Consider the following 227,730-nt stretch of genomic DNA (forward strand, 5'->3'; position numbering starts at 1 on the left):
GGAATAAATGAATTTTTTAGCTCTATTCCTTCTATAACTGCCCTTTTTTGCTAATTTATCAACATGTTCATTATGGTTTATGCCACTATGACCTGGAACCCACATAATATTTATATTTTTTGCCTTCTGATAGTACTGTTTTGAAAATGTCAAGTACTAATCCGTCTGTTCTTTTGCCCCCGTTCACCGCGTCTATTGCTCGAACAGATGATAGTGAGTCAGTGCAAACTATGATATTATTTTCGTCTATTTCATTAATAAACTGCAATGCTTTATATAATTGCAAGCATTTTCTGCGTTGTACGAGGAAAATGTGCTGTTTAATTTTGTACATTTTTGCTATGCCGTGTTGAGGTATATAGAAGGCAATGCCCACGCCTCTAGTAGTCTTTGATGCATCCGTAAATACTTGTAAACAATGGCCAAATTTTAGGTTAAGCATTTCATTGGACCAATTGTCTCAGATAGGTTATGTTGTTTGTTTCCTTTTTACTTTGATTATAATTTTCTAAGGTTGAGATACATTTAACTATTTTGTCTGTCATAAATAAGGGCAAGTCAAAATCCCAATATGTTGTGTTTGTTGTCCTAGTGTGTATATTAGGGTTATCTTGTTCTATATTGTTTGTAAGTAATTTATATACAGTGGTTGTTTTATCTTATGTATCCAGTATTGTGAATGAGTGCAGAGTAGATTTAGATAACTAATGCTGTTGAAAATAGGATGGTTTTTTTTCTGTGACAATCTTGTATACAAGTCTATCTGTAAGCATTTTGTCTTCTCAAGTTTAATGGCATGAGGGAGGATTCGATTTCTAGTGCAACAATTGGTGTAGATGTAAAAGCACCCAATGAAATTCTCATAGCCTGATTTGTATAAAATTGAGTTTTTTCAATTCACTATAAGGTAGGTTACCATAAATAAAAACAACAGTAGTCTAGTTTTGGACCTTATTAAACTTTTGTATATTTGTAGGGCAAAATCTGGGTGTGCACCGTATCTACCACCTGTTATTGATTTAATTATATTTAGGTCTTTTAAACACTTTTTGAATACATTGTTAATTTGGGGTTTTAAAAGTAAAAGCTTTATCCACTATAATGCCTAGTATCCTTAGACTGTCTACAATGGGCACTTTTTCGGTGTGAATAAGGAAAGGCGTTCTCAATTCATTATTTTCTTTTTCTGGAAATTATGATGGTATTACTTTTACTAGCATTAAATTCAAGAGGCCAATGCTTTCAAAGTTAGTACACCATGTTATTTAGGGTGCATTGCATTATTTCATGTAATATATCAATTATTCTTACCGCAAGAATATATTACAATATCATCTGCGTATTGTAAGCACTTTACGTTTCTTTCAATTGTACATTGTATGTCCGCTAATAAATAGAAAATAATAGAGGACTTAACACGCTTCCTTGGGGTAAGCCCCTACATGTTTGTCTTGTAAAATTGGCTTTTGGCGTAATCATCTGTATTTGTCTATCCATCAGCCATTTCTGACAGTACGTCACAAATCTTTTTGGAATCCCAACTTTGTTCATTTTATTTAATAATGTTGGTATATAAACTTTGTCATAGGCATTAGATATATCTAACGATGTTACAACTATATTTTCATTATGTGACAAAGCTATGTTTGATGTCGCATATAAGATTAAGAATGTAATCGTTACAGCCTCGTTTTTTTCTAAACCCATATTGGAAACTGGGTATAATGTTGTGCTTTTCAAACTAACCATTCTAGTCTGTTTTTTACCATAGTATTAAATATTTTCATCATGCAAGGTATGAGTGATATCGGTCTGTATGAAGTGGATAAATGTTTTTTCTTTATTTGGTTTTAACAGGGCTATTACTTTAAATTTTTTCCATACTTTCTGGGATGTTACATTGTTCATCCTCCAAATCATATTGTATATATTAAGTAAATATTTTAACGCTATTAAAGGCATATGTCTTAACATATGCATATGTAATGCCATCTGGTCCTGGGGCCGTATCTTTATTTTTGGAATTTATAGCTATTTGTAATTCTTTAATAGTAAAGTTAACTTCCAGATTATTATTTTGGTTTGTATTCCAATTTATTTTGGGCTTAAGTTCGGTTTCATGCGGGACATAGTCTTGTATTATATTTTTCATAAAACTATTACATAGTTCCTCATTATATTGTATATCTGACATGTTAATAGCAAGTTTATTTGTTACTTTTTAGTTTTTTAATTATTTTTGGCCATGTAATAGAGGTGGTATTTTTTTCACTAATTAAATTACATATGTTTTGCCATGCAGTTTGTTTTGCTAATCTAATTGTTTCTCTGGTGGTATACTGGGCATATTGATAATTTTTGAAAATTCAGTGGTGTCATGTTGTGTTTGAATTTAGAAAATGTTAATCTTCTGTGAGCGACAGCCCGGGAACAGTCTTCATTCCACCAAGGTTTTGGTGAGGACTTTCCACTTTTTATTTTAAATTTGGGAATGGCTAAATTAGCTGCATCTTCTAAAATGTTATATAAAAATTTTTAATACAAGGATCTTGTACATTTTCTAACACTTCTTTAAATTGTTTTTGAATAACTTCAGTATATAGTTCCCAATTGGCTTTTTTCATATTTCTTTTTATTATTTGTTTACCCAAGTGTAGTGGGGGTTTTCGGTTACGATAGCTGAAGTTTGAAATGTTATAAAATTGGTAAATGGTTGCTTCCTACAGAATCTGTTCCAACTTCCCAGTTTTTGAGAATTGCATGTAATTTAGGTGATGCAAATGTTAAGTCAATAGTCGAAGACTGTTGATTTATAGTGGGAATTGTTGTATGTTAAATTATTATTTAATAAAATAAATGCTGAGTTTGAATATGCATTGAAGATATCATTTACCCCTTTTGTTTGCCTTTTTATCACTCCAATATGGGATGGTGGGCATTAAAATCCCCGCACATAAGACAGTGAGACCATTATCATTATTAAATATGTGATCATTCCATAAATCAGGTGTTATCTTTTTGTCTGTAGCATATATATTAAATATTTGTATTGGATGATCATTAGTTTGTTGATTTTTTATTGCTAAAACTTGTATTACATTGTCATTGTATGAATAGATTTTTGTAATGGATATTGATTTGTGTATTATAAATGCTACACCGCCATAGTTATCATTCCTACACAAGTTTGTTAGTTTATAATTGTTGTCATTTAAATTGTCATTTTCGTTCATCCAGGTTTCCTGAATGACTCCAATGTGTATGTTATTTTTATTTAAAATATATTTATCAATTCAAGGAATTTTGGTTTTAAAGATCTGGCATTCCACTGTAATATTTTTAATTCATTTGGTTTTTACCTGAGACATTTCTGTCAAACTGTTAAACCATGAGTAGAGTTTTTACTACTAGATGTTTTCATATTTTTATCAGTTGATTTGTTTTTAGAAAGTATTTCCTGGTCCATGTACGGTATTAATATTTCTACATTTGTTTTTTTTAAGGTGGCAGATAATGTTGTGCTGTTAATTTTGTAACGTATTTCAGCTAATTTTTCATGTAAGAGATTCTTAAAATGTTCTCTTAATTTGAGGGTCAAGTTTGTAAACTGGCTTGTGTAAATTTTGTAGTGAAGTGGTTTTTTATAGACTTTTCTTGTGTTTTATTGGTAGTTTGGGGTCTACTTATGCTACTGTGAAATTTATCAAATTGTTTTGTGTTGGGATTACTAAGTAATTTGTTTATAAAGTTTGATGCGGCTTGATTATTTTCAGATGTTACTTGGATTTTCATTAGAGGTGAGTATTTATTGTAATTTAGGTAGGCCTGATTTGTGAGTTTGTAAAGGGTCACATGGGTGTATTGAGTTTTTCAGGTAATCTAGGGAAAAAATTTTTCATCCAAGTTAGTTCTGGTTATTTGAGCATATGATGGGTTTTTGTTGTACTTTATGGATTTATAAGTAATGGGATACAAAATACTAGCCGTATTGAAGTCTTCCTTAAATAGACTCATGCGGGTTTTTATTTTTCTCTGTCTGATATACTCAGGGCATTGTTTAGAGTTACTGCAGTGATCTGCAAAGCAGTAAATACATTTTATGGGATTTTCACATTGATCGGAATGATACTTATTCTCCACAGCTGCGACAAAGGCGCTGTCTCTCACACGGTGCACTTGCTACGTCCCATATGCAAAAGCAGCGGTAGCATTGTTTTACTGGAATTATATATGTTTCTACTTTAAAGCCTTAGATAATTCATATAAACTATACCTCTGGTAGTTCATCTGTATCAAATGTTACTTTAACAAATTGACTATTGATCAGATCTTTACCTACTTTCTTTTTAATTCTTTGCACCGATAAGATGTCACATTCAGTTACCAAATCTGTCAAAATGTCATTTTCGGTTATAAATCCGAGTCTATGTTTAAAACTCCTATGGAGGTATTTTGTTTGAGGGTACAAAAACATTGTAATTCAGGAAGATAAGGTGAGTTAACCAATTCATTGGCAGAAGTATAATTCTTACAGATAACTGATAAAATTTTTACCTGAGCGGTTACTATATTCTATGTCATTATGATGGGTAATTAGAATTTTACCTACTTGAAAAATGGATTTATCTTTTTTTTTATCTTTACGTTGAACTATTACTTCAAAATGGTCCTTTATGTTCGGGTTTGTAAAACACGTTGGATGTGTATTCGTTTAGTGTCTGTGAGGGGGTTTTGTCATTATTAGAGGAATGTGTTTTTTTTCATTGTTAAGTGCTAATGCTGTACGCTTTCGGTTTTGTGTTGGGGGTTTGGTCTAAATGTTTAGGGTTGATTTGTGTCTGTTTCCATATTTGTATTTCTGATTTAATTCTGCATTTAATGTTAATGATTCTGAATTGTCATCATTTGTACAATAATTATGTTCTATTATGGAGTTTAATGGCTATTTCTGTTTCCCTAATGAGGGCAGTATCCTGTCCCGCCATGGCTAGACCTGTTGCTGTGCAATCAGGTCCAGCCTTACGGAAGCGGTGTGGGGTTTGTATTAAATTGGATAAATGTTACTGTATGTCTAATAAAATGTATTTGTTTTACTTACGGTTTTTTTTACACCACCTAACTTTACCAGGTTAGTTTTTACATAATTACAAATTAGTTACAAATTACAGTGTAAGTTATAAAAATTGCGTGCTGATACCGGTTAAAACACACTTTGATTATTCAACCACAGATGTCTATTCAACGAGGTACACTACGCGACTGTTTCTATTGAGTTAAAGGTTTGTGTTGCTTTTAAAATAGCAAGTAGTTCAGCTGAGTAACTAGAAACCTGATTTTCTAATGAAAACTTACCTGTGATGTCCAGCTCTGGGACATAGTAAGCTGCACCTGTCCCCAATGTGGATTTTGATCCATCAGTGTAGAAGTGGAAATGTTGTTCATAGTTGGTATTGATTAGTTCCAAAAAGGTTTGTTTGGTAATTGTGCTATTGCTTACCTTTTTTTAAGTATGTGGATTGTCTATGTTGTGCTTAAATTTAATATTGTTGTAATAAATGTTTTAAACACTGATAAGTGCATTCAGTTCGATGTACTGTGTGATAGGAGGTTCTATAAAGACTGTTAAACTCTCTGCTGCTGATTATGCTCATTTTACCAATGACAATAAACGTACTTGAAAATGTACTCGGGAAGATTGTATTAAATCAGAAAATCAATTCCAAACTCTTAATTTGAATTAATGAACTATTTTAACTGCCAAAATATCAGATCTTATCTGTAAATTTGATTCACTTCAGAGACTGTCTTGTAAGCTAGACAGTATTTCAACCAAACTAGATGAACTAAGCAGTAACTGTTTGTTCTTGGAACAAAAGGTCAATAGCAATGAGAATAGAATTAAAAATATTGAGGAGCAACTTGGGAAATCCAGGAGTCTCGAAGAGTTTGTGATCCTGAGTCTGTGAATTATAGCATGTTTACAGAGCTAAAAATATTATGTTGTTTAATTTACCAAAATTTACTAACCATGATATAAACTCTAAAAAAGCAATGCGAAATGAAACTTGTCAGTAAACTTTTTCAGAAGGCACTACCATATACTGCTCTAGAATCTGTTGAGGACTTTCGGCTTCTGAAACATTTAGATAAGATAAACCTCTCAAAGTAATATTGAAGAATGAGTCAGATGTGGCAGCCCTGATCAGAAACTTCTCGTCAGCGGTTTCAGCTTGAGTTGACAAGAGGCTTTCTACTTTGAAAATTTTCAGAGATATAACTCCCAGAAAACTAAATATTTCAAGTTTCTAACAGCTGAGTTAGAGAATCGGAAGAATAGTAGCACAAATATATTCAGTTTCTCTACAGGAACAATGTTCCTCTAATTCAACAAACTTAAAAACACGCATAAATCCCAATAGTGTTTCCCAAAAACTCAATTGTTATTTTTAAAATGTTAATGAGTTGAGGAGTAAACTGCCTGAGTTTTCAATAAATGTTGATGCTTCTTAATATGGTATAATTACATTGGTTGAGACAAACCTTACTTCTAACATTAAAGACACACGCACAGACACATGTGTCAAACTGAATCACCTGGTGTTGGTTATGTTGTTGCTTTTCACCTTTTATCACTCAAATGTGTGAAATATGGAATGTATTGATACATTCCTTTTGCTCTGCAAAGTGTTACATCTTTTTTTTATTCTCTAAAGTGTAATTCCTATGATTTGATATTGTTGGAACATTATTATTACTATCAAATTATTTATTACTGTGATACTTTTATTAATGTTATTATCACTTGCTATATTGTTAAATTATTAAAATTGTTAGTTACGTAGTATAATTGTTATTTTTTTAATAAAAGGTGTACACTAGTAAGATAGGTTATATATGTGGTACTATGTAACATTGGTGACACCGGTGAAAGAATAAATAAATAAATTGAATCTCAAAAAATACAAGTTAAGAATTAATTAATTTAGTAGCACACCAACTTTCACTCAAAATTATTATTCATTAAATCCAATAATATCCACAATAATTACTTAATCCTGCAAGCCATCAATTTCATTTTGTACCGACTCAGGTAGAAAGGAGAATATAGACAACTGTTTGCGTGTTTGGGCAAGTGTGGAACAGAAAACGTAGCCCTAATGATAAGATTACATTACCATCATTGTTTGTTTTTATTGTACTAAAACTTGTCAAAGGCATGTAATGATTTATATTATTGTTTATGTTATAAATACTAATTATATATACAATTTATTGTTTGGTAACCCATTCCGTTAGACAATATTTCCACTAATATTACAAAATATAAGAAGAAACTTGAAGACAATTTGAATAAATGTTTATGACATCGAGAACGAGTTAAATCAAATAACAGTTCGTGGTTCCATGGTAGGCTTCAGCGGCAATGAAGGAGGGTATTGGGGGGCTTAGACCCCCAGAAATGAAAATGTACAAAACTTGTCTTTTCTGTTAAACTAAAAATAATCCATAAGGCAAATAGGAATAAGTTTAAATGGATGTTCTTACTTTAACAAATACCCAATTATTACAAACCATAAACATGACGGTAGCTCTCATAAATATTTACTTCTTTATGGGTTATACATATTTATACATGATGGGTATCTTATTCTGCCGGGATATAAATGCCACCACAGTGTAGCGGCACGAAGTGGAGTAGTAGTGAACTGTTTTTCCCTACTACCGAGCTTGACCTTGTCAGACACTCCCTATTATAATAAGTATTTGTGCTCAAAAAGTGTGTAAAATTGGTTTTAAGTTATTATCACTCTTCTATTTATAACTCAGGTTTTTCAGAAAACTGCAGCAGCTAGCTCTGTTATTCTTAATTAATATGATTACATTTAATTATGAACACTACCATCATAACTAAAATAATTGATTTATGATTTTACTTCTGATTTGTTACTATTATTTCATTTAACATTCAATTATGTAGACAACTGTGTTATTGTTACGAAAAGCTAATTTAGTAACGTTCAGTATGAAAACAGTAAAACTTCAGAACGAATATGTCAAGCGTACAGTGATAATACACAAGAAAAGATCATTTATACAACAACTGTTTTAAGTTGCAGAATATTTTTAAATAATCGATTTACAAAATACCATTACACTTGACTCCATGGGGTCGTCTGCAGAGAAGCTTCTACCAAATCCTCCAAATGTTTCCTGAAACAAACAAAATCTTTAATTACAATTTTAATACAATAATTTATTATTAAAAACGCTGTATAGTAATTAAGCGATTTGTACATTTAGACAAATTTCCATCTATAATCCATTTATAAGACAAATAAATGGCTGCCACTGATAAACAACTCTCTTTCGATTTGATAGAAACCACTAATAACTGAGGCCAAGATACTGTGTCAGTTTAAAAGTTAGAAATAATGCCAACCTGCACTTTGTGGGAATTTAATTTTGTGAATTCAAATAATTGTTACTATAGTAAATAATTTGTGATAAAGTAAAGGTCTGATTGAGTTATTACAAACACATCATTAACCTACAAATCGGTAAAGACCTGACATAGTGTGTTTATGTAGCATTCTTGTTCAATTGTTAGTATTTCATGTTTTGTGATTTTATGCATTTAAAATATTATGAAATAATGTGCATATTGACTGATACCAAACATAATAGTATCAGATAAAATGAAATGTTTAATGAATAAAGATAGTTAGTCAAAAAATATTACAAATGACAATAAATATATAATATTTAGTTTATGGAGGCACTACACACGCACGCGCGCGCACACACACACACACACACACACACCAGATGTTTAAAATAATCCCAATCTCCCCGCACTGTAAATGTTCAGATTTCCCAAATCTACCCTTTAGGGTATATCACCTAAATTATTTTTATGGACTACGAAATGTTTTACTCTTACAGTAGGATGTGGGAATTAAAACATTTCTAAATGGAATGCCCATTGAATACAATTAAATAACGCATTTTCTACAGTTAACTCTTCTTGAGACAAAACCAAAGGCATCAATAAAATAAATTTCTGTCCTCTCTAAATGTTTAAACAAAGATACAACTGTAATTTCAATTAGGCACTATACTGAATTGAGTCAACTATTCATGTGGGTAGACAGATCTATTCATAGCATAATTTTAAACAGTTGTATGATTCTGAACAAATAAACGTAAAATAGGAGTTATACTTCATAGTAAGTTGCAATGTGAACACATATGACTGTAATCTTCTCTTACACATTGTGAAAATTGTTTCTAGGATTATCTTAATTAATAGTGAGAGTCAACATTGTTGTTAATTTATGATAATAACTGAGGAAACCTCTCATTGCACTTAGTCCTAAATGGACACCTGCTCGAAAAACTTTCAGCAGGAGTAACTTTGGTGGTAGGGGCCGCTTCCTGTGGATATACCAAGAGAGTACCAAACAGACTGACCCAGTCAGTGAGTGTGGTGGACTTAGTGGGTTCTATATCTCAAGTCGTGTCACCTTGGTGGAAGGGGAGGCTAGCTCTGCTTTATAAATCCATAATCATGCACTATGAAGAATAAATATTAGCACTGTCTGAATTGGTTTGTTACCCTTCTTTTGCCATGTCTCAGCCAGTTCTTAATTTAGTTTATAATTTCTATTTCCGTTATGTTGTTATTTATATTATTATTTATTTTGCAAGTATTCCTTCTTACCTAATTCATTATTATCACTCACATGAATAATCTTAATAGTTTTTTTTCTTATTTCTTACTCTTGTTTCTACATAGAAAAGTAAAAAATAATTACAAACCTGAACTGTAAACAAACATTATTGTTACATATGCAATCTGATCTTTTGTAGCTTTGCAGGATAATTGTGTATTATTTCTGGCATATTAAAAAAGTTCTAAATTAAAAATCTTTAACATGTATTACTTTTACCTACACATCGTATAGCAAAAGTTCATATTTATCATCTTACTTATTAAATGCAAGAGGGAAAATCAAGAAAATATACAAGCTGCACGATTAAAAATTAAGTTCTAAAATTAACGTGTATTACTATAATAATGCATATTATAGTCAAACATACTTACTTATGATCACATCAGATAAAATAAGTTTGGAGAAAATCTTCTTTTTTCTTCCCTCCTACCCATCTGTAAAAGCTGCCAAATTATGAGTCATAGTCCTTCGCAAGATTGATTTAAAAGCAGAGTGCACTGTGTGACAGCCCACAGCAGAGAAGTACCTCACTTAGAAAATTAAAGGATGATAATATCCATATATTAGATAATTGTCAAGTCACAACTGCATTGTTATAGATTCAAGAGCGAGGTTTGGCTCCAAAAGTAACAAAATGTGATTTAGGGTATATAAGTAGAACAGAAAAGGGTAGAGTCAAAGTTGAAAACAAGGTGCTCATCAGGTGTTATAAGAAAAACAGACAATTCACTACAAAAACCAGAAGAATATTTAGTTTGGTGGGTTACCAAGCCGAATATATCTCTACAGAATGAAAGTAAAATTATCTGGCAAGAATCCTATTTTTGTATTGCCCCTCCCAGTATTAATTAGGACTGGACTGGTTCCACTTGGATCTGGACTGTAGCGTCTGGAGGGATTCTTGTTGCCATCTGCCCCATATGTGCTAGGCGAAGGCCTGAACTAACTGTAATCTTCGTAGTCTATTGGAAGGTGTAGTGAGAAGCTGAGGCTCCACGTTGAATGTAAGGGGTCCTTCAACCAGGAAGTGTCCGAGAGTGAGAGGCTCCAGGTCATTCGGGTCTGCGGAGAGCGGCACAACTCTGAGTCAACTCCAACTTGACCTTGAGTCTTGAGTTCAACTTTGCCTCAATGCGAGATGTCAGTGTTATACATTCTTCATAAGTTAAAATGCGGTTTCCAACCACACGATGTAGGTGATGTTTTGCACTTTTAACTGCTCTTTCTAATAATCCTCCTTGATTTGGGGAATGTGGTGGTAAAAAGTGAAAATTTATCTGGATTGTTTCTGCAAAAAGTCGAGTTTTTGTTCTTTGAACAGTTCTTGGGAGGTCTTTTAAAGTTTAGTAGCCGCACCTACAAAGTTTGTGCCACAGTCAATATGTAAATTGCTGACCAAACCACGTCTAGAAATAAAGCGGGTGAGTAAAGCGATGAAAGCATCTGCATTAAGGTCTGTAACTTCCTCTAGGTGTACAGCCTTCATTGTGAAACAAATAAAGAGGCAAATGTAAATTTTGACAGCCTGCGCTCGTAAGTTCACTTTAACTTGAAACGGCCTTACGGTAGGTCTCCCATGAGGGGCAGTTATTTTAGGTTTAACACAAAAACGTATAATGCATTTAAATATTCTCGTGCGTATTATACTGCCTGCGCATACTATTCAAAAGTTTTAGGACAGCGTGGATTGAAGTAACAGGGGCCCAGCGTAAAGGTATTGTATATGAAAATAATCAATTAGTATGTTGATCACATAAAGACGGTTAGGTAAGAGGATTGGATGCTTATAGCTGCGGGGTGAAGTGTGGAGTTTCGATATCTGCTTCCGACTTGAATTATTCCTTTTTCGTCTAGAAAGATAGCGTGTTACTGAATGCGTGTCGACATGCTTTTCAGTTTTGCATACGTTTTAAGTATTCAGACAAATTTTCATTTTGAACTAGCCGGCAAATTTTATGCGTTGCGTTTTCAAGTTCTGTAGAAGTTAGCGGAACAGAAGTTTTCCTTTTCTTGCAGCAATCAATGACGCGAATTACAATTACTTAGGCCATGACATGCTTTAATTTAAGCCACAATGAACACTCTAATTGTGGCAAGATTACGGGTTACTGTACTTATATGGGTTTGAAAAGCATATCTTTTCAGTTCCGGTAATGTTGAGTCTTCAATGGCTTTACATTGGGAGGGGGCCAGTCGTTAGACGAGCTATTGAACCAAGGGAACCCTGACCACCAGAGCTGGCGAGAAAGTAGACTAGGAGTAAGGTCGCGCGATGCGCTGTCGGCGGGGTTGAAATTTGTGCTGATATGTTGCCAGATCTGTAGGGGTGTGTTTTCCTATATTTCTGATACTCTATTAGACCCAAACACTTCAAGCCTATAAGAAGGGGTAGGTATCCAGGCTAGAACAATAATCGAATCACGCCAAGCTGTGATAGAGTCGATCTTGCATTTAGTCGATAAAATGTCAGAGCAGAATGTAAACCAGTATTGACAACAAATTCTAGTTTATTGAGGCTAACTTTTTTAAGTGGTGCGACTCGCGGCTTGGCGGCGAGTAATTATACGGAGACCTGGCCTTTGGAGTCTGTAAGTCGGAGATAAATAACATGAATAGGCTGTGCTGCTAGCATCAGAGTACCCGTGCAACTGGATGTTTGAGGCGTCAGAGACATCTAACAGGAGAGTAATTTTAAGGTCCTCTAACATGTTGTTTATATTATAAAGTTACTCCAATTACGATACAGATTTTCGGGTAACTGATCTTCCCATTTAAGCGCCAATGTCCATAAGTGTTGCATGACTGCTTTAGCCCACATTACAACAAGTGTTAGCCAACCGCAAGGATCATAAATACGTGCAATAGCCGAGAGAGTTTGGTATATGGTTGGTTAGGTGTGCTTGTATAGGAAAATACATCATTCTGCTGAGACCATTTCAGCCCTAAAACATTGAAAGTTAGTTGTATGACGAGTTGAGTTGAAGCGGAGATTCCCGGAAGTCTTGAGACACCGAGCTGAGAAGCAGTTGACTGTTGGATGCCCACTCACGAAGTTCGAAGCAACCCCTTTTGAGAATTTGAATCTCACTGGAGTACAAGTGCATTTTCTTCCGTATTGCTGTCTAGAAGCACGTCGTCGACGTAGAGTTTGTCTTGGAGAGCCTGAGTAGCTATTGGATAATTCTGTCCTTCATCTATGATGAGCTGTTAAATCACTTTATTCGCCAAAAATGGGGAACATTTCATACCATAAGTAACGGTTTTAAGCTGGTAAATTTTTAGAGGCTTTGTCAGTTCGTCTCGCCAGTATGTTAACTGGAAGCGCTGATCATTAGAATCGATTTCTATCTGGCGGAACATGTGTTTAATGTCGCTTGGTGAACACGATTTTGGGAAGGCGGAAGTGACAAATAATGTTTCTTCTTTCATTGTGTAATTTAGGGCCTTGGTGAAGAATTTCATTTAATTCAATATTTGATGAGGTGGGAGCCAAAGCGTTGAAAACAACTCTAAGTTTATTGTCTTTCATTACACCGTGGTGAGGGCGAAAATAATTTGGTTCGTTTGGAAGTGGTGTAGTACTCAATTGCATATGACCAATTTTCAAGTAGTCATTCATGAAACTAGTGTACATATGTTTAGTTTGAGATTCACCAGCAAATTTTATCTGTATAATAAAAACATTTTCAACGCCTGCTATGTAAGAATTGCCCATTGTATTGGGGTCAGAGGTAAAGGAAAGGCGACATACATGTAAGTATTTATCAGTGGGGCGATATGTAGATAAGAAGTACGCCTCTCAATGCTTATCTTCTAGAGACAATTTTTGTAGTGTTTGGCGGTTCCTCTACTGTCCAAAACTTTTTAGTTGACTCATGTAATTTAGTCAGTAGTATAACTAGAGAATTGAGTGTTGGTTGAGAGGTGAGAGCTGGAGCGAGCCCGTTAAAAATTGTTCCAAAGACTGTCCTGATTGTAGAAGGCATATCCTTACCAAGCGAGACAGGTGTACATTGTAAACAATGCACAAATAAAGCTGCACTTATCAATACATCAATAGGGCCAGGCGTGTCAAAGGTTGGGTCAGCGAGAACAAATGTTTAAGTTGTGATTTTATATTAGGTGAGATCAGAGTTTTGGTAGATTGTTAGTAATATTATCCAAAACAGTAATTGGGTGAGAGACAGGCTAAATAACTCCACTAAGAGAGGAGATTGTGAGATTTGAAGATCCTTTGGTTTTCACGTGTGCGGTTGAGATACCATTAATAAAATTATTTCCTGCTTGAAAGCGGCTAAGTATTAGGTTGTTAGCACAAGCTTCGGAAATAAATGGGATTGGAGATGCGGTACGAGTACAGCGCGGGCTACTGCAGTGTGTCCCCCATTGGATGACAATAGTACTAAGACAGTTGCAAGCAAACCAGTGTTGTTTTAACCTTAAGAGATTCCAACAAAATTAGAGAGTTAATATTTGTTATCGAAATAATCGAGGCGTTCCCACCACACGGACGGAGATGGCGTATATATTGTTTTATGTAGCATGCTGTGGTGACACTTGTTACAAACAATACAACTGAGTTGGGACTTACAGTATATCAACTTGTGACTACTAAAGCAGTTAATGCATGGTTTGTTATTTTTAATAAACATTTTCTATTTTGATCTGACTTATTAAAAAATGCATAGCAGCGATAATATTATGCACTGTAGAGAAACAATATGGTGCACCAATGTGAAATGAAATGAAGTGAAATAAAACATTTCTTTATTTGAGGCGAAATAAGGGCCTCATGGCCCTTTCTTACATTTAACCTCATATAGAAGCTAGAACAAAATATTCTTATTTTTTTAAATAATAATAAAACTAAATAGTTTGCTGTAAACAGTTTAAATATGAATAACAAAAAGTAAAACTTTATTGAAGAATATAAACCAACAAAAATGTATAATGATTAAAAAGGTATATAAACATATTTATAAACACATACTCACACAAAATAATAACATATACTTGTATATAATGAATATTAGAAACACACTACTCATGCCAGTGCAATCGTAGCGAAAGAGACCTATGCCGACCCCGCCCCAATCATCTGCCCCAGATAGTGCTGCCTCAGCGACACTACGAACCGAGGACGACTCTCTAAGGATGTTATGCTACGAGGAAAGGAATTCCACAGACGACATGCCGTTACTACAAAAGACTTGTCATATACAGCAGTTCTGTGCAACGGCATGCGGAGCACAGACGAACCAGAGCGAGTTCTATCCACACCACTTTTAGAGACAAATTGGAAATCGTTTAAGAAATAATTCGGAAAGCCAGAATTTAAAATTGAATGGACCAATGTTAAGATTTTTATTGATCTGAGGTCATTTAACTTACAGATCTTTGAATTAATATAATAGGGCGTTATATGCTCATCCCTCCTGAGATCAAATGCATATCTCATACAATAATTTTGGGTTCTCTGGAGTTTTTCACCCAGATCCACAGTCATGTCGTTCATCACACTGTTACAGTAAGAAAAATGAGGCAGTATGAGTACTTTAACCAACAACAGTTTTATGTGAAGCGGCAAAAATCTCTGCAGTTTTTCAGGGAATGTATTGATGCAAAAACCTTCTTACAACTCTCTGTCACTGTATCAGTTCAGCTAAGAGTAAAATTTGTTGACAGTCCTAAGTTCTTAACTTTATCGTAATAAGGTAGTACATGTGGCCGAGTAGAAGAGAACATTGCTACTCTTTTGTATTTTTGAGAGCTAAGTCTTGTTTGGAGAATACTTGGTTTCTTAAAATGCGTGGATTGTGAAAAATATTGTTGAAAAAACATTAACAAAATTTGCCGCCTCTAAGTGATAGCCGCCTCAGTCTCAAGAAACTTAATGAACTCGTCTATGTTAAAGATTTCTTTTGAGTTTTCTCGTCAGTGTTCAAATTCAGATCTAATTTCTTGGTCAAACTTTCTTAGCATGTGTACAGTGAGAATCAAACTCTCTTTTGAGATATCATTACCTAACGGTTTCAAGGCTTAAGCCTTTTTATTGTAAGAGTTGAGAAACGCAGGCATGTTTTTCACTGAAGGGGCATTAATTTCATGCGGCTCTAGTATATTGTTAACATGTAATAAAATAAGAAACCTTGAATTATGGTAACGTTTAAAAATGGTCGGTCAAGCTATAAAATAATTAGCGTCGGTAAGCGGCAAAGATTTAATCATAATTAGCGGCTCATCATACAGGCAAGACAGTACGTAAGTGAAATTTTCAACGTTAGGAATACTTTCATTTTTATTTACAGTATTTTCAAACAAACTGTGAAATGCAACCCAGGTTCTGGTTTGGCCATTGAAAGTAGGTAAATTCAGTTTAGGCAATTTCACAGAGAGTGCAGAGGCGTTAGCCGATTGAGATGTGTTTAAGTTACTTTAGTCAGCTGAGTCGATAACAGATGGCAACAATATATTGGTGTCGGTTTGAATTGACACAAAACAATCTGAAATAGCTGCTTGTAGTTTCATAACTAATTGGTCATCAATGTCGTCAAGGAGAGGTGAAGTACTACAAAGTTTAGAAACTAATTTCTCGAGCTCGATATATTTATTACTTGTGGTAAGTAATAACATTTGAAGCTTAGACGTCTGGTGTTCTGTAACGGTGTCCGTAGCAGCTTAAGTCACAACTTGACCTACTATATAGACGAGACTGTATAAGTCCAGCTTGCCGCACAAAAGTAGTGAACCTCATTTTGCAAATTATTTTATTTTCCTCTTATTTCAGAAAAATAATTGGAAAATTATCCTACAAGGGACAAAAAGTTTATTTGTAAAACATTTTTTAACACAGTTCTAGTATAAGTAGCACTAATTTATTATCAGTTTGGCGTATTTATTTTTAACTCAATAAAGGATGTTCTGTTTGAAATAAAATGCAGTTTAATCTTCCTTCTGATATATTTTTATTCTTAGTAACAGAATAAAATGTGACGTAGAGTTGCTTTTATCAGTTGACAAAAAATATTATTTCTTCGTTCAACATAATTTAACTATTTATTAGAAACCTAAATACGTATGAAATAAACTATAAATTCAAGAAGACTCAAAATAAATTAAATATCCACTCAAAATTCAAGAACAATTAAAATCAATTTAATTAAACGACGACAATATAGTATTAAAACGTATTTTCAATCATTTTCCATACAAATTCTCTAATCCTAGTAAATAATCTAAAACTACCAAACAACTCGTCCTGAGAAACCTGACTTGTACATCATATAGCATGCACCTTTTTAATACGTGTCTCCCTAAATCAGAAACACACTGACGAGTCTAACAAATACGGAATTCACTGGACAAGGATATGTACGACGTAAGAGTTTCGACTGAATAAGACCTTATTACGAACTTACTTGTTTTATATTCTATGTTGCCGGGCAATTGTGCCATTATACTTGTCACAGGTTATGTATACCTGTCTAAGCAGAGACCTTAACAGGACTTAAAAGTTTTTTCTTTTGTTTAAAAATCCTAACTTGTATTTACAATTTTTTATCTCTAGTTATTTTTGTAACAATCTGGCTATCTTTACTCAACCTATAACGAGTAAGCCGCAATAAACAATTTATTTTAAAACATGTATTGTAACACATTAGGCACAGAGTTAGGTGATTTTGTAGCACCTAATTTTGTAAAAAATATGATTATTGGGAATTATAAGAAATTAGGATTAGGCGTATTTTTCTTCTATCCTTCTTTCTGTTGTTTTTTGTAAATTAATAATACCCACCTGACGGAGAGGATAGGTTCCAAACCTCCAAACGTTGTGTTATACCTTTTGTAATATATAACGATCGCAAATGTCCGAAATCCTATTATTTTTTCAAACTTCCCATTTTCAATAAAAAACTTTAAACAAAGAATATTAGGTGCGACATAACACATGTCAGTCAATAGTCATTCCATTTTAATGTGACATTCATACTTCAAAAAATGTTTGTTTGCAATAAAAACCTTTTATCATTACCTCAACATTGCCGGTTGGGTTGCATGCATATGTGAATGGTGTGGGTAAAAATTTGTTACGTACAGCTAGTTATTTCGTTGACACGTAGATTACGGTACTGTACAAAATCGTTTGTTTCAAGTTTTAATCTATTTAACCTCATAGTAATTAACTCATTTTAATAATTAAATTTAAAACGTTGTATATTTTATTATGATCAGAGCTTAATCGATATAACGTATTAAATACTTTTCTTTCTTTTATTTATAATCTCCAATTCTTTTTTCCGCAACAAAATAAGACGCAACAACTATGTCTCATAATGTAACCGATTTTAGCGTTGGATGATATAATATTACCTATCATAGACTTTTTAATGTACCCACACAGTTCACACACTCTTTATTCATTATAATATAAGGTCGCAATTCATTGTTCCAATGCACCTTGCAGGGTACCCGTTGCATAATTGTTCCTTCAATAACTGAGTCTAATTCGATTGTTCAATAAATATCTTGTTTTTCACTGTGAACTAAAGGTAATTTATTTATTTACATTTCCACGGTATAACCATTTTGCAAAATTACAATACTTAAGATGACTAGTAATAAACAGTAATAAATTCTCATAAAAAAAGTATAGTATGAAAAATCAAGTTCAGCAATTGACCATGCCTACGAAATAGTGAAATAAACAGATATAACAAGATAAAACGAAAACAATGTGAAACATAACGAAAGTGGTACCAATAACAATAGTGCAATAACAATAACAAGTAGTGATATAACAAGTAATAAAAAATAATAATACAACAATAACAATAATGATAACAGTAATAGACTAAATCATCAAAGATAACAATGGAGTAACTATTGTAATACTGTGCAGGACTCGGCAAGCTCACTCTGACTCAAATGTCTCCAGCCTCACTGTCAACACAGCACGTCTCAAAGCTCCCAGTCGATTGCAGAAAAAGTCTACTTCACTGCACACCTCGTTGCCAAGCCGAAGTATTCTTGGGACAGAGCTGAACTGGAGATAGTTGCGGTTTAAGTGGCTCAGCTCGAAGAGGAGGCGCGACCTTGTGCCAGAAGGGAGACGAAAAGCAATTCGCTCTAAAAGAGGGGGCGGACTACCACAAAGTTGAGAATCTTATAAAGAAAGACAACATCTGCAACCTCCCTTCTAACGACCAGTGGATGTAGCCGAAGCAAGTTCAGAGGCCTATCAGGCTCTCTCCAGTGCAAATACCCAAGGAATTTATTTTGCACGTACTGCAGTCTGTCAATGAGGCCCACTTGGTAAGGAGACCAAACAACTGAAGCGTACTCGAGCAGCTGGAGGACAAGGGACTTGTAGAGGAGTACAAGAGCATTAGAGCCGAGGCAATGCCTAGCAGTTCTCATAATCAGCCCCATCATACCAGACGCTCGGCAGCATAATTGGTCAACATGGAGACTGTAGCCAAAAGAGGAGTCGAGAACTATTCCAAGATCTTTGATGGATGTACAATGATCAAGAAGCTTGTCATCAAGGGAGTAGTTGAAATCAATTGAGGAGGTGGTTCTCTTGAATGTCATAAGCTTGGTCTTGCTGGCATTAATGGACATCCCGTTGCGCTGATACCATTTCGATATACAGTTTAGAGCTTGCTGAAGATGTTCGAAGTCTGCGCTGGAGGACACTTCAAGAAAAAGTTTTATGTCGTCAGCAAACAGTAAGAAAGGAACTTTGGTGACCTCCTTGATGTCATTAATAAATATGGAAAATAAAAGCGGGCCAAGGTGGGAGCTCTGAGGCACACCAGAAGATGGGACAAAGGCGTCAGAAGTCTGATTTGCAAAGCGAACCACCAGCTTGCGCTCGGTAAGATAGCTACGGAACCATGCCTGCATAGTTCCCAAGACACCATAGCCCTCAAGTTTATTAAGTAGGTGATTGTGGCTGATCCTGTCGAACGCCTTGCTAAAATCAATGTAAACAGCATCAACTTGGCGCCTACGACTGAAAGCCTCAAGAACATAACTTTGGAATACGAGAAGATTAGTCACGGTGGATCTCCCCGCCATGAAGTCATGCTGTTCTTCAATGATGATGTTCTTAAAGTACGGCTGAAGGATGTCCAGTACCAAACCCTCGAATACCTTGCCCAACACTGAGAGGATCACAATCGGCCGGTAATTAGTTATGTTCTGTCTGTCACCAGATTTGAAAATGGGTACGACGTAACCCTCCTTCAGGATTTCAGGAAAGACTTCATTGGCCAGGCTCAGGTTAAACAAAAAGAGAAGGATGGGGGCTAATTCGGCGCGGCAATGCTTCAGGACTCCAGGAGTAATGTTATCTGGGCCGCATCCCTTAGAAGCGTCGAGAGCTTTCAGCCTTTTATTGATTGCTTCAGCAGTAACTAAGACCTCGGAAAAGGTAAAAGGAGTCTCATATGCCTTTGTTGGTGGTGAACTGTTGTCAGCAGGCGCATACACCGAAGAGAAGAATGTGCTGAACATATTACACATCGTTCCTGGATGGGAAGACACTGAGTCACCGAAGTTCATCTCACTCGGAACTGAAGATTTTCGTCTTAAATCGTTGACAAAGCTCCAAAAGACTTTTACATTAGAAGAGATAGCTGAGTCAACAAAGTGGACGTAGTTAGCCTTAGAAGCTCTAGAAAGGATCTTACATTGATCACGCACACTGCTAAATGCACAGTAGTCGAAGTCCGTGAGGGTTTTCTTATATTGTGCATGCAATATTTTCTTGAGGACAACCATGTCTTTTAACTCCTTGGTAAACCATTTTGGAAACGGGGAGCTCCCAACTCTCTTCAAGGGGGAATTCAATTTTATACAGTTACCGAGTTGAGAGCAGAAACTGGAAAAGACACAGTTCACATCTTTGCAGTCGTAGTCAATAACAATTGCGCCGCCCAAGATTTCATTCTTGACATTCTCGAGGTTACATTTCCTCGTATCGTGAACATATTGTGGGCGTTGAATAAGGGGATTTATACTGCCCATGGTGCCTGTGAAACAAAGGGGAGGATGATAGTCTTCGAATGGCAGAAGAGGATCACTAGCGAAAGTGACAGAGAAATCTCGCCGAGTGGCAAACACTAGGTCTAACTGAACTCCTCTTCCATTCAGAACTCCACTCATCTGCCTAATGCCAAGCGACGAGGCCATATCCAAGACGGTTCTGTGTGAGGCAGAAGCAGCCTGTGGAGTGTCCGACACCCAGTTGAAATCAGGAAGATTGAAGTCCCCAATTATAAGGATAGATTGAAATTCTCTAGAGGTTGCAATGATCTCATCAAGCATAGCAGAGAAATTAATATAATCTTGAGAGGATGAGTGAGGAGGTATGTAGACGCCACAAACAAGGAGCCTAGTAGAATTGTCAAACTTCAATTCCACAAATAGAGCTTCACAAACTGAATTAGCGTATAATATTTCATTGGACTGAAATTTATTGCAAACTGCTACTAAACCCCCACCACCGTCCCCCTTGCGGCTGGTAAGCTCCGATCTGTCTTTGCGATATATAGTGTGATGAGTGAAGCCCAGCTCAGAAGAAGCAACGTGTTGATTTAGGTTTGTCTCCGTAAATATAATTATGTCATAGACGCATTGAAGCAAATTTTCAGATAAAGTGTGAGTCTTCTAGCGAATGCCATTTACGTTCTGATACAGTCCTGTAAGTGTATAGGGTTTACCGTGGGAAGCTACTCGTTTTTTGACTGCATAATCTTAGGAATACCATTTAAGTATCTTATGGTCAAGTTTACTTCACCTTCCTTCAAACGGCGTGATAGTTCCTTCCTCAAGGGATCCAGATGGGCCAACTCCTGCTTAGTCTTGTCTCTGGCCAAACTTATGTTTGAGAAGTCTGAACCTAGTCCTCGAATGACATCTTTAGTGCAAGCTTTCAAAATCTTGTTAACTCTTTCTGCGCAACCAATAATAATCTTAAGAGGTCTGGGTTTTGAAGCTGATCCTTTACCCACACGAAAAAATCTCAAGCTGCTCGAATTGCTGTTTGGGTCTGCTGATGACAAAATAGCCTCAATATTACGCTTGTCACGTTTTTCATTTGGATTTGTCATAAGGCTTTCAGGTAGGCCAAATATCATTATATTTTTCGAGCGTAACAACCTCTCATTCACCTCCTCAACAACAAGACTTACGTCAACTTGACTGCTGCCTGCCAGAGACTTTGCGCTTCCTACGTTAGAAGCAATTCCAGATTCAATGCTGTCTACTCTGTCTCCTATATCCATGACCCGCTGTTCAACGGTAGAAACACGGGGTTTAAGGGACGAGAGACTTGTGGTAATCCAACACACGATACACATTAAAAGTTTCTAATGGTTTTCTTTAAATTATATATATATATATATATATATATATATATATATATATATATATATATATATATAAATTCGTTATATTATTAAATTCCATCTAATTGAAGAAACTTCAATTTTTTTCCGATAAATTGTATTTTAATACTGTTCTGGTGTTGTAAGGGAAGAACTAAAAAGCTGCATGGTCAACAATCATCTCAACCTCGCTTTTGTTAACAATAACAGTTGAAGAAAATGAACTAGGTATTTCCGGTTCCACTTCTCTATGCTTTTTTGCTATTCTTCCATGAGTGATCGTGATCTGTTTGTGTGGTTTGTGGCTGGTGAGAGTGTTGGGTAGTTTGTTTGTTGCGAGAAGGGATTTCAAAATTGTGTAGGAATTACGGTAAGTAAACAAATTATTTCATTTTACTCTTTCATACGGGATTACCTATTAATGATTTTTCTAAGCAATACAGGTAATTGGCGTTACAATGAAAGAGATGCTCTTCATGCCGAATAACCTCAAATATATCACAGTCCCATTTTGGTAACAAAATAATGGAATAACACTTTACTCCTTTGTGCGATCTACTCAAAATCAATGAGATAAAAGGTGTCTACCATGCAGTTGTTAGTCGTTCCCTCCTAGAGTTATAAATTGCTAGGCCTAGGCCTTAAACATTGCAATAGTGAATTTTTGGCATCTTTACCAGGTATATTTAAAAAATTTAGATATAGTTTTTATGTTTACACATGCTGCATACTGTTTAACCTTTTGCACTTAGTAGGTTATTAAGTATGGATCTTTCACTTAGTTCAACAGCCCCAGCTAGAGACCTGGATGGGTCTGCACCATTGCATAACCATTTATTTCACTCAGACTCCTATTTAACCCTAGTACTGCACCATGCTAAATTTCTTAGATGGAGTCCAGTTCTGTTTATGTTGCAAACCTGTCTTTAAAAATATAATCAGTAAAAAATACTAAACCTGTTTAAACACATTATGACATCAGGTTATTTCCGGACTTTTTTATTTGCCATAAAATGTTTCAGGGTAATTCTCAGTAATTACTTGGTCAACCCCAAACTTTTTCATATTTTACCACGGTCATAAGGATGTTCTCAGAACGCAAGAAACATATAGTTCAAGCCCCACAAGGCTGTCCTACAGGTTGCCGAGCGATAAGAAGGTTGAAAGTCCACGCGATAACAGTGGCTTGCGGGAGACGCGCAGAAGGCCAGTTGTGACAGTACCGTTGTGGCTATTGGTTCCTCCGATAATCCTTTCTTATGTGACGGGTGTGAGAACACGTTACTTAGTTTCACGGTTTCGAGTGAAGAATCAGGAAAAGTTAAAATGTTTTTTGTACGAACACAGCATTTTGCAACGCACCAAAGTTTGCCCTCTAGAATTTGATATTTTACTGATAGGTACTATCTTGAGGGATGTTTTTCTTTCGTTGACATCAGCGCGGGCTTCAGCAGCACCTTCGGCACTCGTCTCAACTCGATAACAACTAATTAATCTGTAGCTCGAAATTTAAGAAAAACATTGTTCATTTGGATCAAAATTCTGCTCATTTCAGTATTATTTTTCATTTACGTTTGCAAAGATGGTGCCGCATCCAATGAGGTCATCACGAGGTTGTATCAAGGTCACGTGATGCCCGATGTGGATGTAGAACATGGAAATATTGCTCCGCGCTTGAACAGTTGTTCCATTTTTTATGTTCTAGAACTTTGTTATTTCTCATTTCCACCCCATCAAACCTTATATTCTTTTGTTCTGTAGGAGGATTCCAGTAAGTTAATAACGCGAAACTCGTATTTTGTCGCTCCGGCCGATAATGTGACAATTTCCGTCTAAATACAACGGGAAAAGTATGTAGATTTCACAATTTTGTACAATATAAATTATATCAATATGTTTTTCAACGTTTCTGCATGTACCTCAAAGGGTCACGTTATTAAGCTTATAGTCATTATTTTTTGTTTTAAAGGCAATATATTTTTATAAACACAAAGTGAAAGTTTTTTTAACACCACTTTAACTTAATTAAACAGATTTTACTCATTTGGGGCCTGCTCAGAACGTGCGAACCATCAGACCGTGTTGCAACGATGGTGAGCGGTCCACTCGCGGCCTTAAATGCAAGATGAAGCCGTAGTAAATTATATATTGTTATAATATAATGGGTTATGTACCATCAGTTTTTTCATACGAGCTTTGGGTCTCCAATGGCAAGTTTAACGATGAATAGTGTAACTTTTAAAATTGCAGTTTAGTAGTAGTGCAGCGAAAAAACCGGTACTTTCTTTCATTGTTAAAGACACAAAACATGGTTATTGTTTGTAAATAATTTGGTTTATACGTCTGGAGGCAGAATTAAACAAGTTTAAGTTTAATGTAACTCCCATAATTTTAGCTCTATTAGTTAGTTTGTGGTTAACGTTCAAACTCGGGTATATATTCTTTTTGATCTGAGAGTAGGCAGACGTTTTCCAACCAGATAGTTTATCGACCAGTGGTGACAGTGTCTATCCAATATTTTATGTATATATATATACATGAAATTAAATGTGATAAGGAAATATATGGTCTTAGTATCATTCAAAAACAGTATTTGTATCGATGTAAACTAATTTTCAAAATACTATATACTTTTTGTGGTTAGTTTGTCCTTTCTCGCTTTCGTCACAATTTTTTTAAAAGCTTTTTTCAATAGAGTTGCATTTTCTCAGCTCGTTTCGCAAAATGCGATCATAGCTTAAACCCTGAAGACGGATGTTGTCACCAAAGTAGATCCCATAATCCAAAGTAGATCCCACAATCCAAGCTGAAGAGTATACCATCTTACAGAGTTAGAAAGCTCTAAAACAACGAACAAACTCCAATCAAAAATATAAATAATGGAAATGCTAGTTAAATAAAATCTCCAGAAAGATCAATTATATTTAGATTTGTTTAAGTGTAAAATATTAACATGTTTTAGGAGTGTATTATCTAAAGTTATACAATAAAAGAATTGAATAAAAATAAATTTGGTCTGGGAAGTCTGTTTTTACTGATAAATAATCCATATTACTTTGTTATTTTCCTTTCATTTGAATTATTTTTGGTTTACTTTCTTGTGGTTACTTATACAAATGGTAATTACAAAATAACTATTATGGCTCTCTGAAGTTCATTCAATTCAGTTTCATTTTAATTTTGATCTTAACACTTGAATTGTCTTGGCTTGATTGCCCTTTTTTTGATGTTTGCTTCTTATATTCTTTTAACAGTGGAAGATTGGGCCATACGTTCGCCAATGAGCAGGCAAGTGTTTTCTTAGTTACTTTCTCCCAAGCATTCTGCAGATTGAAAACGTTTTTGAGATTGGCCTCCTTAAGAAACTGAAAAATACTTTTGTCGCTATTCAACACGTTATAAAGAAGACATTTTTTTGTAATTAATTTTAATAATCTAAGTTACATTTTTATCCATCAGCTGTAGGATTGCGGTAACATTGGGTGGTAAAAATATTTTAATACAGCCATTACTTGTTTTTAATTCGATTTCATCAGGCTGTTCAGGGCAATTGTCTAAGATTAATAGGCCTTCTGAGGCCATTTCTTTTCCTTCATGTGTCCTTTAAATGTTTGGACTGCTGGTACAGTTTTGATGAAACTCCTGCAAAAGCAAAGATTTCATCATCTAACCACGGCTCTGATTTATATATATTACAGGGAGATTTACATTTTTGAAATCTCTTGGATTTTTAGCCTTTCCAATAACAAGCAGATCTAGATTATGTTTATCTCACCACTTTTCAAAGTTTTCCGTTTATTTGAAAGATCATCATTCTCTTTCATACAGGCTTTAATTTGTTTTTCTTGATATTATGTATGGTTGCCCGTCCCTCACTATACTCTGTCGCTAGCTGTGTGATTGTTGTACAATTTTCAAGTTTATTTACAATCTCATTCTTTTCAATTAAAGTTAGTTTTTTATGTTTTAGTTTTTCATTTGACGGAATTTTTAAAATGAACTAATTAAAAAAGTCATAAAAATACTGATCCCAATATCAGATAATATTCAAACCAGAAATAAAGTCTCATACAATACAACGAATCAAAGAATAATCAAAGAATCAGTCTTTATTACCAATAAGGCACAGATTTACATGCATGAGGTATAGTCAAAAAACGGAAACATGTTGTTCACAATTATCAAAAGGAACTATAAAATTGAGATTGAAAGTACACAAATATGAAAGTTTTGTGGTTGAAATTTAAGAAAACAACCTTAATTATTTGGTAAATTAGAACTAAATAACAATGTACAGGCAGTGAGAGAAGTGAAAACCTTAGGTTAATTACTTACAGATTTCAGCAGCAGGAAAGTCAAAAAATTCTTTTACATGATAAAAAGGATTACTTATTAGCCAATTTTGGAGTTTTATTTTAAATTGTTTAAAAGTAAGATTAAGCACTTCTTTAGGCAGCTTATTTAACATTTTTATACCCACTATCCTATGACTAGATTGATTTTTTCCAAGTCTAACAAAAGGTACATCAAAATTGTTTTTATTTCGGGTGTTGAAGTTGTGTACCTCAGCCCTTTTTACATGTAAGCAGAGGTTCTTAAAACTAGTTAACAGGATATTAAATATGTATAAATTAACAACAGTTAAAATCTTAAACTTAATAAAAATAGGCCTGCAGTGTTCTCTATGGCTAACTTTAGCTATAACTCTTAAAACCTTTTTTTTTATGACTAGAACATTATTTAGGTGTGGGCTTTTCCCCCAAAAAACAATTCCATAGCTGAGAACAGATTTAACGAGTGAGAAGTACACTGTCTTAACATAGTCATCAGGTAAAATGTCACTTAGCCTACGAAAAAGAAATGTTAATCTACTTAGCCTAGTACAAATATGCTCTATTTGTTTTTTCCAGCTCAAACTTTGGTCAATCCAAACTCCAAGGAACTTAACCTCTTTGCTAGTGTTAAAATTATTTATTGGAGGTACTGATCTCAGTCCAAAAATAATAGTTTGGGTTTTCTCCTCGTTTAATAAGAGCAAGTTTGCAGAGAACCACTCAGAAACAGTTTTAAGTGAATGATTAGCCATGTTTTCAAGTTTATTTAGGTCTCTATTGCATGTAAGTAATGTAGTGTCATGTGCATATAGGTATACATTACTTCTTAGACAATATGGTAAGTCATTAGTGGCTATAATGAACAGAAGGGGTCCAAGGACCGAGCCTTGTGGAACACCATACACCCCCTGTATATACCGCTTGCCTTCGATTATGGAGATAACTGTTGAAAAATTCAAGAGTTTTATTTTTTATCCCATAGAAACTAAACTTATGAAGCAAAGTGCCATGGTCCACTCAGTCAAATGCCTTGCTAAGGTCAATAAAAGAGGCCCAGGCAAAGTTTTTATTTTCAAAGGCATTTCTAATATCCTGTTCCATGGCCCCAATTGCATCCATGCAAGACTGTCCACTTCTGAAGCCAAATTGTTGTTCATTAAAGAGTGACCAAGACTCAAAATAGTGGTTTACCTGATTGTGTACAATGTGTTCAAGTACCTTGGACAGGATAGGTACCAGACAGATAGGCCGATAGTTGCCTGGGTTGTATTTATCCCCCTTTTTGAATTTTGGAGAGATTTTGGAAATTTTTAGGCGTTCAGGAAAAATACCTCCTTGAAGGCAAACGTTAATACAGTAAGTAAGAGGTGTACAATATAATGTACTATTTCTTTGATCAACCAATTTGAGAAACCATAGTAATCTTGAGATTTGGAGTTTTTCATCTTTTTGATGACCATAAGGACATCATCACAAGTTACAAGTTTAAAGTTAAAATTAGGCTGATCTGTTTGTGTTAAATTAAGAAATTGCTCAAAAGTAGTCTCAGGTTTTACAATGTTATTTCTGATGGAACTGACAGATTCAATAAAAAAGTCATTAAGAACACTGGAGTGTAAAGGAATACAGCTATGGTTGGACTTAGATTGCAGGTTAGGCCTAATTAGGTTCCAAGCTGTCATGCATTTATTGTTAGATTTTTCAATTAAGTTAGCATTGTGATTAAGCTTAGCTTCTTTTATTGTTTTCTTGTATTTATGTACTAAATCCTTATAGGCTAGTTTGTTGAGGTTCTGATTTATTTTAAAATTATCATATGCAAGTTTAACTTGACCCTTGAGCCTGATAAGATATGATGTATACCATGATTGATTTGACTTATTAACATATTTGGGTTTAGTTTTATACTTACAGAGAGGGAAACATTGTTCAAAAGCGGTCTGTATACTTTCAAAAAACAGTGTAAAAGGATTATTAACCGCATTTCCATGTGTAATCAAATTGTACAGAAAAAGCTGATTATGCCAATTGATTTTACTGATTTTTACCTTGAAGAGGTCTAGTTTCTGTTTTGAAAATAATCTGCGTAGAACAAAAATATCATCAGTCTTATCAGGTCCAATAGACTGTTTAGACAAAAACCGAAACACTAAGCCATCATGATCTGAGAAATAACAGGGCACAGTATGGCAAAAAATGTCATTTTTGTTTATATTTGAAAACACATTATCCAGGCAGGCTTCTCCTCTAGTAGGTTGGTAGTTGTGGTGGTAGAAATTAGACTGCCGAATAACATTGAGAAAATCTACTACTGATTTTTTGTCCTTGGTGACGTCAAACTGGGCGTTCACATCTCCTCCAATGACTATTTTATAATTAATCCATTTCTTGAGATAGAGGAGAATTTTTTCTATGCTTTCAAGAAAGACCCATTCGTTGCTTTCTGGTGTACGGTAAATAGAAATAATTATGAGCTGAAGTGAGTCGATTTCAATAGCGCACACTTTCAGAGTTTTTTCAAGGCTAAAACTAGAGAGGTCTATAGGCTTAAAATCATATACATCCCTAGCAAAGATGAGAGTACCACCCCTGCAAAAGACTGTTCGTGTGTAGCTAGTAGTTAGATTATACCCACTTAAACAGCAGAAATCAATCTTCCCGCTCTGCAACCAATGTTCTGAAAGACAGATGAAATCATAATGCTCCTGCATTGCAAGATCTTCCAAAAGTGGAAGTTTATCACTGACTCCTTGTATATTAAGAAAGAGTATTGCAAGCACACAATACTTTGAGAAATGCACAAGCCTTTCTATTTTAGTTGGTGTGCCAGCCATACTTAGTTCTGAGTCGTTTTTGTCACTGGATCTAAAAAAACATTTTCATTGGGTTTACAAGTAGTATTTACATTTTGGTGATTTTTGTTAGACCTAGGAGGGAAATACTTTCCGATTAAAATTCCAGTTGGCCATAATTCAGGGTTCATTACTTCATTTTCAAGTTCTGGAGGGATTCCTATTTTAAATGAATTGTAGGAATTATGTCGTGTTTGTAGCTTTTCACAGTTAAAATTTTTGAAGTTTAAGTTGGCCTCAAGGTGACTTATAATATCATTTTCATTTACAGATACTTGGAGCCTGGTGATATATACCCAAGACTGCCTAGTCACAGCTAAGAGTTGATTGCTATTATTTTTACCAGATATAAGTTTATTAGGTTTCTTGCTTGTGGTCTTTTCTTTATGATTAAGTAATGGTTTAAATGGCCGTCTACTTTTATAGGACACAGTGCAGAAGTCTTCATTGTCTGCATCAGAATTATTACTACATTGATGTGGGTTAGGCTTAGGCCTGCAGGCCACGTACTGCTTAGAATTATTTTTAACCTTACTTGCATAAGTAGGGGCATCCTGTAGATCACTACTTGCACTATCACTGACTCTCTTGTCGTTATTGGGAGTCTTATGAACTTCAACAATGTCTTTAGCCTTCATAGGCCTAGGACTAACGTCGTTTGAGGTTATGGTCAAACAGCCTACCGGCAAGATGTTTTTCGATTTACCTACGTCAAAAGCGTTGTCGAATTTTTCATTTAGGAGCAGATTGTCAGTTACCCTTTACAATCTACAATAAGACCCTTTACAATTTCGAAGAGCTTATCAATTTTTTCTTCCAGCACTAAACCAGAACGTTCACTGTCAGAGTTTGCCGAGGTTAGCTCCTGGCAGGGTTCACAAGTCCAGTTTACTCCTTTGACTTGTAAGGCAATTTTTACGTTGTTATATTCTATTTTAGAAATGTTAACACACTCGATGTGGAACCACTTTTCACAGTTAATTCCGCACTTTAAAGCATTTCCACGAGGTTTAATTGTATTTCCACACAAGCCGCAAACACTCAACTTCTCATCTCACGCCATGCTTCCCATTGATTGACCAACTTAACTGTGTCACCATCATTAACTATACAGTACAAAATGTATCAACGTACTACAAGTACTAACCACCATAAATTATGAAATTCACAATAAGAAAAAAATAAAATTATCACCAAAATATCTCACAAACTTACTCTATTATTTTATTTTTTTTATTTTTATTTTATTTATTTATTTCAACGGCAATCGCCAATTTTATACAAAAGTAACAAAAAAATAATTATGGACAAGATGTACTAAAGTTTTCTTAGGAGCTAATAAGACAGAGAGTAAATAGTAACATACAACAAGGAGGCATGACCAGCAAACAACACAGGTAACAACTGTACAAGACTGGAAATTGTAAGGCTAGTAAACACTGTATAGCAATAGGACATAGAACATAGAGCCTAATGAGAGCTATTTAAATAAGAAATAACAACAATTAATTAAATACTATAAAGGAAAAACAGTAAATAAACTATATAAAAAGGATTAACATCAGTAAAGAATCTAAGATAACAGTAGGATAAACTAGAGTGGGATTGAGTTAACAGTGACACTGTTATGAAATGGATTGAATTATATCTACACTATTCAAAAACGGGAAAACAATGCTGTTAAATACTATGTTGTTATATGATTACATGACCCAGTGAATGGCCGTCAATATTAAATCTACATCCAATAAACTCAAGACCTCTTGTCTGGCTCTTTAAATTAACTGTACTCGTGGAGGTTTACCTTGTACTTTTGACACCCATTCAAAACTCACATCGTTGCTAAAACGTAAACAATGGAAAAGTGACTTATATTTTCAAATTGTTATAAAAAGCTTACTTTTATAACATGCTTACCGGACTGCATTTTCTCCCTGAACTAATATGATTATGTTTTTGCAGAGCACTAACAAGAAGGAATGTCTTTCAGAGGCCGAGGAGGTGGAGGAGGCAGAGGTAAGTGAGAACATACATCAGTCTTGAACTTTGATTGTATTTTAGTGCTCTCTTTTATATTTAAAGTGTACTTGTAAAAGAACTGAAAATATAAAGTTTGTCTCCTTAAATACAATATAGAAGATTGTATGCAAGGTAAATGAATATACAGAGTGTCTTGGAAGTCCTATTCCCCTACTAATCTTTCTTTTTTAAACTACTCAAAGAGGTATACTTGGACTCTTTATATAACCAACCAAGGGTTGTAATACGTATAAAGAATTACAACCCCTCTCTCAGAAATGGGATGGTAGACGAGTAAGTCAAAAACTTTTTATAGGAACCTTATTAGATGTTTGTAACCTTATTGCACATTATTGCTATATCCTCCATTTAGTAAGTATGTTACCCTCTCCAATACAGGGCTAATTGAAGTTGGAATATTTCCCTAAAACCCCCTATTTTAAGTCACATTTTAATGTATTCCTAGGCAAATAAAACATTTGTTCACCAGTATTTTGAGAAATTATGAGACCAAATCTATATGTAAAACACATTAAACAAGAATTAACAAAGATGAGTAACGTAGCATTTATTTTGTTTTATTCCTGACCAAAGCTCAGTAGTACTTGGAAATGCAGTGGGCCTGCTTTTACATTTTATCTATTGTTTATTACTGAGAAACATTCAGGCCAGTTACTGTGCTACGCTTTATTGTTGTTATTTGTTACAAAAAATAATTTAGTCAAATGGAGATAAAGTAGAAATAATTTTGTTTTATGGTGAAGCTAGTGGAAATTTACACAAAGCAGTATGTTTATTCAATGCTGCATATCCAGATACATTAGTAGAGAGGGCATACATTAGGTTCTCAGTTTGTAAATTTTTAACAACATTCATTACCAAAGATGCTTCACTATTAGAACACTCTTGCATTATAACAGAAGAGATTCAGATTGAGGTTTGATCAAAATATGTCTCAATCCAAATTATTAACTGTGTTATAGTGCGTTTCATACCAGCATTTCAAAAGATATTGTACATAAAAAGTTAAAGAAAACTATATAAAGTACAACTTCATCAGCAATTAAAAAAAAGATGATCCTGATGACCTAAGGCTTCAGTTTTGTGGGGAAATGTTGCAGGAAATTTAAGAGAATGATAATTTTATTTTATAGCGATTTTTTTTTAGTGTTGAAGCTTTATTGTCTTTACATGTAACAGTCAATCATCACAACTGATATTATAGTGCAAACGTTACCTTGCACTGAATGGTTTAAGCCTATATGCTATTACCACAAAAATTAAATGTACATAGGTAAATATTTTGGGAAAGTCAGTTCTTGGACCTCTCTTTATTGATTGAAATTTGAATGGTGTGAAATACTTAGACATGGTACAAAAAGACATTGTCCCTGTAAGTTAATAAATGAGTTAGTACAAGGTGCTCACGATCCTGCATTTCGACAGGACTGTGCACCACCACATTACAATGTGCTTATTGGAACTTCCTTAACCCCCCGAGTGGCAAGGTTGGAAAATATACTGCTAAGTTCATTAGCTAGGTTGTATAAATCAGAAATTTAAAATTTGGCACTCAGGTGGCTTTTGCCATATAACCTATAGGAAAATTATTCAGTTTTGCTTAACCCTCCGAGCGTCGGCCAACTTGTTTTAAGTCAACAGCACCTTTCTCCAAACGTCGCCGTCTTATTTTAAGATGGCGGGCACTTGCCGATCAAATTAATTTAACCCGCACTATTATTGGCATAATATTATATTTATATAACAACAGTGTTTATTTTAGAAGAGGGCCTGTGTTAGCAGTAGGGTACAAACAAACGAAAAACCCGAAAACCAGTATACCTTTTGTCAACAGCTTGTCATGCCCAAGACCTACGGGTTCAAAAGTCACTGTGAGGCTGTAAAGCCATACATGATACAGCAGTATAATTTACACATGGGTGTAGTGGACATGAAAGATAAATCCATCTATCACATAACAGTATCATGCTCGTGGACCACCACTCGCTATTAGAAAAAAATCTTTTATAATCTCCATGACATGGCAATTTTTGACTCCTTTATCTTATATTCAAAAAACACAGGCAAGGCTATGCCCAGAAGAAAATTTGTGATGGTTCTAATTGATGAACTCACAAGAACAGCACCAGAAGAAGTAGGCTCTCAGCCTGCTCTAGCATCAGTAGAACATTTTATTGTTGTGTTACTTAGCAATACCAAATAGGCAAAAATTCAAATTGTGCATATCCATGTATGTTTGTATAACATTATGAATATATTCACAGAACCCTATAACCCTGTATATTTATGTGTTCATGACTAAATTTGCTATAATTTGCATATTATGAAATTGTACTAGAAGTAATATAATAATAACATGTGAATACTTTTATATTAAAAAAATATTTTCTAAAACTTTTTTCCCTTTTACAGGCTGTTGCAAAAAGAATTTTTTTTTTTTTTTTTTAATTTTTATATAATCATATTCTGTGATTCTTTACAAGAAAAATGATGTATAATACTCTATATTTAAACCATTCTTAAGATTTTTTATGAATTATGCAAAAAAAAGACTAGGTGGACGTTTAGGGAAATATGATGGACGCTCGGAGGGTTAATAAACATTTATTCATTTTATAAAGACCATACAGCCTACTACTCTTAACAATGAATTTTCTATATGTTCCTTGTACAGAAAAAATGTATCACTCTCACATTTAGTACAATATAAGATATTTCTACAAATTATTGCTTAGTGAACTTGGGATTCAAAAAGAGCATGGAATGCTGATTTTGTTGTTATCTTATATTAAGTTGATTGGATATTTTTTCAGGTTTTCACAGTGGTGGAGGGAGAGGAGGTGGTGGAAGGTTTAGTGGTGGTCGAGGAGGATTTGGTGGAAGAGGAGGTGGCTTTGATCAAGGACCACCTGAAACGGTAAATACTTAAATTGTCATAAACCAAAAAAGTACAAACAAATAATTAATTATTTCAGATGTATTTACAATTTTAATTTTTACATAGCTATAATTAAAACAATTGTTATTTCTTAAACAAATTAAAAAGCATGCAGAAAATGCTGCTATTGGGGTTTTATAAGTTTGCTAGTGATAACAGTGTAATTTTTTAAATTCATGCCCAAGTTTCAATCTTTGATTATCGTATTATTACTGATTCAACAAAGTTGTTCACACTGTTTTATATGCATTAAAGGCACATGTTCTGGTAAAATTTGTTAATATCTGTTATTTCTTTCTCTCAAGATTTGGCTAGAACTTTGTCATTCATATTATCTAAATTTATACACGGTGAGGCATACGTAAGACTATTCTATTTTACTTGGAAGTGGGGCTTTAACACTTTCACTGCTGACAACGTCATGAAATTCTATATACTGCCAACAACGTCTTTTGACGGCACCGACTTTTATACAGTAATAAAAATACATTTAAACACGTTTGGACTTTGGCATTGATATTCATTCGCTATTTCCAAGTTTTTATTTCTTCCTTTATGGATTATATGATCTATAAAATGTTGTTGGCAGTCATCTGGAATCTAGGAAAAACGTGTTTGGTTTATGAAATCGTCTCGTCGGCCATTGTCGTTTTGCTAATTCGTTGCCTGCAATGTTATTAATTTGCTTGCTATTACTATAGTTTACAGTAATTGTTTTGAGTAAATACAATGTATCGTGATAGTATTGAAGACAATCAAGTGCTAGAAGAGTTACTCAGATTTTCAAGTGACAGTGCAAGTGATGATTTATTCCCAGGTGACAAATAATGATCCTGATTTCACTACCGATGTACTTCTTGGAGATGCAAGTAAAATGTTGACAATTTTTTCAACAAATATAAAAAATAGTAATAAAAACTTAAGCTCTTTGATAAAAAAAAAAAAAAAAAAAAAAAAAAAAAAAAAAAAAAAAAAAAAAACGATCATGCAAGGCTACAAGAAGAGACATTTCCTATCAGTGTAGCAAGTGCAAAACTGCCATCTGTAGAGAACCATGTTTCAAGACTTTCCACACTAAAAAAAATACTTAGAACATAAGTGGATTTCAATTGTGTGTGTGTGTGCGTGCGTGCGTGTGTGTTCAAGTTCAACACAACATTTCCATAACATAACATTTTATAAACATCTAGGAATTAATAACAATAATATAAAACATCATTTCCAATCAACAACAATAAACTTTAAATAAATAACAATAACATATAAAAAACTTAAAATCTATTTAACAAAAATATACTTTGAACAAACTACAACAATATATATATAACATCTCCACGTAACAAAAGCAAATCAGAAATATAAATATATACCAACGAAGTAAAAACAGTAAATATGTGTTTATTAAGAAATATTCATGCAAAATATTATGAGTATTCCACGATATATTGACGCGCTTTCATTTTTACCTTCGGCTTTGTTTCAAAATAAATCGCATTATCACAAACTCCACAAAACCATTAAATATCTTTGGTCCCAAGTAGTAGAATTGATGCCTGTTCCTTTCTTTCCTCATATCAGGTACTTCTAATATTATATTTAGTGCAGACCGTGTAGTCCTAACATTTTCTTTAATTTTAAATTGATGTAAGTGTTTGTGTACATACATTATTATACTATACACATAAATCTGATTAAAAGTGAATTTTTTTTTTTTTTTTTTTTTTTTTTTTTTTTTTTTTTTTTCAGAAAACAAGTGGCTTACTCTATCCATTCGTCTTAGCCCATATAATATTCTAACAGCATTTCTATGAGATATGATAACAGGTTTTAGCAATGTATGTGTGTGTGGTGACAGTAGTAACAATGCTGAATACAACAAATAATAATGATATATATATATATATGTGTGTGTGTGTGTGTGTGTGTGTGTGTGTGTGTGTGTGTGTGTGTATATATATATATATATATACTATAGACTAGTACATGGTGATGTTTTTGGTTAACTTTATTTTTTTTTAAATGTTTTCATACTAGACTTTCGGTTTGAAAATATTTATGCATGAGCATTTGTGTACAAAGAGGAAGAATACAACTTTAAAAAATTGTTGTAAGTTCCATGGTTTTCTTGTAATTGATTTAAAAAGATTTTTTTTTTAAATCATTAAAACGGGTGGCAGTGTAAGAAAGTTGTCAAATTTAGGAGGCGGCAGTAAAAGTGTTAAAATTTCATATAGTATTCTTTATTAAAAGTATATATTTTAGTGTACACCACCTCCATGATGTACAGAGGCTGAACCCAAGACAGGTGTCTTGACACTGTGTCTTAGGTGTCTTGACACCTTTGTTTTAAACATCAACCCCCATATACTGACCCCAAAGGATTTGGGAAAATAAATGTTATCACCCAAACATAGCCCAAAGTGGCATTTTTGGAGGGGTAGGGGTCTTTTTTGAAAGATTTTAAAATGAGAAGATAGGTTGAGCTTACCTCATTTTAAAGGTCTTTATTGACTGATCATTTTGATTATTATCACATTTTCTCCACATAAAATCCATTTCCTTTAGAACAAATCTTGTGTCCAATCGCTCTAAATAGTACCGTATAGTACCAGTAATGATTTCTTTAAAGTTGGAACAATTTTATCCAATTTAAATTACAGTCAAACCTCAATATAACACATATTTTTAAATCTCCTAGAGGTCTCCATAAGAATCAATACAAATTTCACCTCTTCATAACGAATAAAGCATACTCACAACCTCAATATAACTAATTTTTAATAATCCTGGAAAAAATAAATCAAAGTGTGGTAAAATCTGTAACTGAATTGGATTGCTCATTGGATATTATCAACGTCACATCACATAAGCAGACTACTATTACTGACTTTTTCTCTAACAAACAGGGCGAAAACAGCATCAATAATGATGCCATTGAAACACAAAATGTAGATTAGGCCATTTAACCTTTAACAATTTTCAGTTTAGTAATACTGTACAGTACAAGTACTGTATTTTATTTGAATGTATTTTTTATTATCTGTAGCGTAAGATTTTTAAGTTTTGTTTAGGTCATGTTTGCTTTTCAACTTTCTTTAAATGTGTTTTAAAAGTACATAGCTACTGTATTACGGTTTTTCTGTTTTACATACTGTATTCTTAATTTAAACAAACAAATAAAAATAAAGTTTAATTGTTCCAAATTAAATGCATTTTTATTTTGTTTTACACACTATTTAAATACAGTACAGCATACGATTTCACAACGTTTTAACACAACCTAGCCGATAGTCTGTGAACCTTGATGTTGCGAAATTGTACCTAACCTAACCTCAATATATCGAACCTCATTATAACAAAATACTCAATATAACAAATTTTCTGTCCGGTCTCTTGAGGTTCGTTATAATGAGGTTTGACTGTACCTTTATATCAAAGTCATCTACAAGTGCGTTGTGATTATCAGGTCACTTCCTGTTTTTACGAGGGCTTTTTTTTTTTTTTTTTTTTTTTTTTTTTTAACAGAGGGCCAGGTTTCCTAGGCCTGGGTAGTTTGCCTCTCAGCCATCCGGCTTATTGTGCACCCTCTCCCAGGTTTAAGCTGTATCAAATCCCAGCCTTTACAAAACCATGAGATCTTCTGAACAATGCCTTCCTGTTCCAACCCCTCTTCCGTATGCATAAGAACACCTAGGGATCTTGAGCGTGTTTGATCTGTAATGCCGGACATTCAAATATGAACGTTGCTTGGCTGCTGTTTCGTCAGCCTCGCCACATTTCCTGCACAGTGTTTCCTGAACTGGAATACCTATTCTGTTCAGGTGACTTCAGAATATCCAATGACCTGTAATAAAACCAGTCACCTTTCTGATCTCCGTTCTACTCATTCTAAGGGCATCTGCTGCAATGTTCCTTGATGGTCCCTTGAGCATCCGCTTTGCCTGTACATTCCCCCTCAGTGTTTCTCCAATGTTGTAGGTGTTTGTTAGCCATCCACTTGGTAACTGATCTACGTGCTAAGTTATATGAGACCCCACACGTTGGTTCAGGACCGGTAAGAAGACGGTTGGCTCCCAAGGTTAGCGCAACCGTCTGCCCCTTCATTTCCTGTGATTCCTCTAATGTCCAGGCACCCAAGTTAGAATAACTTTATTGGTTTTCGCCAGCAATTTCAAGACCTTAGGGCATTCCCCAGACTGCCTTCGAATTACAGTCCATGGTTGGCCAAGGCCTGCAGAGCAGCCCTGCTGTCCGAGTTAATGTAGATGTTTTTGCCTTTGTAAGCCCCTTTCCACATTAACTCTTGCACATTCTGCAAGGGCTGTAACTTCAGCCTGAAAGACAGTTGCCAGTTTTACCTAGGCTAAAGCTTAAGTTAAAACCCTCGGTCTGGCTCCACCAGACCCCTGCGCCCCAGTACCCTTCAGAGTCTTTGAACCCGTCACGTGTACCAGGTTAGAGCCTTCTTCATGTAGTCAGGCTCACCTTTTGACCATTCCTTCCTCTCAACAATGTTGACTTGAAATGGTTTTTTCCCAGTCCGTAACCTTTTGCCATTCTGTCAGACATCATTTCTAGAATATCCAGTTTGAGAATGTCAACGATCTTGGAGTGCTTACTAGCATGGTGATAATGCCAGTTTCCCATTGCACTTTCAGTCTGTAGGCAGCCATCCTAGCCTCTCCTATGACGAATATGTCTAGGGGTGGGAGGTTTTAGCACTACTTCCATAGCAGTCGGTTGGTGTTCCTCTCATGGCACCGTTGTCCCCAAGCATGCCAACCGCTGTACCTTTGACAGGTTTTTTGCGGCAGTCACCTGTTGGACTTTTGGCCACCATACCACTGAGCCATACAACCATCATTGGCCTAATGACTCTGGTGTACAGCCAGTGTGACATGTCGGGTCTAAAGCCCCCATGTGCATCCTACTGCAAACGTCTCACCATCATCAATGTAGTCCTGAGATCGTCTGATTATGTATTCCATATGACAATTCCAGGTGAGTTTATCATCCAGTTTGACACCTAGATATTTGAACTCCCTGCTTAACTGTATCTGGCCCCCACATAGGACTGGCTGTGTGATTTCCAGTTTCCTTCTTCTTGTAAATGGTATCATGACGGTCTTCGAAGGATTTACTACAAGTCCTTCTTCGTCACACCATCGCTCCACAATGGCCAGTGCTCTCTGCATCATTTCCAGACACGTTACCATATGCTTACCTCTTATGAGTATAACAACATCATCTGCATAGCCTTGAGCATACATACCCTGTTCATTCAGAGTCCAGAGTAAGTCATCCACAACTATGTTCCACAGGCTTGGTGATAATACACCTCCTTGTGGACATCCTCGCTGCGTTTTGACCTCTCTTGTGATTCCGCACAGAGATGCCTGTGCTCTTCTGCTCTTAAGCATGTTACTTATCCACCTAACAACAGTTTCCTCCGTACCCCTGGATGTAAGCTTAGACACTATAGAGTGAGTACTCGTATTATCAAAAGCTCCTTCTATGTCCAGGAACACTGCTTAAAGCTATTTCCTTTTGTTCAATAGCTTGCTCCAATCTTGCCAACCAGACAGTGTAGGGCTGTTTCACAAGATTTACCTTTCTGATAGGCATGTTGATTTGGATGTAAGGGACGATTGATGAGGACTGTGTCCCTTAAATGCCTATCCAGAACCTTCTCCATGGTCTTGACAAAGAAGGATGTTAGGCTTATTGGTCTATAAGCCTTTGCAACCTCATAGGAGGGTTTGGCCTGGCTTCGTGATAAATATAACCCTAGAGGTCCTCCAAGATGAGGGTATGACTCCTGTCGCTAGACTAGTTCTAAAACAGTCGTAGAGCAGGGGATACACCAAGTCCCCACTCTCCTGCAGTAAAAGCGGGAAAAAATGCCATCGGTACCTGGTGATTTGAACGGCTTAAAAGACTCCAAGGCCCCGTTTTATCCCTAAGTAGTTGATGACAGTCTTTGCACAGTTCCAGTCCACCTTAGGAACGAGCTATCTCTATCTAGGTTCTCGCCGCCATTCACTAACAACTGTTTCACTGGTTTGAAACGATCCTGGGAAGTGTGTATTCAGTAAACACTGAAGAGTCTCCTCAGGATCCTTGGTGTGAGGTCCCATCTTCCCTAAGTATAGTACCCACCGCATTTGTGGGGCTTCGAGCTAGGACTTTTTGGAGTTTTGCGCAGTCAGGAGCCTTATCAATACTCTGACAGAATTCTCTCTCCACGAGTTTCTCTTAGCTCTTCTCACCTCTTTATTGTACTCTGTTAGAGCAGCAGAGTACCTATCCCAGTTTCCCTGCACGTTTGCATGTATTATATGCTCTGCGAAGGTTTTTTCCTCAAGGTTTTCCAGCCCCTGGTTCCACCAACATGCTTTTTTCCTTGAGTTTTTCTCAATCACGGGGCAGGCTTTTGTGGTACGATTCTATCATGGCGTTTTTCAAAGAGTTCGCCATGTCCTCGACCCCTTGGCCCCTGATACCCATTTTCCCTTACTAGATTGTTTTTTAGCTCTGCATTGAAAGCTACCCAATCTGTTTTTCTTTGGGTTTCTATAGGTCTCCTTTATTTTATACGACCTCATGTCAAAAGGAGATATACTTATGATCTGAAGCAGATGCTTCATCAAGCACACTCCAGTTTAAAAACTTTAGTTGCAATAAAGTTGCTAGTCAGAGTTATATCTAAGACCTCTTTCTCTTACCCCTGTACCTCTTCTTTGTACAAAAGTAGGTTTACAGCCTTGATTCATAATAACTAAGTTAGATTCTACTATGAAATTCAAGAGGCAACTCACCCCGATTGTTGATGTTGCTGCTCCCCCAAGCGGTGTGGTGGGCATTCGCGTCACAAACCGACAATCAGGTGCCTCCGCGTAAGGGTTTCCGAACTCCACTCCACAAACCGAGGGCTACAAAGATGTTTATTTTGTGCATTCTTTGCTGCTTTCTGAGTCCTTTTGACATTTTTCAGGCATATTATAAATCTTTACAGCAAGTGCAGTTGCCTTTTATATAGAACAAACTTCTTTATCACAATACTCAATTACTCTCCTGATCACTTCTCTCTCACCACTACATATCGTAACACCAGTCTTCGAACAGTAGCTGAAAGAAAACAACTAAAGTGTAAGATAAAATTAATCACATCAGCGTAACAAAGATATAATTAGCTTATAGGCTTGCCATTGAATCTAAAACAAAAATATCCTCCTATATTAAATTAAGTCTAATTGTATATAATAGCTTATAATGTCCGATATTTCTAATATGGATATTTATTATAGGTAGTTTAATGTATAATGAGTGATTTATTGTTCACACATTAGAGTAAATAACGGCATACTAATTCATTAATATTCTCCAGTTTTATAATGAATGAAATAATATTTTTAACAAAGTAATTTGTGCATGTTACTGATGTAAGTGCCTCCTAAATCACGTGGTAAGCTACAATACACAGCAGCACCATGTGCTAAACCAGGGGCCATCCCAAGAATCACCGACATTAGGGTTTAGCTAGTGTCAGTGTTCCTTAAAATTAAAACTGGTGTAAAACAAATAGTAATATTACTAATCATATTTTAAATCTTCTGCAACACAAATGTACTTTTATTTGTAAAGGTCTTTTTTTCATTTCAATTGACTTTTGATAAGGAATATATTTTATTGACACATTAATTTATTTTTCTTTTCAGGTAATACCATTGGGATATTACAGTTATCTTTGTCAGAAAGATCTTGTATGTAAAGTGGAAATAGAAGACGTTCCATATTTCAATGCTCCAATCTACCTTGAAAATAAGGAGTGTATAGGAAAGATTGATGAAATATTTGGCAATCTACAAGATTATTATGTTTCAATTAAACCAAATGAAAATGTTTCTGCTTCTTCTTTTGAAAAAAAGTTAAAGGTGAGTAAAAAAAAAACACATTTTATGAAAATTATATAAGGTTATAGATATTATTAAGTCACTTTGAAACAAAATTCTCCTAAAATTTAAATTTCTTGTTGTGATGACTAGAATTATCAATTTTGTTAAGATACTAAGGTTTAAATTATTGAGAGGCAATATCAGTAATCTGATGTTATATATCTATATTTCGTTCATCTACTGCTTTCATTTTTACTGCCTCAATGTCGAACAGGTATTTCAATAATGTGTCAGTGGATGGATCTTGTAGCATTACGGCGCGCACGTTCATTTTTAGATGGACCATTTCAAAATTACGCCACAGTGGCGATGATTCCAAGCAAGCGTTGATCAACAGAATATCTATGTGCCATAGTGTGTTCATCCCACATTATCATTTTGAATTGTTTGAGCGATTTGGCCATGAACGATTATTTTTTCATGTTGCATACGCATTTGGGTTATTTAGATTATTTAGGGGCAGTTTAAATGATGAGGAAGCAGTCACACCTGCATCCAATAAAGTTGCTGCATTGCCAGATGATACAATGCCCAATTCGATGCCATTATTTGTCGTATTCCGGCAATAATTAGGAAAATGATAAATGTTTTGCCAGTTCTACCTGGTGCATAAAAATAGTCCACCTTGTTTCGCCAAAACTCAGCATAATGTGGTCATAAATTATTTTTTTTACAAACCAGTAGTGGGACATTGTTCGTAAAAATTGCTGCCATGTCTGCAGTATTGTACTGCAGTTTTCAATTTATTTCAGTATTCATTAAATCAGATGCATTTCGATTTGGCATATCCATACCCAAATGACAGAGTGGTAATTTGGCAATGACAACGCAAAGAACCTCAATAGCAATCAATCTTTCATTGTACATAGTGTCAAAGTAGTCAATAGATTGTTACACCATGAATGAATTCAATGTAATTTATCATAAGTCATTGAATTTGTTTGTTTATCCCTATTTACACTATTTGAAAGTGTTAAATTTAATGGAGGAGGGAGGTCAAGCCTTTACCAGAGGAATAAATCTACCGGGGGTTATTGAAGTGAGAAATTTAAATATTTGTATTGGAACCTTTGCTGATTAATATGCTCTACTCTTATCTACTAATTTCTCATCCATAAAATTTTGACCATGCGGCTATGTTCATAAGGGGATGTAAATGGATCATTCCATATGAAATCAACACACTAAAATTTTTAAAAAATACTTCACTATCTCATAATTTGATGAAATTTGGTATGAAGGTAGTCCTCATGCCAATTTTCCCCCAAAAATTTTTAAACAGTTTGAAAGTTACGGCTATATCAAATTTCTTAAAATCCACCAAAATACCGGAACCAACATATTTTGAAATCACACAGCTTTACTCATAATCAAGCTAAAGAGATGAGAGTGGTGTCATTTTATTAAGTTTTAATGCTTTTTCTTTTGGTATATAATATGACATACTTTATCATACTTTAATTTTCACAAAAAGTGCATTTTTGAAAATAAATTTATTTATATAAATTCTTTATATTTTTGTTAAGTAATTCTTCAAAATTTCAAAGTAGGAGGCTAATCACAGATAATAATTTAAGGAAGAGTGTTTACAAGTTTTAATTTCATACTATGTATCTTTACTTTACTTAATTTCATTATGATGGTTAGTATTATCATAATGTTAATTTGAGTATTTAATATGGCGCCAAATATTTAGCTAGGAACATGTCCTGAAAGATATATGACCATGAATGAATATTTGATGAAATGAATTCAAAAACAATCTGTCCCGATCTACTATTGTCATTTCACTAATGGTCAGCCAATACCCGTGGGGGGGGAGGATATCAACCGCCATTGAACTGTATTATTAAGGGGAGATGGACTTCCTATCTTCTTAATGTTATTTAGCACAAATTGATGACCAATTATCTCAAAAAATATCAATTTTTTTGTTTGGTTAGCTTTACAATTTTTATTTCATTCTATACAGATGTTTCTTCACACACACTGAAAGCAAAAAAAAAAAAACAATTGCAGGTAATTTTTTTCATTACTGATTTCTATTTTTGTAATTTTTTCAAACTTTTGGAAAAAAGTATTATTTTACTTGGTTTTTTTTTCTTAAATGTTAGATATTCAGATTACTTTAAATACACATAGTTAACTGTGGACAAAATTTAAAATGCCTATCTTTAGTACTTGCTGAGATAATAGGTTATAATTAGAAAACTGGAATTTTGAGGAATCACAATGAAAATGTTGCTAGGTGCAAACAATATATATTTTATTTATTAAAATAGCTTTTAAAACATTCCAGCATCATATTCAGGTTCTTCTAACTTTTCTACATCTCTCTTATTCTTCTTTTCAATTCTGGCCTGTTGTCTGGATATATTTGCTCCGGGTTGACATGCCTTTTTCGCTTTTTGAACTCTCTGCCAATCTATGTCACCAAGCGTTTTTTACACAGTTCTTACCGGTATTAATTCCTAGATAATGCAAAACTTTAAGCTTGCCAGCATTGGCATCATTGTATGTTAAGATAGCATCCAAGGTTCCACATTTCAATGTATTCAGACCAACAAAATTTGTCTTTAGTATTTGAGATCATAACACAGAGTTGAAACTCTCGTTTAGGTTCTGAGTGTTATGTAGGCATTTTTGTAACAACTCCTGGTTGAGCTAAGTGCTGGTATGTGAATGTAATAGCTTCTATAACAGCTTGATCAAGTGCATTCTTATGGTGGTAGTTTCATTGTTTTTTAAAGCTTGTTTATACTACCACAAACAGCTGCATAGATAATGTTGAGGATTGTCGTCTGTTGAGGCCTTATGAAAGAATGTTGCCCAGACAACCTTCTTCGTGTTTTCTAAGTAATTCTTGTTTCTCCTAATGACCAGTCTGTAATAATTTTGCAGAGAATCAATAGCACTATTCGTAAGTCTACCTTTTTCCCCCTCATGTCATGCCGTTATTTTCACAACCAGCCCTCTTTCCTTTTTTGGACATGTCCAACACACTCTAGTTTTTCTATATTAAAATTCTCACCAGCCTGCCTGACTGCGGATGCCTCGATAGAGGTGTCCACGGATTGGTCGGATCGTGTATGGGAGCTTTTAATTTTATTTGCACATCAAAATGCACTTAAGGCAAAGTAATAAAACATGTTTTACAGTAGGTACATACTGACATACAGTATAGTGAACTATGAAACTAAACTTAAGCTTGGGTAAAAAAAGTTTGTGATTGTCTTTTGCTTTCCTGCTTCCTGTATTTTTGCTGGTAACAATTTGTATTGAGACCAGTCTCATCATAGTGAATATTTAATCACCTGATAGGCTTTCACTATCCAATATAAAGTTTGTCCCTAAACGATTGAACAGCTTCACAGTTTGCTTAAAGCTTCTCGCCACAGATATTAAGCTGTCGAATTCCATTTTTTTTTTCCATCTATCGATCCAACTTACACTAGCTGTGAAATCAGATTCACCTTCGTTAAGTTCATTTCGAAACTTTAAGGCTTTCTGTTGTAAAATTGGTCCTGATTATCAGTATACCTTTATCTCTATGTTGAGTAAACTACAGGTACAAAGCTTGGCTTACTTTTTCGTTCTCACATTTTTTTCATTGTCTTCTGATTTTCCAAAGCAGTTGCCGTGACTCAATGAGAACACTATTATTCAATGTCATTGTGATTCCTCTTCCAATCTCCTACTGTTTTTTTCCACGTTATAATCTTGTGCCACTTTTAATAAAGTTTCACCATTGTGTAATCTTTTTGAGGCTTACAGTTTTTCTTCCTTTAACTAAACCACCTTTTAACGTTTTGAAGCCATCGCCACAACTTTTTATAGACATGACAAGTTCAAAACATAACTAACAGTCTAACAAAAACGGCAGAAACATAACAAGTTAACTATGTACAAGACTACCTCTCAGCAAAAAAGCTACTTAAGCTTTGAGGACTGCCAGTACAGTTTGGTTTGACAAAAGGGGTTGTCTCGCGTGACATATTGCATAAAATCATGTTTACATGACATATTGCTCCAAAAGATCGGATAACTACCGAGACTCTACTGTATTTCTGTTGCCCCGAATGATGTCATTTGGATGCATGAATTGAATGTGCGAATGGACTTCAAGAGAAGTTTTAAACCTGGATCCATGCCGATGAGCTAGCCGTTCAGTGGTTCTGGTGGTTGCACTATTCCTGAAGTACAACACATGTCTGCTGACTCATATTTGAATTTGATTACTGACAATGGGGACATTCTTTGTCTATAGCACCAGTCAGCACTTTTGGAAGAGTGGAATATGCAATATCTGGCTCGTACTCGAATATGAGACAAAGGAAATTTAAAGTCTCAATGTACTTTTTGGCGTTATCGGTCATTTGCTGTGTGTGTGTCAATTACGAACTGACACGCTTATCTCTGTTCAAATTGTTGTTGACATTGTACTACCTCTTGTAATTGAGATGCATGTAATTGTAAAATGCTCTCAGCCACATTTTTGTTATCTTGTGTTTTTTTGTCTGTTCTTTCTCTCTACTATTTTGCATGTTTGTACTTCATGTTTTAGTATTTTACCAATCTTTCACAGTCACAAAACACGTACATCTTTCTTCTGAATGAAAATAAATTCAGAAGAATTAAAATAAATTCAGAAGAATTAAAATAAATTCAGAAGAATTAAAATTTTTCACACACTGTATTTAATGAAATGTCAAAAGTGATGCAACACTTCACTACAATGGCTTGCGCATTTGTAGATGAAAGTTCAATGATGCAAACGTAGCGATATCTATTATTCAACAACATAATGTTCTGTTTGATAAACAAACCTCAGTTAAATTATTTATATTGTTTATACAAAAGTACTAAAATCACAATTAAAAATGGGGCGGGTGTGGAAGGATGAAAATTTGGGGTTATAGGTACTTTTTTATACCAGATCAAAGACAGGTATTTTCTGGCTAGGGACACCCTAATCAACTAGCTATATGAAATATAGTTTACAATATTCTCATACACAAAAAGTCATAAAAATCGGTCGAGCCAAGGAGTGCAAACACTACACATGACATGAGATTTTTATATATTGGAGGGTTTAGAAGAAAGTGTTTTTGGTTTTTTTTTTTAAATATATGTTAAAAAGCAATATATTTGTTTGTTTTCATCCATTAACTATAATGTCAACAGCGTTTTATTGATCCAGAAAGAAAAACGACAGAAACCTTTGCTTATGTACGGTCTTGGACTCTTATTTAATCAAACCATAATCAACCAATCTAATAAGGGGCATGGGTAGCATTTAATGTTTACAAAGAACATACACTCAGAGTCCTAGCCTCCATACTACTCAGTTGTCAAGTCTTTTAATGTTACATTTAAAATTATTCTTTAATAACAGTCAGTGATTAAAATACCAAGTTGTTTGACTAAAAAGTAACATTGATAGTATTAACTTTAACGTTTTGTCCAAGAGATCTGATTCTTATGCTAACAAGTATGATATGCTCAGTATTAATATGACTGAGCCTCATTGAATGATTTCTGAAAGCGGGACATAGTCTTCTGATTTAATATATTCCAAGAATGTTGTTCGTTTAACCTTCCTGCTAAGTAGTAACCATATCTATTGCCTAGAAAATTAAACAAGAGTACTAATTAAGCTACTTTGATAATTTAAAGTCATTTTTTATATAAATAGAATGGGAGTTCTCTTCTTAAATAAATACTTAGTTTAAGAGCACAATAAAATTGTGATTGCTTGTAAATTTAGTTAGAATTTAATTTACAAGTGTTCCACATTACTAAAGTAATTTTAATATTTTGGTTAACTCATAAGTTTTAGTTGTGATTTACCTTTAATTGTCATGTTTGTTACAGCTTTTTATTGATCCAGCCAAGCTCTTACCACTGAAGCGATTCCTTCCACAGCCTCCAGGAGCTAAGCGTGGAGGAGGTGGTAGAGGTGGCCCTCGAGGGGGCAGAGGTAGAGGTGGTTTTGGAGGAAGAGGTGGGGGAGGCTTTGGCGGAAGAGGTGGAGGAGGTTTTGGAGGAAGAGGAGGAGGTGGTTTTGGGGGAAGAGGAGGGGGTGGTTTTGGGGGAAGAGGGGGAGGTAGGGGTTTTGGGAGAGGGGGAGGAGGAGGAGGAGGAGGAGGATTCAACAGAGGGGGCGGAGGAAGAGATAGTGGAGGATTTAGGAAAAGTTTTGGGGGTGGTTTTAAAAATTAATGCTGTAAAACAAAATATTTGTTTTATCTATTGACTATTTTCTGTGTACATATACTATAATTTTATCATTATGGATAAAGTTATTTTAATCATTTCGATAAATATATTTTATACAAAAAATTGATTTACTACTTAATATTGATTTTCTTTTTCCCATAACATTCCCTTGGAAGTGAACTTATAAAAATTAATTAATGATGTTGATACTCACGATGGATGGATGTGATTGTGTTTTCAGATTTGTGTCAAACTGTGTTAAATTATTCCCTTTTTTAATTTAACTATTGCTACCGTAAGATGGTTTAATGGACTGATTTTTTTTAAAGGACTGGTTACAGTCTTAAAAATAATTCCCTGAACATAAGCTATGAGGTATATGTGTTTGTTATTTGAGCTTAAACAAAACAGGCGCTACAGGTTGTTTTTTTTTTACTATTTTCAAAATGTTTTTGAGAGTTGAAAGCATTAAAGAAAGTGGATAATATTAATACTGTGTTTGCTGATTGTAAAGAAATTTTCTACCTGAAATAAAAACTATGAAAAAAGGCCACAGTTGTACTTAAAACAGCTTACTGATAATGTCTTGTTTTATTTAATGATAATGCTATTTTTAAGATGGCTGTTACTGTAGCTGATGTAATCCTAATAAGCAAAGGGAAATAAAAATAAATTATCGTTTATAAGGGAATTTATTTTAGTAGAGGTAAATAGCCAGAACAAGAACTGCTTGATGAACTTAAGGTGGTGCAATCACTTTTGAGTTGAGTAAATTTTTTTAAATTTTACTGTCATAATCTTTCAAGGTACCCTTATTGAATGCAGAGAAAGAACAAAAAATTTTGATCACTTCACAAGTAGTTATAGACATCTGAATTAGTAATTTTCAGCTATTTTATAATCGGGCACAATTGCAAACTGCTGTTGATAAAGATTTCAAATTTTTACAGTAAGTATGTGAAATGTGACCTGAAGGATTGACATAAATTGTATTTTGAAGATTTAAAAAATACGGTTATATAATAACCGTTTATAGCCTGGTTACACAATGGCATAAATTCTTGACTTAAAATTCCTGTAAAGTGATCGAAAAAAAGTGTCATTGAGGAAATTACATGTGTTTTATTTAAAAATCATTCATTTTTGTTAAGAATAACTTCATTAACAAATATTTAATTTTCTAAAATTATGAAAAATATCATTTGTTCGAGTTAAAATAATTTAAAACAGGTTACTAGTTGAAGTATTGATTGTATTAGTTACACAACTAATACTGTCGAAGGTTTAACCTAAGTTTATTTAAAATGAACCACTGATTTCAACTTTGCAACTGGATGTTCGAATTCGATACAATCAAATGTTGGAATTTATTGGACACATGAAAAGAACAATCAGCAAACATCGTAAGTTTGAGATTTTTATTCCAAGATTTGTAGACTGGAATAATTTTACTGATTTTTAAGAGGTTTGAAAATATACCTGAAGATAAATTGGAATTACAAATGTGAGAGAATACTACACTTATAGAAGGAAAAATTTTCTTTAACACTGTGCAAGGAATCTCATCCACTCCAGCAGCATTATTTGTACTCCTCACCACCATCTCAACCTTTGAAACTACACCTTGGAAAGATACAAAATATTCAAGGGTGCAGCGATACCATCCACAGGATTGTATGCCCCACTTAGCTGTGAGGGGTTGCAGCCCCAGTCCTGAAAAAGAATGTTAAAATATTCAGCAACTTCATTACAATTCCGTATTTGTTTGCCATTGACACTTAGTTCAATATTTTCCTTATTTTTTTGCGGTTTCAATTTCAAGGTGACATTGACTGTTTTCCAGATTGATTTTGAACGATTTTTTGAATCTATGATTTGGTTATCATGAAAAGATTGCTTTGCTTTATCAACCTCAATTTTTAATCACTTTTCCTCTCGATAATTGTTTGATTTCAGGTGTCCATGATAAGGAGAGTAAAAAACTAATGTTCTCTCGGTCACGCTTTAAATCCAGAGTTATCCGCTTATGTGGCTGTTTCTTTCTAACATTGATTTTTTTGTTTTAAGCGGGAAAGCTATATCAAAATAATACCTAAAAATTCTTGAGAAAATAGCAAATTTTTCATTTGTGTCAGTAGCATTATAAACTTTGTCACATATCTCCGCCTGCAATAAGTTTTAAATTGTTGCAAAAGCATTTTCTGTAAAATAACTTTTTTTTTTTATTTGGGTGTGTTTTTTAAATGGCACACTTGGTGAAATATTAAAATATACTACTTGAACTCTATGGTCTGGAAAAGATACCTCAAGACTTTTTATCAGTAAGATTTTTTTAGAGTCCATATTAGTCACAATATTGTCAATAATACTGCTACCAGTGGATGTTATTCTTGTGGGATCTTTTACAAGAGCTACAAATCTATATAAATGAAACATGTCATTAACAGTTGCACACTCTTGATTAGTCAGATTGTGAATGGGTGTATTAAAATATCCACATAATATTGTGCTATAACTAGAAGACTCGAAACAAGGAAATAATTCATTAAGTCTATTTATAAAAATTGAAAAATTACCAGTTTGAGGTCTTTAGATCACAAATACATTAATTCTTAGGAAAGAGATTGATACACCTGTCAGCTCTATATGTGATTCCACACTCAAGCGTTTTACATTTTCTATGATTTCAGTGCACAGAAAGGTTTTTGAAAAAATTGTGTCACTTCCACCTACATGGTTACTTCTATTTTCAAAAGAAACTAATTTATAACTGTGAAAAAAGCATTATTTTTAGTTATCATCATGTAACCTTGTTTCAGAGATGCAAACTATATCCGGATTCGGTCATCCAAAAAAACATTTATTACGATCAATTTTATTACAAATACTCCGAGCACTGTAATTGATTAAACTACTTTACACTCTGCTTTTTATAAGAAATATTTTTTTGTAAAGAAGATGAAGTAAAGTTTAGATTGTTAGGTACAGATTGTCCCAAAAGAAGAGTTTTTCGTTATTAAGCTGGTTACACGATGAGTATTTGTTTTGTTAGAGTAAGAGAGCAATTCACATGTACAAGGCTTAGGCCAAGAGGAGGAAAGTCCACAAGCGAATCTATTGACATCGTAGCGGAAGAGTCTGAGACCATCGGCAGCGATAGGGTGGCAACGGGCGGTCCCACTGAGTCGAGGCCGGGGCAGGGCTCAATGCGGTCGAGATGCACAGTCTCTCTGCGGCAGGTGGTCGTGCTGGTAGATTTTGATCCATCAGCAGGCAAGGCTGGACAAAGTCCTGAAGATGAGTGCACAGAAGACTGGACTCGTGATTAGACAGTTTTAGCAAACGCACAGCTCAGAACCTTCTTTCCACGCTTGTTTAGATGGAATCCGTGGCGTGTGTAGTGGCTTCTGTAGAGAATGCAGTTCAACTCACCATACGTCAAGCTGAGTTTATCCTTGTATTCCCGGATGAGTTTTGCCATTGCCAGGTTAGCATAGAAGATTGCATCGTTAGGTGGTTAAAATCATAACTATAAGGAACACTGTTAATTATTACATTTGTATCTGTTTGCAGTGTCAACAGAGCTTATTAGTTCCATGAATGATTGGACGCTGACTAGGGTCGTGGTAATTAATGTTGTTTATGCTGGCTAACAATATCACAATGTCATCTTTGAACAAGTCTTTCACAAAAGGTTTACCCTCAGAGATGATTTCCTTCAACTTAGCTCCCGGCTTAGAGCTCACGAAAACGTCACAATCTCCAACAAGGTCTTGAATGTAGGGATGCATATCCTTCCCCTGGCTGTCCGTCAACACAAAGATTTTTGCAGTGTTTTGGTTCACGTGGCTTACGTGTTACAGATAGTGGTGGGGCATTTTCAGACCGATGGACTTGCGCTTTGGTAGTAACCTTACAGTCCTGGCGATCTCTTTGCGCTGGGGAATTTTCTCTGTCCAAAGAAGAAAACAAATTTGATGTTTCAAGTTTAAATCGTTTTGAGGATCCATTTTGTTGTATAAATGTTCTTCTTGGCGTTAGAAAGATCGACTTATTTTCAGACGCTGCATTATTCTTGACATATCATTCTTTCATTTTGTAGTTTTAACTTTATTTCCAATTCAATGTAGTCGGATCGTAATGCATACATTTTTTTATTTAGTGAGTCATTTTCTTGCTTCAGAAGAGATTCAGGCTCAGTCGATTGTGTGCTACCCCAGTAATACCTCTTATAATCAAGCCCAAGTGCCTTCTAATGCTGGCTCCACCAATAGTATCCATGTAGTCGTTCCAGGTGATTGTGTCATCATTGACTATCCTCTACAGGAATCAATTCTACGAAACTTTACTTAGATGATTCAATAAGTGTTACCAGTAACAGAATGCTTACCGATAACACTGAGGGGGGCCATTGGAGCCTAGTGGTCATCGATCTGATTGCTGGGCAGTATCTCCACTTGGATTCACTATCTAATTTAGTAAAAAGGTGGCCGAACAGTTTTCAAGGTGTAGGAATAGTATATCGAAGTTCAAAAAAATTCCACATACTCCCTAAAAGATGTCACCAGCACTCAGATAGCTTCAGTTGTGGGTAGAGGAAATAATAATGCCCAAGCGAAATGTTACCATTCTAAATACCAAACTAAATCTGTTACCTCTTTACTGAATCTATCACCTATTGGGAATACAACGGGAGAAACTCAAACTGTGTTCAAACATAAAATGGTGTTGGCCCTGTTGCAGCCAAGTTCTGGAACACTGTCACCCTAACGCTTCAATACTGCAGGTTCTGGATAGCTTGAGATCTCTTCGGAAAACATTCATCTAGTCAGGATATTGTCGTTCTTATAGGTGGTACTAATATCACTAACACAAACTACTGCTCACGCCTTAAAGATGTATTAACGCATCTGAGCAACTTATTTCCATGCAAAATTGTATTAACAGAAGTACCTTTTTTATCGAAGCTAATGTCATTGAAGCTGTTGGAGATCAATACATGTAAAAGTATGCTATTCAACAGCTCAACCCCTGTCTTGTTACTAAATCATTTTCTTACACCAAAACGTTTTGTGAGAAGTGATCTACACTTAAATAAATCTGGAAACCCCCTATTATGTAATAAACTTGCAGGCTGGCTTAGATATATGACTATTAATACTGGGACAAGTATCTTTAAAGCTCCTAATCAGTTTTTAAGGAGGCCTCGTATAAAACAAAAGTCCCAAAATTATCAACTGAAACGTACATATATTACATCAGAATGTGCTGTCAGTTACTAATAAAATCGGCCCGATTGAAAGAGTACTACACAGTCTCGATATTAACATAGCTTGCCTGTCTGAGCATTGGCTCACTCCAATTTCTAGTGACGGACTATGTTTTCAGGGCTACGAGACTGCTGCTATATATTGCATATCGAGAGGCGGTGGTGTCTGTGTTCTTGTAAGAGGACTTCCCTTATCCTGTAACGGATCGCGAAGTCATTTCCCGACTGAACTTGGAGCGGCACTTCAAGTCTTTAGTCATATCTGATCCTGCTCTGGCTTTGTGTGTCATGACTTTATCGTTTACCGGATGGGAACTCTGAGGTGCCCTTTTACAGATTGAAGGACGATTTTCGCTTCCTTATCACCAGTAAATCCAAGGTTATTGTTTGTGGTGATTTCAATGTCCACTTCTGGGAGCAGTCAGATGGAAAATTCATTTTTCTAAATATTAGTATTTTCTCTTTGAGAAGCATCTTTCAAGGAATAACACGTCCTTCCGTGAACGGTGATTTCTGTATTGACAATGCGATTACTAATATTGAGATTGAATTTATTTCGGATACCATCGTGCATACTTGTTTGTCGAATCACGAGGGTCAGCTTTTAACTCTAGTCCCTTTCTGATCTGTTTCGCCGAATATACCCTGTGGCGTTCCCACAACCTAACTATTTTTTTTTTTCAAAGGGAAATATACGAAACTTTTATGATTTAATCAGTAACGCAGACTGGTTCTTATCATCCAACGACGTTAAAGTACTATTCACACATTTTTTCAGAATTTCGAGAGCTTCTTTAATGCAGCCTTCCCCTTAGTTAAATGTAACAAGAGTAGGAAACAACGTCCTACATGGATGATATATAGTGTCCAAAAAGCCAAATAGGATCTTAAAGACAGTTACCTGTTTGCAGCGTGCCTATCCTATAGATATGTTAAGCCATTTATATAGACTCAGGAAGAGAGAATATCGTCACCTCATTTCCCTTGCAAAGTCTTCATCTGCTGAAATTTACATTATAAAAAGCGGCAATAAGAGTAAGGCTGTGTGGGAGGTAATTTCAGATTATTCTGGTAAGAAGAGGGGTAATAGGAAATTCGTCAGTGAATTATCCATTAGCAGACACTCTCTAAACCAACCTAGTAAAACTTCTGAAGCCTTCAATAATTATTTGGTTTTGACAGTTCCGTCACCTACAGATCATTTTAGGAGTGATCCACACTCGTTTCCACTTTTTACATACGGAAAACAAAACCCTCTTTCTTCGTCCAGCCATTTGTGCTGAAGTACTGTGTGCTGCTGCTCAACTCAAATCTAGTTCACCAACAGATGTTTACGGTATGAGCCCTTCTTTGATTAAAGAGGTAGCCATCCCTTTGTCCACACCTCTTACAGCACTATTTAATAAGTCATTAGCTCATGGTGTCTTTCCATCGGCTCTAAAGCGCCCAAGAGTATTACCCATCTTAAAAAATATTAAAGAAACCTTCCTGAAAACTACAGGCAGATTTCCATCCTCACCACCACGGGCAAAGTGTTCGAACGTTAGGTTTATGACTGACTCATGGATTATCTCAATTCAAACTCCATTATTTCAAAATCTCAATTAGGATTTCTAAGACAGTTTTCTCTGATCCATTAAGCAAATTTTCTGGTATCTGTGTTATCGAATCTTGATTTTAGGCGACCTGCTGCTGGCATATTCTGTGATCTTAGTAGGGCCTTTGACACCGTTGGCCACCGGCGCTTCTCGATAAGTTAGGGGCTTGTGGTGTCAGAGACGTTGCTCTGGACTGATTTCGTTCTTATCTTTCTGGCCTAACACACTGCATACAAATTACAAACTCGTATGGGACAGCCGTTTCTCCATTTTTTCCGTCACAAAAGGTGTCCCTCAAGGTGTGATAATCGCCCGCATCCTTTTTGTTATTTATATTAACGATCTACAGAACTCAGTTACAGGTCACATTGTTCAATATGCCGACGATACAAGTATCGCTATAAATGTTGAATCAGAAACTGCACTCAACCAGAAACTTTCCTCAGTTCTGAATAACCTTAGCATTTAGTTAAAAAATCATTATTTTTGAATATGGATGAAACAAAAATAATGCGTTTTCGTCTGAGGACCCATTCTGATGATGCCGCTATCCCGAATATAATTTCCATGATGAAATCAAATGTCGTAAATTTCTTGGGATTTCATATCGATCCAAATTTAAATACGAACCATCACATAAACGTTCTATGCTCAAAACTCAGCTGCTGTATATATTCTTTGAGGGTACTAATAATAATAATAATAATAATAATTTATTTGCCGTTAAGCAGGGAAGCATTGACAAAGTCATAATTCACATGTATACATACAAGCATGTCAAGTACAACTAAGTCTAATTAAAATTATAACTATACAAAACTTAAATAATATTAATTCAAAAGTCTATGATATTCAAATTAAAAAATTCGTCAATGGAATAAAAGGGATTATTTATCAGCCATTTATACAACTTTTTACAGAAGGTTTTCTCAGGATATTTAATGATTAAGTTTTGTAATTTATTATATATTTTTAGTGAGATGACAATGTGGCTATTCAATGTTTTAGTCAATCTACAAGAATTAATGTTTGACTGGTTTTTAGATCTTGTGTCATACTTATGACTGCTTGGTTTAAGCATATCAGAGTTTTTAAAAACATACAGGATCAAGTCAAAGATATACACATTGATCACTGTAGGAATATTTAAGCTTACAAATATGGGTTTACAATGTTCTAAGGGCCCTGCATCAGAAATGGTTCTGACAGCTTTTTTCTGTAGCACGAGAATTTCCTCTATCCTACTGCAGTTTCCAAACAGAATTATTCCGTATCTGAATACCGATTGAAAAATTTGCAAAGTACACTGATCTAATGTAATTTTGATGAATGCAATAAGTTAACCGCTTTAATAAAAATATTACTCGAGATAATTTAATACTTAAATAATCAATATGTGGTCCCCAAGTAAGTGTCTTGTCAACATAAATTCCTAGAAACTTTACGTTAGTAGAAGGGTTATCTTTTAGAAAGTTTTCATTAAATTTTCTCAAAGAAAATGAGATTTTTTGTGTTTTTTCTTCGTTTAAATGGAATCCATTCGACATGAACCATTCTGAAGCCTCTTTTAAAGTATTTAGACAAAGAGATCTAAGTTCTTCAAGGTTTTTATTAGAATTAAAAAATGTAGTGTCGTCAGCATACATATAGGTTTTACCTTTAACCGAATTTGGAAGATCGTTAATACTAATTAAAAAAAGGAGCGGCCCCAGTACAGAGCCCTGAGGTACACCGTATGAGACCACTAACTCCTTGGACCATTCTCCATCTATACAAACCTTTTGTTTTCGATTGCTAAGGTATGATTTAAAAAAACTTAATTGTGACCCTGAAACACCATAGTAGTTCAATTTCATTAACAGTTCTGAATGATTTACACATTCAAAAGCCTTGCTCAGGTCACAAAGGGTGGCCTGAGCAAAAGCCTTGTTCTCAAAGGCTGATAGCACATCTTGCACCAACATATCTACAGCGTCAATAGTAGATTTTCCCTTTCTAAATCCAAATTGAGAATTACTTAAAAATTTGTTTCCTTCAAAATACGCATTTATCTGGTCATAAACCAACATTTCAAATATTTTGGATAAAACGGGAATAATCGAAATTGGGCGATAACTCTGCGGCTTGTCCTTGGGCCCCTTCTTAAAAACCGGACATATCCGACTTAACTTCAACTCGTCAGGAAAAATTCCCTCCACAAGACATAAGTTAAAACAGTAAGACAAAGGACTTGCAATGGATTTTATTATATTTTTTAAAAGGTTATTGGACATTAGATAAATGTCACAACTATTTGAGTTTTTAAGACTGCTGGCTAATGTAATTACTTCATTAGGAGTAATTGGTCGCCATGCAAAATTTTGAGAATTCACTGGCAAATTTTTAATAAGCTCCTTATTATTCACCATCCTTGACAAAAACATTTTGCTGGTTGTATACTTCAGCTACTTTTACTCTCTTTTACAATACGGCATTATGTTCTGGGGATTCGATGCTAAGTCTTCAATTAAGAGAGTGTTTAAATTAAAGAAACGAGCAATTCTAATCATTTGTGGGCTGGATGTCGTGACAGCTATAGAGATGTTTTCCCTGCAGAGAGTCTGTTGACTACCTTCTGTTTTCATATATTCTGTTTGTTCACTTTTAATAATCTCTCCAATTTTCCAATTCATAGCCACAGATTGGAAACTAGGCACAAGAGTAATCTTTCGTACCTGTGTTTCTGACTAGCATGTTAAAAAAATCAAATCAATACCTTGGATCTATATTGTTCAACAGTCTTCCAGAAACAATAAGGAATTATGCAAGCGCAACTTCATTCAAAAAAAATCTCAAAGTTTATTTGTGCCGGCTATTAATCAATAGAAGAGTATTTATGTGACTTGTCCTAGCTTGTTTTACTTTTATACCCCTTAGACCTTTCATAGACTACAGTAGTATGTTTTAAGTTCTAACGTTATGATAAATTAATTTGTATGTCTTTGTTTATTGTATGACTATATTCTGTGCAACGTTTTGTCTATGAACAATAAATGATTTGATTTTGATTTGATCTCCACCGTAGAGGCACCAGCTCACGCCTTCAGAGCAGACTGGGTCAAACTGATCCTTCAACTGATGAGGTAGGGCAATGTGCATGTACGGAGGTTTTAACGGGATACAAAGTTGCTTTGGTCCCCGGAAATTTTGTTCTGACAAGCGCTTCTCGGAGGCCTTGGATCTGCTATGACGCATCCTAGACGAGGGTTTCTCATTATATGGTGTGTTTATGCAGTTTCAAAGGTGCTTTCCTGAAAGAGGAGCTCTTATCATGTTGAGTGGCAATGACGAAACTAGGGACTGGCAGCAGGGTCTGGCTCCGAGGCTGAGGGTTGGTAGCACTGAGGGGATATATGTGGTCATTGGGAGCTATGAGACCTTAAAGATCTAAGGTTTTCCTTAGGGTCGACGGTACTGTGGCCAGGAAGGGCTCTACAACCACCCTTAAGGCTATTGCCATATGCTGGAATTTCCGTGACGGAACGGAAGGTCGTTGGAGATGTCCACACGAGAGGTTCCTGGACGATGGTAATGTTAATAGATGAGCAGTCTGCAGCAACTCAAAGTGAGGAACTGGAGGGTGTTCATTGGTATTAATCAGATCAAGCTGAGGACGCGAGGTGTGGGGGCTGGACATGGGGTTCAAGATCCTTTAGGTCAAACTTTAGCACAGTGAGGTTTCAGCTGTGTTCTGCAGACGCTATTTGGCAGAAGGTTTTCACGTGGCCCTGATACAGGAACCCTGGATTTGAAAGGGTAAAATATTAGGGTTTTCCATGACAGCGGTGAAAATTGTTAGCGCCCATGTTAATAATGCCAGAGCTTGTACTGTTGCAAGCAACAATTAAGGTGAACAGCATTTCTGTTCTAGGACTTTTTTTAGTGATCTCTTCACCAATCAAATTAGCAGGGTTATATCACAATAAACCAAAATTGGTCAGGTAACAGTGCCTAACGACACCTCTTTATAATATTAATAGTAAAATAATATCCTAGTTCAGAAAATATGAACAAAATATTTTATTTTATTTGTGATATAGTATGGTCATTAACCCTTTCCGGTCGTATGGCGCAGTACGGCGCCAATAAAATATTTCAACATCGCGCGTATGGCGCGGTACCGCGCCATTATGCAAGCCCGTGAACTGTTGCGCTCTAGTGGCCGATTTTCGAACTTCTAGAGGTTTTTTCTTTTCTGTTGACAGCTGTTTCCGGCGTGACTCACGGCCCACGTGCGTCTGTTGCTATGCGAATGCTAGCCAGTGTTTACTTCTCTGAGTTCACTGAGTTCGTGAGTGTTGTTGAGGTTAACGTAATGTTTTTAGATATTTGTTTTATAAATGAGTAGGTGTTGTTAGAAGTGTATAAGTAATAATGTGTTCAGGAATGTGTCTTTTTATGTAAATAAATTATTCGTGTGCAATAAGGAGAGTTTGAAGACAAGTGTATAGTTGTAAGTTTTGAGCTACTAGCCTCAGCTGAAAATTAGTTTTTATTTAGTTACAGACTAAACAATATTATCTTTTAGTTTTTCAATGAACAGTTTATATTTTATGACATTTATCCAGTGATTATAATAAAATGGATAACCCAAGGCCTTCTACAAGTGCTCTTAGTGACACTGCAATTGCAGATGATGACTAGGCCTAGAGGCCTAGATGAAAACTATCAGGATTCAGTAGTGACAGTGATGAAGAAGTGATTTTACCAACGTTAGAAAATTTATCTGATGAAGATAGTGATGACAGTGATGAAGGCAATTTAGGACAAGGACCTTCTCATCTAATAGGCCCTCTACTGATTGGTGTGCTTACAACGGGCCAGACTTTGTTCAATATTCATACACAAATGCAAGTGGGGGCTACAAACCACCATCTACAAACAAACCTGTAAGTGTTTTACAGTTTTTTCAATTGTTTTTTACATCAGAGCTACTGTCAAATATAGTCAAAGAGACCAACCGATTTGCATCAGAAAAAAATTCATTTAGCCCAACCTCTAAAGCCTAGGTCAATCTGGCAACTCATGGATTGATGTTACTTTGGAAGAACTAAAAGCTTTTATTGGTGTAATTCTGGCTATGGCTCTCTCTCCAAAACCTTCACTAAAAAGACTACTTCTCAAACAATTGGCTTTTTGAGCAATCATTTTTCCATTCTGTTTTTTCTCGCACGAATTTTTCCAAATATTTTGGTGTTTTACACTTACCTGCTCCAGTGACCAATCCAAATGTTAGGTCAAGAAGTGACAAAATCAAATCTGTTGTAAATTATTTACAAACAAAAATTTATGGAATATTTTGTACCACTTTTTGAAAAATAGTATTGACGAAAGTACTGTTGCCTTCAAAGGTCGAGTAAATTTTAAAACATATAATGCGCTCAAGCCTAACAAATGGGGGCTCAAAGTGTTTGTTTTGAGCGATTCTAGATCTGGTTATGTGTATAACTTTGAACCTTATTTTTGGGAAAACAACCACAGAATCTCTTCATTCGACCTGATTTACCATTTACTGCCAGAATTGTGGTTACACCTTGCTACAAAGTTGAGTGAAAACCATCCTGGTTGTGGCTTTCATTTGTTTACAGATCGGTATTACACTGGCTTAGAATTGGCTTTAGAATTAAAAATCTAAATATACATCTGACTGGCACAATTAACCAAAACAGAAAAGGGTTACCTGATGGTATAAAGAAAAAAAATTTAAAATTGCAACAACACAAAACAAAAGCATTTCGACACAATAAAGATGTTTTACTTTCCGCTTGGCGTGATAAACGTGATGTCCTTATGCTTAGTACTTTTATATAACAATGATAAAACAATTGTCAAAAGGAAAGGAAAAAATGGTGCTACAACAGACATTGAGAAGCCAACAGTTATTTGTGAATATAAATAAATTCATGGAGGTGTTGATCTCATTGACCACTACCTTTCATCATACAAATTTATGAGGAAAAAACTGTAAAGTGGTGGAGAAAATTATTTTTCTGGCTTCTAGAGGTCTCAGTTGTTAACAGTTACCTTCTATATAATATGGAACAGTTGAATAAATCTTCCAAACAAATTGAACACCGAAAGTTTAGGAGTGTTAGTAACTGAGCTTGTTGGAAAACGTTCGGAGCTCAGCAACTCGCAAGCGCAAGTCCACCACCGACAACCCTGAACGTCTTGATGGTAAACAGCACTTCCTAAGAAGCTTTGAAAATAAGAAAAAAGACTGTGTTAAGTGTGCAGCAACAGAAAAATTAAGAGGAAAGAGACAATGTTTTATTGCGCCACCTGCACCCAGAAACCAAGTTTGTGTCCTACAGAGTGTTTTGAGAAGTATCACACTCTCAAAACATATAAATAATTATAGAAAATTTGATTTTCACAGTTTAGAAACTTTATAGCCTTTTATTGTAAATATGTAATCTAATTGTTTCCATAGTGTAAATTATTTAGTACCAAAAAAAATTTTTTGGTTGTGTTCCAAATGAATTCGATAAAGTGACATATTTAGTGTTATAAATAGTTTTTTTATTATACAATGCGTATGTATTCAACCTTCAAAAGATCTTCATAAAAGGTAAGAAACTATCATAAAACATTCATAAAAAGTTATAAATAGGTTATGTGTTTAATTTTTAGAAGGTAATGATTAAAACTAATATCAAGTTATGTAAAATTTTGTATACATATATTTGAATTTTAGATATATATTTTTTAACAATAAAAAAATTACCAGTTTGATAAAAAACTGTATTTCATTTATATTTTAATAATTTTAACAGTCCTAACAAAAAGAATATATTTTTGTTTGGCAAATTAAACATCTACAGTTGTTTAAACAACTAGAAATGTATGCATGCTAAAATCACTAAAAAACAGTCGCGACCTGGCTGAAATCAAGGATAAAAAAAATTTGCGACCTGAAAGGGTTAAGAGGTTTAGTACAATTACAGCGTATAAATACCAAATTCTTACTTTTAAAACATTTATCAGACATTAAGTAAAATTCATTTAAGGATTAAAAAGGGTTTTTAAGCAACCATGTATGAAATTTGGTTTTTAAATATTTTAACTGAATGTTTACTAATAAGGTGATTAGCTATATTAAACACTTTCACAGTTAAACACATAACAACATGACTAGATTATGATTTGCTCAGTCTACGATACTAAAATACTGCCTTTTACTTTTCACAAGTATTATGACCATAAATTTCATTTGTTAATATTAACAAGCATAGGCGTAGCGTGACCTAATAATTTGGGGGGGCACGGGGTCTCCGGGGGGTCCCGTGGAAACTTTTTTGAAAACTACCACTTAAGAACTAAAGTAAAGTATATGTGTATTTTTGTTAAACATTGGTTTTAATCAATTTTTACTATATTGATGGATTGTAAAAAGACTCAATTTCAAATTATACAAGTTTATTCTATTCTAGACATAACTGCAAGGACATTTATAACACAAAAACAAATTTGTGTACAAGACAAAGTTTTAAGGTGAACAGAACTACAGTAATGGTTTTCAACGAACCAATTTTCGTTACTTCTAATGAAGCATTAGCCTCCTATCGGCTAGATTTGAAAATCTGTCAACTAACAGATCTAGTTTTTTATCTTTCATGTATTCAGACGTCAATTCTTGCTCAATAGACATCAGGGCAAGCCCACTTAAGCGGTCTTCTGTCATGGTGCTTCGAAGAAATGTCTTTAGCCTTCGTAGTGTAGAAAACGATCTTTCTGCGCTTGCTGTTGTGATAGGCCACGAAAGTGATATTTCTAGTAGCTGCCAAACATCTGGTGCACTGGCTTGAAGATCATTCTCAATAAAAAAATCAGCCAACTCTTGGAACGTTATTCTTGTGGTTGCTTTGTCTGTTTTGACAAAATTGTTCTTTGCATAACAGTGAAAAAACTTAAGATGTACAGAGAAACTTAAAGACAAGTTATAAAACTTTTGGATTGCCATAACAGCGTTGTTGTCAATTTCGGTCCAATTAAATAGTAACTGGGCAATGCAGTTGATTTTATCATAATCGTTCTTGGAAAAACGAGATTGCAGGTTTACAATTACTGTGTCTAAAGCAGCAAAGTAAATGCCAGTCTTGAACATCTGTTCAGGTTCAGGTTCAGGTGATTGATGAAATGCAGCATCTGAAGAGCTACTACTAGCTTCAAGTTTTTTCGGAATCTTCCGTTTGCGTGGTAGTGAAGGCCTTTCAACTGACAAACCTTTCATACCATATTTGTTACACTGTTCTTCTGACTCATTCCACATCTGAATAAAGCCATCATCATTTCTGTCCAGTTTTAAACAGTCAATGACTGATTCAACTTTTGCAAAAACCTTAGAAATGTCAAGAGATTCACTCTGCAGTTCTTTGGAGAGTATATCAGTCTGACTCAAAACGCTGTGCAATAGTTTTAAACTGAATACAAATTCAAATGTGCTGATTTGTTTGGCTAGACCATCAGCTTCGGCTGCAATTTTACGATTTGATACATCGTTTGCAATAACTTCCAAAGTTTCGTACACTTCAGGGAGCTGCTCTAGAATTACATGGATTGCTTTGTGTCGAACTGTCCATCTAGTTCGAGACAAGCTCACCAGTCTTTTCATTTTTGTTTCTCCGCTTTGCTTACATATTGATTCAAATATTGAAAACCTGTTAGCTGATGCATTAATTAAGTTATACAGGTGATTTACTATGGATAAGCAATTCCGAAGCTGTCTTATTTCTTCACAAAATCTCTGAACAGCCAGATCAAGCAAGTGGGCATGGCAGTGTGTGTACAAAGCTTTAGGCTCTTCTTCTTGGAACCTTGAGGCAACACCTTTGAATTTGCCGCTCATGTTACTAGCTCCATCATATGCCTGGCCGTGCATTTTATTTAAGCTTATACCCAACTGCTGCAGATACTGTTTAATAGTGTGATGTAAATTTTCACCAGTAGTGTCTGACACATCAACGAAGCCCAAAAACCTTTCATTGATTTTAATGTGTCCATCTATTTTAGGATGGCATACACAGGGTCGTACTTGAATCCACCCCCATTAAAGACTATTGGTAGACGGAGGTTTCCTTGTTGGTTTTCAGCTGACCTGAGACATCTTGTGGTTTAAAAAGAAGATACTTCATAAGATCTATAAAAGTAGCCTTGGACTCAATGATTATAATGAATTTTGCAAGGTTAGAAATCAATGCAAAGCCCTCAGTAGAAAGTGTTTATTCTGACTATATAGGCCACATCAATTCTGCAATTCCCACCAACGTTAAGTCTTTCTGGGCTTTTGTGAATAACATGAAGACAAATATTCAGAGTGTAGATGAATATTTTTACGAAGGCAGAAAAGAATCTTCTCCTAAATCAGTATGCAATCTGTTTGCTGCCTTTTTTTCTTCTGTCTTTTCTTCCTCTGATTTGCCACCTTCGCCATTAAACATTGAGTCACCTTTTCATATTTCTACCTGTGTTCTCAGACAAGAAGATGTGAACGCCAAGCTAGCGTCTCTTGATCCTTACAAAGGACCTGGACCTGATGAAATTCCATCTAGTGTTCTAAGATATTGTCATGATTTGCTTGCTCCTCAGCTGACAGTCTTGTTCAACCGTTTTGCTTGAACTGGGAATATTCCCGGAGAGGTTGAAATCTAGCTTCATTGTCCCTATCCACAAGTCCTCTGATCTTAAAAACATAAGCAATTACCGTCCTATTGCAATCCAATCAGCTATTGGGAAGGTATTCGAAAGCTTAGTGTTGGACCAGTTGTCTTTTACATTTCAAGAGTATAATTTTCGAAGGAGCAACATGGCTTTTTGCCTGGAAGGTCCACTTCAACTAACCTTATTCTATACGAAGATTACATCATCTCAGCATTTTAGTGACGGACTACAGGTTGACAGTGCATACATTGATTTTTGCTAAAGCCTTTGATAGTGTCAACCATGATCACTTGATTTATAAACTCAGAACCTATGCATAGATGGCTCCTTGTTGAAATGGTTTAACTCCTACCTTATTAACAGGAAACTTGTGGTTAAGTTTGCGGGTGCATTATCTGAACCCTTTCTGCCAAATCAGGTGTACCCCAGGGATCCCATCTCGGACCCTTTATGTTTAACATCTTTATTAACGACATTGTTAGTGCAATTGGTCTTAAGTGTTTATTATTTGCTGATGACATCAAGGTTTTCTCTGCAATTACGGGTCCAAATGACTGTCAACAACTTCAGGATGGTCTCGACAGGATTGAAAAGTGGTGCTCCCTGAATTGCATGAGGTTGAATGTAAGCAAGTGTGCAGTTGTTACATTTCATCGTTCAGCTGACCCTGTTATGATCGAGTATAAGCTGTGTGGTACTGTGTTACCAAGAAAAACTCAGGTAAAAGGACCTTGGTGTAATTTTCTCGGCTGATTTACGGCCGGACAAAACACATTGACCATATTTGCAACAGAGCCTCTAGAACACTAGGCTTCATAATCCGCACTTCTAGAAATGGCCTTAGCACCAGAGCCTTGATGTCCTTTGTACACTGCACTTATCCGCTCCATCCTGGAATATTGCTGTGTTGTTTGGGCCCCTTATCAAGTTGATGATACAGATCGATTAGAGAAGATCCAGAGACGCTTTTTGCGGATAATAGGAGTTAGGCTGGGCTATGATTATATGGCAGCACCTGTTGACACAATAGCGGAGTCTCTTGGGCTGTTGTCCCTTTCTGTGCGAAGACAACTTGCTGATGCTGTCTTCCAGCGTAAACTTCTCACCGGGCAGGTTGACTGTGATGATCTTTCTTTCAAGGATTAGTTTCCGCATCCCTGGATCAACCAGATCTCGAGACTTGTTTTTTCGTCACCAGTACTCCACATCCTACGCCTACCATAGTTTGTCTGCCTAGACTCCAAAGAAGAGGAAATGCACTGTCTTCGGGGCTGGGATATGATTTCTTCTTTGATTCTGAATCAGCATTAAGAAGACTTTTTAAGTTATAAACTACTTACTAATATTTATTCTTACTTGTTATTGTGTACCAATTAGTCTTGATCATATGTTTACCATATCATGCACTTATTAACATTATTTATTGCGTCCAGTTCACATCTAAGTTTGTTGATTTGTAGATTAATTGGTCATTGTTGTTGCTTATATAGTTTATTATATAATATTGTCATATGTTATGTTATTGTTTAAATTATTTATATTGTTGTTAAACTTATTTTATTTTTATCACTGTTAAATTTATCACACACATCAAATTATTGAATTTTTATCTATTTATTTATTGTTAAAAATATCATTATTATTGTTTATTATTATTATTATTGTTATTGTTATTGTTTCTAACTTATTTATTTATACATTGTTAAATTTGATGCTTTTTTCTGTTAGTGTAACAACATAAGTAAAATTGGTTGAGCAGTGTATATGGTGAGAAGTGATAGGTGGCGCCTTTATAGGGTCACAAAATTAAGTGAAATTGTTTGGTCCTGTGTGGGAACTTCTTTACTAATTGGATTAGTTCGGAGCAGAATAAAGTGCTTGGTGGCGCCTTTAAAGTTCCACATACAGAAATTCAAATGTGGGAAAGTTCTCCTAAAACTGATCGTAATTATGTCCAATTGTTAGTTGCTTTTTGTTACTATTTTAATTTACTCGTTATTGTTATGGATTTTAGTCGTTTTTGATATTCTTATCAATGTATCTGTCACTTATTTAGACTATCTTGTAAATTCTCATTGATATAATATAATTAATAAGTAGTATCAAGTATTCTTGAGTCTATAATTTGTGTTATTGAATGGAAATGGTGTAACCGTTGATACAATAAATAAAATAAAATAAAATAATGTATCGAATGCAAATGCTAAGCTGTTCACGGGTTGAAATATCCGTAGTTTCATCACAAATAATTGAGTAGGCCAAAGCCTCACTCCCCTCTTGGACAATTTGTTGAAGCATTTCACTTTTTATGCAATCTATTATCTCATTTTGTACCTGGGCACTTTTGTATGAATGGACTGGGGATTTCATTAATGTTTGGATTCCTTCCTCCATTTGAGTAGATCTCAGTTGTAGCAGTTCTATAAAGTTCCCCCTGTTAAATGAAGCAGTACTCTCATCATGTCCTCTTAAGGCAAGATTCTGTTTTCCAAGGAATAGGATGTTTTCAATTATGAATTTTAAATACCTCCTATTCATCTCAACCATTTTAGTATGTGCCGAGGACAACGAATCTGCTACCGTGCTTCCTGCTTTTCTATACTCATTGAGAAACTGTTTAGATTTTTGATGCATTTCACTATTCTCATGTTTCCTGAATTTTTCCAAAGCTTTCTTCCAATTGTTCATGCCCAGTTTAGTGAATGACTCCTCCCCGCGACCAGACTTATGTTGACAAAATAGTCGGCATGGGTAACAAAATGCAGCGTCTTTAATGGGGCTATATTCGACCCAATTAAATTCACTGTACCAGGATTCTTTGAACTGCCTCGATTTGGATTGAATCTTGCTTACCTTAAAACAATCAACAGGCTGAAATGCTCCTTTTGCAATATCTGCACTTTGTACTCCCAATGAAGGATCTCTACTTTCGCCCTGGAATGTAGCATCACGATCTGGGCGTAAACAAGATGGCGATTCATCACCAACGCTACCTCCAGTGCTACTTCCCGCTAAATGTCTATCTTCATTTACACTTTCACTTGAATTTCCAAGTTTTTTAAAGAATGTTAGTACAGAGGACTGTTTCTTAGACATGATAACAAACGAACATCCGCAAAAATTACACAAACAATAGCAGCTCAGCTAGTAACAATAAGCTTATTGAACGAATAAAACGTGGCGACCACCTACACAACACAACACACGCGCACTGAGGCCTGAGCTGGTATGATATCCCTCCGCCAGGCGTCGTCAATGCTCGGAGGCCCTCGGCCGGCGTCGGCTGGGCTCGGGTGCATTCGATCGGCTGCTCCAGCTCGGGCGCAACCGGCCAGAGTCGGCTCACCGGCACTTGTAAATTTAGTTGTAACACGCGCATACTTTACACACACAGAATCAAATTAGATGCATACAGAAAAATAGACTAACGGGGGATCTATATTAGTTATTCATTCGTAACTTTTAGTGTATACATATACGTAATTTAAAGATAATTTATATTATTTTTTTCTTTTTTTGCATAATGTTGGGGGGGGGGCACGTGCCCCCCCGTGCCCCCCCGGCCCGACGCCACTGTTAACAAGTCATGATTCATCAGAAAGAAATTAATTAAATCAAATATATGTACAAGGTGAAGTTGAGTGGTAGAGGGGGCTTGATGGTCATAACTCCGCCTCTTTATTACAGGCATTTTTCATTTCATATGTATATCTGTGTGTGTGTGCGTGCGTGCACGCGCCCTTTTTCAAACCTCAACGATAATAACAATATTCTTTATTGCAGGAAACAATTAACAATAATTGTATTGCAAGCGTCATATAAAAATAAAAGTCCTAATCTAATAACTAACACAATTTTAATTCTAAGTAAAAATAATAGATAAATAAATATAAAATTAAAATTACTTTTTATGTATGTGATACCTGACACAGTTTCCTCGATCGTGGCCAAATTTTCTTGGATATCAGAAGGGGAGTTGGAATTTCTTTTAATGTTAGTGAAGACTATCCCAGAGACCCATCGCAAACTCGTCAACTGAGTAAAATGCCTTAGACACTAAGAAGTGTCTAAAAAAGCGGTGACAATTGTAATCGAGATTTAAATTGTTTGTGGTTATTGACGCGTTGATCAATGCATGAGTTGAGTTCTTCAAAGGCTTTGATTTCAAGATCTGGTTTGGTTTTTGATCTAATGCAGAGAGTCGTATTGTCAGCATACTGAATCATCTTTTCATTATGGATTTATGAACTCAATCTGTTGACGTAGACGAGAAATAGGACAGACCCTAGAATCGATCCTTGTTGGACTCCATAGGGCATTTTAACTTTGCCTGAGAGGGTATTCGCGATCTGCACACACTGCTCTCTATCATTTAGGTATGACGACATTTGTGAGGCAAACCACGAACACCGCTTTACCATAACTGGTGCAACAGTATTTCATGATGCACACAGTCAAAGGCCTTTGAGAGGTCGAGACATATGCTAATCACATGTTCCCGCCTGTCCAAACCATCGACAACAGAATCAATGAGATTCGTGACAGCACCAATAGTCGATTTGTTTTTTCTAAATCCAAATTGTTCATGACAAATAACTTCAAAGCGATTGAAGAAATCTTCTAATCGTCGAAGGAAGGCTTTTTCGAAAATTTTGCTGAGGACCGGAAGAATGGAAATAGGACGATAGTTACTTGCGACATAAAGATCGTCCTTTTTAAATATTGGAATGACGTTTGCTGTCTTCAAAGTGGACGGGAAGACGCCTTAGGCGAACGACAGGTTAATCAATTTTGTGAGTGGTACTGAAATGTGCTTCAAGCTACCACCGCTTAAGTAACCACACAGATATCCCGTTGATGTCACCAAACTTTTTTGGCTTCAGCTCCCGCACTATACGGACCAACTCCGCTTCGCTCACAGGAGACAGGACATGGGCGAGACCGGTCCTGTCAATGAGTCCTCTCGGGTGCTGTTCCCATTAAAACATGGGTCCGGCTCAGCAACCGTGGAGAAAAAGTTATTAAACTCACTGGCCACTTCAAACGGATTTTTTGTTTATTTACTGTGTATTTTAAACTTAGGTTTGAAATTTTTGGGACTTGTGTTTGAGTTGTATTTTTAATTATATTCCACGCACTTTTATAAAAAATGTTCAGTATTCATTAGTCTATTTTCGATATCCCGAGCCTTAGCGGCTTTTATTTCTTTGCGGTATTTTAGCTTGTATGCTCGAAAGAAATTTTTGATCCTTTGTTTGAAGGTTATTTTTGACGATGGAAGGATTGTGAAGGAAACAGGATTTTTCCGGACATTTGCCATTGTTTAGTGAAACAAGAATCAGTAACACTACGTTTCGAGATCTGCAATCTGAGCTCTTCTTCAGGTAATAACTAACCTAATACATAATGACAAACTAGGTTAGAATAAACAAATCATACCAAAGCGTGGTGGCATGCATAAGTCAGGAATCACAACCACCATGTTGTTTGTCAACTTCGCTAACTCTAAAACATGCACTTAATAAAAAACTATACACAACACTAATCATTAAAACTTAACTCAGAATACAGGTCACAAAACGTCTGCATTCGTCTACCAACAACCTACGACTGTGATGAAAACAGGATTTTTCCGGACATTTGCCATCGTTCGGAGAAACAATAAATCAGTAACTACGTTTCGAGATCTGCAATATGATCTCTTCTTCAGGTAATTTTTGTATTCTTCATTTGTCGATTATATTGTAAATTGAATGATAAAATTTTCAAAATTGAGAATGTTTTGATTAATCCAAGTGTTGTGCTTTTTTTGATCGCTCTTTGAATTACTTACAGGGCCAAGTGATGTTCAAATAAAAGTTCAAACGGTCTTTAAACGCAGAAAACGCTTCCTCCTCATGATCGAAGCTATCTATAAAAAAACCAGGATTCTCCTTGGAGAAATCTGTTAAGAATTTGGATATTTTGAATTTTATGATCTCTTTTTATATTTACCGAAAGAGGTTCGATCTTCGGACTGAGGTTCCCGATCATGGCCTCCTGCTCAAAGTGGTTGGAAACGCGTCCAGAATGGAAACCGAAACGTCTAATACGTTTGTAATGACGTTGTCGATGGCCGTACCCGATGTAGCACTCACTCGTGTTGGCGTGTTCACGGACCAAACTAAGCCGAAAGAGGTGAGAATATCGCGTAGCCGCTGTGTCAGGGGGTTGGTGTGGTCCAAAACATCGATGTTAAAGTCACCTGAAATGATGAACTTCAACGAATTAGAACAGAGATAGAAGGGATTCAAATTTTTCAAAAAAATTATGGAGCAACCATTTGGGGATCTGTATAAACCAATGATTGTAATTTTTCCTACGGAATTTAGATTGAATTTTATACCTTCCACTTCAAAGTATAGATCACAACTGTAGTCAACCTTCAAGGGTTGGAATATCAGTCTTTTCTTAACGAAAGTTACCACACACCCGCCTTTAATGTTTTCTGTGAAATATTGCAATTTTAAACACAATATCCGCTTCGGGTGAGAAGCTACGCTCGGTGACTATGAAAACGTCCGAATGGAGCTCCCCAGCCATGAGCGATAGCTCATCAACCTTATTAGAAGCTGTTTGTGCGTTTTGGTGCACAACAGAAAATTTTTATTGTGAAAACTGAATTTTGTTATCTTGTTTTTGTTTAGGATTTAGGTTATTCTTTTGTACATCCGATGCTGATATCCTTGATTTTAAGTTACATTTGATGTCACTAGAATTAAGGAGTTTTTTTGGTAGTAGCCGCTTTTGTTGTTCTTAAACTTTACTGTATCCGCAAACGTCTCAAAGGGCATCATCTGGGGCTCCACTGCATCCGGTGTCTTATAGGCAACCGACTTCTCCGACAGGTTGTCAGTCCAGGGCAGTGACGGTCTACAGGACTTGAAAGGAGGCGGACGCGATGTAACAGCACGGCAGAACCTTCCCATACACTCCACCAGCAGCTCGGCCAGCAGACGCTTAGAGTGAGGTTTTTGATGCATCACATGGTTAGTGAAAGCACCCCTTCCGATACGGTTGAAATCCACCACTTCCACTCCACTCTGCCTCACGCAGAGCTCCTCTATGTAGGCGTTAATTAAGGATGTCTCCCTGTTGATTGGATGTTGGGTGGGTAAGTCGTGTCGGTGAGGCAGAATGGATACCACTACCTTAGCTGTCCTCAGTTTGGAAGTGATGCAGCGCTCCAGATGTTTGTAGATGTTGCGCTGCTGACCGATGGCGACGTCGTTGGTACCCGCAATAATTATATAGCAGCTGTCTGGCGGAAGAGGACTGTCTGAAGTAACACTCAGCAGCCCAGCCCCGGGTCTGCAGACATCTTTCAGTGACGTGTCAGCAGTCACCATACAGCGGGCGAGGTTGACAACATCGCGGCTATGGCTATCCCCGGCGATGTGGATGGTATGAAAAGGGAGAGATCTTATTTGATTGGGGACCGGCTGTCTAACTTGTTTGGTCCTCCGTTTCCTTCCCATAGGTGAACCTCTTGCTTTAGATCATCCAATACGCTGTTTCGCACAGTAAAGCTGCTTGTCGTCTCAAGTGGTAGTGGGCTCCTTCTTCCGCTGTCTATTCGACTTCCCCACCCCCCACACCACACTCGCGACTCGCTATAGATCCCTTTAGGCATTTCAGTTCGGCCTCGAGCACCTCCATCGTGGTCCTCAGACTGCTCACGAGCTCTTTAGCTTCGTCACACAGTTAATCCGTAAAGGTTACCGTTAATTCACACTGAATTCCGCATTCAGCTCTGGACGCCCGGGAAGTCACGAAAGGCTGCGGTGAATTGGCGACAAATATCTGGTCAGTATATTGTACCAGGCGCTTGTCATTCTCTATCGTGTGGTCGATAACACTCTGCAGTTGTTCTTTTAGCTCGCATATCTTGTCTTTGAGAACGGCGTTTTCTGCTACCAGATCGACTTCTACTGATTTTTGTTCAGTGGGTAGAAGGTGCACCAGAGAGGAGGGTTGCGAGATCTGGGTGCGAACTATGGACAGCGCAGCGACGAACGGTGAGGATGGTGACAAGGAGGTAGGCGACGAGGAGACCGGCGAAGAGACATTAGGTGTCATGGAAGCAATAGAGAATGCGGCCGTGACAACAGGCATCGAGGCGACCGGCGGCGGCGTCTTGTCAGATAACGAAGCGGCTGGTAGTGCAGGAGTGGACACTCCGAGAGACGAAGAACCCCGCCGTGATAACAAGTGTCTTATGGTAACCGGGTCCATGAACCTCCACACACGTGACCAGTGTGTTTGTCATTGCCACTGTCAGGTTTTTAAATTTGGAGTCGGTTTTAAAGGTTGCACCGCAATTTCTTCCAAGGCAACGCCAGGAAACATCTCCATTCTTCAGAATTCTGTTATGCCTGAATTTTTTGTCATTATAAAGTACACAAGGTTTTCTCAATTGTAAAATTCATTACAATGTGTGTGCTGATTTGCTAATATAAAAAGAATTAGTTGGTTGTGATAAACAAAATAAATAAATATACCAATAAATACTGTAAACAGACGAATAAATTAATTAACAATAACAATAAGACAATAAATAGCACAAGAATAACAGTAACAATTAACTACCAAACATTCAGTAAATAAAATAGACAAAAGATTAAAATGCCTTAAACAGATTTACATATAGAGATATAGACTGACAAGAGATATAGGGGCATGACAGTGGAGCGCTGTGATCTGGAAGCTCGGTATGAAACCAACATAGCTAGGCTCAGTTCTCAGTTAGCAAGATTTAAGGAGGTTAGTGTATTCGTGACAGTGTCTGCTTATCATTGCGCATCAGAGAACACAAACAGACTTCTCCTTGGATGTAGAGAGACGATAGCTGTGTTGACAGCAGAGTGCAAGCAACCGATAACAAGTGTCAATATGATGGAGGCTGACGTGAGATGTCTGCGACCAGTGCTGAGGCCCAGGCAAGGTAGCGACGTATGTCAGTTGATAATAGTTTGCTTTTCGTGTTGGCATTGGCAAAGACAACTCCAGCGTCACAGCAGCAGACGCAGGACTTGTAAGAAACCTGTAACATAGAACTTACAAATGACCCTGTTCCTTCTGTAAGCTGTCCAGTGTCTCAATCTCAAAATATCACGACCGCAATAGATGTAAGATAACTGAGTACTAACAATGTACTTTTGATAGGCGACTCGCCCATAAGATATTCAAGTGAGGGATGTATCTTTAGGGGCGTATCTACAGTGTTGTCCTCGAGCAAAGATTTTGGATAGTAAGGATCGATTTATAACTTCTGTAGGTTTAGAGTTATATGTAATTTTTATTAATGTAGGCTGTAAAAATATAGTCGAGGCCATCAATAGCGTCTAGGGTAAAATAGTGGCCATAGAAAGCATGAGACCCTCTATAGTATCCAGGACCCGTATAGTTCTTCGAGAACAACTTTGGTCTCTGAACGAGTCTATAAACTTCATTGCCATCAGGAGCAGGGGGGTACAGGCATCTCAAAGTCGCGCATCTGAACATGAGATCTCTGATTTCTTAATAGAGGTTTTGACCAGATGAGCTCTCTTACGTGATTCTATTTTCGGTTTATGACACATGGAGTTATCCTAGAACCTCATATGCTGGCTACACGACACTAGGGTACACTCTTTTTCGAAGCGAACGCAATACCAATCTGGAGGATTGTTCAATAGAAACAATATGTGGGAGGTTTGGCCCTATATATTAAAGATGATGTTGCCTATTAGTGATGTACCATAGGTGATGATGTATGCATTGAAACTCTTTATACGAGTATAATAGTCAAAGTTTAGGGAGTTAGGTGCGCGCGCGCGCGCGCGCGCGTGTGTGTGTGTGTAGTTTACAGGCCGGCACACGTGAGGTACACTTTGATGTCAGTTCTCTTACATTCTGTCCTTGTCGGCCTGGCAAAAGAAGTGAACACTATACTGTGTTTAGGCGACTTTGTTATTGATTTACAGTAGAAGATTAGTAATAAAGCTACATTTTTGCTGACTCTTGAAGGAATCAAATGCAATACAACTTATAAGCGAGCCAACAAGAGTGACTGCAGACCTCAGCCGCCTCATCGATATACCAAGTTTTGTTAACCACATGAGTAAAGATGATGACTTTGCATCAGCATCTCTTGTGGTAATATAGATAGAAAAAATACCCTGCTTTAGCTTCATTTTTCAATTTGAAACTATTTGATCATGTATCATCTTGCCGAGATGGTTTCAAGTTGCTGCCAGTGGAATCCGTTTGCAGGCTGTTTACATGCTGCAAAGTCTACAACGAACCGCAGTATCTGAGCAAACGATTGTTGTCCCGGAACTCACATCATGCCATAACTGCCTCCTTGATTTTTGTAAAATTAGACATGACGTAAGGTCGCGAAGTAGTATATTTTCATATTTAGGCCCTACATTGTACAACGATCTCCCTTCTAACGGCAAAAAATTCAGTTGTAGATTATTAAAGTTAATCTTAAAAACGCATTAATAGTTTAAAATTAACTTGGTTAAGCTGCGAGTTTACAAGATTTTTAGTTTTAGTTTTTAGTATATGAATTTTATATAAGCAGTTATGTATTAATTCATTTATTTATAATTAAGTTCAGGTGTTAATGTCTTAAACTTGTATTTGTAATTTAGTTTATAAGTCCATACTTGACATGAGTTGTCCTGAAAACCGGTACATATACTGAAAAATGCATATAAATAAAGGCATATTTATTTATTAAATGCCATAATATTTCAGCGTTAATAAAGGTCTCCATGACTTACCCAAAAGCCTTGCTCAGGTCACACAAAGTAGCCTGAGGAAAGGCTCTATTTTCAAGTTCCAAAAGAATTTCTCTTATCAGCCTGTCCACAGCATCAATCAAGGATAGCATTCAAAGTCCAAACTAGAAAAAATGTAGGCAGTTTTTGTTTTGAAAGAAGAATCAAACATTATCATATACTATCAGTTCTAACAGCTTGGCTAAGACTAGGACTAAGACATTAGTCGATAAATGTCCATCTCTCACCTGTTATAAAAATCGAGCTTATTTTAGACTTTTTAAATTTGTTTAAAAACACTATTTAAGTACTGGTCAAAACTACATAACGCGAGTTTAAGCAATAGTAGGTATTACATCTTTTAATAATTTATTAGAGAAATTGTATATATCTTTGCTATCTGTATTGTTAAGCCCTTTTGTTGCATTTATAACATCATTTGTTAAAATTCAAACCCCATGAAACGATTAATACTAATCTTGTGTACTAATTCATTAACAATTACGCTTGGTTTAGTTATTGTTTGTGTAACATCCTTAACACAATTTATAAAATCATTAAATGTATTTGGTATTATTATTTTCCATTCTGCCTTATGTTTACTTTTACTTTGTTCGGGTGTATTTACAGTGTAATTAAGTTTGGCTTCAGTAATTGCATGTTTGTATTGTTTTTAAAACGCAGCCAACTGTGCTATAGAGCTGCGTTTTCTCAGTTTGCCTAAAGACAATAAATTTCTGGCATTTTTTCAAGATCCATATTTGTTATTCCGATACTATTTGTTATTTACCTCATTAGAAGAACTGGTCCCAATTTGTTTTGAAACTTTAACAATTGCAAGAACTTCCATATTACTAGTTATACATTTAAATAGATCTGTTTTCATACGTAAACTTATGATATAGGTTATGCCAGTCGCATGAGACTAGGCTGTCTATCAAATCTATCACAGCAGAGTTAAGTAATACACACTTCAGAAAATCGGTTTACTTAGAAATAAAATCATTAAAACATAAATCCAGACCATTAATATTAAAGAATAAACCAACATGATTAGAGTGTAAAAATTGAAAACGTTACATGACTATAACTAATGCCTAGCAAAATTAACAAAAATATTATCCAGGCAATTTTTACCCCGATTTGCAGCTGAATTTAAGCAATACAAATTATTTGGTCTCAATATATTGACAGGGTGACCACTAAAAACCTTTTTTCAAATTCTGATTTTCCCGGTCGAAGATTTCCGATTCTTTAGTCCTAAAACTAACTAAACAACTATAATACTTCTGTATTTAACCCTTACGCCGAGTGGAGAGGTGAAGATTTATCGTTACTAGCTGTATTTGCAGGAAATGCCACGAAGCTGCAGTGATCAAGCAAATTTCGTCGCTAGTATGTGCGAGAAATTTGGCGACCACTTATTTTAAGGTCCTTAGTTTTTATCTCTGTGTCTTTTGACGTGTCCAATATACATCGTACATACCTAATAACTTTCCGTTCCCTGATGTTTAGAGAATACCTATATCCAATTTGGAAGATTAGAGAGATCAAACAATCGGACCGTGGAGCAGACTGCAGTCCAGCATTGCATGTCAGAGGTTTGCGGTGCACGAAATCTCGGTAGCAGACAACGATTTGCCGGTACTCTAAATCGGTTCGGAACAACAAACAAATTAACCAAATACTTTCACCTGAACTCTACTTTTAAATTTAACCTTTTGGGGAAATCAAGCCTAGGAATACCACGCTACTTCAAAGGTATTCGCAGAGATTCATGAAGGTGAATATATTTTTAAAACTACAAGTCCTCTACCTTCCCCTTTTAAATAACAGAAAATGGTAACTTATAAAATGAGCTTCCATAATATATTACATATGCGTAAAAATGTATGGATAAATATTTATATAGAACCTATTTATGTACAATTACACAATGTACGACATATAGATACGATAAAAATAGGCGATCGTCTATCTACCGCCGAGCAGCTAACGTCTGCACATAGAACCAGCAGACACGTTGGCGTTGACAAATACAGATAAAGAAAATACAACATTCAATTAAAATATTACTTTTATATTACGTTGATTTGTTACTGGGTGTTTCTGAATAGTTTTTATACACAAAGAACTTTAAAAACACGTTTTAGCAATCGATAACTTGCGTAATGCCGATGAGTTGTCCACGAATAGACGAAGAAGACTCGCGGCGATGCGCCAAAATAAATATAGAAAATGCCAGTTATAATAAAAATATTGTTTGTCAAACTACAGTAATTCGTTAATTTGGCTTTTTAACTACTTTTTTATACAGAAAGTAAAAGATTTGTTAATAATCAGTAATTTGAGTAGTACCGATCAGCTGTCGTCCGTGAATACTTATTTGGTTCGAGATTCAGCTTGCACACATCACTAGTTAAAATCGTAATTTTCCAAGCGTATTTAAGCGCTTCTGTTGGTATCGGAATTGAGTGCATGATAAGAGCCGGAGTATCGGAATCGATCCATCCCAGTTAAAGATTTTCAGGGACATTATAAAAATTCCCGCATAATCCACGCATGTTTTCAATGGGTCCTAAATTCACGCATAATTAAAGTTTTTCCAGATTATCATCGTTGTGGCAGCCTAGGTTACAGTCCTAGCAGAAAGTATCGTGCTTCCGAATATACCGCACTGCCGGCCAGTATATGAAGAATGCATCAGAAAGTGATCTTTCTGCTACAGAAATTACCGAATTGCAGCCAATTCGCGATCTGCACTATAAGTAGACACTAGTACACAACAGAAACTTCCATAGTTTCCCCAGAACACGAGCACAGATTAATCTTATCAATTACTGGCTCTTAAATATTTTGTGTTTGTCCTATAATATAATACAAGAATAGAATTACCCCATAACGACAACACAACTAAAAAATAAATAAACACAAGAAAGGCTGTGGTTCAAGTCATAATGTGTTCGTTTGATTATAGTCATGAACTACGAAACTACAAGACGAAAGGCTCCACATATACGTTGAACTATTTGGTTTGGACGGTTCGAATACTGTCCGACCGATCGTCACGTATGTGGAGTTGTTCAGATGGAGTTGTTGAATGAATTGGTTGGGGAATTGACGAGATTTCTACCATCCGTCGTACAGCCAGTGCCACTGGGACGACGAAAACTGACGTGCGTGGTTGATTCGGTCGGCTGGCTGTCTGCCGTCTATATAGACTGAGGACAATATTATGCTGCGTCTACACTGGCAAGTAAAGTTGCAAGAGAATTTGTGCAACTACTGTCGCATAATTGGAATAAGATAAGCAATTTGACTCGCAAGAACTGTAGCAAGTACTTGCTGCGGGTGTATAAGTTGTTGCAGGAGCCAATACGAAGTCTGTTCACACAGTGATGTCTCGGCAATGTTTATAATTGAAATTGTAATGGCCGACACTGCTCTCCAGTTCTTGCAAACTACTGTCAGACACTGATTGTGGCAGCAGTCGCGAGGTCTCTTGCACTTGTTTAGACGATTATTACTTTCGAACATTAAAACTTGCGCAACATTTTGCCAGTGTAAACGCAGATAGTTCAGTCGGGGTTTAGGTGTGCCATGATATCAAAACATAACATCAACTTCTTGTTTTAACCTATGTAATCTGACATCCAATCGGACCGTGTGTGAGAGAAGCATTCGTTCATAGACAAACTGAGTCCTCGGCCGCGATACGAACGGTAAGCGGTGGGCGGCCAGCGCTGCATCGAGCGGCGACTTAAAAGTTTAATGTTTGTACTGCACATACGGAGTGCACTCGACACTGGCCAGACGTGAGTAGCATGGCGGCACCACAGCGTTGCTGATCCAACACACATTCCAGACATTAAATTATTCTCTTGCCGCTCACCCCTCAGCTCATTCTGTCATTGCTTTGATCTCGTATGTCGGACCACACGCCAAAATCTCGGCTTTACTTGTAGCAAATCCACTATTTTCTTCTCCAAAAGGTGTCTTATCAGGTCTGGTAAAAATCCAACTGACATTCTGGTGTACGGTTCTCAAAAAACCGGGTTGCATCTCATAAATCCGTCAGACAATAATATAAACCGAACCGAACTCTAAACCTGTTTGTAGAGTGAACACTATATTTAAGGCCTGATCTAACAAACGCATTATTTAATGGTATTTTAACTCAAGAATAAGAGTTAGACAACTTCGATCGGAGACCCATTTCGGCGACTGAATAAACTTAAAACGGAAAAAACACAGTTTGTATCGCGACCGCTACAGCTTTGCCGTTTTACCAATTACATCTACCGCTCGTATACTGTTACCGATTACATCCACTGCTCGCATAGTGGCCTAGGCCCGAGACGGTGAGTCGGCCGAATTTAATATTGTTCTATGGATTACGTGTTCAATGGGCTTGTCGCGAACCATGGGTTGAAGTAACTGAGATAAACTTCACTACACAAGTGGAGGTAACCGGCGTCAGATGGGGCTCGCGATCATAATATTATGTCAATCTTCATTCACAGTTTCACGGACCACATCGCATAAAATACGATGTTTTGAGATTAATAAGGTGTAATTATTTCTTGATTTCATAATTTCTTAGAAAAGGAATAATTAAACTTCCGGCTTATTCGTGGTTGGGTGGCCACCCTAGTTAAGGATTTGTGTCACTGTTACTGTACAACTATTTGTATTAAATTTATTGTTTAGATTCTCGCGGCTAACAATGTATGATCTTTTATTGTGATATTCAGTTACAAGTGAACATGTTTTCTACTTATATCCCTCCTCTTGTTTTTTTTTCTTTCATGCAGAAGGCACTAACCCGGCACTGGTAATGCTAAAGTAATTTCAAACTGTTTAGCCAATGCTCAATATACAAATAAAATCTAATTTGTTTAATTTAATCAAGAAACTTTCTAATAAAGATCATCATCCAGACTATTTAAAAATAAAAAACCTACTTGTGCATACTGTACTGTTGTATGTTTATTTACTAAATTATTTATTCCACAGTTTCTCTCTAAACTAAAAAAATATCTTGTCCAAAAAGGTTTTTGTACTGATAGTAAGGAATTTTTCCAAATTATGCTCTTCCTCTTCTTCAGGTGGTTCAGTTTGTTCTTCAGATTCCTCTCCAAGCAAAGAAATATTTGTCTCTTCAAGTATTAGTTGTTCTTCATACTCAAACCTGTTACAGTTGCATTAGAAAGATCACTGCAATGATAATATTATGAGATAGTTTAGGCACATAAACAAGGCAAAGATCAATTCAGATCACTTCTCATCAGAACTTATCTTAAGACCTTTCTTATCTGCTTTTAAGGAAACAGATATAAGTGTGAAAATAATTATGAAAAGCTTAAATTTTGCAGTTCTTGCTAATTTGTTCAAAAATAAAATATTGATGTACTTACTTGTTGATAACTTTTATATACAATTTATATAGTAATTTAGAAAATAACCACATGAACTAGAAAGGAAACAGCAGATCTTGCACACATGTATCACTGTATAGTTGGGTGAAGTATACTGTAAATATATTATATATATAGACAATAAAAATAAAGATCATCAAGATCTAGATAGAACTGATGTAACTGTTTTTCATGGTTTTTTTTTTCTTTTCATCAACTTTCTTGAACAGCAGTTAGTGATAATTTAGTAAAATTAACAATAACAGGCTTTTAAGCTTTAATATCATCTGAGCTACATTTCATTACAACCAAAAATTAATTAATTAATATACAGCCATCATATAAAGAAATTAGCTACTTTTTGTAGCAGTACATACTCTTATTCCATATTTTATTCAGTCTTTTTTAAAACAATTTAGTCTGCCTTATAATAGAAATTTAAATTCATATTATCAACATTCATAAAAACAATTAGCATTTATCTGGCATGCTATGTTCAAAGTTTCAACCACATATATCGGTTGGTTGAGGATTTATAGCAAGTTGCCTTGAATGTTTAGTGATGAATGCCAACCAGCTATCAGGTACATTACGTCACGTAGCAGCAATGGAATCCGTCTTCATTGATGCCTCTACCTGAAATCTAAATCTATGCACACATTGGAAGGCAAAATGTCCAAATCAACAGGTTTTAGAAAGATTGGTACAGTTTCACATCTTGACAAGTCCACCAAAGGACATCCCAATGAGTGAGCACATTTGTTGTTGTAGCTCAGTGATCTGAACTAAAGTCCTTACAGACATATTGTGAGATCTAGCAGAGTTTTACTTAACTTAATTTATTACTCCATTGAACTGCTGTATTAATTTTAGTTTTATATCGTGGTGGTTTTTGTCGGCATGTGTAAACTATTTTAAATCTTAATGTATAATAGTTTTTTTTTCCAAAGGTCTGCATGGCATATGTTTTTCTAAGTTATCAACTGATTAAGAATGTTAGAGATACATTTTTAAATAAAGGAAATCAATAGATGCAGCCATGTACTATCATCAATGCCATCAACATGTATGATTTTCCACATCTTAGCTGAATGGATGATAAGGAGCCTATTTATGGATGATAAAGAGGTTTATTTATAAGTGGATACTGAGTGAATTACTTCTTTTTAGAGAATTATTACATTTTGTTAAATTCATCCTTGCTCAACTAACTAAAATAGTAACATTAAAATTTGAATAAATATATTAATAATATATAGCACGTTACTAAATTGGTCAAGAATTTCTGTTTCTATGTGTTTCAAGTCCTATATTTTTGTTTCCTTTATAACATTATTTTTATAAACAAATTTACAGTTGAAAAAGTGTGTAAATGAGAATTACTTCAAAAGAAAACAAAATAATAATTAAACATAAAATTCTTATGGAATGTAAATCTTCTAAAACTAATGTGCTGTGCATAAAACTTGAAGAAAATAATCGAAAAGACATTGAAGCTATGCTTATATGAACTCACTAAATAAATTATAGTAACATTTTAGGGAATTTACAATCTTAGGTCAGTAAATAGTTTCCATGAATGTAATCCTGGGTAAGGTTAAATCAATCAATGGTAGAAATCAATATACACAAACAATTTATTATAAAATCAAGTAATACACAGGCAAACATGAAACTATAATGTACTAACATGTTATTTAATAGTGCAATACAAGATTATATACATTTTATATTTATGATGAAAACACATATGGTAAAATATGGCAATACCATTAAAAATATAAGCATTTAATTGTATAACATAATACACTTCAAATACAGTACTTAAATAAAAAAGACAATATATATAAACTGGTATGTATTGCATTTTAATACTTATATTTCTATTTTGTTGTGATTTATTAATTTATTATGATATTTTATTAGATTTCTATTTAATCATTAGACGATCTATTTTATTATGAAAAAATAAATAAAAATACATGTAACTTTAGTTTAGGTATAAATCAGGTAAAAAATTAACAATATCTAAGATTTTCAGTTACAACTTCATACATTAAAATTCTTGATACCCGAGGAAATAATATGAAAGACCTATTATGTTGACATGAGTGTTAATTAGCTCTTCAAGAAACAGTTGGCACAATTTGTAACTGCAATATATCTTCTTCCCTTACAAAGAATATCATTCTCATTAATTTTCTATCAGCAATTTTCTTTGTGTAAAAAATCTAATGAGATCAATACGTATCTCACAGGAAGGTTGTGATTGTGGCAGCCATCTGAATACCAGAGTTTGAAGTACCTACAATAGCGTAACAACATTCTCTGCAACTCTGCCAGATGTCCACTGAACACAGTGCTACCCTCACTTAACAACTGTTACCAATGGCGCAGTGTAGCGGGTACAACGGTTATCGCAAGATAACCAGATTAAGCAACGTCAAGCGTAGTTGCTGTTTGGATGGGTGACCGCTGAGCAATCCTGTCCTTGCAAGCAGCCCGCCTGCCTGACCATTGGTGGTGGTTTGGAAGTCACCTTTAAGCCGTTGGTCCCCGGGTTATGTTAGAGAGAGCTTCTTAGTCCTAACTTCGCCTGGTAAAATAAGACATCTTTACTTTACTTATTACGATCAGATGCCTCAGCAACTTAATTTTCGAACAATCCTCATAAATTATCTCTCAGCACATGTTGGAAAATTAGAAACTAGATAATGTACAGAAACAAATAAAACTAGAAGTATAAACAGTGCTCAAGAGTTAATTTACAAAGAAGAATGCCTATTGAGAGAAAAAAGTGTGTTGTTGAGCCTTTAACTGCTTGAATGCCAGGTTTTAACAGAGCGTAAAACTTCTACACCAGGTTATTTTTATAATAATGCAACCTTATTATTTATTTTGTCAATAGTAGACAATAAAAATGTAATCAAAATAATAGGTCTGATATTAAGAGAATGTGGGGCAAATTAGGTCTACATCCCAATTAGCACAGCATTCAAAATACTCAAATTACCCAAAAGAGTTTTTCATAATAATTGCACTACTCAAAACTAGGTAAATCTAAGGAAATTTTTATATTAATCCCTAACATATCTGAAATAGTGAATATTTATCTCTGTTGATTGCATACCATTAAAACTCAACATTTGCTTTAGAAACAGCTTCATAGTTAGCCGTAATAGTGCAGCATTAATCAAACAGCACTAATCTCTAATTCTTTTTATTTAACCCTAGAACTGGCTAAAGCCTCGTGGCGAGTCCTTTGTATACATTCCCCCATTGGCAAAAGACTAGCGGCAAGTCTTATGATCAAGGTTTTTAAATATTGTATTTATTGCCATCCTAACATACTTTATGATTGAATCTATATATCATCACACTTAGAAAGTATGCTGAGTATTTGAATATAAGATACTTAATGTTTGCATAAACAATCAATTATATAGCAAATTATAAAATATCACAATCAATCGTTGTGGCATCACTAATTACAAATATTTTGGCAAAAGACTCATGTGCATGTATTTAAGTTTTTGCTGCTTACAGGAAACTTATAAAATGCCCTGTTAAAGTTACTGTATTATAAAAAAATAGAAGAAATTCTACATTAGATAATATTATAATCTAATAATTTAGTATTTGTTTTATATTTTTCTGTGATGTATTTAATGTGTAAATTGTATTATTTGTAAGTTATAATGTATAATTTTGTGTATAATGCAAACATTACAGCCATTTATGTATACAGGGTGAATATAAAGTCAGGATCCCCCCCCTCTATTTTCTTCTATAGGTAATATAAGGAGATATCCTTTGGGTAGTGGTGCAATATGGAAAGGAAGTTTCATTTTATGATATTGAAATTTTTTTTGTCCCCCAAAAATGCGAAATTTTGGGGGCAACCCAAAAATTTCAAATGTAAACCCCTATCAAGTGACCCCTCATTTTAAAGAGCATGAAAATACTTAAATAGTGGTGAAAACCAGAGATTGCTATCTCTTTTCTAACAACATAGCCAATAAAAATTGTAATTAAGTCTTTACACCTAAATTTATTTTGTTTGGGTACAGTTTCCGTCTGCGTGGAAACAGGTTTATTGGTTGTTTTTGTTCTCAATGAGTGAGGCATACAATGGACGAAGAATCCAATATTAGAAAGTAAACTGATAAGGAGTTTATTGTCAATGAGTGACTGGGCTTTCCCGGTTCGAAGTACAGTTAGTACAAACTAGTCCATTTTTGCTTATTTTGAGAAAATCGCGTTCAAAGTTTTGATATTGTACAAAATGTACATTAATTTTAATTATTGCGTAATTTTCAGTAGGTTTGTTCTTGAGGTCAATAGCTACACCTGTCCACTAGTAAAATAAAATTATTTTAAGTAATTTCATGATTTCTGGATATGCAATTTTGCAGTTGGAACCTTGTCTAACTATAATTTCTCAACTTTTTGGGATAGGAATTTCCAGAAGGATGTAAAGTAAACCGAAACCATGTAAGACTTATGTTTTATTTATTTAAATATTGTGCACAAAAACTTTTCCCAGAAGAATATTTTTGCGCTTGCAATGTTGTTCCCACTTCTTCCAGCCATTGTCTCATTCCATATAGCACAATATACTTGCTTGGTTACACTGTAGTAAGCTGTCATATTGTACACATTCAACTTTCTTGTATAGAAAAATGAACTTATAGATGCTCTGGGACATGTAATGACATTCTCTAAGTCAGAAAGTAATACTTTCTTTATAATATTTTTTTTATTTCTCCAAATAAATCACTGGATGAATTACTTTATAAATCACTCTGTGCCATTTTTTAATTTCAAAAATTAATAAATATTCACATCAAAATCAACTGGACTATTATCAGTACACATAACCTCAATGTAAATAAATCGTCAGAACACAATAAGCAGTATGAGCCAGCTGATGCATTATTATTTATAATAGACAGTAGAGCTGACACCAACAGCTGATCATGCAGTTGGAACATTGTCACTTTCGTATCTTTATTATTAATAAACATATGACAATGAGAGTTAGTGCATTAAATAGAGAGCATTTTAAATAGAATAATTGCAAAATAAACTCAATTTTCATAAAAATATCAGTTGGAACCTTGTCAAGCCAAGGTAGCGAGTAGTTATTACCTTAGTAGATCATTATTATCCAGTGGTATTGTGTGGTTACTGTTCCGTGAAGTATTTTGAGAAGGTTTTATGTGTTTTAGTGTTATTACAATAATTTATTTAGATGCACTTTCGCATTGTAAGTTTTAAATAATATTATCTAATTAATACTGATTACGAGTAAAAATGGCACGTAGTCATGAAGATAAAGTAGAAATGATATTTACTTTCGGGGCTTCGAATGAAAATTATCATGAGACAGAAAGGCGGTTTAATTTGGCACATCCTGATAGACCTGTGACAAGGAAATACTTAAGAACTTTAGTAAATAAGTTCCGAGAATTTGGTTACATCAAAGATGCCCCACGCTCAGGTCGGCCTCCTTTAGGCGGTGACAAACAGTTTGAAATTGTTGCACAATTTGTTGAAGATCCGCAGCAGTCCACCAGATTAGTAGCAAATCTTTGTGATGTTTCCCAAATGTCTGTGGTAAAGTTACTGAAAAAAAATAAATTTCACGCCTATAAAATTAAGCTTATCCATGAGTTAAACGAAGACGATCCAGACCGTCGTCTACAATTTTGTGAAGAAATGGAAGCACTAATTTCTGCTCATCCATTGTTTGTTCGAAACGTTGTGTTTAGTGATGAATGCAGTTTTTTCGTCAATGGAGATGTGAACAAACACAACTGCAGGTACTGGGACACAGAAAATCCCCATGTTTTCCGTGAATCTCGCACCCAGTACCCAGAAAAAGTTAATGTTTGGGCCGGGATTTTTTGGAATCACATTATAGGACCATTTTTTATTAATGGAAATCTCAATGGTCAACTGTATTTGGAAATGTTACAAGAATCAATATTTCCTGCAATAAATACCGTTATTGAGGAGAATCAACATGAATTTGAAGAAGAACTCGTTCATTTCCAGCAAGATGGTGCCCCATCACATTATCATCGTGCTGTACGACATTTCCTGGGAACTCAGCTAAGTGGTCAGTGGATTGTTAGGCGTGGTGTAATAGAATGGCCTGCACGGTCTCCGGACCTTACACCCATGGACTTTTTTATATGGGGTCACATAAAATCCGCAATTTACAAAACTCCGGTAGCAAACCTTGAAGATTTAAGAAACAGGATTATTAATTCTTGCAACCACATACCACCTCAGACTTTCCAAAACGTCAGAGAGGCGTTCACCCTACGCTTATCTCACTGCCAAATAGTAGGAGGGTTTCAGTTTGAACATTTGATTTGACTTCGTGACGTGGTGAGTTATTAAAATTGTTTTGGTAATACTGGCTATTATTTCGGATTAGGAAAGAGATTTCACATTTTTGGGGGACATAAAACATTTTCAATATCATAAAATGAAACTTCCTTTCCATATTGCACCACTACCCAAAGGATATCTCCTTTTATTACCTATGGAAAAAAGTAGAGAGGGGGGTCCTGACTTTATATTCACCCTGTATATTTTAACTTTTATGAATGTAAAACAATTTGTATTGTATGTTCAATAAATTTCGAATTTGATATACAGAATAATATGGTTTTATTGTAATTTTCCATAAAATTCAAACTTCTGATTTAGCAGTGAAAATTAAATAAAATAACCAATTTATTCAGTAAAATGATCATAATTTCTGTGGACCAACTCATTTCCTTCAAATTTAAATATATGAATAATAATTATGATAATAATTTATTCTTTTAATTTTGCAATAAAATGCACTTATTTGGTTAGTTAGTATTTTTTGACTAATATTTCAATTTTACTTTTACTATATAAAACTACATAAATTTTATTTTTAATTCTCATAAACATAATTTGTTCTTATCTTTTGAATGTAATAATTTTTTAGTATTTTTTTAAGGACTATACTTGGAAGTTTTGTTTGATGACAAATGTTTATTTGATTTCACACATAAAAATAGTTACAAATAATTACAATTGTGATATAAAATTAAAGAGCTTTTCCTTGTGTATAATGGGATAAGTATGAGAACAACATTTCAACAATAAAACAAGATTCCTTCAATGTTTGGAAATTGCTGCTGAAGATAGTCAAATGTGTAGCAAACCGTAATAAGTTTGTGACATTATACATGCGCTTAGAGAAAAAAATTATCCCAATTATTTATTTGAAATGAAAGGTATATAACATTTTTATTTAAATGTGGAAGTTGAATTAGCCTGTTAGCCTATTAGTTTACATTGTATTATTGTTCAACTATTAGGAGTTACGATGAGTTATGATAAGTTTAGTGTTGAAAATACCAATTCTAACAAATATATTCCTGAATGTGGTATTTATTTTCAATAAAAGTCACATGGAATAAAAGAAATATTTGACTTTATGAAAGAGGTTTAATTTAGTATAAAAAATGGATTACATTTCAAATTCTTATAGCTGTTTAAATCATGATTGCTGATAAGCCAATTACCTTCAAGGTATTACCTGAAGAAGAGATCAGATTGCAGATATCGAAACGTAGTGTTACTGATTTCTTGTTTCACTGAACAATGGCAAATGTCCGTAAAAATCCTGTTTCCTTCACAATCCTTCCATCGTCAAAAATAACCTTCAAACAAAGAATTGATTCTCCGTACGGACCCGGAACCAGTAAACATACCTGAAGAAGAGATCAGATTGCAGATCTCGAAACGTAGTGTTACTGATTTCTTGTTTCACTGAACAATGGCAAATGTCCGGAAAAATCCTGTTTCCTTCACAATCCTTCCATCGTCAAAAATAACCTTCAAACAAAGAATTGATTCTCGGTACGGACCCGGAACCAGTAAACATACCTGAAGAAGAGATCAGATTGCAGATATCTAAACGTAGTGTTACTGATTTCTTGTTTCACTGAACAATGGCAAATGTCCGGAAAAATCCTGTTTCCTTCACAATCCTTCCATCGTCAAAAATAACCTTCAAACAAAGAATTGATTCTCGGTACGCACCCGGAACCAGTAAACATACCTGAAGAAGAGATCAGATTGCAGATCTCGAAACGTAGTGTTACTGATTTCTTGTTTCACTGTACAATGGCAAATGTCCGGAAAAATCCTGTTTCCTTCACAATCCTTCCATCGTCAAAAATAACCTTTAAACAAAGAATTGATTCTCGGTACGGACCCGGAACCAGTAAACATACCTAAAGAAGAGATCAGATTGCAGATCTTGAAACGTAGTGTTACTGATTTCTTGTTTCACTGTACAATGGCAAATGTCCGGAAAAATCCTGTTTCCTTCACAATCCTTCCATCGTCAAAAATAACCTTCAAACAAAGAATTAATTCTCGGTACGCACCCGGAACCAGTAAACATACCTGAAGAAGAGATCAGATTGCAGATATCGAAACGTAGTGTTACTGATTTCTTGTTTCACTGAACAATGGCAAATGTCTGGAAAAATCCTGTTTCCTTCACAATCCTTCCATCGTCAAAAATAACCTTCAAACAAAGAATTGATTCTCGGTACGGACCCGGAACCAGTAAACATACCTGAAGAAGAGATCAGATTGCAGATATCGAAACGTAGTGTTACTGATTTCTTGTTTCACTGAACAATGGCAAATGTCCCTGACTTTTCCCTGATTTCCAGACCAAATTTTTCATTTTTTTTCCCTGACTTTTTTCGACGCAATCCCCAGGGGTTTTTGGCAATTAACAGGTGGAAAAAAGCGGTGTTGAGGCTAACAGGGTGGCAAATATAAAAAAGCAAAAATAAAGTGAACACAGTTTAATACGTACAAAAAGATTGACTTAAATGATCTTTTACAACACAGAAGTAAAATATGCGCCGCGTCGTCTGCAGGCTTGGACTCGGCGCGGCGGCAGTAAGTTTATTTGTGTAAAGGGATTTTATATTTTTCCCTGACCAACGTCGAAATTCCCTGACTTTTCCCTGACTTGAGACCGGATTCCCTGACTTTTCCCTGATTTCCAGTCCTGTTTTTTTTTTTTCCCTGACTTTTCCCTGATTTCCAGTCCTGTTTTTTTTTCCCTGACTTTTCCCTGACTTCCCTGATTTCCCTGACCTGTAGCATCCCTGTAATTTCTTGTTTCACTGAACAATGGCAAATGTCCGGAAAAATCCTGTTTCCTTCACAATCCTTCCATCGTCAAAAATAACCTTCAAACAAAGAATTGATTCTCGGTACGCACCCGGAACCAGTAAACATACCTGAAGAAGAGATCAGATTGCAGATCTCGAAACGTAGTGTTACTAATTTCTTGTTTCACTGAACAATGGCAAATGTCCGGAAAAATCCTGTTTCCTTCACAATCCTTCCATCGTCAAAAATAACCTTTAAACAAAGAATTGATTCTCGGTACGGACCCGGAACCAGTAAACATACCTGAAGAAGAGATCAGATTGCAGATCTCGAAACGTAGTGTTACTGATTCTTGTTTCACTGAACAATGGCAAATGTCCGGAAAAAATCCTGTTTCCTTCACAATCCTTCCATCGTCAAAAATAACCTTCAAACAGAAATGTATTTATTGTAATCGTGTCATTGTCCGCCCGTCTGTTTGATAACTCTCAATGGAAAGGTCCTAGGAAGTTTACGTTTAAAGTTTGTAGGTACATATGTTCCTCTTGGTCCAAGGAAGATTGCTGTTAGATCAAAAGGGCGATCTGTCTGTCTATCTGACCATTTGTGCAATTATTTTTTATAGAAAGGTTCTAGAGACGTGAAACTTGGTATGTTCCTTTGGTCTAGGGAATAACTGGGTTGACATGGGGTCAAAAAGTCAAGGTATAGTCTGTCCATCTGCCTGACTATTCAATAACTCTCGACACAACGTTTCTAGAGACTTGAAACTTGGTATGTTCCTTTGGTCTAGGGAATAACTGGGTTGACATGGGGTCAAAAAGTCAAGGTATAGTCTGTCCATCTGCCTGACTATTCAATAACTCTTGACACAACGTTTCTAGAGACGTGAAACTTGGTATGTTCCTTTGGTCTAGGGAATAACTGGGTTGACATGGGGTCAAAAAGTCAAGGTATAGTCTGTCCATCTGCCTGACTATTCAATAACTCTCGACACAACGTTTCTAGAGACTTGAAACTTGGTATGTTCCTTTGGTCTAGGGAATAACTGGGTTGACATGGGGTCAAAAAGTCAAGGTATAGTCTGTCCATCTGCCTGACTATTCAATAACTCTCAACACAACGTTTCTAGAGACTTGAAACTTGGTTCCTCTTCGTGACAGAAATAACCCTATCGATTTTGGAGTCAAAAGATACAAGGGTAGTCAGTCAATCTGATCGATAACTCTTTTGTAAGGTTTTGTCAGGTCATTCGATACTCTGTTGTATTGGTTTGTTTTATTGAAAATAAAGTCCATGAAACATCTAGATTTAGACATACATGTATAAACACAAATATTCTTAATAAATAAACCCATCCACTCCTATACTTATTACTTATGTTTGCATATTTCATCTTCTATGGATTTCTCTCAGATTGCTTGCAATTATCATAATTTGACACCAAAAAGATAGATAAATAATGGCGGTATTACAGTAATTATCATCTACTTCAGTATTTCTTTTCTAAAAATTATTGAGACATTAAAATTTTAATCTAATTTGTATGTCTTGACACTTAAAACTAATTATTATTTCCTCCAACTACCTGTTTACTTCTCTACATTTTTATCCAGCTTTCTTTAATTTCTCGTATGATAAATGTGTGTTTTTGTTGTGTCAACAAAAAAGTTAGAAAATTTTTACTTTAATAATTGTTAATACTATAGTTTGGTTTACTTATATGTAAAAACCTATTATAGGATACTACATTATTAGTGATAAGAATCTTTCTGAGCCTGTGTTATTACACAGGCAGCAGTTGATATTCCCTGTATCACTATGAGTGTATTTTGCAAATGTGTTATGTGTAGTTGACAAAATATTTCCAAAATTTACAATATCCACATTGTATAATTGTTAATAAATAAAACTATTAGGAATTTCAAGAATGTTTCCATACAGGTTTGAACTCGTATATGAGCACCAAAATATATATAAATAGTCTTAATTACACATTTGGTTTCAGAGTTTCATATAAATTTCCCTTACCACATATATAACTTACTAAAATCAACCTCAAAAGTGAACTTAAAATAACAATAATCATCGTGTATAGTAGCAGTATTACTGATATCTACATAACCTAAATTGTCTGATAAAAACAAAGAAACTGCTCCAGCACAATCTTTGGAATCTGGCTTAAGCAGTGTAAAAAGTAAGCTTAAGTGTAAAAATTATAAAAACTGTATTAGTTATCATTTAAACAAGCTTACTTGTTATAAATTATCTTATTATAATAAAATTGATAATCAGTTTTTAACTCAATATAATGTGAATCAAAAGGAATGATCTAGTTAATACACTTCTGGACAAAAGTTTTGCATCAATAATGTTTTTGTACATTAAATTTAGTAAATATTTGTTAACTAAGGTTAATATGAACTTCTTTCCTTCATTTCTTACTGACGAAATAGAGATTAAAAAAAATAAATTACAAAAGCTATTTTATCCCAAATTATAAACATCAAAGCTCTATGTTTATTTGTATGGATAAGATCTCATGAGTCCAACATGCACAAAAACCTGAGTCATGGTAGGATTATTGTAGAATATGCCTTGCTGCCTGAAAGGACAAGTATCAGAAGAGGCAGCAGAAACCCAGATTAAACATTTCTGGTTATATCACCTAAATTATGCTCAAGTTCACAAGGGAAGGTTGCAAAGAGGACATCTATAATAGACTACTCTTAAGCTCAGATCCATTTATGAGCAGTATACAAAAGGATTAAGAAACCAACGACAAAATAAGTCTGTCAAATGAGGATGATGAAGTAGAAATCCACAAGACATCATAACACTTTGACCTCATATATCTCCGTTATTAAAGGAATTTTAAACAGTGACAAGAGTAAAAGTCTTAAATTTGATTTTTCTATCTAAAATAATAATAAATATAGGTTTATTCATAAGAAAAACAAAATTGACGCCATATTGAAAATATTGTGGAATTGCTTAAAAGTTTGAAATTTATATTTTTAAATGTCTCTCAGAACAGGACAATGTTTCCCTTTTAATGTTAGCTCTCAGATTTTTGGTCTGGAATACCACAATAGTGGCCTATTTGAAAAAGAAATTCTGCCTAATTTTTGTAATATATCTAACGTAACAATTTTTTAAGTAACCTTTTTGATTATTTAACACATCAAATATCATATTTAGAGATTAAATTAATGTATTTTTGTTTAGAATTTGGTTTGTAAACATAACAATCCATTAAATAAATTTTGTGGCCTAAATTAACCTATGTTCGACGGTGACATTCATGTTAGTCTTATAACTGTACAGTTTATTGGTTGCAAACATGAATAGAGTTCCTTACAATAGAAGCCTGTTAAGAAGAATAGAAAGTAAGATATGATGGAAATTGTAAAAATGACGTTCATTTGGAATTTGGACTCTATATTAGATAACAAACAGAAAATATGATAAGAAAGATGTTTGTTGAAGAAGTAGTAGATCATGTCCTTTAGAGGACGATCATTAGTTAGTGTTTTGACAAAATGATAACAGCTCCTCCATTATCTTAATTCTAAATTATTTAGGTTGGTGCAAAACTTTTGGCCAGGAGCGTATTTTGGATGCTTTCTACTTGAGTTAGTTATCTAGATTAAATAATATACAAACATTGATGATATTCCCCAGTATTGTTCTAAATTATCAGTTTTTAAAGCTTATATTACAGAAAGAAATTACAAAAGGATATTCAAAGCAACATATTTGTGGGATATGTACATTCATATACAAAAGTACTAACTTAATATCAACCAAAGTGGTTAGAAGTGACATACATATTTGGCATTGGCATAGGTGTAACAGAAGGATAAGGAGCCAACTGTGGAGGAGGCAAGTAGAAATTTGAGCCAGAACTACGACTAGCCTGAGATATCGAGGATCTTTTGCGGACCATTTCTGTCATTTTGTCAGCTTTCACTCTTCTAAGATGCATAAGTTTACGACGTGAAGAGAATTGCTCAAGAAATCCATCAATATCCAATGAACCATCCAAGAACTTCTTCGCCAACTCCTTTTAAAAGAAGAAAGATATATATGATAGTCACGATATTAAATGACAAATGCTTATGAATATTTATGTTATTTAGAACTGATTCATCATAACATCTTAATAATTCTACAAACAAAAAAGTGATCTATTTTGCATCTTAAAACTCTCTCATTTCATCCCAGCTGTAAAGTTTATCAATATAGTTGACAAAACAACAAACAGCCTCAGATTGAATGTTGACTGATATTTATATGCTGCCTGAATTATTGGAGTAATGATTCACTTACCTCTGACTCTTCTTCCATCTCAGCTGCTGCAGTTTGCAATAAAGCTAGTGTTGTTTCTAAGCTTTGGTTCGGACCTTTATTATCTGAAAATTATGCAATAAATTTATTATATATTTAATAAAAGAAAGCACAATCAGTATTATAGATGGGAGGTGCTTATATAATCAAATTTCATTATTTATGTTGTGAATTATCAAAAGTGAACCAATAGATAACAAGCCAAGCATTAAATTCAAAATATACCCCATTAATTAATTATAACAAAAATCATGAAACCCATCAGGGGTAAAGTTTAATTTACTATTACTATATTTTGGCGTAATTTTCCCCCTATATTCTCTTTAACGATAGACAATATTTCCTTTTTGCTTATCTTTAGCATTTATCTATTACATTTATACTGTCCTTATGTAGCCTCCTTCAACACACTCTTATAACTGCACCATAAAGAACAAAAACCATTTCTATAACAAGCTAAACCTGGTTATTTGAACCGATCATACATACACAAACACTATTTATTCATACACCTAAGATCAGAATCGTAACAATAATTATTAAGATTTAAGTCTGGTTAAAAATACAGCTTTGACAGGAAAAACAAAATCAACAATAGTCAAGAGGTGACAAAGAAAACAATTAAACTTATCATCTACAGTAATTAGGGTGTACAGATACAACAATGTGTTCTAATTTAACATCGTAAAATAAAGTGAAGTAATATTGTCAAAAGGTCTTATTATTGTAGTCCTACCTAATTTAACACTCAGCTGAAGGCTCACAGCTCAACTGACACTCTAAAACAACAGTTTGATGGTAAGACACCATCAAACGTACAACTTTAGTTGACATAATCCTATCAGAATGGATGAAAGTAGTTATTTTATCAAGACAAGAATTAGTTAAACCGAACCTCGATTCTAACTCTTCAAGACCTAACATAAATTTCCAAATATCTATCCTCTTTGGCCAGAATATCTACAATAGGTACTAATCAATTTAAAACTTTGTATCTGATTGTAAGAAATGTTGTCATGAGGAAAATTCACAGAATTTCAGGAATATTTCAACTTATCTGATGAAACGTGGAAGATTCTGTATGCAAAATGAAGGAAATGTTTTCTTCTTCTGAAGGAAGGAAGGGTTAAAGACCCTGGACTTAACCTTAAGTCTTCTTCGACTCCCTTGCTTCTTTTTACCCATAAAATTTGAGCCCTCTGCAAAAACCTATAAAATTTATGGATTTCCATTCTTTATTCTCCTTTGATCTCAGCACATAAGCCATTAGACACCTTTTCCTTGTTACACAAATAGCAGGATATTCTAGCTAAGTATATTCTTTGGCTTCTTCACAAAGTCTGCATTAATTAGTGTGGCTTAAAACCATCTTCATTAATGTTTCCGAACAAGGCCATATCCTGTATGTTAGTATGCAAAATACCAGTCATGTTTCTTTTTACCTACATCTAATAGTCTAGTCTAGCCTTTTTAATAAAGATCGATAAACATTATTTATTGTCTAAGACCTAAGATCTTCTGCCATATATCGGATTTGACTTATTTTTTTCCAGTTATGCACTAGAGCTGTGGTATAGAAGAAAAGTACTCCATATCCTGGCTTTGAACCAATCAAGATGCTTTCAGAGCCTTTCTTGGCCAAAGCATCTCCTATTTAATTTCCTAGTAATTTCATTCCTTATGGCCTAGCACTCAACCAACGGTCACTTTGCTCTTCTCTGCCAGTTCTATTACAGCATTTTTACAATACCATAATATCCTTAACTTGACACATACTTGAATGCCATAGCTTGTTTTCCTAAGGGCAATAAATAACTGACTCCTGGTCTATATACTCCAAAACCTGCCCTTGAACCCAAGCATGAGCCATCAGTTGATAGCCTTTATTTGACAGTTATCTCTACTCTGTTATGGGGACACTGTATACTTTACCAAAGGAGTATTTTTTTATTATGCATAGAGACTTGTATTTTAGAACCAGTAAATTACTGAAATTTAAGGATGAATAAGTCTCTCTAGCAGAGTGTTTGATGAAATGGATTTAAGTGTCATTTCTATTATAGAAATGGGTGAAAGAGGTCTTCCATTAAAGGCCAAATATATTTTGTCTTAAAGGAGTTGGGATTGGGAAGGAAGAATATAAAAAATTGTGAGACACATCTCTAAAGCTTCACTGGAGGCATATTTTTGCTTGTGAAACAGATAATCTTGTTCTTGGGGTGATAATGGTGAGTGAAAAGTTGTGGCCGCATAAGACTACTTTAATCCCTCATTTCAGATCTCTGGACCATTTTCTATTCTTCACTGCCTCCATCATCAAGTGATTCCATTATTCTGGATTTTGTTAACCTTCTTATCATATGATCATCTGAGATAATATCCATTGGTTATTTGATAAAGTTATAAGTTTCATATCTTCGGTTTGTAATTTAAAACAAATATTTTTGTATCAAATTCAATTATTTCCTTTCTTTTTATGAAGCATACATATTTTGCTTTTGGGAAAATATATTTATTTAGTTGATACTATAGTCCGAATGAAATATTAAATGATACATTTTAAACCGTATTAAAGTATATTCAACAAGTTAGTTAACAAAATGGGTTAGTATTACAAAACAAATGCTTGTATATAGCACAAACATAAACTCTTATAATCAAAGTAGTCATAGGCTTAATATAATAGTAATTCACAACAAAATTAATTGTATAATCATTAATACTTACTTAGCTCTTTTGATTTAGCTTCAATGCTATTAAAAATGTGTTCCCCTTCTTCACTAAGCTGTTGAATTTCTTGCTTCCTTTTGTTGAAATGAGGTTCCTTGGACAGGTTAAATTCTGCCAAGGAACGATTACTAGCCATCACAATTTCTTTCTCAGTTTCAATGTCCTTTAGCTGACAAAATAACATTAAAATCATTTATTGTCATAAAAACTAAGAATCACTACTAAATTAGCTTCTAATCATAAATTTTAAGTTTTAACGATCTTTGAATTGTACAAATATTAACTTACAAACGTCTACTGGAATATATTTAATATGTAATCATTTATAAGGTCCCATTTAGTAGAAGATCTACATAAAGTAATTGTAATGACAGTCTAACATGTTCTTCCAGGATTTGTTATGATAAATCTAACCCTGACATTTGATGCTGTGTTTCGCTCCGGAAAGACCCATAACTTTTATCAACAACAACATCTTATATTTTAGTCAATTAGATATGGTTATGAGACCAAAGATACTTCCATACAACTTGGAAAAAGATTCGTGAAATTTTGGAAATCTTCAGCAAGTTCTGAATCCTCAATTGATGTTAATGTTATATTGAGGCCCAAGTAAAAATCAAATGTTTCCTTCTTAATTTGACAGTGTAAGGACTGAATTTATATTTTATAGTTTGCTGAAACCTATTGGGGAATTTTAGAATCCTCTCTCAGCACCACATTCATGACTTATGGAAATGTTACAAATATCAGAAAAGATTCAGTGGCAGTACGATGCACCTTAGCATCTGTATAGCAAGAGCATTCCTGTCATCATCATACCGCTGTATCATAGTATGCTGGAATTAGGTTTGCTGATTTTGAAAAATCTAATAAAAGCAAGAAAAGTTGTTCCACTTTTTCTTGTTCTTAAATTCATTATTTATCATTTGTATACCCTAAAACCTGATATTGTTTTGTTCAGTAGCTTAATAACATGAATCTTCTGTCTGGAGTGTATAAACATTTTTTTTTTAATAATAAATACAGTTTGAATTACACTTTCAACAAACCAATACATAGTGTAACACCTAACATAAGTTTAATAAATGAGCAAAACTAACATAACCATAACTTGATATGCATTTACTATGTACTTATGTACCACATAACTTTCGATCACATTACAATAGCTTTTCTTGATTTAAATATCAACGATTACACAACAAACTTCTACTCTCACTAAAACAAAATATAAAGACGAATTAAAACAGAATAAATCAATTTCCTAATATTTTATTTGCTCACTTAATCTACAATCAAATACATAAATAACTTTTAAAAATAGTCAACTGTATTAGAGTTAACGTGCCACAATTGAGTAATAGACTTCTTTGTTATTGAAGAGGCAGTGAAGTGCAATGCACAGGATGGTTGATGTTGCTGTTCTGACTATAGAACTCAGATAAGCTATTGGCTGCAGATAACACTGAAAATCATAGATAACACAGTACACAAATATAACCACAAAAACTACAGTATAATAAGCATCTAACACTCGAATGATCAAATGAACTATTGATTAGAACAATTTAAATGCTGTCAGACATGTTACCCTGTAAAGTAATAATTATAAGTAGGTACTACACTGCTCGAACTTTGTATAAAGTTGTGTTATTTTCTATAATCTAAAACTTTATTATCAGTATAATACAATCTTAAAATTCTATAAAGTAATTCAGTTCGACGTTATTGTTCCAAATTAATTAAAAACAAAGTTAAATCATGTGTATGGTATTTGAATAATGACCACTAGAGACAGGAAATATTGTTGTTTGTCAACAACCTATTATTTTGCAGAAACCTGTAACCGAGGTAACATGTTAGTTTACAAAACCTTGAACTTACTCACTATAATGTAACATTCAGACTGATGATCTAATAAAATTATAAACAGGTTAATTCAAATTTTCACTATACGAACACAATTATTGGGTACTACTTAGTCCTTATCTACTAGTTGTTATTAGACTATACATACGTACGTATTATAAATATAAAAAGTTACAGATAAACTTTACAAGCGCTCATGTGATCTGAGCTTGAATTTGAGTATTATCTCAAAAGATATTTTTCTTTTTACACCAGAAGGCGCCATTGAAGCCTGCACTAATGGCTAGAGGGCATTTCTAAATCAGTACTTTCCCGACCTCAGATCACTTCCCACGTGGTCCAACTTCTCCAAAATTAGATCACATCATGACACTAATACTGTCCGCCTGTAATGACCGCGAGTACAATGGTTATGTACACGTTTTATTTGTGCCACAAGTGTCAGACACGTTTATCCTTCAAAATAGTAGGTAAATGTTAAATTGTATCGTTTGTTACATTTTATAATAACACATAGCCTAGATAGTTAATTTTTAATCGTCATAGCATTATTGCTTAATAGCCTATACTGTAACTTGAAATACATATAACAATTTTGTTTCATATAGTTATTTTGAGGATTCTTTACTCATGAATATCGATGATTCGATGATTATGAATATTGATCATTGAAGTGTTGGACGCTTATTGTACTGCAGCCACCACAAATTTATATTTACATTTCAGTTATTAAAAGTTATTTGTGATTTCCCACCCCCTAAAACCATATATATTTTAGTTCAGGAGGATGAGTAGTATTTCGGGAGGATGAGTAATAGTTCAGGAGGATGAGTAGTAGTTCAGGAGGATGAGTAATAGTTCAGGAGGATGAGTAGTAGTTCAGGAGGATGAGTAGTAGTTCAGGAGGATGACTAGTAGTTCAGGAGGATGAGTAGAATATGTTAATAAAGTTGAAATTTTGATTGGCTACTTCGGGCGTTAAGCTCACTGATACTACCCGTTTCACTACTAGTACCTTGTCAAGATTAAAGATCTTTCTGAAATTTAACTGTTACCTGTTGGTTTTTTAAATTTAATTTTTAAACATTTCTCTTTTGAAAAAATAAACTAAACAAACATCATGAAGTGGCAAATGTAAACCATTACCAAACAGTTTTACAGTTCACTGGAGAGCTAATCTAATTCAGCCTTAGCCAGCTAAAGGGTCAATTTTATAACAGAAGACTAATAGCAGGTACTATCATAAAAATATTTATATTATATTAATTATAAGCAGAATTTTAAAACTATAAATCAATATATACTATGTTTTTAAGACTAAACTTTGTAAATTAACCTTTTAGGCCTATCTCTTTTTAAATCTTTCGGAATGAGAAACAAGTCATCTTACCTCCTTTACATCCTTCACGATACTTTCAAATTTGTCATCATCATTCAAGTAGGCTCTTAGTTCATCAACTTCAAGATGAGTTAATAAACCGAAGGTTGACGTAAAATTAGGTTTCTGGTGTTTTGTTTCCTGATACATGTGATTCCATTCACTTCCAAATGACATTTTTACTCACAATCTTTACTTCCAGGACTGAAAGGATAAACAGATTATTAACTATCGAATGAGTTGTCAACCTGGTCCCTAACCTGATCTAACTAGCCCACTTTACGTTTACTCTACTTCTACTTAACACTCAACACGTAACAAACATTACTCAACTAGTAACTGATACCAACATTGTAATAGTTAACACTTACTACAATGAATAATAGTAATCGTAATTTTAATAACCTTCCTTTCTTATGCCTGGTGGTTGGAACACGGTTGCCAATGAATTGCCAAATCCATAACTACCCTCTTTTGAACTTTAACGTCAACACACCTTGCTATATTACAATATAAATTAGTGCTATAATAAGTAACTCAATTCCAAAGTATTATAATAAAATAAAAAAATTATACTTTAAATAGATAGGTAATTCATTTCAGAAATTACACACACAGGCTCCAGGGATTAGTCCATGATATAATAATTTTGAATTTTTATATGGGGACCCTCCTAAACCCGATGGAAAATACTCCATATAACTGTATACGCTGGAGTAAAATTGCAAATACTCGATATAACTGTATAGCAGGATGCGCCATGATAGGGTCAATGTCCTGGAACTGGCACAGACTATCGGTTATGGGACAAACCTGGATAACTTAAAACTCTATCGGATTGGGAAGCCTGTGTCTAATCTCGCCCCCTTAAACTTGTCTTCAGACCAACTTCAGATGCGGCTTCGTTTTTAAACGAGTTTGTTAAGGCTAAGCTGATGGATGGCAACAGTAAGTTCTCAAGTGTTGGAGTCTCCCGTGATAGGACCAATAGGGAACGACAGTACTTAAATTCCCTAAGAGCTGAACTTGATAGCCGGATTAAGAAAGGTGAAGGGAATCTTACAATCAAGTACAGGAATGGAGTCCCCTCAATTGTGCAAAAAAACTAATTAGGCCGTGTTCTACTCGGCGTATTGGTGTATATTATCAGAACGTGAATGGTCTCAGCACAAAATTGCAGCTGTTAAGAGAATCAATCTGTTCCTGTGTTCATGATGTCATCACACTTACAGAGACAAATTTATCCTCTGAAATACTTACTCCGAAACTTGGTCTCAACAACTATTGTGTCTATCGCAAGGGTCGCTCTTCTGTGAGCAGTACCAAGGAATCAGGTGGCGGTGTTATGATTGCTGTATCAAATTTGTACCCTTCCTTTGAAATGCCGTCTTCTATCGATAACATCGAATGCTTGTTCGTCACCGCTCGGATCTTCGGTCAGCCTACTGTCCTTGGTGGATTATATATCCCGCCTCAATCTCCAGCCAATGTATTTTCAACTTTCAATGACTTAGTTGAGGAAGTGTGTGGTTCTTGTGAACCTGACACCAGGATTGTTATTGCTGGCGACTTCAAAATGCCACAAGTGGACTGGTCTTTACACTCTCAACCTCCGGGGAATGCTGCAGAGTATGTTTGACCTGATTAATTTCCTAAGTCTGCGGCAGCACAACACCATTCTAAACTAAAGAGGAGTTCTGCTGGATCTATTTTTTTCAACGGATTAAGGGTTTAATATTACGGCTGCATCTGATCCTATACTTTATGAAGAGGGCTTCCACCCGGCACTGGAATTTGTGTTACCTTTTGGCTGTTCTGGTGTTGATAATTGTGATGTGTTTTTCCATGATCTCAGACAGTGTACCATCGACAATGTCAGAGCCTGGCTTGCGTCCCTGAATTACCCTGATCCCAGCTGGCCGGACATTGAATCCTCCTTCAACAGGTTCTGTTTGAATATGGGGAGTTCTATAAAGACCAATTCACCTGTAAGAAGAAAGAATGGGTCTACTTATCCTCGATGGGTTACCCGGGAACTTAGACAATTGATTTCACGGAAGAAACTACTCCACCGAAACTACAAAACTTCTCTTCTAGACTGTAATTATGAAGCTTTCAGAGTGGTCAGGCGGCAGTGCAAAAATCTTGCCAGCGCATGCCAACAGGAGTTTTTGTTACTATCAACAATATCATAAAGGAAAACCCCCGATCCTTCTGGGGTCATATGAAGTCCTTAAGTAAGGCTAACACTGTACCCAGCAGACTTCAATATGGCTTAGTCTCGGCTGATGAGCCCCAGGGAATGTGTAACTTATCCTCTGATTACTTCTCAACCGTCTACACTCCACATACTGACTGTCATACTAATTACAATTATGAATCCAACATCAACGTTTCGTCCTGTCTTTTCTCGGCCACTGAGATTGAAAGAAAACTACAGGATCTTGATGCCTCCAAGGGACCTGGACCGGATGGCATAACCGGCCGTTGTGAAGTCATGCAGTGATCTTCTGGCTCCTCACACAGCTGTTTATCTCAACAGGTTGCTGCGTGATGGCTCTTTTCCGAACTCGTTGAAGCCTGGTTATCTTGTACCAGTTCATAAATCTGGATCTACATCTAAAGTAACAAATTGCTGTCCTATTGTGATTCAGTCAGTCTTTGCCAAGATTTTTGAAAGTTTGATCCTGGACGTATTATCCTTTAAATTTAAGAGTGTCTTCATCCCACAGCAGCATGGTTTTCGCCCTGGAAAATCAACGACCCCCAATCTTTGTGTCTTCAGTGACTATGTTGTTTCCTCCTTCTCTCGTTTCCACCAAGTTGACTGCCTGTATTTCGATTTCGCTAAGGCATTCGACAGGGTTAGCCATAGCCATCTGATAGCTAAATTGAGGGCATACGGAATTATTGGGCCTCTTCTTCTGTGGATGCAAAGCTATCTAAGTGGCGGAACCCTGCAAGTCAAATTTGCGTCATCACTCTCCAAGAATGTTGTGAGCGTAACATCGGGTGTGCCTCAAGGGTCCTCGGTCCTTTTCTATTTGGCCTGTTCATAAACGATATCGAGGAGTCACTAGCCGGCAACTTTCTTCTATTTGCCGATGATGTTAAGATCTTCAAGGAGGTGACTTCAATCCATCAACAACATGAGCTCCAGGAGGATCTGCTTAGGATAGAACAGTGGTGTGATAGGAATGCTATGCAACTGAATGCTCATAAATGTTAAGTAATGTCATTTGGAAGATCAAAAACTTTGCTGCTCTTTGACTTCTCTTTGTATGGCTTGTTACTGGATAGAGTGACAGTTATAAAGGACTTGGGGTTGTACACGACACCATCCTGGGATCCAGGTATACAGGTATACAAGTCTTGTGCTAAATCCAATTGTGTTCTAGGGTTCATTTCCCGAACATCAAGAAACGCCCTACCTCCTGCAACATTGAAGACCCTCTACGTGACTCTTGTTCGTCCCATTGTTGAATATGGTTCTACTGTCTGGGCTCCCCACCAGATTGGACATTGCGACCATCTAAATAAAGATCAGAGGCGTTTACTGCGATTGGTAGGAGTTAGAAGTGGCATCCGTTATCCTGATGTTGACATACAGGTTATTGCAAGCCAACACCAGATCCTTTCGCTTTCATCTAGAAGAGTGGCTCTAGACCTTATATTTCTATTCAAGATTGTCAACAGTTTGGTTGATTGCCCTGAGCTCCTGCGTTGCATAGACCTCCATGTACCTGCCGCAACCCGCCTTCTGCAGCCTTTCTCCAAGCACTCACGCCAAACTGTCTACGCCTACCAGAGTGTAATTCCACGTCTGCTGCGTTTGGGAAATGCTGCCCACCGGTTGGAATTCTTTGGCGTATCCATGCTGGTGTTTCGGAGGCGGGTCTTCTCTTGGGTGTCTGAGCATGATTCACATTGAAAGCAAGAGTCTACCTTTGGTTGCTCATCCCTGCTAGTATTTTGTTATATTGTCTATTTTTTGTTATATATTGTTTAGTCATTTCACTGTTAAATTTTCATAGTTTATACCGTCAGCACACACTTATAGCATGTATTTATAGCACTTATAGTATTTAGTATTAGCATGTGGTTGTCTTGTTGATTTTTCTCTTGTTGTATATTGACCCATGCACTAGAGTTAGCACATGCTTAGCATGAAGCATGTAGTTATTATCTTGTTACCTTGTTTTTAATTTGTATTTGATGCACAAGTTGCACACACTTAAGGGGCCCATACACCTGCGAGTCTGGCTCGCGAGCCTGGCTCGACTCGCCTAGAAATGGACCAAATCCGTCAGTGTATGGACAATAAAGAGCCGAGCCGAGTCAAATTCAGGCGAGCCGAGCCGGATCCGCCACTGCTTGCCGTGCGGCTCGGCTCGGGTATCAGTTCGCCAGTGTATGGCGCATTACGGATCGGACTCGTGCCCCCACCACCGAAAAATCTGTTCATTCTGTTTTCACTACTGCAGGCCAAACGTTACGCACCACTCGTTCCGCAAAGGTTAAGGTATTTTGTTTGTTTTGAGTTAACATGGCTGACTCCAAGTTATTTATGAGCCCTGATTTTTTAACAACATTCATTGAAGAGTATCGAAATTTGCCGTGTTTGTGGAAAGTACGAAGTGCGGAGTATTCCAACAAGTTTAAACGGGATACTGCCTGGAAACATCTCCAAATTACGAAAGAAAAAATTCCGAATGCAGACACTAACTGTAAAAAGGAAAGTTGATAACCTTAGGGCAGCATTCAGGAAGGAAATGAGGAAGGTTCGTGACAGCACAAGAAGCGGAGCTTCCGCAGATGATACGTACACCCCAACTCTGTGGTATTTCGAGCTCATGAAGTTCACCGCAGAGCAGGAGCAGCCTCGAAAGACCAAGAGCAATTTGGACGAGGACGAAGAAAATATTATTGAAGAGGAAGGCAGTATTGTTGAGGTAAGTTTGTAATAACTGTTTAAAATGTTATGACAAGTTTATTAATACAGATATTAATACATATTCATGTTATTAACGACTTATCATAAAAATAACTAATTTCAACAGTTAGTGCATGTGTGTATCTTTAAAAGTTTAATTTTTAGTCACCATTCTGTCTTGAAAGGGAACCTTTCCTGGCCCATTGAAATATTTCACATATTCATCTCGACTTTCACAAGCTTCCTTTGCAGCTGTTGTGTAGGATCTGCGAAGCGTGTGAAAACACCTTTCAGGTTGATCATTTCTCCAGTCACCTGCAATGACACTGGCGCCTTCTATATCTTCCTTGTCTAGCATTGAACTAGGCGTATACTCCGCTCTGTTGTTTGCCCGGAGAAAATTATGTAGAACCACGCAAGCTAGCACAATATCATCTACTTTTGAAGGGTGAAGATTGATAGTTGTATGAAGAATGCGAAATCTAGAAGCTAACACACCAAACGCGTTTTCCACACACCTTCTCGCTCGTGATAGCCTGTAGTTAAAAATTCTTCTTCATATGTTAATTTTTCTCGAGGAAAAGGTTTTAGTAGATTTTTTCGAAGTGAAAAAGCTTCATCAGCAATAAAAACAAAATTCGTATTTGTAATGTATTGAATTACAATAATAATTATTATACATAATATATAAATTGTTACTGGCAAGTTAAAGCCACAGCCAAAGACCAACTGTATGATCTATGATGCTGTGACGTCATATGGGGTGATTAGTTTGAATAAATGCCATTGGCTGTTCTCATCACGCCACCAGATCACACCACCTACCACTTCCAGTGTCCTGCCCTTGTCTCTCTCTCTGTTACCCTCCAACCTTAACCGAGCACAGTCGATGATGTAAACTAATTCAGTCTTTTATATTCCGATTCCCCGTAACCCGTACACAACAATTGGCGACGAGGTATTAATGCGATCCCGCGAGTGCAATGCAACCTGTTCGATTGTGCGTAAATAATTTCTCCGAAAATTATAGTGGGAGGAAGTGTGTCTGTAGTTTGGCGTCACGTGGACTCAAAATCGGTACATTTTGATGTTGGAAGACAAGGTCGTAAATTAGAACATTTCGTCTTTATTTAGTTGAAACAGTAAAAATGGCGGGAATTATTGGCGGAATTGGTGACTTCGACAACAGTGCAGAAACTTGGAATTCGTATGTTAACCGATTTGAATTATTCGTTGACTGTAACAGTATTAGTGACGACAAAAAGGTTAGTACGTTACTAAACAGTCGTGGGTGTGAAAACGTACAGTTTGTTACGAGATTTATGTACGCCGGAAAAACCTTCAGTGAAAAAGTTTGATGAATTAGTGAAGTTAATTCAGGACCATTTGTACCCGAAGCCATCATTCATAGCTGAAAGGTACAAATTTCAGCAAAAGGAATCAACAGGAAGGAGAATCAGTCGCAGAGTACATCGCCAGCTCAAGAAATTGTCTGCATACTGCGAGTTTGGCGCATCCCTCAACGACTATCTCAGAGACAGACTGGTGAGCGGCATCAGGAGTGAGTCGACCAAGCAGAGGCTGTTGGGAGAGACCACCCTAACCTTCGACCAGGCTGTGAAAATCGTCTGCTCAGTGGAAGCGGCGGAGAAGAATGCGGCGGCATTGACAGTGAACGGCGGCAGCCGGGTCCAGCGGATGGCAGCGCAATCACCACCCACATGTGAGAGTCGGCGGCAGCGGGTGGCAGCGCGAGCTACAACGCAAGGCCACGAAGTCAAGGTGCAGTGTACGTGCTGTGGCAGTGTGGTCACTATAGGAAGCAGTGCAAATTGTTTGGTGTTGTGTGTCACAAATGTGGGTAAAAGAAATCACATATCTAAGGTATGTCGATCTACTGAAATTAGTAAGTTACCAGACAATCAGCTTTCGAAAGTTAAGAAAGGTATATCTTATCAGTCTAATTTTCAAAACAAGAAAAAACAAAGATTATAAGATACATAATTTTGTAAATGAATAGTTCAGAACTGTCAGATTCAAATAATTCTAAGGAATTATGTTCAGAGTGATGAAAATCTTGAGAGTTATGTCGAGGACATACAGAATTTATTTTAAAGTAAAGGAAACTCACTGTGAAAGAATTAGAGTTGACCCAATTAAGATTAAAGTCCTAGTGCAAGGTCGAGAAACCATATTTGAAGTTGATACTGGAGCTAGTGTCACAGTGTGTAGTGAGGATTTTTATGAAAATAATTTTAGTTCTTGTAAATTGTTAGAAAAACGACCTAACTTTGGAGTTCGTACACTAATGAAACCTATTATACCTGTGGGCAAAGTTAATGTTGATGTTTGCTATGAGAAAATACATAAATGCTTAGATTTGTATGTGATTTAGAGGAGGTTCACATCCTTTAATGGGTCGTGATTGGCTTAAAGTACTGGGAGTTGACATTTCGTTTAAAAAAATAACTTGTGTGTTATAAACAGACCTATAGATAACAAGACTAATTTCGAGACAATGACGTCCGAGCTAACTAATCAATTTCCAGAAGTGTTCACTGAGAAACTAGGTCAGTATACAGGCGAACCAGTAAAACTAAATCTAAAAGAAAATGCTAGACCTAGGTATTTTAAGCCAAGACCGATACCATTCTCATTGAAAAAGTAAGGTAGAAAAAGAACTAACAACGCTTAGTTGACGAACAAGTGTTAATTCAGTAAGCAGCTCGGAATGGGGAAACGCCCATTGTACCAGTATTAAAAAAGAACGGTGAAATTAGGCTATGTGGAGACTTTTAAAGTTACTCTAAATCAGTATCTAGAAGTAGACAAGTACCCTATACTAGAATAGAAGATTTATTTGCAAATTTACAGCATGGAGAACGTTTCTCTAAAATAGATCTTAGTCAAGCCTATATGCAATTAAAGTTAGATAGTGAGTCACAAAAATTATGTACAATTAGCACGCATAAGGGTCTTTTCTCATATAGTAGAATGCCTTATGGAATCTCATCAGCCCCAGGAATATTTCAAAGAGTTATTGAACAATCTTTGCATAATTTAGAAGGCATATCAGTGTTCATGGATGATATTCTTATCACCGCACCTAATAACGAAACTCATGTAAGTAGGTTGCAAGAGGTTTGTAAACGCCTGAGTGAAAAAGGATTTACCGTAAAGAAAGATAAATGTACATTCTTTGTAGACAAAATCGAGTATCTTGGTTTTAGTATCGATAAAGATGGACTGCATACCTCTGAATCTAAAATTAAAGCTATAAATCAAGCACCTGTACCTAAATCTGTCACTCAAGTCAAAGCTTTTATTGGCTTGGTAAATTATTATGGAAAGTTTATCAAAAATTTGTCAACAATCTTGAGTCCGTTGTACAACTTGTTAAAAAAGGACGTGCCATTTGATTTTGATGAAAAATGTCTCAAATCATTTAGCCATGTCAAGGATGTTTTGACTAAAGCACCAGTTTTGGCGCATTATGATTCAAAGTTGCCTGTAAAACTAGCAGTAGACGCAAGCTCGACAGGGCTGGGCTGCGTACTTAGTATCATAACCCCTGAAGGCGTTGAGAAACCTATTGCATACCACTCTCGTACTTTATCACCAGCAGAATGTCAATATTCACAAATAGATAAGGAAGCTTTAGCAGTAGTATATGGAGTAAGGAAATTTCATCAATATTTGTATGGCCGAAAATTCACATTGTGTACTGATCACAAACCTTTAATTAGCATATTTGGACCGAAAAAGGGTTTACCTGTTTTCGCAGCAAGCCGATTACAAAGATACGCATTATTTTTAAGTGGATACAATTTTGATGTACAGTATGTAAGGTCAGAAAAGCATGGTAACGCAGACGCATTATCACGCTTACCATTAAGCACTAAACACGTTGTAAATAATAACAATGAACCAAGGTGGAAAGGTACCTATTTACACTGTATCGCTGAAAGTTCAGTACCTTTAACTTTTGAAGATGTAAAAGCTGAAACCCAAAATGATCCTATTATAAAACAAATACATAACTATGTGATGTACGGATGGCCAAATTTTTTGTCAGGAGAGAATAGGGAATTGTTACCTTATTTCCAAAGGAAGGACGAGCTAACAGTTGAGCATGGCATTGTTATGTGGGGATATAGAATTGTTGTTCCTAACAAGTTGCGTAGCTACATATTAAATGAGTTACACGCGAGTCACTTGGGAATTGTAAAAATGAAGTCAGTAGCAAGATCCTATATTTGGTGGCCAAATATAGATGAAAACATTGAAAGCCTAGCGAACAATTGCTCTTCCTGTCTTATGGAACGTTCTAGTCCTAGTAAGAGTAATCTACATGTTTGGCACTATCCATCTATGCCATGGGAAAGATTGCATATTGATTACTTGGGTCCTTTCAAAGATAAGACCTACTTGGTAGTAATTGATGCTTACACTAAGTGGTTGGAAGTATTTGAAGTAGGCTCTACTTCAGCTAAGCTAGCTATAGAAAAGTTAAGAGAACTATTTTCTAGATTTGGATTACCTGTCACTATCCATAGTGATAATGGACCACCATTTACCTCAGTTGAATTTAAAAATTTCATGCAACTTAATGGTATAAGACATACATTTTCACCAGCTTATCATCCTCAGTCTAATGGTCAGGCTGAGAACTCAGTTAAGTATGCTAAACGTAAAATAAGATTGGCTTTTCAAGAAAATATTGATACTAAAGTAGCCTTGAATAGGATGTTATTTGATTACAGAAACTCCGTTCATAGCACTACTAACGAGACACCTGCCAAATTAATGTTTAATAGACCACTAAGATGCAGGCTAGATTTACTCAGACCTAATATAGCCAGAACTGTGCAATTAAAACAGGACAAACAAAAAGAATATTTTGGCGGTAGAAAAACGAGAATTCTATTTCCTAATCAATCTGTATTAGTGAGAGATTATCGCTCTAAAGACAAATGGATAGAGGGCATTGTAATAAAACAGTTAAATAATGTAATGTATTCTGTTATGACAAAAACTGGTCTAATTTGGAGTAGACATATTGATCAGCTGATAGGACTACACAGTAGTATTGTTGACAGTGACAGTCAAATTCCACCATCTCAGGACCGTACAGTTGCGGAGCGTGAGACAGGCGCTCAGTGTCCGCCAACTCCAAGCCCAGTCAGAATTAGTAACACTGACCTCACTAGATCAGCTGGTCTCTCCCCCTCCTCACCGCATCATACCTCTCCATGTCACATCACTACCCCTCATTCTAGACCACGTCTTTCTCTACCCTCAGCTGTTCCTTCTCCTGTCACTAGAACAGCTGATCATACAAACAGATACCCAACTCGTATTAGGAAACCTGTAGAGAAATTAAACTTGTAAATAACTTACAGTACTTAAGGATGACATTTAATAATGATATGTGTTATTTATATTTATATGTGTTTATTATATATTTATTATTACACTTGTATTGTTTAATTTATCTATGACTTGTGTGAATTCAATTTATTTTGAAATTTGGAAGGGAGGAAATGTAATGTATTGAATTACAATAATAATTATAATAATAATTATTATACATATTATAAATTGTTACTGGCAAGTTAAAGCCACAGCCAAAGACCAACTGTATGATCTATGATGCTGTGACGTCATATGGGGTGATTAGTTTGAATAAATGCCATTGGCTGTTCTCATCACGCCACCAGATCACACCACCTACCACTTCCAGTGTCCTGCCCTTGTCTCTCTCTCTGTTACCCTCCAACCTTAACCGAGCACAGTCGATGATGTAAACTAATTCAGTCTTTTATTCCGATTCCCCGTAACCCGTACACTACAGTATTATACACTGTATTTTCTTCCTTAGGAAAGTCTAATTCACCATATTTCAATTTATTATAAAATGTAGGCTCTTCTATTACCCCTCCATCTGAAACTCGTCCGTTGCAGCCGACATCTACCATTATAAAATTGAGATTGGCATCTACAACCGCTAGTAATACTACACTGTGGTATCCTTTATAGTTGAAGTAGTACCAAACTTCTTCAGCTGGTTTTACAATACTCACATGTTTTCCATCAATAGCACCCCCACAATTTGGAAAGTGCCACAAAGATTCAAATTCTTTTGCGACTTTTTGCCATTCCTCGCACGAAGATGGAAACTGAAACCAAACACAATGGATTTAGATTAGGTTATGTGAATGCTCTTAGTACATAGAGTTTGCTTTACCATAATTCCAGCAGCGCCGATCTATTAATATTTCGTTTTCTTCTATAGGAGGAATTAAACGAAGGAGATGTGAACAATGGTGATAACGAACAAACTTTGAATAAGGGTTCTCCGTCAACAGCTGCAAAAAGAAGAAAAACGTCGCCAAAAAAGAACAAAACCAAAAATGATAGAGCTGAAGAGGAACGGCGCCAGCGTAAGGCTATTCTAGAAAAGGCTTCCGCTGTACTTAATCAACCCGAGGACGACTACAACGACCTAGGTAAAACGTATGCAGCGAAATTGCGCCGCATGCCTGCTTCCCAAAGAGACATTGCGGACAAGTTGATAACTGATGTTCTTTTCAAAGGGCTGCAGAACAATTTAACAAATTCCACAGTTATTATGGATTATGGAAATTCAACTACTAGTTCCTGGCGTGTGAGATACACCTTCTCCATATGGTGCCTCAAACAATTCAACTTACACCCCATCTTCGACTCCTGAACAAGCGAACTATCCAATGCAATCTCAAGAAGATTATGCTTTCTTCTGATAACTTTTCTTTGTTTGTTTGTTTAATTTTGTTTTCAGTTTAACCGTAATTGTAGTTCAATCATAGTTGTCTATCAAAAAATAGAATAAACATTAAATAAAACTAAAATAATTTGATAATAATGTGCAGTATTCTTAACTTCAAGTATTCTCCTTTCAAAGTGTTGTACAGGGTGCGCCAGTGAAACGGGCGATTTGTAGACGAGTCCGGCTGCGTGATGGGAGGGGGGAGAAGTGAAGGTCACCGCTATTCTTGTCCTCCCTACTGGGAAGTTTAGTCGCCATGCAGCGTTGGTCCGGTGAAGAGCGTGCGTTCGCTGTTAAAGCCTTTTACACTGGCGGTGAAAGTTACGTCGGTGCTCAACGTGCTTTTCGCTGTCATTTCCGCCTGCCTCCTCGTGCTCCTGTGCCATCAGCCCACGCTATTAAAGGCTGGATTCAGAATTTTGAATCGTCAGGTTCAACAACCAAAAAAAAGGCGGATCAATGAAAACAGTGCGAACACCTGAGAATGTGAATGCAGTGCGCACAGCAGTGGAAAGAAGTCCACGTCGATCTGCCCGACGCCATAGCACAGCATTAGGGATTTCCTTCACTTCGGTAAGAAGAATTTTGCATAAAGATTTGAATTATCATCCCTACAAATTACAAATTGTGCAAGCTCTAAACGTACAAGATTATGGTGTTCGGTTGCATTTTTGTGAGCAAATGTTACAGTTGATTGAGGATGAACTAGAGCTCATCCATAATCTTTGGATGAGTGATGAAGCGCACTTTAATCTGAGCGGATTTGTAAATAAACAATATTTCCGGTATTGGGCACCAGAAAATCCTCAGTCCATGCATGAAAGGCCTCTCCACTCAGCTAAGGTCACTGTGTGGTGTGCGATATCGTCAAGAGGAATAATTGGCCCATATTTCTTTGAGGACGATAATGGGAATGCAATTACAGTTAACTCACAGCGTTATCTTTATATGCTGCAACACTTTTTTGTTCCTACACTTCAAAACTTTCCAGTGAATGAACAAACGTTTTTCCAACAAGATGGAGCTACCAGTCATACGGCAAGAGTAGTTATGAATGAACTGTCAGCTTTGTTCCCGAATCGTGTTATCAGCAGGAATGGGGACATTTCTTGGCCACCACGATCGCCAGATCTCTCCGCATGCGATTATTTCCTGTGGGGTTATTTAAAAGCAAAAGTTTTTGAAACCCGACCAGCATCTGTAATGGATCTGAAGCAACGAATTCGTGATGAAGTGAATGCTATTCCTTTGAGAATGCTCCGAGACACTATGGATAACTTTCGTTCAAGACTGGATCAATGTCTAAATTCTAATGGGCATCACTTAAGTGACACAATTTTTAAGAAGTAAACTATAAATCACGTTTGGGTGAGTTTAAACTAAATTTCCAGTTGTGTACTTTAAATTTTTAGTATTAAATGATTTTTCCAATATGCAGGTCAAGTCATTACACCTCATTAAAAATCGCCGGTTTGACTGGCTCACCCTGTAGATAGCCTTACAGGTCTCAGGTATTATTCTACCCAATGCTTGTCGTGATATGATTGTAGTAAATTTTAAGTCTTCAAACGACCGTCTGGTAGCCAGAAAACGGAGAGTAGCAGTGAGGCGTTCCTCTGGTGATATAGCGCTTCGCAGTATAGTGTCTTTTTTTTGTTATAAGCGGTTTAACCTTGTCCATTAACATGTTAAAACTTTCAGCTGATATCCTTAAATAGTTCTGATAGACTTGGCGACTATCATTCCTAATGAAATTCAATAAATTCATGTGACTAAATCTCTTTCTATTTAGTAACCAACCACATTCTTCTTTGACCACATTACCCTTTTCTTCCGTTTCTTCTTAAATCCACCTAGCTCATCTAACACTATGACCGCAGCTGCAACCTTCTTCGAAAAACTCATGTTTGCAACTGGGCGAGCAAGATACGTAGGTGTATGGTGAATAATCAGCGGATCCGGCTCGCGAGCTTGGCTCGCGAGCCAGACTCGCAGGTGTATGGGGCCCTTTAGCATGTACATTATTATATAATTATCTTGTTGACCATTGTTTTCTTTTTTTGTATCTTGTCCTTGATGTTCTATTTTATTAACTTTAAATGTATACCATATTCAATTGTTCTGCAACCATGGCTAGTCCATTAGTACTAATATCGCATGTAAGTGGCTATGCATGAAAAGTGTACTATCAATATTTCAAATACCATTTTGTAAACATTTCTGTAAAATGGCGATTGCCGTATGTATGAATAAATGAAATAAATGTACTAGTACAACTAAGTTGCAAATGTATAAATATGTTAGCACGGAATAGGACCGTGTTGACTATGCCTAAAAGGCCATAAATGGGTGTATCACGGTTGCCTATTTTTAATTTTTTGGGGTTTCACTAAATCCGTAAGTATGATAAGATTATAAATAAACTACGTGTAATAACCCTGTAATAATCCGTTCTGATTTCGTGTTTGAGAAGAAAGACACACTACTTTTTTCTTACTTTCTTTTAATTTCACTTACTTCGTTCTAGTAGAAAATGTGGTTATATTTCAAGTAATATAGTAAAAATGTCTTCAAACAGATTAACTTTTGGCTGATGTGAAACAATGAAAAAACCTCCAACTAAAAGAGTTAAACGCCTCGTTAAAAATGTCATCATTGTTAACTATGTATAACTATGTCATATTGTTTGCGTGGTCTTCTGATCCCCACAGAGTAAGTTGGGATGTAAAAATATTTAGCGTGGACATTGAAATGCATGTTTAGAAAATCGGACATCTTTCTAAAGTGAGGGCCATGGTAACCTCCCAAACCATGGGAACCTTTTGGACATAGGCAACACACGTGTAGACTATAAGGACTTCTTCCGTGCTTATAATATAAACATCTATAATAGAATTTGAACTCTATGTAGCCTACCTACCCCTAACAGGTAGGTTTGATAACCCTGAACGTAATAACTTAACAATATTTTTTTCGAGGCGGACCAGAATAAGTGCTGCTTATTAAGCAACCTCCAGGTGCCCCCCCCCTCTCATCACTCTCTCTCTCTCTCTCTCTCTCTCTCTCTCTCTCTCTCTCTCTCTCTCTCTCTCTCTCACACACACACACACACACACACACACACACACACACCGATAGATAATACCAAGTTTTTTTAGATTCTAACATTTTTATTTAGAACATTAAGATACGAATTTTCAATCAAAACAGGTGTTCTCTCCTAATGATTTGAAGTATCTAAAGATTTGAGTTAATTTAAATGGAAAGATAGAGTCACGACGTAAAACTATCAAATAGCGATCTGTGGTTTTCACCAAGCATTCATTAAGTGTGTTTATGCTCATCAAAATGAGTGTCATCTTTCCTGACTAATTAATTACGTATTAATCCTCCCGGATGTTTCGTGAGGAAACAGTTCGAGTTTCTAGGAGGAATAAGTTGTGATATGCATTACATATTGGAAACAAGTTGTTGTTTCCGTAGGCTCGATATCTAGAAAACGACTTGGCATAGGGATTGGTAGGCCTGGTCCTACGTTTGCACAACAGGTCGTCGGTGCTCCGCAGTTATTTGACCTTTATCATTAATTAACAAGTTTTCGTTAATTAGCGAATGTCTGACATTGACTCTTTTACATCTAATTCCTTTTACTTTTGAACAACCAAGAGAGAGTTTTTTGTCTGTATTATGTAACCTAAAAATCAAACCCAATGAACAGCACTATACATTTCCACGCTTCATAATCTACCTGCAGTAAACCTTATCAAGAACAAATGCCTACTCTGATAAGCTGTGGCGGCTCAGTGAGATGAGCGTCCGCTCAAATGCTAATCTCAGTTGTGGCGCCAGATCGAATACAGCCACTGGTATTAACTTTTTGTTACTTATTGTACATTTATATCAGATATCAATAATTTTACTTTAACTGAACTATTTTAATTTATTTTTTTACCATATTGACAAAACACGAGACAATGTTTTTCATTGAAACATCTAAAACCGTCAAGCCCCATATAATATTTAATAACCACAGATACAAAAAAGTTATTATGAAAAAAGTTGTGATGTTGTTTGGCGATATTTGGGAAAATTAGTGGTGCAACACTGAAGACAGATGAAAATGAAATAAATTTATTGTATATTAACGCTCAACATACAAGACCACATTATTTTAGCATGAGGAGTCTGTCCTCTCCACAGCGCAACACTCCAATACCGGTTGCGTCTCCGGCGGTTGACCCGATCTCTTCTACACCGCACTGTTCGACATCCACAGACACACCACATCTTCTCTCGGAACTGACAACTCCAAAATCACTCTGGTCTACTCGGGACGGGGATGCGTCCGGTGTTGTGACATGTGACCAGGCCACGCAGTATGAATCGTCGACCGACTGCTGTTTGGACCAACGTTGCGCTTTATTTCGAGACTGGGTGTCGAGTCTCAGGACAACGATTGAAGTTCTTGAAGCAGAAGCGGCTGTCCTGAGGACTGAGAGGATACCCTGTTGAAGGAGAATACTGTGGGGAAATGTATAGTCCAAAACAGCAAGAAAGGCCCTATAAAAATAAAAAAACCGATATCACATACTTCCCGGAGACAACGATCAGATGAGGTCACAAAATCTATCAGACAACACTAATAATTCTCAAAAATCAACAACAAATAGCATTAATAAAACTTAAAACAATATTAAAAATCAAAAGAAGAAAAGAAAGAAGAAATCACATAAAACAAATCGTGAATCAAAGGAAACTAAAAAGATACATGTGGTGGAAACCATTCCAACAGAACCACATATCTAAACTTCAGATCGGTGACAATCGAAGGTGACAACCACGCACGTGACTTAATCTCCCTAGTCCAGCAGCGAGTGAGCAGAACGACTGCGGTGACTGGATTCTGCAAGCCTTGGACCAAGCTACTTGCTGTTACTTCTGGGCGACACCGCCACCAGGGAGCTGCCATGTCCTGTTGGGCGACACCAATGACACAGCTTCCGGAGAGTCCTAAAACTCCTTGCGGGACCTTGAGCAGTGCATCTCCACCCGCATCAGTTCGGCCAAATTTATTCTAGCTACTGTCTCTCACAGACACGACTTGCCTGAAAACCATTCAGTACACCAGCAGAAAAACCTCGTTAACAGCTTCATCGAAGAGTTTTGATACATATATGAAGAGTTAAATCTTCTTGATTTTAACACCAACAGACGCTGGTTTACTGGACATGAAGTACACCGAGTTGATCATTCAACATCTGGTGATGATCGATCTTCCTGGGCCACGTCGAAAGAAATTGCGCTGTCTGGTGCATCGCCGGAACCTGCATCACAGGCTGAGTCACCTGAACCACGAGTACTTCCCTTCAACACGTGTGCACAGGCAATTAAATACTCGCCGATCAAGCCCGCCAATGGGGGCATACACAATGTCCCAAACACTCACCACGACTGCAGCCTGACACCAACTCTTAATAGACAACTATAAGGACATCTATTGTTTTAAATATAGAAACCCCTGTTTATGGCCTCCACCTCTAGCAAACAGATAAAATTGACTGACCCGAAAATGAAATTAAAAATTCCAATTTGAAAAATCAAACCGATGAGACACACAACTGTGGTACACCAAAAGGCTCAAATAAGATAAACTTTCACTCATGTGCGAGGAATTAAATCCTGATTTACTTGTAACCAAACACGGTTTAGCAACAGTAACATTGAAAGTTTCAAAATTCCAAATTGGCTAACTGCTATTGTCGAAACTCCACCAAAGGAGGATTAGCATTTTACTGAGGCCGTACAAGCCTTTGAAATGTTGCTTAGCTTTAGACACAAGAAACAGTCAATTTTTTCTTTTCTTAATATCCATCTTCTGAGTGTAGGTAGGTCATACTTGGTGAGTTAAAACAATCCTTTGTATCATAGTTGGACTTATCATCAAATAAACAACTTACGTTTTTGTTTTAGTTGTAATTTATATTACTTTTCTCTTTTGTAGCAACTAGGCTTGACGTTGTCGGAAGAGTTTCTTCAATAGTTACAATGTTTTTCTTTTTGATTAAGCTATGTGTCAACTCTTTTAAAGCCTGATTTAGCAATATTCTTCCTTCTCCTTCTACTTTGAGAAATATCATCAATTTGTTATAGTTTGGTTGTATAACTCCAAAATGTTTCGTCAGAGTCTTTGGATAAGTGCACAGCATCGCTGCACATTTATCTTGTGTCAAGCCGATGTATTCTAAGGCTCTTAATTAACTTTCTAGTTTATAGTACAATATTGTTGTTTACTTTGGTGTTGGTACCAGATATATTTTAAACTACCAACTCAAAAGTTCTCAAACATAAAATTCTGTAAGTTCTTCCCTACCAAATCTAGTTTGCAATGATTTTATTCCTTTTTCATAATTTCCTGCTGTCGGTGGGTAGCTAGCTACTATATCCCTATTGTTGTTACTTGAATCAAATATTGATACTTATTTTCTGGTTCAATTTTTTATTAATTGAAATTGGGTCCAGAATGACTACCGATCTTTTATTTCACTGCTACATTTTCTTACTTTTATTTTGGGTAGCATAAGCTTTTGTTCTTGAATTGAGTGAACTGCATGTTGAAATATTACTTGCTAAGCAAATTATCAACTTTGATTTTTGCATTACCAAAGTATCTCCTGTATCTAATACCTTATTCATCTAACTTGCTAAGTTGTTAAATGAGTCTACTTGAGGTTCCAAGAACTGATTGTGTTGTATCTACTTCAATTTCAGGTCCTTTAAGCTTTTTTAATACATTATTGTTTGTTCTTGTGAAGTTTGCCCAGATCTATGTGCTTTGTTTTGATTTTATATATCAATCTTCTATTTTTAACTCATCAATAAAATTATATTTCTGGAAAATCACATAGGTTTTCACAAAATATTATATTTATACCTCGTCATTTATAATAGTCCCACTTCATGTTTAAATAAGTCTCAACTTTAATAAAATATTACTATTTTATTGTTTCATCTGAGTCCATATACAAATTTTTATAACAACACAAACATTTTTCTCTCTTTATATGAAAACACCTGATAAGTGATAAGTTTTAACAAAATATTTTCTAACATTTCTTGAAAACACTATATAGAAAACTATAAGAAATTAATATGGTTCATTTATAACAATTCCTCTTTTCTGAAATCAGTCTAACAGAGCTTAGTGAGAATCAGAACAAGGATCAAAATACTTCATATGGCCTTTTCACAACTTGTCCACCTTTAGTTGAAAGTTGTTTCAATCCGAAACATCAAATGAAGAAATTTAAAAAAATTTGGTCTTTGAAACCCAAATATTATTTTGGTTGAGATGGTATTTCGCCATATGTACTGAGGCAAGTCTGTGATTTATTGTCAAAGCCACTTGCATGTCTTACTAATATGTTGTTGAAAACTGTTAAGTTCCTAAATGCTCTCAATGAACATTCAACAGTTAGACCTATCCATTAAAATGGTAGATAGTAGTGTGAAAACTACAGACCAATCGGTCTCATCACAACAATTTTTATGGTTTTTGAAAGAATATTAATGACAAGACTTGTCCTTCGTGATAAAAATAATATAGTATCCAGCAGCTCCTTCAGCTTCACAAAAAAATTAACATCTGATGCTATTAATTTTTTGTCTCTTTAATAGCAAGTGTACTTTATGCAGGAAAACCGGCGGTTGGACTTTTCTTTGATTTGTAGAAAGCCTTTCATTTAGTTGATCCCGCTTATTGCTTATCAAGCTTCACAGGCCAGGAGTAACAGCTGTTCCCCATTCTTGGATTAACAATTCCATTAGCAGAGAAACAAGTCTGTTAAAATACTTTTTGTAGGTAAAAACGATTGCATTGCATGAGCAGAATCATTACTAATGCATTTAAAAGGATTCAATTAGAGTCTGTGCTCTTTCTTTATTATTTCTTATTTATTAATAACATTACTTTTCATGTATCAGATGAGGGGAGTAAGTTGATTGTTAACAGATGATACCTCTCTATCACTAACATCTGATTGTTGGCCAGATCTTGAAGCAAAAGCACAAGTATAATAAAACATCTTACTTACTTGAGTAGTTTTCTCAAAACTGTCTTGCTGTTAACAACAATAAAACACATTTAATTGAATTTCATATAAATAATAGAGATCATAGTTACCTTTTCTTGTTTCGTTGGTGATTCACTTATCAATTAGTCTCTCATGAAATTTTTGGAATTTACATTGACAAAACTAAGATTTACTGATCACATTGAATCAGTATGTAAAAATATTTCGAAAACACTTTTTCATTCTACAGACCAAGGATTTGTTGGTAATGATAGTGTATTATGAACTAATTTACTCTTAGCTACGGTGTGAAATCTGGGGATACAAAAATAGGAGAACAGACCTGGTCTTTTAACATCTAACAAGAGAGTTATTCGAGCAATTTTTCATCTTCTGCGCAAGCACTCTTGTTATATTTCCAAGAAATTAATTTAACTCTTGCAAATTGGCCACAAATTAGGCTTGCTGTATAGAAGTTATTATATAGCCAGTCGGAGGGTTAAATGTGTAGTAAAATATTACACTTCTTTCAAGCAATATCATATATGACTAGTTCAATACAAATAACAATCACAGTGGGGTATATCTCAGAATTATTTAGACCACAAAGAAAATATTGATTACTTTAACAAAGATTAAAAAAGTATATAAGATTTCAGTTTTGCAGGATGTCCCATTTAAAAGTCGTATTGATTATCCACATGTCATTTATTTTTCCAATAAACGTATTTTTAAAAGAGTACTGAACAATCTGAAAGTTCATTTCAAGAAAATGTTACACATTTTACAAAGCCCTTAGGATAAACAAAAATTGTAGTTTTTAAATGACATATTGTTAGATTTAACATTGTAGTGGGTCAAACTTCAAGGTTGTCTCAGAACAGCTGACATAAAAACAAATTACAATAAATCTAAACAACATTAGAGAAATTGGGAGCAAGGGTAAAATAAATATCAGAATCTGAGAGAAAATTATTATTTCAAAATAAGCAACAAAATAAACATTCACATATTGTTTTACATTAAATACAATATGGCCCAAATTTACATTCTAACTAAGTTGTCTCTAAGGAAATATATGATTTATGCAAATAATTTTAAGTCAAATAGATCACCTGCTAACATTAGTGTTAAACCAAAACAAAATATTAAGAGTTGACTTAAAAATTGTAACTAACACAGCAACTATAATACATGGACATTTTTATTATGTACATCAGTTTATGTTTTAGGCTGGATAATGTACGGCTACTTTACAATTACTAGGATGTTTCAACATTTAATTCTAATGTGAACAACCTGTCATCAGTGCCTTAATATGTGTGTAATAAAGTAACTAGCTTATCATGAAAAATGTGTACTATACATATAATTATACATACATAGTTATGATTTCAGGATGGATAATACCCTACAGCTACTTAATGATAACAAAAATTAACTGACAACCACGCATCAGTGCTGCAGTTATTATAATAATACTTAACTAAATTTGTTCATAACAAAATTTACAAACAGAATTTTACAATTTTAAGTAAGGGTGTTTACTATAAAGTACAATATTTTATAATCTTCAATGTGTCCTAAACATAAGTCAGCTCTCTACAGTAACTGAGATAGGCTACAAAGCTGCCTCATACCTTCTGATTTGCTTTTATTTCCTACTTATCTCTTTCAACCCCTGGAACTTATTTACTCAGCTAACCTTCAATCAAACTTGGTTTGCATAAAAAAAGAATATCTAGTAAGACTTTGAGTGCCATGAGTTCTATATCGGATTCTGTATAAAGAGCCATGAAATTTGGTAATGATTTAAAATATGAATTTAATGACATTATTTATTTCTGGTTCGAAACAAACTTTAGTTTAAGGTACTTATATCTGATTGTTAATTTAAATGATTTTCATTTATAACTCATACCAATATTTATAAATTAAATTAAAAAATAAATTTACAACAAATATGCCTAGAAAAAAATCCATAAGCAATAATACCTCAAATGTAAACTGAGATATTTTACGGATTCATTAATTTAGTATTTTTTCTATTAATAATTTAAATCTTTCAGAAAGGAACCATACTAAAAAAAATACAAATGAAGTATCATGAAGTTGCATATTTTATATACATGCCAGCTGTAATAAAGACTTCCATTGAGTACTAACCAAAGTAAGTCAATGATATGACGAACACAAGAGACTAATATGATTCATAATCACATTAAAACTCATTGTTCATAAACTTTTAAATCTGAAATTAAAATATAATTATACTAATTATTATGACATTATGCAACTGCAAAACAGACGATTTGATTAATATTGCTTGATAACAGATGGAGAACAGAAAACCAGCTGACAGAAAACGTCAATAAGAAAAAGGAGAAAACATAAAAAAGAAATCTTATACAATAAATAGTATATAGGCTAACTGTTGATAGAAGGTGATCCCTGATATAGTGACTCTCAAAATAAACAATATGAAAAATCCAATACATTGTTATTAGTATCATTGTTTACACAAGTTTTTATATTTCTATTTAAAAAGTAATAACAATTCTTATCTGACTGAACTTTAAGATTAAGATCAAATAAAAAATGAACATAAATATAATTTTCTCAATAATTTTAAAGACAAAATATAATGAATAAATTTATTAATCTGAATTTCACGTCAATTAACTCAGTACATTAACATTTCTTTGGTAATAGTACACCTATTCTGGAAATGAGCTTATTTGAGCCAACAAAAAAGCTAATTTATTAGCATTTTCAATTTCAAACAAAACAGCCACAGTGATTTCTTTTATAGATTCTCATCCTTGCTTTTAGCTGCCATTAAAATGGATGCAACATGAAATCTTCAGCAGTTAACCTAATAGCAAGTGACTACAGTGTACATAATGATGCCCAAAAATAGTTTTAGTATTTATAGTAGTTACTATATACTATTCTTTTGTAACTTGTAATTATCTTATTATTATGTCTTAAATAACTATTATGTACGAAAACAAAATCCATTTAGGAAAGAATAAAGTGATTCATTATCAGTGGCAAACAAAGAGAAAATTTATCTAAAATTAATATTAATAATATTCGTTCCAAAGATTACTCTGAAACCTGGAGTGCAATGAAGAGTAGTAATAAAGATTACTAAAAAACTAACAGCCTTAGATTTTCCAATAAGGTCTACAATTAAACTGCATTTTTTACTTTGCATGCCTAACAATTTTTCATGTTGTTCACTGTCTAAAATATTCACAAAAACTTATGTAACCACAGCTTAAAGTTGTAAAAGTAAATGTCACTTGATGTTAAATGTGTATCAAACATAAAAGAAACTGGAAATATATACAAAACATTAACAAACACATACTATAAAACATAAAATAAGAATAAATGAATGAGTGATACAACTAGATCAATTAAAGCACGCTTTCATGAAATATAAAACTCAAAAGTAATTAATATAAAACCTTGGTTTAAAACCAATTAACGACAAATAGTGAAAATGTACCTATTAGCAACAACAAAACACACTATATACAATAAATAGATGGTATCATCTTTGAAAATAGTTCAACACAAACTTAAAATAATTTTCTGACTATCCTTACAAATGGTACTGAGTAGCATTACCTGAAGGTCTTGTCATTAATGCAGTTGGCAATTCTTAAATTCATTACATAATAACTTTAGAGTAGCACAAAACTAATAGTAATCCATAATGATTGGTACCAAAAGGTCAAACAGTATGAATACAACATTTGACATGTTAATGATAATACAAAATTAATCCAAAACGGTTACTGATAAAAGTTGGACGATCTTAAAATACCAATGTGTGTGTGTGTATATATATATAAAGCCTAAGGACTAAAAGTTTACAATATTAAGAAGTAATACTGTGTAGCCAACAAAGAGTCATCAGAAAAACTTAATAATGCACTATTCTAGAAAAATATATAAAATAAATAAACTATTCCTATAACAATTAATTTGAATTATAGTAGAGGAAATATATAACTAAACAATTAAATACCTAGTGTTCAGACTGAAAGCCATGTATATTGAGATTGCCCCCAAAGAAGCTTGGATTGCAAGAAAATAACAAATTGTTGTGTAGAAGCATTTTGAAAGCAAGTGTCAGATGGTGGTCCCTTAAACAATATTTATACAGCGGTAATTCATACAATAGTGTATATTTGTAAATCTACCTAGCTTGTAAAATGTAGAATGATACAATGTGTTAGCAATACAAATTTGGGCCTATCCAGTTTTAACAATATAATAGTTGTCAGATAAAGATATCTTCAAGTTTAAAAACACAAAAAACAAATGACTTTGTTTTAACAGCCTTCATTGCAGCGTGTAAATGCTGCTACCCTAGGAGGGTGATTCAATATAGATGAACCCTCATTCACTTGACAAATAAACATGTATCATCTTGTATTAGGATATAAAACACCAAAATAATACATTAATCTCTTTTGATTTATCTCAATAATTCCAACACACAACGAGATATTACTGTGGATATTAATAGAAAATAATTTTCTTAATACATGATTGATAGAATGAAATACCTATATTAAAACAAACAAATCTGAAAAAGAGAAACATCTCCAGCTTGCAGAGGAATTACATTTAATATTTTAGACACACTCAACATTGTGATGAGGGTTCATAAACAAGATCTTTAACCACTCTTAAACAGTAGAATAGCAACCTGTCCTAAGTAGAAATATATGAAGTGTCTTGTCTCATGTGTGACGTAGCTTCCAAAGTTGCGTCCAACAATGCAATGCCATGTGGGATTATATTTCTTGTCAAACTCTTTCTTTATATATGCAGCTATGTCCTAAAACATTACATACCAATATCAATTTAAATATAATTAGAAACAACTAAAAATAAATAAATCACAATTTTTTACCACCAGTTTTAAAGAAATAACTCAACATTTTATTCTAATGATAAAAACTAAAACTTATTAGTTCTAAGATTGATATATAGTAGAGCGTCAATAATCCAGACCAATTAGGACCCAACCACAAAAGAAGAGCTAATGAAAAGTTAGGTGCAATCGATTACAAATCACGTTATTGTTTACAGAAGTGGAGCAGATAAATAAAACTAAATTACTGTGACACATAATATAAAAATGTGATTAATAAATAACATAAATTATGAAAGATTTGAAGTTTAAACAAATCTGTTATGGATCTCTGAACCATTGTATTAGTTTGGGTGCTTTCAGTCTGTTTTTCAAACCACGTCATCAAGTCTCTCTTGTCATAAAAGCTTCAGAATGTGTCCACCCAATTTCTCAGATTTCTTTTTCATTATTTTTTTGTTTAAATTCTTCTGTTTCTGCATTCCCTTAAAACAAAAAAGGACGGCCTAAGTAATAAGAAATAATTGAATCTTGCCAGAATAATCACCAGAATTGAATCCGGATTATTAACGATCTGGATTTTTAACGTCCGAATGTTTGACGCTCTACTGTTAACATATTTCTGGCATAACATATTCTCTAAAAAAATTATGTACAATATAACCATATTGAAGCATAAGAAAATAAGTTTAACATACTGTAATTACATGTAAGGTTTATGGTGTATTCTGGTAGATTGAACGATTTGGGGGGGAAATGTTTTTTTCCACCTCATGCATGATTTAACCCTCTGAGTGCCACATACCCACTCCCTTAGTGCAACAGCTTTTTTGGTGTTTTTACAGTTCTCTTTTTAAAACCCGTATAAAATACAATAATTTTGTAATTAAATTGTTCATGTTATATATCAATGTATTCACACAAAAATAAGGAATAAAAGAAGTATAACAGTATTGTACTTATCCTCTGTCTGTTCAGGTACATAACCCTTCGAAGTAAAGAAAAAGACTCAAAATTTTGTCATGTCCTAACATCCACTACTCAAGATTTCACTATGTATACAAAAACAAAGTTTCAAAATAGCCATATTAATCCAAATTTAACAAGTTTTACATATATATATATATATATATATATATATATACTTTGTTTATATTTCAACTAAAAACCAATTTTAAAATTGAAAAAAATCCAAGTATATACACAATTCTTTCCTTGTGTAAACTCGGTGTCACTGCTTTGTGATGCCTTTCTTTTTCTCCCAGGCCTAAGGGGTCTCCAGAAATGTTCTAATAAGTGGAAACATTCCCTGTGCACACCTGTATTACAGCCAGAGCACCAAAATCTGCTTCAGCCTTTTTTTTTGCTTTAGCAAACTGTGCACTGGCGTAATTTGACCCTAGCTTGAAAGTTAATTAGGGCCCGGTTCGTACTCTTCACCATTGGCACTTGAAAAATCACGAAGTGAAATGTCTGAAAGTATATCAGCTTTAAAGTCACTGGCATCGTTTTCACTACTAAAACATACCGAACTTCACTAGAATGTTCCAAAGTGTCACGATCCATGTTTGTAAAATCACGCAACACAGCAGTCAGCTGTACACAGTTGTGACATATCGTCAAAACAAAGTACGGCGTAATGCACTGCCTACACAATTATGCATTGTCGCGACTATATGTACTATAACAAATCATCATCTTTCAAATGATACTGAATTTGACTATTTTGCTGCCATTTTAATATGAATATAACACAAAGCGGTTATATAGCTGCAGGCGTGACTTGGGCCGTCATAATAGGCATTAGTTAGTCGCGGCCACGATGAAAAGAGTTTGGAGGGTTAAGGCCATGCTCTCTACATAGACTACTTTCACAACAACGTAAACTCCTTGCCAACAAAACTTATTGCACAGGCACCCTACTAGTTGACTGAAAGATTAATCCACGACCTGTTGTTACAGCCAAATTGAAAAAGAGTAAAACTACCTGCCTGTAAGAAAATGCGATTTTAGTGGGAAAATGGAGATATGAGTGGAATTTCTATACATTTCAACTTAATTTGAAAATACCACGGAAAACAAATAGAAAGACCTAATCCTGTACTACATCATAATGCCCATATGAAGGAATGAACAGAGCAAAGCAGCTGATGTTTTACTAACTTACAGAAAGAAAAACCATCATGTGTTATAAAATATATTTGTACTTTTTATTCAAATGTCTATGGCAAATTGTTCTTCCTGAAAATGAATAGAAATAGTAAAGAATACATTTTTAGATTTTAGAGACAAACTGGTAGATGTTCTTTTACCCCAAAAGCCAGTAGAGCCTGCTCGAACTCTTCCGAGGAATCCTCTTCACCACCTAGTCCAAAATTAACAACGAAACCAGAAAAGGAAAAGAAGCAGAGTTTGTGCAAAAAATTGATTGAACAAGTGTACATCCTAATCTATTGGCGCATTCCATAAAACATATATGATTTTTGGGAGATCGGAGGGCTGTAAATAGTGTAAATATTTATCTCTGTTATGACATTATAAACAGTATTTAGAAGGAAGTAAGTAATGTGAGTCTTGTGTGCTGGATTGCCATGCTGAGGGTGCGCAGCACAGAATTGTGGTGACGTCTACAATGACTCATATTTTGACTGGAAACCACTTTTAACTTAATTTATTATCTGCAGGAGTAATTTGGGTAAATTATCATACATTTCAATTATTAGCCATTTTGCCAATTGTGATTTTTACAGCAGTGAATATGTTAAACCACAGATTTCTATTTGAAACACACTCTAATGATTTGACTAGTACATCCTCATTCATTTAAGACCTAAGCAGGTGACCATGACATTGGTGAATGTATAATACAGTAGAATGGGGAAGGTTTAATTAAAAATCGTAGTTGCATTGCAACATTTTCTTTACAAAAAATAAGAACATAATTGACCAACTGACTACTAAATTAACTCAAGATGAGAGATAAACTTGACAAAGTCACAATATCTTTGCAAAATCAAGGAGCAGAGGAAGAATATAATCCACCACACAACCATGTTGAACATTTCTCACCTCCTTTACCTTGTACTATTGTATAAACATACATTATGAATATACAGTACATGATTCTATAGAATTATATGTAAGACTTGATGTTTCCTATTTCATTTTGTTATGATCAATGGATATAAAATCTTTTCACTTTGTACTTTATATGTTTACATTTGTTATAAAGTTATGTACTATACAGTCTTTTTTTGTTTCAGTTTTTGTTATTTGTATTTCAACGTGATGACACCATTCTAATCTCAAAAATTATGAATACAGGATATTGTTTGTTGTATATTCTCTATGTACAATACTATCAAATAACCTACCTTTTCAATATTGTATTTTTCCAATGCTTGAGTTGCACAATCTACAGCGTCTTGCTGCATTTCTTCTGACATATCAGCATTTTTTATGACAGCTTTTCGGTCCGACATGTTGAAAGATCTGTAAAGAAGTCAAATGATAGAAAAAGGCTATGAAATTTTAAAAAATACAATACACAATAATATTGAGTCACAACATTTCATGATTACTGCCCTAGTGTATGCACAGGGATAAAAAATTCCTTTGTCATTTATTATTATGCTTTACCAATATTGCTTATATATATACATATATATACATATATATATGGTTTCTTGATGACTTTATCATAAGAAATCGAGAGGATAAATAGTAATGTTATTTAACTTTATTTAAATGTGCTTAATCATTCTTAATCACAGAATAAACTTTTTTCAATGTCTAAATAAGGTTACCATATCACCTGATTTACCCCACAGTTTACAGCATTTTGAGAATTTCAACAAAAAACTAAAAATGTTCTATATTTTAAATTTTAGTACAAATATGTCTCATATAACGGAAATTCTGTATTAAAATCGTACAATTATCAATCAAGATGTAACTAAATTTATACATGCTTAGTAAAGGGTTTTAATACGTTGTCGATAACTGAGGATACAAAGATTTACAGCTCTGCACTAGCTAAAGCGACAGGAGTGAACCAAACTGAAACAAGCTGTTTTGGTATTTGTCCTGTAATATATATTATATAAGATGCGGCTGCTTCATCAAGTTGTTTACAACAGCAGTTTAGCAAAGGTTAAATCATTCTAGAATTAATAAATTGTGACAGGAAACAAAGAAATAGGTCAAAGTAATAAATTCAGAAAAGACTACGGTTGTTTTTTAAATTGGGGCATGAGGAAAAATTTCTGAATTTGCATCTGTAAAGAGGGTGTTATAGTGTCTGTGCAATAGTATAAAAAAAGAATCAATACCTAAACAGTGGGAATAATATAATATGAAATAGTTGAAATAAATAACTTCAAATTTATTTCAAGAACTGATACGAAAACAGCTAAAACTTATTGGACGAGTGATTTTATTTCCTGTATGCAACTTTCAATATCTTGAAATAATTTGTTGACTTTCCATAGCAGTACTGACATCTGATTATTTCCTTCAACTGTTATCAAACTAAATTATTAAATTTGTATTGCTAAACTGTACTCTCCAAAAATTAAATTCAATATATAAAAATTAATATATTTAATATTTTACATAACAACTGAAAAATACACTATTTATTTCTGAACTTCTGCCAGATGAAACATTGTTACAGTAAAGAAGAACAATTACTGAAAATGCAAACTCAATTTTTCAAGTGAGTGTTTGCTACTGTTCATAGATACACAATATTGCTAGCCAAAGGTTTGCCTTTTTTGTTCAAATGAAACTGCAAAATAAAAACAAAACAAAATCTACAAGCATTTTAAAAACAACCTCGGTACCCCCTAAGAAAAATAATAGTAAATTTAATTTGGCATTGGAGGAACTAGAACAAATATTAAGCACAACAGACTTGAGGTTAAGTTACCTTAAGTTAAAAAAACAATAAAGTAAAAACTGTATCACCACACAGCATCAAATTCTCATTTAACACCAAAATAAAAGAATACTCTAATATACAACTACACAGAACAGTAAACTGTGAAAAACAAAGCGACTGGAATAAGTAGAATAATATATACCTGAAATCCCTTGGACTTGCGATTTAAAAATATAAAAAAAACTGGTGAAAATAAATATTGGGAAAGAAGTTAGTCTATATTTAGACTGTAAGTGGCGCTCACATGATTTATTACATATAATTTGACAGTAAAAAAATTTTTATGTGAAAATCAGCATTTCCTTCATTCTGTTGTTACTACAGCAATAAAAAATCTGGAAGACCTCTCTATTTATTACTTTTTAATATTCCTTCACAAATTGGTTATGATTGTGGAGTTCATATACTTTTAAATACAAATACTATTGTTACAAGAATCATGGACAAAGACTATTTGTTTGCTACTGACTGTTTGCTGGGTCAAATAACACGTCGTCGTTATCCATCACATTTTAATGTCAGCCAGCATTACTGTAATAGTTCATTCCCTACCATAACAATTCAATACATATCCTAAGAATTGTTACCTCAAACAAATAGCAATGCTTGTAAAATTGCACGAATCATGATGTGGTGGACTGAAAAACAAGACGTATAGAAGAGCATATGGAAGGACCTAAATATAGAAACTTCTGACCATTTCCAACACACAGAAGGGGAAACCTCAATACAGCCCAAAAAATTGCAAGTTACAGTAAAGTTAATTAGCGAAAATAATAGTTGACATTCAATATCGAGAGATATCAGCTAAATTATTGAAACTGTAAGACCGATTATTAAAGATAAACTGAATCGGTTTTATCCAACGTTAAGTTACTGTAAGTTGCTCACAAAGTTCTTGATTCAAGAGACAGCGAAGTGTTTGTACTCAAGGGTGTGACAAACACCATTGAATGAGAGTTACCACAAGTGTATAAGTCTCTGGAGCAAACATATCCAACTACAGAATTAACTAAGTAATGTGAACAAAAGATAAAATTCACTGTTGTTAGGAAATTTTATTCCCTCCATTGCAGACTACTCTATAACATAACCTCTAAATAACTAACTTACTTCTTGAAAACTTATTTATACATCTCATGGATTTTGAAGTTATATGTGGGTTTTAACACCTTTCTATTTGTTTTACGTGTACAGTGTTTGTGGAGTGTATTTGTTTGTGGTGGATATAAAATATAAGATGATCAGCAAAGTATTTATATAAAGCAATGAATCTTGCAACAATTTAGCCACAATGGAAAGGACATTGTGGAAGAAAATACTTAAGTACGGCCTAAGATGATAATCTGCTTAAGTCTACTAAATGGCCACAAAAAAAGCATGTTACTGAAACAACGATAAAGAAAACTTTGTTGAGCAAACAATACAAAAATTGGGACGTAAATCAATGGAGAAGAGTTCTCTTTTTCAGATGAAACTCGTTCTAGTTCAAGGCCCAATATCGCATGTTCGAAGGAGTGATTGTGAAAAGAATTCACTAAAGCACAATAGGCAAAACTGTAAAACACCAGTGAAAAAAATGTTTTGGGAATGTTTTTTATTTTCAGGGTCAAAATCTTTACTATCTATTTCTGGCATGATGAATGGTCAAACATAGATTCCTACTCAGAAAAAGGAAAAGCAAGCCCATAAAAGATGGTGCAAGTTTTAGAAACTTCACAAGAATGAACCCACAGATTTTGAGATTCTATTAGGCTTTGTTGGGCCAAATATAACAGAAATGTATGCACCACAGAGGTTCCATTTCAACCAAAATCCAACTTGCTGTAATTTTGAGATACCTAGCAAGAGGCGTTTCTTATACGGAATGACATTTGTCTTCCTTTCTGTTAACAGACACATCCAAACATGCAGAATTGTATCTTGTTTCTATGTTTTCCATTGGATTGGGAAAGAGAAAACATTGTATTTTGTCTCGAGAAACTCAGACTTGTATACAACTAGTCTGCAGATTAGTTGGAAATATTTCCAGACTTGTATACAACTAGTCTGCAGACTAGTAGGAATATTTCCATATCTACAATTGAAAACACAGTGGACTCCATCGGCAGAAATGTTTCTAGAGACAAGTCTGCAAGTGTGGACGAGGTTTAACAATGCATTATTTCCGCCAACTGTGAAATCCATTTTATTTTGTTTTTTTTAACAAAAGGTACATTGACCAACAAATTAGAAATGTATGGAGAATACGTGGATGGCAAATGCTGATAATGCTATATGAAGTTCACACCGATATCAGTGAGCAAATACTTTCCAATATACTGCTTCAAATCAGTGCTCAGCCTCACGTTGCGGTTAGAACAAACTGTACAAGAGTGTTACTGACTTGATACTAAGACTAAATAGGTGTTTATTAACAATGATTAGGTAGAAACATGAAATAATAATACCTATAAATTCATTTCCTATAAATGACTGTTAAAAAAACACAGTAAGGTTTTCTTGCGTATTATAAAAACATTCATACATAAAACAGCACTCTTGTCATTGGCATTGTTGGTTAATTATTATTGGCTAACAGTACATGAGTTTGCCCAACAGCTGATGACAATAGTTCCAAAAATAGTATTTTTGCTACTTGGGAAACATCCTACTTTCAAAAATCAAATGTTGAAAATACAAATTTGAATATTCTTACTTTTTTAATAAGCAATAAGTATAAAAATAATGGATACTGTGTTGTTATAGGCCATCATCAAAATGATTAAACTTCAACACAAATATGCATCTAAAACAAACATGCCATATATAAAATGATTTACAGATAAAAAAATTACTGGATATCACTTAAAATTGCACATCGCTTTATGGGTTGGTTATTTTTAAATGTCGCTTATTACAATTATTTGAAGTTAATGAAAATAACGAGTATTGATGCTTGAAAAAGTAGTAAAATGGAAAAATCCTTTAGCTCACTTATAAACGAATTATAATTATAATTCATATTATTTTAGCGGTTTAAAATATATGATATATAGGCCTATGTTTCTTAGATTACAAAAAATTTTGAATACTAAAAGGAGATTTGGGCCTGTATCTTCAATCAATGTAAATTTGTTCAACTTTGATATAGGTTACTTTTATTTTTAATTTTCCATGCATACAGAGATGCATAGCAATACTTTTCTGAAGTTATTTTTATAGCTACTTTATAGCGTTTGAACATAATAATTTGTAACTATTAAAAACAGCTTACTTTTTTGAAGAGATCAGTAATGTGGTTTGATAATAACAAAATATTTTGGCAATAAAATATCTTCAAATACCTGTAAAAAATCATATTCTTGGCCTAATAGAAAAAACTTTTGTTTAGTAGAAAATAATACTGTATGTTTGTTTCATATGAAATATTGTGACCATTTGTATCAAGAAATTTGCGCTTCTCTAAGGTCTCAGTCAGCTCCTGGATCCAACAATTACTAAGCTAAAAATTTTCATTATGTAGTCTAAAAATAATATATATATATATATAGTCAAGAGTTATCATAATTGTCACAGACAAGACAAAGTAGACATTGAATTAAACGTTTACCAAACTGTATTGGCAAATAGTTGTATCAACAAATTCTGTACCCCAATATCTTTAGTTTATCAAAGGGTTTTGAATACTGAAATAAGTTCTAGTCCCCATTCCCACGGACAATTGAGAATCTAATGTACTTTAAGGAGATCAAAGTATATTCATGTACCTATGTTAAATTGTTTTTAATATGAATGAATATAGGCTAGACTATTTTGCGACTACAATTCTGAACAGTATTTAGACTATGGCTAATTTTAGATACGTGCCATTAGTAACTGATGTTGTGCGTATCCAAAATTAGATTTTTAAACCAAAGCATCATGCATCATGATATCGTAATTATGAATTGATAACTGTATTTTCTAACACAAAATTTGTTGATAAATGTATACAGTTAAACCTTGGCCAAATAAAGTGTTAATTATGCCTTTTAATGCTAGCACAGTTATCAGCATTTTCACTACAACTTCTCATGTCTCATAGATTAAATTCAGGAAAAATAATTCTATTTAAAGGAGCTTTTGAACCCATCACTTGAAGTAATATTTTTTTTAATACATAATAGTAGCATATCCTAATGTTATTACAATATTAGTTTCATGTGAATTTCAGAAAAGTAAAACTATAGGAAATATTGTTAAGAACACAAAAATGGACAGTGTTTATGGATTTTAAAATTTTCTTATCAATTTTTAGGCTTATTGAGGAAAGCGGTAAATGGCAACTTTTCACTTATTTGCTGTTGCCAAGCAATACATTAATGAACATATCACAATTTAAAATTGCATAATACTTAACACAAAATACAAGTTTTGACACACCAGCCAAGCTTTTCAAACACAACTTACAGCTTACATTATATAACATTACAAAGACATCCAAACTTGCCAAAATAAACTATTTAAGGATATATTTTTTCCTGTTTCTTATATTTTCTACTTCACAGCTGGTACTCATCATTGCTTGTGACCAATAAGCATTTTTTTACACGTGATTTTGCTAACTGTTGGTTTCCCACCATACAAATTGAGTTTATGTTCATAAAGTCTGAAGATTTTTGTATCAGCATATTAAGTTACTCACTTAGGCCAGACTGAACAAGTTTAATTTAGTCTGAATATGCAGGAGGGCCAGCAGGGATAATGAAATACAATAAGCTCTTCTAAGTGAACAAAGAAGGTAGGAAAGGGGAATTTAAATATTAGAGAAAAAATAATACTGGTAATGCTCCAGAGATTTCTATATTTAATCTTAGGTCATACAAAAGCCTTAGGTCTCTAGAGAAAGCTAATAAGAGGGCCCAAGACAAATTACTACTGATGAATGAATAAAGCTGTAAACTAAAGTAATAACAGCGACGAGACAAGTTGGCAAACAACTATTAAAGAGATTTTTTTTTATCCTCTAACTAAAACTGGTAATGGGCATTGAAGAAGTTTATGATCAGTTCAAGTAATTCAGGTAGGAGCATTTCAAAATAAAAATTGTACAGTTTGTAACAAAAATCATTTTGCACGTCAGGTGAAATGTCACACACTAGGTGTTAATAACTAAACATCAAAATTTTTCATTTCTGATTGAGGTCATATTAAAATCAGATCCAGCATTCTTCGATAATACAATGATAAATTGGAATTTGTATGTGTACTACACAATTTTTAAGTGATAACTATAAAAACGTGTTAGTGATTTAGAAACTGCTTAATACCAACGTAGATGTTTAAAAATTGTCTAGGTAGAAGAACCAACAAGTAAAACTGTACAATCTACTAGGCTCTTTACTCCAAAACTGGAAGTCAAAATTACTAAAGATATGGAGATATTTATAGAAACTCTTCTGACTGTGACTGTTTTCAACAACATTTATTCATAATTGCTTAACCCTTATAAGGCCGACGGCTACAATAGGTAGCTGTCGTCAAAATATCGTTCGCGGCCGGCGGCTACAATAGGTAGCCGTGATCATAATGGCGTTCGCGGCCGACGGCTACAATAGGTAGCCGTCCATTATTTCCGGTTTACTGGCCAGTAAACTTTCCAAATGCCACAAACCATGATATTTTCTTGTTTGGGGTTAGATGGGCTTCATTAATAAACGCAAACACTGCCGTTTCTTGCATCATTTCTATTATTATACACCTATGCATTTCGATGAAATCGTCTGTCTTACTACAACGGCGTTGTGGTGTATAGGTTATAGTTGTTGTGGTTATATTTTATTGATGCAATTCAGTAATTATGTGCGATGTTATAGGTATTTTAGAGTATTTGCAGTGAACTACTAAGTGTAAATATGAGCAAAAGAACGAGAGTCAAATCACCTACAAGTGAAAACACTTTAGTCAACACTTTATTTGATAGTGGTATCGGTGTTCAGTTTGTTGAGGTGTTTGGGGATTTAGGTGATAGTGATTTAGATGCTTTGTACGATGATAATTCTGAAGATGAATTAGAAAATGAGTGAACTTTTTAATTACTAACAGTGTTTTAGGTTTATTTTGTATGGATTCTTGTGAGTTGTATGAAGAAAAAATATATTTTGTGTATAAACTGAAGACAAGACTAGCTTTTCTACAATTTTCACAAATAAGCCGCAGTTGCAGATTTTGAATAATTCGTTCCTACTTCACTTTTATTATTGATAAGCACTTGAAAATTGGCATGTGTGTTGTAAATAATATGTAGTTTTAGAAAATAAGTGTTACTTGGGTGCAAAACAATCCTTTGTATTTTTTTATGAGGTGTTAAAACCAAAAAAAGTAAACTACGCTTACAAATTTTACATATAAACATGTACGTAAAAAATATTTTTTATTTTATATGACCAACCTTATAGTTTCCTGTCTAAGCCTATAATGTTAAAACAAATTAAAAAAAGAATTATCAGTTTTTACTAAGTAATATGGAAGTTGCAGCTTATTTACTAAAACTATGCAAAAAGGAACAAAAATAGCCTGGCCTTCAAGGTACCTGAGCAATATCAGGAGATGGCCTTTGAGACTAGTGCAACTCAATTGGTCATAGTCATAGTCATAGTCAAACTACTTTATTCTGTAATATGTACAAGGTACAAAGAATAGCGTCACTACAATGAAACTAAATACTAATATTAATTTTAAAATATAAGTAAAAAAAAATACAATCGTAACATCTCAACAATTTATCTTCAATTCTTCTTTAAATGAATTAATTGGTTTTTGTATTGAAATATTCCTCAAAAGAATATAGAGACAAATTAGTTAAATAATCTTTGACTTCTTTTTTAAATTTTAACAGATTTGTTTCCATTATAAATTTTGTTGGTAAATTATGTAGATATCTAACACCTCTGTAATATGTTTTCTTTTTGTAAAATTCAAGATTGTGTTGATCGACATGTCTATTAAAACGGGTATTATATGTATGTTTATTGGTTTGTAGTATCGGATCAAAAAATTGTTTTACATAAATTATTGATTCAAATATGTATAAACCATATACTGTCAGAATTCCAAGTTCAGAAAAAATATGTTTAACAGAATCTGTATATCTTAAATTTTTCATTATTCTCAAAGATTTTTTTTGTAGGACCAAAAGCCTATCTAAATTACTTATTGTTGTTGCTCCATAAATGCTTATTCCGTAAGCTAAATGTGAATGGATCAAAGAGAAATATATTAATTTAAGTGTATGTAAATTACTAATTTTTGCCATTTGTCGCAATGCATATAGACCAGTAGACATCTTCTTAGTAACATGATCTACATGTTTATCCCAAGCTAAATTTTTATCTATTATAAGTCCTAAAAACTTTGTGTGGTCTACTTGTTTAAGTCTGTCATTGTCTAGAAAAATGTCACAGTTTAAATTTGATCTGGATTGCTTTGTAGAAAAAGAAATATAATTAGATTTATCTGAATTTAATAAAAGATTATTTTTGTCAAAAAAATCCTTAATCCTAGTTAGACCAATATATGATGAAATTTCAATATTCTCAAGCTTCTGACCAGAAAACAAAACATTTGAATCATCAGCATACAGACACACGCCACCATCCAACCCCTCCATCACCCCTGGCAAACCTCCTATATAAACAATAGAGGACCCAGGATAGACCCCTGGGGCACACCATGCCGTAGTGTCTGCAGCTGTGATCTATGAGCCCTCACTAATTGGCCTTAAAAGGGTTAATAAAAACAATTAATAACATGATACCACGTTTCAATCATAAAAATTCAATATTTGATCATCAATGAGTTGTAGATATTAAGTGATAGCTGAGACCACAACTAAACTGATCTTAAGCATGACAAAATACAATGCCAACTTGCAATGTTTGTAAACTGATTCGTTTACCCACCACTATAATGAATCCAGTGCATTTGGACCTCTAATAAACCAGCTACATTAACATTTGGATACAATGGACGTTGATCATTATAGTGACACCACCGCTAATATAAACACTAGAGTTAAAGGGTTAGTATTCATGATTTTTGTAACACAAATTCATTAACCAAATAACACAATGTTATTAAATTTCATATAAAATGTATAAAGTAGACATTAAAAAACCAGTGTTTTTACCAACAGACTAATTTAACCATTTGATGTAGGCTATTTATTAAATTTACTGTAACCTATTCATAGGCTACTGCCAGATTGACATTTTACTACAGATAGGTCACAAGGTTTGTCAACTACCAAGAGCCTGTATGTAGACCCAATTAAAAAACCTATATGCTTCCTGTAGTTTTACTTGAAACTACATTTTTATTTTATTCATAATTTTACTCAAATTGGATAATGTTTAGATTACTTTAGCCACATTAACTAAAACGATTATCAATTATACCATTTTCTTAAAATAGTATTTTTTTATTACGAGAAAGAATTTTTAGGTTGTTGTAAAACATACATTGCACAATAATTAATAACGTGTATGAAATTTAAGTTATCCCAAACAGCCCATTGATATAGGGGACTGAGGAAATCAGGGTTTCTGGATGGAAATAGGGAGTACCATGGGAGTACGGAATAACAACTGGGTTATCAACATTCACATGTGAAAAGGGCAAGAAATTGAAGAGGGGAGAATACAATTACTAATTGTATATAAGGGTAATTTAAAGTTTTACGGTACTATTATTCGTTTACGTCATTTTCCCCAGTTTCTACTACCTCCAGCAATACTCCTAGGTGAGTATTTTTCCCTTTGTTATTTCAGTTTTGTTTGCCACTGCAGAACTTCTTTGGGCATGTACTGATTGGCTAGATTTATTTGCGTATATAATTGAAAGGAACAGATATTCTTCGTTCTCTTTTATAGAGTTAGTGAATGTTTTTTTCTGCTTTTTTCTGAATATTCAATGTTGTGGGTGTACTTTAAAGTAGACAACAATGATTGTGTCAGAATGGATGCTGTGCTCTTTTTTTATACTTTGTAATGGAAATTTCAAGAGCTTTCTGTACTTTATCAACAACACCAAATGTGCTGCCGCAGCCCAGAACGATGGCGAGAGGCATTTCTGTGACCCCATCAACTATACACGTATAGTTAGTTTTAAAACCCTTCACAAGGTTTTGAAACAAAATTTGAGTTCAGAAATGCAGTTGCTTTTTAAATATTAACTTCTTAACCATTTGCGGACTAACATTTACAAGATTTTTGACTGTGCCAAATATATTTACTGCTTCATAAAAAGGGGTATGGGCTATGTGAAAAGACCGCTGCTAAAATAGTTCTTTAACACAGTAAAAAAAAAAATAAATAAATTAAAGCCTGGTAATATTTGTCATTTTATATATTTCCCACTAAAACGTTTTGAAATATACTTTTTGAACAAAAATAATATAATAATATAATTTTATTTAGGCCTACATGCTAAAAAAAATAGAAAAAGCTAGTGGTTACAGGTAATATTTTATGAAAAAAGTAGTAAATAATTTCTTTTTACAATATTTTTAAATGTTTACGTATAATACAGTAGCCTATAATGACATAAGTACGATTTTATTATAGTTGAAATCTTTTGGTGCATCCACGACGCAATTTTTTTCAGACAAAAATAAACAAAACACCACTGCAAGTCCCTGGCTATTACTTTGCGAAAACAAACTATTGTCCAATAACGGGCACGTCATTGTAGATAAGAATAATTTTATAAACAAAACAATGAATGTCAAATTACACAATTTATATTCAATTGACTACATATGATTACTGACTGCATAATTTGCTAATATGAAAATAATACATTCCGTAAAATTAAGTTGTCCCCTTTCATTAGGATTTTTTGTATTACGTAAATTTATGCTATCCACATTCTTCAGGTTTTAGCGTTGTGTAAAATTACACAACATGCACTACGTGTTTAGTAAATCCGTAGTACATATAAGTTAAATTGTAGACCCTTATTACCAAAACTAGATTAACCTGTGGTCTTTTTCGAAAAAGAGTATGCATTTTCCTTTAAAAAAGTTGCTAGAGTAAACATTTCCATAAAATTAATATTTTAATAGGCCTAGTTAACCAAATATTAAGAATGTTACAGATTTTGTGTAGGCTAGTCTTTACGAATACTAGTATATAGGCCTAGTCCAACAAAGTCAAAACGTAAGTTAGTGTCCTTAACCTGCCATATGAAAGCCAAGGTTTACTAATTTTACACTTAAATGTTTGTTTTAGTAGGTTACCTAGTTTCATAGATTATTAGCTTTACATTAACTTATGCGTATGGGTCTACAAATAGGCTGAGTTATATGGCTTATGAATTAAATTATTTTGAACAAATTGACTAGTATGTGAAAATACACATTTTCATGATGTGAGTATATGTAAGCACTAAATAAATAGGCCTAGGCTATGGCACAATACCTACTGTAGAACATGCTTGCCTAAAGTCTGACTAAGATAGATTAATATAGATTGTTTCACTACCTAAATGGCAGCACTAGGGTAAAGGAGTCAAACCTGAATTTTCTGCCAATTTTAACCGTTGCCGATATATCTATTCCCGCTGTCATGATAGGGAATACAACATTGGTTGTTGCATGATACGATGAAATCTATACCAATCAATCTTTGGAACTGCCTACATAAAATCCCTCACCCAGGTTACGAATTGCATAAAGTATTGAACCTTCGTAACTTAACCCTACACAGGTACAGAGTGGTACGAAAGTTCAATGATCATCATATGATAATAATAATAAACAGTCACATAATAACATGTACTAGTCACATATAGGTTTAAAATTAAAATACACAACTATAAAACTTACTGCGTTATTCAATAATTCCAAATTTACAATAAAGATAGCAGCCGGCGACAGGACAAGTCCGATGCTTCCAACACGGGACGGGACCAAGACCAACAACACGACAGTTGACCGCTTATTCACGCATTCGTATTGGACAAGAGGCAGGGTTTTCTATCAGGGTCTTTTATCAACCCACAATGCACTGCAAAGACTGTCTTCAAGGACAACTAAGTACGTACTGTTTTTTTCTACAGTTCTTTCTTGAAGATAAATGATGAAGAAAAGGTGTTTTGTTGTGGGCTTTTAAATCATTGTATCACAAACACTGAAGAATGGCATTAATGAGTAAACTGTATTTTCCCTCAACTCCGTGTTATATAATAAACCAAAAGGATATTTCCGAATTAAGTTGCATACTATCTTTCATGCTTAAAAAGCTATACCGTCATATAAAATCAAGAATCTGTGATCAATCATGCCCCCGAAAATGTTTTAATCAAGATCGGCGAAACATTTGGAAGTGATTTACAACAATGACTATCGCCAGAGTTATTAGGAGATATTATTTTGAAGTATTCCAATCCAAAATCAGATATGAAATAATTCTCAGGGGTGGTGCTTCCGAAAAATACATTCAATAAGTTTTTGACCTAAAAAGCACGCTATAAGAATGTTTTGATGTCTACAAAAGCGAACATAGCTGCAGACATGTATCCAAAAATCTCAAAATCCCAACTCTAACCTCTATCTATGTCTATGAGTTAATCTTTGTCTTTGCCCCCAAGCAAGTGTTCCAAAGAAAATGAAAATTTTCAGGGATGCCACCTACTTTATTAGCCTACATATACACAGATCTTCAAATTCTTTGAAAAAACGGCCCTACGCTGGGCCGTGGTATTCTTTTGCCTTCAGAAGCATCAAACACTTGCCATTATGAAGATAATCTAGACTGGCAATTCTAAGACCTCATACTTGCATAATGGCTTATCTGCCATGCAAACAACCCGAATTTCCTTAAGAGAATATGCCTGCATGCACTAGCGAATGATGAGTGTGTCACAGAGTACACACTTGCGAGCCGTTATAACGATGTAAAGGTACAGGCCACATGGAAGCGGATCGAGGATCCCGGTGCCCTATGGCTAGGCCAAAAGAAATGTTCTTAATTTGAGCCCAGCTTTTTGCCAGGGTGCGTGGGTCTCCTTGTACTCTGGTCGGGGTACTGGGAGGTGGTAGGAAAATGGTGTAAAGGGGGTTACCTTCAAGTCGAGGTCAGAGGAAGACGCTGGAACAATTGATTGGAAGCTCTAAAAAGAGAACCTAAAATTACTCTAAATCAAATATAGTTGGCGTTTGTGACCCTTAAGTGAAGAAAGTGTAAAAATTGTTTATCAAGTTGGCTTGCTTATACGTAATTCTAGGTAAAACAATAAAGAAAGTAAAACTGATTCAGAAGATCAGACGTAAGAAAGTTGAAGAATTTGGGAAGGAAAAGGCAGCATAATGGTGAAGGATATTCTACAAGTTTTTGGAAAGTCTGAGTAGCGTAATGACTCCGAAATAGAAAGGAGAAAGAGAATGAAACAGGGAAGAAAGAACCTACAATCAAAAGGAAGAAGCTGAGAGCGTAGGACATTACGGAACTTGATGAATAAAATATACTAGATACTAATCCATTGGAGAATTATTAAGTTGTGCCATTCAGAGTCTTTCAAAGTGGATCAAGCAGATACAGTGTGACGGAATCTTTCGAAGAGAAAATTGTGGGAACTTTTTGGAGGCAAGTTGCTAAGACATGAAAGGAAAGAGTCTGGCAAGAAACCAGGATATAGGAACGAAGAGATTTGACGAAAGCAGTGAACCCTTAAGAGAGGAATTAGAAACAATTTAGAAGAGTGTGGCACCAAGTGAATTATCATATGTAGAAGCTACAAGTGGTAAAAGTAAGAATGAGGAGAGGAGTACTAAAGTTAATGGAATTAATGAGCCGAAGTAACGGCTCGCGTTACCAATATTAACAACTTCGCCTCTTCGCGACCGAAAGAGGGTACATCTCCAGGTGATCAATTATTTACCGTGGATCTGCCACCAGATTTCCTCCATCCAAACCTAAGCATTTTTGATGATAATATTGTTAGCTAATAATTTAGATCTGAGTCCGAATGTTCCCTAACTATAAAATTGGGCCTAGCGATCTACATACCCTGACACCCGGCCTACTCTACACGATAGCTACACAACGACGCGACCCCAAATCCACCCCGGCAGCTTGCCTATCGTTGGCAGGCATGGGCTTACCAGAACATGTCCAGGAGTATTCCAGGTAGTAGGGGGCTCCCATTGTGAAAGTTATTACTAATTGGTCGGTCGGCCCAGCTGGCTACCTTGTTCGCGGCCACTAATACATTACGTGCATAATTCAAATTTATAGTGGGATTCGCCGCAACACATCCTTGAACTCCCCGCTTATATCATAAATCATAACTACCAGTTTGTTTCTTCACAGCTGTTCAAATTCTAGTGTCCTTCTACGTTCGATTTCCAGTACCTTTTCTGCTCTGACCATTTCTTATACTATTATCTGACTAAGCTTCTTATATTGTTAATTCATCTCATTGGTTTTCCCAAACCCCTGATATTAGGAGGTCTTTCAAATTTTCTTGGCCCCATCAACCTCTGTTTCGTCTTGTGGGATCGTGACCAGTTTTGATGCTGGGTATATCGGCTCATTAATTCCATTAACTTTAGTACTCCTCTCCTCATTCTTACTTTTACCACTTGTAGCTTCTACATATGATAATTCACTTGGTGCCACACTCTTCTAAATTGTTTCCAATTCCTCTCTTAAGGTTTCACTGCTTTCGTCAAATCTCTTCGTTCCTATATCCTGGTTTCTTGCCAGACTCTTTCCTCTCATGTCTCATGAGATGGTTCTCTGCAGTAGCCAGTTCTTCTTTACTGTCTTCATTTTCTTAAGATTATTTTGATTATTCTTGATTTCTTCTGGCAGAGCATTAAAGAGTTTCTTCCCAGCGTAGGTAGGATTTCTCTCAAATAAGGCTTTTCTGTGAAGAGGTGGTGGGAAGTCTTGACCATGTCTTGTATTATGCTCATGGAGGTCACTATTTCGAGGAAGGTCTCTTGTTAGGCAATTCAATATTGTTTCTATTATGTAAAGGGATGTTACCGTAAGTATTTTCAATTCTTATAAAATGTCTCTACAACTTTATCTATGTCCTAGGTTGCCCATTAATCGTATTGATTTATTTTGGATTTTAAGGACTTTTGAACGGTTGAGTTTTGTTGTGCTTCTCCATGCTGCTATTCTATACATAAGATGACTTTCAAATAGCGCATAGTACGCTATTTTAGTGGATTCAAGGTTGCTAGTTGCATGGATTCGTCATAAGGCATATAGAGATGATATTAGCTTTAGGCATAAATTGTCAATGTGATTTTTCCAAGTTAAATTATTATTTATTGTTATTCCTAAATAATTCATGCCTTCTGCTTCTTGGAGGTCAGGGAGTTCGGCCTTGATTTATATAGTCTGTATTGGCCTCCTTTCTAAACTCTCTGAGTTTTAGATCATAAGCTGTCTTCTTCCGGTTTGCTTCAGTCTTATCTTCTATTCTTCCTGTGAGATTGAACTTGTCCTGCGCCTTAATACATTCTTTCCGTAAGCTCAAGGCTTCTTCGTTGTGGTATGTATTCCTTTTAGAGTGGTGTTATTTCTTGATTTTGAATGGACAGGCAACATTTAAGGCCCTAGTAAAGGTGATAAGGAAATTGTCATAAGCGTCACCAGTGTCGTTTGATTGTGTCACATTGTCCCAAGTTTCTGTGGCTAAGAGGTGTTTTAGGTTGTTTAGATTCCTTTAGCTTGTATCCCTATATGTTGAAGATGTTGACTTGTCAAGTATTTTAGGAAGATCAGCTGTGCAGTATTGACCGGTATGATCTGAGAGACCAGTGTTACATACTTCTATATTTAGTTAACCTGGAGGGAGGTTAGTGCAGATAATGTCAGTATAGGAGTTAGAGGTGGCTGTGACTCTCGTTGGTGGCAGGGCAAGTCTCCTAAGGCCAACAGCTCATTTAGTGAAGCTCGTTCCCTGTTACAGGTAAGATAATACAGTGTCGACATTGTTATTTTCCAATATCTACTTTATGTGAAACATTAATTTTTGTGGCGTAGTTATCTCATGACTTAGAAAAATGTTTGATGTGATTTAATTAATTTTTATAAACACAACTAGGGTCTATAATGTTAAATACTCTTTGGAAGCTACAAATTCTTAGCCAATAATTTGTAAGAATTAAATGTTTTGACAATATCTGAACTAGCAGCTGCCTTTGTTTTAATAGGACAGGTTACGATAATCATAGGTTACGATTCTCTTTTTCAATGCAATATCAAAGAAAGTTATGGAACAATAGGGTTTTGCTGACATCAACAACGGTGTCTAATACTTCCACAGCCTCAATCTTACAACAAAGTCTTAAAAAACCAACGTTTTGAATGTTGCCTTGCGCACTGCGGGCAACCAGTTTGGGCCTGCCATTTTGTTAGATGACTCCACACTGGAAGGAGTCAGCACTTCAAAATTCCAAGGAATGCACCTTGATCGAGGGCTGACTTGGAATGAGCATATTGACTGTGTTTACTCCAAATTCTGCTCAGGAATTCTTGTTCTGAGATCTTTAGCGAAATACTGCCCTAGTCCGATTACGGCTTACTATGGACTGATTTATCCCATCTGGCTTACGCTGTGGTTTTTTGGGGACCTTCGCAAACACAGTTTCAAAGAGCATTCAGACTCCAAAAAAGCAATTCGAATAATCGCCAAAATCCAATGTAGAGAGTTATGCAGGGAAGCTTTCAAGAAATTGCAGCTGTTGACTCTGCCGTGCCTTTACATTTTGGAAACGACTTTGTTTTGTATGAGTAAATGTGCCTTAACTAGAGGCCGAGACATACATATGTATGAGAGACGTGGGAGGGCTAACTACCGAATTGGGAGACACAGAATTGAGGTTTATGAACGCCTGCCATCGCAGACGAGTGTTCATTTCCTCAACAAGTTGCCAAATTCAATTAAAGATGCTCCAACGCCCAAGGCGTTAAAGATTCATCTTAAACGCTACTTGGTATCACAAGCATTTTATAATGTAGGTGAGTTTTTTGCATTCGACTGGGAGACCGCACAATTAGAAGACTGACTCCGCTGTACTAAGTGGGTTGTGTTGGCGATGAATGAAAGAAGCGTAACTGGAAAATTGTATGTTTGAGTGTGTATTATTGTATGAATGTCAGAAAATTAAAAACCTATGAGGTTTGCCATGCAATGTAAATATTGTCGCCGCAATAAAAAAGATTTGGTTTAGGTTTTACATTACAGTGTCTCAGTATCCTAATAAGATGACTCAGTTATATTTAATGGATTCATCTCATGCTGTCCGAGTAGGAAATCTGTTTATTTATGCATAAGTACAAACAACATCTTGAAAAATACTACCAAATGAATTTTATTTTATCAATACTTATCCCTCATAGATTTATAATGAAAATACAACACAACACTTTTATTTATACAAAAGTTATCAATATTTTAGAAAGTGCGCTTCAAACAAGAAATATTTACTTTTTCAATGTTTATTTGGCATCATTTGCAGATGAAACAATAAAGCATATACCTATTAACAACTCTTGGCATGAACCGGACGCAGATAGTCAATATAGAATAGCAGACTAAAAGTATTATTTTTGAATGTAAATATTGGATTGCAAATGGTTGATGAATTACATGTGAATATGGATATGAACCATTGTTTCAGGTACTTACATGTTTTTTTTATAATAATTATAATTCTAAAAATGCAAACCTATTACAATAAAACTTTATATAATCACAAGATTTTTAGTATTGAGAAATAATAAGCTAGTATGAAAAATAAATGTCTTATAAATAAAACTATTTAAAATTATCTATCAAAACACAATTTTATTTTTCAAACAATAAAATGTTGTTTTAACTACTTGAAAATTTTCTTCCCATTAGGTATTGGTTCACTAAATCTTCCCCAAAGATAGGTCAGCCCAATTCGTTATATAGGACTTGCAAATAATTACCTTATTACTCTTATTGTCTCTAGAACTTTTTGAAATATTTTTGGGATACTCAACCCGCACACCTTTAGAAAATAAATGGAATGTTGTTCAACTTCTAAAATCTAATTCTGAACCAAGAAACATGAAACATAGATGATATAAAGCTCTTTGCAATCTGATCCGTCCTAAGTATCCAAACAGTACAATAGAGGTGTAGTACAAGTTCCTTTTAGAGTGGGCGATAAAGTGATGAATCGAATATTTAACCGGAGTAGTGCACCGAACCACATCTCAGCCAAATTGCAGCCCATGTGGTCTATACCGTTAAAAAGTGAAACCTTTACATCCCCCGTAACATTGGCATTGCGTGACCCCCCAAAAAATTGTGAGGTTAGCACACGTACCTCATATTAAAAAGTACATTCTCACAACTCCACAACCACGATATGCCACTAATGATTTCCTCTATTCCAAATAAGCCATCTGATATTAGGTTTAATTTGGGTTTATTTTTATTCTTCTTTCTAATAGCACCTTACAAAATAAGATTTATTTTAATTCTTCTACTATTCATTGGGACCCTGCATTGGTGGCTGTGGCTTACACTGAGGTAGATCTTAAAGGGTTCACCTGCGTGTGCTCTCTTCTTTCTACCTGGTGTTAGGATTGGTAAATCTAGTGTTTGGTCCCGAACAGTATTATACACTTAAACAGGAATGGTTGGTTATGAGGTCTGCCGTTTAGATTAATTCTTTGTAGAATATACATCTTCCTCTAATTGATAATATTTATTTATATTTTTTGTAATCAATATTGGGGGCAGTGAAAGTCTCATTGCCTCCTATGTGCAACTCCAAACACTCTCCATTGACACATCTTTTACTATCTCTATCCTGTTAAATAAATGTTTGTTAAGTTATAACCTAAGGCAATTATGAATAGAGAATGATTTTGATTGGTAACTGTAGCAAGAATCGATATTATTTAACATTTATCTTAGAGTCGACTAATCAACAAAGTAATCTCTTGTCGACAACTAGGCTAAAGTTATAGCAAAGCACACATGCCAGTTAGTCAAACATTAGTTACAGCAATAAATGTTTATATCTGTGTAATTTAGTGTTCGTATATCGTGTATCGTTGATAAATATTACGTTGTAGGTTTGAGCATGCGTGTTGATTTGAGACCTTCTAATGGTCAGTTGTAAGTATATTTATTATTACGTGTTAATTATATAGAGTAGTTATCCTATCCACAATTTAATGGTTATTACCAATGCTAACCCAGCCAATTAACATATCATAACTCTGATCTAACAGAAGAATTCTGTTCTATTTTAAGTTATTACTGTTGCTGGCCCAAACATTCTCGATCTGAACACTCATTTACTGTTCTTAGTACTCGTTTCTCGTAAAAGGAAGTAACAAATATTAACATAAAAAGATGTATTCATTGATCACTTATACAAAACTCGCAGCTATAAAGTAATAACACACATGATTGCGCACATTGGATTTACTAGAAAACGTATTATTTTCTTTTGTTTTTGTGTTTCATTGTTTTCTTATGATTAAATGAGTAGTCATGCTTCTTTTCGACGAACATGACATATCTAATGCAGTTTATAATTTATGTTTCTTGATGTACATTACTGCCTGTTGTAACGAGTTTTTTTATCAACTTGACTAAATAGCCATTATTATATTCTTCTTTAAATGTCAAGTTTCTTGACTTCTAGATCTGTTATCACACCCTGTTCAATCTCTTCGTATGCCATGTTGTCATTGGTGACTACGCCAAAAGCTCTAACATACCATTCCTGAACACCCCTTAGTTGAATATAATTTTAGTTATAAAGTATTTACAAGTCATTCATAACAGACGAATATTGCTATCTGTCTCTTTCAATTAATCGTGTCATCAAAATAGGTATTGGATACAATAACTTTTTCTCTGTCAGGCCATGCTTTTCTCTGTGATTTTACGAATGTTGAACTTAATAGTTCAGCAAAAGATTTCGTCATTTCAAAATAACCTTTTTTAATTGTACGGATTTTAAGTCATCTAGGAGGACTGTGTGTATCATAGGTCTTTGTCATTTAAGCATAAAGCCAGTTTTAGTTAGGAATTATGAGATAACATTTATCTGTTGTGTCTATTAATACAGTCAATGATTTCATGATGCATTTGATGGATGATATTTTGATGTAAGATGGAAGGAAAAGACACTTTATTCTAGGCTCCTCAATACAGTAAATGTTGTAAGGATGTTTGGGCGCACCATCTAATTGTGTCTCTCTACAGTTCGACCCAGAACCATACACAGGAAACATGTGTAATACGCAACTAAATTCTCTTTTTAATATTGCCAAGATTCATAAATGTCAAACATTATAATTCTTTTATGTATTTGTAGTTTTTCCGCTCCATTCAAGCTTTCAGATAAATGCTTTGTTACATTCCGTTCAAACCCGTCTAGAACTGACACGAGAGTAAGAAGTTTTGTTTACTTTCGACTTTTTCATATTATACACTCTCTTGTTGCCTAAGAATTTGACACCCTCTGAGGTGTTAGACTTCGCTGGGGGTGTTCCATTTTAAGGGTACAGTAAAGGGAAGAGATCAAGTAAAACTATTCACTTGTTTGTGTATTTTACTAGTGACTGTTATCTTGAGTTTTAAAGATCAATAACAGCAGTTTAGTCCACTTAGTTGAAGTGGTCATCTTGATTTCTTTGTGTTGACCAATCGGTATCTACGGAGAAACCAGAACTTGGCTGAAAGTGAGTTTGAGCTATACAATAATACAAAGTAAAATATATATTTTTATACAAACCTTTACAAAGAGTTTTATTGTTACAGATATGCTAGCAATATAAAAATTTATGAAAAAATGCTGGATACTATTTAATTCCTTTGGTACAAAAGGATAAGTAGTAAGAGAGTATAACTTATGCAACAATTTGTACATACTTTTCCTGTTGTCCTTCCGAATATTTACAAGAAGTAAATAATGTTTATTAGTAAATATAAAGGGTTTTCTATAAAAAGGTAAGTAATATTTTCACCATTCCTTTATTGTTGACTTGACATCTTATTCCTCGTACTCAACTGACAACCGTTTTTATATTAGTACAATTGTAATATATAGTTTTATTTAATTATAACTAGTTAAACTTCTTTTGTTGTGTCAGATAAATTTTGAGAGAAGCCAGTACCGCTTAGACATTTCTCAAGGAATAGCCCCTAGTCCTCGTTATTTACATTTAGGACTTTCTTGGCCCTACTCCCTAGATTTTATCTGTACTGACGGAATATCCCCTCCTAGTCTCGCCTTTCTCTGTATTCTCTAAACCCAGGACTCAGATTTTCTTACAATGCTCATAAAGGCAGAGAAATGTGTTCCTAATAATTCCTTCTTTTTAGGCTCGCTAATCTTTTATTTCTATTCTGCCATTGCTTGTTTATGATTTTATTATTTTAACTGTCAATTATTAACTACACAACTTGAGGATTTACGTACTGAACGAAAGATAACAAATATATTTCTTTATGGGGGGTTTTAAAGCTCACCTGTTCATGGAAGCTTTCAGTCAATTGGTCTTATGGCTTTGGCTATTAGATAGATCTTCCTCTGACAGCTTTAGTAAAAAGCCACCCTCTTATGATTACAGCATTCGCTAAGGGTCAATGTGTAATTCACTCTGGCCCTATGTTAAGTATGTATGTAATTAGACTGTTGCTTAAACGCAGTAACTATTAGAAATGTTAACTTATTACCAAACAGAAAAACAGAGTTCTGCCAAGGCCGATTCACAAACGTAATGACAATTACAGCTTTAAACTCTCTTTTTTAATATATTTTTATGAAGTTTCCTTACAGCACTGTAAACAATACTGTACATAAACATCAAACGGGCTTAGCAAACGCACACAAAAATGTACACAGAAGTTTTACTTATTCTGAAAAAGTACTTCGAACATAACTTTTTAAGATCTGCTTTTTAGATTATAATTAAACGTTTATTTATTATGTTAAGTGTAATATCATCATTGCGGGTTTTGTTTGTGTTTAGACCATACTTAGTCGCGATATAGTTTATTGCAGCCACTCACATTATCTCTTGGGATTTTGTATCATGTAGATAAGAATTGTAATGTATGCAATTTATATTTCGTTGTGGCTGAAGTAGATTTATTGTATTCATATTTTAAATATATATAACGAATCACATGAAATAAGCTGAAAATAACGTAGTAATAAGGATGTATGAAAACAAATTGAGAAATACAATAAATCTAATTCAGAAATAATGAAATATATATTGTATACAGTAACATTCTTACATATATTATGTAAATTAGATTAATATAATAATGTGTAATACGTTTTTAACACAACATTTCTACCGCAACCCCTGTAACATTATGTTTCTCATAATGAGAATTCAGATTATGATTTACAAGAAACTGCACATGACCAAAAGCATGAAAGATTACGAAAATATATACGTATATCTCTACTACTTTCGTTTCTATGTTACTAACAGTTGAGCTAAATTTGTAGACTCTATTCACTGACAGTCTGAGATATGTTTAAAATATTTTTGAACAGACTCTACAGAATAGAACAACAAGACAAGAATCCGATAAACATGACCTTAAATCTAAAATTATTGCCATGTCTTACGTTGTATTAATATTATTTGGATTATGATTGTTGTTGTGAACCAATATTGTGTGTTTTAAGTTTAGGTTAATCAGTCAATGAATTGTGCCTCACAAGGATCTCAGTGTTCTTTAATTTAGCCTTAGCATTTGAGATGTCTCTTAACCTCAAAATTTACCACACCCTCTTTAAAAACATTGTTATTTGGTTTAAGATAGCATTTATTTACGACCGTGATTTTCTCTCGTGTGGAATAGTTAGTCTATGGCAGTAGAAAAGTAAATGTTTTATTGAAATGGTTCGAAACGTTTTTAAAATGTGTTGTGGCATAGGATCCTGCCGTTAAAATGGCTAGTGCTAATTATGAAAATGAGCACTTAAGTTGGATAGAATTTTGTGATAGACATGCCAAAGTAGCTGCTGCTGACTTTGCAAAAGCATTGTGTGGTTATGTTGAAGCTAATCTTCCAGAGAATGTAAGACCAACTGTTGCATACAAGGACTTTTTGTCTAAGTTTGTAGACTTTTTTGTGGATCACTTTGAAAATGAATATTCTTTGAAAATTCAATGTAAAAAAGTGCCAAATGGTAATGTTCTACCTCCAGGATCTTCCAATCATAATTCTCACAGTCATGAAGAATTCAGTGATTATTCCGAGCATGAAACAGATTCCCCATCTCCTAAAGTCCCATATAAACCATTTTTCCGAAGATTATCTTTCAAAGGGTTGCGTAAAGGTAAAGGGTTTTTTCAAAAACAACACTCAGATGAAGTAGAACTTTCACATGATAAGCACATGAAGAATGATAAACATTCCAAAACTAAACTAGCAAAAATTGTTGTCGAGTGTAGGAAAGAAGGTATTGTGAATTATTTAATGGGTGAAAATATTGATGGCTGCAGTAATCAGAAATGGGAAAAGTGTCGGTTGGCTTTAGTAAAGACTGTTGGAGGATATATGTTGGAATTTTACTCTCCTCCCAAGGTAGGTCTCATCACTAAGCAATATGTACTAAACCAGTAGCTTACTAAGTTATTGTTATTAACTCTTTTTAAAGCTTCATCTAAGTTCTTTTACGGTCTTAATTTCCTTATGGACATTGAGGATTATGTTGCAACTTAAATAATAAAAAAAGTAAATTAGAACATGTCCAAGATGGATTCGTTAAAAGATACACACGTTACGCTAACAGAGTGTCAATTAAATATAGTTCATAATAAATAGTAATAGTGATGATAAAATATTAATAACAAAGACAGATGCAACAAAGACAACAATGCGATACAACACAATAACTTTAATGGATACATGCTCAAACAGTAGTAAATAATAAATACTTGTGACAGCCTGCTATTTGCAAGATTTAAACTAGCTTGACTCAGATGCCAATTTCATCATAGTTTTTGTTTTTTGGAAAAAAGTTCGACTCATACTAAAAAACTCCACGTATTTGGGTATATTATTTCCAACCTCCTGTATCCTTGACATAGCCTTTTTCAGGCTGAGGAGAGTAGGGTGTCTTCATGCATAACTCCTGTGACCTTGTCCCCATTGATACTCAGAAATTGACTCTTGAGAAGTAGTTCTGTAGAGTCAACATGGCCATTAAGCAGCTTAAAGAGAAAGATGCCATTCTATACTACTCTACAACCCTCCAGTGGTATAAGTCCCATAACTTAAGGCAATTTAGCCATTGGCACTTTCTTATGAACTCCACATATCCTGATGAATTTGTCTTGTACTCGCTAGATGTCCTTTATGTGGCCAAACTGATTTATAAAAGACAAACGGCTGTTTGATTGTCTTGACATAGATTAAATACAAGATATTTTGTATGAAAAATAACATCAATTAATGATATCGCACAAAAGATATATTCTACAAATACTAGTACAAATTGGTTAAATTATGGATAAATATGAAGTAAACTACTAAAAATGTGTATGATATCACTCACTTGCCCTAAGGCGGAGTTTTTATATGTAGAGTCATATATATTTATTTTAATTTTAAATTTAAAAAGAGCAGTGACCTAAATTGGAAAATTTGATAATTGTATATAAGTACACTTGCCTTAAAAACGTTTCATTCTGACATATGTAACTTAATAGAATATACAAATTGCAAATAATAGGCAAGAACATTTTAATTGCTGAAAAAAGAATTCTTGAATATTTTATCTTAAAACTTGTTTTTGGAAACTGTCGTCTTTTTCTGAAATATTTAATAAAAACTAATTGAGGTCTTGTTTCTTCCTTATCACTGTGAGCTATATGACATTATTAAACTCTCTAGAACATTTATCCATTACTTGATTAGTACTGTCATGAACGCCTCCAGCCAGCACTGTGGGCTCTGGCTCTTCATTAACCACTGGCTTCATTAAACAGATTGGCAGGCCAGATTGATATTAGGCCTACTTAACATTGCTGATAAGTTTACACAATGTACCTTTAGTTATTTGAATGGTTGTGTAAACTGACTTTCTTGCACTTAGCAGACCAATAAATAAATATTTCTTTCTTTATGAATAACATATATTTCAAAATTAAAAATGTTATACAATTACCGAGAACTTTTCCTGCTAAATAACACACCAATCATACCATTTATTTCAAGTACCAAACACTTTTTTATAAATTATCATGGAATCAGAATGTATTAGTGTAGTAATTCGTTTTTGAAATTAATACACATATTTTTTATCCATATTGTGAAGGAAAACATGAAGTATTGAAAATATATTAATTTATTACTGATCACAGTTGTACAGTGCTAAATCCCCATTGAAGCAAATTTTCTCAGGAACAGAAATATACAATTTTGAAAGGTGTTTTGAGTAATTCATAATAATAGGCTATTTATGTAGTATATAGAAACAAGAGCTGATGTATTCCTGTCAGTTGCCATAAGAATATCTGTTATAGTTTAACTCACCTAGCATCGTTCACTACTTTCTTATAATGTATAAGATGTGGCTATTAAATAACGATACTGACATTGAAAAAAACTTTAATTTTAATTTTATAAATAATCACTTGTCTTGATGGAGAACACATGAATAATCACTTTGTCCTTCCAAATTACGGGAAGTTTTTTTCTTACTATTTGACGTAGTTTAGAAAGTGCCTCAAGGTAGTAATATTGATTGATTGTTTGACCTTCAAGAACCCAGTGAAGGAACACAATCCCATGGATATAAAAAAAACAATAATTTTTGTTTTAAATTTAGACTTGCTCATTCGAGCCTTTTTGGCTCTTGGAAGTTGGGCTCTTTCGAAGTTGGGCACATTTATTGGCGCTTTGTTTCTGGATCATAAGTATAAAACCACGTTTCATCACATGTTATTATTGATTGCAAAAAATTTGAGTAATTTTCAGTCACTTACAAAGTGTCAGTTCAAACCTTTTTGTGAACTTCTTGCTAAAACTTTAGAATTTTAGGCACCGTTTTAGCACACACTTTTCACAATTTAAAATTGTCATTTAAAATTTTCCGTACTCATTCTTTATTACCATTCCAAAAATACCTAGTTTCATCTATTGCGCGAGTAGGTACTTAATAGATGGTTAGACCGAATCAAATTACTGATTTTTTCAACGTTTTCATTTATTATTGGCGTTGCAGAGTAACCTGGCTACAAGTCATCTTCAACGACTTCTCGGCCATCTTTAAAACTCTTAATCATTAAAAAACACGTGTCCGTGATAAAAATTTACTGCCATACACTTCTTTCAGTAAATTATAAGTTTCAGAAGCAGTTTTTCCAAGTTTAAAGTAAAATATCACAATAATTTATTGCTCTATTATTACACTAAGCATTTTACCTGGCAAAACAACAATAACACGAACGTAGGCTCTGACTAAACAGTGTTTATAGAAGGGAGACTAGCTGCATACTAAAGAAAAAGGTTCTTACTAAACAGTGTTTATAGAAGGGAGACTAGCTGCATACTAAAGAAAAAGGTTCTTACTAAACAGTGTTTATAGAAGGGAGACTAGCTGCATACTAAAGAAAAAGGTTCTTACTAAACAGTGTTTATAGAAGGGAGACTAGCTGCATACTAAAGAAAAAGGTTCTTACTAAACAGCTGCTGATTAATGGCGGTTGAAGCGTGCCTCCTTGATCCATAGCATCGTCAGTCTCATTATTTAATAGCCACACCTCGTATACAAATTTTACAGACCATACTAACTCGTAATGATTTTACATCAAAACAAATAAGTAAATTAGAAATGGTTTTCTTTAAAACAAGTAAGCTACCGAAACAACTATAAACAACAAAATACAAGTTTATTCTCAACAACAACAGACATTGCATATAACCTCAGAACAACTGATAAGAACAATTTAAATTGACATCCAGAACAGAGTACAAGGAATCCAAAGACTATTAAACATGATAAAGAACTAATAAGTTTTTGATAAGTTTATGTATAATTTCTGTGACCTGCAAAGAAACCGGTAAAATTAACAAATATTGTTTTATGTAAACTATGCAATTGCATTAATTACACTTCTTTAAAATACCAGTTTGACACAAATAATTGTGATGATGAATATCTGGTGGTTTAAAGTATGTCTCACATTTCTTATTAAAGAACTGAGTAAGTTTTGTACATTAATTCAATTAGGCACTTTATTAAAAAATTGAGATTGACTTGATATAATATGATTAAAATAAAATACCATCTTTTATTTAGAAGCATAGAAGATGTTTTATTTAACTTATTTGTATTTAATATGACACTTTATAATATAATACAATAAATATAATATATATTATAATACTTATATATATATAGTAATATATCTCTATCTATATTAATTATCTATCATTTAGATATATCTATATTTTTATTTGTATACAATTCAAAAGGCAATCGCTATTATTTTTCTGTATTATATATTTTTAAGTATTTTATATAAATAATAGCGATTGCCTTTTGAATTGTATACAAATAAAAAAATAGATATATATCTAAATGATAGATAATTAATTAATGATTCTGCTTGAAGAAGTGAATTTATCATTACTTTTACCATGATAATGTAGTGATTGTAAAAATCTTGTTCAATTAATGAGATAAAAAAAATGGTGTGATGTTTAGTTTCTAGTAAAAAGTGTATTAACCTTATAATGTTATTCTACATTACACTTGGAGCATAAAAATATGCGTTTTTTATAGTATGTCTGATGGCTCAATATTTCAGTTTACCTGTTTTCCACATTATATGATGGATTCTGTAGAATTGACCAAATCTTTAATAATTTGCCATAACTTATAACAAAGATCATCACTTTTAATGTAACATAGGTCATAATCTAACTTTCTCATGTCGAGAGTCATTTTAAAGAAAACTAGCCTAAAGTGTAAATATTTACAGACATAAACATTACATAATTAGCAATTAAAATGTGAGTGGTTTTAAGAATTGCTCTCTTATTTATGTTCTTAAAATGAAGAGTATTGTTTTTTAGCTTAACTATAAACATAACATAGCCTGATTGTTCTTTATTTAAGATCTTGTTTAAAACAAAAACATATTATCATGTTCAATTTTTACATGATATTTTCAAAAAAGTATTTTCTTTTACCTAAATGTTTCTGTGCTGTAACGTTAGGTAGTCATAACACAAAAGCAGGATCTTCTGTCAGATTGAATTCCTTTGTCTTGTATATACTACTACCTTTAGTCAGTCATGTTGTAAATAATTAATCGTTGAACTATTCCAAAGCGTTCAAAGATATCCTACATAAATTGTGGTATGCTTTAAAACTTGTTGTACAGCCTACTATGCAATGTAACTCTTTATTTAAGTATCACATTGCAAATGAGGTTATATAACTCATTGCTGTTTGTGACAATGAGAACTGTTACTAAGTTGTGATTCAAGATACTACATGGAGTTTAATATAAACAGAGATACTTCGTATTAATTCAGAAATCATATGGAGGCTAATTAAATTGTAATAACATTCTTTACATTATGACAGACCAAATGATATGATTTTCATTTCACTGTAAAACCATTTTTTTTGAAAACCCTACAGTCTGTATTCCATTCATGAAGATTTTTTTTTTAACATTTGTTTTTCAACAATTTTTTGGATAGTTTTACAAACAATAAGGTGTTAGTGATTAAATAATGCAAGAACATATTTTTCCTCCTATGTTTAAAACAAGTCTGCATGGTTTTAAATGGTCCTTTTAAAATAATTTTAAAATTTTCAGGCAATAAAACCAAAAAGCGGAGTGTTCTGCTTTTTGATAACGGAAGCAAGAGAAACTACAGCTTTAGAAATGCCAGATCACGAGAATACATTTGTCCTTAAAGTAAGTAATTAGTTAAATTTTAATATTTGAAAATGTTTTGTTTTTCCAACCTATCATTAATTTTTATAGTCTGGTGTAGTACAGTCACTGAAGCATTTTGGCCACCAATTGTTTCGGTGATTAGTGTAAAATTTGGACTGTAGCCAGGGAGTAGCCCATGAAACAAAAGTGATACAGTGTCGATGTGTGCTTACCCTAAGGGTGGATGCCACCCCTTCTAATGGTTAGAAGGCTTTATAAAAAATTAATCCTACCATTAACGAGAGGGACAAATTCTAAGCAAAAAATATTCTATATGAATTTTTTGTACAGTCAATAGTTTTAGAAATATTGGCTCCTAAAGGTGTTTGTTTTTATCACAAAAGTGCATGTTTTATAGCGATTGTTTAAAATATTTTTAAGATATCTAAATCAAAACTTTCAATGTCATTTAGCGGAAAAATGAAAGCTTTTTCTTAACCCTAGAACTGGTGGTGTCTGCTTCTGTACTGGCACTCTATTTTTAGTCGTTTGTAAGAATTACATTAAACTGTTATGTACCTCTCAAAAGTTCTTCAGATATACAAATTATTATACATAATTTTTTCAAAATATTCCAAATAATAATAATAAATGATATTCAGAAATATTTTCATATTTTGAAAAAAGATTTCTAATTGAATGTGCTAAAGATATGAATTTTCTAAAAATACTTTATAACTTTACACTATCTATGTATAAAAGATTTACAAAAAATACAAAAGAAGCACAATTTTATCCTTACCCAAAATATATATAGTTTCAGTGGCTTTACTTAAAAAATGTTTGCTATTTTTAGAAATTTTTGAACTTGAGCGCAAAATCCACTAAGAATGATTTTCAGCCATTTGTTCAATGGGTTTACAACACTGGAAATTCAGCCCACATATGGCTTATTTTATATAATTGTTTTCAGAATATTCCAAATAATATTAATAATTATCTTCATTAACATTTTCTTACTTTCATAAAATTGTTGGTGTATGAATACTTTTGATAAGAATTTTTTATAACTGCACTAGCTCTTTATGTATGTGTGAAAGGTATATATAAATTCCAAATCATATTAAAAGAACACAATTTTATACTTGCTAAAAGTATCTATAGTTTTAGCTCTTTTACTTAAAAAATGTTTACTTTATTAACAAGTTTTTAAGTTTAGCGCAAAATCCACCAACATTGTAATTTCAGCATTTTGTACAATTGCTTTACAACACTGAAACTCAACCTTTATATGACTTATTATGTATCATTGTTTTCAGGAAAACTAAAGGAATAATAGTACTCCCTTGTTATTGTTGCTATAGTTTTTTTATTCACAATCAAATTTAACCATGAACAAGCCTGTAATTTTTAACATTTATTAACATGTTTATTAGTAAGACTTAAGCCAGTGGGAATCATTCTTTCACTGTCAGAGAAGAAATTATAAATTTTTTCAATACTTCTTTTTAAACACTTAAACAAATCATACACAAAAAGGTCATAAAACAAAAAGAATAAAGTATTTTTTTTTTAACCAACTGGAGTGATTGTTCACTATCACTTCCTACACATATGTTTCATATTTCAAGATTCTAGCTCAAGTAGTTTTTGAGAATAAGCATACCTATATGTAAATAACTATGTTTTTCAGAAAACATGAAATAAAAAAGATTGCTAGGTTAGATTAATTAAATTACAACTGACCATCTTAATAATGTCCAGTGGCATAAGAAGGATTGTCTGGATCCTTATCTTCTTGAAATAGATCCTTATCCAAATGTAGTTCATACATAACGAGTTGTAACTGTTTAATGAGTGTTTTCAGTTTTTTGATAAATAATAGAAGAGATACAATATATTGCGAATGCACCAAAAGTTCATTTAAGCTACTAAAATCTTTTTTCACTACCTTTTCAGAAAAGGGGTGGTTTTTAAGAATTTTAAGGGCAGGAAAGTAATTAAATTTAATATATTATATTAAAAAATTGGAAGGGAACTTTACCCAACATATTTGAACATGAGTTAAATCTTTAAAATTCGTAAATCTGGACTTTTCAAATTTTTTTATACAAGGGTAGATATTACCTCCAAATTGCAAAAAGCACACATACTTATCCCAATCGAAACCCTGTACCTAAATAAGGAGTTCAAGAAACAATCCCACGTTTCCAAGAAACAGCCAGCGTTAAAGACTGCCCCAAACCTGGACGACCGAAATCGGCTAAAAACGAAGCATTGTCACAAATTGATGTTTTACCGTCTGTTGTAGAAGATCCTCATGCCTCAACAAGAAATGTTTCTCAAATATTAGGTATATCTCAAACATCAGTTGGTAAAGTTTAACATGACAGTGATTAAAAAGCATACACAATTTGTTTAGTTTGTGAGGACGATTTTGATTGTCAAGTAGAATTTTGTGAAATAATGATGCGGAACATTGATAATAATACAATTAGATAAACAAAATTGCTTTCTCAGATGAATCAACTTTCATGTTAAATGGTAACGTTAACGGACATAATGAGTTATTGAGTTGATGTTAACCCCTATTGGATGAGAGAGCAACATACCCAGCACCCTGAAAAATAAAACGTTTGGTTTGGCATTGTGATTAATGCTGAGGTATACCAGGAAATGTTACAAAATCAGGTTTATCCAGCTATTCAAGTAGCAACCAACAGCTGTAATGAAGTTTGGTTCCAACAGGATGGAACACCTCCACACTATGGCCTGCATGTTCGCGAGTATTTAAGCAATATTTTTCCAAATCGCTGGATAAGCAGAAGAGAAATTATCGAGTGGCCAACAAGATCACCTGATATCTCCACTTGACTACTTTGTGTAGGGTCACATTAAAAAACAACATCTATAAAACGAAACCCCAGTGTATTAATGACCTTACATTTTTTAATATATTTTAAAGCTTTTGTTTGACTATAAATAATAGGGTTTAAAAAAATTGTTTTACTGGAACTATTACTTAGTTGTGTATAAGTTTGCCAAAATAGTTATTTTAGAACAAATGTTTTCGAAATGGAACGGCATGTAATAATGGACCATTAAAGAGTTTTTTGATTAACTGCAGTGAATAAGGGAGCTATTATCTGCCGGCACATGTGCATCAGCGATTCCATCTACCTTACATACATGGCACTGATTTTTTGGAGGATGACTGTATACCTAAATAGTAAATTTAATCCTTGGGTGCCAAGGGCCTTATAGCGTTTAATTCAATACTAAAACACTGTAATTTGCAATATTTTAATTGAAAATGTCAAGATAGATTGTTTCATCTAATATAGCAGAATTTCATCTTTAGAATATAATGACAATGAAAATAAAGTCATTATTTCGGAAATACAATATTGTAGTGAAAATGTTACTGACCAAATTATAGAAACTAATATAAAGAATAAAAATAAAAATGTATAAATATTTATTATTTTAATATTTAGAAGTCAGTGATCATTGTAATATATAAAATATAAAAAAATATTGCAAAAGTATGTATAGAATTAATAGAAAATATACAACTTTTTTATGTTAAAGAATCTAGTTTCTCATATTATTTTAAAATATTAAAAAACGTCATTTAATAATTAGGAAACATACTTTTTCAAGATATATTATATTCTATCGGTTAGTACCATGACTGCCTTCCCATTTTTTTTGCTGTTGTGTTATTGTGTGTTCCAATTGAATATTTTATAAACATTGAGTTCACCTCCATTTCACCTTCCGCTTAGTTGACCGTCTGAAATTTGATGCTGTCACAAACTTGACTCCTGGAATCTGGAGTCCATGTGTGTCTGGAGAAATTAAAAAAGTCTGTGACGAAGAAGCTCAAAACAAACTCTTTGCATCATTTCGACATCAGAGATACCTACGCTACAAACTCAAGTGTACTCTAGAAATGTTTATGATAACTGAAATAAGAAATACAAATTCTGGAATACAATCTTGCTAAATATCTTGTAAACACAGCATCTATTGTAGTTTTATATCTTGTTGTACTTATGTTTTTATTGTTTTGTTTTGTGGCGAGTGCCACTATAGATTTGACATTGGTGCGTGCAATCTGTCAGTAGAAGCGAACATGATAACCAGCTGCGCTGACCTTTAGGTCATAGTTTTAACAATGGGAGCCTCCTACTTTCAGGAATTCTAGTGGACACGTTCTGGTAGGATGATTCCTGCCTAGGTTAGCAAGTGGAGAGCGGAGGTTGTGTCGGAGTCGTAGTGCAGCTATTGGGTAGAGTAGACCGGGTAGAAGTGAATGTACGTTGTCTAGGCTTAAGTATAATTGTTAGGAACCTTCCACTCCCACTTCTGCGTCCGGTGGATTCGTTTGTTGGTAGCAGGCTTGTCTCCCGTTGCGGGAGGGGGAGAGGGAAGGAAGGGGAACAGGACTAGGATAATAGCCAGCTACGAAGGAAGAAATATTCTAATGAGTTACACAGGAATATAATTTCCTTAACTTCTCCATTCCAACCTGGCCTCTTTTGGGAGAGAAATCCGAGTCTGATGATGGGGCTGAATGAAGGTTGTGATTCTCAGTCAAACACGGTTTCCTGAATCCTGAATCCTTTTACTTAGATTATCTTCTATAAATTAATTAAACTTTTTAAAGAAGCCCAACCTTAACTTTGGAAGAGTTAGAAGTATATAGCAGGCATGTGACATATTGGTGATTGATAGCTCTTCGTTGCTTTCCACTTATGGGTTGAAATTGTCTGTGGTTGAGGACTGGAACTGTTCAGCGAGAATGGGTGCGGTTTCTGCACCGCCTTTTGCATGGTAGTTTAATGAAAATTTTAGCAAGCTCTGTGTTCTAGTTTAAGATATTTGGCTCGATTTAACTACAACTGATTCACTTCTATCCAGATAACATTCCTTATACCCATTCTACCACTCGTAATGACTAACCAAATTTCCTTTGAACTCGTCGGAGCAGAAGGGGAGGATGCGGCGAGTGCCACTATAGATTTGAAATTGGCGTGCGTAATCTATCAGTAGATGCGAACATGATAGCCAGCTGCGCTGACCTTTAGGTCATAGTTTTAACAATGGGAGCCTCCTACTTTCAGGAATTCTAGTGGACAGGTTCTGGTAGGATGATTCTTACCTAGGTTAGCAAGCGGAGAGCGGAGGTTGTGTCGGAGTTGTTGTGCGGCTATCTGGTAGAGTAGACTGGGTAGAAGTGAATGTACGTTGTCTAGGCTTAAGTATAATTATTAGGGAACTTTCGGAACCGTATCTAAATTATTAGTTTGTCTTTCCTCATCAGAGCTGGTTAGGTTTGGATAGGGAAAATCTAGTGGCGGATCCACGGTTAATTATTAGTCCTCTGGAAAGGTGCCCTCTTCCGTTCGCGACGACACGAGGTCGCAGTTTAACATTGTTAAATTTAATTTATTAAAAAAGTCAATTAATGGTTTTAATGTTTCTTCAGTAAAATTTGTATTAAAATCTGTTTTTACGTAACTTATTTTTTAAGTTTATGTAAGGTAAGGCCCAATGTAATTGAGTAAAAGTTTAATTCTAATCAACAGAACGACAAATTTTCTTCCAGGATTAAATTTTTTCCCTGTGCAAAACATACATCCATATAGCCCGCCCAAAGAAGTAGTCACTTCAACAAGGAGAGACAGTAACTTCTCAATAGCACACCTGGATAGTCACGGAACGGAGAAGAGAAACGCATTGACATCAAATCTGATAGTCTCGCCCCTAGCGGATGCGGAGCAAACATGTGTGATGTTTCGTGACATGAAACAAAAGTTTCTTCCCCATGCAAAACATACATCCATAGTTCGCCTAAAGAACTAGTCACTTTAAAAGTACAAGTAACTAACAATGTACATTTTCAAAATAAGGTATCAAGATTTCATATATTTAAGTGACAGTGAATGATAACAGTATATGCAAGTTGTATGCAGGATCTGCCCTATCTTTTTCAAAAAAATGTAATAAATTTTATCAATCACAGAAAATATACATAAATAATATGCCTTTGTCTTGGGATAAACATGTGAATCATGTTTTAGAAAACATTATCTTAGGTTTATATGCCCTTTACAGTCATTCAAAGTTATGTGCATAAAAATCCTTAAAAGTGGTTAATTTGCTTTTATTTACTCAGATATCTTATATGGTATTGGTATTAATGAAAAGAAATATGGGTGAAAGTTTAGATAAGATACTAATCTTACAAAGTATGCACCTAGAATAATTTTAAATCTGGACCTTTTTGCCTGTTTAAAATTACATTTTGAAGACCAAATAATTATATCTGTGTGCACGCTTTATGTATTTGAAACAGTAATGCTTATCAACCAATAATTTGAAATGTTACCAATTCTGAGAAACTCACAATCTTATGACACAAAGCATTGAGGGAGAGTTGCTTCTGTTCAGCATAATCTGGAACTCTTTAAAAAGAAACCCTCATATTAGGGTGACAAAATTTGTTATTATTTTGTATTATTATTATTTTTTGTATTATTTACCTCAGTATACAGTATTAAAGACACAACTAAGAGAACTAATTTCAAACAAAAATTAAAAGGATGTTTATAAAAAAGACTATTGTATACAATTTTATGATTAATTTGAAACATGATTTAATATTCTGAAGACAGTAGAAATGCTCTCTATGTAGTTTGATTTATTTATTACTGTATTTTAATACTGTTGGTAATAGTATTTTTCTACTATTAATTGTGGCTATGTAAAATAACAGATGTTTAAGTAAGCTTCCATAATTTCTAACCTTGATTATTGTCTTACACTTTATATTTATATACTGTATAATTTATACATTTTTGACTCCATTCTTGTGCATTCTATACTTATGTATATGTTCTGTACTTTAACGAATTAAGAATTATTGAGTTGAACTAAATTAAATAAAATATTCTTGTATTTGCAGGCAGAGAACAACATGGAGTACGTTATAGAAGCTCATGACACAGATGATATGCGTTCTTGGTTAGCCACTGTGAAGTATTGTATGCGATCCATGCAACCTGCCACAGACATAATGGAAACCAGGTAATCCATAATTTGTAATTAAATATTTAAATGCTGTACATTTAAAGACGTAATTGTCGCTAGTGATAACAAGTTGAAAAACAGGTTTAATTTATTTTGAGACTTTTAATTTAAATTGAATTTTTAATATTATTTTATCATCCTCTACTTTCCTGTAGCAATTAATATTCTCATTCATAGACACAATTTTAATTTAGTTTGAAAGTTCAACAAACGTTGAACATTTCTTGATTTGGTCTTCATCATAATAACAGTGTGATCTTTATTAGTTCATACATTAGTTTTTGTAAAAAAAAAAATGAACTTCCAGTTTTAACGTACAGTGGGACTAATACAGGAGCTTCGTCATATTGATGTTATAGAACTTTAGTTCTGAGACTAGTGACTTCAAATTACAGGTTTTAATTTTTGTTTGAAATTAGTGGGGCAGAAATCATAATGTTTATATTGTGCAGCCAGAGAAATAAGTGGATTAAAAACATGTACCTGTATAATCAAACAAAGGTTAAGTGGTGTTACTTATTGTTTGATGCAGTTCTGGCGATTAAGGTTTGGTGGTTGGATTCTGTTTAGTGCTTTCATTTCCTAGTAAGAAACACTCATCCCCTTTGTAGATTGCTCTGAGAAATGTCTGTGTAGGACTGAAGGTATGCAGCAATTTCTAACCTCCTCAATTCAGAATCCAAGTCATGTCTTGATACTTTTACCAGGTCTTAGTAGCTATATTCATTGTATCTTCTGGCCAAGGACAGTTTCCTGTAATTTATATTTTCAATTGCTGACAGAGGTATTAACTTTAAATTTTATTAATAATGTTAACTCAGAAGTTTCTTTGATTTTTCTAATTTTAACACATTAACTACTGTAACACACTAATGGTGACCCTTGATGTTTCCTTGTATCTGTGCTCATCTATTACAATAAATATGTTAATGTATTAATTTAGTAGAAATTTGAGCTAAGCTACTTTTAGGCAATTCCTGTCCCAAGTGTAATGGCAGTATATATGGTAGCCTATTCAATTATCGGTTCTAATAATGAACATGCATACTTTAAATGTCTTGCTTTAACTGAAATACAATTTGCTTTAAAGAAAGCAGTTTCATATGTGTTATATCTTGAACTTCTACAACATAAACCAGACCCAGTCTTAAACAAAATATAATATTTTCCTCGGACAAAAAAAAAATACTTGATTTCTTAGCCTAAAATCAGTGTCCACTCTAAGGCGCAACCCCCACTACGACCGGCTCGCCCTGGCTCACTCTGGCCTACCTCCGCTTACCGTCTAGCTCTGTCCGCTTCAACTGGCCTGGCATACTCTGGCTTACCAAAAACCTGAATCCTTACATCGCCTACCTGACCACTGCGACAGTCCCTGGCCCGCATCCTGGCCCATACCAGTCATCGTTGTGATGCTACATGTGATGTGATATAAGTGTTGTTTAAGATCAGGGTCATTGAGACATCAAAGAGAATCCTTTACACCTCTTTAAATTAATCTTAAATTTTTAAAGCTGGTTCATACATGATCTCATAAGTAAGTAATTCTCATAATTTGTAAGAACTAATTTTCCTTACAAGTAACTTAAGACACAGCAGTAGTCTTATCTGAATGGATATTTGGTACCTATTTAGAATTTAACCCTGCATCGGGCGCATACTGGAGGTTAGCTCCAGGTTGCTTTATTTTTCTAAATATCTTCAAAAGCGCGTGACCTTGAGTGTCGCCAGTTTTACCCATCCCCACTCCTTTCTTTATTGATCGACCACCTAGCCGGTTTTCCCGCTTTCTCTTTTTTGTCAGTGTGAGGACGTGTTTACGTTGGGGCTGGAGGCTGCTTCCCTGTGCGCCCGCGCGTGTAACAGTTATACCTGGAGGTAAACTCCCTGTGCGACCAACTGTATTCTGTAATATCATGAATGTTCTATTGATTGGACTTAGTGATTATTTTATTTATTGCTGTTAAAAGTGTTTAAACAAAGTTTTAATTCGTTTCTTTCTTATTTGTAGACAGTTTTACGTATGTTCTGTGACGTTTATAATTTTTATTGTTAGTTACAATGGATGTAAGTGAGGAAAACAGGTTAGCTAGGCTTCTGCTTAGTGTCGAAAGAGAAGAAAACGAAGTACTAGGAAGACCTACTGGTGCATTTGCTTGACAACTGTTCAACGAATGAATGAAGAAGACACCAATGTGGCTGGATCTGACGACGATGAAGGAAATGTTCATCTTGCTCAGGAGCTGGAAGGCAATGATGTGCAAGGGCATGAAGAAGGTGGTGTATTTTTAGGAAATATATTAGACGATTTTGATGAACTTGATAATATCTGTATTCATAATCGTTTACATGGTGATATTGTCACAAAAGCAGATGGGTCTCAAGCTTATATTAGCAGGAACAGAAAAATGTTATGGAATATGCAACCCAGTCAAAAACGTAGAACATCTGCCAGAAACATACTGAGAATGAGGATGGATTGCACTGTTGGTGTAGCAAAGACGCTAAAACTGCTTTAGATATTTGGAGCTTGTTTTTCACAGATTCCATGATTTTAGATATTACACAATCAACTAATGTTTGGATTAATATTAACAAGGAACGGTACAGTCGTGAGAGAGACGCAAAAGAAACCACACCAGAGGAATTAAAATGTGTATTTGGTATTTTGTTTATGGCAGGTGTCATAAGTCTTCACACCAGATACTTGAAGAGCTTTGGAGTAGTGATGGATTTGGTGTAGAATTTTTTAGATGTGCAATGTCTATCAAAAGATTCAAGTTCCTGCTCACTGCAATGCGGTTCGACGACATCACAAGTAGAGAAGATAGACAGAAACTTGACAATTTGGCTCCGAAAAGGGATTTGTTTTAAGAATTTGTTGAAAATTGCAAACTTCATTACAGAGTGAGCGAGTTTGTAACTTTAGATGAAATGCTGGACTCTTTTCGTGGATGGTGCAGTTTTCGACAATATATCAAAAACAAGCCAGCAAAATACGGACTAAAGATCTATGCGCTAGCATGTGCAAAAACATTTTACACAGCAAATTTAGAAGTATACGTGGCAAGACAACCCCCTGGTCCTTACCAAATAGATAATTCTGCGAGAAGTGTTGTGCACCGCATGATCGAGCCCATATCAGGATCTGGAAGAAATGTCACCATGGACAACTGGTTCTCCTCTGTACCATTATGCTTCGATCTAATGAATGATCATCGTCTTACCATGGTCGGAACTTTGAGAAAGAACAAGCGGGAGATTCCAAGTGCATTTCTGGAAACAAAGCACAGACCCGTGAACAGTTCTATGTTTGCTTTCAAAGACAAATGCACAATGGTATCCTTAGTCTCCAACAAGAAAAAACATGTAGTGCTTGTATCGACTCTACACAATGATGATACAGTTGACAACAATCCAAACTCTCCAACTGTAGGGAAACCTGAAATTGTCCTCTTTTACAACAGTAGTAAGGGTGGAGTTGATACGGTGGATAAGTACAAGGAGTCCTATTCAACTGCTAGAGTTTGTAATCGCTGGTCAATGCGAATTTTCTACTCTCTGTTGGATATAGGAGCACTAAACACCTTCATAATACTAAAGGAAAACGCCAAAGAACCGAAAATGAAAAGAAGAATATTTTTACGAACCCTTGCTAAGGAGTTGTGCCAAGACCATATGCGCTCAAGGATAACTATCAGGAGCACACCAGCAAATGTAAAGCAGAAAATTTGTAAAATCATGGAGATTGCTGATCCACGTCTAACAAGAACTGCCCCGCCTGAAGACGTTCAATCGGCCAGATGTTACAGCTGTGATTGGAGAAAACATCATCTTTCCAAGACCCGGTGTTCAAAGTGCAAGTTTTTTATTTGCAGAGAGCACACTGCTCCAGCTATCTGTGTCATGTGCACTGAGTCTCGTGTGCCATCCGAAGAAGACATGAGTGAGTAGTTCAGTTTTCTAAGGAACTTTGATTACCCATTTTTGTAAGTCTTTTTTCAAAATTTTTTGTATTAGCTTAATTAAATAAGGTCTAATATTGTAATTTTATAGTTGACAAAGAAAACAAAGTAGCGCTTTTTTCATTTTTACTAACTTCAAAAAATAATATTTTTTTGTTTATTGGTGATTTTGTTCAAATTTTATAAATTCAAACCTTATAATTTCAATTCTTGTTTTAATTTGTATTGCTTAGTTAAGTTTTAATAGTAATCATTAGTTACGTTTAGTTATATTGTTAGATAATATACGTTAGTGATACATGCGTTAGCTTATTTCATAAATTATTGCTTACATTTGTATTTTATTTAACAAATATATTTATATATATCAGATATTTAGGGAACTTTTCTACAAACAATTGAGTTTTATAAATACACTTTTTATTGCGTGTATGTAAAATAAATCTTTTTAGAAAGACGTATTTGTACTTATTTCTAAACCTGGAGGTAACTTCCTGGTGCGCCCGATTCGCATTTCAAAATTGATGCGCCCGACCAAAGGTTAATATTGTTTCTTAGTATTATCATGTATTTAGATCTCAGATGGAAAAGGATTCCTGCAAGCTGACACTACATTGCTTGAGATGACAGTGAAATTTCATTCATTGTTGGACTATGAGGGCAGTTTATTTTAGTCAATTCCATCCTATTCTCAGTTAGAGTGAATGTTCTGGGGAAATGTTTTTGTTCTCTTAGGACAAGAAGCTTATAAATTGCACCTAGTCCTATAAGAACCTTTGTGCTGCTTCTGTAGTGACAATCTGGATGGGTAAGGTTGGGGGTAGAGGCCACCTCCTATCGAGATCCATGAGGAAGAATTAGGGGACTAATCTCGTCATGTCCCATCAAAATAAGGGGAGACCAGCTCTGAACCAACCCCTCAAGTCAAAGCAGGCAGGCGGTGGCACATCCTTATATTGAGGCTAGCAAGAACCTTTGACACTTAGGGAATGAACACCACCAACTCTAACAGTCATCTCCCGCAGTAGACTAGAGCTATCGAATTACCCTTGCACTGATGTAATATCTCTGATGCTTCTTTAGAACCGATACAACAGAGTATCAAATAACCCAACAAAATACAACCAAGCGGAGCCTATGTACCAAGTTTCAAGTCTATAGGACCTTTCTACCAAGAAAGAGAAATATTACACAGACGAACGGACATACAAACAACACAATTGTAATTTGTTCCTGTTGTGTCCTTAATAACTCACATTTTTGTTAATCTTATTTTTATGTTTCTTACTCACAAAAGGATATTTTCAGTTACTCACTAGTAGCAGCGTCAAACAAAAGCCTCATAGTCATTCCATAAGAATTCATTAAGGATATTAGGCATTTCTTTATTTAGCAAACTCTTTAGATCCCATAGATTTATATATTGAGGGAGTACAATTTTTCTTTTAGAGATACCCCTACAGAAAAAAGTTACAAACTGTTACGGCGGTGATACCTTCTTCTGTGTCAGCCTTGACCTTTTGACCTTTACTTTCCAGCTATTTAGTGAAAGGTTTTGTTGACTGTCAAACTCTCAGCCATAATTATTCATTCATTGTTTTTTATTAGCTCCCCATCATGATCTTTCTTGTCATATTGAGGAAACAACTTTCACACAGAAAACTTCATTTTTCTATTAAACTTTAGACTGACAACCTTTGTAAAAGTATGTAAAGAGTTTTAGAAAATTTTGGTCAAAATTTCTGTACATGATGTAATTCAACACACTTGGACTAACAAACTTAAAAGTGTCTGCAACCTTTAACCTTAAACTTTTAAATTCAAGAGTTTAGCAAAGTGGGTTTTGAACTAAAATCTTAAAATTGAAGTTGTTACTTTTCCTTTATTGCTGAGTAGTGAAAAAATGTGGTAGATTATGTAAATGTAAATGAAACAGGATTTTTCCGGACATTTGCCATCGTTCAGTGATACAAAAAATCAGGAACACTATGTTTCGAGATCTGCAATCTAATCTCTTCTTCAGGTAAATAACTAACCTAACACATAATTAATATTTAAGTTAAAATAAACAAATCATACCAGATGACATGCATTAGTCAAGAATCACAACCATAATGTTGTGTGTCAACTTCACTAACTTTAAAACACGCATTGAATAAAAACGAAACACAACACTAATTATTAAAACTGAACTACAGAATACGTCTGTATCTGCCGACCACCACCTATGACTGACCAGAAGCCAATAGTAAATGGCAGTCGTCACAGCAAAAACAAGATGGCAGCACAAAGGAGCGAACGGAAGTGGGTCTCTTTATTATTGGTTCATTCTAGATGAACTTCTTAAAACCATACTGTGACTCTGCATTTGATTTATTACAATTTTATAATGTGTTTGAGATTTTTGGCATTCTTTTTAGTTAATTTTTCAGAATTGGCAACTAAAGCGACCTAATTTTGACTGATGGTTAACTGATTGGTTGGTCTGCCAATTTAATGTATGAAGCCTTAAATTAATTTCCTTTTAAAGAAATGAGGTTCCCAATGTATTTGTAAACCTCATTCATACAATGATCTTTGGGCCAACAATGATGTGCAATTTTTGACTTTTCTGTTAGCCCCTTCTTCGTGTTTTCTTTGAGTTCTTTAATTCTTGCGTTTAATAGTCTTTTTGTCTTGCCTATGTATTCTTACATTTTATACTGTAAACACAGTTTTGTAATCCTGTGTGCCATTTTTTTCTGAGACTTTGTCTAATAGGATTGTGTGTTTTAAACACGTTTCTAATGTTATACTTTCTACCTACTTTTCTAATTTTATACGATGATTCCGGCAGGGAATTTACATAAGTGGAAATCACTACTCTAATTTATTAACTCAGGAATAATTCTTCAGGTTCGTTTGCATTTATTTATTACTCATTGACGGTGTGCGTCTAAGATGCGATTCAACTTTCTTAAATTTCTCTTTTAATCTATCTTTATCTGAGCATAAGCTCTTTGCTCTATCAAATAACGAGTAGGCCACTCCTTCTTTGACAGACGTTTGATGGTTTGATTGATAATTTAAGTATTTTTCTGTGTGTGTTTTCTTTTGAGAAACAGTAGTCTTAAAGACATCCCTGTCTCTTAATACACACACACATGCAAAAAAGGAAGCTTGTTTTGGACTTCCACTTCCATTGTGAGGCGGATGGAAGGAGAAATACTTTTAATGTGATTCAAAAGCTCATTCAGCTCAGTGTCTCTATGATGAAAAACAACAAAGGTATCATTCATATACCTCCACCAAATCCTGGGTTTGCTGAGCTAAAGCCAAAACCTTCTGTTCAAATTCCTCCATAAATATATTGGCGAAAATAGGAGACAGTGGAGAACCCATTGCCATCCCCTCATCTTGACAGTAAGTTTGTCCCTTTAATTGAAAATAATTGCATTGAGTGCATAGTTCTAACAGTTCCATTATTACTGGCACAGGAAGTTTAGTTCTTCCCTTCAATGTGTGTTTTTCTTTAAGACGTGATTCAATGATTATGTAAATATTCCCAAAGACATACTGTTCTTTAAGTTTTAAGAATTTATGATTTGAATATGATTTTTAAAATAATTTTAATCACATGAAATATATGCAATTAGACATATTATTCAAAACAGTTAATAGACAACTGCAGTGTTTTTAGTTCAGAAAATCTTGAGGAAGGTAGAGGAGACCTTGTAGCCAGGATATCTCCTTAATTAACCTACCATCACCACTGTCCTGGTCTTTCTTGAAATGTAGAAATGCAAGTAATCATATGGACACCTACCCACCTTCTGGACCAGACCAGTGTGGCCTATCTGGCTTCGGTCGGCTACAGGGGTCTGGCCAGTCACAGTAGATGGTGGATGGGTGTTCATTTGATTACATGCAATTTGGTGTTATAAATAAGGCAGGTTTGGGCTCTATGCAGTAGGTGTGTGTTCATTTAATTACATGTATTTTAACTTTTACAAAAAGGGTGTGCAGGGCTGGTTGCAGTGGGTAGATATCCATTTGAGTATATATTTTGACGTCTTTAAAAATCTGGATTGGGTTGGCCTAGTTATTGTAGGTGGCATGCTCAACTGGAACATTATACTGTTATCAAGAATCTGATTGTATGTGCAGAGGCTTAATTTGAACTTCTTTTGGCTTTTTAGAGAAGGATCTTTAAGAATATATAATTAAAGTCTTATAGAAGAGTTTAAAAAAATGGATCAACCATAGCAAGAATTTTTGTGTGTTGAAATTTGTGCTATCACTAAATTGGGTGTACTTTAATGTGATAATTCTTTCAACAGTGGAATAATGATCGTTGTAATGTTTATCAGAAGTCTGTTGGGTGTTGTGAATGAGAATGAAAGACTCCGCTCACCCTTGTCAAAACCAACAGCACCTCCAGACTCAGTTGAAGACCCTCCAGAGCTGCCTCCCAGACTGCAGGCCTCTGCCTCATCCAGGGGGGACACTCCTGTCCTAAGGCTCTCTAGTAATAGCAACTTTGAACTGTGCACTTCTCGAACAGATATTGAACACTGTAAGTTTTCACATTTTATAGACTGGCCTATCATCTTAACACTTAACTGATCAAATTGAGAAATCTAATACTATATTATCAGAAGAAAATATAGCCGTGCAATGTTTAAAAAACTATATATATATATATAAAAATTGCAGTATTTTACAAAACTGTGTTAGTAATGAAAAAAGTAAATTTATATACAATATAATATATACTCTTTATTTTTATTCTACATTCTATAATGGCAAATGGCTAATACAAGTATTATAACATAGAAAATGTTCATTAATGAATAATGTGTGTCAAAATAACAATGTATCAAAATTAATAACAAATTAGCACTATTAAATAACAGTAATTAGTTAAATTTAGTCCAATTAACCCTAGTACTGATGAACCAACACAAAAGTGTTATACCATGCAGCAAGCCAGATCTGGTGAAGCAACACATACGTGTTTTTTGTCTGTACATTGCTGCAGACAAAATGCAGAGTGCATAAACTATTTATTATGTATAAATATTCTTGTAAACGCCTCCAAATACACAATATAGAAGTGCTATTTTTGCATTTCAACATACTATATTAATTAGTTTCCAACATTATTCTTTGTTGAGCAACTGCTGTAAAACACCTGTTAGACGAAAAGAAGCTTTGAAATAAGGCTAGTTTATTTTGGTTTATGGGTAGGCCATCCTGAGCGTGACCTTATACACGCCAAATAAAATGATTGTTGAAACATAGTCTGTGTTTCTTCTTGCTTCATAAATGTATTCATGAAGTGTTTTAGTACTTCTGTGATGTTTTATATTTCATAAGTGTTCCTAACTGATAATTTAGCACATAATGTAATTATTTTTTTGTTTGCAAAGAAAGCTATTAACAAACTTTCTTGTCTTCATTTGACATTATTATATTTTTCTTATTTTTAATTCTTATCATCTTAGTGTAGAAATCACGAGTCTAAACATTTTTTTTTAGTTATTATGAGGCTATTTCTTATGTGTTCTTGGCTATAAAGTTCAAAAATTCCATTGAAAATATCCTAGGATATATAGAAATTTTTTATAAGAGAATTTCTGTTTGGAGTATGAGTAAATTTTGTATTCTTTCAATGTTTATTTTGGATAAAAACACACATTTGTTTTTGTATTTCATGAATATAAAAAACACAGAATCAGATTAAAACTGGATTTTGTCCTATTTAACATTAATTTTTTCTTCCTTTTGTGATATCTTGGTGAAAGCGTTCTCCCTGCTCATCATTGCACCAAGATTTGTGGGAAAAAAAGTCAAGCTGAAAGTTCCTTTTAGTTAAGTTTTTCCTCAAATTCAGGATCTTGAATTACTTTACTGATGTACGGTCCAGTAAAAATGCCCTCCTTTAGTTTTGCTTCACTTAATTTAGGGAAATGGTAAACCAAATGCTTGAAGCCTGCTCCTTCTTTTTCTATGGCCTTTATAATACTGTTCATCAACCCAAGCTTGATATGAAGTGGGGGAAGAAGTACTTGACTATTGTCAATTAGGGGGGTATTAGAAACATTTGCCTGGTATTCACCTGGTAAATAAGAAGTTCTTTCTGGCCATTTGTTCTTCAGAAAATGTAGCTCTACTTTCCCATAACCATAGGAAACAACAGTATTTTATGAAGCCACCCTGTAGTCCCATAAGATTCAAGATTCAAGATATTTTATTGTCATTAAGCACAATACATATTATGCAATAGACAAAGTCAACATATTATATAGCCTACTTTAATCTATCTAGGTACAGTTATAGGACAAAATACAGTATTGCCTATTGCTAGAACTAAATAACAATAATATAAATGTGAATAAAACAATGAAATTACAATTAAATAATTTAAAAATCTATATAATATGTGCTAACAATCCTAATCTTAAATTAACAATGGATTAAAAACTTAATGAGCTAATATCACAGGCTAGGTAATCTTCAACAGTGTAAAAAGCTTTATTTTTCAGCCACTTTGCAATGGTAACTTTAAAATTATTAAGTGTAACATTCCATGCTTTCTCTGGTAATTTATTAAATAATTTATACTGAAAAATATCTGGCTGTTTTTGGTCTTTTCGAGTCTGACTGGGGGTAGATCGAGTAAATACTTTTTTCTTGTGCAGTGTTTATGAACATCTTGTCTATTTATGAAACTATTCAAATTTTCTTTTACATCAAGTAATGAGCAGTAAATGTATAAACTTGGCAAGGTCATAATTTGAAGTTCTTTGAAAAAAGGTGAACAAGATTCTTGCTTAGAAACATTTTTTAAAATCCTAATAGCTTTTTTTGCCATAAAAATATTTTTTTGGCACTGGAACTGTTTCCCCAAAGAGTCACACCATACCTCAAGTGTGAATGGAAAAATGCATAATAAGCAGTTATCAACATCTCTTGAGTAACAGTATTCCTTAGTTTACATAATAGGTATATAACTCTAGATAGTTTAGTACCTAAATAATTAACATGATGTTGCCAGCTTAATTTACCATCTAGGATAACACCCAATAACTTAACAGAATCATTACTGTATTTAGTATTATTGTGTAGAGATAATGTTAAATATTCAGTTTTATTATGATTCACTGCCAACCCATTTGCTTTAAACCATTCTAGAGCTAATTTAAATGAACGTTCTTGATCAGATTTTAAGATTTGTGAGTCTTTATTACAGTTTAAAAGAGTAGTATCATCCGCGTACAAAACAGAATTACAAGGTAGGCTAGATGAAAAATCATTGATTGCAACAATAAACAGAAAAGGTCCCAAAACAGAGCCTTGCGAAACTCCCAATTTCACTGTTCTGAAATTGGACTTGTTCTCCCTCTGGACAACCATCTGTTTCCTGTCAGATAAATAAGATGACAATAATTGTAATTCTTTATGTTTTATGCCATAACTAAACAACTTTTTTAACAACAACTCATGATTAATACAGTCAAACGCTTTACTTAAATCTATCAATGTTGCAGATGATATAATCTTTTTCTCAAAATTATTTAAAATGTGTTCCACAATTTTTCCTATTGCTTTCACAGTGTTTGATTTTTTATAAATCCATATTGTTCTTTGCAGAGCAAATTGTTTTGAGAAAAGAAATCATACAATTGGTCTTTTAAACAACACTCAAAAATCTTACTCAGTATGGGAACCAAAGAAATGGGACGGTAACTAGCAGGATCTGCCTTGCTGCCCTTCTTATACACTGGCACTACTTTGGAACATTTCAGTGCTTTAGGAAAAATCCCCTCAGATAACATCCAGTTGAATAGAAAAGTCAATGGTTTTACTATGTAGGGTATAATATCCTTGATGATTTTATTAGAAAACCCAAAATAATCTTCGCTTTTTGATCCACTCAACTTAGATACATATTTTATAATTTCAAATTCAGTTATTACATTTAATTGGAATGTTTTACTAGCATTATTAAATCTAGATAAATAAATACTCAAAAGCTCAATAGCAGTGTCAAAATGATTTTGCTTGAAATGTGTAGTACTAACTATATTTATAAAATAATCATTAAAGTCATCAGGCTTTATTAATTCTTCAACGCTTTCTTTCTTACAATGAATTTCCTTTTTTATTATACTCCAAGCAGCTTTACATTTATTTGGAGCTCTCATGATATATCTGTCAGTGGCTAATCGTTTTTCTTCCTTAATTCTATTTTTATACATCTTTTTTATTTCTATATACATTTTTTTGTGTTCAGCTTCATTTTCTGTGCCCTTACTTATCTTGAATCTATCATAAAACACTGTTACTATATTTCTAAGTTTATATAGTTCAGGTGTAAACCAGTCAACCTTTGGTCTATTTCTACTTTTGATTTTGACATCTTTAACAGGGCAGCATTCTTTAAGTGAACTTGTTAATATTTGTATAAAAAAATCAAAAGCATCATCAACAGTGAAAAAAAGTAAGCTGCCACCAGTCAATCTGATTCAGTCTATGTTTCAAACCTTCAATGGGACCAAAAGACAGATCTCTCACTTTTCTTTTAAGAATATTTTTGTCTGGTACTGTATTTGAAAAATGCAACTCATAAAACTCTGTGTATATACCAGCGTGATCAGATACATTTGGTTCGATAACTTGACATTTTACTTTGTTTTTGCTTAAATTACTAACGACATTGTCAAGGTTCAAGGATAGCTATAAACCTTTAAGTCACCACAAATTTGCCATTTAAACTGGTCATATTTTATTAGTTTAAAAATGGCCACCATGTTATCATAAATTTCTTTTATGGAGACTGAATAAGCCACTGAAATGGATGGTTTTTCATTTCCATTGTGAAGTAATACTGCTTTCAGACTGTATTTAGAAGAATCAATAAACATATGCCATTCATTTGAATTATGATTTATTTCAAGCTCTTTCATCGAACCCTCATAATCAAAACATCCACACAAACTGCCTTCCAACTTATAAAACACTGAAAATGCAACATTTCTTTTTCTATAGGAAGTTATGCTTGTTCTTTCAGCTAAAAGATTCCATTCTTGTAACCTGAAACCTAGAAGTTCAGCTTGTTGATTAGATACCACAAACCTCTTTCGACTACCACAGAGATTACAGATATTGACAACCTGACCCCTGGAATCAGTCAAACCAGAAGCAAAAAACTGACCAAACCTCTTTTGACGACCACAGAGATAACGGATATTAACAAACTGACCCCTGGAGCCAGCCAAACCAGCCAGGAAAAACTGAACCATCACTATTTGACAAATACTGAGATAACTAATAATAACACCTCGATCCCTGGAATCAGTCAAACCAGAAGAACAAAACTGAATCATCATTCTCTGATAAAAGCTCATCCCATAACACGATACCAGATGGAGGAGGACTTTAAACAACCACAACAAACCTTGAAGAAAAATGTTTTTAGTGTCTCCCTCCAAGCAGCAAAGTATCGAAATGCATGTAAAGTTGACTCTCACTCCGACCAAATAACAAATACTTTCAACGTTCAAATTGGCCCACCAGTGACTGCCAAACTACTACGGGAAAATGAATAACTTGAAGAATTTTTCACAAAAAATATAGAAGAAGCTATCAAATTGCATATCTCCTTCTCTTCTATCACTAACCCAGGATCCTTGAGCACACCAGTACATCAGATGAACTGCCAAACAAGAGAATCTTTTTTAACCCAACCCTCAGAGAAAAAAAACAAAATTCAAAACTGGACAGCTATAAAATACAACCCAAAAACTATTTAACAATACTTCACCAAAATATTTGTGGGTTAAGAAAAAAATTAGATAGACTTCATCACCTTCTTCGTGACATAAATCCAGCTATTGTGGTCCTTACAGAACACGGTTTAAAAAGAGAAGAATTAGATCTAACGTCAGTTGAAGGGTACTCTTTAATAACACACTATAGCAGAGAAACTCCTAAGTTAGGTGGAGCAGCCATATACGCAAAGGATGTGTTAGCCCCCAGCTGTAAATCAATTGACATATCCCACCTCTGTCATCAGTTCAGTTGTGAAACAGCAGTGGTATCTATTGAGTCTAGGGAAAACATTGTACATATTCTCGGAATATACAGATCACCAAGTGAAAATGTAAGGGCAATTGTAATCACTCTAGCAAGCATCTTCGAGCATATACAAGCACACAACAAAAAACTTAATTATACTGATTGGTGACATCAATATAGACAGACTGAAGAATACAGTGGATAATACCACTTTAGAAGATGAACTTACTTCTCACCAAATCAAAAGACTGCCTTTACCAGCCACTTGTATCACCCATAACACTGCAACCTCAATTGACTGTATATGCACAAATTTACCAGAAGACAACATCGACACGGCCATAATTCAGTCTGGACTCTTTGACCACACTGCACAAATTTGCAGGATTCACAGCTGTGAATTGAAAACTTCGTCAGAATATGCTTACAAAAGGTGTTTCAGTCAATGGAACCTAGATACTCTTACATCTATCCTTTACAATAAAAATTGGGAACCCAATTCATCTCGCTAGTGACTCAGATGCAGCATACAATATCTTTCAAGGGATCCTACAAGCGTCTCTTGACATTGCTTGTAGCAAAAAGAAATGTATTAAGAAAAGAAAAAAAGAGAACCTTCCCCTATGATAATGAAGCAGAAAATTTAAAATCTGACTTTCTAAAGGCTCTACATAAATATGAAAAAACAGGAAATGTGCAAGACAAAGAGATCATGGTAGAAAGGAAGAGAGATTACGACAAGAAACTCAGACAATTAAACCAAAACGCAAATGCAAACTACATCAAATCAGCTGATAACAAGAGTAAAGCCCTATGGAGCCTTATAAACAATGAAAAAAAAGGAAAAACCCAAGTAAAATATCCACAAAAGCATATTAAAATTAATAATAGAGAGACTGATAGCCTTTAGGAAATAGCTGAACATTTTAATACTTATTTTACTACTGTAGCCGAGCAGACGCTGAAATGAATAGACAGGCCATAGGGAACCATGACATAAATGCACCTGACCTTCTAACAGAAATAATCTGCCAAGAGTCCTTAATTCTTACACCAACAAACAATGACGAGGTCAGGGGTATTATAAACTCCCTTAAATCAAAACAGTTAAGTGGAATGGATGAATACTCATCTAAGCTTGTAAAATACTGCAGAAAAGAACTGACTCTACCTCTTGTGAGTATAATAAACAAATCATTCAGCCTAGGCCAGTTTATCTCTGCACTAAAGTTATCAAAAGTATACCCGAAGCACAAAAAAGGATCTACAAATAATGTGCAAAATTATCGTCCTATCTCCCTGATCTCAACATTTTCAAAGATTATTGAAAAACTAGTCCTCATCAGACTTATGATACACCTAAACAAAGCTAAATTTAATCAATGACTGCCAACATGGATGCTCCAAAGGAAAATCTACCATTTCTGCCATTATCAGCCTAATTGAAGACATTATTGACCAAATAGACAAGGGACAATACATCTCTGCACTTCTTCTCGATTATAGTAAGGCATTTGACTGTTTGGGACATGACCTCATCTTAAGGAAACTAGCATAACTGGGAATCACAGACACAGCAAACAACCTGTCAGGACGAACCCAAGTAGTTGAGGTACAGACAACCACACTTGGAATTACAAAAACACGCCAGTCAAAACCACTTCCTATCCTCTGAGGATTTCCACAAGGGTCTGTACTGGACCCAGTCCTCTTTATTCTATTTGTAAATGATTTCCCAACACATACCCAAGATAATAATACATCATGTATAATGTACGCCGACGACACAACACTCCTGATAAGGAATCACACTGCAGAAGGTGTTTGTGCAGCTGCTACAGCCTCTCTAAACAAGGCTCTGAATCATAAAACAAATGACCTGACTATAAACCCACAAAAAACAATACAAATTAATTTCAGTAAGAAAAGAGACACTACTCCTAGCATCGCTGATGTAGCAGTTGAAAACCATGTAAAATTTCTTGGAGTCATTCTGGATAGAAATCTAACCTGGACTGAGCAAGTGAACAATGTCTGCAAAAAATTAGCATCTGGAATATATGTTGTTCGACACATTAAATGGATCAGCAACTTGGAATCAGCCAAAACAGCTTACTATTCATTAGTAACTCACATGAGGTATGGACTTGCGGTTTGGGGTGGCTCCTCAGTTGGAAACCTTAATAGAGTTCTTACCCTACAGAAAAAAGCCATCCGAGTTTTAGCTGACTTAGAACCAAGGCAGAGCTGCAGACATGCCTTCCAGACACTCCAGATAATGACTGTTACTGCGCTATATATCCAAGAAGTTATCATGTATGCACACTAGAAGAATCTCAAAACTGGAAAGGACCTTCATCACTACAACACACGTTATGCAACAAGTTACACTCTACCCATACACCGCACAGCACTTTTTGAGGAGAAACCAACCTACATTGGGTGAAAACTATGGAACCATCTACCAAAACCATTAAGAGAGCTTCAGGGTAACGTTTTTAAAAAAGCACTTCATGACTTTCTTGTTGGACAGCCTTTTTACACCATTGACGAATTCCTAAACCAAGACTGGAGGCCTCAACTGGAACTCAACAATCGCCCTCAAATGTGATGCATCATTGGACTCAAAAATTATTTTTCCAAAACAAGTTTATCTAATTTCTGACTCTATTACTCTTCTTGATGAATATGCTAATAAAGAAGTTTGTCTATTGTCTATTGATAGGCCTAAATCACGAACCAAGTCGCATAGTTAATTTTTCTGGATAATATGAGGTTCTTTACTACATGTCCCGGATTCATAGTTAGAATCAACAGTATCATTAATCAGATCTTCAATTTCATAAGGCTCAATAACCTCATTAGAATAGAATAGAATAGAATAGAATAGAATAGAATATATCTTTATTGAAATGTTTGCACGCTGACTGTGCAAACATCAGCAAACTCCTCACTTGACTACCATATGCTGCTGCTGGAGCACTGACCCTGAGCTGCTGACTGTGCAACTGACAACGGCACCAACACTCTGCTGTTATTTATCTACATCTGACTTCCATCACCTATCTAGTTTAGGCTGTCTGGATCTTTCTACTTGACAAGGAACTAGATTACTCCTCAAAATCAAACAAAATTGTACACTTTTTTTACTAATTAAGTATTAATACAACAACATTCTATTCATCATGACAATAGCAATCAGGCAAAGCTAGAATAAAAGACTGTTTACCATTATTTTATTCATCAGGACAACAGCAATCAGCCAAAGCTAGAATAAAAAAAACTGTTTACCATTTTATCATCACCAGAACCACTATATTGACAATAGAAGCCAGCCAAAACCAGCTTAAAAAAAAACTGCTAACTTTATATTTCTCCAGAAACCATTATATTGACAAACAGGTGCCAGAAAAACCCCCAGAATGTCAAAATATCCATGTGGAGCTTGCACCATAGGAGTGAAACACAAAGGAATACTGTGCACTGGAAAAACTGCAAACAGTGGTTCCATGCAGGACTGTGTTAATCTTTCAAACAACAAGAGTTTAAAAACTTGACCAAAACACATTCAACAACTTGGAAATGTAGCAGTTGTGTGGATTTTCACTCCTACATGAAAACCGAGAATCCACTCCTGTTTCTTTCAAATAAGACTTCAAACATCAAAAATGACTCCCAATGTGACTCACTTAAAGAACTTGAACAAAGTCTTGTGAAAATGAGGAGCAAAATAGTGAAGAAAGTTTAATAATGGCAGCTAAAATAGGATCTGCACTTTTACATGAAAACAATATTCTTTAAAAAAGAAAATTGTACCCTGCTAGCCCAATTAAATAGCCTTGAAGCCAAAAATAGAGGAGCTGGAATACAATGAATCAAAACATATATCCAATATGGAGTCACTACAAGGAAAATATCCGAACTTGAAGCACAGCTAACGAAAGAAAAACAATGCATGATTGAAGCACAGGATATTTTTGAAGAAAAATGACAAAAAACTCTCTGAAGTGATATTTGAGTACGAAATAAAAATTAAAGACCAAAAAGAAACAAATTGCAATGCTGAAACAAAGCAAGTATCTTATGGAAATCACACAACAGCACAAACATAGCAATGTAGAAACAAACTGAGCTCTCTACTGATCAGACCAACTCTCTCCTTCCCCCCTTCCACCTCACCCTCCCTTCTCCTAGAAATTGGCAGTTTAAAAAAAAAAGTCACACTTCACTTGAAGAGAAATTCTCAAGCTTAGAAGCATCCATCACGAATTTATTAAGAATTAGAAATGGCAAAGAAGAAACCTCTGAAAGGGAAAATACCAAGGCACAAACACAAAACTTAATCCCAAAGCCAAATATAGTGCCTCCTTAAAGTGCAGAAGATGAAAGCATCCATCTCCCAGGCTGAGCACCCTACCAGTGAGCCCATCCCTGAAATAGCCCAACCAATTCATTCCAACAGCAACAAAGAACATCCTTCTTTCACCAGTACTGCAAACTTTACAAAGAAACTATCACCCCCTATATAACAGCCATCATAAGGCCTTCAAGTCAGACTACAGAGGATTTCTTTAATGAACACATAGAATTCTTTAAAAGGAATATGCAAATTAGTTCTACAACTCATCAAATAACACTTAAGGCAAGTAACCAATGCTCAACAGCTTTTCTAGGTCAAGCTCCAAACCAACAACACACTTTTTTTAGAAAAAAACCAAGACAAAGATTGTGAAACCATAGTACAAATATTAAAAACCAGTAACAGGAAAAAGTAAACAACACAAATTTATCATTGCTCACCAAAACATTGATCGGCCTTCAGAAACAAAAAATCGAGAGACTGACACACTTCCTACACAGCTCTAATCCAGACTTAATAATTCTTACAGAACACGGCTTAAGTAGTCAAAAGTTGGAAAACACAAGAATCCTGGCTACAGTTACTAGGTGGTTTTACCAGAGAGCAACACCGGAAAGGTGGAGTGGCTGTTTTTGCTAGCTTAAGACTAAAAAACAAGATTACAGTAGTATCAATATCAAGCAATACATCGGAACTCATTTGTGAAACGATGCTCCAGAAAATTGAGCTGAGACAAGGATTTTTACAACTGCTAAGCGTCTACAGACCACCCTGCAGCAACTTAGAAAATGCAATAGACATTTTATCAGCTGAGCTTGACAAAATTGTAGCCATTAATGACATGGTACTGGTGATGGGGGACGTGAATGTAGACAATCTTATTGAAAGCAATGACAGAAGAAACCTGGATGAAATGCTCCTTAGCCATGGCTTGAGCAGACTTCATCTACCGCAACCAGAATAACAAATCATAGCCAGACCTCTATAGATTTTATATGCACGAACATAAAAGAAACGGAAATTAGCTACCAAAAATAACACAGACAGGCCTCTCAGACCACACGGCCCAACTATGTACGATTCTCACAGATTCTACGAAACAGCCACTGACCCAAACAAAAAGAAGACAGTTTAATGCAAGAACAGTGCAAGAATTGAAGCACAATCTGGAATCCCAAGACTGGACTAAAGTCACTCTCACCGAGAATGTGGGAAACTGCTTATAAAGCATTTAGTGGAATTTTTCAAACTGCATTGAACATAGCATGTCCACTCAAGATAGTAAAGAAGAAAAGAAAACCCCTACAAAAATATATGGGACAATGAAAGTCAGGCCCTAAAATTATCATACTTAGAAGCACTGAATAAACAAATCATTACTGGCCAACCCTGATGACAAAAAAGAAACAGCTCGAAGGAAAAAATGTTATGATATTAAAACTCAAAACTCTTCGTAAACAGTGCAACTCTTCATTCATAGAACAGTCGGACAACAAATCAAAAGCTGTGTGGAATGTAATAAATAATGAAAGAAAAGAAAAAATCTTCAAAAAATCCACTAGAATGCCTAAAAATAGAGGAGAAGAAATCGTTGACTCTCCAATAACTATTGCCAATCATTTTAAATTACTTCTTTGCTACAGTCGCTGACGAAACACTCCTCAGAAATGGAACATCGACACTTGTAATAGCACCAAAACAATAACAACCCAAACACTTCAAACACCAAACCTAGCCTTCTTGAAACCAACAAACAAGAAATTGGAAAAATCATTGACTCTTTTAAAAGCAAAAACATTCAGCAGGGGAGGATGAGATCTCATCAAAATTGATCAAAACAGTGCAAACACGAAAATAATCACCCCACTGACTCACATCATTAATAAATCACTTTCACAAGGAATATTTCCAAATGAACTAAAATTCGCAAAAATCTATCCGAAAATTCAAATGTGGAGCAACAAATGAAGCCACCCGCTACAGGCCAATTTTCCCTAATCTCTACTTTTTTCTAAAATACTGGAGCGAGTAATACTAAATAGGACTACTGAGCCACCTCAAGCAGCACGATCTTCTCACCCCTAGACAACACGGTTTTATAAAAGACAGATCAACTTCAACAGCAATAGCTCAACTAATTGAAGAAATCATCGACAATCTGGAAAAAGGAAAAATTGCAACCAAGCATATTTTTGGATTTTTTAGTAAAGCGTTTGACTGCCTTGACCATGAAACTCATACTGAAAAAGTTACACTCTCTTGGGAGTCATTGACAAGGAACTTGACTGGTTTAAGAGCTACTTGAGCAACAGGGAACAAGTAGTAGAAACTTACTTACTTGGGAGAAAAACACTGTGACGAAAGTAAAAATCCAAGCCAATACCAGTAAGCAGAGGAGTACCTCAAGGCTCCGTGCTTGGACCCGTCTTGTACATTCTCCTAACAAATGACTTCCCAAATTATCTCCAAAAACCACTGTGAAATTGTAATGTATGCTGACGACACAGCTTTGATTTTAGCAAATAAGAACAAATCTCAGCTAGATATAGACTCTTTTGTTGCATACAATGTGGCTAAGCAATACTGCCACCTCAATGATTTAGTCTTAAAATGACTCAAAGACCCAACAGCTAGTCTTTACACCTAACCCAAACCAATATTGACGGGCTCCCAGGAAATAACTACAATTAAAATCAGGAAAGTACCTTGGTCTAACTGTTGATCAAAACCTCTCATGGGAACCTCACATCAATCAACTCTGCCACAAACTTAATAGTAGCCTGTATGCAGTGAGAAGAATAAAACAAATCAGTAGCCTCAAGTAGCTTTGACAGCATTACCTTTCCCTATTTGAATGTCATCTCAGATATGGACTGATAGCCTGGGGAGGTACGACAATTGGAAATCTTAAAAGGGTGCTCGTTATACAAAAAAGGGCTGTCAGGACTCTAAGTGGATTAGGACCAATGGACTCATGCCGAGCAGCTTTCAGACATCTAGGAATACTGACGATCATAGGACTCTATATCCTAGAGACGATCTTATTTGCCACAAAAACAGGGCACGCAAGAACTGGCGACATCCACCCCTACAACACCAGACATAGAAACAACTTCCTCCTTGACCCTCATCATCTGACTCTGTTCGAGAAAAAACCATCGTATAAAGGAGCCATGTTTTTTAACAATCTACCTGACTACCTAAGAAAGCTTCCAGAGTAAGAACTTCAAGGCCTCCTTAAGAAGCTGGCTGCTGGAGCATCCATACTACAGTGTCCAGGAGTACCTTCAGTGGAGGACAAGCGCTTTGTAATTTACATTACACTGACTCACACACTGATTGTGACATAAACACTGACCTAGCATTAAGATCAATAATCTAGGTCTTCAATATCACTCCATTCCAATGGAGGTATAGGTATCGACAGGCCTTTCCCATGAGGAACAGGCCTAATTGCCAATGGCACATTAGGGTAGTCAATTTGATTTTTTTTTCTTTTTTTGAATAGCCTTCAGTATTAATCAAACAGAAATAGGAGTCGTTGAGTGATTACTTGATTCACGCAAACCATAGGTACAGCAAATGGCATAGATCTTTCATCCATTTAACGAGAGTTACGTTGCAGCTGACATAACAAACATGAGCAGCCCAATGTTTTTCTTAATCTCCAATCTTGCCCCAAAGTACAATAAATATGCTTTTTTCACATCTTTAGTCATCAGCCTTTCTTGACCTTTTATTAAAAATCGGCCACAAACATGACAAAACTTATCAGGTGAAATTTTACACCTTCTTTGTGATGTATCTCAAATCAAATCAAATCAAATCTGTTTTATTGCTGAGACAATAATACATCGTATGGCAAACGTCAATTAATAATAATATCCTAAAATTTCAGTCATTCATACTATAATACACATACAGACATACAATGTTTAAAGTCACACCTCTTTCATTCATCGCCAATGCAACCCACTTCGAACAGCGGTGTCATTCTTCAAATTGGGCGGCCTCCCAGTTGAAAGCCAAAAACTCACCTGCATTATAAAACGCTTGAGACACCAAGAAGCGTTTTAGGCGAGTCTTAAACGCCTTTGGTGTTGGAGCATCTTTGATTGGATTGGGCAGTCTGTTGAGGAATTGAACACCCGCTTGTGAAGGCAGGCGTTCATAAACCACTGTTCTGTGTCTACCAGTTCGGTAGTTTGCTCTGCCACGTGTCTCATACATGTGTATGTCTTGTCCTCTGGTTAAGGTACATTTATTCACACAAAACATAGTTGTTTCCAATATGTAGAGACATGACAGAGTCAACAGCTGCAATTTCTTGAAAACTTGCCTGCACGACTCTCTGAATTTGATTTTAGCGATGATTTGAATTGCTTTTTTTGGAGTCTGAAAACTCTTTGGAACTGAGTGTTAGCGCAAGCTCCCCAAAGGATCACTCCATAGGCCAGGTGGGGGTATATCAAGCCATAATACGCCGTAATCAGTACCTGACTCGGGCAGTATTTTGCTAAAGACCTCAGAACAAAGATGCCTGAGCAGATTTTGGCGCAAACATGATCAATGTGCACATTCCATGTCAGTCCTCGATCAAGGTACATTCCAAGGAATTTTGAAGAGTAGACTTCGTCCAGTGTGGAGTCAGCCATCAAGATGGCAGGTCCGCACTGGTTGCCCGCAGTGCGCAAAGAAAAATTTAAAACGTTGGTTTTTGAAGAGTTTATTGTGAGGTTGAGGCTGTTGAAGTATTGGATACAGTTGTTGATATCAACAAAAGCCTGTTGTTCCAAAACTTCGCTTGATCTTGCCATTGATGACAAATATGAAAGAAAACCGCACAATTTGAACAATTCTGGTGACCTAAATAACAATTTTATGTACTTAAGTAATCAAACATAACCTCTTCTTCACTACTACTGGAAATGAACAAACAGTTAAACAACAGCTGTCAAATCCCTTACCATTGGCTGACCAGTGCTGCCAACAGTGTTCTTGGTGTTACAAAATAAACGTATAAATATAGAAATCTAAAGTGGATGGAACAAACAAATATGACATGCAGGGACATTTTTAGTTATTTATCTATTATATGTGACTTAATAGAGCAACAAAAATGATAAAATGATTCATGTTACAAAACGCTGTTGATCTGTGTAATTAACATAGGCCTATTCAAAAATTTCCAATCAATTTTACTATTTATGAATATACAGTTTGGTATGTTAGTATCAACTGGAACTTGTGGTGATGTATTATTTTATTTCTTATTCTAACCTGTGTTATCATGGTTTTTAACTGGGTTTTTAAAATTGTTTGTTTATTTTTATTATTTGTTAGCCTGTAATTATATATAATAAATGTACTTTTTTCTTATAAGTTGTGTTAAACTTATATATTATCATTAAAATCCCCAAAATACTATAATTTATTTTTTTGTTGCAAGTCAAACAACTAAAATAGGCGAATTTGGTTCATTTTTTGCATTTACATTTCTATTTGTATTTTAAAAATTGTTCATGCTATTTTTATAAACTTTATATGTTATTTCAGTCTGTGACATACAAATAATGAAATAAATGTCACTAAAACTAAAATTTATTTTTATGACTGCTTTCAAAGATATTAGTAAAACATAGTTAGTTTCTAAAGAAATATTGGTTTTTACAGAAATAAATAAAATAAAGAATACAAATAATTTTGTTGTTTTCAAATAAAATGTTTTGTGACCTATATAAAAATAGGTGGAAATAATTTTGGTAGCTTTTTTTAGTGATGAGGAAAGCTTTTTTTTATTGTACCCTTACATTTTTATTCATTTGTGGAAGTTTTCACGAAATAATTTTTTGGGCAAACACTAAAAACTGGTACAAAACTAATTGCATACTCTTATATAACTTATTAAATTTTAGTCATTGTATCTTGAATTTCTTAGTAAAAGTTTTTCTACCACTAAAGGGGGGCTGAAGTGGGAATTTTCTTATAAATTTACGAACATTTTTCCATTACTCTCATAAAACATTTTTTTTCCAATCTACAAATATTATTGCATATATTAGTCCTGAAATATACATTTCCTGGCAAAAAACAGTGTATAACAATGAATAATTTAAGTTGGCATTCTATTTTTACAATGTAAAAAAAGGCATGCAAAGTACTAAAAGTATCATGACTGTTATGAACTGCTAACAGTACCAGATCTAGGGTTAAGCAGGATAGTTCAATTCCAATGTCTCAATCCAATATGGTCTAGAAGTCCAGCAGTCTTGACCTGATGGTATAATCAGTAACAAGGAATAACATTTTATGATAAACTGAGTTGCCAGGTCTCTGCTTCTTGGTAAGTGAACAATAGTATGTGTATTAATGCCTGACAGAGAGTTGTAGTGAATGAGTGCTAGTGAAAATTCTGAAGTTGATTGCCCTCAACAACTTAGGACAGTCAGTAGAACCTGTCACAAAATCGTGGAAGAAAGTGATGTTACTCACACATAGCTTAACTTGTAGGATGGGAAGGTTAAGTGATACCTGCAGGATTGTAACCTGAACCTCTCTATAATAAAAGCCCTATCTGAGTCACAAGCTGCAAAACTTCCTCTAATTAAACTCACTTTGGCCTATAAGTTATAGGCTCCACACAGGATTTGTATACTCAAACAATTATTAAATAAGAAAGGAGTGTAGTGCTCAAAGTCCATCTGGACTTCTTCGAATAGAACATGTGAGAATATATGTATCATCAAATAGATTTCATCAATGTAGTTGTCGAAAGAGAGGTTACTTGTAAAAATTTCACCTTATTGAGAATTGAATTGAATCATAATTTATTTCCAATTTCGGTACATGAAATAGTGTACAAACTAAAACTTAAACTCCTTAAAACATAAACAAAGAGTAACAATGTAAAAATTAAGCAGTAATTATAAGTTATTTAATAATAAACAATTAAGGAATCTATTTATATAACTAGTTGTACATTCGTTAGTAGTAACAGTTAATTTATTTTAAGAAGTTGAACTCATTAATAAAAAATATTAGTGACCTAGGAAATAAGCCTACATGGGCCTGTAGAAAGCCTGTGCGTAGGCTCGAGTTGCTGCCATGAAACCGTGGACGGATTGTAGTTTGCTGTCTTTATTCAATATAAATCATTTGAACTACGTGGTGCGCTCGTCGCGCGCGCCCACACACACACACACACACACACACACACACACACACACGCACACACACACTTCATGGAATATTGTACTAATGTCAATCTTAGCGGATAATTAAAAGTATTAAAATTTAGGATGGTGTATTCCCAGAATCAAGAAGAACGACAGAGTATTCACTTATATACAGTAGTTGGTTGAGAGGATTAAAGTGAAGCAGTAAAGTTAAATATATAAATTATACTACGAGCTATCATGAATCCATTCATAATTGTCGGTAGTGGAGTAACAGGTTAGATAAGGAGGGGGGGGGCAATGTTAGAAGTAGTCCCGTCTGTATTCAGCCGTAATAATTGATTCAGCCTCGTCAATACTGATAAGAGACAACCATTCATTTGAACGTTTTTTACACATAAATACCGATGGTGAATCAAAAATGTGGTGGTCAGGAAAATATCGACAAAGATTTCTAAATAGAAGATGGGATATATAGAAAGAGTTAGTTGATGATATGGATTTACTAATTTGCATTGGGACAACACCCAATATTCCGTGCATATCGAGTATTATGAGAGTGTGAAGTTGTTGAGAAGATTGTTGTAAAGTTGTTATAAATATGGATGAGGATTGTTTTTATGAAAATTTTACGGATTGACAGAATAGCGGTTTCTTTGTATAAGGTATCAGTATGATATCTCCTACTTTTTTTATACCCGGCCTTTAAAATTGCGTTCTGAACCACCTGCAGTGGCTGCAGAAGTGTTTTGTACGCTCCACACAAAGCAAGAGAAGAATATCAATAGTGTAATTAATAAGTATAGAAGTTCAACATTTGTAAAATAAGCATTTAGTGATATTGAGGCATCTGTTATAAATAAAATTCAGACTCTTAATTTGTTGCCTAAATGACAGTTTTCCACAACATAAAATCATAGCTTCATCGAGGGATAGATTCTTACCAGGACTAAAAGTTTCTGGAAATTTATCCAAAATATGCTTAGCAAATTTTCTATTTTGTGTAGCCTACTTTCAATTGGATCATTTTCAGTGTCATAAAAGCAAACATTGCAAAATTGTCTGAAAACAGTTTCGAGACATTGTGTTACTGAAAATAGTATGTTCGTATAAAGGTGAGGTTGACCAAAAGTGTTGAATAGAGGGGAAGTTTCCCATAAACATACTAAAGCCTAAGAAAATTTGTTTAGCTCATCTATATCAACTGCTGTCCATTTGTTCAAATTTGGGTGCCGTGGCACACTGTCATCTTGTTTGTTCACACAAAAACAAATTTTTTTTAAGAGGACATCATCAAAGAGCTGTTAAAATATTTCAATACGGTTTTTAGTTTCAATGTGAATTTCTTGTAGGCCAAGAAAGTTGTGAATTTTAGGAGAACTGCTAGTATCTTTCCCACTAACCTTTTTACAGTTTTGTAATTATGATGGATACTGTTAACTGCAAACATTACATTAGGATCATGGAGACCTTCATCACTATCATTATTTGTTTCAGAAACAAACAAAATAAAAGGATGGATGCGCTGTTAGGGTGCATGCCCAATGAAAATTCAATTACTTCTTGGTGGTTATCATTGCTAGGTTCGCTCACTTCACAATCAGATGCACTTGGGTCAGGCAATTGTTTGTATTCACTCTCTCCATTTGAACTAAACAACGAACTGACATCAGATTCATCCATTAGCTCATTGTCAATATCGTCTTCATCACAATAGTATTCTAATAATCTTGGTCTTTAAGACCAAGGTTCCATGGTTTATTTTGTTTAAAAAGACTTTATAAACACATAAGTAATGCTTGTAAACAAAAACTCAATAGAAAACCACAATCAAACACTTTTAGGTTAAATTTATTACATTACATCTGACTGCAAAAGTGACATGAGACTGACATTTCTACCAGCTCAAAACAATAAATTTACCTGGTACGTCTGCATAGCCAGAAACCAAATGGCACTCAGTTGTACCACACATATCTGTGAACTGTATGCAAAGTTTCAGGTCCAATCTATTCACTCACTGTACATAAATTATTTCATATTATGTTCAACAGTGAAAGTGGCACATATTTGTTCATCAGTTTATTTTACCCCACCAGACGGCACAAATATGTGCTGCTAGTCTGTGTTAAAAAAACCATGTGCCACCTCGTTTATATTTATGGAAAAAAATGTACATGGTGGGAGGGATGTGTTAACGTTGCCAGCAAACAGTGGGTATCTAACTGGAAAAGCTGCCACTGCTGGAATTTTGATATCTCAAAATAAAGCTCTGTAGGATACTAAATTTATGGAAGAACTCCTGACAAATAGCCTCAGGTATTTTGACTCATAAAGTATTATTTGTCTAACGATTAAGCTTAATAAGGGATCTAGTATGCCGTTGGCTGTAAATTTACTGATGAAGATATTTTAATGAAATTTATCAAGGAAGTGACTGATTTGTTTGTCTTCACTAAGCTGGAAAATTGATAATTGTAGCATATTAAAAGCTTAGCTACATTTGATCTAGCTAAAAATCCATGTTGATAAGAGTTAAAGCAATGCAAGAGTGGCTTTCATGTAGCCAGAACAAGGCCTTTGAACAATTTCCCAATGAAAGATAAAAGAGTGATTGATCTAAAATTTTTAACAATGTATGGGTGACCACTCTTAAGTATTGGAACCAAATGGTAAACTTTGAGTATGGAAGGAATCGTAATAGAGAAAGTCAGTGGCCGACCCGCATCATGCTTATAGTGATAAGGGAAAGAGAGTGGCATGTTGTCAGAGCCAGTTCTGTCAATAGACTCCAACTTGCTCAATGCCTCCACCAATTAAGTAGATGTAAAGCTAATAGAAGATAAGACTGAGGAGCTATGAAACACATAGATGGGAGGAGACACAATGGAGTAGAAAAATATAGATGAAAAGAAGTTAGAAAAAATGCACTGTGAATTCACTGAGTGTTGCTTACAATTTACAATTTTTAGCTACTCCAAAAGGTTACTTATGCTCCATTTTGAGTTTGTGAACGAAGTAGTAATAATGCATTCCACATTCTCTTTACTTGTGATAAATTCTGTAATCTGTTTATAGTATACTTCTTTCATTTAAAGTTTTAAGTTTTCAATTATATGTTTAATTTCTTAATAGAATTGTTAGTTTAAGTATATCCTAGTGTACACTTTGTGAATACAAACTTTAGGTATCTAAGTTGTAACATTTGTAGCATCACCATTATAATAATCTAGACGTTCCACCGTTCTATGGATTAGTTTGGCACATTGTCCTCTTCATTATTGAAATCCAATGTTTTTCACTGTGTTCAAATTCAACTGCATGTATACAGGGTGAGTCAGAAATATGGTAAAATATTTTAAGAAGGCGTGATTTTAGAGCTAAAAATAAGAAAAAAATGTTATATAAAGGTAGGTCCGAAAACGCTCCATTAGTGAGTAATGGCTGGCGAAAGATTTTGCTTTTGTTTTCAGTTCACCTGGTGAAATTAAGTGATTCCTGAATGTTTTGTTCTTACTTTTAACCCAAATAAGGCAGATTTATAAGGAAAATCACCTGAAAAATCAAATAAAACCACTCTAGAGGTTGTAGTGTGAACAGTTTTTTGAGAAAAAGTATGAATTTGCCAAAAAACTAGTAACAAAAAATATCATCCTAAATGTTTGATGTCCCAATAACATTGTTAAATGACCAATAAACAAATTGTTTTTCCTGATACAGATTGTAGAGAATTTAATTCTGAAAACAACCATAATTAGCAAAGTTAATTAAATATCTGAAAAAGTTATGAAATTGACTTCTCACGTATTACACTTCACAGCAAACTTTTGCTGTTTTTATAATAAGGAAATGAGTATCTGATCGGTGACAGCTGGTGAAAAACAAACATATTTTTAGTTAAAAATTTTAATTACACTAAAAATATCTACAATCGCTCAGGAAGATTAAAGATGATGCTCAAAATGACCTCCGTTGTTCAAAATGCTCGCGTTCAGGCGTCTTCTCATTGAGTTTCGGACCCGTTCAAAACTCCAGGTGGTTTCTACCCCATTAAAAATGTTTTAATCGGAGTTCTTCAATGGTATCTGTTGGGAAAGAGTAAACTACTGTTTTTAAATGTCCCCAAAGGTAGGTAAATCCAAAGGATTTAAGGTCCGATGATCTTGCTGGCCATGAAAATGGTCTACCTCGGCCTATCAATTGATTTGTGAAACTCTCATTTAGGTGTCCACGAACACTCAGACAGTAGTGCGCAGGTGCCCTGTCATGCATAAACCACATGTTTTGGCGCAAATGCATAGGTACATCATCAAGCAGGTTAGGTAGCTCTCGTCTGTTAAAAAGTTCAAGTACACCACGTCATTAACCCTGGGAGGAAGCACGAATACGACTAAATGATCTGCTAAGATTCCAGCCCAAACATACACTGAAAACTGATGTTGTGGGTGATTAGGTTTGATAGCATAAGGATTTCTGTCTGCCCAAGTGTGGTTGTTATGGAAGTTAATGATAGCTGTTATTGTAAAGTGAGCCTCATCGGTAAACAAAAATTGTATTTAAAAAGTTTGGATCAGTACATTTTCCCAGAAGCCATCGACAAAACAGCAACACGGGGAGCGTAGTCTTGTGGCAAAAGAGTTTGGGACATGCTAGAAGTGGTATGGGTGTAACTGGTACTCGTGTAGTATTCTCCAAATACTAGTTTGGCTGACATTGAACTGTAGTGACAATTCTTTAGTGCTCTTTTCAGGATAATCAGAAATTTCATTAAGAACCAACTCTTCTAATCCAACAGTCCCTACATGATCGACAATGCCTGCATTACTATGCTCTAAAGACTTCAAAGAACCTGTTTCAGATAGGCGTTGATGAATAGTGGCAAAAAATCTTCCGCTTGTACACCTGCGGTTAGGAAAGTTCTCTTGATACAGATGTCTTGCTGCAGTACTAATGCAGCGTCCCAAACCATACATTAAATTGCACATGTCTGCTAATTCAGAGTTTGAATACACATGAATATAACCTTCAATTTTTTATAAATGAAACACAACACGAAATCACTAATAAAATGGATGAAAATAACTGGTTAAAATACTTAACACAAACACACAGTATCTTTAATGTTTGTTGTTTTGTTTAAAAATGAGGTGTCATATCATAAATGCATCTAATCATAAATGCCCAGCTGATTATTTACTATTTAAAAATGATTAAAACAGCTGTTGTTTTAAATGATTAATTATTACCATCTGTTACCAATCTTATACTCATTCCTTATTATAAAACAGCAAAAGATTGCTATGTAGTGTAATACGTGAGAAGTCAATTTCATAACTTTTTTACACATTTAATTAACTTTCCTTATCATGGTTGTTTTCAAAATTAAATTCTCTACAATCTGTATCAGGAAAAACAATTTGTTTCTTGGTCATTTAACAATGTTATTGGGACATCAAACATTTAAGATGGTATTTTTTGCTATTAGATTTTTGGCAAATTTCATAATTTTTCTCAAAAACTGTTCACACTACAACCTCTAGAGTGGTGTTATTTGATTTTTCAGGTGATTTTCCTTATAAATCTGCCTTATTTGAGTTAAAAAAGTAAGAACAAAACATTTCAGAATCACTTAATTTCACCAGGTGAACTGAAAACAAAGCAAAATCTTTCGCCAGCCATTACTCACTAATGGAGCGTTTCCAGACCTACCTTTATATAACATTTTTTTCTTATTTTTAGCTCTACAATCACGTCTTAAAATATTTTACCATATTTCTGACTCACCCTGTATAATACATTTATATCACATTTAAAAATGTTAAAGTTGATTTTGAGTAGTATGTGATTTGTGAAAGTTATTTGTGTATGTTTACTGATGATATAACTAAAACAATACAGTTTTTAAAATAATTAGTCTTAAACCAAAATTATTGTTCTTTTTTCATACCTATCTGACTTTAAGGTAGAAAAACTTAAAAGTTTCATAACCATCTCTAGTGCATAGATTTGAAATAAATTGAATTATTAAACTAAAGTAAGAATGGTTTTAAAACATTTTAGAATGTTATTTGAATTTAAAAATACATTGTTACAACACGTTCTTTGTTGACAGCAGCAGGCTTGTGCGATTCTGATGTTGATCTGTCTCTGACTCTCCGAGACTACCCATGGTTTCATGGGACTCTCCCTCGTTCTGATGCTGCATCACTAGTCCTCCATGGTGGTTCTTCAGCACACGGAGTCTTCCTTGTTCGTCAAAGTGAAACTAGAAAAGGAGAATTCGTATTAACATTTAATTTTCAAGGTAGAGCTAAGGTAAGAAAAACAGTCTTATAAATAATATGTGATACCAATTAAAGATATATTATTACTTATGTTAACCTAAAGAGAATCCTTCCTCCATACATAATCGATACTCACTCATCGTATCAAATATTTCAAGAAACTGCTGAGTAAAATTCCAAAGTCTGAATTATTTAAAACTTGATTTGAAGTGAAAAAAATTGTATCCAGACAAAGTATTGTATTCAGTAACCATAAAATAAGCATTGCTTTTATAAATGTTTGTTAAATCATAATTCATAGCTAGTATCAGTTGAACAGTATTTTACTTGCATTAAACAATCTGGAATGGTGTTATCTGTTTAAACAAGTAAATAATATAATAAATTAATTATACAAGATTAGATATGGCCCGTTTATATCATATTTACAATCCACAGAACATTTATGATCATTAAGGTCAGATTGTGCACATTTTTTAGATGAAACATACTACATTCCATATTTGAGAGTGCCGATGGCCGAGCGGTCTGAGTAGTTGGACTTTGGGTCTGAGTTAGAGATAACGCAGGTTCAAATCCTGTCAGTGACCATTGCACTTTTTATCAGTATAATAATAATAATAATAATAATAATAAATCTTTATTGTCACAAACGTTTCATGATAATATAGCACAGCTATAAAACAGATGACATTGTCTGATATAACCTACACTACTCTTGTTTGACTAAATCCAAACAACCTAAGACACATAACAATAAAACAGCAATAAAACAGGGTATTAATTAACTTATCACAGGAAAGAAATATGCCAACTTGTAAACCTACTTAAAAACACAAAAATCAACATTAACAAATAGTAATATAGTGCTTAAAATAAAAAAAATGTCATTTGAAAATTCACATACATTATAATATGTTTTTTCAAGTAACAACTCCTTAATGTTATCTTGGAATGCGCCTGAATATATTAATTCCTTAAACCTTAAAGGTAATTTATTGAAACATTTTTTCCCCATGTAGGATGGTGTCTTTTCCACCACTTTCAGATGATGTTTGGGATATTGAAAATTAGTTTTATATCTAGTATTATGACTGTGTTTATGGTTTTTACTAAAAAGGTTTTTGTAATTAGACTTCACTGTTAATAACGTTTTGAAAATTATTTGGCTTGGTACAGTTAAATTTTATGTTCATTAAAGATAGGCTTTACAAGAAGCCTTCCAAGGTGAAAATGTCATTATTCTTAAGAATTTCTTCTGAATTTTAAAAATGTTATCTATATCTTTTGAAAACCCCCAGAACTCAATTCCATACTGAAGGATTGAATAAAAATAAGCATAATATATGATTAAACATGTTTTTAAATCTATGGTATGTCTCAAAATAAGCATTTGAAAGCATGCTGAGTTTAACCTTCTTAAAATAGTTTCAATGCGCTTAGTCCAATTCAAATACAAATCCAGTTCTAGCCCCAAAAATTTTGCGTTTCCACTAATAGAAAATCTCTGATGTTCAAATTCTAAATCATTAAAATTAAGTACCATTGACCTTGTACTGTATCGACTCTCCCCCTTATTCTGTTTGATAAGATCCTTGCACAGGCCAGTGGCCCATGAGGGCGGACAGAATAAGGCTTAAAAGGAGATCGGCCTCTCCTTTTTATAAAAAAAAATATATCAAATAAAACATGGCAAAATAATTCTCTATTATTTTAATTTTTTGTTATAAGGTTTATTAAACACAAGGATATTAACTTATTCCTTATTCAAAACATATAGCCAGTGATGTGCTTTCTACACTTAGGACTTACGTGCTGTGAATTAAGTTTGCCAATGAAAGTGTTTCTTAATAAAATTAATTTACTGAGTGGGATTCCATAACAAAACATAGTTAGATTTCATCCACTTAGATGTATTAGGATTATTGTACTTAATAAAAAATGTTTTAAAATTACTGCTAAAAGGTTTGATGACGACAAAAAATAGTAGTTCCTTTCAATTCTTCCTGCTCCAGCTTACCTAATGATTAAACTCACTTCCTAACTTGAATTTTCTTGTTGCTATTTATGTATATTTATAAGTTCACGAAGTGTTTATTCCATGTGTTGGGTATATTCTGTATATCATACATATGAGTATGTCCTTATATTTATTGAAATCTACCGTTATTATTGAACAGAACATTTTTATCAATACCCCATTTTACATTGAATTTGATTCCTCTCAAAATCAATATTTTTTTGCTATTAAATAAATCTAAACATTACATTTCTTGACATCATTAATTTGCCTATAGACTCCTTTTGTATGCATGACTAACCATAGCTGCCTACATAACACTATGTAGGCGTTGTGTAGAAAATTGTATCTACGATGAATTTGTAATGGCATCAAGAATCTCGTTATTATCCACAAATCTTGGAAACAACTTTTACATCTCATCATTTCCACAAATTTGAAATATACCAATTTAATTAAAAAGTGCTTTCATAATACTTGTCTCTCAATGAAGATAGATTTAATTTTATATGCTGCATGTTACGGACCTGTTAGCTATACTGCATAAGAGGGCACCATTTAAATGCATAAAAGAAAACCACATAGTATTGCTACATTTGCTGAGATGTCAAAAGTGATGTGCATACAAGAGACCTTCTGTTATCCAAGCTCATATATTTTAAAATCATTACAATTAATATCTCAGGTGCTGTCATTTTACTTGTTCCACCTAATATGAACCGTGCAAATTTTTGTGTAAAATACTTAGTATTGATTTTTTTTCTCTTTTTTTACGCTTTTCAAAAATGTTTGTATTAAAAGTATAATATAATCATTAACTCTGTTTTAGCATTTAAGAATGACATTGAACGACCAAGCCCAGTGTCGGGTTCAACATTTATGGTTCTCAACGATTTTCGATATGTTGGAACACTTCCGCCAGCATCCAATCCCACTGGAATCAGGGGGCACAGAGGATGTGACGTTGACAGAGTATGTGGTGGCACCTCTAGTCACAGTCCAACTCCCTAGGCTGGCTCCAACTGGCACCCCTGCACCCGATAGAAGACCCCCTCCTCCCCCTGACACAAGAGAGGTAATTGTCCTTCACTTCATGATAATTATAGTACATGTTATAGTTACTATCCATTTGTCAGTGCAGTATAAATCAATCCATAAAATCAATTAAATTACTAGTAATTTTATGTATGGAGTAAACTATTAAAATTCAGAATCTCACAGGCATTACAAATATCTGGTAGTTAGCAATGTGCTTATCATTAGTTTATTAATAAAAAGCTAAAATTCTACCTTTCAGTGTATTATTTTAATTATAAATTAGAATTATTATCACTGGATGTCCAAGTTCCAGAACGGTTTAGAATTTTTTTAAAGATGACTGATTGAAACAAAATGGAAATTTGTAGATTATTAATAGTGGAAGTTAATGTTCTTCTATGTGTAAGGGGTAGCCCATTATGAGAGTAATGAGAAAATCTTTAGTAACCTGTGTAAAATTATGTTTAATTTGAAATATTTATTGCCATTGATAGATAGTTCTACAAATAAAAATTAAAACACCAATTCAACTTAAAATGATAGCCTTTAAACATTGAGATTGTGTAGGAATAAATGCTTATTTTTGTTATGCCTATTCCTGAAGTTGCTATTGTGATCTCAGTTTCCAAATTCTTGTTTCCATTCTCAATTCTGAATTCTATTTTATTTCTTTATTATAGCCTTAGTTACTTAGAAATACTTTTTGAGGCGAAAATACCTAGGTTATTACTGCCTGATTCTTCGGAGGAAGGGAGTGTTTTCTCGAAGCTAATTGTGTATTGTAATGTAGACCAAGAATGACTATTTCTGTTATAAGGGTAGGATTGATGTATTATTAGCATACATTATAATATTGGTGTCATTATTTTTAATGTAGAATAAAAGTCATTGGTTAGTGGACTTTCAAGTATTGAACCCAATGTTTGGCCTAGCCTTTAGCATTACTCGATTTATAGGAAGTTATGAGGCCTGTATCCACATGCTCGATCTCAAATAGCTGTACTTAAGCATAAAGTAGCTTTTAAACTGCTTGTTTGCAGTTTCTATCACTTCAGGCTCCTTTAGTTTTTCTTACTATCAGTCATCATTGATTGCTCTTACATATTTTTTGTTGACTAGTGATAGTGAGAAGTAGTGATAGTTAACCCTTTGAACGCCGATATAAATTTAGTAATTTTTTAGATTACGCTCATTTAAGGTGAAAAAATAAAAATGAAAATTCCTTAAAGCTAATTTTTTTATTAATTCCTAATGACTAATAGTCACACAAAAAAAAAAAAAATTTTACAATAATGTAATACTTTCATAATAATAATATCATTTTTTCATAATAATGGAATATTTCAATCAAAATCAAATTTAGGTTACAGAGTAATCAAATGCATGTGATGAAAAATATGAAAACTATGTACAAGGATAAGAAACAATAAAGTGTAATATGCTGATCTTGATTAGTTTTATAAGTTCTGATAATAATAGATTTAGGCAGTTGTACGGTAAACTTCAAAACAAAAATCGGGATGAAGCCATGGGGTCTCGGGACATGACTTGCAGCCATAATTACACAACAGAAAAGAAATAATAAAAACTTTATTATAACACCTAAAACATGGTAACAATAACTTTTTACAACTGTTTCTATAAGGAATGACAACGCAAGAACACTCCCCAAGGCACAATGCGTGCTCCACTGACAGTCGGTAATGGCGGATAGTATCGTCATCGGTGTACAGACGGGAGTGGGAGAACAGCTGCCAGCAACAAAACAATTTATTGTTTACCTACTGCGGCCAGCTGACAGCTGCAACTGGATTATTAGGTCAAGCCAGTACATTACTTTGTATTGTGGCTTATGTATTGAACTTATAAACTTCAAAAACAGTAATAAAATATATTTTTATTGATCGGCGGATTATTTCGTCTTTGGCGTTATAAGACCAAAAAACATCGCGGATTATTCCGTCTACGGCGTGCTAAGGGTTAATTTAATTTGTTATAAATTCATGCTAGTACTGTGTTAGGGCCAAGCACCATCTCTTCCCACCAAATGCACATTTTCATCTTCTTATGTGACTTTAGAAGATTACTCTTGTTCATAGTCTAAACATGTGTCACTGAGATCATTATCACTGCCACTAAAATCTCTGCCGTCATCACTAAAAAAATCAATTTTCATATATAAAATTATATATTTCACTGCTACTTAATCTACTAGCTACTAGTTCAATTACAGATGTTCTTTCGTATCCATTGTCAAAACAACAACAAACATGAGTCGGCTGTAGGTAAAGAAAACATAATATTGATGCTGACACAAAACATTGTATAGTTGTTGGATAAGGTTATGACTAGTTCTCTGCCTATTAAGTGACGTCATAGACAGTCAAAACAACTATGTTCCGCTATAGCATGATTGTCTCGTTTTTACTGACAGATCTCTTTCATCGTAACATGTTGGTGTGTTAAGTATATCTTTTATATCACAATTAAACTTAATTATTGTACTTAACACTTTGGAGATATCATAAAAATGTCATTTGATGAGAAACATGAGGAAATGTGAGATATTATAATGTTGAATATGTAAGCAATTGTGAAGTATGGTTTTTTAATTTATGTTAGTCCTCACTGTAAGCTTGTAGAATGCTGTCACGCATGCTTGCGGCTAGTGTGGGCTACTACTGCCATCTCTTGGTGACCCTCGCATCTACTGTGAATGCATGTGGGCATGTTAAACAAAATAACTAGATTTTTGTTGAAACATTTTTGGAGACCGACACTCCAAATGTGATATTTACTACACCAAAACAGTTTAATTTTTTTATTTTTGATATTATTAAAAGTGCCTGTGGTACTAATAACATGAAGCATTTTAGAATGAATTATATTGGAATTTGATTACATTATTTTTATAGGTTTTAAAATTTTTTAAATGTTAGGTTGTTTATTTATTAATACATAATGTACAAGTTTTGTATATACTGTATAATTGTAGTGCCTTATGTTTTGCAACCATAAGTTAATATCTTACTTCGCTTTAAATTGTCCCATTAACATTTTTTAATTGATTCAACCAAGTCAACTAGTTTTTAAGTACAACTCTGAAGCATTTAAACTATGAAGTTTTAAATGTGATATAATATAAAGTGTTAAATAAAAGATATATTGCTTTTAGTTATATATAATTTTGTTCAAAAAGAAACAACTCATTTTTATTTGTTATTTGACATGTTAAAAAGCATAGTGCAAAGATTAAACTAGCTTCAAAACTACAATAACGTCGGTCATGTGTTCAACAAAGACTGAGGTGCTGTTTTGAGGCTTATATTTATTGTTGAGTTTGTTTATATTGAATTATTATTGACAGTGTTTTGTTGTCAATATATAGTAAATACTGCCTTGTATTATTGTGGATCATTGTGATCATTCTTGAAAACACAACGAGGAGGATTGTTGAAGAACATTACTTTGATGGTAATGAAACTACTGTTCTTAACAACAATAGTAATAATGACAGTAGCTGTAGCCCATAATGTTTCAGTAAATGTTAATGTATTTTTAATATTTCCATTTGTTTATTGTGGGATGTGAAGTATTTTTTGTATGGAAAAATTGATGATTAAACTTAAAACTCAATGATGGGGTGTTTTTTCAAAAAACTAAGTGTAAATAAAAGAAATAGTGTGTATATAATACTGAAATTTTATTTACTTAAACAAACAAATGTGATTTTAAATTAGAAGTAAAATTTTGACTTACCAAAATTTAAAAACTTAAAAGAAGTTTTAGAAGCTCTTTAAAATTTTGTTCGGTTATATTTAGGGTTTGTTTTGATATATTCACCACAGTCCAGTGTGTTGTTTTTCCAGTGATTTAAAGTTTCTAACAACAAGCATATTATGTGTATAAATAACAGTGCTTAGAAATATTTTTCTGAAAATACTGTAGGTTTGCTGTATGAGGTGTGGCTTACAAAGTTAGAGTGAGAGTGGACAATGTTAATTAATTTCTATCTTCAACTTTTACTCTATCCCTGTAAAATACCATTCTTTTTATTATGTATAAACAAATCTAAGGTCAGTCTCCTTTTAGCTTGGTTCTCCCTGTCTGCATGAGCCACTGGCCTGGGAAAGGATATAATCAAACTGAATAAAAGGGAGGGTTGATACAGTAGCAGGTTGATGTTACTTATAATGGTTACAGACAGGATTGAATCTGTGCTATCTCTAACTCAGATCCAAAGTCTGATGACTTAAACTACACAGTCATTGAATCTCCCATCTTTCCACAAATCAGACCAATGCCTTTTTGCATAAATCTATTATTACCAAAATTTTTTCATGGTCACTTTAATTTAGGTCCTTTGGTTTGCTTTCACTGCTTAAACATACAAATATTATACCTTTCAAAACTGGCTTTCTAACAAGAAGGTCACAGAGAGACCAAGATAAATCAGACCAAGAAAGCTGATGTATATGTGTGTTGTTGTACTTTGGCAAAAATATCTTAACAAAGAACATTGTCAGTCTGAGTATTGTTCTGGTGAAGGATCCTTGAATTTATTCCACAAATTAGACCATTTCTCCATGCCAATACAAGGAATATCAGATTGTTAATATAGGGCTTGTTTACAGTTTATAAATTAAATTTTCACATAACCTCTTATAGCATTTTCTCCAAATAATTTACAAACTTTGTCCATGTTAGTGTTCGCCTTTACTGAAATGGGTGTTCCAGAGCAAGAGTATTGATAATGTCTTTGTAGTAATTTTAAACCAACTAAATGACTCAAAAGGTTGTATGTTTGAAAGAATTCTCATTGTGCAGTTATTTCAACGTTGAATATGTTTATGTCGTGGGTTTTGTAAGAAAACTTTCCCATTGTTATTTTTGAAGACAGCATGTTTCTGATACAGATTCAAGTTATAGACCACTTACTTTTTCTTTTTTGGGTTAGAACCCTAAAATTAGAACCTGGAAGTTCTTCTGTACAATGTTATTAAACCTTTATACAATAAATACAAGGCTCTTATAGTAATTATATAGATGGACTGCATATGCAACCATTGGTTTCATTAAATCTAATAAATGAGCCTGGGTTCAAAGCCCAAAAGAAGTTGAATGGTGGTAAATGCCTTTTTGGTTGCTAATGCAACAAAATAGACAGCAAAAGCCGTCCCAAGCTTTTTTAAATTTGGTATTATATTTTCTACATACTCATTCAAAAGTTAATTTACTGTCTAGAATCACCCATTTGTATAGTTTATTTAAGTAACTTCTAAAATTGGTTGATTATGATTGAAATTCCTTTCCTGATAAAATACTATATTTCTTTTATTTGTTTAATCTTAAGGCACCAATTGCTTTTTAAGTTTAGGCCTTTAAGAATAAAATTCTTTAAAATATCTGTATGTCTTCTTCTAGTTATAAGCACCAGACCAACAGCATAACATTGTAAGTTACGGCTTTGTTATTTTGCTTTGTCCATAGATCATTTACCACCAACACCCGTAAAGGTGACACAGTTTCCCATCTTGGAGACACCTTTTGATACAAAAATTGCGGCCATTTCCTACCCCTTCTAAGCAGTAACATTATAATTATTTAAAAGACACATTGGTAGTATGTAAAGGAACATACATAACTAAAAGTCTATACAAAAACTTAGTGTCTTAATAATCTTTTTATTGTTACAATTCTTAGAGTTTTGGCCATTTTTGAAGGCAAAGTTTCGTCAAGTGTGTAAAGAGAGAAATTGCCATAGGAAAATTTTACAGTTAACAACCAAAGTTATCCTGGGTACAACTGGCACATTTATGAAACTAATTGTATGTACATGGATTGGCTTATACCATTTCCTAACTTGAGAAAGGGTTTCTATATGACTTTTCATAATAATTTAATTCTTTTCACACTTTATACTTACCTGAACAATACAGATACGAGCAATCTCAGGTATTTAAATTACATTTTGGTGCAGTCTTGAAATGCATTGATAGATGTTGCTAGTTTAGGGTCTCAAGCCTTTAAATTTGTCTAAGACTCTGTTTGTTAAATCCAAACTTCTTAAAGCAATATTTATAGTGTACAGATGATTGAAATTTAAAACAACCAAAAGAATAGCTGAATACTTGTTTGTTATTAATCATATAAAATGATAAAGAGAGTTGTCAGCAGGAACTATTTTATTTGATTTCCACTGTTTAGTGTATAGCAATACAGTGAAATATCTTAAACATAACTGTATGTAAAGGAATTAATAATTTTAAAAGTCTACATAAAACGAGAACAGTAATGCGGAAAAGAGTAAATTCGGATCAATCACAAATTATCTAGATGTTTAAGCAGAAAGAGCCTGTTACTCACTCAAAACTATGTAGAAGGTTCCATCTTAGATAATACATCTAATATTTCCACAAATTGCGAAAAAAAAAACTTTAAAAGGGATATGCTTTACAATGTTGTATGTGACAGTTTTGTTGAAACTGCATCTCTGTCAGAACAATATTGTAAGTAGTATTTCTTATCATGAAGTATATTTAGGTTTCAATAATTTTGAGGTTGGAACACTAAAAAGCTAGCCTAAACAGCAGGTAAACAGCTTGCCCATATAGAACAATGTGTTATTAACTTGAGTCAGGGAAATTGCCACCTGAAGTGGTAAGTAGAATGATGTTATGTCTACGTTTATTGAATAGTAAATAAAAGTTTTATTATTTTAAACATTAAGATATCTTTTGTAGATTTACTCATTTATAAACTCTGTGAAACTTCATGAAGTAGAAATTGTCATTACTCCTCTAAGCATACATCAGTTATCCAGAAAGTAACAGATGTTTGAGATTAGCTCGGCAGTGGGAGGAGCTAGAGTCATCATCTTGGGGTAAAAAGATTCCTATGCTCATTACACATCGAGCTGAGGTAGCAAGTGGTCTGTATTTCTCCTACTTTTCTTACTGTGTCAAGTTAAAATATTAAAATACTAAAAAAAATATTACTAAGTATTGTGACAGATTAGAATTCACTAAGCTGTTTGTATCAAACGTCAAGTAATATGAGACAAAAAATGTTTAATTTAAACAAAACCTTCAACCTGTTATTTGAATATATATACCATTATTACAAACAAAAAATAAAAATACTCAATTTTATTTGTTTTCTGTTTTTTATTAGGTAATTTTTTTATTAATAACAATATGTTGCTCCACACATTCTTTAACGAGGAGATCAGAGAGGGGGGATGAAGACACTCGTAATATCAGACACTGGTAGCCAAACTAATATTGTCTACTGCAGCGAGAATAGTATTGGCGTATAAGTTCATTTAACAGTTTTCAATTTCAAATTATAATAGAAGTTCTATACTGCAATTTTGTTATTATAAATAAAATAGCTGTTCTGCTTCTATACATCAAATTCTATGATCACCTAGTTTACAAATAAGTTTTCAAAATTAAAAATAAACGATAATTAAGGGAAAAAACAGAAAAGTAAATTTGCTTCATTTTGGTGCCGCTCCCTCGTGGCTCAGTTTGGAACTTAATCCTGGCACGTTTAGTCTTAAGTCATAAGGCATGCATCTGCCAAACTTCAGCTTTCTGTTATATCAGCAAGTTGTAGAATTATTGATGAGTGAGTGAGAGAAGGCTCTGTCTTTAATATATGTGTATGTGTATATATATATATATATATATATATATACATATATATATCTGTCTAATATATGTGTATGTGTATATATATATATATATATATATATATTTATATGTACACATAGAAGTATTTACATGGTTTACTGTACTTTCTTTAGTTGTTTACCAAAGTATATAAAAACCTTGAAACTATTTTGTACAACAACAAATAAGGGTGTAGCGGCACTTTGCAATATTTACAATCCATACTATCGTTTGAATTATATTCACAATCATTCTTCAAAACCTTATCGACTTGAGAATCATGCAAGTTTTCATTATCCATCTTGTCAGACAATATAGTGAACAGCTGAGCTGCCAGCTGATGACAAATGAAGCAGATAATAAAAATCAACAAAAATCAGGTTAGCCATACTCATGACAATGAAATAATTTGGTTGATATTCCATTAGAACTTAGTAAGGAACATCCCAATGATAGTTAGTAGTTAGTGGAAATACGGTGAAACAAGTGTACAGTTTAATATCAAATACGACTATGTAACCAGTGGTAACAAAAAATGTATAAGCACTGGTAATGAATAGATACATTTATTTATATTTTAAAATACATGATTTAATAGTGTGGTTTATTATAAATAAGCTAATGAAACATAGATGATCCTGATCTGAAAAGTAGACGATTAAACAATATAATTAAAACATAGTTTAAAGATAAAATTCATAAATTATTATAAACTTCTGTTAAAAGATTAATTAGGATATTGGGAACTAAACTGAGTAAACAGTATTCACTGTTATTTTACATTATTTTGGTTTAACTAATATTTATTTTGGTTAATGTTATATTAGTAAGAACAGAATGTGTTTAGTTGTTGCATTGTTTGTGTAGGTCTGAATGAGATACATTTAGAATTGCTACTGTATAATGTATAAAGCAAGGCAGAACAGTCACGGCCAACTGCAGAGAGTCAGTGAGTACTCAGAGACCTGAGTAGTGATTAGCTCATTAGCTCGCAACTGCATGATATTAACATTGGCATTGCATTATTAGCATAAGCTCACTAATCTCTTAGTAGTTGGGTTTCACTAGGTTCTATATGGGCTTGCTTGATACCACTTAGTTTAGGATTTATATTTTCTGGCTGGAAGATTACTTATTCTGTAATGTGCAAATATGAGTAGTTTTGTTTTTATAAATAATATTCAAACAACATATACAAAACACATGTACACTTTTTGTTGGATTTGGTATTATATTTGTAAATAATACATAAGACAGAGAAACTATAGCACATATTTTTTTTTTAACTTGGTTAAGACTTAAAAAATGGATTTAAAGAAATTTTTTCCCTTTTATCCAAGGACCTTAAATTTCTACTTTGAAAAGAACAATATCTGTAAAAACACGGCTGGCACTGTTTTACATGATTCACTAGTCTTACATTTTTTTAAGTTAATATTTTTTAGTTTACATAATTTATCTTGGTAGCATGTATTTGCTGATAAAGAAGGTGTTGGAGAATTATCATTTTCAAAATGTGTACACTGTTATTAATGCTGACTTAATTACATTCTAAATAGAATTAATGGAGGTATAGTTTAAAATTTTCTGTAGAATCTCTGTTGCTTTGCTTTGTTGTATATATGAAATGAAACATAACTTTATTGGTAACACAGTTATAAAGCCCTGTCTTCCACTAAATGCATCATCTTTTGTATACAACATTTTATAGGATACACAAAATTCACAAGGTAAGATGATATTGCAATTATAGTTCAAACAAGTGGTGAGTTTCATGATTTATATAAAACATTTTTTCTATGTTTTAGAATATTTAAAAAAAAACACACAAATTTCTCAGTAGTTTTGGTAGAATCCAGTTTTGGGCTGATTAAAAAAAATTAAATCCTAATACCAAAATGGCGGTTTCAATTCTCAATTCTGATTCCTGTGTTATTCGTTACTAAGAAATAGAAAAATAGCATGATAAAAAAAATTTTATCACCATTTTATTAGGGATGGGCCAATACTAATAAAATGTTATTGTTATTTCGATACCAAAAATTGATCTCAATTTTCAATTTTGAATTCAATACTAATTTCTCTATAAATAACAAGGTAACATTACGCCACACCACATGTTGCTTAACAAGCTTCATTGAGGGTACATACAAAATTTAAAACCTATAGATAATTTTGATTCTTGAGAGGTCCTGCGGATAAAAAGACAGACAGACTATAATAAAGAAAAGAATGTTTACATCCCCCGGAAGACAAAAGAGAACTTGTGCAAACCTACGGAGAGATAGGTTTCAATTAAGCTCAGCCAAACTCCATGGTTAGCCATGCACCATCATAGAACCCTTTCTTGTAGAAATTAAGTTTCTTGTAAAAATCTACAGATGAAATCTTTCCCAAGCTATATTGCTACATGATACATTTTATCCATCAAGGTTGGTTTCATAGCAATGTTCAAATAATAAAAGTACTGTTAAGCTAGGGAAGGTATAAACGTAAAAGTGCACTGAAATAAAAAAAGTCACCCTTTTACTTAACTTTTCACCCTATTATTTTTTAATTTTACACTATGAATAAAAATATCACATGTTAAAATGTCATATTGTTGAACCCATCCTGGAGGTCAGTGTCACAATGACCACAATAGCATTAAAACAATTGTGTTTCAAAGGCTGTTAAATGAGGTACAAATTTCTAAGACAATGGTTTACAAAAGTTTGTTGTTCGGTATACATGTCTTAATATTGGTGGTGCTTATGTAGAAAGGTAGTTAAAAGTATGGGCTTTCATGACAACAAGTTTCAATGAGTTTTTTTGTTATATCAAAAAGGTACTCACTTAATAAAAAACACCTTGTAAAATAGTTTATTGATAAACCACGTAGTTAATTACCCGATCATCCTTTCATGAATCTCTCACACATGTTTAGGAATATGGTTATTTACTTAATCTACCAATGTACAAGGCATATTCATAAAATAAGGGCTGTTTGGTCATAGGAAAAAATAATCCTTTATGTCCCAAAAAGCAGTAGCTATCAATTTTCAGTTTGGTTGAACTTTTCTTTTTAGGTGAAGATAAGTGTTGCCACTGCATCGATTGCTGTTTGTTTCTGGATTGATGTAGGATATCCATGTCTCATCTTCGGTAACAATGCAAGAAAACAAATTCTCTCCATCTTGTTGGTAATGGCCCATAAACTCTTGTCTATTGTACAATTCTTTGCTCTTTGTAGTGGGCCGGTCAGCATTTTCGGTACCCATCTAGCACACAATTTGTGGTATCTGAGGTTTTCCGTGACAATATTGTAGACAGTAGTGCATCTGAGTTGAATAAATTGTTCAGCCGTTCAGGTCATTAATCGTCAATTGACGATCAGAATCGCAGTTTTCTGGTCCACTTCAAGTTTTTGAATTGATTTCATTGGTCAGTATACTGGATCTGCCACTCCACTGTTCGTCATGGACATTTGTTAGTCCATTTTAAAAATCATGGCACCATTGTCTAACTTTCGTTCACTTATGAAACTGTAGGTCCATAAACTAGGCCTAACTCCTAATGTTTTTTCAGCAACCAACGATCCTTTTTGCACACAAGAATCGTATCACAAAATGTACTTCACAGCTGGTGGGATAAACGATTGTCGTGGACATTGTTGTATGCATGCATGGACAAATAAATGACTTCTAAAACAAAAACAAATGTTGCTATAGCATCGCAATGAATCAGTAGATGGAGTTGCAGGAGTAAAACTATTACTAAATAATATTTAAATACAGTAAAATTCCATTAATCTGATATTCTATAGTTTTGACACACTTGGTGATCCGGCACTTCTTTTGGAAAAAGTAAAATTTTCTTAAACAGTGCAAAAAATTAATAATTTAAATACGCAACAATGTTTTTTTTCCGTTCAAGGTGGACACAGCGTTTAGGTGGGCGTACGAAGAGGCTAGGCGTCTTATTTGGTCGACTTCGGGTGATATTGATTAGACTCGAGTCACGTGACTGACCATGGCAGTCGGCCTGTCAGCCAGATTAACCAGTGTAACCAGTTGCACTTTTGTATAAATTAAATTGAGTCTAGTAATTCTAGATACATTTCACAGTTAATATGCTCAGTAAAGGTTTGTGATGGAAGGAGGATTCACACCTCAAGTCCTGACCACACCAGATTAACAGATGTTTATTTTATAAACAAACCCCTTACTTTATGAATATGCCTCATGTTCACTTCACAAACTGTGGTAAGAGAAATCTAGATGCATGCTTCACATTGCAGTGGTGGGTATCTTGTCCTCTTGGTCTTGCTGTGGTAACTCCTTATTTACAAACAAGATTGCTTCTCTGATGTAATGATAAATGATATTTATAATTTTATCAGAGAAAACATTTCAAATAGTATTCCCTGGAATAAAGAACTTCCAGTATTTTCATAGATTTTTATGTAGCAGCAATATACAGTACAATTTAATTTGTCTCGTTATAAGCTCTCTGAGATCACAAGGTCTTATCGGATATGGTTTTAAATAATGCATGATAGGTGATGTGTGTTGTATTATCATTGCTGATATGCTTCTTTTTATTACACACAAGACAAACTAAGCTTTTTGGAGAATAAAATTAATGTATTTTATAACAAGACATTAATTGTTAATAATATGCCAATAAATTTATGATTCTTCTCATTTTCTGCTCTTGCACTATGATACTGGGCATTTATCTTTTATCCTTGAGAAGCCCTGTTTTTGGTTTTTGAAGTGGCAACATCTTAGTCATTTTTATTGAGATATTGTTGGGTCTCATAAATATATATGAAATACATGATCATTTTATGGTCTTGTTATAACTAGCATATTTCAGACAGGAGTAAGGTTGTGTCATCATTGTGAATTACTGAGTTTCAGTATGTTTCTAGGTGTAAAGGCAAGTTAGTAAAAGTAATTAATAGATCTCATAACTAGGAATGCTGTATTAATGGCAGGAGTGTAGATCTTCTGTATTCTGTAGTTCCTTTACCCTGTATGCTGAACTGAGGACACCTGAGTTCTATCTTTGACTTTACAAGAGTCTCTCTGAAAGGAGGGACATAATGGTAGTGCTATCTTTGATTTAAAAAATGGATTGACATATTTTCATAAGAAGATTGTGTGAGAGAAATACTGTGAGGAGATAGACCATAGCTGATGTAGTTCTATGTGGCATTGCGTAGATTGAGCTGCCTTCCCTGTCCTACTGTTCACTCATGTATTTGTTTGTAACCTGTCATAATATTGTGATAAAGAGCCCCTCAGCTACCTGCTTCATTTCTTGTAGGTATCCAATGATCAGTTCTGTGGTGAGTTCAAAACATTTTGCTTTGACTTAAAATTTCATTCTGAAGGACATTTTGATGAACTGAATTGAAATAGAACCTAAATTATTTGTTTTTTACTATCAGAGTTTACTTGATACAGTAAGGTTAAATACCATTGTGTAATATTTATGATTAGTTTGTGTAGTATGTAATACAAATTTATATAGTAAAATCAATTATTGGTCAATGTTTATACAAGATTAAAATTCCTTATAACATAAAGCCAAATGTTGCTTCATTTTTCATTTGTTCTTTTTTTTTTACTAAAACATTAATTTATACCAATGAGTGTTAGATAACAGTCACTTCAGGCCTGATCTGATTATGATGAAATACAAGAGCTATTAACTAACATTTAACCATTATTAAATCAGTTTTTCCAGTTTTACACAATATCAAAATATTTGTTCACACAATTAAATTTTTTTAGATATTTCGGCTTTGCTACATAGAACCATTTTCAGTCAACAGGTGTTAAACTGAAACTGCCAATAATACATTTCCCCCCGTTACGAGTGAGTTGAAGGTGTGGAACTTATTGTGATTGTCTGAAGGTTAACTCAAGAGACTTCAACTATTGCAGTGGATTATAAAAAAAATTATCAACTTAATATAACACTATTTCCTTAATGCAATAACTTCATACTAGAACATTATAATTTCCAATACTGAAGAAACCTTTCACCAGAGGGCATGGCTTGAAACAGTCAGCTTAATTTTTTGACATCTTGCAATGTTTTACATAAATATATATTTTAACCAATATTAATGATCATATACAGATAGAATTTGCTTTATTGTTGTTCTAACCTTGGCAATGGAAGCTGTCTTAAAACTTTCTATTTTATAATTTGAAATATAAAAAATAAATTTTCTATTTCTTTGTGAAGAGTTAAACAATTTTTTTAGTTTTGCCTTTGAAAAGAATATCAAAGATCCAACTCAATATTTCTATCACACTTATTAGTTGATACACAATTGGCGAAGTGAATAAAAAGTAGAATCTACTCACTAGAATCTAATGTCTAGTCTTGGCAATAACTAAGGTGAATAAACAAAAACTAATTCTAGGTAGTAGTAACTTTTTCAGTCTAGAATAAAAGTATCCACTGGATAGTTACTACTACTAGATTAAAATCTACATGGAAGTTACATCTTCTTAAGGTGAAGATATAACTAGTTTAGCTTTTATAAAATATCAGATCTAACTATAGCACAAATCAGGACTAAAATACATTTTTTATTTACCACTACAAATGATTAATTATTCCCTTTGCTTGAGAACGAAATTTCATTTTCAGTATACTACACTGTATTAAATTATTTTTATATTGTGGAGTACTAAAAGGCTATTTTAGAGACTGAATATGAAAATTTTGTTCATCATAGTTGCAAAATTATAAATAAAAATAATCTAAAAAGAATTACAAACTACAACTACAGACTACAGAACTTATAATTAACTACGGAGAACAGAACAGATATGTCATTCACATCCAGTTAACATATTGGTTTTAAATTATTTCATTCTGGCTTAAAATTTAAGAACACCTTTCCTTGTAGTAATATTAAGAAAAAAATTAATACTTTACATTGTTATAAAGAAATTTTACATGAATCTTTCAAAAACATTTTAGTCTGGACTATATTAAACAATAATTTTGTTATATATACCATTGATGTACTAAACAAATTTTTTTTTACTATAAGCTCCCTTATATAAAGTTGAAAGACCTAACTTATCTTTCTTGGCCTCTAAAAGGCTCTATGTTTTGGTTTACAATTTAATTGCAGACAATCAGGTGCAAATTTTTAACATCGTAACAGTAGATTACTCTTATTGACACACTTTTAAATACAGTAAAAATTTTCTCTGATGAATATAAAACAGACAATCTGGTACAAACTAATATGTACCAAGAAAAATAAGTGTGCTCAACCAAAGGCTTAAACATTATAAAATAAAACTAGAATGAAGAACTAGAAACCACTTTTTATTAACTTCAAAGGTAGTAGTATGTAGCCCGTCCGGAGAAATATCAGCTACAACTAGGGGTAGTCACTACTACCTTTTTATTCAATGTTTGAATCCTTGATGCGGTATGCGAGGTATGGGGTACAGCCACTAAGTCGATCATAAACCGGGTGGATATCTTGCAAAGAAGAACACTATATCAAATGGTGGGCGTGCCACAATTGCAGCGCAATTTCCAAATTCCTGATAGCCTTTTACTATACAGATACAATACCTTAAATTCCAAATAACTTTTAAAATTAAAAATCATTCAAAAATACTACTTATCTGATTTGTTTAAAACAGAAAACACAAAAATGTGCAATACATTTAGAAAATTAGATAAATATAAACTGCCGAGAGTTTGTAATACATACGGGAAAAATTCGCTGAGTTACATTATTCCAAAAATATTTAATCAAATCCCTATAGAACTGCTAAAATTTAAAAAATTTTACATTGCTAAGCCAATACTTGATTGGCTACTTGAAATGGAAAGTGATGAATAGACTAGGGAACGTTTAGGCTTAGGAAAATAGATTATATTGTATAACCTTTCATATAATTGTACCTGTGAATAGCGTTCTATCTTATACATTGAGGTTGGATTTATATTCTTACAGAATAAAGTGTGTGTGTTTGTGTGTGTGTGTTGCAGGTAAATTTATTGATATATTATATTGAACTATTGTTGACATATTGTAATACATTTCAATGGAATTAGTTGTAGATGGTCGTGAATATAGAATATGTTGATCATGTATATTATACAATGGTTTAATTCAGGCACTATGTTTCTGCTATTACTTTATCTGTAGTCTGGTTGTGCATTCCATTGGTAATGGCTGAAAGCACAGACGCCAAAAGCGCGCTTCAACGTTTTTCTTTTTGTTATTAGAACACATTTATATTAGGATGTTGTATATAATAAAGATGGGAACCCAACGATAAATTATCTGTAATTTGTTGGGACCCAAGATTGTAAATGTTTATTGCAAATAAATTTCTTGATTCTTGATTCACATCAAACCTAGTTAACCTTAACCTTAACTTAAAAAAGTTAAGCATTAGCAACTTTTTATTCACTTTGCCGAATATATTTTAGAACTTATAAAAAAAATCATGGAGATAACTCTATAGATAACACTTTTTTGGGTGTTTTTATGAAATATTATCAAAGACAATTCACTCTTGGGCAATTATAAACTAAAAATTTTAAATTACAGATCACTAACAAAGTGTATTAAAACACACACACACACACACGCACAACGCCAAGAGACACACACACAACAACAACAACCCAGAGAGAGTGTGTGTGTGTGTGTGTGTATTTTGTACTAGTCAGGATTCCTAACATTTAGCAGGAATTAAGAGTTTAACACTTAGTGTGAACTTCCAATTTGAATTTTCACACGTATGTGGATTTTTTTCTATAAAAGAAACTGTCTATATATAAAATGTTTTATTCTATGTTGGATGCTCCTTTTAATATTCTTGGTACCTGGCCTAGTTCTTTTTATCCTTCCAACTAGTGACTTCTCTTCTTTCATTGACAGTCCCAGTACTTACTGCACAATTTATGCAGATGAAACTACTCTTTTCATACAAAATGACAGAGCAGGAGAACTATCCCTTAACTCATTGACTTCTCTCTAATGAGCAATCAAGTAGAGCACATTAAATGACCTGGCAATAAATAATAAAAATAAATGCAAGTGTATTTCATAAGGAAAAATTTAAATACCAAAAACGTTCCAGACATATCAGTTATCACAAACACAATTTCTGGGCTTAACTATTGATAATACACTATCATGAAGTGATTGCGTGAATACAATTTCTAACAAAATATTTACAGTTTTATAAATTTTATGAGGCGTCTAAACTCAGTGGGTACTCAAGCATCTGCAAAAACTGCTTTATGCCCTAGTACAATCCCACATTAGATATGGTCTAATCATCTGGGGCAGCTCTAGTGGAAACTTGAAAAGTGTGCTTACAATACAAAAAAAAATGCAAATAGATCCCTTGCCAATCTCAAGCCTTAACAAAGCTGCAGAGAAGCTTATAACAAATTGAGCATACTAACTGTCTCAGCACTTTACATATACAAAGCAGTTCTGCATGTTGACAGACTCAAATTTTTATACTTATAACAATATTCACGATTAAAACACTCGATAGACCTCCAGATATGTTCTACCCCGCCACCTGACTGCCCTCTGAAAAAAACCATCCTGTATGGGAAGAAAAAACTAACTCAGAAATTAACTGCCAGAAGACCTACAAACGCTAACAGGAAATGTACTGGAGAAATCCCTTCAAGATTTCCTCGTCAAGAAACCATTCTACAGTTTGGAGGAGTTCCTGGACACGGCAAGCACCTAACTGTTTTGTTTATTATAGTACATGCATGACTACATTACTGTACTTAATGATCATGTAATGGAAAAATTAAGCAAAATATGTAGTGACTTTTAGTTTAGTTTATAATTATTTTTACAAACATCTAAAAAAGTAGAAGTTTGCAGTTTATGCATAGATAGTCAAAGTCTGGAAATCCGAATGTTGGCAGTAAAAGGATAAACAAATTCCCCAATGCAAGATCCAGAATATGATATAAATATTCAGTAACTGACACTTAGAAAAATAAAACAATTCTATAATAAAGTTAATTGTGATAAATAAAATCAACAATTCTTTGTTTAAAGTTTGTTATTAATAATAGAGGGTTTGACAGAATAACAGGATTTTGGACTTTTGCCATCGTCATATGTTACAAAAGGTATAACATAACGTTTCGAGGATTGGAATCTATCCTTTTCTCTGGTGGGGGAGGTATTAGTACTTACCTCCAAACACCGAAATGTTGTGTTATACCTTTTGTAACATATGACGATGGTAAAAGTCCAAAATCAAGTTAAAAACTGTACCAATACTAACCAACAGCCAATACAACGAATAGTGATTAAGACTTCTCTATTACAGGTTGTCAGATTTTTGACAATTTTACATTATCTTCTTTGTTTGTAGATATTTTCCCTTTTGATTATTTCTAGTATCTAACATTACTCTTATTAGCTGGTTGGTTAAGCTTCAGCAAATCACGATACAGTTCCATCCCCTTTGTACAGGTAAAAGTGTATTATTTGCATTTTCAGTTAAACATCTGTTGATTGATGATAACTCTCCACAGTGAGGTCGAAATATTTCAAGTATTTACTATCTGAGCTTTCAACATGGTATAAACAGGAAAACTTAGATGTTAGTTATGCCACTGACAGTGTAAGCATAAGAACTAAGAAAACAACTATTCATACTATAATTTTAACTCTTTTGAGTATAATAACGGTTCATTCTTCTCTCCCTGTTTTGTATTAGGACATCTCTGTCAGAAAGTGTAAGCTGGTGATAGTTGCCTACAGACGTAAACTGTTACATCTAGTATCACCACCCTACACTGTATCCACTGCCCCTTGCCAACTCCATTTCCTCAAGTTCTCAGTTAGGAGTTAGTCCTCGGCAGACTGTACCATTTCACTTGATTGCAAAATCTTTGCATCTCCCCTGAATGATTAAACTGCATTTTGGACATGTTTCGATGACAGACAACTTCTTTAGTGCTAATTTTTAACATTAACTGTAGATATAGTTTAGTGTTAAATAATACTTAATCGCTTTGTAATATTATTACTAAATAAATGCTTATGTTTTTAACAGTGCTAGATATTTTTGCAGTTGTAAATGTTTATTAAAGTAGTTATTTTGTAAAGAAACAAATACAAATATAGTGAATATCTGATATTTGTGTTCGTACAATAACTACTAACTAGGTTTGATATGAATGAAATGTAATAACTATTCCTCTAGTTGTATCTTATATTTCTCCAGAACTTATACTTCAAGTGAATAACCACTAGTTGCTAATTCTATAGTCTAGTTATGTCATAATTTTTTAGATATTTGTTAGACATATTTACTTTTTCTTAGCTATGATGAGTTTTTTTTTGGTAACCTACAGAATATGAGAGTTAGCCTAATTCCCATGATCCATTTTTTAAACATTTTGCAGGTGTGTTCCTTTGTCCAGTAGTAAATACATACAGTTTACCCCCTGATTCCCTTTGGAGGATAACATAACCCCCCCAGTTTTAATGTTGCCCGATTTTAACAGAATTTTTTCTAAATCATCTATTTTCTAAGAAAAAAACACCAAAAATATTTCATTTTCCAACTTAATTGGGGGGTGGAGATTCAAAAAATCATGCCAAACAACATGACAGATGACAGTGGATGTGGAGTTACAGTATTTGAACTAGCTAATTAAAATGAAGATGTACATGTATGTAAGGATGGCAGAGGTAATTAAAAATCAGTGTAGACAACGTCCAAAAGTAGGAAAGGTAACATGATCCTCTATTTTTAAAAGTTCTTAGATTCTCACAAAATGTTTTCTAAAACATGTGTGTCAATATCTATTTTGTAAAAACAGATTGATTAGATGGAAAAACCTTCTAATAAAAAAGCATTTTATATCCAGTTTTTTCCTATATAATGAAAAAAGTCAAATAAGTCTTGTGCCAAGAAAACTAATGTAGATACTTCTGCCACATATGATCAAAACTTAAAATTTCTTTATTTTTATACATAATAAAGCATAGCTTCTTGTGTCCTTTAATCATATGTTTAACAAGATGAAAGTTTCATAAAGCCAATACACTGTTTCTTGAGGGCTTCATGCAATTTAAAATGTGTTTGTAATGAATTTTTTGAAGTGTGACTTTTGTCCTAATTATTACTGTAGTGAAAGCTGTTTTTTATAGTTTAAGGTGGAGAGTTACAAAGTTTAGAACCAAAGTAAAGAAAAGAATTTTTAATACATACTTAAGAAAGTTGTCTATTGTTACCTGATTTTTGTTTCTATTGTGTTGAAAAACTGTGATTTGGAAATTTCAATAAATAATTGTTGTAATGAATTCCAGAATAAGCTGGTGGTAATTCTTGCACTGGAGAAACCAACAAAGGTCCATAAAAACAGAAACAGTCAATCATAGGCAGTAAACAATTTATTTACTATTCGTTGTTTATTTCAATGATTACAAAACTGAGCTACTTATTATAAAGCATATGGTCCTAACAGTTCTGAATACAGATATTAAAATGAAGTCTTGCTTATCCTTGGTAAACCAGAGCAGAGGCTGCAGCAGGCTCATGCCAATCTTCAAACTAATCTGCTGTTCTTTGTTTAATGTTTGTTATTGACGATGGATGATATGAAAGGATATTAAGATTTTGGACATTTGCTTAATGTTATATGTTACAAAAAAGTAACAATTATGTTTGAGGATTGAAATCTACCCTTTTCTTCAGGTGTAAACAAGCCGTAATGCATTAATAAACACTAAACACTTTTAGTGTACCAATAACCGTGCACGTAGAGTGTGAGCTAAATGTGAATGACTTAAAAATGAATATTGAATTAGAACAGAGGTTCAGAAAAGAAGTTGATTTTCAGGTTTAAATAGTTAGAATTACTGATTATTTTCCATATTTTTTTGTATGAACAGGCAAAAGGTTTTTAGCATTGTTGTTGATCATTCAGGGTGCTGCAAGTAGTATATGCTTGATGATGTAGCTGAACACTTGATGATGTCTATCGGGATAATGACACTTGTGAATACTGGTTGCTTGGATGGCTGGCTATATTATTGATAAAATAGATGAGTGCTGTTGGTTCATATTATTGTTGTGTTATGTATGGGCTTGTAGCAACGATGTTAAATTTGTAATTGAACAAGTTTTTTTTAAAGGGCAATGACAACATTAGAAACACAGCTGTGTAAATAATGTTTTTATATCTAAAAGTCTTTAACTTTTGTTCTCTTAAACAGGAAGATTACTAAAGTATTCTTTTTAAAATTTTACATCTGTACAATTAAAAATTAACTTTTAATAAATAATTAAGTACCTATATAACATTCGAATCACAGAAATCATGACTTATACCCTTAAAACGAATTTAACTATGGCAGGCTTGTGGTTTTTCATCTGGTGGTGATATTGGTGTCTGAGGATAATGAATCCACTCATATGTGTACCTAAGGACATAACGATTTAAAAACGTTAATTTTATTCCATTGAAAGTTAAATAAATACCTTTGGATACTGGCAAGAACCTCAAAAGACTCTTTGGATCACAGTTCAATAATTCAGGGGATCAAATTCCTGTAATGTGAGGGAAGTTCACTGTTGTGGATTCAAAGCTGTCTCACGTGGAGGGAGTAGATGGTTGGAGTAATAAAAGTACTGAATAATACTGAAAGAATCGTAAAATGGAAACCACAAATGAGTTTGGTTATGAACTGGGTCCTGTAAAGTAAAGGGGGGGGGGGGGTTAATGAGAAAGGAAAGTAAACGTATGACATACGGACCTGGACATTTAAAAAAATAAGTTGTTAGCTGATAAAGCGTACGGTTTGGTTGGTATCACAGCTCAGCATCTAAAAAAGATACAACGATCATCCCTTTTACTTTTGTTTTGTTCATTTTCTTCCCCTCTGTAATTTGTAGGACAGATTAGAAAAATACAGAACAAATTTAAAAAAAATTATTTTATTGAGATTTTTTACGCAAATCTAGGCTTTAAAAAAATACAAGTAGCCCAAAAAGTCCTGGGACGGTTAAATATTTTTTAAACAGTTTAAGATAGAGCTACTTAACTTAGTACAAACTTTCTGGGGAAAAAATTTTACTTAAAACAAATCCAGTTATCCGCAACTTCCTTAGAGACTCTGCCCATAAGAAAGACATTTTTAAATGTAATTTTAAATGTAAGCATAGGTTGGTATGAACATCACATTAAAGGTCTTTATTAGTACAGTACAATACCACAAACCTGACCTCAATTGGAAAGCTTAGCCAGAAATGGTAGCCTTTAAAAAAAGATGGCTTGGATGTGCAATTATTAGATACACGTAACCAAGGTTATGGTAGTTTGTTCGCAGATAAAACTAGAGAAGTTGATTATTGCTTAATCCCATTACAACAACATAATATAGGAATGAAATGGCAATGATTCAAGCATCAGTAATTTGTTATTTACATTGTTTAACTGAAAATTAAAGCCATCTTTGAACGAGTGCCATTTCTGTCACTGTTTTAGGTCAGGTTTGCAGCATTGTATTTATTAATAAAGACCTTTAATTTGATGTTCATGCCAACCTATGCTTACTTTTAAAATTTTCTTCTGACACCTTGTGGGACTTACCCCTGAGGAAGTAGCAGATCACGGGACATGTGTATATAGGAATATACAACATACCTTTAGGAATACTAAAATAATTATCCAATTACCATTATGGTTTTTTTATCTGTACAGGATCTATTGAACCCTTGTAATATATGGGAAACCTACTTACTCCCCCTTCACCCACCAAGGGTTAAACATTTTTGTATTTATTTTTCTGTTTCATTGTTCCATTGTTATATTTTACAACCTTGTGTCGTATAAATCCTTAAAGCATATAATTAAAGATTTGTACATTTTCATGAACTCTCTCTTAACACCTACATCACAGTGAGCATGGCACAACAGTATTGTGATAGCAATGATCTTGTTTTTAACTCGTCCACTTTTAGGGTCATTCCATGTTGAATCAACCAATAAAAAATAGTTTTCAACTGGACCATTTCAGATTTGGCTGAAACTTGGTTTATTTGTACTCTCTGAGATCCTGAACTAAAATATAATAAACAATTCTATCCTTCATAGTTTTTTTAGTTACAAATATTCAAGTGTCTCAAAATGCAATGTTTTTAATGTGTGCTTAAAACAGAGATCTAAAAGATAGCTAATTTTAAAAAGGGTTTTATGGGCTTTAATTTGATATCCAACAACTTGTATACATTGGGTAAAAAAATAATTTGTGAAACTCAAAAAAATGAGTTGAAACTGAAAAATTTGAGTTTGTGTTTTTTAATTAAAAAAGATTATATATGTTGTAATGCATGGTTTTGTGATTACAGCATAAAGATTTCAGAGTGGGACCATGATGGGATCAGGAAATATGTTAAAAATACATCAGTGATGTCAAAACATTTTCAGCAAAAATAACCTGGTACCAATATAAATAAATAAATATATATATATATATATATATATATATATATATATATATATATTTATATGGTTTGAGTCCCGGCGGAGCAAGTACTTTTTGCGATTCAATGTTTATTGAAATTAAATAAGGCTATTGCCATTTATACAAATTTAATGTAAATAAAAGTCATTTGACAGGTATTTGGTCTTCCGATCATATGTTAGTTTGGTTATTTAAACGCATATGTGACAGATACGGCAAAATACAAAATAATTGAATTGTAAAAAGTGAGAGGGCTCTGTAGCACATTCACCGGCAAGTGAGAGATCCGGGTTCGAGTCCCGGCGGAGCAAGTACTTTTTGCGATTCAATGTTTATTGAAATTAAATAAGGCTATTGCCATTTATACAAATTTAATGTAAATAAAAGTCACTTGACAGGTATTTGGTCTTCCGATCATATGTTAGTTTGGTTATTTAAACGCATATGTGACAGATACGGCAAAATACAAAATAATTGAATCGTAAAAAGTGAGGGCTCTGTGGTGTAATGGTAGCACATTCACCCGGCAAGTGAGAGATCCGGGTTCGAGTCCCGGCGGAGCAAGTACTTTTTGCGATTCAATGTTTATTGAAATTAAATAAGGCTATTGCCATTTATACAAATTTAATGTAAATAAAAGTCATTTGACTGGTATTTGGTCTTCCGATCATATGTTAGTTTGGTTATTTAAACGCATATGTGACAGATACGGCAAAATACAAAATAATTGAATCGTAAAAAGTGAGGGCTCTGTGGTGTAATGGTAGCACATTCACCCGGCAAATGAGAGATCCGGGTTCGAGTCCCGGCGGAGCAAGTACTTTTTGCGATTCAATGTTTATTGAAATTAAATAAGGCTATTGCCATTTATACAAATTTAATGTAAATAAAAGTCATTTGACAGGTATTTGGTCTTCCGATCATATGTTAGTTTGGTTATTTAAACGCATATGTGACAGATACGGCAAAATACAAAATAATTGAATCGTAAAAAGTGAGGGCTCTGTGGTGTAATGGTAGCACATTCACCCGGCAAGTGAGAGATCCGGGTTCGAGTCCTGGCGGAGCAAGTACTTTTTGCGATTCAATGTTTATTGAAATTATATATATATATATATATAAATAGATTTTTTCTGTAGCTATTAACAGGACAGCATATCCTATTATTAAAAAAAATACTTTTAATTATAAAAGATGTGTTAAGCCAATTAATAATAATAAATTATGAAACTCATGTTACTTATTTTTTTATTGAAACTGTAACTATTAATTATGTAAATAAATTGCTTCTTACATAGAGCTTAACAAATTTATTTTTATTTACTTCTTTCATAATATAATTTTAGATAATACATTCCTTAAACACGTTAATATTTTACATTTATACAAATTTAAATATAATTTATCTTTCTGGAGATTGTTTAACTTCACTTCCTAGTTTTCCTTTTTTCATTTTCAATTGGAGTTTCTTAGTTGTTTTAGTGCTTTCCAACTCTGTAAGATGGTACACTCTTCCAGTTTGGGTTCTGGGATCTACTTTGGTAAAGACATCTGTCTTATTTACTTAATTATTAAAGATATCTTATTATTAAATACTCAATAATGTAGCTAATTATGTTCAGATTTTCGTATTTTTTCATTAAAATACTCATAATAAAACACAATAAATCTGTAGTATTCTAATTATATAGTTATATTTGTATACTTAAGATTATTTATTACAATCAAATAATAAAGCAAGATTGTCCATCCAGTATCATTTCATTGTACCGAGCTGTCATTTTTACAACTTTTCACTGCTTTGGAATAACAAATCACAATCTCAAACACTTATAAAAAAGAAACAGTTTCTCTGAAATAAAAAACCAACAAATACTCCTTATCACTTCGTTTACTTATGCTGCCATAACTGCAATCAGCAGTCAGAAGCCTGTGGAATATTTTGAATAGTTCCCAAAATATAACAACTAGAAAAGAAAATAATACAAACGTGTGATTCTTGTTTTGTCTACAATGTTCTCTAATAATTTAAGAACTAGTTTAAAAAAATGGCCACAAGATAAAACTGTATGATGGGCTGAGATATGGATGTCAACACAATTTGGCCATAAGTTGGTGCATAGAAGTAACTAACTTCAAACCACGTTGATAAGTTAAGTGATTAAATAATATAATTTGCGTATCTTTCTTTCTTAACCATTAATACTGACAAGTATTAAAGAAATTGTAAACAAGAACCAAATATCACTATAATATACCAAATAGCAGTGGAATGATGATACCAACAGAAAGTATACTTTGAGAAGACGATACTAAGATAACAAATATGCAACTCACATACACAACATCTGTTACAGCGAAAGCCAGCCCATCCTGCAGCCATCCAGTCATAGAAATATCTCTTCAATGTGTAAGTTTAAACCTTGACTTGACAAGAGCACTTGTTATCAGAACTACCCACTTCTTCCCCTTTCACCTCTACCCGCTTTCCCCTTCTTCAGCCTGATACGATCCTTACAGAAGTATATGCTCTATGAGGACGGGCAGGATATGGCTAAAATGATTGACCTTAATAAAGTACAAATAATATATGTTATTCTCAAGAATACTTCCCAGTTAGTCCTCTTGATTTAACCTTTTCAACAATGGCTGGAAACAAAATTTGCAGCAAAGTAAAATTTTACTATAGTTTTAGTGTAGAATATAAGAATTGATATAATGGTGAATGTAATTAGCAGAAAATATAAATTGTAATTTTGGGTTCAGGTTATCACGTTGGGTGGCTCCATACGCAGCAGGACTGAATCTGTGGAGCGACTCCAGCAACAAGAGCGGGGTGATCGGCCTGCAGCTGTTGGACCTCTGGTTACCGCCTCACAGGGCAGTCGGGCCATAGAAAACACTTATAGTTTTGTCTAGTGTATCTGTAAGCTTCATTATAAAAATGTAATTTTAAATAATGAATTGAAAATAAGCTTTAGTATTTTTTTAACATAAAGTAGCAGTGGAGCCTTGAACTGAAATGATATTATGACATGAAATTATTTATTAGCCCAAGAGTGCATTACCCCATTTAAAAATCACCAAGAGAAATGAATATTTAATTTTATATAGAACTAAAATATTAATTAAAATACCATAGATAAATCTATATGGTTTACGTAGTTACTTTCCCAGTTGACTAATTTTCTGATACATGGGATTGAATAATATTATGCATTTATTTTTGAATGTGTATCAGCTTTAAAAATGGTTTATTAAAAAATATTATATGAAAATGGTATTTTAAAGTGGGTTGTTCTATACTCATACATAGGAACAGAAAGAAATTGAACATATTTTTATTGTTTAAAGTTCATTATTGACAATGGATGAATTGAAAGTATAATAGAATTGCAGACATATGCTATTTGTATTTGTTACAATAACAGTACAGAAAAATGATTTTTTGATAACTGATATCAGCTATTTTCTTTAGCTATTGAATCCTAAAACAAGGTTAGGATTGCAAAAAAAAATATATATATATATATATATATATAATTACAACGAACGACCACACTAAGTCACACCAAGTTGGGAGACACCCAAACAATAAAGTATGACACATTACTAATGTATAGCATGGTACATGTTTATCACAACTGGCAAGTTAAAAATGACCATGATTTGAGGTAGTTGAAATGACACATAATGATGGCAAATGTTCGCAATTCTGATATTCTTAAACATTTGTGTATAATACAAATGTTTCATAATGAATGTCAGTGTTTTAAAGCATTTTTGTATTTATTATATTTGACTTACAATTATAAATGATACATCAAATGAAAGAGCAACTTTAACATTTTACATGTTGCCAACGTTAGTTCATTGTAAGCCCTCATTCGTCATATATCAATATCCAGCCAATAGGTGAGTTCTCCCATTATGGAAGACATGTAAGACAAGCCAAGTCATCTGGCCTCCATTGTCAGCCCAGCTGATGCATCATTGCTTAACAAATGGTTTACTTCATTATACCAAGGAGGCTACACACCATCTTGGTATCAATTTGAAATTATGAGGATAATCTTCCAGTTGAGGAAAGAACCATAGATATAGCTCATCAACATACAAAATATAGTATACTATAGAGGTCAATAGTATAATCTCATTTATCCGGACCTTATTTATCCAGTTCTTGAATTATCTGGATTTC

The 227,730-nt window shown here is 34.1% G+C and overlaps 6 protein-coding genes across 11 annotated transcripts; 4 read left to right on the forward strand and 2 right to left on the reverse strand.

Annotated features, from left to right (window-relative positions):
- Positions 1-22,395: 22,395 nt before the first annotated feature.
- Positions 22,396-48,591, forward strand: LOC124369087 (probable H/ACA ribonucleoprotein complex subunit 1). Its single transcript, XM_046826810.1, has 5 exons — positions 22,396-22,496; positions 31,275-31,328; positions 34,166-34,269; positions 42,009-42,224; positions 48,120-48,591. Exons 2-5 carry the CDS (start codon positions 31,292-31,294, stop codon positions 48,465-48,467), a joined length of 705 nt encoding a protein of 234 aa, XP_046682766.1. The 5' UTR covers positions 22,396-22,496; positions 31,275-31,291; the 3' UTR covers positions 48,468-48,591.
- Positions 48,592-82,874: 34,283 nt separating this feature from the next.
- LOC124369088 (vacuolar protein sorting-associated protein 37B) lies at positions 82,875-101,223 on the reverse strand. Of its 3 annotated transcripts, none has more exons than XM_046826813.1 (5): positions 100,793-101,144; positions 97,528-97,699; positions 94,783-94,865; positions 94,281-94,516; positions 82,875-83,851 (listed from the first exon to the last, which is right to left on the reverse strand). In XM_046826813.1, exons 1-5 carry the CDS (start codon positions 100,955-100,957, stop codon positions 83,842-83,844), a joined length of 666 nt encoding a protein of 221 aa, XP_046682769.1. In that variant the 5' UTR covers positions 100,958-101,144; the 3' UTR covers positions 82,875-83,841. The 3 variants fall into 3 exon arrangements, with proteins under 3 accessions (XP_046682769.1, XP_046682768.1, XP_046682767.1); XM_046826812.1 differs by lacking the exon at positions 82,875-83,851 and adding an exon at positions 101,152-101,223 and having other exon boundaries at positions 91,709-94,516; positions 100,793-100,984; XM_046826811.1 differs by lacking the exon at positions 82,875-83,851 and having other exon boundaries at positions 91,709-94,516.
- A 2,789-nt stretch (positions 101,224-104,012) lies between these two features.
- On the forward strand, positions 104,013-104,711 carry LOC124369468. Its single transcript, XM_046827478.1, has one exon. The coding sequence runs from the start codon at positions 104,013-104,015 to the stop codon at positions 104,709-104,711; it is 699 nt and encodes a 232-aa protein (XP_046683434.1).
- Positions 104,712-105,492: 781 nt separating this feature from the next.
- LOC124369470 lies at positions 105,493-112,446 on the forward strand. The gene is made up of 2 exons (XM_046827479.1): positions 105,493-105,732; positions 112,009-112,446. The coding sequence occupies exons 1-2, from the start codon at positions 105,493-105,495 to the stop codon at positions 112,444-112,446; spliced, it is 678 nt and encodes a 225-aa protein (XP_046683435.1).
- A 9,104-nt stretch (positions 112,447-121,550) lies between these two features.
- LOC124369089 (dynein light chain 1, cytoplasmic) lies at positions 121,551-141,428 on the reverse strand. The gene is made up of 3 exons (XM_046826814.1): positions 141,276-141,428; positions 128,862-128,979; positions 121,551-125,451 (listed from the first exon to the last, which is right to left on the reverse strand). Exons 2-3 carry the CDS (start codon positions 128,967-128,969, stop codon positions 125,290-125,292), a joined length of 270 nt encoding a protein of 89 aa, XP_046682770.1. The 5' UTR covers positions 128,970-128,979; positions 141,276-141,428; the 3' UTR covers positions 121,551-125,289.
- Positions 141,429-151,991: 10,563 nt separating this feature from the next.
- LOC124369090 (SH2B adapter protein 2) lies at positions 151,992-226,563 on the forward strand. 4 transcript variants are annotated; one of them, XR_006923037.1, is made up of 9 exons: positions 151,992-153,022; positions 158,278-158,379; positions 165,314-165,435; positions 173,753-173,958; positions 197,113-197,315; positions 200,134-200,379; positions 208,886-208,967; positions 225,887-225,939; positions 226,296-226,438. XR_006923037.1 is itself a non-coding variant. In XM_046826816.1 (7 exons), exons 1-7 carry the CDS (start codon positions 152,384-152,386, stop codon positions 226,446-226,448), a joined length of 1,671 nt encoding a protein of 556 aa, XP_046682772.1. In that variant the 5' UTR covers positions 151,992-152,383; the 3' UTR covers positions 226,449-226,563. The 4 variants fall into 4 exon arrangements, 2 of the variants coding, with proteins under 2 accessions (XP_046682772.1, XP_046682773.1); XR_006923038.1 differs by lacking the exon at positions 225,887-225,939 and having other exon boundaries at positions 226,296-226,421; XM_046826816.1 differs by lacking the exons at positions 208,886-208,967; positions 225,887-225,939 and having other exon boundaries at positions 226,296-226,563.
- Positions 226,564-227,730: the final 1,167 nt, after the last annotated feature.

The sequence above is a fragment of the Homalodisca vitripennis genome, chromosome X, assembly GCF_021130785.1.
Source record: "Homalodisca vitripennis isolate AUS2020 chromosome X, UT_GWSS_2.1, whole genome shotgun sequence".
Taxonomy (NCBI): domain Eukaryota; kingdom Metazoa; phylum Arthropoda; class Insecta; order Hemiptera; family Cicadellidae; genus Homalodisca; species Homalodisca vitripennis.

What these genes read in the sequence shown, in the direction of transcription:
- LOC124369087 (XM_046826810.1), top strand. Translation starts at nt 31,292, where the DNA reads ATGTCTTTCAGAGGCCGAGGAGGTGGAGGAGGCAGAG. An exon ending in ATCAAGGACCACCTGAAACG is followed by an intron (nt 34,270 to 42,008) that starts GTAAATACTTAA and finishes TTTTCTTTTCAG; the next exon opens with GTAATACCATTGGGATATTA. An exon ending in CTTTTGAAAAAAAGTTAAAG is followed by an intron (nt 42,225 to 48,119) that starts GTGAGTAAAAAA and finishes TGTTTGTTACAG; the next exon opens with CTTTTTATTGATCCAGCCAA.
- LOC124369088 (XM_046826812.1), bottom strand. Translation starts at nt 100,957, where the DNA reads ATGTCATTTGGAAGTGAATGGAATCACATGTATCAGGAAACAAAACAC. An exon ending in AGCTAAATCAAAAGAGCTAA is followed by an intron (nt 94,866 to 97,527) that starts GTAAGTATTAAT and finishes CATAATTTTCAG; the next exon opens with ATAATAAAGGTCCGAACCAA. An exon ending in AGATGGAAGAAGAGTCAGAG is followed by an intron (nt 94,517 to 94,782) that starts GTAAGTGAATCA and finishes TTCTTTTAAAAG; the next exon opens with GAGTTGGCGAAGAAGTTCTT.
- LOC124369468 (XM_046827478.1), top strand. Translation starts at nt 104,013, where the DNA reads ATGTCATTTGGAAGATCAAAAACTTTGCTGCTCTTTGACTTCTCTTTG.
- LOC124369470 (XM_046827479.1), top strand. Translation starts at nt 105,493, where the DNA reads ATGCAGACACTAACTGTAAAAAGGAAAGTTGATAACCTTAGGGCAGCA. An exon ending in AGGAAGGCAGTATTGTTGAG is followed by an intron (nt 105,733 to 112,008) that starts GTAAGTTTGTAA and finishes TTTCTTCTATAG; the next exon opens with GAGGAATTAAACGAAGGAGA.
- LOC124369089 (XM_046826814.1), bottom strand. Translation starts at nt 128,969, where the DNA reads ATGTCGGACCGAAAAGCTGTCATAAAAAATGCTGATATGTCAGAAGAA. An exon ending in AAAAATACAATATTGAAAAG is followed by an intron (nt 125,452 to 128,861) that starts GTAGGTTATTTG and finishes GTAATGTTTTAG; the next exon opens with GACATAGCTGCATATATAAA.
- LOC124369090 (XM_046826816.1), top strand. Translation starts at nt 152,384, where the DNA reads ATGGCTAGTGCTAATTATGAAAATGAGCACTTAAGTTGGATAGAATTT. An exon ending in AGAATACATTTGTCCTTAAA is followed by an intron (nt 158,380 to 165,313) that starts GTAAGTAATTAG and finishes TTGTATTTGCAG; the next exon opens with GCAGAGAACAACATGGAGTA. An exon ending in TCGAACAGATATTGAACACT is followed by an intron (nt 173,959 to 197,112) that starts GTAAGTTTTCAC and finishes CTTTGTTGACAG; the next exon opens with CAGCAGGCTTGTGCGATTCT.